General features: G+C 42.6%; 6 protein-coding genes across 11 annotated transcripts in view; 4 read left to right on the forward strand and 2 right to left on the reverse strand.

Moving 5' to 3' along the window:
- Window positions 1-13,565: 13,565 nt before the first annotated feature.
- Window positions 13,566-50,313, forward strand: LOC104479752 (store-operated calcium entry regulator STIMATE). Its single transcript, XM_010120485.2, has 8 exons — window positions 13,566-13,736; window positions 28,128-28,176; window positions 29,297-29,392; window positions 31,037-31,158; window positions 40,498-40,610; window positions 41,697-41,780; window positions 42,776-42,892; window positions 49,663-50,313. Exons 1-8 carry the CDS (start codon window positions 13,628-13,630, stop codon window positions 49,774-49,776), a joined length of 804 nt encoding a protein of 267 aa, XP_010118787.2. The 5' UTR covers window positions 13,566-13,627; the 3' UTR covers window positions 49,777-50,313.
- A 2,258-nt stretch (window positions 50,314-52,571) lies between these two features.
- On the reverse strand, window positions 52,572-102,183 carry ITIH5 (inter-alpha-trypsin inhibitor heavy chain 5). The gene is made up of 14 exons (XM_086744801.1): window positions 101,992-102,183; window positions 98,453-98,497; window positions 93,154-93,317; window positions 92,090-92,197; window positions 90,440-90,690; window positions 81,875-82,044; window positions 81,184-81,300; window positions 67,287-67,458; window positions 64,323-64,632; window positions 61,065-61,618; window positions 60,635-60,685; window positions 59,432-59,548; window positions 56,605-56,982; window positions 52,572-55,264 (listed from the first exon to the last, which is right to left on the reverse strand). Exons 1-14 carry the CDS (start codon window positions 102,109-102,111, stop codon window positions 54,966-54,968), a joined length of 2,856 nt encoding a protein of 951 aa, XP_086600927.1. The 5' UTR covers window positions 102,112-102,183; the 3' UTR covers window positions 52,572-54,965.
- An 8,125-nt stretch (window positions 102,184-110,308) lies between these two features.
- ITIH2 (inter-alpha-trypsin inhibitor heavy chain 2) lies at window positions 110,309-137,306 on the forward strand. The gene is made up of 21 exons (XM_010129328.2): window positions 110,309-110,455; window positions 112,053-112,127; window positions 116,181-116,216; window positions 116,942-117,114; window positions 117,833-117,937; window positions 118,271-118,433; window positions 119,717-119,824; window positions 121,571-121,699; window positions 122,327-122,443; window positions 123,496-123,664; window positions 125,389-125,514; window positions 126,364-126,545; window positions 127,684-127,869; window positions 128,871-129,010; window positions 129,558-129,730; window positions 131,798-131,932; window positions 133,971-134,084; window positions 134,672-134,870; window positions 135,446-135,618; window positions 136,307-136,418; window positions 136,876-137,306. The coding sequence occupies exons 1-21, from the start codon at window positions 110,372-110,374 to the stop codon at window positions 137,021-137,023; spliced, it is 2,847 nt and encodes a 948-aa protein (XP_010127630.1). The 5' UTR covers window positions 110,309-110,371; the 3' UTR covers window positions 137,024-137,306.
- Window positions 137,307-140,238: 2,932 nt separating this feature from the next.
- Window positions 140,239-156,501, reverse strand: KIN (Kin17 DNA and RNA binding protein). 3 transcript variants are annotated; one of them, XM_086744707.1, is made up of 13 exons: window positions 156,374-156,501; window positions 153,901-153,995; window positions 152,983-153,026; window positions 152,727-152,849; window positions 151,608-151,789; window positions 150,127-150,175; window positions 149,752-149,809; window positions 146,243-146,363; window positions 145,704-145,754; window positions 144,942-145,010; window positions 143,772-143,871; window positions 142,663-142,763; window positions 140,239-141,169 (listed from the first exon to the last, which is right to left on the reverse strand). In XM_086744707.1, the coding sequence occupies exons 1-13, from the start codon at window positions 156,485-156,487 to the stop codon at window positions 141,107-141,109; spliced, it is 1,170 nt and encodes a 389-aa protein (XP_086600833.1). In that variant the 5' UTR covers window positions 156,488-156,501; the 3' UTR covers window positions 140,239-141,106. The 3 variants fall into 3 exon arrangements, with proteins under 3 accessions (XP_086600833.1, XP_010116219.1, XP_086600841.1); XM_010117917.2 differs by having other exon boundaries at window positions 146,243-146,366; XM_086744715.1 differs by lacking the exon at window positions 153,901-153,995 and having other exon boundaries at window positions 146,243-146,366.
- A 76-nt stretch (window positions 156,502-156,577) lies between these two features.
- ATP5F1C (ATP synthase F1 subunit gamma) lies at window positions 156,578-164,124 on the forward strand. 3 transcript variants are annotated; one of them, XM_086744727.1, is made up of 10 exons: window positions 156,578-156,687; window positions 157,489-157,523; window positions 158,497-158,628; window positions 159,255-159,459; window positions 159,907-160,050; window positions 160,429-160,493; window positions 161,090-161,245; window positions 162,483-162,579; window positions 163,412-163,449; window positions 163,987-164,124. In XM_086744727.1, the coding sequence occupies exons 1-9, from the start codon at window positions 156,644-156,646 to the stop codon at window positions 163,416-163,418; spliced, it is 885 nt and encodes a 294-aa protein (XP_086600853.1). In that variant the 5' UTR covers window positions 156,578-156,643; the 3' UTR covers window positions 163,419-163,449; window positions 163,987-164,124. The 3 variants fall into 3 exon arrangements, with proteins under 3 accessions (XP_086600853.1, XP_086600863.1, XP_086600870.1); XM_086744737.1 differs by lacking the exon at window positions 163,412-163,449; XM_086744744.1 differs by lacking the exons at window positions 163,412-163,449; window positions 163,987-164,124 and having other exon boundaries at window positions 162,483-162,583.
- Window positions 164,125-168,644: 4,520 nt separating this feature from the next.
- The window catches only part of TAF3 (TATA-box binding protein associated factor 3), a 118,606-nt gene continuing 186 nt past the window's right edge, over window positions 168,645-287,064 (forward strand). Inside the window, exons 1-7 of one of the 2 annotated variants that reach the window (XM_086744758.1) lie at window positions 168,645-168,922; window positions 179,960-180,202; window positions 257,543-259,359; window positions 264,255-264,337; window positions 279,882-280,137; window positions 284,255-284,361; window positions 285,121-287,064. The exon at window positions 285,121-287,064 is cut by the window's right edge and continues 186 nt beyond it. In XM_086744758.1, coding sequence (XP_086600884.1) covers window positions 168,757-168,922; window positions 179,960-180,202; window positions 257,543-259,359; window positions 264,255-264,337; window positions 279,882-280,137; window positions 284,255-284,361; window positions 285,121-285,235 — 2,787 coding nt within the window. In that variant the 5' untranslated portion in view covers window positions 168,645-168,756 and the 3' untranslated portion in view covers window positions 285,236-287,064. Of the gene's footprint in view, window positions 168,923-179,959; window positions 180,203-242,056; window positions 242,177-257,542; window positions 259,360-264,254; window positions 264,338-279,881; window positions 280,138-284,254; window positions 284,362-285,120 lie in introns of those variants that run through there. The other variant, XM_086744768.1, reaches the window with a different exon arrangement.

Here is a 287,064-nt window from a genome sequence, read left to right on the forward strand (position 1 = left end):
CTTTCCGTGGCTGTGCATGTGCGTGCTCACCTCATTATGTTCCTGAATGAACCGCTCTGGCAATAAACCCTGATTTACCTACAGACACTTTTCAGCTTCCAAGAGCCATATGTCAAATCAGCCCCTAAATAGAACAATCTTTGCTCAGCATCCCCAGGGAGCAAACACTGGATCAGAAAATCAATGTCTATTTGTCACCAGCTGGCAGAGCCCAGGTTTGCTGGGGAGCTGTGAGTGTGGGTACAGAACCGCTTACCTATTGCATGGTTGTCTTCAAGGAAAGGTCTCTGGTGGCTTAAATAGGACATTAAGAAGACAATACTATATCTTCTTTGTCCAAATAGCAAGCAAATAAATAAATTAAATAAATTCCCATTAGAAACACCTTGTCATACTGTAAAATATGCACATCAGCTCCATTAGAGGGAAGGTTGATTTTGTCCTTCTCTCACAATGAAGGGAAAGACACCCGCTCCCTCAGGACAATTCAGCTATTCCTGGAAGCTCTGTACAGCTCCAGGTACTGTATGACCAAGGCTTCCTCCGAAGCGTAGAGGAGGTCACCACCCTTACTCTGAAAGCATTGCCATTTCCCACACTGTGAGAGACTGTGGCCATCTAACATCAGACACTTCGTTGTAGCAGAGAATGAAAAGCTACTGGAGGAAGAGGAAGCAGATGAGATGCACAGATATATCGGCTGGAGCAACAATACAAGCTGAAGTTGCCATGTGGCTTAAATCCTGTTTTTCAGAGAGTCAAACCTGGCAAAATACATCGAGGGGGGTCTGCAATGCAACCAGATAGCTGCTGGAAGGGGACAGATTGGGATTTCTAGCCAGAGACAAAGCAGGGCAAAGGCTGTGGTTTTCTCAACAAACTGTACCTGTTGAGGAGTAAGATGTCTAGATCCAGCAGACAGAGATCACTCCGAGAGCAATTTGTCTCACTATTTCAGACAGCAGTATTAAGAGGAGATTAATTTTCTTTAGCAAACTTTTTTTTTGCCTCCGCGGGCTCTGGAGGGAGCTCAGACAGCTAGCTTAGACTAACAGTCTAACTTTGGACACCTAAAATTGACTGAGACAAATCCCATCCCACTGATACCGAAGTCTGGCTGAGAAAAGAGTACTTAATGGTCTTGGACATCAAAAAAAAACCCAGACTGAAGGTGCTGCAGCCTCCTTAGGGGCAACAAGTGAATGTGCTGAGCTCAGAACTATCACCCTTTCTTAACTGCCACCACCTTAGCTTTCTCTTTTCTTAACTGCATTTTTTCAGTTTTGCTTTGTCATCAATTTTTTTCAGCAGAATCAACAATTTTTTATCATGATATGTCCTTGGTGATAACACTCTTCACAGGGAAATTGGTCTGTCTTTAGCTATCTCTACAGTTGAGCTTAACTTTCTTTGTGTAGATGTTATCTACATCCCTCTAGGAATGTCCTTATGTTGTTTCAACGCCCTCAATGAGAATTAGGGTAGGATTCAAACAATCAAATGCAGCTACCCAAGGATTATGTCTCTAATTTAAGTCTGGTGTCCAGGCTCCCTCAGTAGTCAGCAGAGAGAGACAGACACTTACAGAGGGCAGTTCAGATCACGTCTTCCCTGGGACAGGTGAACTGCATGGTGACAGTGCTTCTTTCTCCCCTTGCAAGTCTAAACTGGTTGTCCACAGGTGAGGTTAGGTGAGATGGATCCTACCTCTAATATTCATGCATTGTTAATCCAAATATAGGTATCCTATTACCTGCAGGACTTCCACTTCCCATGCTTCCTCATCTCCTCAGCGGTGTTAGTTTTTGGTCTTAAGCTACTCTCATGTTGTTTTCCATCCAAAACTCATGGTCTGCTCTCACTATGTTTTGCAGCCTAGCAAATTCCAATCACTTTTTCTATGTTTAAATCAAGGTACTTTCATATGCTCCTTCCAAGAGCGCCTGTTTCTTTTGAAAAGCCTATTCTCCCTCACGGCTAGTCTCAAGTGAGGAATTCCACAAGTTCTCTGAAACTGCACCTTTAACTTGGAAAACACAGTTTCCTCACACATTTCTCAAATCTTCTCCCTGGTTCAGTGTTCACTGATGCATGTGACATCTTTCCAAAACTTCACTCCTTGTAGAAGTGCCAAACCCTGCAGCACAGTTTGAAATTCAGCCCCAGCACCTGAAAGAGAGACTTCCATTTAAAATCTTGAGCAGCAACACCAAATGCAAAAGGCTGGTGTGAACATTATAATGCCTGTAACAGAGCTGCAGATCTGGAGTAAGTACTGCACTCATGAGGAACCATCCTGAAAAACATTCAGGGAAACACAAGAGTTTGGAGTTTGTATAGCTCCATCACAAAGATGCTTTCCCCGAGGTAAAGAACAGTCTTTGGTTTTATTTCTGCTCTTCACATTGTGTTTTTTTCACCATGATCTCAATCCAAGTCCCAGTGTCTAAGCCATTCACCCAAGCTCTCCCTAAGGTCAGGAGAGTGATTAATTGCTGCCCAAAGGGGCGTCTCATTGACTGGAGGAAGCCCAAGTGAGTAGCTCAGATTAGACAAGGATTAGTTGGGATTAGATTCAACTTTTAGACGACCAAAGATAGGTCACTACGAGTGTCTTGCCCACTGCTGTGGGGCAGTGCTCAGAAGTAAACTCAGCCCTAGCTTTCATCAAAGACATTGGAGTTATTTCCCACTTACGCAGCTCAAATCATTGACTAAGGTTCAAGGTAGTCACAGATGTACCTTCTGCCCTTGCCTTGCCAATGAGGGAACAAGCTTGGCCCTGTTTGTTCTGGGAAACCTTTGCAGGAAAGTTCCTCACAGACACTGCTAAAAAAATGATCATGCATAATATAAGAAATCAAAGTCTTAAAAGATAATGAAATCTGCAACAAACTCTGGAAAGTATTTCAGGCAGTTACGGAAAGCAGGAGCAGGGCTGTAAACTGGGATGGATTTGTATGATCATCTGTAGGAGCCTCTGTCCTGCTCCTTCAAACATTATTCTCCTCTCCTGCTAAAGACAGAAATGCAGTAAAGAACCCTGACTCCCCTGGGATACAGCTTCTCTGGACAGCTGCCAGGTATCTCAGATAGCTTTGCATCCACACACTGCAGAGCTCAGGAATCAGAGAAAGAATCACAGCCTGGCCTGCAAGCCGTGCTGAGACGTCTGAGCACTGGGGCTGCCCCATAAACAGCTTCCAGGATCCTTTCGCCCGCTCCAGATGCTGAATTCAGACGAGGGGACAAGAAGACACAATTTGAGAAAGCCTAGAAAGCCAGCTTTGACTGCATGTCTACATGTCAAAGACCCTAAGCTGTTAAAAAGCAACATACCCAATGTCCGGTAGTCACAACCTCCCCTCCAGAACCGATGGAGACGGTGAGCTCAGCACCCGTACGTATTTATGCCATAATATTTCTGCACTAAGAGCAGTTGTATGTTGGCTATTTGTGGCATGGGTCCAGTGTTTGGGAACTAAAATGTGTAAACACATCTGCAGTAAACGGAGCCATTCAACTGAGATTGTTTTGTAACAGATTTCAGCTAAGGGTGTGATTTACAGATCTGATCTAACACCAGCTGGAGCCAGGAAAAAGATTCCCCTTGAATTCAGAAAATACAGGACTAACCTAAGTAACCTCATCACTGTGTTCGTTGCTTTGGAAAACCACTGGATATCATAATTAATGAAAAAAATAATAACAGTGAAGTTTTTATTTTAAATAAAATGCATATTTTAGAGCAACTTGTTTCACTAACCACCAACAGATTTCAAGTTACCTGCCACAGAAAAAATGAGTGATTCCCGCATTGGTATTTTCTTTGTGACTTTTGTTTCTTGCTTAAACAAAGGAAGTCACTAAGCAGGTGTTGAACCCAAAATCAAGATCCCAGGACTTCTCTCCAGGAAGAACTGTCTTGGGCTAATCAGTTCTTCTGCCTTTTGCAACATTTGCCTTCTACAGCACAAATCAAAATTTTACATGTTGGATGATATACTGGGCTGGGCTCACACTGTCTGGTTTCCTGGGTAAGATCCTAAGGATCCTAAGAAAAGTAACACAAGTCTCATTGCTTTTATTCCTCCCGCACGTTTAATTTCCCGTATGATCGTTATGGCCTCTTTCGTGCTTCTCACAGGGCTACCAAGAACTTGGCACTCTCCGCATTTGACTTTTATCCTGAAGAAAGGGTGTGTGTGTTTCTCATCAGAGACCTGCTAGGAGAACAACAAACAACAGTTTTGAGACAGTTGATGTTTTTTAGCAATGCCTGGGAAGAAACACTGTAATAATTGTTGCATCATTTCTAATCCCAACACCATGAACATCCCTTTTCCTGCACGTCCAGGTATTTTTCTGGAAGGACATACCCCTGCTAATCCAAGGAGTGAAACTTAGCCAGAGGGTCAAGTCCTCTTCTGAAAGCTTTTTTTGTAAGGTTACATCATGCTCCTAACCTGTAGTTCTGCAGCCAAGATTGCACCATAAATGCAAAACGGAGTCCTTGATCAGGTTATTAGCTTAAAGTTAGGTACCATTCACTGGTTCGGAAATATCCCAGGAGAGGTAACTGAGATCTCTTTCAGGATGACTGTCTGCAGCCTGAATCAAAATAGTATCTCTACTGTAGCTGTAAAAAATGCATTAAAGGAGGTAGAAATGATGTCTGAGCTATAACATTTATAAAACATCAAGGATGGCTTGTAAAGGAACCTGTAGTTTTCAAGTGCTAATGGAAGAAAGGCTTAGGAGTGGTGAATATTCACCAGGTCTCAGCAAATTAACTTTTTATTTCAAGACTCTCAATGAGTGATAGAACTCAGGGGAGAATAATCAAGGTCCTCTTTGGTTCATGCTACATGAATTTTGTGAATATTTATCATTTTGCCTGTTGGGTAGGTCTCCATTTCCTCACTGATCTTTTTTGCACAAATAGTTATCCAGGCCACAATGACCATAAATTCAAATATTTTCTCAAGCTTGAAGGCACTCATATTCGGCCATCCCATTGTTACAAAAGAAGGTCCCCAGCCACAAATCTGAGAGTAGTGTGCCCCCAAAATTCAGTGCCATGCCAGGAGGTACGGAGCAAGCTGAAACTGTACTGTAAGCTTTCTTATTTTATTTGAGAATAAAGTTTCGTTTTCAAGAAATAAATTGATCTAAAAAGCAAATTTTGAGCCTCTCAAGCAGTTGTATTTTATCCAAATAGTCACAAGCTTAGGGATCATCTTACCACCACAAACATCATATTTCAGGTCTAAGGAACCTGAAGGTGCACAAGTCCATGGGACCTGATGAGATGCATCCGTGGGCCCCAAGGGACTTTTTACAATGGCTTGTAGTGATAGACAAGGGGTAATGGCTTTAAACTGGAAGAGGGTAGATTTAGATCAGACATAAAGAAGAAATTCTTTACTGTGAGGGTGGTGAGGCACTGGCATAGGTTGCCCAGAGAAGTTGTGGATGTCCCATCCCTGGAAGTGTTCAAGGCCAGATTGGATGGGGCTTTGAGCAACATGGTCTAGTGGAAGGTATCCCTGCCCATGGCAGAGGGGTTGAAACTAGATTGTCTTTAAGGTCCCTTCCAACCCAAACTATTCTATGATTCTACAAAATTCTGGTGTGATGACTGTCCTGCGTGCACTTGCACAGTACCTACAAGGGAGCTTAGATCTCAGGTGGGGTTTCTGGTACCACAGTGTTACAGATAATAGTTAAATGTCTTACCAAATTGAACCCAGTCAGGAAATCTAGAGCTGCCTCTGAGTATGCTTAGGTGGGTGCTTGTACTCCAGTTAGACACCCCTTGCTTGACTTTCTCCTGCCATCTGTTAGGACACAGGTGTATCATTCCATTTCAGTGGCAAAGCTGACTTAATAAATTCTGCTTCTTGCCCCAGCTCTGCAGTTCACCACCCTCATCAGTTGTGCCAGGTTAAACTTTTTAGGAGTTTCCCTATGCACAAGATCTGCAAAGTGATCTGAGTTAAAGGTGCATCAAACCATGTTGGTAATTACTTGCAGGGCTGCTGTCCCTTCTGGGCTACCTCCAAGGATTACAGAATAAAACAAGGCCATGCAAACCACATGTTCTGGTGGTTCAAATAAACTCATCTCACTCGCTACTGTAATAGTGATTGTGATCCATGGGCTACAAGGTGTCCTCAAAATGTGAAGAATGAAAAGAATTGCAATTGTCCTCCAGTTTACTCAGAGAAAGAGGAAAATGCAGAATGATTTATTGACTGGTTCATGATAAAGTACAGATACCGTAGCAAAGGCAGACACAGAAACTGGAGTTTCAGTCCATTTTCTTACTCATTAAGTCATCCTTCCATTAAGACGGAGTCCTACCAATGGTACACAAACTCGTTGGTCTAAGATGGGCTCTGCGCTCCAGGGGACCAGCAAAGCAGAAAGCTGATTTCTCAGCTGTCATGAGCTCTGTGCAGGGCTGAGGAGTGTGCTCCGGCCTCCAACTCCTAGCACCCATAAAGATGAGCTCACTTGCTATCAATGAAGTCTATAGCTACTGAGATGGTGTAGGAACATCATTTCTGTAGGGATGTAGAGTGATAACATGACCCTAAAAGGGTCAACTCTGATGCAGGACTATCATCCCCGTAGGGCTAGTGGGGCCCATAGGATGTTGCTTTTGCCTCCTACCCTAGAGATAACCACTCAGGGCAAATGGGATGGGCTCAAAGGGCTGATTTACACAACTGAGGTGTTCTGAATGAAGGAAGGGGAAAAGGGAGGCTGAGATCTGCCTCTTTCTGCACATCAACCAAGCTTAGCACAGACCTGAAAGCCACGGTCACCTGCCCCTCTGGCTTACATGGCCAGGGGTGAGAGGGGCAAATGATGCTCGAGAGCCTCATCTCTGAGCCAAACACAGCATGCCAACAATGCCACAGGCCTTGTAAGGTGTGAAATTGTTCCCATTCATTCAGAGGAAGACATTGAACATCTCATAATAACACAGCAAAAGCACTTACTGAAAATACAAAAGAATTATCTCGACAATTTCTCCTTGGAGTATCCTGCAATACAAAGTCTTGGCTGATATAAAAATTGGTATTGGCCTCTTGCTTATGAATATAACCTGGAACTGATTGTTAAATGTGCCAAGCCTTGTAAAAATGGGTAATTCAGCAAGAATAAGGTCTATCTACTCTTTAATCAGCAGGGTTCATTGCTGCTGGCAGCATGAATAAAGTCTGTTCCAAGTATCACTTAAAGGAAGTTTTCTCAAGAGGCTTTGTTTTCAAAAGCAATTTCTCCAACAGATGAGAAATAAAATCAGATGAATAATTTACATGAGTGTCATCCTGGAAAAGGCAGTCTCCTGTGCCCACCTCCAACTCACCACAAGGTCTGTAGACCTGCCACTGTCCCCTCTTCATCCCTACCATCGCATTGGGGACCTTAGGGGTAGAAAACACTTGAGTGCTTATGGGGCAAGTGAGTTGAAGAAAACAATGTTGTGTTGCTGTAAAAAAATGAACAATTGTGGTTTTGTGACTCTTTTCCGACACGGGGCACCGTCGCTGTACTGCAGATGGAGAAGCCTTACTTCATCTGAGAGCTGACCAGAGTGGGTCAGAGGGAGATGTCCCTCAAGAGGCCATTTCTCTCCACTGGCTATGAAAGGAACCAAGAGATATCTCAAGAGGGGACACCTAAAGCCAAGTGAGATGGATCTCACCAAAGAATAGCTTGTACAGAGTAAGGACTGGCTTTTTCATCCTTGATTTTACCAGGACTGCAATAAGGGCATTCCAGGCCATAGCAATTACAAAAAAAAAAAAAGTAATAGACCTTAAAAAAAAAAAACTACAGTGAGGCTTTGGGTGTGGAGGGGAATGGCATCTCCTGCATTCTTATTTCATTCTCAGCTCCATGCAACGAGCAGGAAACGCAAACAAACTGAGCCCCTGGCGCGGTGCCGAGTATCCCGCCTGATCCCGAGCCAGCAGCTTTTCACAACTAAGTGCCCTTGAAGTGAGGAAGCCTTGAAAAACGTGTCCTCCCCCCAGGTCTGTTTTGAAATTGGAATCCAGTCACACCGAGGGTTCCGCGTACCTGCATTTCGTGTCAGAGATCCCAGCCGGCTGCGCCTGGTATGCAGATAGTTGTCATTAGCCCTTGCAATGGGCTGGACAATTCCCAGTGCTCCAAGACATCCTTTTTTGTACCACACACACACACACACACACAAATCATTTGCCTTTTTAAACAACAGCAAGGAAAAAAGCATATCACCCTCAAGGAATACGGGCAGCCCTTTGCAATGGAAGATAAGTACTGAAGGTCAGGCAGAAAATGTACGGGATCTGAACACCCATGGGATAAAACAAAGCAGGATTACTAGAAAAAAAAACGCACTCTAATCTAGCTCAGCACTATGCACTTATTTTACATGTTTTCTAGCAGCCACCACGGCCAATTTCTCTAATCAGATCTGTCCAGCCCAAAATGCCTGGACTGCTCTGTGCTGCTAAGTGCTACTCTTACTGCTGCTGCTCTTCCCTGATGTGCTGAGCCCACGTGCCACGCTCATACTACATGGGAATGGCACAGAAGATGCTCCAGTACCCCAGTTGCGATATCCTCAGTCAAGGTTCTGTTTTAATGGGTAACGAGATGTCCTTTCCTGCCCTGACCCCAGTGGTGATGGGCTCCACCGCTGCTACAACACAAGTGAAGTGTGATTTTTGAGCCCAAAATGAACATCTGATTTTCTCAGTCACTGTCTTCTCAGACAGAAAAAAAAAATATAAATGGCTCTTAACAGTGCTGTCCTTCTGAGAAACCAACAGGTAGCTGTGAAGAACAACTTTTTCTAATGGCTTTCTCTGTATTGGAACAGTTTTGCCACAAACCCTGCTCCTCCAATGACACCTATGATTCCTGAAGGTTTTTCCAGGGAAATAAAACAATCCTGTTTCCTTTCTAATTCTTCTTCTCTCAAATGTTTGTCATTCTTCTTGCCTTTCTCCAGACTCTGGTACGTACGCACCCTCCTGCGATAGCAAAACTGGGATGAACCCAGGCACTGAAAGCAATGTAGCAACTACCCCAAGTTTTCTGTTAAAAATGCACAATAACCTCCCAGAACAGGATGTGCTTTCCTTGCAACACCTTTCTCCTTATCAACTCGCATTTTTTCTGCAGGCCATTTACATCTCCCAATCCCCTTTCCAGCCAGGTATGCTACTCCATGTCCCCTTCCCTCTCTGTCACTCATTGCATTTCACTCTGTTGACCTCGGGCCATCCCTCCAGTTTAATGAAATCATTTCTAATTCTCACCCTAAGCTCACAAATCTTTGCAGACTCTTCCAGCTTGATATCCTTAATCATTGCCTAAGGGTGGGATTTACCTTGCCTAACTTTAGGTGCCTACCTCGGAGCCACCACATCTCTTCTGATGCAGCAGCAAACGGCTTTTTGAGCAGTTGGTGGGGGCTTGTCGGGAGGTGGTGGGGGTTTGTTGGGAGGTGGTGCTTCCGTAGAGCTCACCAGATCCATATATTCCCCTCTTATTTACAAGATAGCAATTAAAGTGGCAAGAAAAACCTTCTCCAAGCCAGGATACAGCCAGTCATCTTCTCAGAGAAGAAAATTAAACTGGTTTGACACGATTTATTCTTGTCAAATCCACGTCAGCTGGTTTTTATTACCTTGTTATCCTCTGGGTGCTTATAAGTTGATTGTTTGATAATTTTTTGTAGTATCTTCCTGGCTTCTGGAACAAAGCTGGCCAGCCTCTGATAGCCCAGACTCTAATTCCCCAGACTCTAATTCTCCTCTTTCTCACAGACATGCAGAGTGTTTGCCCTTCTCCAGTCCTTCAAAACCTCCTTGCCAAGTCCCCTGTGATAACCCCCAGAGCCAGACTTTACTCTGCCCACTTCACAACTACCCTTGCATTGGCTTCTTCAGGCCCTTGAATACATCAGACTTGCCTCCCCTCATCTTTTAACCTGTTCTCACCTTGTTCCATCTCTGCTCCTGTCATTTTAAATTAATTTTACTTGCTACCTGGGCATGGCTAATCTTTTTTGAAGGGTGGAAAAAAAAAAAGGAGGTATTTTCTGTGCTTTCCATTATTTGGTTTTCCACTCTCTGAGAACTCAGTGATTTACTCCATCCTTCATTTTCCTCTTGTTTTCATTCACGTACAGAATTGCCTGGATTGGTTTTTGCATCCCTTATTACTTGAAACCGCTTTGGTGTCTTGGCTTCTCTGATTTTATGCTTACGCACATGGCCTAATATTTAAATTCTGTATTCTTGGATTTTTTTTTTAATGACACTTTAAAAATTTCTCGTTCTTTGGAAATTTCTTGTGTAGCTGCTAACTTGGTTTGCTTTTTCTTACTTTGTTGTTTCGTCAAATGGCATCACAATATTTCCCACAGATATAGCTGTAAGCTCATGAAAACCAATGGATAGAGTGAAGTAAATCAGCACAAACTGACCAACACGCTGTGAGCCTCTCCAGACATTTATCCAGCCAAGGTTAAGGGAGAAGAGAAGGATTGTGGCACCTCTCTTTTCTGTCATTATGCCACTCTTGCTGCTGAGATTTCTGGAAAGTCCTGCCATCGCACAGCTTGTGGGGGCTTTGCCCTGAAAGAATACAGGAGCACGTTCACTCTCTGAACTTTCCTGCTTGGAAAACGGCTTTGCATCAACACAGGATAAAATCCACAGCCTCAAAGGAAAATATCCTTAAGGAAAATGGTCAAGCTGTGGCATGTGAGGGCACTGGCTCATGATTTGGGTTTAGCTGCCCGATGGTTGCAGCTCCCACCGTTCACAACGAGCCAGGCACATACTTTAGGAACGATGCCGGCTATAAAAGGGATCCGGTGTCTCCCTGTGTATTTGCAGAGAAATGGAAAACTGGGGAAAAAAAAAAAAAAAAGCAGGGAAACAGCTGTAGGGCATCCTAGTTGCCAAAATAATATAGCAGAATTTAGTAGTCAGAGCTCTCAGGTTCCACCTCGGATACAGCTGAGCCTTAAGGGCTTTTTGTATGGGTTCAGAAAATCCAAACATTTTGAAGTGCAAATCATGCTTTTGATAAAGCAAAGCTGTGGTTTCGTGGTGGAGTGCCGAGCAGCAATAGCTGCTAAATGATGCCTGCCTCCTCCTGCAACCAGGGGTGAAATCAAGGGGTTTTTCTGTTTATTGCCCTCTTATAGCCTGAGTGTTTTCACGCGTATGAGGTGCTGGGCTCCCTTGTAAATGTACCAGCGCTTGAAAATAAGGCCTCAGACAACTTCCCACTGCAGAAGGCAGCAGCAGGGAGAAATCACCATGAATTGGGCTAGCAGGAGAAGGCATCACTGGTTTGGAGAAAGCCAAAGAAGAAAACTTTCCTCTTGTGCATATGCATGCAATCCACCAAGCCATCTCTTACAGATAATTTGCAGGTTATTCATAGAAAATGAAATTTTGTTTAAGAAATACCAATCTAGTTTAAATGTCTTTTTTCTTCTGTGTTCTCCAATTGCCATGGTGTACCTGGGCAAATACAGACCAAGGCAATTCCCAGGTGAAAAATTATCATCCAGCAACCAGTTCTTGAAAATGGTTCTTTAGCAGCAGCCTAGGAAATTTGAGAAAATGCAAAATATTAGAGCCTGAGTAAATCCTTGTTAAGATATGTATTTGCTTAATAGATGCTTCCACATATCGTCTGTTGAACCGGCTTATATAAGAGTATCAGCTTTAATATTTGATGTAGACTTTAATGTAAAGGCAATTGATTGCAAAACACAAACAGATTTAACAGCCTAGGGGAATGAACCTTTTTATGAAACCAACAATTACACATATAAAATCAACCAAAAATGAGTCAGCAAGACCAAACTTCCAGCTTGCTGACTGAACTCATGATTAAACCATGACTAAAGTCGATGAGCTAAATGAACACCTATCAACCCAAGATTCAATTCCCCTTTGGAAAAAGGAGGGGCTATTTCTGATCGGGGTTATTTCAGCGGCGTGGAGACAGAGCATTGGTACAGGGGGATGTGTTGGCTCGGCTGAGGAGCTGGGGAAATCCAGCGCGGGCAGCTGGGGGTGGCACAAGCCCCCAGTCAGGCTGTCTGGCCAGAGTTAACCGCTGCCCAAACTGCTTGGCACCAATGATCTCCCCAGGACAGGGGATTCCCAAGCCTATGATAACACAATTCCTTCCTGCACTATAAACGGGACCCACCTGGGAAGCGCGCCAGCTCCCACGATTTTCTTAAGCATCTCATTAACGTTTACAGCTATTTTTGAGGCCATGGCTTGGAGTTATATGATATAATGAGATTTGCAGCCTGTATAGCTTTGTAATTACATGCAAGCTCCTACTTCTCACAGTCAGGGAGGAAAACTCAGGCACGGGACCTCAGTGCTCCCCAAAGACAGCCTCAACTACACTGAAAAGAGAGAGAAAATGAAACCTCCCTCCTCTGGGGAGGAGGCTGTAAAGGGGGAGGGACCAGTATTATACAGAGTAGCAAAAAAAAACTAGCCTCCGTTTGAGATCCTGGCCCCATCAGCAGACCCTGCAATGTCTCACATCATCTTGCCACAGACCACTGGAATAGGAGCATAGGGTAATTCAGGTTGGAAAGGACCTGGGGAAGTGTCTGGTCCAACATTCTGCTTAAAGCAAGGCCAGCTCTGAGATCAGACAAGGATGCTCAAGGTTTCACCTGGTCTTGAAAACCAGGACAGGCTGAGAGAGTTGGGGCTGTTCAGACTGGAGAAGAGAAGGCTCCAGGGAGACCTTCCAGTATTTAAAGAAAACTGGAGAGGGATTTTTGACAAGGACATGTAGTAATAGGACACGGGGTAAAGGCTTTAAATGAAAAAGAGTAGATTTAGATTAGATATAAGGAAGAAATTCTTTACTGTGAGGGTGGTGAGGCACTGGAGCAGGTTACCCAGAGAAGTCATGGATGCCCCATCCCTGGAAGTGTTCAAGGCCAGGTTGGACGGGTCTTTGTGCAACCTGGTCCAGTGGAAGATCTCCCTGCTCCTTGTAGGTGGGTTGGAACATGTAAGGTCCCTTCCAACCCAAACAATTCTATGATTCTATGACTTCCTCAACCAGGCACCCCACTGGAGTCCCCACTGGGACTCCCCATCTTCATCTCCATCCCTGTCTCCAATTCCATCCCCATCCCCATCCCTGTCTCCATGTCCCTTCCCACCTCCATTCCCATCCCCATCCTCATCTCCATCCCCATATCCATCTCCATCCCTGTCCCCACTCCCATCTCCATCCTCATTCGCATCTTCATCCCCATCCCTGTCTCCATCTCCATCCCCGCCTCCATCCTTATCTCCATCTCCATCCCCATCTCTGCACCATGCCCATCCCTGTCCTCATCCTGGTCTCCACCCGTGTTCCAATCTCTACCTGCATCCCCATCCCCATCCCCATCTCCAACCCAACCCGTCCCACCCCCGCCCCGCCCCCGGGTGTGGTCGCCGCCGGGCGGGGGCCGGGCTGGGGGCGGGGGCGCTTCGGGAGCCGCCTTTGTGCGCGGCGGGACCGCACCGCTCCGCTTCGCTCCGCACCCCTCCGCCCCCGCTCCGCTATGGCCGCCCCCCGCCCGGCACACGGCTGCGGTAGCGGCGCGTTACTGGGCCGCTTCGGCGTTTTGCTGCAGGGGCTGCTGGCCCTCTGTGCCTTCAGCACCCTGATGCGTGAGTACCGGGGATGCTCGGGGGGGATGTGGGGTGGCTGGTGACCCCCGGACCAGGGGGGACCCGAGGGGACCGGCTTTCCCTTCCCCGAGCTCCAGACAGCGCTGCTCCTTTATTTTCTACCGGGCACCCGGTTTTGCGTGATCTACCTGGGGGTAGGGAGGTTGCTGTGGTTTGCGGCCAAAACTGTGCTGAGCTGGCAGTTAGGGTGGCAGATGCCCGTCCCCAAAACTCTTGTTTCAAGCCTTCATGAAGCGTGGTGAACTTGCAGCTGTAATCTGCAAAGATTGGCTCCGCTCCTCTGAGCGATTGCTCAGTCACTTAGAAAATTTTAATGAAGAGGGGAAAAACTGATGGTGTAACCTGGTGGTTTAACGAAGAAGAAGCACCTAACAAAAATGGGGTGGGTGTCGGATACAGTGCTACTCAATCAGAGTAGTAACCCCCCTAATTGCATTGTAACCTTGTTTTGTTTAACTTTGCTTAAACTGAAGTTTTAGGGCTGGAGAGGGAGGTTACGGAGAGAACGTGTTGCGCCGATTGCTGTGAAGGGGTGGTAGTGAGGGAGAGCAGCTGAGCAGGGAGAGAAGGTGGGGAACGCTCATAGTGAAAGACCCGAGAAAATTTACTGTTGCTTTGTGCTGCAGCTGCATTTTACTCAGAGCGACGTGCGCGTCGCTCCTCTCCTGGGTTAAGTGGTTTAACACAAGTGGAATAACGTGCCAGAACTCAATCGGTTTTCCTTCTTTAAAAGCCTGCGGTGACGGTGAACGAAAACTTCAAGTTTTCTGGCTAAGTAGCTGCAGATTTTTGAGGCTCGCCTGCTCCTCTCTGCCTTCTGGAAACCACATTCAAAGGCTCTCATTGCTGTGGTTAATGCCAAGCTGCCAGGAAATACAGCAACAAGTTCTTCCTGCGATAACTGAGAGCTTTTTCCAGCTGGAGTAGCCCAGTTGCAACACTTCACTGCTTGTGTTTCACCAAATATTGACAGTTAGAATAGATTAATTTGGTGTTGCTGTTCCCTTTAGTGATGTGTGCGTACGGGTTAATTGGCCCGTAAACTCTATGAGGTGTCCCGTAAAATCAAGGACATCAGTTAATCATACCAAACTCTTCCTGTGGGTGAAGGCTTCATAACCCCTGCTAGCAAATCATCAGCCCTGGGCTAACTGTTGTCCTCCTGGTGCGAGGAATAATATTTTTTTGAACATTAACAACCTCTTGGTTAATGAAGAGAACCCAAAAGCTGACCCTGTGCGGTTTCGTTGTGAATCGGCTTGTGAGTAAAGCTGCAGAGGAAATTCCTGGCTGGGACCCCAAAAGCTGATGTGTTTACAGCCCTGGGATCTCAACCGCAGCACCTTCTCTGCCTGCAGCTGGGCTGGTGGTCCCTAATTCACCCCAGCTGTTTATCTGTGCCCCATTCACACACTCCCAGCTGGAGGCTCTCTCAGATCTGCTGTTGGGGCTGTTTGTGTGCAGACTCTGAACCCACTGAGGTGGTGGTGGACTTACCAACAATTTTACATTAGGCAACAGCTTGCTTTGAAGCAGCTTTTTGGGCTATTCATGGCAGCCTCCTAGAGGGGAGAAGGTTCCAGTAGCTGGGAGGTATGGGAGCTTCCTGAGCTGGTGGTGGTGCGTGTCCAGAGATAAAAAGGTTCCTGAGAACCTTGATGGCATGCATCTTCATTCCATCCAGCCCAGCATCAAGTTGGGCAGTGCCAGCTGGATGACTGCCTTGTCTAGATCTTGAGACACTGCTGTCCCTGGAGTCAACACTTCTCTGATAAGCCCTTCTCTGATACTTCTTCCTTCAGTCCCGTGACATCCCTGGGTGTGTATTTCTGTTGTTTGTATGTCTGTGATTTCTGCTTTAATGGGATGTTGCAGGACAGCTTGCTCGGTCTTACAGGTTGGTGAGTGAAAATTCAGTTCCTATCTGAACCCAACCCAATGCTTTTTGCATTCCTTCTGCTTCATACTATAAAGTTCTGCTTTGCTGTAGGAGCACCTGAGTTTGAATAGGTAAGGTTTCCAAATTGTGCCTATATTGTTCAGAGCCCTTGGAAACATCTAGAGGAACTCGGACTAACGGTAGTGTAGTATTCTGGAAAGTTTTGCAGGTGTGCGTGCATGGGATGTGCTCGCAGAGTGTACACCCAGAATGTGGGTCCCAAGTATGGCCGGTTGAGGGAAGGATAATTTTATACTTTGTTACCAAGTTTATTGTGTTTATACATTGCATCCTTGAATTTCTGTTTCCTGGGGCTATGGAGAGATTGTCTCCTGCCAACCTGGTAGAGGAACCCAACCCCTGGTAGAGGACGGGGAAGTCAGTCTTGCGTGATTGTCTGAATTGATGCTCTGTGTCCAGTGTGCATCTGGGTTGTAGGGAGCACAGCTCGTATGCAATCCTGGAAGAGAATATAGTGGCAAAAATGGAGCTGTCACCTATGGTTTCAAGTTTTTTATTGCAACAACCCACAAGGTTTCTTGAGGCCAATTTAACCTATTGCAATGGCTACCAAAAAAAAAAAAAAGGTCAATTTAGAGCAAAAGTTCTTGGGCAGAAGAAGGAATATTTGTTTCCCTGTGATGGGATGAATGGGATGGTTGCTCCTCATTGCTGTGGGGTATATGAAATGGATCCTTCATGTGGTGAAAAGAAGACCCAGAAGTAAATGATACGCTGCCTTGGGAGGGAATCAGGAAAGCTGGTTGGTGAGGTTGTGTTAACCTGGCCAACTACCATGAGCAATAGTGATGATGGAGTTCATCTGAGCCTACAAATACTCTCTTGCTTTTCCAGTGAGAAGGTCTTTAAGGTTGTAGTCAAGCCTAATTCCAGTGTGGTCCAGGGTTTGCTCTGGGTGCAACTCTACCTCATTTGGTAATCAAATGAAAATGGTTTGTTATCCTTCCCACCTGCCTGCGGTGGCTTTGGTGGTGCTTTGGCTGTAAGGACACTTGCTACAGGAACCATGATATGTTTGGAAGAAGAGGCAGTAAAGCCTAGCAGCTCTCTGTGTGTGGCAATCCAGTTTCCTGTGCAAGGGCTTGCCCTTAGGAAGGTCACAGCATGGAGGAGTGTGCAATCTGAAGTAGTTTTTAATGCTTTGCCTTGATCATCACTCTGCTGAGTGGAGAAAGCATGCTGCAGTTATCTCAGCTGCAGATGATGGGTGATTATTTGGGGGTTAAGTCCCTGCAGTTGCTACTATTTAAGTTTGAAACTTTGTTTTTTTGAGGAAGAGGTGGTAGACTACCAAAACTTGTCAAGATTTGCAAGTTGGACAACAAAATCCTTTGAAATAGGGGGAGATGTTGTGTAGAAATTCTAGCCATAGCCGCCTTTGTGGACTAACTTCAGTGCAAGAGAAACAGATTTTGGGAGATAAAGGATCTCTTTCTCCATTGTGAATGGAAGAAACTTTCCTTGGAGCCGGTATACTTGTTTTCTACCCCACCACAAACAGCATGGAGGATGTCTAAGAACACTTATCTCTCTTCCAGCTTCCTCTTTTCCTGAAGCTGTCTCAGCACCCTTCTGAACTCCTGAATGAGGTTTAGTAGCACCTGTGCTGCAGGTATCAAAGTAGACTCAGCTCTTGGAGAGAGTTCATTCTGCCAGGCATGGAGAGCTGTACTGGGCGGAGCTCTGTAGACCTCTTCAAGCAGCTGAAACCTGGTTTTCAGCTTGACTTCTGTAAATGTCTTGATCCTGCCTAATGCGACAGCAGTGTCCCTTTATCTCCTCTTGCACATCGCTACTGGATGCATTCTTCCAGTGTGTCGTGCCTTGGGCTTAGCATGGGAAGGCAGAGCTGTTTGTGGCAGGGACCCAAGTGCTGACCCTCCAGGCATGGCTTGGTGATGGAGGTGTGCTGTTGGCGAGCAGTGCGATGTTTTATACTCTGGTCCATGTAGCTTGTCCTTAGGCAGGGATGCAGAACAGGAGTTTGCTGGACTGACTGTAAAAGAAGCAGTGGCTCTTGACTGTGGTGGAAAATCTCTGGTAAAGAATAGCAGCATCACCCCATTGCTGGTGTCTTCCTGGTCTCCATGGACTTCTGACTTTCCAGTGCATTTTTCTCCAAGATGGTGAGCAATTGGTTAGTGAAAATGGGAAACAGCATCCTAGTGTATGGAAGCGACTGAACTTTGAGAGGAATTGGTGGAACCTGTAGTACTGATGTCCATCAGATAAATTTAACTTAAGCAAACTTTTTGTGACTTTTTGATAGAGCTTGTAGCGATAAGACAAGGGTAATGGTTTTCAACTAAAGAAGGGTAGATTGAGACTGGATATAAGGATGAAATGTTTTACAGTGAGGGTGCTGGAACAGGTTGCTCAGAGAGGTGTGGCTGCTCCATCCCTGGAAACATTCAAAACCAGGTTGGACTAGATGACTTTTAAAGGTCCCTGCCCAACCTGTGATCCTACCCAAGTGCTAAATTCAGGCTTTTTGCTGTGCATAGTTTGAATTGCTGCACTGTTTCTGTGCTTCAGCATTATCCTGAGTGCCTTCTGTGTCGTATTTTGACTTTTACACTGAAAATTTCTCCTAAGGATGGGTTGAAGTGTGAGTCCATGTCAGGAAAGAGAAGAAATAAAATGATAGAGCACTTGATCTGCCCAGACTTCCATTCTTCTTTGAAATAAATTTGCCCCACACTCAAGAGCACTACAAGTTTACCGTGCCCAAGACAGGCTATGCTGACTTTGCTTTTTTTAACACAAATGCATATAATTATGCTTGATTTCTGTTATTCACACACGGGAACTTCACCACTGCTTTTCCCTCTAGGGGAGAACAAAACCTCAAAGGTCAACTGTGTCTCCGGGGGCGTGAAGCACAGGGCTCTGCAGGCGGCAGTAGCAATTTACATGTAGGTTTGTGGGTTAAACAAAAAGCTGCATATGGCAGGACTCTCAAGAAGTTTTTCTTCTGCTCCAGTACATCTGAAAACTGGCTGAGCTTGAAAACGCAGGTGTCGCTTTGTAAGCTGGAAGGTCTGTGCAGCGCTTGATGTGCTTCATTAAGCTGAACGGCAGCTTTCTACAAAGCCTTTGAATTTCAGCTGTTGATTACGTTGACCTCTTCTTGGAAGTCACCTTTTGAACAGAGAAACCGAGCGGTGAAAGCTGCCGAGTGAAGATTGTGAGGTTCCTGTTCCTGGTTTCTGAAGGGACAGATGGGTTGGGTGAGCAGAGAAATGAGCTGGCAAACTAAAACTGTGTGAAAAGTTATGTGAAACCACCCAAGGGCTGTGAAGCACCTTGCTGGATTGGTTCTGCAACAGGTGGGGAACAATTGATATTATGGGTGACTTTTAACTCTCTACAAGAAACTTACAGGGAAACTAGGCTTCTAGTAATTAAGGGCTGGAGCAAGTGAAGTTGTTTTGAGTTTAAGTTCCAGCTGTCTTTTTTTTTTTTTTTTTTTAACAGCATTTGTGAGAAAGCTGTATGGCAGACAGTCTTGAATGATAACTACCAGCCTAGTTGCATCTCCTCATTCTTAAGCGTTGTTCTCCTAATGATATCAAATCTTACAGTCTTAAAATACAGCATTCCTTGTTTAAAACCCATTTTTCAAGGGACTGACCTTAAATGTGGTAATGCTTTATGTGGAAAGAGTCCCACTGCCTCGCCCAGGACAGAGTTAAATAAAATACTCGGTGTTCGAGGCAGAGCCCAGCCCCAGTTGAGGTCTCCTGTAAGATCATAGAATCATAGAATGGTTAGGGTTGGAAGGGACGTTTAAAGGCCATCCAGTCCAACCCCCCTGCAAGGAGCAGGGGCATCTCCAACCAGATCAGGTTGCTCAGAGGCCCGTCCAACCTGGCCTGGAATGTTTCCAGGGATGGGGCATCCGCCACCTCTCTGAGCAACCTGTGCCAGTGTTCCACCACCCTCACTGTAAAAATGTCTTCCTTATATCCAGTCTGAATCTACTCTCCTTTAGTTTAAAATCATTACCCCTTGTCCCATCACAACAGGCTCTGCTAAAAGTTTCTCCCCATCTTTCCTGTAGCCCCCTTTAGGCACTGGAAGGCCACTCTAAGGTCTCCCCAGAGCCTTCTCTTCTCCAGGCTGAACAGTCCCAACTCTCTCAGCCTGTCCTCATAGGAGAGGTGCTCCAGCCCTTTTATCATCTTTGTGGCGTCCTCTGGACTCGCTCCAGCTGGTCCATGTTCTTCTTATGTTGGGGGCTCCAGAGCTGGATGCAGTACTGCAGGTGGAGTCTCATGAGAGCAGAGTAGAGGGGCAGAATCACCTCTCTTGACCTGCTGGCCACGCTTCTTCTGATCTACTGTGTCAACAAATAATTTGCCTTCCTGTCTGTGAAATGTGACTAATGCTTGTTATCTCCACGCTATGGTTTATGACCACCTAGCATTTGGCTATAATGAAAGCTGTTAAAATCCACGTAAAAATAAGACACACAGGGTAAAGCTTAAAACAGAGAACCATAGCAAAGTACTGTGTGGCCTTCATTTGGGCAGCTAGGGTCCCCAAAGACATTAATACTCCAGCTCAGGGTCTTGATATGTGTCTGCAGGGTAGATGATAGGGAAGTAGTGCTGCTCTCTGGGTTCCAGAGCTGTCCTTACACTGGATCTGCAGATGACTCTGGATCTGTAGGAATAGATGGGCTAAACAACGTCAGGAACTACACAAGAGAAGACGAGCAGCTGTTAGGTGAGATCTCATGTAGGAAAGATGTCCAGGTTTTTTTTAAAGTGGGGGGGGAAGGTTGTGGGATTTTAGGGTGGTTTGTGTTTGTTTTTTGGTGGTTTTTGGTTTTTTTTTTTTGTTAGGAAAAAAGCGGGACTGTTTATATTTCTTGTGGTCCACTTGCATCAGCCCAGGAGCTCCAGTGTGGAGCACCGCGCAGGACTTTGCATAGGGCCATTGCTCCAGCGGCGCCTTCCCGAGTGCCTGCTGCCCATGCATGCTCCTCTTGCAAGTCAGAGCGCTCTAACCCAGAATAAACTCTTCCTATCTGAAAGATGCTGTAGGGTAGGCCAGCAATAGTTGGATATCTCCAGTAGGAGCTAGTTCAATCTGTATACTTCCCTGCTGCCTCATGTCTTGCAGACCCAAAGATAACATAGAATACATCTTCCATTCCTCTTCCTTCCTTAAAATGCCCTCTCTGCCAGTTTTGCTGGAGATGCTTATGTTCTTGAACCATTGGTACAAGGGAATTTGGGAGGGAATGACCAAATACATCCAGTGCAGACTAGAGATTGTAAGTCAGTAGCAATTTGTCTCCTTAAACCACTTATAGGACTTCTGCTGCTCCCTGAGCTTGGACGTGCACGTTGGCTGCTCTCCGCAAACAGTGGCTGCGGCTTCCTCCCATTGTGTCTCGGGTCGAGCTGTCTGAGTAGCTGCAAGCTCAGGCTAAGAATAGTGCAGGCCCCACAGTTTTGGCCGCTGTATCCTGCATCTTGGCTTCTTTCCTGCCTGGGGCTTGGAAAAAGCCTGGGAAAGGGTGTGTCCTTCAAAATAGGTTGAAATGTGTTATTGGAGACTGTAGTGCGTATAAATAACACAGGGGCTGGGCAGGGGAAGAGCTTCTGTTTCCTCCCTGGTACAGCAGCTGTGAGTTCCCTTCTGTAAAGGCCAGAAGTAAAGTCCTGACCCTCTTCTTGCTAGTGTGATGTTGCCCCAGGTATGACTTTTACGGTAGGCAACTTAGCAAGCCCCACTCTTAAAAGCAGGTGACAATGTGACCAGTTCTGGGCACTGCAGCCTTTCTTTTTAGTGGACCATTCACAGCTGAAGTGTATTAATTCTGCAGTGCTTTTTTTTTTTGGTGCGTCTAGCATCAGATTCATTTTCATTTTCATCCTCTGGGGCCTGTTACTGAGCTCAGTGGGGTCAGGCTTGTGTCTCCGGTAAATAAAGTCTGAAAAGCTTTGATTGTTGAGTTGACATCTCTCTTCCAAGCCTGAACTTTAGAATCCTTTGGTTGACTGCAGTAAGACTGATCAAGGAGATGGTCTGACTCTCCGCTCAGCGTACCTAAACTTCTCCTAGGGAAATAAGTTTCTGCCTTAAATTATAGAATCATGGAATAGTTAGGGTTGGCAGGGACCTTTAAAGGCCATCCAGTCCAACCCCCCTGCAAGGAGCAGGGACATCTCCAACCAGGTCAGGTTGCTCAGAGCCCCGTCCAACCTGGCCTTGAATGTTTCCAAGGATGGGGCATCCACCACCTCTCTGGGCAACCTGTTCCAGTGTTCCACCACCCTCCTTGTAAAAAATTTTTTTTCCTAATATCTAATCTGAATCTACTTTCCTCTATTTTAAAACTATACCCCTAATTTTATTACAACAAGCCTCACTGAAGAGTTTTTCCCCATCATTCATGTAGAAACTTGACTTAGTAGTCTGTTTTGCTAATCAGCAGCTAGTTGCTACTGCAGCTAATTCTGCCTAAATTAGGGTTTTTATTTCCAAGAGGGGTAAAAGGCATCTGTATGGATGCACATGCCTGCAGTGGAGATGTCTGAACGCAGTGTGGGGTCAGTGGGGGATATATGGGGTGAGGAACACCCCTTGGGGCTGGGGTGAGGGAATTGGGTGGTTGCTGCTGTCCTTGTCTTAATAGTTTCTTATAATCAGATAATTTGTTTAAAAACAAAAGTAGGCTGCAGACTCGGGTAACTTCAAGGAACTATGTGTCCAGGGCAGGCAAAGCGGCTCCTTTCTACTGCCTCGAGAAAACACCATAATAAATGTTTATATCTAATTACCCTGGGGGATAGCTGTTATTGGGCTTTTTTTCCTGACTATTTACAGATCTATAATGAAAGATCATCCTCCCAAACTTTTTTTACATTTCGCAGGTTCTTATTCAGATGCCCAACTTCCACCTAGCCTGGTGGTCCTGAGGGAATTTCAAGTATACATATCTTTATTGTTCCTGAAGAGGAAGGACCGTGGAAGTATTTTGTTTCCTGCCCTTCCCTTTCTCAGCCGTGGGCAGGGAACATCTCTCTAATTGTCACTCATCTTCCTTCCCCTTTGTTTAACTTCATGGCTGCAGTAACTGGAGCTGAGTGGGGGCAGAGTGGTAACTTATGAGGACAGCAGCTCAAGAAGGTGGGCTGTCATCTCAGTGATGCTTTACACCTGATTAATGGGATGAACCTGGGTCCCCTTCTCCTGACTCTTCTAGGAGCATCTGCCCAGCCTCTTCATGAGATGTGTTGGACCATGTGGCGAGTCTACATGGTCACACAGCACTTCACCTCCATGCCACAGCATGGCTGTGCGTCTTGGAGCAGCCTGTATGCTTCAGGTTGGGACTTCGTAAGGCCTCCTTTAGTTGTTCTTGAGGACTGTCTTTGAAGCCTTTCTGAAGGAAATGCATTTCAACAGTGTGAACTATTTTACTGTTGACATCCACCCACTTTAAAGTTAACCGAAGTTTAAATGGAATAATTCGGGATCAGACCGAAATAGGTTCGGTGACAGACTGGGTCCTGCAGGAGGAACCTGGACAAGCAGTGTCCATCTTCCTCCGTTTAGCAGCTTGTTTTTTCATGGTGTTTGCTGTAACATCCTGCTCTGTTACGAGGACCCTCAGCCACAAACGTGGGGTGTTCAGCTGTAGTTCACCCAAGCATCTCTTATCAACCTGTGGTGTCTCTGGGTGGTTTTGTGCTGTTGAAATGAGATCAGGAGTCCTTACTGTGTGTGTATAGGGTGCTTGCGAAGACTTGAAAAGCAGTGACGAGGATGTGGGTCTGTGAGGAGCAAATGCATTCCAGAAAGTTGGGGGACCTGTGCTTTCCTGGCCTGTGGTGTGGTCCACACCCCTGCCCTAACCGGGCTTGCAGGTATCTGGCAGTTTGGGAGGATCCCTTAGCTATAGAGACATTGTGCGGTAACGTTGCTTCCTTGCAGAAGCCAGCTTGTTCTACAAATGGACAAAGCTGAGAAGGGAAGCAGAGTGGCTGGTAGCACTGTTGGGAAGACAAATTCATGTTATCTTCTAGTCTGGACCCAGTACATACTAGTCTTATCTAGCTGGATGGAGGTTCTCTCCCATCTTGTGTAGCTCTGTGTGCAATAAATTCAGTTTTTAATTGGTTGTAAGTGCTAGAACTTAAATATCACATATTTCTTGTTTGCTTGATGCATTCATAGGCATGCACAACTCTTCCTAAAATAAACTTAAGGCTGGACTGATCTGTCTGAGTCATAGTAGCAAACCCATGCCTACATCTGGTGGAAAACGGAGGTGACTTCAGTGAGTGGAAACACCTTTTGAGACGAGCAAAGGAGACTCCATCCATTCTCCGCTCTCAGCCAGCTGAGCCTGTTGCTGTGCACGCTGTGGCTTGGCTCTCTGCAGGGCTTGGAAGAGGAGAGGGACGCTTTGCAGTTGCTGCTCAGCCTGTTGCTCCAGAGCGCTACCATGCTTCCAAAGCACAAAAGAGGGCTTCATCAGCTCCTTGAGTTTTCAAAGACCTGGTGCTACTTTTACATGGATTTGACATCACCCCTAACCTCTGGGTCACAGCCACCAAACAAATCTTCTGCGTGTTTAAGCTCTGGTAATCTTGGCTGGATTTCTGGTTTAATTTGGAGACAGCCTGTTGCAGCTCTGCACAGTAAATGCCCTATTAAGCAGTTAATTATTTCTCTATAACACTAGCTTTTATCTTTAATACAACAGTTTTACTGTCTCTGATAATTACACAGCCTCGGATAACTCTCTTAAATCTAATGAGGCATGACAAGCTGTGTTCAACAAGGCACCACACCATTAACTTCTTACCTCTTACTTGTCATCTTATCGCACTGAATTACTGTATTTCTAGCCTGAGTGGCTGTGAATACATAACATGTCACTTCTCATTAAGGAAATAATGAAAATTGTCCCTGGTGCTCTCATGGTTGGGTTAGTGGTCAGCTGGCTGGCTTGGTGGCCTGCAGACTCCTTCAGCAGCTTCTCTGCTGCATCATGTTCTTTGCTCGTGAGCGGAGCAAGCTTGTTAGGCTCAGTTTAAATACTTCTGACCCATGGATTAGACCATGGGTCTCTTGCTTGAGGGTGGGTGAAATGCAAGTGGCCCTTTGAAGGGCATCAGTGATGGTAGAACTTGTTTGTGCTGATGAAAGTCATGCTGCAGGGATATCTCATGGTGGGATTCAGCTAGACGAGGGAAACCAGGTGTTTTATTTCTGGACAGGGATGGGCCACAAACTGCTGTGGAAACGCTTGGTATAGCCTGACCTGACTTCTGCTTTCTTACCCATTAATGGCAGTAGGGGATCGGGTCATTGGAGTGCTGGTTTTATGTGGATTTGAGTGACATCACAGCCCTGCATGTGTCTGACCAAAGTCCTGGAGTTGGGAGGATCGTCATTTCATATATAGAATCATAGAATGGTTAGGGTTGGAAGGGACCTTCAAAGGTCATCTAGTCCAACCCCCTGCAAGGAGCAGGGACATCCCCAACTAGATATCACAGTCCTTACCTTGCCAGTAAGACAAGTACAAAGCTGTACTTCTGAAATGTTGAGGCTCCTGGCAGGGAAGTTCTCGTGCTTTTCCAGGCTGGTCCAGGAGGGCGTTTCCCAGGGGAATGAGCCCAGGCAGATGGTAGGGCTCAAGCTGGCCCAATGTTTTGGGTTTTCATCCCAGCCTTTACAGAGCCTGCTGCTGACTCTGCTTTTGGAGGTGGGTTTGCCTTCTGGTACGTGGAGCTTGTATGAGTTGTGCTGTCAAAGCTGTGTTATTACCACCCAGGGCAAGGGAGGAAAACTCCTTGTTCCAGGTTATAACCTGAATCATTCAGATTCCCTGTGGATGTTTTATGGGATGCCCATGGGACTGGATACTGTGGTGTGCCTGGCTCTAAAAGGGCCATTTTCACTTGGGCAGAAGCTGTTAGCTTCTCTGTGTTTTCATTAACTGAAAGACTAACCAGTGGGTGGAATGTAAATCTGGAAAGAGAGCTAAATACCAAGTTCTATTTAGAATCGTGCTGGCCTTATCAGCAGTGTAGTAGTCTGAAATAGACCAGAGATGTTGCTTGTGCCCTGTTCCTCCCACAGGCAGTAAGGAAATTCCTGTCTATAAAACTGCATCTCCTTACCCCTCTGGAGAGCAGGCAGAAGCATGTGGCTCTGATGCCCCTGATTTCATCTGTGGCACTCAGGTCCCTGACTTTCTATCCCCAAGTTGCCCTGGGAAGCATCGTTATGTGCCAAGAGCTGTCAGCAGTGAGAGAAGTCCTTTGGTTTGTGAATCTGAAGGCAGTGGGTGATTACATGTAGCTTGGGGGATAAAGAAAGAATAGCTGTGACTGGTGGGATGTGGCGCATGTCTGTTCTGGCATTTGGTTGCTTTTTAAAGAAGCAGAGTAGGCTACGGGGCTCCCAAGGGTGAAGACTTAGTGATGATAAAATAAATTAAGTGATGGTGTGGGCTTCTGCAGTTGGTGTACTATTCAGTACTCATTGCAGTGATCTGCGCGGTGTCGGACACAGCTGGGATGTGTAGAAGGATTGGGTGATTAATGCTTACAACGTGTACTCCTGGGGTAATTTCTCTAACAGGGCTGTACATTGCACATTGATTCATACTCATGTGTCCTGCTGCTTTCAGGCTTCTGGTTTTGCTAGATGGCACAAGTGAGCAGCTGCTCTACTCTCATCCTCAGCCTGATTGTCAGGAGTTAGAGAGAATGTGCTGTGTATATATATATATATATTTTTTTTTTTTTTTTCCATTTCCCTACAAAAAAAAAAGTCGCAGCTCATTATTTTTAACTCTGAATCCCGTTGAAGCTGGCAGTGTGTTTGGGAACTGATTGTGTCAGATTTAACTTGCTGTCCCTCTTGAGTTCATTAGCACTGATGAGGAGGAGAATGGTTCCAGCAGCCAACGCGAGGTCAAGGACCTGCACCCTCTGTGTCTCCCTGAGGTTTGGAGGCAGTATGCTTGGGACAGCAGCTGTAATGATGACGCCTCTAGCTCTAGATGTAGCTGTCAGCAACCTTACCACAAAGCGAGGCAATGCCACTGAATGTCTCTTGCTTTTTTTTTTTTTTTCTTTCTAATTAATAAATCTAATGTAGTGGAAAAGCCTCTTCCAGGTCTGTTTGTTCCAGAGTATTGGTACGTGTGGGCTTAAAGGGCGAAAGTTGACCTGGTAGCTGGTAATTTCTAAACTGGGATCCCAGCAGGAGTGACAGCAAAACAGTCAAAAATTACTTTTGCGTGGGATGTGATGCTTGGTACTTTTCCATTAGCAGCTCCTATTTGCATACGTAAAAGCTAGTTGAAGCAGAACAGCAGCAGATGTCTGCGACAAACTAACTCAGACCCTTTGAGATGCTTCTGCAATGCTCAGGCCCCACTCTGAGCAAAACCGGTTAAAAATCTGACTTGCTGTTATCTCCAGGTAGTAATAGGAGGAAGCTCAGAGCAGCAACTGCAAGAGACATCACCAGAGGGCCCCTCAGAGGAGAACAGACCTGAAAGGGCTGCAAGGAAAAAACTCATCTATGGCCAGAGGGACTTCATTTAAAGAATCATAGAATGGTTTGGGTTGCAAGGGACCTTTAAAGATCATCTAGTCCAACCCTCCTGCAAGGAGCAGGGACATCTCCAACCAGATCAGGTTGCTAAGAGCCCCGTCCAACCTAACCTTGAATGTTTTCCAGGAAGGAAGAGTTGCTTCAAATACCTTTTACAGGGCATTTGGTTGGTGGTGCTGAAGCCATGTTTCTCAGACTACTGCTCCACAGTGGTAGCCAGTGGGCATGCAAAATGTTGTGTAATGAAATAATGTTTTAATATTAGTTAGTACAAGCTTGGAGCCATGCCAGCTTGCTGGGTTTTGGGGCTTGACACTGGTACCTTTATGCTGGAGATCTGTGCAAGCTCTTGGCTCCTCTAAGGTCCTCTGGTCCTTTTAGCTGTAAGGAGGAGATGGCTTCATTGTGCTGCTGTGACTCAAAAGCTTGGTGGACTTTTGGGCCATAACCATAATTTCAATTTGCCTGGAAGAATTATTAGGGCTGGTAGGTAGTGATGAACCCTCGCTAGCTTCTCTTGGGTTGCTTCCCGTGGCAGCTGCTGCTGATGGATGCCAGAATCACACACCTGCCTCTCAAACTTCTCTGCTGTTTACCCTTCTGATGTGTGGGTGCATGCATTGTCTCTAGTCATTTTGGAGCCAGGTCTTTTGGATTTGCTCAGCTTTAGACTAGCAAATGCTGAGAGTCCTCCAGATATTTTTTTTTTTTTTCCCCTACTGCTTTTTTTTATTGAAGACTGGCGCAGAGTGCTCATGTGAATTGGTTCAGCTCTGCTGGTTAATGTAACTCTCTAATTTTCTTTGCAGTAAAAAGATTTAAGGAACCTAAGGAAGAGAGACGTCCCTGGAGGATATGGTGAGATTCTTAATTTGGAGCTTGAAAAGACCACGTATATGTAATATTATTTTCTAAAACCTTCTAGGCCCTCTGAATATCCTGCATGGTATTTAGTTGTTAAGTTAAATGCTCTGTTGCCACTTCCCAAGGAAACCTCCATAAAGTAGCTGATGCCCCTAGAAGTAAAATTCCCTGCCTAGCTCCTCCAGGGAAGCTTGTTTTTACCGCAGGTGACTGAACCAAGAGGTTACAGCCCTCTGATCTGCTGGCATACCTGCACATGGGTTCTCTCCCAGACAGGGTTAAGTTTTAATCTTAGATTTGATGAATCACTTTGTCCCCAGACTCAGCTCAGGCATAGACCAGATAATATATTTGGCTGTGTGTTCATAGAATCATAGAATGGTTAGGGTTGGAAGGGACCTTCAAAGGTCATCTAGTCCAACCCCCCTGCAAGGAGCAGGGACATCTCCAACCAGATCAGGTTGCTCAGAGCCCCGTCCAACCTGGCCTTGAATTTTTCCAGGGATGGGGCATCAACTGTTGATGTAAGGTAGGTGGATATTGGTGTCATCTTTGGACAGTTCTACAAAGCATCCCTGTATTGAAGTATTTATGGGCTTCCGAGAGGTGGGCGTATGGTTGGGATGAGCTACCAGCTGGTCAGAGCTACCAGCCAAAGTCAGTGATGAAAAGCCTGTCAGTCTCCTCAGTTTGGTTCTTCCCCTGAAATAATTTGGATATTCCATCCAATTCCCTGTGTGGGTGGGTGCAGAAATTGTAAGTGGGTGACCACCTTCCCTGCACTTACTGCTGGTTGGAGACACTGAGACTGGGCTGGGCACTGGAGGGTGAACTGCCCTTCGCTGCGGGCTGAAACTCAGCAGCAGATCTGCGAGACTGAGCTGCTATGTGCTGAAGTGGGTTTTTGGGTTTTTGTGTGGTTGGGTTTTTTTTCCTCCCCTCCTAAGTACTTGGATTCAGCCAAACTGCCCTTTTCACCATGTACAACTTCTTGAGCATCATGAATACCTGGATACCTCTTGGAGGAAGGCAAATGCATGAAGGGCTTTCACTTGTGTGACTGCTGGGCTGCTGGTGCTCCAGGGCACAGATCTCTTTGCCTTTTTTCCCCTAGGTTTTATGATACCTCCAAGCAAGCAATAGGTGCCCTCTTCATCCACTTTGCCAATGTTTTTCTGTCAGACCTCACTGAAGAGGACCCTTGCTCTCTGTAAGTACCCAAGATGCTTGCATTCATGTCTTACATCTGTGAAAGGAGGAAGCAAGCCTGTTGGGAAATGTCATACATGGTGGAAATGGATCCATTTGAAGTACTACATGGGGATAAACTCTACTGAGCTTACATTTGGGATCTGGGATGTCTTCTGCTCTTTGCAGTCTGCTGGTTTGATGGAGATGGAGTAGCGCAACCGTGCTTTTCTGATGATTAAAAGCATCTTGAAATGCACCGGCAAAAAGCTGCCGTAAATAATGCAGCGGTGTCCCATGCAATTGTGGCTGTTAAATGTGCCACTTGTTTGCACACCAGACTTGAGAATTTACAAATTACAGTTTGACTAAGGCAAAATATGACCTCTAAAATGAGGTATAGTTGTCCTTTAAAATAAACCCTTTCGTGCTTATGCTGCGCCCTTCAGTTTTAGTTTTTTCCCCTTAATGTATGTTTTATGTTTCCCTGTGCTGCCTGACTTATCATCCTGAACTAGGCAGCTTAAAGCTTTACAGCCCTGTCCCTGGGCTTTGAGATTCATATGCTACGTGTCCTGCTCCAGTATCAGAGTGCTCTGACTTCACCAGCTGGAAAATCTAGTAAGCTGCTTTGAGCCTTTGGATGTCGAAAAACTTCATGTTGTATTTTCAAAACGGATATCAGAAGCAGATTGTTATTTTCAGTGTCTTTATTCAGAGGCAGTGTCAGGTTCTGGAAAAGGAAATGTTCATTCCTGTAGCCCTGTGCTTGGTGTTTTCTTTACACTGTAGAAATCTGGCCCAATTCAGCAGAAAATATTGCAATAATGGAAAACGGGCCAGAAAACACTATTCTGTGAGACTTCTTTCCTTCCCCGCCCCCCCCCCCCCCCCCCCCCCTCCTCTGGACTTCATTAAAATACGAGGTGCTGGATTAGAGCTTGGACCCTGCAATCCCCAGAAAGTCCCTGCAGGTCTCCTGCCTCTGGCACTCTATCCAGTAAGGCTTAAATATACAAAGCTGCAGAGCAAACCCATCACCCAGGGGTAAAATGGACTTTTTTTGCCTCTTTGGCTGGGCAGATTGCAAAGCAGCTATGGTGTCCAAGAAGTTTCCATTTTCCTGTATGAAATTCCAAAAATCATAGAATCATAGAATGGTTAGGGTTGGAAGGGACCTTCAAAGGTCATCAAGTCCAACCCCCCTGCAAGGAGCAGGGACATCTCCAACCAGATGAGGTTGCTCAGAGCTTCATCCAACCTGGCCTTGAATGTTTCCAGGGATGGGGCATGTTTGGTTCTGTTTCCCTGAAACTTGGGATTTCATCCTAATAAAAAGATGCTGCAAATGGAAAGCTTCCTTTTAGTGGGTAACTCTTCCTGGGCTTGCCTTGCTTATGTTTTTAATGCTGTACGAATAAATGAGCAATGCCAGAGAGTTGGTGGAGCCAGCTCCCTTCTCTGCTATCCAGGCTTTTAAACTAAGAAATTGCTGGTAAGGCTATAGGAAAATTCAATAAAAGAGAAAGGAAGTGAGCTTGGAGTATGAAGTGGGGATTTTTGAAATCTTGAGGGTTTTTTTATGGATTCCAATATTGAAATAAAAGGTTTTGGATAAAGTTTAAGAACACAACTGAAATCTGAATTTTCCTCTGCTCTTATTAAGCTACCTTATTAATTTCATCCTTGATGCCACACTGGGAATGCTGCTGATCTGGCTTGGCGTGAAGGTTGTCTCCTGGATCGTGCAGCACAAGAAGTACACGTACCTGGTCTTCGGAGAATATGGTAGGTGACAACCGTTGGGCACTAAGGTGGCTTGTTTGCTCCCAGCTATGAATAATAAGAAGAAAATGGCAGAAACTGCAGCTTGGGGAGAAAATATGTGAGCAGCCAGCTTCTGTTACCTTTTCTTCAAGGAGCTCACAGCGTGGTAGTGATCATTGTGTTAAATGTTCGGACATCACGTGCTGCCTTGCTAAGGCTACTTGGGCATAGCAGGTTGGTGATGAAAGGTTGAACACTTCCTTGGGTGCATAATAGGACACGTGTATGATGAATTAAGGTGTTCGGGTGCAATGGCATTGATTTTTGTGGGGTTGAGTTTTATTTCTTAGCCTCTCAGTTCAGAACGTGGAGTTGTTCTTGCATTTGCTTTGAGTTGTAGTAGGCATCAGCAGGACACAGCCTGGCCCCAACACTCAGTTCTCAAATGACTTGTGGAGTCCAGGAAAAAAAAAAAAAAAAGTATGCCCGAGGAGTCTGGACTTTCTCTGCTTTGATTCTTGAGATGGAAAAAAAAGTTTCAGAAAAGCTTTTCTCACCTGGCCCCACTAGAGGGTAGCACTTCTCTTCTGAAAGAGCAGAGCCAGCTTCCAGGAGAGCAATGCTTCTCTGGCTGCAGGAAAGGGAAATATTAACTCTTTGCCTATTCTATGTTGTATCTAATACAAAGACAAATTCAATCTTATTTTAGAAAATGTATCCTATTCATACCAATCACATTTAAGACCTTAATGATTAAATCTTTTCTGAAGGTAGTCTCATTGCTTTGTAGCTGATGTCATAACTGAGCTGGTGAAACTTGTCCCAAACTGGGATTAGTGTGGAGACCCCACTCACTTGTGAGCTCGTACTCAGGGTCGTGTTCAGCATGTGTAAATGGGTCGTGGCACAGGACAAAGGGGATGGTTGGGTTTGTGAGACAGCAGGAGCAGCTGCAGTTTGGGAATGAGAAACGGTGTTCTCCAGAGCAGGTTCAGCATCCTGACAGCATGTATTTGGTGGGGACTAGCCCTTTTTTCCCCTAATGGCTCTTTCTTGAAGAGCTGAGGAGCCAAGCACAGAGCGCTGAAGTCATTCAGATGAGACAGCAGAGGAATCCAGGTATTCTTGGTTCAGGGACTGTTACTTTTCTCCTTCTGAGCAGCAAGGACTCAAAGCCCGCAGCCATCTCGGGCTACAGCTTCAGGTTTGCGTGCCACGTCTGCAGTTGAGCAGAAGCATGGAAATGTTGAAGTGTATTGACAGCTTGCTTTAACCTTGCCGAGCAGTAATGAACTTCTGTCGAGCTGTAGCTGGCCCCTCACGAAGGCTGGCTTAGACTACAGAAACAGCTCACTCCTCTGAGAAAATCTTGTTTTCATTAGCAAAAATGTTTCTGCTGTTGCTTGAATTTAGCTCTTGAATTGAGGATTAAATATCTGACCCACCAAACAGTGCTCTTGGTGCAGATCTCTAGCCAAAGTGGCCACAACGGAAAAGTTAGGTAGGAGCCAAGTGTCATGTCCAATGCAGAGCTAGGGAAGCAAAACGCTGCTATCCTCCTCTCGGGTGTTAAGTAACTTCCAAAACAGTTTGGAAGATGCTAGTAAACTTTGTACAGTTTGATACAGGCTCCAGAAATATGATTCATTTTCTAGTCTAATTGCTATACCAGACTTTACATTGATTTCCTCAATTCTCCTGAGGAGCACAAGCATCTCTTGCAGTCCTGCAGAGGAAGAAGGGCAGAATACCAGGGAAGCACCAATCCATGCTGCAGACTCTAGTGAGTGCCATTGCTCCAGCACTGAGGAAGGGACAGTTGTGTCTTTGTCCAGTACAGCTGGTACCAATCTACCTGCATGGTCTTCAAGCAAAAGTCTGTTGCAACTGTGTCCTTCTTGACCCTCGAACTTCTGGATGCATCCCTGCGACTGATGCAAACCGCTGTGGTTATCCTCTGTTTTGGGCCCCAGGAGTCCTTTCTGCTTTGCTGTTGGGATGTTTGTCTCCGTGGCCCCGTGTGGTTTTCCATGTGTGACTGCAATAGCTGTGTCAATGGAGAAGCAAAGAAAAGGGAAGGGAAAGCACCGAAATCTACGCTGCTATTTTAAGCATCCAGCTGTCCAGAACTGTTTAGAAAAATCTATTACTTTAGTATTTAAAAAAAAAAAAAAAAACCAACAAACAAACCAGGAGACACCCATTCTGAGATCAGCCTCTCTTGTGTCTGAGCTGTTAGCCAAAGACTGCTGCAGCCAGGAACGACCTGCTTTTTAGCTAGTGGAGAGCCAAAGGCTCCTATATGCTTATGTTCCTCCATCTTTACCCAGCAGTTCTTGATTACTCTTTGGACTGCTGTCTCTTCTGAATATGCTTGGCTCCTAAGATCAAAGATTGGAGACGTTTATTCTTCATCTTTATTCAAGTAAGCTTTGGAGAGTGGTGGTTGCCTTACACATACTCAAAGCTAACAAACTCTACAAACACTCTGTGAACCGTTGCTTGAGCAGGGGGCCATCTCTATAGGTGCTCTCCCTGGAGGGGACTTATGTAGGGAGGAGATCAAAGCAGAGCTTAAGCTGCAAAGGACTTGGCAGGGGGATGCCCAAAGTCTTGGAGGTGCTGCTGGGTCTGTACAGACTGACCAGGGGAGATGCTGACTGGAGTCGGATGAAGCCTGGTCTGGCTTATGCCCCACCTCCAAAGTGCTCAGCTCTCTTCTCCCTCTCCCATTCCAATGGCAATAAGCAGCTCCCTACCATCAAGTCTCCTGATGGCTGCAGTGTCTTGGCATCCTGGTTGTGTCTAATAACTCTAAAGCAGTGCTTTAGAAATACTGGAGTATTTCTTTTAAGTAAACAAACGCTATGGATTTGCTTCAAGAGATGGTTTCTAGAATATGCAAATAAAATGTTGAAGAGGAGCATTAAGAAATGATGGGGGGGGCAGGGAAGAGAGTGTTCTTGCTTGAAGATGCCTCTCTGGATGCCCATCTGGATATTGACTTGTGTGTGGCTGTGGTTGCAGTCACTGACTAGTCAAAGCTTGATGCTTTGTGCTCATTCACTGTCTGGAAATGGAAAGGCATGTTGCTTGGAGGCCGTGGACGGCTGTTTAGTGGCCTGTTGAACTCTGCTCGTCAAATTTAGTTATAGCAGAATATGCTCTGTGCCAGCTGCTGAGTTTAACTGAGGACCTGTGTAGGCTGCTTTTGGCCCCGTTGTGATGTACAAAATTTCCATAACAAATATTCCCACGTCCTGGAGCAGCCAAGGGAGCTGGCTGCGAATGCCTGAGGAAATACTGCTGAAAACAGCTCTAACCTGGGGGGGCTGCACTGTCCTTAGCCTGCTTGGCCTTTCCACCCGTAGGACCAGGGGGGGAAAGTAAGGAGAGGACTGAGAATCATCCTCATGAGGTCAGATCCCTTTCTCTGAGCAGGGGTGCAAACCTTTGAATGTCCTGGATCTGTGTGGTAGGAGCAGTGTTTACCCCGCTGCAACACCAGTATCTCCAGGGACCGAAGACTCGGAGTAGTGGTGCGACACTGCACACTGGGAACTGACTCCAGCTGTACACTGACTTTTAGTTCAGATGCAGAAAATGCTAGAGAGGGCCTGGGATGTCCAGGTGTCCTAAACTCTGAAAACCTGTTCTTGCCCTTAAAGTGAGTGCTTCTGTGCCATTCAGATGCGTTGCTGCTATTTCTTACCCTCCTCTCTACTTGGCACTGATAATTAGATCCCTTGGATTTGGAAGTACCCTTTGAGTATGTCTTAAGAGGTTTTTATTGACTTTTTCTATCCTCACCATGTCACCCAGTACAGCTTTCAGTGCTTTCAGATATTTGCTTTTCCTCAAGTCCACTGAACCCTCCGCTTTGGCTGTGGTTAAGCTTTTTTCCTACCTGCTCAGTGCGCACACAATCCCCCCCAAAAAAACATAAATAAAGCTGTCTGGCAGTACCATGTGGGCTGTGCTGACAGCTTGGTACATTAGACAGCCTGGATTAAAACTAATCCTGTTGTGTGGTAACAACTCAAATACCTCCAGCAGTGCTGCTTTTGCTCTGCGAGCAGTTGGGCTCCTACGCACGAGTGGAATATGTGAGACGTGTTTCTGTGAGGTTGCTGCAGGCACTGGTGGTCCTGGGTCTGCACCAAGGAGATATTGCTGGTGGGGAGCAGCAGCAGTGCCACTGGAGGAGAATGGTCTATATGCAGTGCGTGCATCCTTTGGGGTGAAGGAGGTTATCTATATCTATCAGGGTGGGAGATGGCTGTGAGGTGGTTTGAGCAAAGGGTGTTCATTAAGTGAAAAGGAAATGTTGATGGCAGAGTCGATGCCTGGAGCTGAGATGCTCTGTGTTACCTTCCCACTAGTACTGAGAACAAGAAACTGGAAGTGTTCAAAGGGAGTGTGATACATGTCATCATCTAACAGATGTTATTTCCCCTCTTTTACAAGGAAAGGGAAACTTTGGACACAGAAAAGAGGAGGGCATCTATTTGGCTTTACCCTCCAGGGAGTAGATTGCTTTTTGCTGGCTGGCAATCTTGTGTGGCAGAAACAGTCTTGTTGGCACTCACCTGGATTTATGTAATGGAAACACTTGATGTAAGAAGGCTTCTCTACCATGGAGCCAGGCACCTCTGGACAGCAGTTGGTCCATTAAAAATATTAAGTTGCATCTGAGGATACCTCTGACCATCTTGCTGTAGGAAGCCAGCGCCTAAAAGAGGTGTGTGGTTAGCTGGGATCGGCTGAAGTTTTCCAGCCTTGCTTCCTAACTGTGGAAGGTGGACATATGGCCAGTCTGTCTTACGGGCTTGTCTAGGGACCACACCAAAGGCTCCCTCTTCCATGATGAGATGCCAGTAGATGGTGACTTGTTTGTTACTGGGATTAGTCAGTTAGATGCATTAGTGGCAAGTTGGATGTGGATGATGGCCACTCTGAGGTGGATCGATGGTCCTTGGGTAACTTCAAACCTGATCAGATAAGGAGCAGCCAGCTGACCTCCTTGGTGAAGAGGAAATGGGCCACTATCTGTTTGTAGCTGAAGTCATCCTTGCAGCCCCATGGACCATGCTGTTGTTTCATTTCCATCTTTGTCCAGAGTTACTTTGGTACTGAGCAGCCTCCTGTCCTTGGGAGACCAAGATGCAGTAAAAAATAGCTGTGGAGACGCCCTCTGTTCTTCCTGCTAGGGGTGGAAATGAAGTCCTGTTTTGTACTCCAGGATGGATTCCTGGACAGAAACATCTCATCTGAAAACAAAGCTTAGAATGGAAAAGGAGGAGGAAGAGGTTGCAAAACAGTAGCAATTTTGAGCTGCTTAAGGTGATAGAGCAATGGCCAAATCTGGCCTCTGCCTGGGTCTGTGGGTCTCTTTCTGTATCCTTCCACTGTCTACCCTGGACATGTAAGAAGTGGTGATGTCGTTCTGACTGTGGAGAAGATTCACAGCATCTTCTGTAGGTGATGCAGAGAAGACCAGAGTGAGAAATATGAATGACTGAAGCTCTATGCTGGGATGGAGGTACCTTTGACAAGGTGGGATGTGGTGGGTGTTAAGGATGCAGGTCTGTCCTGCTTGCTGTACCACTTGCACGTGCCCTGTACACTTAGCCAGTGAAGCTGACCTAACTGGGGCAGAGCTCTGGTCTTGGAGGACTGGGGTTCCCTAGGTGAGACCTTGCAATTGCACAGTAAAAACTGTTCTCTGGCAAAATGAGAAAAGGTTTTCTTTTTCCAAAGGTTGTCAAACCTCAAGAAAACTCAAGAGCAGGTTGATAGCTTTCTTGTGAACTGAAAGTGAAGGGAAATTTTTTGAGTGAGGGGCTGTTGACCTTGGAGACATGGGCAAGTTCATGCCTAGGGTGGGTTAAGAAGCAGGTTGTCTTTTCTAGAGCCTGGTTAGCCGAAACCTGACTAGGGCTGTCTAGTGCACAGTATGCAAAACAAAGAACAATCGCCCGCTGTTTGTGACAATGAACGGTAGTGACCTTCTATCCCCAAAAGGATGTGAGGGGGCAGGTATGTGGGAGAGATCTCAAACTTGCAGGGTTTGGGGCAAGCTGAGATGACAGAGGGAAGTGTTCCTTAAGAGCCATCGCGGCTGCAGTGCAGAAGAGCCGACTTGCAAAGGGTGCTGTGGCTGTTAGTCCTGCCTCCCCACGGGGGATGGGGCACAGCTGACAACACAAAGCAAAAGGGAAAGAGTTCAAACATGGATATGTTTGTTTTCCTGTGTTGTTTGTACTCAGAGTTCTGATGGGTGATGGTAATCTGAGGGTTTGTAGGAGAATTGATCAGTCTTGGGGTATGGGACAAAAAGCCCCCCTATACCTACCCTGTGCCAAAGACAGCTAGGCACCCAAGTCTGTCAGGAGAGGCTGTCCATGCTTCAGGAGGATGAAAGCCTCTCTGACACCAGCCTCTAACTGCCAGCTGCCTATAACGCAGCTCCGGTCCCCTCCGCAGACCACCCATTAAGCCGTTGCCTGCCAGGGAGCGGAGACGCGTGCTTTCTGAAATCCTCTGCGGGCTCTGCTGGTTGCGCTTGCACGTAACCTTCCTGGCTCCCTCTTCCTTCCCTGTCTCTGTACGGCTGCCTGCTGGTCTGGCACTCTCTGCTTGCTGTCCTCCCAGCTCAGCAGCCTCTCTGCATCCCTGGTCTCGCAGTCCTTCACCTTCCCCTCCTTTGCTTCCGTCTTGATCGTGGCTTGAGCAACTAAAAAGCTGGGGTGCAAGGTGATCACTCTGAGGTATCTGGCATGGCAATGCTAACTGGATGCCTCTACTTCTTAGCTTTAGCTTAACAATGAGGCAGATGTTTTGGTACGTTGCTGACAAATGACAGAATAAGGACAAATACACACACAAACCTGTTTTGCCCTTAATGGGAAGCAGAACCCCCCTAGAGCTGGGCTTAGTTGGATACCAGCTCTTACTAAATCCCGGTCTCCTGGTCTCTGTGGCTGGAGGTTTGGATAAATGTGCTTTTGCAAACTACTGGTGTTTTCTTCCCCTGCCCCATGTCTCAACTGTGTTGTGCTGGGAAAAGTGGGGCAGAGCTCCCAGCCTGCTGCCATCCGACAGCACACCGACCATCGGCATCTCGCGGTGGTTTGGGTTCTCTTGCACGGATGCAGTTCCAAATTCCGGCCTGATTATGCTGGAAACAAGTGTTGCCAGGGGTTATCTTATACTCAAGTGGTAAGAGGAAATGCTGCAGCTTTCCTACGCCAGATACTGTAGCTCAGTTTTGCAGACCTGAGATATTCTGAGGAGCCTGGGAAGATGATAACCAGCTGGCACGGTGCTTATGGAGGGCTGAAGCAAGCACATGTAATAGATATGGTACCATTATCGTTGTTAACAATACAAATATACTTATTACTTGATGAGTACCCCTATTTGAAACATTCATATTTAATTAGCATTGATTCTTTTTGAGTGAATTGCTCTAAAACCTGGGGCAATGGAGCCCCTGTCTCTTGTTCAGACAGCAAGTATCGCGTAACCAGCCGTTCACTTCATCAGCAAAAAAAAAAATTAATTCTGTTTTAGACTGAAAATTTATGCTTCTTGTATTGAAAATAGTGACCAGAAATCTTCAGACTATTGCTGGTATCTGGATAGGTAAGGCTTCGCAGGGAGCAAATTGCAAGTGATGTCTTTTAATGACTGATTTTATTTTATTTTTTTTATAGAGGAGTGTGCAGGATACTGACTGGTCCCTGTGTACAGGAGCATCAGTCCAGCAGTATCTTGTCTTGGGGATTGCTGTTGGGATTAGCTTTGCTTCAGGAGGGATTATCAGTCTGCCATTCTGGTTAAAATGCTCCAGAAGTTTGTGAGCTGCTCCTGTGAGGCTCCTGTCCGCTGGAAGGGTGGGGAGAAAGTCAGGGGGACCTGTCTGTGAGGACTTTTCTAGGTTTGCTGAGGTGAAGAGAAATGAAATCTCTGGTACCTTGACAAAAGGTGCTGAGATTTCTGAGCTTTCAAGCTTTCCCTCTATAAAGTATTTTAGTGGTCTGTGCTTTGAGGAGGTGGGATACTTGGCAGCTTGCACAAGCAGGGCTTCTTCCCCTCAAATCCCTGTATCTATCCAGCTCAAAGTAGCTCAGCACCGTAGGGAGGATACTGGCAATGCCCATCAGTGGCTGAAGGAGAGGGAAAACATCAATCTCCAAGGCTGTGTATCCTTTCCCCCAAGTGGAGGACAGCATATTTGTTATCCAAACCCAGATTTATACAACTTGATCCAATCTCCTTAGAATTACCAGGAATGGATTTTCCATTAAGCATTTGGGATATTACTGGGCTGTGGCCTTTGACAGCCCAGGAGTGTCTGCCAGTGCTGAGGTTCCTGGAGGAACATGAAAATTTCAGGTCTTTGGGCAGAGCCAGAGCTGCGTCTCTCCGTTTTAACAGAAGCTGGCTGCCTGCCTTGTAGGACACTTGTAGGACTCTTGCTTCAGCAAAGCCGTTGATCTAGGAAGGACAGGCAATGGAGGAGGAGATGCAAGGTAGGAAGAGTTTTGGTGGTGGTTTTCTCCTCTTGGCGCATTTCAGCAGCAGGTTGGTGGAATGGAGAGCAAGATAGGAGGCAGATAAATACAGATTGTGTTAGCATCTGCAGGGTAGGTAGGGCTTTTGAGTAGTGTCTGAAATTTGTTAATTGCTTGCCCTTCAAATTAACGAAGGGTCTGGTTAATTGCCATCTCCGTTTCAGAATCAGCCCTGAAAGGAGTAGAAAAAGAGAATCAGCTTCTAGAACAAAAGGCCAGTGGTGGTATGATGTATGTTTTGTCTCATCAGAATGAGCTCTCCTGCTTACAGCCAAGTTTAATTCAAAAGCACAACTGCGTTGTGAAAGACAAATAGCTGACTTCTGGTACAGGGAGTCTGCACAAATGGAAGTGGGATGTGTTTTTGCCTTTCTGCACTTATCTCTCTACATTAGTTTTCAAAAGCGCAAAATGATCTGCAACTAGTAAAGGATACAAGTCTGCTAAATTTTCTTTAATAGAAGTCAGATTGACTTTTTTTTTTTTTTAACCAGAAAGATTTGAGCTTAGATCTTGGTATGTTTTGATCTTCAATGGAGTAATGACTTGTAGACCCTGGAGGCACACCAAACCTTTCTACTCCAGGCGTGTTCTCCTGGAACTGTAGATAGAAAAATCTCTCTAGTAATTTTAAGTTTTGTATTGAGTATTTGTCTCACTGCAAAACTTGCAATATGGAAACGCTTCCCTGTCCCTCTAATCAGCTCAGGTATCAAGCATGAGGCAACTTTTCTTCAATGCTGTCTTCATCTGTCTCAGATTTAATATGCTGTTTTCCCAGGGGACCCTCCACAAGCTGCTGCATGGATTGGCCAGTGTATCCTCTACTTGCTAATCATGGTTTTTGAGAAGACTGTGATTAGCCTTGTCCTGCTTATCCCTGGTTGGACAAAGGTAAGTTCTGGAGCTGCATTTTTCTAGCCGCAGCTGTTGTGGGTTGCTTCTTGTCAGCTCTGTCTTATTAGTGGTTCCCATCATCATAGGTCGCTAATCCTTATGACTTGTTGACATTGCTCTGTAATCATTAGCTGTTACTTAAGTTTGGGGAAACATGAGTTTTTCATAACCGTTTGGCTTTTGGTACATTCTCTTGCTAGTCAAAAGCTAGTGGAATAAGATGCTGCTTTAATTTTCTTTTCCATCCTTGGAAGGATAAAATGGGCTGGGCTGGCAGCTGAGCTACTTCAGTTCTGCCAGAGGATGTCTACATTATCTCATCAAGTCAGCTCATGTTGGTGTTTTGTGATCTCATGCCTAAACTAGGGGGACTCTTAGAGATTAATTTGGAAACAAATATCCAAGTATTATGTCCTTTGTACCCCAGCTACTTCTGTAGGGTCGTTCATGAAATGGTAATCGTGTTCATCACGAGTTTCTCTTTTAGAAAAATAATAACCTGTGGTGCTTGTAGCCACATACCTGGTGGCAGGTAGGTGTGATGGGTATAAAAAACAATTCTGAGGGTCAGTAGGTAACTCCAGTTTTGGGTGCATTTATATGTAGTGCCTAGTATCTCACAGGCTGGTGTGGTTTGACTGAGGAGTTATTTACAGCAATCTGGGAGCGTTTATCTGTTCCTGTTCAGGAACAGTTCCTGTATCTGTTCCTGTTCAAACCCAGTAGCCTACAGTGCTCAGACTTGGACGTGAATATGTTGTTCAGCAGCACGCACTGCTAGATCCAGCGATGCTGCTGGGTTCCTCTCCATGCTCATCACACATGGCTGTTGTCCTTATTTTGCAGCTATGCTCCAAGGAGCCAAGGAAAGTCCCGCCAGTTGTTGTCATGGGTCGTTACACTGAAAAACTAGCAGTACTTTATTTCTTGCTCTGTATAAAATCATGTGTTTGGCAGCTGGGCTAAAGCAAAGGCTGCACCCCTAGCTAGGAGACTGCTGGTGTAAGAAAGCAAGCAGTCTGCAGCAAAGATCTCACAACAGAGCTTTTGAAATAATGCTTCTAAATGCTTTCTCCTCTGCAGCTTCAGCAGATCCTCCTGGGTTACATCCCAAACCCCCAGCTGGAGCTCATCCTGGTCATGCTGGTTGTGCCTTTTATAGTCAATGTAAGTGATGTCTCTGCAAGCACTGGGTAGGGTGGTTTGAAAATCTTGGTCCACCCCCATGGGGAGCATGTACAGGAACTGGCTTGGGGAAGACTTGAGTAATTGAAGGGGCTGTGACAGGGTGGAGGGGAGTGGAAACAAGTATTTTTTGTCAGGAATACACAAATCTGTTATTACAACCCTGCATGGCCTCTCTTCCTAATTTCTACTCCCTTCTCCAAGCTGCTGGGTGGCTGTCTCTTTACCACTTTGAAGAAAGCTGGGGCTCGTCAGTCTGGAGGCTGCATCTCAGTAGCAGGCTACAGGCATGAGGATGCCCCAAAACCCTTTAAGTTCCTATAGGATGGTGACCTTCGGCAAGCTGCCAATCTAGCTGTTTGGCTAGACTTCAAACTGCATTGCAGCAAGGCAAGGTGTTCAGGTTACCCAGAACTATTGATCTTTTCAAAACTAGTTTGGCAGAACCTCTTGAAAGCTCGGCATTTTCCTGGTTCCCTTGATTCTGGGTAATCCTTGACCTGCTGCTCAGTTCCTGCTAAGATGGAAAATGAGAGCAAGGTGTTAATATTCAGATCCCCCTTGACGAGGAGCGAGTTGAACTCTTCAGCTTATACTAGAACTGAGCAGTGACTGGTGCAGACAGAGCAGGTGAACCTGGGATGGAGCTTGATTCAATGGTTATTTCCTGGTGGACACTTGGCCTATTGTAGCTTTTGTGTTTGTGTTGATTTGTTATTGGTTTTTTTTTTTTTTTTTTTTTTCCACTGGGTCTTCAACAACTATGGAGTCAGTAAGATTTATCTGAGAAGGGACCTCAATAATTTGACTCATCCAGCCCCAGTGGACACACTTTTGATGCAGAATTACTTTAGATATTAAATTAGATTGATTAAGGCTGGACATTGGAGAAACCAAGAGGAGAAGAAATAGCTCGAATTGAATGACTTTATATTTTGGTCTCTGTAATCTATCCGTGTAACTCCTTTCTCCCCAAGGCCATTATGTTCTGGGTTGTGGACAGCTTGATCATGAGAAAATATAAGCAGAAGGACACCCTGGTCATCAATGCATCTATAGAAACCCCTCGGGCTAGGAGGACTGAGGAATCTCAGGTAAGACCAAAAATGTTCTATGTTGGAGACCAGACTGCAAGCTTGTGGTGTGTTCTGTGTGCTTCATCACAACCATGCAACATACCATCATATTGCCTAGACCTAGGGTGATGCTTCGTGAATGGAGATGATGACTCTTCTAAACCAAACTAACTCTTCATGCAGCTGAGGTCAACAAAGGGATGTTTCCTATCAGGATCTTGCCCTGTCTAACAATGAGGAACAACATCGCAGCCTACAAAGTGCTGCTGAAATATTTTCCTAAATGATGACAGTATCTTGTAGGGCATGAGCTAGCTCTTGCAGTAACTTGTGTGGGCTTGTTGGAGTGGCAGGCTGAAGGTGGTGGGTACCTCTGCAGCATGTCTATCAACTTCCCTATTTTTAATTGTAATTAATCTTGGCTTAGAAAAGCTTACTTTCCTCGCTGTAATTGGTAGCATCCTTTTTGGAGGACAAGGCCTAGCTAGGAATCCTATTTTTGTCAATGTTTAGGTTTTGGTTTTTTTTTTTTTCAGCCAGATGATGGTCCCTTAGCTGTAGGAAGCTGTATTTTGTGTAGTGTGAGCCTGACACTTAAAAGTTATGGGAGGGGAGGAAATGCTTCAGTCCCAGCAGACTTTGTTCTTGTTAATGACGTGTAGTTTGCTGGGCAAGTGGTGTCTGTGCTTCTCATCGGCTTTTTGGCGTAGCCCACGACCTGAGTTGCTGGGTTGAATTCCCTTCCTTCCCCTGGCACCCAGACCTGGATTCAAAGTGTGCTGTTGATATTCTGCAGTTCACTGGCGAGGCTCGTTGTGATAAGATAGTTTCTGGCAGTTGCAGGCTGGCTCCTGGAGTAGCTTCTGCTGGGGCGTTTAGGATGAGCAGAAATAGCTGTTGCTTTCTGAGAGCTCTTTTATAAAAAGTAACTTGGCTCTTGTGCTGCTGGGTGAGATGACCAATTACTGGTGACATTGCAACGCACATGGAGGTAATAGTGTTTAATGATGTGCTTGGCAGTCTGCACAACAGCGATGGCTTCCACAGCTCAAGGGTGCAGTGGGAAAGTGTCTGCTGCTTCTGGGGGTGCAGTGTCGGAGGAATCTTCCCTCTGGCAGGAAGGGCAGGCAGATGTGAGCAGCTGTTGAGACAAGTGAGTCACTCCTGGCCCAATATCCAGATAAACAGTTGTAGCTTGGCAAGGTAAGAATTTATGTTTGCATGTTTTTTTGCTAGAAATGTGCAAACAGTGTGCCCCAGGGAGTTTCCTGTGTGGTGGGGGCATCCTCAAGAAATCTTTATTGTTTTGGAGAGAAGAGTGAAGAGAGGCCTGAGCAGGGCAGTACCACTATGTTTTGATGGTTATTGATTGAAGCGAAGAACTCACACCTAGAATCATAGAGTCATAGAATGGTTAGGGTTGGAAGGGACCTTCAAAGGCCATCTAGTCCAACCCCCCTGCAAGAAGCAGGGACATCTCCAACCAGATCAGGTTGCTCAGAGCCCCATCCAACCTGGCCTTGAATGTTTCCAGGGATGGGGCATCCACCACCTCTCTGGGCAACCTATGCCAGTGTTCCATCACTCTCATTGTAAACATTTTTTTTTTTTTTTAATATCTAATCTAAATCTACCTCTCTCTATTTTAAATGAATGTGAAGAATTGCGGGTTTGTGAAGAATTGTGGGTTTTTAGAATGTGAAGGTGGATTAACTCTGGGCATGAGCTTGTCCCTGGTTATGGTGCAGTCCTGGTTTCTTGGTGATGATTAATGTTCAAGACTACTATTTCCTTGGAAAGAGCTAGGCTGGAGGTCTGCTCCAAATATAAAAGTGGTGGTGAAGATCTGCTTTACTGGCTGGATATGCTGGTGTGTTCCTGAAGGTTTAAGGAATTAAAATTAGTTTTGAAAAACAGTTAAAATTACAACAGCTCAGAAACAAGGGTAAAGAGGTAGCAGCTCTATTTGAGATGTCAACCTCCTTTCCAGCCTTTCAAACCTAAACTTGGAGTGTCTAGTCTTATAGATAGCTTGCTGCTGTGGCTACACAGATGGTGTCACAGTTAATGGTTTTCCATGGAAATGGAGCTGGTCCTCTGCCTTGCTCCACTGAAGGCAGGGCAAGAATTTTCTGGCCTCTAGCTCAGTTTTGGATAATGTGAAGGGAAGATATCTGTGAATCTCCGGAAGTTAGGGAAGGTTCTTCTGATAGCTCAATTAGGTTTTTTCAAATGGTGGAAACTGGACTCCCACAGTTGACTCTTGTTGTCAAAGGCTTCTTCCATCTTCCAGGTACTTGACTCTCTTTCTCAGACAGGCTCTTGCTGAGACCTTCAATGTGCATCTGTCTTGAAACCCTCATCACAGCAGTGAAACTACCAAAGGGACCAGCTTCTACCTGGAGCAGTCTACAGGGACTGTTTCCTTTATGCTCAGACATGTTCCTGTGCCCCTGGCCCAACCAATAGTTTTGGCAGAGAAGGAAGCAATGAAGAAGTACAGAAGTAAAGCAACCTGCTTTTCAGACTCTACTTCTTGGCACTGGGTCTCAAGGAATAGCTGTAGGCTCCTGCTTCACATGTCAACTTTTTAGGCTATAAATTAAAGATTATATTGGCTGGCTGGGCTCTACAGCTGGACTGGCTGGAATTTGGGCTCAAAAACAGAAAATGAAGATTTGCTGGGCTCGTTGCTACTAATAAACTGTTCAAATGGGGGAAATTTTTTTTCTACTCCCTACTGCCCAGTGGAAGGGGAGGAAGTGGGGCTGAGAAGCATCTCTGTACAGGGTAGAGCTGGCTGAAGCTAATGTGTCCCACAGTTTATCAGGGTTCATCAGGGCTGTCTAGCAGCAGGCGCCAACAGCTCCCCATCATGCTGCCTTCTTGAATTTCAACCCTCTGCCTATCTCGCCAATAGACAGTGTCATTATTTTCACTTGAACTAGCAGTTTGTGTTTGGAAAAGGAGGGGGAGAGAGGAAGGAGAACGGAAAGAGAGGGCTGACGTTAACCTGTTAAAAACCCACACTCAGTATTTTTTTATAGGGATAGCAGGAAAACTCAGCTTTGTCCTTGGCTTGGTAAGCCAGCTGGGTAGCAAGAAGAAACTCGGCAAACAGCAATCCTGCCACTGATGTCACTTGCTGACTCCGTGGCTGCAATGTAGACCAAAGAACTGTGGGCTTTAAGGCTCTTCTTGAAGTCTCTTTTTTTTTTTTTTTTTTTTTTTTTGCCCTCTCTCTTGTGGGATGGAAAGACATCTCTGAAGTCTGAATCTAGTGGCTGTTCAGGCTGCAGAAATGCATTAATCTGCATGGTCCTTACTTCTGCTTTGCCTGTGTCCTGCCCTTGACCTGGGTCTCTTTTCCCTTGCCTTTGCGAGTGACAGTAAACTTTAGATCTTATCAGTTCTTTCTTTGTTTCTTCCACTCGGGAAAACAAGTCAGTTTTAATGTCTTATTTGATTTTTTTTAACTTGTTTTTATTTTTTTTTCCTTCCCAAGGGAGGTGAGTGAGTTACTGCTCCTTTTCTGAAGGCTTACATTTTCAGAAATGAGCCTCAAAGCAAAATTCAGTCAAATACCAGTGGTACTTGTGAGAACGATTAGGGTGAAACTAGAGGCCAGTTTGAGGCTGGGAGGAAAGCTATCATACTACATGAGGACCTGCCTTTGGTCAGCATGGAGTTCAGCAGCTATCCCAATTCCCTTCATAGGAGCTGTGACTTCTGGCAAATCCCTAGGCTGATGAATGCCCATGCCTGTGCTACTTCTTTTAAGTATTGAAGAATACTCCAAGAGCGAGTCTGATTTGCTGGTTGCCTTAACTAAGCTGATTTTTAAATGGCTCAAGGTGAACTAAGGTGCTTGATCCTTATGGGGAAGCTAAATGAAGGTGGGCATAGAGGTGCCTCTGGAAGGAGACTTTCCCACCTGTCAGCCCTATGGACTCTTAGGAACTCATCTAAGCTCAGGTGCAGGAGGACGGTGGGATGGTTCCTATTTCTGTACCAAACTGGTGAAGCTTTTAGGCAAACAGATTTCCATGGCTAGCAGGGAAGTATCCCCAGAGCTTCTTTGGTTTACAACCTGTGTTTACAGTTCTTATCTGTCTGTGCAATGTCTTTCTCTGCCACTGAGATGGCTTGGTTATCTGAAGGGTCTGCTTGGATGGAGCACCAAACCAGTAGGCTTCCTCTTCTCCCAGAGAGAATTTGTTGGCAGAGTGCAAGGACAGCCTTGTTTTGGTAGCGTGACCCACGTTGTTTTGCAAGCTGCTGGCCTCCTGGTGTGAGGAGGAATGCATGAAGTATTTGAGGACTGCCAAGAGAGACAGTAGCACATTGTCCTGGGACTGGGAAACTGTGATTTGTTCCCAGCTGTGCCACTGACCTGCTGTGATCCTGACCTGGACACATCTGCAGGGGAAGCGCCTTGTCCAGGTTGTGCTGAAAACTCCCAAACTGAAGTTTAGCTTGAAAAACATATTTGAGGGTATGTTCCATGACTGTTATAGCAATGACATACCATCTCATGATGAAGCTCCCTGAGGAAATGTGGAAAGGTTACTGGGGGACTGCTGGCTCGAGCAGCTTTGTACAAGTTGTATGGGATCCGGACCCATTCAGTTGTATCTGAATGAGTCTGGATGCATGATGCTTAGTGCCTGCTCAGTCAGCCACGCTTGGCTGCAACAGGACTTGAGTTTCCAGCTGAAACCCACTGAAATGACAAGTTCATTGGGCCCCAAAACTAGCCTGTTGCAACCTGTCGGAGTTCAGTGAGTTTATAATGCTGCGAGTGACTAATTATATGCCTATTTTTTCAGGTTCAACAGTATCACAATAATTAATAAGATAAACAGAGGAAATCCTCACTTGGAAAGAGATGAAAACTTTCCAATGCGTGTCTTGAACAAAAAAAAAAAAAATTCCTTGAGACCAATGGTTGGGGGGGGACACAAGAGCTTAATCTGATCTACTGTTACCCGTTGAGCATCTGACGTGCTGCTGTGAAGATGATAACATCAGATGGAGGGGCTGGAGTGTGTATGAGGGTGGGGAGGAAATCTTCCCCTGAGGCTCTTCTGCTCCTTTGAAGTCATTGACTCATTGGAGTTTGTTTTTCCTGTTTAGTCCTTTTGTTGCTGTGGTGACTGGCCTCATGGCGCTGTCTAAATGCTAGCAAGCAGAGGGCATGTTAATTTGCAACTGTGCCTGAAGATAGCCACAGATAAGACTAATTCTCCCATACTTCTGGTTTTCTCCAAGCACCAGGACAGGCCAAGCTGTTGGGGACATTTTGCAGGTGAACATGCTTGGCTGAAAGCCCACACGCCATCCCTTGACTTGTGCCTTTGAACTGGGAGGCTGCTATGGGTCAGACACAAGGGAGGCTTCATAGTGCATGGGTTCAGTCTTTGGAGCAAAGTGGGGTCAGGTGGGGCTGAGGCTTGGGTGGGAGGTCTACACTGCCTTGCTGGAGGAAGCTATGTTTGTGGGGCTGGTTCTGGTACCTGCCCATTGTCCCTGTGTCAGCCATGAACTAATGATGCTATTCGGGTTCTGTGATGGGCAAATGGAGGAGGGAGAAAGTGCTGCTGGCATTGGTCATCTACAGAAATGAAACTGGAGCCCCTTGACTGTGCTGTTAAGCTTGTGTCCCTCTATAGAGTTGGGGGCTGAGGTGCCAAGGACCTGGACAGGCTTCTGATGTGGATGATTAGCATTTACCAGAAACCTCATGATTCAGTTGAGCTCCTGAGTACTGCAGGGCATGACACAAGCTGTAGGACAAGAGTTGATCACACTTCAGCTGTGCTTAGAGGTAGCTACTGTCAGAGGTAATGATAGTAGAGCTTCCTTGCCCAAAACTGGGGTTTTGAGGTAAGGAGAGGAGTAGGTTGGGGTTTAGCAAACAATCTGTCAAGCCGTGAACACTACCCATGGCTCATCCATCCAGCCATTGGGTTTCAGCTTTTCTGTAGCCAGTGCAGCCATAGCCCGAGTAAAATCCGGCCTTTTTCCTCTTCCAGATGATGTGGCTGGAGGATATCCCACCTGTGGCTCTGTCTGCATCATGTAAACGCTCCAGGCCGGTAACAGCTGTTTAGCTCAAAACAGCCTGTTGAAGTTGCTACTGAGAGCGTAGGTGTTCCTGGAGGCAATGGGCAGCCTTTTGATCGTACAGCAAAGCTGTGGGCTTTCTTACCTGGAGAGGTACCGGTGAGAGGTGTCAGTGCTCTGTTTTGGCCTCCACAATTCAGACTGAGCGAGGAGCTGCTGTGCCAGGTAGAAATAAGATGCTACCAGGCTAGGACACCACTCCTGAGCTTGCTAGCCATGGCAGAGCTGTAGCTCTGCTTGCTCTTCTGCTGAGCTCTGGAGACTGCAAGTAGCTGGAGGCCTGGGAAAAGGTCTACATTGGGTACAGATGTTTGCAAAATACATGGCCTAGGTTTTGTACATCTCCATTGAGGCTGCAGCCTGGCCTGAACACGTGTATGTATGTGTGAGTCCTGTCCCACGGTGAACAGAGCTTTTAGCTGCCTGCTCTGCTCTTGGGGAGGGGCAGGTTGGGACACCAGATCATCATGTATCTGCACCCAAATCTGTCTGGCCATTGTTGGAGAGATGAAGGTGATTTTGAGACCTTTCCCATCTGCCAGAGAGGATTAGATCTTGCAGCAGACCCCTCTAGGGGTGCTTGACCCCTTCAGCAAGCAGTATCAAGAACAGCTGAGAACTTTCACTCCATCAGCATCTCCTCTCTCTGTTCTCCTTTCTAGGTGTTACTCTCTCCAGACTTGGATTTTGATCAGTCTGAAAGCGACCAGGATATTTCAGGACTCCAGGGAACAAACCAGAAGGTGAAGCAGCCCAGCTATCAAGTGGTCATCTGACAACACTGAGACGAGGGAGGTGAAGGAAGGGAAGCAGCACTGTGGTCCTTGAGCTGGCCGAGGAAGGACAGGGTCGGGCATGCCAGTCCCTGTGGATCTGCAGAGATCCTTTTTGCCTGCCTCATCTAGACCTGTCCTTCTGCAACTGTCTCTTGGGGATGGTGTCTGTGTAGCCTGTACAGGCTTGAGCAGTATCTGCTTTACCTGTCCGACCCTAACCTGTACACATGCGGGCACGTTGAGGTTAGGGGTATGGGTCTGTACTTCCCCTGGCTGACCAGCTGGGTGTAACTTTTTGTCAGGGCTACAGGCTGAAATCAAAAGATTGTCTGTTTTTGGTTTTTTTTAATAGAAAAGAAAAAAAAAAACTATCCTGTACTACCTGAAATGTGATACTTTTATATTCACACTACTCAAAAGAATTGGTTTGCAATATGTATTTAAATGTCTTGAATTGGGAAGATTGTCTCTGGATCTGACACTTTTTACTGTTTTATAAGGAATGCAATAAATATTTGGCCTAAAACTGCTTCACAATTGAAATGTCTTCATGTGCTTAATGTTTTGCAAGACTGAAATGCTGTGAAGGGGAGGAAGGGGATCTGTTGAAATTTTTCATGACCAGTTTTTCACAGGACAGGTTGTCTTTCTGTAGCAGGGCTATCCTAGTAAACCTACAGAAGAAGAGCTGAGCCACGAGCTCAGTGTCTGTAGGTTGGCTGTATGAGCAACTTCAGTCCAAAAAATGCTGCAGCATCACCCTGTGCTGACTCCAGACCAGACCAGGCTTGGAGATCGATCCCAGTTGCCACCTTACAAGTGAGTGTTTACCGGGAGCTAGAAGTTGTCTACTTTCCTTTTACCTAATTTAAAATAAACATATAACATCTCTGCAGGACCAAATTCAAAAATTGGGTCTGAAGAGTCAACTAAAACACCCAGAACATCAGGGCTGGTTAATGGGGCAAGGGAACGGCCTCAGGCAGGACTGCTGCAGGAGAGGAGCTGTGGGTTATCCCAGTTCCTGCCTCCAAATGTGAGGTGCAGGGCTTTCGCCTTGCTCTCTTGTTGACATGCTGTTCATCTACAAACACACAAAAATGCAAAACACTTGGCAGCTCTCCTGGGGACAGAAAGAGAGCGTAGAGCAGCTGCATAATGCACTCCCAGGCTGGGTGCAGATATACAGCTGTGATGAGACCCATACAGAGTCCAAAGGCTTGGATAGTCCTCAGAGCAGGGCCTGATCCAGGATCCACTGAACTCAACCAACAGACCCAGCTGAGCCAGAGACAGGCTTTGCTTATTGCAAGACAGTCCTCAGAAGCGTTGGGCAGGAATTTTCTTTTACTTTCTCTCCCTCCGTTGTATTTTCCCAAGAAAACACTCCTTATTAAGGAGCAGAAAATAAAGGATTTGGATTTTGTAACTTGATCAGCTTTAGACTTTTAAAAGCTAAGCTGAGAGCATGTGAAGTTTTTTGGTTTTGCAGAGTTTTTTAAGGTTTTGTGACTTTTTGTTCCGAACTTCAAAGGCGTTCAGAAGCATTAGATGCAAATCAAAGACTGGCATGCCCCTTAGTCAACTAGATGTGCTTAGCTGCACAGCCTTATACTGTATTTCTGGAAATTAAGACCCTTTTTGTTTCTTCCTTACTTTATGAGGGGTAAAAATCCTACTTGTGCTGGCACCATCAAATGGCTTTTCAACCACATGGCACACAGCTCTCTGAATAGATCATTTATATTGCTTAGTGAAATAAATTTCACAATACAACTTTTACTTGTCTGGTGGAGTTCTGTGCTGGTAAGGACTGGAATAACTCCTGTGTTATTTAAGGTCTTGACTGAAAATAGATTAAAATAGCTGCCATGTTAGAAACTTGTACCCTATTTTGAGGTATTTTGGGGTTTGTTCTTGCTATAGGGCTGCACAGTGCAATGCAAGAGTGCAAATTCCACCACAGCAAAGTCCTTGTCCTAACATGGAAATTGTGTGATGTGATCTTCATCATAGCCCTTAGTTGAGGCTGGCTGAGAAGGTTCACAGTAGGCAATAGCAAAGCAAGTATGATGTGGGGAAAGGTTTTCCCTCTCGAGCGTTGGATACCCAGTGCTGTCTCAGCAACCTGAGTTCAGGAGTCCTGTTTCCTTGTTTGCAATGATGGTGTGCAATTGTTTCCATTGTGCTCAGCTCTCATTCCTGAGCTATCTGAGCAGCTTGCAATCTTTAACCATATCACTGCAGAACATCTGTGACACTCTTGGAGAATCAGAACAAACGTGCCTGTGTGTGCAGTTGTTGCAGCGCACCTCCTGGGAGTCATTTGCACTGCGACAAAGGACTGTGAGGACCAAGCCTGGCCACATTCCCCTTCTGAGACAGGGAAGTGTTGTGATGCTCCCTTTATAGATGGAGAAAGCTGCAGTTTATGGGCTGTGATCTGCCTTTGCTCTTACTGCTCTTGGAGCAGCAGGAGCACAAACTCTGGTTTCCCGTATCTTATGCTACTGTATTTAAAGGCTGGATCAGTCTTGTCTATATGGTTAATTCTTAGATTATAGTGGGAGTAGACCCCTTAGGGTCTTCTTGCTTCCTACAAGTGTATAGAGGTTGAGGAACATCACTGACCTTTAATTTTCCACTGAAATTACTTTGGTTTCCAGCCTATTGTTATCTTGTGAGTGGTTCTTTCAGCCATCTGGTAATATGAGCTTGTCCAGCAGCATAAAACGTACATAACCTTAGCTTCAAAGCTCATTTTATCTTCGCCAAATGAAAGCTTCACTGCAGCGTTCACTGTAAAATATTTATTGTGAAATGGATAACTGGCGCCTTAACGAGAACTTGAGTATATTGCTCCAGGTGCTTCACATGTCTGGGAAGTTGGATTTGATCATTGTTTTTTTCAGGCCCTGAAAGAAATATGTTTCTTTGGCTGGAGGAGGAGGAGGAGGAAGAGGAGTAATAATGCACCTGAAGCATTAGCAATATGTGTGTGTGTGTATATATACATATCTATATACAGGAGAGAGGAAAGGAGAGTCTAAGCCAATCGCTCCCCTTTGCAATACACTTTAACAGCAAAATGTAGGAGGAGAGTGAAGATTTCAAAGAACTCTCTTTTCAGTAAAGACTGTATGAAGATGATACCTGCCAAACCCTGAACTGTCTAGAAGTTCACTGCCACTATCCTGTTCACCCTGTGCTAGTGAAATGGGAGGTTATTTGGGAATGGGCTGGAAGATCCTCCTGCCATCTGCTTGAGTGGAGAAGTCAACTTCACAGATGCTCTTTCCCATCTTATTCCTGGCCCATAAGCATTAGCATCTTTGGTTATTGCATACTCAGGACTGTGGTGAAGGTCTTACTTCAGTCCTCCCTTGCAGGACAGCAATTTCTCAAGATAGCTGGGCCCAAAGCAGTAGTTTTGTCTTTGTGTTTCATTCCAAAGCATGAGCCTTGCCATGAGTTTTGCACTAACTGAGCTTTCTGTAAGAGTCTTTCAGAGTGAAACTAAATCTATCTGGTTGCTTTCAGCTGTTTCCCTCTTCCCCACAACACATGGTGTGACTAAGCAACCATGCTCACTGCCTGCTCTGCTGCCACAGTACTAACTAGATGATCAAGCAACTGGAAATCCACCACCCCACCCCCAGGAGCTGGAGCTCCTACAGCAACAGTACAATTTAATTTTTAAATAGGAAAAAAAAAATCAGTCAAGTATTTCTGTACATCTCTGGCAACTCCTTTTTCTCCTAACACATGGATATCATTTAGCTCCTGGAGATGTTTGCACATCCACCCTCCTTCCTTTCAGTTCTGGATAGGCAGCGTATACATGAGCTCAATTTGGCCTTGTCATCTAATGTCTTTGTGGTTGTCTAAGTCCTCTTTGGCCGAGTTCTCTACTAAGCAAACTCCCCTGTGGCAGATCTATAGCATTATTCAGTGATGCCTCACTTTAAAATAGACCACAGCCTTGCAGTTTGGGTTTGGAAATGTCTTTGCAGAGCAGCACCACCTGCAGTGGGGGTGGCTGGCAGCCCCTTCTGTAACCTCCCGCTGCCAAATTCCTGCTGCATACAAATTCTTACAGTGTGAGGAAGGAGAAGGAGCCAGGGAAATTGGGATGAAAATTTTTTGACAATTTGGAGTAAATAAAGACTTCCTCCCTGATTAGAAAAGCAGCTAGAAATGTCTGGTCTAAATTCAAGATGCTGCTTTATAAAGTCATAAGCTATTGCTGGTTCATCATCCTTTAGAGAATTTAAATCTCTTCTAAGCAGAAGTGATGCTCTGCTCAAGGACGTGGCAGGTCTGTTGGAAGCTCAAGGTAGAACTTTGTTTCTGTCTGAGGGACTCAAGATTCAAGAAATCACTAAACCTATAATGTTATTTAAATGAGATGCTTCGAGGAATGGGAGTCTGCACCACTCCTGTTGCCACTGAAGACCAGAGGTGCTTTTTAAGCATGGAGCCTGTGCACTGAGACAGCAATAAACCACATGAAAGTTTTCATCACTGTTTTAACAGGCCGCAGTGGTTCAAGGAACATCATGCTTACTGGCAAATCCAGACTTCATGCCAATAACCAAGAAAGCAATACCCTTTTGTGGCCTGTTGATTTAAGGTTTTGATTTCTTTCTTAGCCCTTTGTTGCTAACGGGTCACTGCAGATTAATATCCATCCACCTTTCCTCTCTCTCTTCTTTCCCCAGGGACCATGGTTGGAGCAGGTGCTCCAACTCACTTCTTTGTAAGGCATCTTACCCAAGGTTGCCTCTCTAGATAGGCATTGTGCTGTAAGATCTGTGCCTTTCACTGAGCGACTCATCAGCCCCTGGGGGTATTGCACAGATCCCTGCATGGTTTTATTTTAAGGCCAGCAGCTCTCTGCACTGTTCCATATGAGTGCTGGCTCATTTCTCCCTCCCTTTCCACAGGGAGACCATTGATCACACCTTTAACTATCTCCTCAACGCTTCCCCCCAAACCTCCTTATCTTCAGGAATTTCATGAACAATGTTCATCTAGCATGAAAGAGAGACAGCTGATTTCCAAGAGCAAAAAGCCTTGGTTTCTTTGGCACCAAAACTAAAGAATTATTCATAAGTTGCCTAGCTCTAGAGGCTTCAGAAGGGAACCGCTGTCACACATACTGCTGTAAGGCACTGCTACGATCCGTCTTAAAGGCTGTTAATCATCCCAAAGCCAGTCCCTGTGTCGAAAGGATGAGAAGCCAAATAGTCTTTATAGCTCCCATCGATCAGTTTGTCCGCATTGTTTTTGGCAAACCAGCAGTCAACTTCCTGCTGGCCATTGTAGATCCTCCTCTGCTTCCACACAACAGGAACAAGCCGTCCTTTCACTTTCAGGGTATTTGTAGGGTTTGGCTTTAATGCTTCAGTTTGGTTCTGACCAACCTGCTGACGACTTGTGTTTAGAGATTGCTGAAGAAGTTTAACTTCATGGTTCAAGAACTGACCTGCAAGGCAAGATAAAATAGAGTCCATTAGTGGCTGTTTTGTGCCTGTTTATATGTTTGTTCTTTTGTTGTTTGTTTTTCTTTTAAATAGTCCCTGTTTCAAGGATTCTTAGCACATGAGGTTGTAAAGGGCTTCTCTGCAATAGCAGGATGGATCTAGGTCCTGTGATTCTTTTCTAAATCTCACAAACTAGAAATAGAGATTAGAATAAAACCTTATTTCTTTTTTTTAACTCATCAAGACACATTGGCTGAGCTACAGAGCTTTTTGAGATGCTAGTAGGAAGTTCTCTTACGTGGGCCACAGTTACTAGAGGATAATAACCCATACTATGTCCAAAAACAAGCAGAAAGAAGATCTAGGTCTGAAGCTCCAAGTTCTTTCCCTGCCTTCTTGGGAGCAAGCTTTTTAAAGCCAAACCTAAGTGTGAATTTCGAGGTTTGTGCATGTGAGTGGCCTGAATCCAAAATTCCACTCCTGAGGGATCATCACCTGCGTAACCTGGAGGTACCCAAATGTCACAGAAGCTATGGCTTCAGTCTTACAGTTCTGCACCTGTGCACAGCCATAAAGATCACTACTTCTCATTGGCTGAAAGAACCCAACCATCTAGACATTCTCTGAGCCTACCTAAAGCCTAGTTGCTCTCAAAATGAGGGAATGGCTCTTCTTTCACTTCATGTTTGAAAGAAAGGGGCCACAAAAAGTACCAAAGTTTCTTGATCACAATCAGGCTCAGAAGTAAACAGCTCAGTCCTGCAAAAACAGACCCTTTGGAGATGTGCAGACCCTCTGAAGGCTAAGCCAATGACCTCTGGCAATGTGCTAGCTCTGCGAGTAGAGCTCTCTTTCAGAGCCTGCAAGACCTCAGTTGACTGTTGTCTCTGCCTAGAGAGATTCAGAACCTACTTTGTTATGTCCGTGAGAGCACATTAGCAGCTAGGCTATGCTGAATTAGGACTACTGTTAGAGAATCTCTTACTGGTGCCTTTTCAGGGTTCTTGTGCAATACTTGGTTTCTGTCTCTGTATGAGGAGCATTCAAGCATGTGTATTCTAATGACAACTATATTCAACAATCATAAAAAGAGTGGAAAGGTGAAAACCAGGCACAGCTGTATAACTAGGATAGTGGGAGATAGCTCATACAGAAAAAGATGGAAGAGGAGTTTGGGACACTAGCGATAGAGAAGTTGTTTGAGTATGGATGTAAAAGTCTCATCTGGGAACTTAATCCCCACCTGCCTTGTTCATTACCTCCTGTCTCTGTCCTTTAAAGATGTTTGAAAGGATCGTTTTTGTCAGGTTTACAGCTCTGAACCTGAGAACCTGTTACCTACCCAGTAGCCCATGGGAGTCAGAAGAGAGGCCTTCACTGTTGGAGATGTAGAACCCCAGGTGATTCCTCTGATATGGGGCTGGTTTCTTGTAATGGTGGATGAGGATGACAAAGCTGATTGTGTCTCGTATCGTCACAGTGATGTTAGAATTGGCAGAGATGGACACCTCGAGGCTGCTGCTTCGCACAACAGCACTCCGATCACAGGACAAAAGAAGTCTTTCCCCATCATCCAGGATGATTCGTTTGGGTGTGATCTCTAGGTAAGATCTCTCTGGCTTATTGCTGAGGATAGTGATGGTGCTGAAGTAAGTCCGATGCTTCTTGTGGCCATTGGGTGGTGCAGGAGCTCCAATTAATTGCCCATTCACAGTTACACCTTGTAGGAAAAAAAAAAAATCAATAAATGAAAGCTGAAACCAGAAGAGGTCTATTGGCTGAAAGATACAAGCCTTGCAACTGAGGACATGCAGATTCACCACCCTGCTCAATTATTTCACCTACCAGTCTTCAAAAAGGTATAACAAGACTGTTATAAAATTATTACCTTATACAAAGCACCTAAATTTACCCAAGCTCAGAAATACTGGCCTTCCCTGGAGACAGGTGCCCCCAGCCCCATTAGTCCTAGCATTGTGTACACAATGCTACAGGATAGAATCAGCTGCTCCTCAGCACAGCCACTTTCCAAGACAACGATGTGCCGGGATTTTGAGACACATAAGACAAATATTTGTCTTCCTGATTGCTATAGCCTGACCAACCATGGTATGGTTTACCTAGACCACCTATTTGTTGATGTGTGACTCAAACCTGGACAAACATACCAGATCTTGGAGGACTAAGAAAAGCTTCTAGCAGGCCTGGTTTTCCTCATATCACTGACTGGCATATTGACTGAACTTCTAGGAAGATGACTTGAGTGTATCTGAATGCTGCTATTTCAGGGTAGTAGACAGTTGAGGTTCCATGTCCTTCTCTACCTGACTCCTAAGAATAAAATTAGCCTGGGAAGCCACAAAGTAAGGGTTACTACCTTGGCCAACACACTAAAGACTGAGCAGGACCTGTAGAGGGAATAGCCTAACATATAACAGTCTGAGGTGAGGCGCTGAACCTCCTCAGATGGCAGTGTAAGAAATTCAAGTTCTCTTTGTGTCGCTGCAGAAGAGGACCCTGAACCCTGCACTCCCATTGGGTTAATTCCAGCTTCCCCAATGCTGCTTTTCTGACTTCCCTCAGTTTTGCCCCAGAAGAACCACTTTCAGTAGCATAAGGTGCAGATCCCATTGAATCAAATAAAGTCTAGATGCACACAGTAAGATTCCCAATCATTTTAATGATTTTTTTTGTGATTTGGTGTCCGCAAGACAGTGTCTCACTTCCCACAGGCCTCTGAAAAGCTACTAAATAGTAACAATAAAGGAGAAAGCTTGTTTGTAAGCCAAGCTAGACCCAAGCCATCAGCACTGAGATGAAATACCTCTATATCCTATCATTCCCAGGGGGTTCTTTCATTTCTGTCTTCATAGACTCAACTTGCTAGCGCTACAGAGTCTGTTTTCCTCAAGCTCATTCTGCCTTCGGGCCACAGAATCATTGAAGCCGTAGCACAAACATAGTCTGTGAAAGAAGTTGATGGGAAACATTGCAAGGAGCTGGATCTTATTCACTAAGGCAGGGATGAACATAGAAATACGGAGGCTAGACCACTGCCACACAGAAAAGAATTCTTATAACTTTATTGTAGGGTTGTTTATCTTCTTTGTAAAACAAGTCTGTGCATTGTCTCTGTTTTGACACCCCTTCCTCCCACTGTTTCCCATAATCTGCTTATTAGCTGCCCTGCTTAGAATTCCAGATCAGATCAGACCACAGTTTGGGCCTCTGAGGATCAGACTGGCTTGGGCAGAGCAGATCCCGAATTGTGTGGGTTTTTGCAAGGTTGTCATGACTCCATAACCATTTTGGTGGGCCCTTTACTGAAACAGCCTCAGTGCTTTGTTACCCTGATTGGGTAGTTGGCTCTGTCCTGAAGTGAACAGCACTGTAAGTAAAAAGTGAAACGCCAATAACAGAACAATTTTGATGAGTGCAAATCTTTTACTTGTGTGTTGTGCCTTTGTAACTAGAAGGCTGATGAGGTTGCGCAATCAAAGAAATGCACTTTCTCTGCACCAGAAAGCTGAATCCCCTGTGTAAACTCTTGTCATGGAGATGGCTGCATGGCTTATGGAAACCACTACATGCAGTATGCAAAATGCCTGCAGCTGTTCGTTCAGCTGTGGCTGTTGTAGCACTGGTCCAGTGCAAACCCCAGGCCATATTGGGTCTAATGGTCAGGAACTGAGTTCTCCAGTCTAGCTGGACTGACAGGATGTAATGTGGTCCTCATGCACTCCTTGCTGTTCGCATCTAATTGCTCTAACCTTGATTCCAGTCAGTGAAGACCTGAACTAGAAAAAAATTTGGATACACATAAAGGCCAGTCGTCTCTACGGTTAGGTCTATTCTGTTGACAAACACTTCTGTAGATTAATTGTGAGTGTAATAGTGGCCAGGCCTCCTCCTTGCTTAGGATTGCTGTGAATTTACCCATAAGCTATGCTAGTGCAAGTGAATAGTTTGCCTCTCCTTCTAATACAGGTGATTAGAGCCAGAAAACTAGTGTGCATCAATTTTCCATTGCCTGGCCAGAAAAGCAACTTTTTACAATTTCCTGCTGCTTTCTTGCCTATGAAGTGCCTTGCTGCTTAGTCTAATTGCTAGAGAGCTGGCCTTACACGTCAGTCTTCCACCACAAGTAACTGCTTTGCTTGGCTGCTCACCGGATTCCTTATGGTCAGAGACCAGTCGGAGAATGTCCCCTGGTTCTCCGTCAATATTGAAGCAGACAGACAACTTGCTGGAGGGAAAATCAATGACAAAGTGAGGGTCTCCGTCCGCTGAGAAGACATGGAAAAAGAGACAAATGTGAGACTTACTTACACAAAACTGCAGTGTCCAAGAATGTAACAAAATTGCTTTTCGAAGTGTGTTGGTCCCTGTTTTTTTCTAAGATGTCCTGGTTTGTTGTTTTTAGAGGGTCAGACGGAGTTTGCCAGGAAATGCCAAGTTTTGCTTTGTTGTTCACAAAGATTATTTTATTTTGTTAGGTTTTTTTCTCACAGAAGAGGTTGGGTTTGCAATGAAAACTCAAAACCCAAAGCAGTCCAGGTGAAAATCAGGATATTTTCTTCCTGGAATATCATTTCATTACGTGAACTGTGATGCGGATATTTTATAATTCTCTTCTCCATATTCTGTTGGGAGGCTGCATTCCCCACAACAGACAAAAATGTACCCTCTAACCAAGGACTGCTGCGTGGGCACACCTCACACTGAACCTTCCTGGTCCTCAGTATCAGATTGGAGCAGTCAACAGCAAATTTTAAACAATCCCATGACCTTAATTTTTCAACAATCCTTGACCTTTCATCAACTACCACATAGTTCTTATTAATAATAAGACAAGCTAAAACCCTAGTTGTTAAGATAAATTTGACCTTATCCAGTGAAGTTCAAGTCTAAATTCTTGATCTGGGTTACTCTTCAGTGTTTAATGTATGAAAAGGATGTTAAGTAGAGGTAAAGAACCAACAGGAAAATGGTAAACCACTATAGAATTTTCTTTTTTTTCTTCAGCAATATTTTTCATGTTTCAGCAACATTACTTCATAAAATGTTTTCTGACTAGTTCTAGTACAAAGAAAATATGCTTCCTGTTCTCCCCTAGTCTACAGAAGTCTCAACAATGAGAATCAAGTGCTGTAGTTCATCTGCCTTGCTTTGTTTCCTCACACTTCTTCTCATTACTAATCCTCTCCCGTATTTTGTTTTTGTTTTCATCTTCCTCCCTACTCTGCAGGTTTAGTACATAGGATTTTTGCTGATCAGTCAGGATGATTATACCATAGTGGCATGCAACTGAGGTTTCCATAAATCAATCTCTATTATTTTGGATTACTAAAGGCATGAAAACAGGGACTGACCTGAAGTTTTGGAGATTTTAATTCTTTGTTTATCTTGTTGTCTGCGTATACCTAGAAGTGGGGAAGGAAGGCTGTTACAATTACTTATCGAGCAGCGGAAAGAGCCGTGGTACAATAATGTTCCCAAAATATTACTCAGTGAGACTAAGGGACATATTCCCGCAGCTACTTTATGCTTCATTTAGAATATCAGTTTTTCTTCAATAGTTTCTACAGAGTAGTAAGTGCTTCCAGGGGATGAGTCGGGTGCCTGACAGGTTTGCTCAAGGTCACCCAGCCCACAATCAGAAAAAACAATATGAAAATCTCAGCTTTCTGTTTACTACCCCTTGACTCATTGGCTAGATCATCCCTGTTGCCAAAGACAGCCATGAGACATTGCCCATGCAAAAAGATTTCTTACCAGCACGTGGTTATTTTTCCCTCATACCTGGTGGTGCCTTGTGTCCCTGCATGCTCTGCAACTTTTCACCAATGCCATCAGTAGAAGGACTGATAAACTCCTCGTGAGGTGGCTCCGAATGGAGCCCAGCCTCTCTCATCTTCAGAACGGTGAAGGGAGTAACAAAATTATAAGTCAGGGCCATTGACTTGGCTTTCTCCATCAAATAGTCTTTTTCCTGATTGTCATCAGTCTTCAACCGGGAGTTAAGCAATTCCTTGATGGTGAGGTAACTCCATGCCCTTTCAATGTAATTTTTATCACCTTTGCCATCTTCCAGGCCAGGGACTCCTCTGATGTCATTCCTGCTTGGAAGGTCAATAGCCACATCTGTTTTGAGGAGGATATACTTCTTAGAGTTGCTAGCAGTCACCTCCACATGAAGGCTATCTGAGCTGCGATTGATGAGTTTGCCAGCTATTATAATCTCAGAGCCATTGAAGTAGTTAGGGAAGAAGTTCTGGGTGACTTGTTCCACATTGTCTTCAGGGTAATCAACACGGATGTCAGAGAGAAGGGGTGTTCCTATTTCATCATAGAACCTTAAACAAAGACACACTTCTCACTGTTAGTACTGTTCACCCAAGTGTGTGCACACACTTATACATGGCCAAGGATACAGCCAGACTATCTAATATGGTTCTTAAGACATTCAGGAGCAGTTAGAGCTACCAGGTCCCAAATTTCACTACTGCATCCACTGTAGCTGGGCCCAGAGAGATGGAGGAGTCTCTCTCCTTAGAAATTTTCAAAATTTGAGTGGACAAGGTCCTGAGAAACCTCACCTAAATTTGAAGTTAGCTCTTCTCTGAGTAGAAGGCTGGATTACATGACCTTCAGAAGTCCATTTCAAACAAAATTATTCTCTGCTTCATTTTAGTTTTCAGCATTTCTTAGGCATCTAAACAGAGTTTCTTAAGTAGGTTCAGAAGCATCCCAGCATGCTCTGGCAGTCACCTTCCTTTCCTATGATTCAAGAGCTCTGCAAGGAGATACTTGTGACCACTTAAGTTTGCCTAAGAGGACCTGTCCATCAAAAGAAAATTCTTGGCTTCTTAGGTTCACAGAAAGCATCCTAGTTATTTCAAAATGTACTTTGAAGAGATGCTGTTACAGTTTTCTAGTGGCGTTATGCATGGTATTCCAGAGCCAGAAACTGTAAGACCAAGATGCTAGGTCCCCCCAAGCTGGAGAGTATTTGAACCAAACCTTCTGTACCACTGGAAGAGTCCTAGATAACACAGTTTGGAATGGCAGGTGTGGGACAGGCAGGAACATGGTTTTCTGAGAGTCAGAGGCGAAAGAAAATAAAGAAGGAATCTCACTATGTCCCCGTAAATTAGGAGATTTTCAAGGAATGGAGGAATCCTAACTACTAAATACAGGAGGACTGGCAGAAAAGAACTCACACTGCCTTACTGCTGACTTTCTGTTGGAGCAAGCAATTACTTCCATGGAAGCAGAGAGTTTAACCCTATAATGCTTCATTAACATAGCCCACCATACTTCTGAGAATATTTTGCACTAGACAGGCCAGAAATCCTTCACAAGGGGTCACAGCCTAAGTTTACAGTACTGTGTTTTCCCTACGGCGATGTGTTTTTGATGGATCTTCCCAAGCTGCTCCAAGAGTGCCATTATTTCCCATTTAAATGCCAGACTTCTCATCTCTTGGCAAGTCATTTGAGTCTAATTTGGTAAATATACAAAGAATTGGCCTCAGCTCTTCTTTAGTTTAAGTTTCATTTATTTTTCACATTTGCTTAAACATATTGTCTGGAAGCTAGAGTCACACTTTCTGCTTTATTCTCTCTCCAAGGAAACCCAAAGCTTGAATTGGTTGACTTACTTTTAAAATCTCTCTGAGCGCTCAGCGTCTTTGATGCAGAGACCTCATCACATTTTAAAACATGAGTGAATGAAACCTGAGAACTTTCTGTGAAGTAATTCCTGGGTTGTAACAAATAGTGGAGCAAGAGATGCAACCTGTCTTACAGTACAAAGCAAGGAAGTATCTGTATAAATATACAACCGCTAACCACAAAAATCACAAATGACACTGGCACCCATGTAGATTTTCCACTCAACAGTGATTTGAATTGGCCTCCAGCAAGTGATGGTGCTTTTCTGTATAAATTTGGCAGCAGATGCCAAACAAGTTTGCCATCGCTGAGCTTGATAAACAGTGAGCTGTTTATCAGATAGAAGCGTTTGAACAAGTACTTGCAGTGCTGAGTTCCTGCAGCCCAATCAATCAGCACATCCTTCATTTGCCAGGGAATGCCACTTGCTATCCAAAATACGTGTTCTGAGAAGCAAACGACATGGGCAGAGCAGCAGATGGATCTACAAAATCCCATTTAAGAGGAAGACACTCTTCTCCATGCATAACCACCAAGCAAGCTCTAGTGGAAGGTGCATGGTCTCATTGCTCCAGATGAATTAAACATTAGCTGGGTGAGAGGTCTCTGCTCAATAACTGTCTCTTTTTGGTTTCTGACATTCAAAACATTAACATTTTGGGAGTGAAAATCAAACCTTTTTGCCTGGAAATACTAACACATTGCCTGACATTTTAGATAGAGCTGTGGTTCAGATATCTTTTTGCTGTTCCTCACTAGAGTCTCCCCTCTGACTACAGCTCCTTAATCACAGAAGAGAATAATCTCTGGTCCTACTGAATCTTGAGGTTTACAGGAAACTTGTTAGGAGTTTGGGTCACAAAGAATGAGGGAATGAAGCAAACATATGATCATCTCAGGCACGACCCTTGTGTATTTTTAAAAGTTGAATATTTTGGAGTTCGGGCAAAAGGTTATCATTTTCAAAAAATAAAGAAATAATTTTCTGCCCCAAATCAGGATTTCCATTCCTGTGTCCCTCCATGCTGTTTATATTGTCAATTTGAAGTGAGCAACGCATCCTTTCCTCCCTCGGTCCACCTGTGGAGAGGTGGCACTCATGCCTCCCAACTCTCCAGATTTACATGCCCAAAATGACAATCTAAATTAGGGAAACAAATACCTTGTTCAGTGGGAAGCTCCAGTACAGGGGTCTGCTAGGAAGGAGACAATTTCTGTGTAGGCAACCTCCATATCTGAGCATACTCTGCCTCTCTTAACCAGAGTTGAGCCTCAGAGAAACTCCCATCTCTTGCAATGTCTCCTTAGAGGATTTTCCTTCCCAAAACCCTTGCCCAGAGGACCCAATACAGATATGAGGCAAAAAAAAAAAAGCAGAACAAACCCTTTCAGGTGGCTAGCTGCATCCTCATCCTCCTGGAAATGCCTTGTCATGCCGCAGTTCTCCAGTGCCATCCTCTCCAGCAGCTTGTGGTCCACATCATTGCCAATGCCAATGGTGAAGAGGCAGAATTTATCACGAATGGCATCCTTGGTGTTGCTGAGGATTCTGGACGACTGTGTTTCCCCAACAGTGGGCCTCCCATCCGTGAGGAAGATGATCAGAGAGACGCTCCTGGCATCAATGTCGTTCTGAGCAATGTAATCATTTAGCAGCTTTGCACCGGTCTGGAGAGCACCGTTAATATTAGTCCCTGTGAAGGTACCATGATGATTAGCTCATTTCAGCTTCTAAAAGTGGTACAAATAATTTCCCTAAGCTCCATTTAGCATGATGAGAGCATCTCCATTCATCAGGATGTTCCTTTTCTCTACATGAGGTTGCACTAGCCCTTTAATTCAGCTCAATTGTGATACTCAGCACCAGTTTGGGATAGCTGTTTATAGACTTATGAATTGCAGTTTATTGCATGAAATTGCTGTATCCTTGAATGTCTCAATGTACAACAATCTGCTGCGGTAAGCAGATTCACAGTACATACCATGTCCTGCTGGTACATACAAAAACAGTTACATTTAATTACAGGACCCTCCCAGATGATATCTGAACTAGGAAAACAAGTTCTGCTCACTTTGTCTGAAGGGCATAGGATTTGGAGAAAGGGAAGAAGCCTTCAAATGGGAAAACAAGCCGTTGGTTTTGTTCTTCAAACCCCAGGGGCTAACAAAGTTTAAAGAGAAGAGAAGTGGCTTTGTTACTGAAGGAGTATGTTTTCACAAAAAAAACTGGCTAGTGGAGAATGAACGGAACTGCCTGAAGCAGGGAGAGAGGGAGAAAATGGAAAGTAAATGAGGGAACAGATGTATGTTAGAAGAATAGCCATGAAAAAGATCCACACCTACAGTGTGTTCAGGAAAAAAGAAAGCAGGAAAATGAGCACAGGTATCTCCTTGCTCAATATATCTCTTGTGCTAGTCAAAGCCAAGAGGGATTGGTTGTAGAACCTTTGCAGGATCGTTACATCTGGGTTAAAAACAGCTCTCAGAAAAAAAAAAGCAGGTGAAATGGGTTAAGAGCCATACACAGCAGGATCCTGGGAGTCCAGAAGAGGAGATGTAGGGAGGTTATCAGGAAGGATGTGCTAGCAGGTCTGACCATGCATCATGTACCTAGAAACTCAGCTCCAGTGACTGCAATAAGACAAGGAATAGGAAGTGGGCTAAGACTTCTCAAAAGCCTTTAAAATCTAGACTCTGCTTTTTGCAAAGTGGTTTTTAACCAAAACCCTGCACCTAAATACCCTAATACTCTGTCTCCATCCACATCCAAAATTTCAGAAAGATTTTTTTTCCCCAGAAACAAAAGAAACCCATCCCATGCGGCAGACTGTGCCGTTTCAAACCTAGCTGCATCACAAAGCTACCAAGCACCGAAAACTGCCTTTTGCCACATGCACAAATATTCAGCAGCAATATTTTGTTCCCATTTCTTTGATGTGTGAGTATGACACAGCAGTCTAAGCACAACACAGTCTGTGTGTGTGATCTGGGAGCCTGAGTGCATTCATGTTTACTGGAAGATGCTCAAGCAACAGCACCTTTATCGGGAAACTGTAGAGTTAGCCAAGACTAAAGTACCGCTGGCCTGGGTTGGAGAATCACTGCACCTTCCTGTTGAACCTGAGTTAATAATTTCCTTTTACTTTTGTTCTCTGGTGGGTTCATGGGCAAACTCAGCTGGTTCCTGCACAGCTCTTTTGCCCTTCAGGAGTAAAAAGCTTTGTACTTTGAATTTAGTCCCACTATTGGTAATTGTTTAACTGGGCAAGTCCCTTGACCACTTCCTAAAGTCTTCCTCTCACAATATAAACAGCACAGCAAACCATCCTGTTTGATGTGTTTTTCCAGTAGAGAGTTTCCTTTGCTAGGAGTGGTCACTGCTCAGGGGCAGCCATGGGAAGGCCCTGTCTGACCTTCAACCAGCTGTGACTGCTTGCATGGGCAGTGCTCAGCAAGGATGGGTACAGCTGCCAAAGTATGTTTGATTACAAACCTCACTATGATTTTTTTTTTAATACTAGTGTCCATAGCCTCATAGGATACCACTGAATCAAACTCAAAATCATGCCTGCACTCTGCCACTCTTCTGGGGTTTCCTCCTCTCCCCTCTTCACTTTTGGCAACAAGGCACAAGCAACAGGGGACAAGAAATTCTTAAATGTCATTCTGGCTGCTTCTTGGTAGAGACAAGAAAACAGTACTTGGTGAGAAAAGAGGTCTTGCAGAAGGGAATTCCACAGCCCACACTGGGTAGTCCAGCCCTGGAGTTTCCAGCCCAGACAACAATCACATGCCAGCTTTTACACAGGCTTTCAGAAACTGTGTAAGTACTGGCCCTGTGTGTTCCTCACCAGGATATGGTGTTTTTTTCCTGTGTCCTCATGAAATAACCCTGGGAACTTTAATAAGCACTTTAATAAGTACAGCAGGTCATACTGGTTTCAAAACAGAGGGAGATTATAGATTTAGATTAGATATTAGAAAAATTAGAAATGTTCAAGGCCAGGAAGGATGAGGCTCTGAACAACCTGATCTGGTTGGAGATGTCCCTGCTCCTTGCAGGGGGGTTGGATTAGATGACTTTGGAAGGTCCCTTCCAACCCTAACCATTCTATGATTCTATATGACTGGATCTGGGGACACCTTCCCAGCATGTACGCTGATAAAGGGCACATATCATTTTGTCACATAACCCTGGGTGGAGATAGGGAAGGGGTCCCCTTGTTCTATGACCTAAGTTACAATATCTTCTTACTGCTACATGCTACAGGACCACATTTACCACTCTCCATTCTGGTGTAGTTAATTGGATAGCAAAATTAATCCCATTCATATCTCTGGATCATACCTCCAGTAGGTGACATGTTATGAATGTATTTTTTGGCGTCTCTTATATTATTTGGAGTAACTGGCACCAGCTGGTCCTGCTGCCAGACTTTTATTCGGTTGGAAAAGCCAATGATATTGAAGTGGTCTTCAGGCCTTAGGTCCTGGAGAATTGTGAAGAGAGCTTCTTTGGTCTAGGAAGAGAAGAGAAAAGAGATGAGTAGGCACAATGTCACTGCTTTAGTGATGTCCTTCCCTGTCTAAAGGCCTAATCTCTATGGTGCCAGGTATAAATATAAGATGAAAGAACAACTCTTGCCCAAAAGATCTTGCAAAGATGTGAGACATGCCTGGATCTAACTAAGCTTAAAAATCATGCGTAACAACTAGGATAAAAGTTCACAGTGACTAGGAGAACCATGCCCTGAACTAAGAGTTACTGAATAATATTGACCAATACCAAAAGCCTCTTGGAGTTCTTCTAAAGCCCTCTACACTTGCAGTAAGCTGTAAGTGGCACATGGTTAAAAAGGTTACTTAGAAGGTGAAATGCCTCTAAATATGTCAAGGATGCACATGCTCTGTTCACAATTATGATACCAATTGATATATACATACCCCAATAAATAGTTCCAGCAACTGGCAAATGTTTAAGCTAATATGTTCAAATGAATAAGAGATAAAAAGAAGCCCTGACCAGTCATTGCAGATTCTACCTGCTAGTCAGTTTTGTCCCATTGTCACTTTATATTGCTGTTTGTCATCATCGTAAGTATAGGCAACCAAAGAGAGGAAAGCTGGTATCAAGACCATATCATAGCAAGACAGAGTAAGGTTCATGGATGATGGGAAAGACAGACCACTAAGGCTAAGTCAACAGGAAGAGTGCAGATCTGTCCAGGACTCCCCAGTGTGACCAACTTTGATTTAGCAGCCATGCAGCTGTGTTCATATGGAGACAAACTTCAGCTTAGTAAGACCAGCTGAGATAAGATGCCCAGAAGTAGTCTCTGTCCATGCAAACGTACTCTATATTGGGATGCAAAATACATGGGAGGAATACGAGGCAATATCTGTAAGCAGACGGGTCAGTAGCTTCTCAGCTCTGCGCCTTCTTGGCCACCATTAAGCCTTTCAAATTCCAAAGAAAGCTGTGAAGGAAATAATATAGTGGACTCATCAGCATTTAAAGGTTTCTCTCATGCGTATGAGGGAAATATGTGACGGGCTTGTCCAGAAAAAAATACAGAAAGTAATCAACAGTGCTGGAAACCACATGTTTCTAGGCCTGATGTTGCGATGCAAAGACAGTTTGGGAAGGAACTCAAAGGATGGATCAAGCTGTCTCATCAGTATCCCTCTGGATTCCTCATTGAAGCTGATGATGCAATGATGCAACTGCAAACAAATTACCAACCGCAGTGGAATCTCTAATCCTCCCAGCTGGTGACTTGGCTTCCAGTTCAATCTGAAGTTAAGGGGAATATTTCCCATAGCTCCAAACATTTTGGAACAAGGTCTGGAATCCCTCCCTGACTGTTTCTGTCCTCTGTATAAACCATTTTCTTGTGTAGGGATCACAAGATTCATCGTTCCATTTGCATAGCTGGAACATTGCTCCACGTCTCACCACCACGCATTTTATGAATGTTTCAAAGAATACTAAGCCAAATGCTAGTGGAAGAAGCTCTTTCAAAGAGAAGGGTTCACATCCCTAGGTTGATGTGCACCAGTAGGTTCACATCATGATGTGCATCAAATAAACCTTAAACAAGAGGAATGCCTGCTCCAAACATGAGGGCTGTGTCCCCAGTCTAACAGACCATAGAGAACTTCCTAAGATTAACTGAATAGTCATTATTTGAGAAATAGCCATTATTTGAGAAGGTTTTACACTCTCTCATCTCCTTTTTTACCATAGCCTTTGTACTGTAAATATGCATTAGATAATACATGACATCACCCTTCAGAGGGACACTCAAACATTCACAGTCCCATTTTACAGAAGTGAAAACCAAGGTACAGACTACTTTAGTAATGATGTCAAGGCAACAAATGGAGAGTTTTCCAAAACTTGGAGTTTCCAGCTTTGTATCTAGTAGGCTAAAGTATCTCATGCATGCATAGAAGGGCAAAGCAACAATCACACAGTGTAAAGGTCTCTTGGATTTATTTCATGATAACAAGAGTGGCCCATGCATTTGTCCTTCAAAGAATGGGATCAAATTAAGCAGAAAGTGAAAATGGAGAAGCTTCTGTCCTGAAAGAGTGTGATCATGCCAATCTCTGCTGAAGAAAATTTTGGGCAGAATGCTAAAGCAAGAAACAATGAGACCAAACAGCTTCCCATATGCAATATCCCTCCTCCATTCCCCCCTAGGGTAGGCAAGGGGTAGAAACAGAAGTGCCTAGAAGCAATGATTTGGAGGGAAACTCCCTGAGCTTCATTACCCATATTATAGCTCTGATTATAATTAACATTACTTGACCTTTCCCATTGCAAAACCCCTCTTTTCATTTTTTTTTTTTTCGCAATTCTGTCAAACTGCACTTTTCTCAGAGGGATTCATTGGACCCAAACAGCTGTGTTGTTTCTAAGAACAAGGCAAGATAAAAAGTAGTCTTGCTTTGGCCTTCTTGCAGAGAGAACGCATCTCACCTCCAGTGGGCTCAGAAATTCCTTTCGACACTCTTGCCTGTGTTCAGCCAAAACACAAAGAAAATAAAATGAAAAGGAGAAACAATACAGAGCAGCAGTGCAGTTTGTATGTACGCAGCATCGAAGCTGAATTGCAGCAGGGTTGGGAGGGAACTGAAGCAGAGTTTCCTAGAAAACACAGCACTTCCCCACACCCTCATACAGGGGCCAAATGTGGGATTGGAACCATCTCTCTCTCCCCTTCTTTCATTCTCTCTTCCCTTTCTGTCTCTTATTTTTGTCACAGTTAAGTCATTTCCATAGAGTTTGAGTCAGTCTTTCCCAGGAAAAATTTCTGTCATATTTTAATGGCACAGCCAGCCTGGGTTCTGACACCTCTGTCATGTGCTTGTCTCTGCAATTAAAAAAAAAAAAAAAAAAGAACCAACAAAACCACCTTTGAATTCGTGTAATATATACATACAAACATATGTTCAAGTGTGTGTATGTGCACCTGGTTTTGCTCCAAAGCAAACAGAGTTAGGGAGGCCATATGGTTCATTCTCCTGTAGCTTTTACCTCATCCCCAGTAAAATTCAAGGGTGGGATTCAGCTTTCCCAACTCAGTCATCAGAAAGCTGGACATTGCATCTAATCCCATCTCTAGGCAGGGAAAGACACCTCCAGAGAGTAATCCATCCCATCTGTTTTGGATAGGGTTTAGGATGGGCTGAGTCATTGTCTGGAAGTGCCTGTCTCCCAGCATTGCCTCCAAGAGGCTGAGTAGCTCAACTGTAGAGAAGGTGAGAGTCACCTCAAGACCAAATCCTGCCCAGTCCTGAGCACTATAGTGCTTACTGGTACCAAAAGGAGCTGAAGTGGCTCTCCACTTCTCCCTGAGTGCTCTGAATTGGCTGGCTGACCCTGTGTATTTTCATCTCTCTTCCCAGTTCCTAAGGACCTCCAGGTTTAGACTGAAGACCGCAGTCCTCACTGAGTGGCAGCACGCACTTTGCTACCAATATCCTTCACCCATAAATGGGCTGCAAGAGAGACGTGACTTCCCTCCAGAGGGCTGGATATGATTCAGGAGCTGGCAGGCAACAGCAGCTTTAAATATGGAGAACATCCTTGTAAAAGCACGCTACTTGAAATCCTCAAGTACACAGCGATGACTGAGCACTCTTGGTGCCCAGCCCTCGCCTCCAGTCCCCAGGCAACGATTTGCAAAGCTCTTCGCGCAGAGAGAGGCCTGGCAGCAGCTTCAGTCAGGACACAGCAGCAGGTTTCTCCTTCTGGCCTTGTAAGGTCACAGCTGGAAGTTCTCCTGGCTCTGAGAAGCCAAGGGCTGAGGCTGCCGTGGGATTCCCAAGCCGCTCCACTGCTGATGGGTTCTTTGCACTTCCACTTCTGCCTGGCCCCAGTGAGTCATAGCACTGAAACTTGTGCCAAAGGCGCTCTCCTTCAAGGCAGAAAATTAACCATTTCTTCCCTGCTGAGGGCCAGATCGTTCCTCCACGGCTGTACAAGACGTCATTGCTTCATTTTGGGGATAAGCTGGGCACAGATCTAACCCACTCACACTGAGAAAAACAGTTTAAAGGTCCAGCACCCTTGTGCCAGGTGCTGTAAGGTGAAACACTTCTGCAAACGTGTTTGCCTGGGGAGATGCATTTTTGTGCAGAGGGTGGAGCAAGGATTAAAGGAGAGGGTGGCAGGAAGGAATAATACAGAATAGTTTAAAAAAAAATCAATTTTTACCAGTTTTGAATGTTTTGTAGCTATCAGAGACAAGTTTTAAATCAGGATTTAAAAGAGGATGACTCAGTGGAGGAAGATTCCTCCATTTCCCCCAGATTAGCACAGATGAAATTGAGCTGAAATGTGAATTGCCTGAATTGCCACTCCAGTGCATTTGAGTCAGGAAGCTGTAGTGGTGAATAAGTTGTCAGCGCAGCTGGAACCTAGGACTTGAAAAAGTTGCCTCCAGGGCTACAAAATATCACTCACAAAATCCAGAGCAGAAGAGTCATGATCTACAACTAAGGACAGGTGGGATGACCATGTCTGCCAGGGAGTGATCACAACTTTTTTTCTATGCTCCAGAAAAAATGAGAAGCTGAAGATGAGCTTGCATTGTCTAAATGACCGATCTGGAGACAGTGTCTTCATAAGTCTACAAGGTCAGAGACAAGCCAGCTCCCAGTCACCACTCTGGTCTTTGTTGTCACCTCCACACCGATATCTGAACATGTAACACAACTGCTGCTCTTCTGGTTCTGGCTTGCTAAGGGCTCTGCATCATGGCCAAGGTGATTCAGGGCTGTATGACCCCAGCAACAGCAGGAGATTACTCCCTCGGCTACACTCCAGTTTGGCTATGAACTGTCACCTTCGTACCTGACCCTTGGGGCTGGCTCTGACAGACCTCACTTAGCTAACAGCAGCGGAGCAAAGCATGGGAAAGACACACTCCAGTGGGACAGCTGAGAGCCTTTAGCCCTTTCCTGGGTCAAAGAGCTGCCTCAGGGACATCTGGGATGATGTCAGACCATCTGGGCACCTTTTAAGAGGAATCTAAGTACCCGTGACATTTCTCTCACAGTCTCTTGTTTGTTTGAGGAGCAGGGTGAGGGCAAAGGCTGGCTACTCTGAAAGCTGTGCAGTTCAAAGGGAGACAATGTGTGGTTGTTAGATGCCATGGCATTGCCAGACATCACCCCTGCTATGAAGCAAGCTGGGAATTCAAGCACCTCATTATAATGCATGTCCCAAGCCCACGTATTCACACTTTCCATTGCCTAGGAGCACTTGTAAGTGTGCCATCCTAGGCCCACATCCTCTGTGCCAGTTTCATACCAGTCCATTAAAAAAAAAAATAATAATAATAATCAAAAGACTTTCAGTTCATGCTGAGTCCAATTCTGTATGGTAGTGAATCTCTGCAGCACTACAGAGTAACTCAGCCTCTCTTGGAAAGAGCTTCCAGATGCAGAGGGAGCTCTCCCAGCACCCACCCCACCAGTGCCTCTGAGATCACCCTGGCTGCACCCTGCACGCCCAAACACAGCTGGCATCTGCCCTCGCAACGGCTGGGCAGCGAGACGTCGACACCCGTGACACAGCCCCTTTCCAGCTTCAGCCAGCACAGGGAACCGCGTGGGCTCGAGATCAGTCAGTCTAAAGAGCACAGCTAGCAGAGGGGAAAGCATTCACCACCAAAGCCTTTGGAAAGCAGCACCCACGAGCTGAAAGTGCTGCATGAGGACAGTCTGTAGATAACAGACATGGGACCATCTGCAACCATACACTGAAGGATGTCACAGCTAGAAGACAAAATTTCAGTAGGCTTTACTTTGTCCTTCCAGATTCTCTGTGGGAAACGATATTTTACAATAAACGAGCTAAAGCACTAGATGTAAGCTCAAAGGGAATTAGGAACCCACAGCTCTGTCGAAAAGCTCAGAAATCAAATCTCCTGCGGCAAGAAGGAGAAAAATACAAGTAAACATGCTGTTTGGCAGCACACTGCAAGGAAGTACAGGGAGAAAAAACAGAAGAGCTCCCCTCTCTCCTTCATGCCCAATGAAGGCATGAACCTTCATTGCTTTGGTTCATGCCTTTCCCTTTCCAAACATGCACAGGCAGCTGATAAAAAGGTCCAGAGCTGGCTTTTCCAAGCTACAACAGCAATATCTGGTCAAATCTGCCCATAGTCTGTGAGAAGGATTAATACTGTGACTTAAGGGAAGGCTGGCATAAAGTCCAACCTGAATTGGTGCTATCAAGGTCAGACAAGGTACTGCCATAGACTTGGTTTTGGATCCAGTAGCCAAGGGAAAGGTGGTGTGAACTCCACTGATATTTTTACAGGGAGGAGCTGAGGTACAGAAGGCATAAAGGTTTGGGCAGTGTCGTTCCTGCTGAGATCTGAAGCCGCATCTTATGAGTTTTGCTGTCCTCTATGTCCCAGTTTCCTTTCTGCCCACATATTGCAGATCACGTGCCAGTTGCCAGCAACTTCTGTACCAAAAATGTGTTTTAACCCATAAGTGTATCCTTGAATGTCTTTACCTTCCTCCATACCCCTCTTGGGGAGGACAATTTGCCCTTTCTTCCTCTGCAGGGAGTGCCATGCAGTTCAGGGACTGCAACTAACCCCCTCCATGTCAATGTATCTTTGTGCTTTCTTCCTGGCAGGCATTGATGACGTAACCAAGGAAAACTCCTTTGGACAACAAGCATTTTGTTTTACACTCACACTGGCCTGTGAAGGGAGGGAGCTTTGTTGGAGAGCTCTGGACAATAAAGGCCTGTCTCCAGTCCATGGTCCAGTCTCTCTCCCTTGAGCATCATGGATCCCCTGCTAATACCTTAAACATTGCTGACTCCCTGTATGGCCTTAGGAAAAGTTGCTTTGTAGTTTCCCTGTCTGCAAAAGAAAATCTCCAGCATTTAGAGCAACCGCTTCTATTGCCTTTTCTGAAAAAGATTTTCTGCTTAACATTGAGTGAATCACTCAGCTCCACATTCATCCAGGGCATTTAAGCACTGGAATTCTGCTCAGTGGAAGATAAAACTGTCTGTGAGGATGTGGACAAGCTTAGCTATCAGTTCGGGTAGCTGACTTCTCTAGCACTTAACAGCATGGTGAGGATAAATACATGAAAAACTGCAAGATGATCTGATTTCTCAGGAACTTGGGTTTCATGTGCCCAGAGGGCAGAGTAGACACTCAGTCTTTGCAATCTCACTGTGGTGTCAAGGATATAAAGAAATGCTTGTACGAAATTTTAAGGAGGAAAGCTTTTATCAGCACAAAGCATCGTTGCTTCAAGTCCTTATCAACAGTGAGGTGTGGATAAGATTTGGAGTGGTAAACTTTTCTGTAAAATAAGCCAAAGGAAAAAGTTTAAAGGCTGCCCCACAGTGTCATACTGAAATAACCCCACTGGAAACAACAGGGCTACCCGGGCAGACAGCCAGACTGACACAGCAGTGTATGAAAGCCACATTCTTGTCTTGTGCTTAGCTCATTTTAGGTGGGATCGCATCCCATAACATGCCAGTTGGACACTCAAACCCCCATCCTGCCAGCATGACAAACAATTTCCATGGAAATAGCAGCAAAAAGGTCAACACCAAGGGAAAAGTGCTCCATGCTGTCAATGTAGAGCTTGACAGCTCTCCCTCTGCCCATCCTCAGAAGATGAGGGTTAGCCCCAGAGTAAAAAAACTGTTCCAACAACTCAGGACTTTCATTCTCTATCACACAGATCAGCTGCCGACACAGTGCTGGGAAGAGCTGACATGCCCAAGAGGCTGTCCACAGCACATCCCCTCGATTTCAGCAACCATTAGCTGCTACGTTATGCAGCAGGAGCTGGGCTGAGACACAGGTTGCTGTGCTTTTCACGTTGATTAGCCTCCATTCTTCATTGTGCAGCCACTCTCTCACAGTGGGTGGCTCAGCAATCTGCCGCCTACCAGGTTGGCAGCTTTCTAGCCCCTTCTTAGAGCATCCTACTTGTGTGCCTAACCTGCTAGGAGAGATGCATTGCTCCTTCATGGAGACATGTTTCCTCTCCATAGAGGAAAGATCCATGCTGTTTCACCAAGGAGAGATTGTGCCATTCCTACTCAGGGAGAAAGTGTTATTTCTCCATTAAAAGAAGTGCTGTACTTCCACAGAGATGAAATATCTGTTATCCCTCTGCAGAGGCTGTGGCTCTGTAGCTACCTCCTCTCATAGCCTTGGCCCTTTTTCCTTGGACTGTGATACCTCTTATTTTTAAATGCGACTTTGCCATTTTCATCTCGAGTAAGTGAGGGATGGTGATGATGGTTGGCGGGCTGGAGCAAAATCTCGGCACTTTTGCTCAGGGTTAGCATTAAGCAATACAAGAGCACTAAGCTTTCTTTTAAAAAAGCAAACTCACCTGTTTTCCCACCTGATAGTCTGCCACAGGGCCTTCACAGTCCTCCAATACCTACTTCCCTTCCCACTTTCCCTATTTCCAAATCCTCTCAGCAACTCCAGCTCCAGGATCCCCACTCCCTCCTGCACATCTCCACCCCGCAAGCCTTCCCCTGCCCATTTCTATCCCAAGCCACTGCCTCAGACATGAGCACAGGACAAGTCTTTGCCCAAAAGTCTGCAGAGAAGAGAGCAGATGTTTTGAAGAAGATGAAGTCACTACATCAGGGGTAACTATCCAAACAAAGGCTCACTCCTCATGACACGCATAGCATCATATCCCTCATTCCGGAGGGACCTCAAATTATATCATGTAGACCTCAGAGACAGAACTGCCTGTGAACGCTGTTTGATGACTTCATACAGGAATACAAGGAAGACCTCACTCCAGCAGGCTTCCACAAGAGGTCCCACAAGCACTTCTGAGCTCCAGCTGCTCTTCACAGTTAGAAACTGACTGCCCTAGTTGAGCAATGGTGATAAATATTAGGGTGAAGGGGTATTTACTTGGAAATAGAAATGCTGTTGCAAGCAGTGTTAGACTAATAATTTAAGTCTTGGCAAAGACCAAGACTCGGGGGATCATGTACAGCTCTAAGTCCAGCCATGATTTTGCCAACTGAACAGACAAGACTCTGCAAAGGGACAAGCACAGACAAAGAAAACAACCTACCTAAGCTCATATAACAGACTCGCGATCAAAACATGAATAGAAGCCAGGTCTGCCTTCCAGGTATTGCTCCAGCAACTGGAAAAACACAATTCCATCTTGGAAAGGACTATTAAAGAAACTCAGATCTACAGCTTCACAGACTTGCATGTGTATGCCAGGGCCTTGAGCATACTGACAGGCTTTAATGTCTCTGATCAGCCTCACGTGGGGCTTCCACCCGCACCTCTGCCCATTAAAGCTCCAGCCTGGACCCTCAATCCCAATCGAAGTCTTGGGTCAAGACCTCTATGACCCTGATCCATGGGCTGATTTCCCTTTTAACCCTTCTTTTTCACTATGGTCTTGTCTGGTGACCACTGGGCTGTGTCAGTCACTTCAGTAGAACCTATTTCAGTTCACCCTTTGATAAATTCAGCGAAGGCCCCACTGAAAGCCTTAGGAAAACTCTCAGTGCCTTCATGGGGTTTCAGTTCAAGCTTCAGCAGTATTTCCACACCAAACTCCACACTTGTCTTTGATTCCCATTTACTCTGGACTCAATTAAGTCAGTTGCCATTTATAGATGGGCTGGGGTTTTCCTGGGAAATTCTGTCTCTCCTACTGCCTCAGTATGGACCAAATCAGCTGAGGCCATGTTGGCTGTCAGTCCTAAGACCAGAAGCAGACGGTCCCTGTCCTGACCATCTGAGGGTATCTTGCTCTGAGGGTTACTTGTTTCTCTGTACGACCCTGTTATCATTTATAAATTTTAGGGTTTGGGGAAGGCAGATTTTTTTTGCTGTGTGACAGGTACTTGCACCTTTCTTGGAAGCTGGGCAATGAAGGTCTATATGCATCTGGTGTCTTATTTAATGTAGTGGTTCCTGTATTCCATACCGACATTTACAGAGAGGACTGAGATGACACAGCTGTTGTGTATTGCCAAATAGGAGGCAGCTGCATGAAGTTGTTGGTGCTGAAGACACTGCAGGAAGCTCTTGGCTCACTCAGGCTGTTGTTTTCCGGTAGAAATGGAAAAGCTGACAAATCTTTCCTCTTCACAGTAACTTTGAACTCACTACAGGCTGTAATTAGAATTAGCATTTTTTTTCCAAAGTCCTCTGGTGATTTAAGGTGGTTCTCCTTGGCAGCAGCCATTATTTGGACTAATAGTCAACAGCTCTGCAGCAACCAGCAGAAGTCAGTGGAGTTTGGAGAACATCGAGTGTTCAGGTGCTTGTCTGCTCTCTCACCACCCTGAAACTACTCAAAGGGAGTCGGTGTGCTGAGGCACAGAGGTTTAGGGATATGTGTATATAAGGCGCTCAGGCCCTCAGAAGGGCTCAGACAGTGTGGGTCATGAATCATGGGTACCAACAGTGTCCCTTGGATGGATGCAGGCAAATAAACCAAAGCATTTACAAACACACAGCAGGTCCCAGCTTCAGTTGAGCTCCTCCTAGCGCAATTAACCTCAAAGAAAATTACAGTTTGGCACACTACCATTGACAAGTTGCCAGGCTTGCGGTGTAGCCAACTGTTTAACTGAGTGTGTGGGCATTTATTGCTTGTGGGAAAGGTAAGGTGAAATGAATCTATGGTGGAAACAACTACATTTTATTTTACTGCCTGTCTGCAAAACATCTGCAAATCCGTCCTCTTGTGGACACATTCCTAGCTTGGGACATGCTTGGTCTGTAACACTGAATTGCAGGTGATAAAGGTCCTTTTTTACCATGTTTAGTGAAGCTGAGGATAATCATGATAATCATAAGGTGGTGAACCTATAACTGGCCCCTCTTTCTCCTAGTTATAGCAAGGTAAAACTATGTCCCTCTTCACCTCTAAAGCCAAAGGTACCATGAAAATCAGACTGCTCAAATGGCAAATAATTTCACTTCCCAGTAAACCTTGCAGATATAACCCGTTCCCCAGGCTCTTCTGGCTCCTGTTAAAAGTAACTATTCCACACAGAGCTTACTGTCTCTTCACAAACGAAGGAACACAGCTTGTGAGGACAAAACCAGTACTTTCCTTGCCAGTGAGACAGCAGTAATTACGTGCAAAGTCTTGAACACATGAAAAATTTTTTATCATGGTGCTCAAGATCTCCCTGCCAGTGCACGAAGGTGAATGTCACAAAGGCCCAGATCCTCGGTGGAGGTGGACTGCTACAACACAGTTGAGTTTACTAGACAGTACCAGAGTTCAGAGGCTGTGAAAACTGCAGGAGGAATACGCACATTAGCTGGTCTTCCCCACAAAGCTAACATATATCTAAGTGATGTGAGGGGAATGTCTCTAGGGTCTTAATGATTTGATTTAAGCTGATCATCTAGTCTCACTACATGTGTTTGCTACTGGGTCTGGACATCTTGTTGCTTCAATGACTGAGATATCTTAGGAAGAAAGAATGGCACAAAAACATAAAAATTCATATAGGAAAAGGAAAACCTTGGGAGAGGAAAAGAAGACATGACTCACAATTAGACTGTGGGAACTGCAGGATGCATGAAATCCTGACCCGATTTGAGTTACTTTCCATTAACTTCACGAAAGCAGATGAGGGAAGAGCACAACATCTCCTCAAGTTACTATAGAAAAGGGTGCGCAGCTGACGTCTCTCATCCTTGCTTATAAAACCCTAAAATCTGTCCTTTGTCGTAGTTACCGCAGCTGACCCGCACGAGCAGTCTTTACAAGTGCTGACTGTATTTTCAGATGGTCTTGCACGTGACTCAGTAGGGAGCAATGAGGAAAGACAGTCCCATGGGAATTCCCAGCTCTCTGCACACCACCATAGATCACCACAGCTGCAAGAGTCTGAGAGAAAAGAAGAAAAGGAGACATGTCCTCTGCTCGGATGTATCCTGCCTCGGATGTATCCTGCTCGGATGTATCCTGCCTCCTCCTGTATTACGGCCATTAAGATGTCTGTAATTTAACATACATCTTAATAACAACAGCAATTGAGTAAAAAGGCCACTGAGCAGACATGGGTCAAGGCTGTAGCTGATCACACTTTCTTAGTGTACTAAAAGAGGCATATTATTCAGCCAGTCCTAGATTTTGGTCTTTTCTTGACTAATCTGTGTGGGTTTTTTATGATTTAGGTCATATATCCACGAAATTCTATTTTCTGGAGCAGTTGAAGTCTGAGGAAGATAAATGCTTCCTGCATATAGCATTCCTCCATAACATACCAGTGGTTCTCCATAAAAAGCATATGTCTGAGATAACAGGGCAAAAAATTGGGTACATCCTCGACAAAGGTTCTGGCTAGACACTTCTCTCACTTCAGGCTCAAGAGGCACCTATTTGTAGCTAATTAGCCTGACATTCAAGTGTGTTTAGCAGTAGGAGCTGGCTAGGCTATGAAGTAGACCTTCAAGGGTTAATCCCTGGCCGTGTTGTTTCTAGTAAGTATATGAAAAAGAAACACTAATACGCTCAGGAGGAGAATAAAAGCTTTCACAGTACAAGGTTAATCTTGCTGACCCAAGGCATTATTTGCACAGCTCGCAGTAGCACCAAAGCCCTTCAGAGTCTTAATCTCCCTGGTTCAGTGCTGTATCGCCGACCGTCTGCTTTCAGCATGCAGGACTGGGTGCATTTGGGCAGTATCTGTTTATTCTGTGAGGCAAGGCAGGCATTTGCCAGAAGAAGGATAACAGAAAGCGAAGAGCCAGGCTCTGTCCACAGGAATTTGTAAAGATTTAAAGGCATCTTCATTCAAGACCTCATTCAGCATAGTACTCAGTATGTTTGTTAACAACTCTCTGCTACTCTAGTCACTGGGGAAGATAATTAAGAGCCATAGAAGTCATGCTGCATTTTAGCTCACAGTGGAGATAATTTGATTTCATATGGGACATAGCTTCTAAATTAAGATTTATGACCACTTTTGAAACCCAGCAGTAAAGGTTTTAGCAGAGACAGAAAGGTATATATACTCGCAATGTCCTTGTTCAAAGACAAAGACAGAATGATCACGGTCTGTGTTTTCAAGGACATTTGGTTTACTGTTGGTGGCTAAGGAAGAAAAATAAAGGCTCTCAAACAACCACATTTTCCAGTAACATCAGCAAGTTCCAGGCAGGCAACCAAGGAGCCTGAATGGACTAATTAATGCCCCTTAACTGGCCAACATACAAGTCCAAGCCTTCAGTCATTCTAGTAGAGTTACCACATCACACCATCCATACAAACTGAAACTGAACCTACATGGAAAGTGTCACTTTCCACTGTCATTAGCTCAGCCACAGTAAGAAAGTAGAAGGTAAAGATGTGGCCATTCAACAGAGAGAAGCCAACCAACTACTCCGTATCTCATGCCTGTGGGGCAAGCCTTCAAATGGAAGGAAACAATACTAACCCTACCAGGACTTTTCTCCTTTTCTGCGTGGATATTATGGTTTTGCCAAGGTAATTTAAAGACAGTAGTATCTTTTCTCTGTTCTCATCCCATCCCCACTAACATGATAATTTCTCATTGCAGGTAAATCATCTCGCCTTAAGGTTTCTTCAAAGCCTCCTCTCACCTCAGACATAGCAAACATTTTGCAGAAGAACCCATTTGGTGAGAAAAAGTCTGAACCAAGCTCTCTGCAACCTTACAGCCAACCAATCTATAATAAATGCAAGGACCTCACCTGTTTCAGTTTCGTTCCCACCATGGAAGCACTGCTGTCAAGCACAAATACAACATTCTTTGGCAGTGGAGGAAGATCTGTGGGCGCGAAGTAGTGCACAAAATACCCATTCAGAATCTGTGGAAGAGCAAGGAAGTCAGGAATTGAAGGTAGGTCACGATGCAATGTTCCACACACATCATTATGGGATATTTGGTTGGGCACATCTGATCCTGTTTTCAATGTCTGTCTACATTGGAGGATATGAGTTAGTATCCCTGGTCCCCTGTTTATCGAGACTGGGGGAGCTTTCTAGAGCTCTCCATATCTCCTTCCATAGTGGACATGAACATTGGGATTTCCTTCTAAAGGCAGTAAGAATACTTCCAAATTCAGTAAGGGTAAGTATGTACCCAGGGATCAGAACTGCAACATGTGTTTGGGGAACTGGCCTTGTATCCAGATATATACAGCCAATATATTGAGAAACTGAAAAGCAGATACAAAAAAATAAACTCAATGAAGTAGTGACCTGTGTTTTTTAACTACATCTTGTGTCTGCCAACTGACTGGTTTTATTTTGTATAGTTCTTACGAGAGAGAGAAGTAGCCTTCACTTGGAAAACATTTTCTAGGACATTTGGAGCATGCAAGACAATTGAACCATCTCAGATATAGTTAATAAAGAAAAGATGAGTCACATGTACAGTACCTGAACATCCCCAATACTCAGCTCCCTGTTGACATCATATCTAATGATGAAGTCTCCCAAAATGCCATTTCGGGCAATCCTAGATTGCTCGACAACAGTGGGATTGAATGTAACTTTAGCTAAGGTTTTGGTATGTCCAACTACAGTAGAAGGAGGAGGAGAAACATCACCTGTTGAAATAAAACCACAGTATTGTAAGTTTTTCCCATTGTCTTACAGATGTCTAAGTACAGCACACACAATGTCACCATGGAGTCAGGTCAACTAGCACAGTTACATACTGAGATTAAAGATTTGGCTCACCAGTGATAAAATAAGAATTTAACAACCCCTCCCCTCTAATTCTGAACTGAAACCAACATTGCAATGCTATCAGGGATATAAATGTTTAGGCAAAATTCCAATGCTCACGTCTATTTGGAGGTCACTGAACTCAAAGGCCAGATATTCTCGGTATGACTGTTAATTGCTTTCTTTAAATTATCAACTTCAAACATATATGTGGTACTCATTCCAGCCAATTCTAGACATCTAGAATGCAGATCCTGTACCTGAGATCCTGCCAGTCAATGCAAGTATGATTCATTTGAACTGTTTAAACAGTTCCTCCAGGATTAGATGAATCATACTGCAGATTTCTCCCTATTGATTATAAAGAGTTCTTGAGGTGACTTGTTCAGATGTAAGGTAGGCATGTGAGGTGGGACTGATCTCACCAATTGATTGCTTGATCCGACAAGCATCTTATGTGTAATGTCTACATCTGAGGAAGTCATCTCAGCTGCCTTTATGTTCTGCAAAGTGTCATCAGTATAGTTGCTGCAATTTCAGTCTGACTGATTGAGACAAAATCCAACACTTGCTAGTGCGGTCATGCAAACTGCATCCCTGAGACATAATTCACCCTAATCTCCAAGAGCCCTTCCTAAGTCAGTGAAGAGAGATGTGCCTTTCAGAGGGCATCTCAGAGAAAGACAATAATTTAGCTCTGAGTCACCCTAAAGGAACATCTTGTTGTCTTGTTAGCTACATTCATTTTCTAAAGTTGAGGGATATAGTGATTCCTTGTCGTCTTTCTGTGTGGCCAAAATCCCACCTTACTCTCTTCTAGTGTGCCAACTGGTCATTCCCTCTGAACTTTGTAAGGACCTTTACATGAGACTAACCAAAGGTCAGATTTGGCCTTGAACTTCCTCAGATTTCCAGGGCTTTCCCCCTTATTGCAACAAGCTATTGAGAACACCAAAACAGATTCTCAACTGATGTTCTTCTTGGGTGCTTCGCCTCTCACAGTGATTATTCCAACACTCCTCTGAGGCACAGAACTTCTATTATATCTGCTCTTGTGCTGATTAAAATTGGTGAGAATGAGCTTCTTAATTATACTCTGGGGGGGGGTCTCAAATTTTTGCCAAAGATGGCCCAAGAGGTCTGTGGCATGGCAGGGAAAAGAAAAAAATGGATAAGGTCCAGCTTAGGTGTTCACAATACAAATACCTACATCTGAGCTTATTTTCTAGGCTCCTGTTACGCTCAGTGGAGATTAAGTCAAGAGTGTCAGGGGAGATTAGGATATGATACATCTGTCCAGACATAGACAGGGTTCCTATAACACTGGGAACCTCTCCAGGCTTCCTATAACACTGTCTATGTAACAAGGAGTGGCACTTCTCCACCTTTGTAAGTGCCTTGAGCAGAATTAGAGGAATGCAACGTGACATCTATATGCAACATTGAACACAATCCACCTCACATTCAGATCCCACAGTGATTTACAAAATCAGATACATATGATTATGTCAATTTAACAAGTGGGAAAATGGAGGCATGGAGTGGTTACCTATACCACCTGATTTCCCACAGGTCAAAGTCCACAGAAATGCATGGGACTAGGGTTCTTGTGGGTTTATGAAATGGTTAGCCAAAGCTGTGACATTTACTCTAAAGTGCTGTGTATAGTCTAGGCTCCTCTAAGCAAAGGACTGAAAATAAGAGTCTTAAATCAACAGCACTCTAGAATGTTACTTCTATGTCGATTTGGCTTTACTTCTACAGCTGTCCTGTGAGTGCATTTGAATAGACAAGGCACAAGACCGTACTGTTGTGGCAGGGAAGGGTTTTCTCATTGGCCCAGCTTCTACACACATAAATTATTGTTGGAGGACCTGGAATGTGAAGCAAGCTCATCAGCAAGAGTCTTGACCAAGGAGGTTGAATGATAGCTATTACTCAATGTCAGTAAAGTTAAGAATTGACTCTGCATCATGGCTTGTCTCACTCTGCCAATTCCAATCCATTAATCCTGACAGAAACAGAGAGAGAGGTCCCAGCAAGTACATTGAAATCGCTTAAGGACACTAGTGTTGAATCTCAAAGGGGGCTTATAAAATGATGACTCAGAGCTTTGATATTTTTTCTAAAATCTGTGTACAGTTCAGATTTCTCCTGGCAAAGAAAAGTAATAAATCAGTATCTCTATAAGATTTTGCCTCTATCTTGATTTGGTTTTACTTTTATAGCTGCTTTTTGACCTGATGAATCAACAGATGTAATATGTTTTTAATACGCAATGCATCAGATTTGCTTGTACTGGTCTTCATGGATTTTCCATCTGTCTTCTATCACTTCCAAAATCCCATTTAACTGCCAATGTGTGGGAAATGTTCAGAATTCATAGAAATGGCTTAACAGTTCATTTATATTTTCTGATCTGTTTGAGGGTTTCACATTACTTCTCCTCAACTGCTGAAAAGCAAACATTGCCGCTGGTTAGGCTGCCTGGCCATAGCACATCAGGGTTAGCAAAAGTCATTCTCACACTGGAAACAGAAGCTCTCTCCTTATACCTACTGCACATATACTTCTGCACATTGATGGGTAAGCACAATACGCTGTGCAGAACAGCAGGAATTCCAGTCATAGCATTTCTATGGACTCTGACCATCTGAAATTAGCTGAGTTAGGTAGCCACTCCATGCCTCAGTTTCCTCACCGGGGCAATAATCACACGTATCCAGTTTTGTAAAGCACTGTGGAATCTAGATGGAATCATGTGGGTCACATTGCACTCCTCTGTTACTCCTCAAAACACTCTTTGGAGGTGAGAAATGTCATCCCCTGTAACACAGACGCTTTAGGAACCCCTGGAGAGGAGGTTTCCAAAGGTGCCTCACATAGCCATTGTCAGTGACAAGAATATCTGGGGAAGCTCTCTCATGTTCTTCATAGCCACTGATCTCCCATCTACAGGATGGAGATTAAAAACAAAAAAAATTATCTGATAGAAAAGGTCCAAAATAACTTTTTTTTTCCCTTGAAATAATAGAAATCTGGTCTGGAAGGCAGGTTATCTAATTCATTCCATGTTCCCAGACCAAATCCCTTCCTACTTGGTTTTATAACATGGTCCGGAAACACCCCAGACTTCCAGTAATGGAAACTCGGTACCTGCCCTTGCCAGTCCTTTCCAGAGCTTCACTTTTTCACTGTTAGAAATTTTCAGTGTCTAATTTACATTTTTCTTTCTGGATTATAAACCCATGATTTCGTGTTCTTTCTGTTATTGACATAGAAAGCACAGTATACTTTTCCTCCTTGCAGCAGCCTTTTTTAATATTTTAATACAGTAACTATTATTTCTTTTTTATGTAGCACTTGATATCTGGATCACAATTTCTCTCCTCTGTTTAGTGGCCCAGTTCTTTTCAAGCAAGTGACTGAGAGAGGAAAATCCATGAGAAATTGCACAGTACTGAGCATGGATGAACTCCAAAGACTTGAGAAGGTCTGTGCTCACAAGGAGGAAGTTAACAGGGCCTTTAGAGAATCTTTCCACCAAATTCAGCTAAAGAAGTAAACAGAGCAGGAAAAAGCATTTTTCATACAAAACTGTAGTCCTCACGTGACGAACAGTTAAACGTAAATAATTTTGGAGACTAGCAGATTAGAGGATTAGCACTCAAATGCAAAGTTCATCCTCCACTAACGTGTAGAAACTTCTAGACAACTGTGATAAGAAATAAAAATCTTTCTGAGACTTATGACTTTGAAGAGAAATAGTCATTCTCAAGCAGCCTAGTGTCTCCCTACCCAAGTTCATGACTAGTTCTCACACCACTGCGCTGGAGGAACAGGATGAGGACAGTCTTCACTAAGGATACTGGACAGGACATCATTCAGAAAATGGCTCCATTCTGAGGTCACCAGAGAAGGCCAGGATCATTGGCCTCAATGTCTCCTGTTCTGATGTTTGTATGTGACAGAAGAGAACACCTGCACGTGCCAAAATATCACTTTCCAAAACTCACATGCCGAATATCTTCCTTTGGGAAAAACACAACTCCCAGATGGAGCTGTGTACCCAGGAGTCACTGTCAAAGGAAATACCCTGGAAAGACCTGTCATCACATTGCCTCTCCTCCATATTCAGAGAGGATGTAAGCGGGACCTTCCAAGAGCCTCTATCTATAGCAAAGCACAGCTTGACTTTGCATAAATCACTGGAAATTTGTGGAACCAACACCAATCTTTGTATCTTGGGCCCTTACACTCAAAACCAGGCAGATTTTGTCTCTTAACTGCTTCTGCTCCTACTGCTGTTATTTCTGTGCTGTTTTATAAATAGGAGGAAAAAAAAAGTGTTCTTCACTCTTTCTCATCACGCGACATCTTCTTTCTACAGGTCTTTAAGTTTTGTCTCTTTTGTTTGTCACAGATTGTATGGGTACAAGCAGTTTGGCTACGGCCAAAAGTGCAAATCTTGAGTGACCATTAAACAGATAAATTGTTTTTTCCACTATGCTTCCTGCATGGCACATTGGCTCTATGGATAGCATGTAGAAAGCACCATAAATGTAAGAGGATTGATCCATGAAATAAAGGCAGATCAGTCATTCCTCCACTTTTGGCCATCTAAACTGTTGTGTTGGGTTTTTTTATCATTAGTTTTGGTAACAGAGTTTGTTACCACAACAGGTTGGCATTTCAGTTGTGAACATCAGTCAGTGCTGGTGCTCATCATCTGGAGCTGTCGATGACTCCAAAGCCAAACGTATTTGATTTTCAACTTAATTTTCCTATCCTACACTGGATCTTCAGTACTGGTACTCATAAAAATAATGCAGTTTCTTATCCAGGTCAGTCAGAGTCAAAAGTATCTAAATTACTTGTGAAGCTACATCCTATCCTCAACAATGGTTTCAGGTTGGTGGAGCTTTGGACATATTACTCAGAATGCCATTTAACTGATGACTTGATGTCACAATACATTTTTCACTCAGTACTCTCAAGGTAATTTATTAACACTTATCAAAATATGAAGATGATCAGAGGGCTGGAGCACCTCTCCTGTGAGGACAAGCTGAGAGAGTTGGGGCTGTTCAGCCTGAAGACAAGAAGGCTCTGGGGAGACCTTACAGCAGCCTTTCAGTACCTAAAGGAGGCTGACAAGAGAGCTGGAGAGGGATTTTTGACAAGGGCATGTAGTGACAGGACAAGGGGTAATGGCTTTAAACTGGAAGAGGGTAGGTTTAGATTAGACATATGGAAGAAATTCTTTACTGTGGGAGTGGTGAGGCACTGGTACAGGTTGCCCAGAGAAGTTGTGGATGCCCCATCCCTGGAAGTGTTCAAGGCCAGGCTGGACAGGGCTTTAAGCAACCTGGTCTAGTGCAAGGTGTCCCTGATCATGGCAGAGGGGTTGGAACTGGGTGATCTTTAAGGCCCCCAACCCAAACCATTCTGTGATTCCATGAAAATCTCACATTTTATCATTAACCATGAGATACTATTGACATATTTGTAGGTATAGAAAATTGAGGAAGAGAGTTTTCATGACATATTCAAACTCAAACCAGTTAGGCAGTACCATTTTCCAATATGCAAGCCTCTGTTCCTTATTAGATCCTTTTTAAAGTCATGACCTCCCATTTGGGGCACCACAGGCAACACAGTATGGCAGCATCTGACATACTTAGGGGCCACTTATTTACCAGATTGCTACCATGCTCTCCAGTTAAGTAATACTGAAGAGTTTTAAGCCACAGGAGTCGAAGAAGAGACCAGACACTGTCCTTTTTTTTGTTTGCTCCCAGTTTGCAGACTGTCTGCCAAGCAGCCTGTCTGGCCTGGCACACAATTTACCCATCTTCACTGAAAAACCCATAGCCTTCCCTGGAGGTCTCACTGCATGCACAGATCTCTTTAGTCTTTGGGCGTCATAGGCTTTGGAGGGAGGATCTAACAACTCAGATGTTTTGCTTTCTGGATAAAACTTGAGAGATGTCAGCGGACTGGAATACAGTGGATTTCCAAGTGAAATGCTCCTTGCCTTAGCCTTGTCCTCCCTAGGAATATTCTTATGGTTTCCATTTGTGTCCAGGAAGGCAGGAAATTCCTGTTGTCTGCTCCAGCTGTGATTGATCTTGTTGGTCAGAAGAGGTCACAAGGAATAGATCCCTCCTATCCAAAACAAGCTGTCCTTCTCTGCGACCTGTATTAGACCCTTCTGAGACCTTCTTTAATATGTTCTCTTTTTTCACTTTTTTTTTTTTCATCTGGCTACTGGTAATGTCCTAATTTACTCCTCTTGCTTTATATCAGAAAGAAGCTCAGTAAACCTACTAAATTCATTAACCCTATACACTCATTTGAGTGGCACACACCTGAGTACAAATGAAGACTTGATCTGACAGAGCCACAATCCACTCCACAACCCACACCCATGATGGACCCCAAAAGTGTGTTTGGCATTTCGGAGACCTCCATTGCAGTGATTTCATCACAGCAAACAGTTTTCACCAACTGTATAGGGCGATTCCAGATAGAAAGGGTCTGTAATTGAATTCTGAGCAAGGATAGGGCACAGGGAATCTGAGTTTCAGTTGCTTTACCCACCCTGAAATGGGACACATGTTACTGGCTAGGGAGATTATGGAATCTTAGAGCTTGGGCCTATTTTTGTATGAACTGTTTTAAATCTGAAGCACAGTGCCAAGAATGATCAGTGCTCACAGATTGCCGTTTGGATAGCAAGTTACGAGAGTTTTCCCCGTATGTCATTTATATATATAGGAATTTCCATACTGTACTAGACCAACAGTGTGTCTGCTCTGCTTAGTCTGTCTCTAACCTTGATCAATGCCAGATGTTTTGCAGGAAACCATATACCACAATGTACTACGATACTCCCTGATAGCTGAAAAAGGTTTCCTGTCCCTCCTGATCAGGGACATGTTTATCACACAGTGAGTGCATGGATGTACGGCAGGGAGACTAATCAGATGTATAAGGCTTGAACCGAAGCCAGTCCCAAGTCACTGAGAGCCTTGATTTCACTGTGATTTGGATGAAATCAGTAGGATCACACTAAGCAATCAGTTTAACTCAAGTTCACGTACTTTAGAACAGCTCCACTGATTTTGCTAGCATTATGTCACTTAGAGTAACTAAGGATCGAGTCCCACAAGACTGCACATCCTGCTTCCAGGTCAGACTCACCCTCTTTTTTCAGTGAGGGTTTTTTGTCAAAATGTTAACACGTAGCAATCGCAGTATCCTGTACTCCTCACTGTTAGTTTACACTAGAAAGATTACCTTTACACAGTCTGAACAGTGAGGGAGGACTGTTGGGGGTAAGAGTAGATACTTGGACCATTCTTAAAGCTTTGGCAAAACATGGATTTTCATCTTGGAATTTCCCATGTTCTAAAATGCAGGATTTCCTATCTACTTTGGCATGGATGGATGGAAAAAACAATTCACTTAAAATAAACAGTTCCCAGAAGATGTGGAGCCAGGGAAGAGCCTGCTGAAATGCGGAGCACAAGGCCTGAAGGCCCAGTTCAAAGCTTGTGAAGACAATAGAAAAAAAAAATCCTACTGATTTGAATGGGATCAGCGCTATATTCATTAAGCTCCAAGGTTCTCACATGCTTATGCACAGATACCACGTAGACACAGTCATCCACAGAAAATAGAACAAAAGCCATCAGCCTTTATAATAAGACTGAATTCTCACCACTGAACTGCACAGAGTTCGTAATCCTGAAATCCCTTTCACATTGTAGCCATTATAGCAACTTTCATGAACCTGGGGATTGCCCTGCCAGTGAATGAGAGGTCTCTAAATAGGAATTGCTGGTGGCCTGTGATGCTTGGAGACATGCTTGTCACTCAAAAGGAGTCACCTTTGGGACGGAATGTACCTGTCATACAGTGAGTGCAGCAAGAGTTAAGAAGGCTAAGTAAAAAATGTATCTTTCTAAATAAAGTAATAGTTGGAATTTGCCAGAATAATTTATGCCTGATGAGCCGCTAGCATTCTTTTTTCTTGTTGTCTTCATGAGATGTGTCCTCTAGTTTCTACTACAGGCTTGATCCTAGACAACGCTGCTTTAATACAATGTTGGGGTTTTGTTTGATCCCTCATTTGGAGCAGAGGGAAAGTGAATGAAACACCAGTCTACACAATTATCCAAGACTGCCTTGGAGAACTCCCAGCACTACCAGTCCAGCTCTTGAGAAGTGATGGATCATAAAACCACGGGTCACAAAATCTCGCCTTACCTTCAACTTTCCCATTGCCTTTATGCTTGCTGTTTCGAAGGGGAGGCACTTCCAGTGAAACTATGCCTGAGTTCTCCAGGATGTTCACCTCCACTCGTAACCTCCCCACCAGCTGCTGAGGCCGGATGCTGACTGTATACTCATATTTTCCCAGTCGCCTTTGCAAAAGCTCTTCATAATGCAGTAGGAACTTGGCCTGCATCTTGCGAGGAATGAAGACAGAAGCTTTGAATGTCTCATAGCCATTCTCCCTGGAAGGAAAATCCAAAGACACTTTCACATCCCATACACATCACACACCACCTCCTCCAATGAACGATGCATCTGGATTTTGTAGGTCAAATAAAAGTATTTCCTATCATTGTGTGACAGTGTGCTCCCCCCGACCACTTTTCCCGTAACCCTGCTGAAGTGATAACTATCAGTGATAGATGTGTCTGGTCCTGATGGTGATGGCGGCATCTGGCTTAAAGTGAAACTTTGATTTCTCTAACACATATAAAAAGATTTTTTTTTTTTTAATGTTAGTCTTTAGGGCAGCTGGAATGACATCTCTGAGTCATACCAGTGGTCTAACAATGACAGGTAGTAATCATCTACAGCAGAGGATGCAACAGGGCAGGACAAGAGAAATGCAGTGCTTCAAGAAAAATACAGAACTCTTTCAGGTTCTGCCTGTCTTTGTCTAGATTCTGAGACAGCAACCTTTGCCAAAGCTTCCTGATGGATTTTCCTACCAAAAAAAAAAAATTGTCTAGTCACTATTTGAACCCACATTAAGCTTAACATCCAAAATTTCTAGTGGTAAGAAAGACAATTTATGTGAAGAATACCTTATTTTGGCCACTTTGAACCTGAAATCTGATAATTTCATTCAATTTTCCCTAGTTTTTCTATGGGAGACAAAAAATAAATTTCCTTATTCTCCTTCCATGTACCCCTCATGAGTTCAGATCTCTGTCAGACCCCACAGTTCATCTTTTCTCTGGTCTGAAAATCACAGTCTATTTAGCAGTTCTTAATCATGTGTTTATGCTGAAATACTGCTGCTCTCCTAGGTAACTGGGAATAGTGCAAGATTTTCCAGAGCAGCAAAATCCATCCAACAGTGCAAATATTTGAGAGCTATTTGGATGAAAATAGAAGGGGGAAAATACCCCATAGTGCTGCTGAAGAAGTGCATTCAGATTAATATACAGGTTTTAAGATTATTAAAGGGATGACACTTTTAGACAGTGCTTGGCCAAGAGGACTAAACACAGCCAAGTGCCAAGAATAGGGCAAGTAAGCATGATTACAAAAGGCTACCTGTGGTTCTACCACTAACTTCGTAGTCTTGAAGTTGTAACTCATGGAATTTCTACATGCCTAATTTTCCTGCCTGTTATTCAGGAAGTAACAAGACTTCTTTCCTGCTCAAGTACATCTTGGAGCATCTTGGAAGTGAAAATGTTGTGTTAACAGGGCTAGAAAAGACCACATGCAATTTTACATTACTTGAAACATGGTAATGACACCAGGCAATGTGAATAACGTTCTAAGCAGTTCTTTCTTCCTGTAAATCTACAGATGGGTATGCCAAAGCAGCCGAAATAAAGATGGGGGAGACTATTTCACTTCTCAGAACACAGACAAATGCATGACACTTACCTTGCATCCGTAGGGCTCGGAGGTTTCTTGGGCCTTGCTTTGTCATCACTGCTATGTTTCTTTTCTTTCCCTGTGACCTCCCCGTAATAAGTCTTGTTGCCGATGCTCCTGGAGAGACCAGAGATGCCAGCATGACCACTCTGCATGCATAGACACTGACAGCTGTACAGCTTGCTGTAGAAGGGTTCACAGCCTGTGCACATGTGAATAGGCTAAGTGTACTGCTGGTGTAACTCTCCTTGAGTCACTGAGACAGAAGCCAGCTTAGAAGTTCCCTGGCTCATTATACTAGCAGAGTATATTTTAGTCCAGGAGTTTACCTCTCTAAAACACCAGTTCAGTAGGTAATCTCCAAAGCATAAGGATGCAAATCAGAAAGCAAAGCAATTGCCAAGAATCCCAACAAGCACTTTTTTTTGTCTAATCTCAGATCCACCATCTGTGTCAATACACATGGCAATATTCAGGATGACTGCTATCGATTAGCTGCCTCCCTAAATAAATGCTTCTCCCTGGGAATGAGTCATAGGGCCATGGATTCCACAAGGAAACAGCCCTTAACATGTGTTTTTGCTGGCCAATGGCAAAAGACTGTTTTTCCTCCTATTCAGTCCAAACTGAAGTTGTCCTAGAAGAGCAGCTCCACTATCTGCTGTGGCCAGGTCCAAAGTTGTGGCCTCAATAACTACCACATGCTGGTGTTGCTGAAACTCTAATTGGAAAGGTTTCTGAGGGCTAGGAGAGAATTTTTTTTGTCCAAATCAAAGAGAGAGGAGGAGAAGGAAGTTGTTAAAAGACACTCAGATAGGAAACAGAATAATTTTCTTCCCCATGTACATTGAGGACTTAAATGTTAGCATCCTGTTATCCAAGGACTTGGTCTGTGCTTTGGGGCCATGACCAGTCTCGGATGGCGTATGTCATGTGTGTGGTTTTATTTTTCCCAAAGAAATGCAAAAAGGCCTTGACACAGTCCTGCTGCAGATTATCCAGTTTTTGAAATCTCAGAGAGCTATATGTCGGATGGCAGAACCACTGACCAGCTGTCAACATTACTTACTTACATGGTAAAGTTGGAGATGAAGGCTGCCGCTGGGATTTGCATCTCAAACACACCTTCCCGAGCCTCAGATCCACTGTTCACCATTGTGCACGACACCGTGGTGAAAGCATACCGAGAAATGATTGTGGATTTCACAGTGAATTCGGACATCCGAGGCCTGGTTTCCTGTAGGTATCAAAAGATTATCTATTAACACTGACAGCTAGATAACTCATCCCTTCAGTATTTCACTGGGTTTAATACTTAATATGCTCAAGCAAATAACCACCCTATGAGCATTAAACTCCCTATCAATAATCAATAGCAGGCAAGGTAGGGCTCAATTTCAGGTGAGCTGCAAAAGGTAAACCTGAGATATCTCACTGCTTTTGTTCATGCTCAAATGCAAAGGTCACAGTCATTCCCCAGTGCCTGGGAAGGCTCCAGGCACGATGAGAGCTCTGATTATGCCAGCCTTTATGTTGTGAAACACACTAATAGAATCCATTTGTATCCTAAATTGCACCTTTCAGCTCTGACTGTGTGAGAGGATCAGGATTAGTCCCTTATGGCTTGGGAACAGAAGCCAAAAATATATTTTCCCACAGGGTCTAGAACTGATGTCAGAGAAACTACCTCGTGGACTGTGCACAAGAGTAGATGTAAGATCTCTTGAAAGACTGAAATCACTGTGTATGAAGCAGCATCTTCAAATTAATACAATCACATCCATAAGTTAGCTGTCAATGGAGTCAACTGAGACCTCCTCTGCTGAGAATCCGTCCTGGAGGTCTCAGCCAATGAATTGAAGAGGTTTAATAAGAAACATTGACACTATGACATCTCAAGCAAAATATTTTAAGACTTTCAGCCCACACTGGATTCTTTCCAGCAGAGAAGAAGCACAGAATGCAATGAATGACACATGATGTAGCAATGGAAGCTGAAAGCCAATTTCTGCTTCTTGGGAATGTGTTTTTGTGCACAAGTCCCGGGTCGGAGCATTTCTCCAGTCTAATGTGATTTTTGACAGCAAGATCTCCATGGAGCTCAACTTTCTTCCTGGAAGACTTCAGTGTATTTAATTATAAGCAGCCCATGTAAAAAAAAAAAAAATTCTGTATGTTGCCTTAAACAGTTAAAGGCCAAACCCTCAAAAGCAGAAGGAAGATACAGAGTAAAATACATTGCAAATACAGAGCAACTTCACTAAACCAAAAACACCGAGACTCTTACTATTGATAAAAAAATCACAGTCATATAAGATTTGTGAAGACAAGAACATGCTCTTCAGCTGCACTTCCCAGCTGTTTTTCCAAACAAAAATAATTTTGACAAATGTCTTAACAATGGGAGCAAGTATGAAACAAGAACATTTCTGTAGTAGCTGAGAGCATCAGAAGCAGAATTAGTGCTGAGCATCCAACTAACCAAGCTGCTGGGCTGGTGAATTCCAGGCAAATGCAAGAATGAGGATTCACTGGAAACAAATGCAGAACTGTCAATGGACTTGGAATAAATCCACACCTGCCTACACTTTCAAGGCTTAGAAAGACTCTGATAAACGTGTCTCTGATAAGCTTAATTGTAATAGATATCTTCAACAGCTGGAGAATGTGTAATGTGCTCTGTGTCCATGACCATCCTACTTAGCACAGGCTCAGCTCCCACGGAGCATAATGGTAAGAAATTAGCACTTTTAGGGTGTGATTCGTCTCACTGATTTCAGACAGTGAGACGGATCTAGACTAGAATGCATCTGCTCAGAGCTAATATCCCCTCTTTAGGCCACTAGTGGATTTTACTCAATCACTGTTCATTAGACCTAGACCTTGCTCTTCTTAGGACCTTCCCTGATACATAGGCATGACTTTCCAGTCTCATTATCCTGAAGACGGAGAGGATGGAGAGTTTTGATCGGAAGTAGTGTTGTAGGAACATTTCCAGATATAATGAGCTGACATTTCTGTCATCCATACCACTAATTGCCTGTGGCATAGCAACAGATATAGAGGATTTAATAATAGAAGTAAAAGAAAGAATCTGAAATTACAGCGAATTCTTTGGTTCCAGATCTTCTGCATCCACTCCCATGTTCTGCATTTCATCATAAGCTGTGAGTTCAAACACAGTCAACAGCTCAACAGCAAAAGAGGATCAAGCCCTTTCCTTTTACTTGTGTTCTGGTTTTGTTGGGTGAGGGGGGGCCTAAGGTGGCAGCTTCTGTAGGAAACTGCTAGAAGTTTCCCCTTTGTTCAGTGGACTCGGCTGGGCCTAGGGCGGACCCGCTGCTGGCCAAGGCCGAGCCAATTGGTAGCAGAACCGTCCCATGATAACGCCTCTGCTATAACATATTTAAGAAGGGGAAAACAGAAAAAAAAAAGTAAGAGAAGATGTGAAGCAGCTGAGCACGGGCAGAGAGGGGGAGGCGTGAGCCTTGTGGGCCTTGCAGGCCTCACCCTCTGGCCTCCCGCCGGGCAGCCGACTGGGCCCGACTCAGCCTGGCCCGGCTGCAAGAAGTGGAGAGGAGATGAGAAGTGAATAAGATGTAAAAAGGATCCTGAGAGGTGTCTGCCAGCCTGTTGTGAGGAACAGCTGCAGACGCCAAGGTCAGTGAAGAAGGAGGGGGAGGAGTAATGCGGCTCCTGGCCAAGATTCCTGTGCAGCCCGTGGTAATGACCATGGTGGAGCAGGTTGTCCCCCTGCAGCCCATGGAGGTCCACGGAGGGGCAGAGATCCCCCTGCAGCCCGTGGAGGACCCCACGCTGGAGCAGGTGGAGGCCTGAAGGAGGCTGTGGCACATGGAGGGCCCGCTGGGACAGCCGTTCTGGAGGGACTGCACCCCGTGGAAGAGATGACCCATGCCAGACCAGTTTCACGAAGGACTGTGGCCCGTGGGAGGGACCCCACGCAGGAGCAGAGGAGGAATGTGAGGAGTTCTTCCCCCGACGATGAAGCAGCGGCATGAAAAAACACATGATGAACTGACCGCGACCCCCATTCCCTTTTCCCTCCTGTGCTGCTTGGGGGTGGAAGGTAGTAGAGATAATGTTAAGCCCGGGAAGAGGGAGGGGTGGGAGGAGGTTATCTTGTTCCCTGTCTCATTCTCCTGCTAGTTTTAGAAATAAATGAACAGTTTTCCCCAAGTCGAGTCTGTTTTGTCCGTGACGGTAACTTCAAGGATTTCTCCCCATCCTTATCTCAAACCTCGAGTCGTTTTTCCTTATATCTCCTCCTATTCTCTCGGAGGGTGGGGGGAGCGAGAGAGAGACTGCATAGTCTGGTCCCGATTGGAGCTGAACTATGACAACTTGAGACAGGAGTGGTTCTGCAGTGACAGATTTGACACTGATTCTAACAATGTGAATGCAATGATGGATTCAACTGAAGTCATAATGTCCTTACAATATGACAGAGGGCTTGCTCTTGTTATTACAAGAACATAAGAATGGTTATATTAGGTGAGAATAAAAGCAATTCTGATCCTATAGCCTCTCAGTCAGAGATCAATAGTACATGATTAGAGAAGAGTGTAAAATCAGTCCAACTTGTGCTGATACTATCCAGAAATATTCTCTCAGTTTTCAGTAATTTATGGCTGAAGGAAGTCCTGAACCATGGGTGGTATTTTTGTGCTTAGTAAACCTCTGCATATTTTTCATCTATGACTTTACACAGCTGCTTTTTGCATCCATGTAAACTTTTAGCTTCTGGAAGATCTTGCAGCATGCCATTTCACAGCTTAATGATATTTTATATGAACAACCACATCACTTAGAGTTGTGGTTGTTTTTTTTTCTGAATCTAGTATTTGCTGGCTTCAGCTGATCTCTGTAATATCTCTCTATCCCATTGAAGGAGCTCCAGCTCTGATATCCTCACAAACTGAGGAATGGCAAAATCAGACAAAAAAAAAAAAGACATTCAGCATGTCTTCCTCTTCCTGGTGGATAGGAGTTGCTGTTGGAGAAAGCAAACACTGCACAAGGGCATCACATACAACTGAGGATCAAAGAACTGATTCATCTTCCCGTCCCTGGAAGGGATCTGCCATTCCTTGTATATAGAAAATACAAATGGTGGGGGCAGAGGCAGCTTCCAACCAGGTTGCTAGGTCGGGCTTGGCGGGCAGCCCAAGTTCCAGTCTGCGATTCTTGTGCGTTCCCCGGAGCTCTTGCACAATCCATCAGTGCGTGATGCTCTGACTTACAGCTGCGCAAATGCGTGTTTGTTTTCTCCACTTTTTATTAAGGCCTCCAGAAGATGAGAGGCAGCACAAAGGGGAAAAAAAAAACAAAACAAAACAAACCATTTGTTTAATATTATTATTACTGTGATTTATTATCCCCATTAAAAATAAAGCTCGGGCACGCCAAGGTGGCAGATCAGCACGCTGCTATGAGGCAGGTTGGCTGGATGCTTTATGAAGGTGTCCTGGTGATTATGATGAACTGGGAGATGAAATTTTCTTGCCAAACAGATGATTTTATGCTTGTTTACATCAAATGTTTGGAAAGACAGAAGAGAGCTGAAGATCAATGAAATACACTCCATGTTTTCACCTTTATCAGTTGCTTTCACCAAAACAAATTGACCGTATCTCAGATTAGAAGTAATAAACTGGTAATAAGACTGAGAGTTGCTCTCCTGTAGGCTGCTGATTCAAATCTGTCAAAGATCAAAGCGACCAGAAGCTATTAACATGTGACGGCTGCTCAGTGTGTGTGAAATGAGTTCCTCTGGTTCTCACATGGGAAGACCCCACACCTCAGAAAAGGCAGAAAAATAACTGGCCTTGAGCAGTAATTTCACTGGCTGCCTCTTTAGCCAAAGTTTTGAACTAAGCTGTGCAGTGCAGTGATATAGCCAGATCCCACAGATGCTGTACATCTCACTATTGCAGGTTTACATCACAAACCTTAAGTTCCCATGCCAAAAGAAGGATATTGGCTTCCTTGTTTTCTTCCTTTCTTCAGCAAATTTTGGACAGAGAACAACAGAGATCTTCAAAGTTGAAAGCAAATTCTCCCTTTCTCTTCAAATTCAATGAGATTTCATCAGGCTTATGTTCATTGCATAATTAAGGTTTGTAATATTGGACGCTCTCTCTCCAAATCTGGGATTTAGACGATGGATTGGGAAATATTAAAAGAACCTATACCTGTTGCATCAATCAAAAAGAAGAATTTTTACCTAGAATTTCACTCTACCATCACCCACTGACATAGTTCATTCCTGGGCGCAGGGATGCACACAAACATATATACACAGAGCAAATGTAATTCCCATGAGGTAAAACAAAGACACAGTGCGATACGTACCAGCCTCTGCAAAAATCTGGCCTGCCTTGGAACACGGCGTGCAACCTGCAAAGAATTAAGGGAGTTAGTGGAACCTAGTAAACTTACAGAAGACGTCACTTGTTTAAATCCAGACATAGGTTTGTATGACTGATCACTCTTGGCCAGGTTCAAATGTTCCTCTGGTTAAAATTAAAACCTAAATCTCTTCTACATTAACAGACCCTCTGATCAAAGCTCAGCAGTGGAATGCAGCTCCCACAGGCAAGACGGTACTGTGTGTTTTGCACATGCTACTTGTCAAGAAACCCTCTATATGAAGACAGGAACCTCAGCCTTTAGCCCTCGCCCTGGACAATATGTCTTGGCCCTGGAAATGTGTTCCCTTATAGCATCCTATGGAGTGACATAAAGGCTCTGTGTCACTGGTTTTGCCCTGTTGCATGGTGTACGGCACGTGATGAGAAATGCTGCTAGATGGTCCAAAATGCTGGTCAAATGCCATGCGGGACCCATCTACATCCTCAGCAAAAGCCCATTCCCCAGTCCAGACGTGGTCTTCATCCATGCAAGAGTGCTCCATGCAAGTCTGAGCAGTGACCAGGTTAACACCTAGCACTCACGTGATGGGGCAAGCATAACTCCATTCTGCTGCATGTGTGAACCTCCTCCAAGGGAGGACTTGTGTAGAGTAATATTACAGCATCAGCTTCAGCTATCAGCCTCAACAGCAGGTCTGTTGCCTAAAAACTCTCCACAAGTACTGAGTATTTATTGTGCAGTGACAGAAAAGCACTAGTTAGGTGCAAAAAGGGAATAAAGATATTTAAATTCAGCCACAGATTTTATTATGAAATGAAGTGCTTCACCTATGACAAGGCAATCGTACTCATCGTATCGCCCTTCACAAAAACAACTCCTCTGACTTCTTCCCTGCACACGGTGTAAGTCTCAGCTTAGCAACATCTCCAAATTAAATCCCTCCCCAAAACAGAGAGTGCAAGACTCTTGTCAATGAGGGAAGCCAAGCGACTTCTTAAAATGTCGGTAAAACTCTGGAGAGCAGAGGAATGCAATGATATTTTTTTACCTGATTTGCCCTTTCTGTTGATTTACGCTGAAATAACAGCACTCCTTGCCAATGAGATGATTTCATGTCTGTTTATACCTTGCATTGCAGAGCTCGGGAAAGCCCAATGGAAAAATTAAACAGTCTTCTCTGCTAGAGTCCTTATTATTTCCTTCTTCATTATTTTAGCCAACGTCTTGTAAAGTAGAACCACAGAAAAACAGCTCCCTTGGGAAATTCTCAATGGAGAAGAGAGGGAGCGGGAGCGGGAGCGGGAGCGGTAGCGGGAGAGGGAAAGGGAAAGGGAGAGGGAGAGGGAGAGGGAGAGGGAGAGGGAGAGGGAGAGGGAGAGGGAGAGGGAGAGGGAGAGGGAGAGGGAGGGAGATGAGGAGAATCCTCTGCAGTTTAAATTTTGGAATAAACTTTCTGAGTGAGTCTATTATCTCAGACAAGTAAAGCACCTCAGGAGGCTGCTGTGAGAGGCTGCAGAGCCTCCATCACTGTAGGTGCTTCAAAACAAGCCTGACAAATATCTGTGAAGTTGGTCCTGCTTGGAGCAGTGGAAGGGATGAGAGATCAGTGCTTCTCAGTACTTTTTTACTAAAGGATTACCTTTTGGAACGAATCCACCTGTCATCCTATACAGAACGGTCACAATGGTTTTTACTGACTAATTAGTGGAATTGGAAATTTGGTTACTGGTTTTATCTTTCCTCATCACACACTCATTTTGTTTGCTTCCTTACTTGCATAAGACAGCTTTGTATGACTTGGCTTCTTCAAAAGCTACCTTCTATTGTCTTGAGGATAACCAGTGGACATTGGTGAGTAGATAAGGATCACCAGATAAGAGTATTCTGTTTGCTAGAGCTTCATGACTACTGCCAAAGCACTGCTGCAGGGTACGCTGATACAGAAGAACTACCTCTACTGCAATGGTAATAACTAGCAACCTTGTCAACTACCTCAGCAGAGCGGTCAATCATCGGATGAGCCAAAAAGTAATCCACACTCATTGCAAACACCACAATCCTGCAAAGACCTGTGTCTGTACTTGCCTTTGTGTAGGAAGATCCTCCCAGGATGATACAGTTAAACACGGCCCTACACGCTTTCCAGAAGCTCTCGAAGATTTGTTTATAGTGTAGCATGTTGATTTAGGGAAGCATCTGCCTGTTCTTAACCTGGCTTATGTATTCAGTGAGGACACACAGATGTCCTCTTCCAGACCTGGCTGTCCCAGGGGGCTAGGTCAACATCTCTATTTATACATCACTGCTTTTCTGTTGGAAGTTACTGCGGCCACTGATCTGCCAGCAACACAGCTCTTGTGAAAACACTCTCATTTGACCCAAGCAAGATCAGCCACGTCATTTCAAGACAGGTGGGTCTGCAAGACAATATTGGTTTGTGTCTGAATTCCCCAACAAGGAATATGTGTTCACAGTAATCAGGATTAACAAAAAGGTTGCTGAGGTCTTCATAGCGGAAAGACATGAGCACTTCTGGAGAGAGATTCTTCCCATTCTGGGTGGGATAAGCAACTGAATGACCAACTCTGAGATGTGTACAAATACATATGAAGAGTGTTACTACTTACTAGATGGTAGAAGATGCCAAATAGAGGCATTCACTGACATTTTAGACATGCTAGGGTATCTCACCTGGCCTCTAGCAAGGCACAGGTCTTCCATAGGTCCTGCTTTATATCTGCCAGTCCCACATGAGTGCCTCAGATGCTACAGAGCCTCTCAGATCTGATCAGATGTAGATAACTGATTGATGCCCTGAGTGACCCAGTCACACATGATAGCTTGTACGGACCTGAAGGATGTGAGCACAGATCTGAAGCTCAGCCTTTTAAATCACAGCCTCCCAAACCACTATCTAAACTCTCTTGCTAACTTGCAAAAAGTTTGTTGCTTTTTCAGCCCCATTTCCCCAGAAAATCTAAGCCACATAGCAAAACAACATAAGAGCCCACACTTGCAGAATATTTTTTTTCATCTCCTGGTCAAGAAGCATTTTGCAAGCTGAAATTTATGTGGTTTGTTTTATCCAGCATGAGTTAAAAATCAAGCACAGTAAGACTGAGACGATATGCAGAAGAACTTTCCTCCGAGCCCGAAATATTCTGAATTACTCAGACTGGCCCACGGCCAGGACACTGTGTTAACTCCCTTGTCCCTGTGAAATGTCTTGTTAGCACAGCTATGGGGATGTCATCTTTGAACCCATCCCCTGGCAGTAGCACCTATCACGGGAGGGTGCCGGTGCTTTCCCGGCTTAGCACCTCCAACAACTGCCTTGTTCGTTAGAAGCAGCCTCCCACGGAGCTGAGCTGCCGCCACAGCCATGGGCATGCTGCAGGAACGGGTGCAATAAATGCAGTTTTAGCAGACTGCCCTGCATGGCAGTACTGATAGTGAAGAGGGGACAACCCAGCCCCGGCCACCACATGCTCCCAAATGACGACCGCCTGCAAACCTACTTGCTCCATGATGCTGTAGTCTGCCATCAGCTTCTCTTCCAGGTACCTCGCCATCAGCTCTGAGTCGGGCTGTCCTGCTGAGGTGGAAAAACTCCAGCAGAGCCACAGCCAAAGGATCATGGTGGAGGGGGAATGCTGGCCGGGGGCTCCCTGCCCCAAAGGTGAGAGGAAAGTCCAGCTGCCTGCAGCTGCTGCCTGCGCTGCCCGATCAGCTGCGAGGAGGCTGACAGCAGACGAAAGGACCCACCCTCTTCTCCTCCTTCCCAGATCGGGACCGGCCCCTTTTCCACTCAGGGCACCTTCCCACGCTGCCCAGGGGATCCTTGCAGGGTTTCCATCCTACAGCTGCTCCCATCAGCCGAGCCTCCCGTGGACCACCGGGCATGAGCCACCGCCATGCCCCTCTCGACGCTGCCCTCAGCCTCAGCCCCATCTCGCCTCGTGCAGTGGAAAGGGGTGGCTCTGGGGGTCCCTGAGTTGCTGCTGCTTGTCTGTTTGGCACCAGCAGCACCCCAGCCCCAGGGTGGCCCTTGTCAGGGGGGAAGGCTGAGGGGACGTTTCCTCCACCTGGCTGGGTGCTGAGGCAGGGCCCAAGATGGCTGCTGCCACATGGCATCTGCCTGAGGGGCTGGTGCGCAGCACCGGTGGGAGCTGGATGGACACACTGGGCTGCTGAGGTGTCTCCTGATGGGATCAGCCATTGTGTTGGGCAGGCTTGAACAGCGTATGTCACAGTCTGCATGAAAATCCACCCTCCTACTCACTCCCTTGGGGAGCACAATCCAAGGACACACTTCGAGGTTACCCAGGAGGGGTAAAACCTTCTCGTTTCACCCTCCCTGAAGGGACAGCTTCTCCTGCTCCCCAGTCCAGAGAGCCCTGGTTTGTTTGTGAAAGTTGCCCCGGGGCCCACCTTCCCTGAACAGGGCAGGGCTCCCTCTACACCTTCTCCTTGGCACCCCGCCGGGCAGCCAGGCACCTCCTCACTGGCAAATCTGACTGAGATCCATACTTTCACTGCTCTCTCTTGTTATCTGGACTCCATTTCTCAGCTGAGGAAAGCTCGAGTGAGCCTCCTGCTCTCTCCTCCAGTTCCTGGAGGCAGAGCCTTCTTCTCCCCAACCCCAAGGTGAAGGTGGCTGTGGCTGGCCAGGCTGCATGCCCACCACTTGGCTACCAGGGACATTCCTCAGGCACGGCTGTGCCAGCTGGCACGGACCAGGCACAGCTCATCTCCAGGCGTTCGGGAACTTGCATCTGCAACGTTCACCTAACCCCAACTCAGACACATTTACTACTTCATTTTTCTATGCCAATAGTAACTTCTTAAATCCAGCAAACACAAATTTCCTCTTTTTTTGTTTTTGTGGCTTTGTTTTTTGGTTGGTTTTTTTTTTGTTTTGTTTTGGTTTTGTTTTTTTTTTTTGCAGGTGTTAGGTGCTGCATGCACAAACCTGACAGGTTTCAAACCACTGTATTTTCTTTTTCCTTTCCAGCTCTGGGTCATCAGGGACAGAAGTTGTTTTATTTCAGCTCCAGTCCGTGGCAGTGACAGTCCAGTGAGTGGCTCAATGTCTCTCCATCCTTGCTGGGTCCTGAGAGCATTGTGTCCTCCAAATCTAACATGTGTAATGGAGGAGCAAGAAGGTGCTTTCTTCCCCTTTAGAAGAGATGAGAGGAACAGGAGATGGTGTAAAGGGAAGGGACAGCAAGGTCAATGCCTTTGGAACTCCCCTTTAGCAAATTGGTGGCCCAGGCTTAGGTTGAGGCCACACCACATTCACAGACACATGTGTGGCATTGCAAGCAGGAGGGAAGGAATCAAAAGCCTGGCCACTGCCTTTCCCACAGGGACCAGTCCACCACTGGCTGGTACAAAGGCCTCTGGAGTGGCCACATCCCCGATGGGAGCTGCAGAGCTGGGCAGCACTGCAGGGCTTATATGGCTGAAGAGGAGAAGATGGTGACAGAAAGCTGAAGGGAGGGAGACTGGGGCAAGATGCTTCAGAACCCCAAATAGTTGCTGTGCTGATCTTGTCCCTGCCAGAAGATGGTCAAGGCATTACCCTCAGTTCCTCACCATTTCAAAGAGAAATGGAAGAGGGCTCAATCCAGTTGTGAATCAAGAAAGAGTTCAAAGAAATGGTTCAGGCTGAGACTTGGTTTAAGAACACACAAAAAAATAATTTGAAGTATTTTTCATCTGGGTCCAGTTTGTTTTTACTTCTGTGTGTCTTATCCAGCCCAGACATGAAAGAATGAGCACATTCCTGATCTCCAGATGAGCACAGGAGTGGGGTGAGAAGTGGGGCTGCAGCCTCCTGTGCCCTCACTACTGACATTAGAGTGGGCTGCTCCTCAACCTACTCTGTCCATGTTTCACTAATTAGGGGCCACAGCTGAATAAAAGTCTTACATGTCTCCAGCATATGCTTAAAAATGCTGGAAACTGGCATTTCAAACAATACATATGGGATTATTTTCCTATTTTGGAAAACCTAGAGGAAACCAAGGTACCTCTGTAAAAGCAAGTTAAAACTACCCTGCTAACCCTACAGGTACCAGTATTGCCTAGGCAGGATAGGGAAAGGTTTGCCAGTTTGAAATAATCATTAGGCAGTCAGGAGGCATTTGAAGAAACATCCAAATCTCACCAGCTATCACTCTTTGCCTCTGATCAGTATTCAGCTTCTTTCTACAGCCACTCAGCTTCTCCTATTGCACAGGCAAGGAGCCAAGGGCCAGAGTAAATCAAAACAGGGGGACAGTGCGAAGATATTGCAATAAAGCTGATCTTAAGCACATCTGCTGAAAGGAGGAGATTCAGACCAAAACAGGACCCTAGAGCAGGTACAGGATAACCAAAGGGCGTGAGAATGAGCTGGGAAAAGCACCATCCTTTGCAAAGTGATTAGAGGCAGCCAATTCTACTTATCCTCTCCTCAGCAAGGGCACATAAGGACACAGCACATAGCTAAATAAGACTAAGGTGTGTTTTAACGTGGTTCAGATGTGGTTAAGTTTGGTGAGTGAACATTAAGCCTGAGGTCTTGATTGTTCACATTATCCCCCTCCTTGGAACAAGGTCTCCTGATGTGGGGGGTGAACGTGGCAGGCACTGTTCTGGGGATGCCGTTGGAGATCAAGATAAGCAATTACTCAGGTGTGTTCACATTAGACATGTTTGATGCTGACTTTTGCCGACTTAGCAGGATAAGCAGCTGTTCTTTGGGTGGGAACTCAGCAAATTAAATTGCCTGGCACACCTGCAGCCAGCGTGAACAGAGACATTGAAGAGAGGCGTGATCTAACAGCTGAGCTTCCACACACATTTCACCTGGAATGGACCTTGTTATGTCAAAGAATCTCTTGTGTTAACATACAAACACATGAACCTTGGTGATGCTTTGCCTTCACACATTGCATCCCCCTGTTTTTCCATAGGAGGCTCATGGGTGGGACTAATCTTCCTCATTTTCACTGTAGCAGTCAAATAAACCCTGTAGGGAATGTTTAAGCTAAAGAAAATGTTGGCACCTTCTAGCTTAAGAGCAGGAGTTTTTTTGAGGGAACAAGATCAGAGCTGCATTTGGTCATAGCGTCGGTGCCATGGCTGCATGGATTCATAAATTAAAGTTTTCCAGTTCTCTGTTCTTCTAGGTAGAAAAATGGGACACCAGACACCCACTTCACACAGAGGCACCTCCATTAAATGCCCTACTAAAAGTGTCTGAACCAGGAACTAAATCTACCCAGAGCACTAACAAACTGTAGAATTTAGTGACATTGAGAGTCAGCAATTTGATCAAGAAATTGGTAGGAGTCCCAAAGGGTTGCACAGGCATAGGCACAGATAAATGTCCAGAGGTAAAATTAATTATGGTGTAAGATTAGGGAATTACATTAAATATTTTCTTTCAGGTCTTAATCAAATCAATCTCCTCTGAAACATCTGGCTAGGATCTGATGGTCCCCAGTTCTGACACTATTTCATCCCTGAAAAGTCTTTTCTGGGGTCCCAGTGGCTGCTGATCTCCCTGTTGCCATTAGCTGTGTGCACCATGGCCCAGTGGAGCATTTCAGAACTTCAAAATCTGGTATTGTTCTGTGGAAATATGCCCAAAGTCTCTGCCAAAGGACCTCGGTGATGGGGATGTCTGACTCCGTCTGGAGGGCTGCTGTGAAATCCGCTTTGAAGAGGTCACCTGGGCAGACAGGCAGGTTGCTGAGTCCTGGTAACTGTTATGTCTCTGAAAGAAAAGAAAAGAAAGCCTTTTCTGTCAGTCTATATATAATTTCCCAGAATAGCTGGTGTGTAATGGGATGGATGTGAGGGCAGTAGGCACCCTGGTTAAGTGTGTTGCCTTGCAGGTGCCCCCTGTTCCTACCTGGATCACTGGAAATTTTCAGATCAGAAATTCAATATGGGAAGGGGGAACTGGCTATCTCACGAGACACAGAAATTGTGAACATTTCTCCCCAGCTGCAAGCCAAGTTACAACAATTCAATCATTCTGAGGGACAGACTCTACCCAGCAGTAACTCCAAGTGCTTCGGGGAGGAGAGTGCATGAAAACTTTCTTTCAGAGGAACCAGCCGTGAGAGAGCAACCCATGAAACAGCCCAACAGACACAGACCACAAAACATCTTACCGAGATCTTGTCCTCCTCGTGAAATTCTGGGGAAGTTCACCTAACCTGATAGCAAATGGTAGGGCTCTGACCATCCTCAGCACTTGTTTCTCACGTATATTTTCCCTGCCTTATCTCTGAAAAATTTCAGCTTTTTGGACTCTTTTGGAGAGTGTATTTGAGCAGTTCGTGCCATCTAGTGGTCACACTGATTTCCCAATCTTGTTATTTTTACCGGGGGGAAAAAAAAAAAAAAAAAAAAAAAAAAAAGTAGCCACATTTGGTGGTTAGGAGAGGACTGAAATAAGAGATTACAAAACTAATGTTTAAATTAAATCATATTCTAAAGGGACATTTTCTTCTCTTCAGAGCAGCAGTGGTTAGCTTCCCAGTCCAGGGTCCCAGATACCCCCAGAACAGCTATCTTAAGCTTTACGTTTCTGATGAGAAAGGACAGGTCACTCTGAGCTAGGGGCACCTGCATGAACAGAACTCAGCTTAGACGCAAACTTCAAGCTATAGTAGATACCATTAGCACAGCAAAGACTGGGTGCCCCACGCCTGCTGCTCTTGCAGTCCTGGATGAACCTTGTCATAGCCATAGCTCCAACCACACTCGCAGAGGTGTTCCTAAGCCAACTTTAAGGTAGCTAACTTAAATACTCCTAGGACTACAGGCACATAGCACTGAGCAAAATCCACCTAAGAGGCTGAGTAAACACCGAGTCCAAGGTGTGTGGTTAGATTGTCAGTCCCTTGGCTCATGATTTAAAACCAACCTGGATGTTTTATGTACCACAAAGCTACAAGCCAACCTCCTGTTTGAAGCAGCATGTCTGGGATCTGCCTGGTGATATTGCCCTCTGCTGAGAAAGCCTACAATGGTGATAGATGCAGAGCAGCTCACTCCAGGAGGTAGGAGTCATCTGATGAAGCATAGATGTCCCCAGAGCTGGTGTCCTCCTCTGATCTGTCTGACTGGACTCCCTATATTGTACATGGCACGAATTAGACCCAGCAAGGGTAGGATTCATCTCATTCTACTGTGTGGCAAGTAACTAGAGTCAGGGTCAGAAAAAAAAAATCTATTTATTTCCATGAACTAAAAAGGGAGACAAAGATGTACAGTAGAGTAATCCCATCCCTCATTATACTACTTTGATTGACAGCCGGCTGAATATGAGCCAGCAGTGTGCCCAGCTGAATATGAGCGTGACAATGTGCACAGCATTCTGGCTTGTATCAGGAAAAGTGTGGCCAGCAGAACCAGGGCAGCAATCATCCCCCTGTACTCAGCACTGGTGAGGCCGTATCTCGAATCCTATGTTCAGTTTTGGGCCCCTCACTACAAGAAAGACATTGAGGTGCTGGAGCATGTCCAAGGGAAAGCAAGAAAGCTGGTGAAGGGTCTAAAGAAAAAAGTCCTATGAGGAGAGACTGAGGCAACTGTGATTGTTTAGCCTGGAGAAAAGGAGGCTGAGGGGAGAACTTATCGCTCTATACAACTACCTGAAAGGAGGTTGTGGTGAGGTGGATGTTGGTCTCTTCTCCCAGGTAGCAAGTGATGGGTCAAGAGGAAATGGCCTCAAGTTGTGCCAGGGGAGGTTTAGATGGGATATTAGGAAAAATTTCTTCACCAAAAGGATTGTCAAGCATTGGAACAGGCTGCCCAGGGAGGTGGTGGAGTCATCATCCCTGGAGATACTTAAAAGACTTGTTGATGTGGTGCTTAGGAACATGTTTCAGTGGTGGACTTGGCAGTGTTGAGTTTACAGTTGGATTCAATGATCTTAAGGGACTTTTCCAACCTAAATGATTCTATGATTATTTAAAAACCCTACTCCCCTCCTCCCCCTTCTCCTCATGTACACTCCCTTCCTCCATGCACATCACTTACCCTCACCTCCATGGGTGATGGGTGATCTGGAGATGATCTGGAGTAACACAGGGGAGGGGAAGACTGACCAGGTCATGCTGTTTGGGTCCAAGGGGTGCAGAACTGCTTATCAAGTGACCTCTGCATTCAGAAACTGTCTCTTCAGGAAAAGCAATGTTGCAAGCTCTGCACGTGCACCATCTGCAAGACGAACCAGAGCTTAGGGAGAGAGTAACAAACAGGTGATGTGGGGATCCACTGTGTGGATGGGTCAATCGAAAAGCAAGATGCACGTGCTGTGAAGGCTGTGTACAATCAACAGGCTCCTAAGCTTTCTAGCAAATTTGGAGCTGTGTTATCTCAAAGTTCAAGATCCAGGATTGCCCAAAAAATTGTGGGAGGGCAAATCAAGACTAATTATTCAATGCTTCTTCCAGCATAACCTCTGTGAAACAGTATAGGGAGCCATCATGCAACAGGTTCAGAGCAAACAAAAGGCCGTGGTTTGTTCTGTGTATAGTTAAAGTGTGGAACTTCTTCTCACAAGATGCTATGAATCCTAGTTTTTTATCCAGTCTCTTAAAAGCAGGTGATAGATTTTTAGAAAATAAACTAACTGAGGACTGCTAAATAAATGGAAAGCATCTCCTGGTCAGGATGTACCCTAGCTACAAGTAGCTCGAGAGTAGGAGGATCTTTGGAAAATACCTTACACACTTGCTCCAGTTCTTATGTTCTCTCGTAAGCACCTTTGGCTGCTCTTTCATGGCAGTGAGCTGAAAGGTCACTATTCTGCTTGAGTTTCTTGTGAACCTCTGAATGCAGTTTCAGGTCTCAGTTTGAGAAAAAAATTATTAAAAGATGTGTAACAGCAGACTATTGCTACGGAAATCTTTTACTGAAACATTGAAATGTAACATAATGTAGGGTAAGATAACAGAACATACTTAATATAATATAATTAATAAAATATAATTAATATGCTATACTATACTATATATAATCTTCTCTGCTGTTTTGTTCCTGGGTTCACATAGTAACTCAGTCTTTTCCATTTAAGTTGCTCAGATGTCTGCAAATTTCCTTTCTTTCTGGAAGAGTGGGAGGCGTACCCCAGCTCCTTTTGCCAGAAATGTGCTTCCTTCCTTCTTTCCTCCTTTTGCCTTGCTGGCTTACTTTACCCTGTCTCTTGAAGTACCCAGAGAGGCAGGGAAGCCAAAACAGTTTCAAAAGCACTCAGGAGCCATACAACATGCATCTGAAAATATCATCAGATGTTTTCACATGACTAACTTTGAAAAACTAGAACTATCCCACCAGCAGCTAGGATCCTTTCCCAGTTAGAGTGGAAAAAGGGTACTTGTGTGGGTCAGGATCCAGCCCAAAGGTCTCTGCCAATCCCTGTGAGATGGCTGGGTGGTGGGTGGGAGGGCCCTTGGAGAAGCACAATGTTGTTGCCTCTATCACTGTGAGAACCAGTCTTCACCTCATTTACTATAAACAAACTAGCTAGAAGAGAGTTCTTGCTTTGATCTTTTGGAGTTTTGGATACTCTAAGGTCTGCACCTAGCAGGAAATTAGTCAAACATCATGGGAAGCTGCAAAAGCAAGAAGTGAGCCTATCCAAACCTGAGCTGTTATCAAGGGCAGAGGCGAATGAAGACACTATTTGGATAACCCTTGCTCAGGCACCACAGCTCGGACTTGCGTTGCAAGGCAAATATTTACCTACGGCCTAAACAAAGTCAGCGTTTCAAAACTTTGTTCAAAAAACTGCATAACTGAGCTGTTTCCTTGAACTTGTCTCAGAGAAGGAAAGATCTTGTGCCTAGTACCTATGTGGACTGTTCTCAGGAGACAAGCAGGAAGAAAATGAAGCATCTGCCTTGCTTCCTGGTTTTGTTCCTCATTTCTGGAGTAGGAAGCTTTGATCTTGTTATCGACGAAATCCCAGATGTGAGTATTTCAAGGCAAGGCCTAGGTCTCCTTTGCTTTCTGAAGTCATTATTGAATCCACAGCTGGCTTCGGTGGCAGCAAAATTGGGTTATTGCTTCATTCTGCTTGTATCTCGTTATTGTATCTCATTAATTCTCTTCTACTTTTAGTTGTAAATGGGATTGTTCTGATAATTGATTTTCATCTGTAATTCATAGTGTTACTTTTAAAATATTATTAAATTTGGGATAGTATGAGCATAACCCCAAGTTTCTTTTCAAGCAGGATTCATATTTTTACCTCAACTTTGCCTTTTCTGATGGTTTTAGCCTTTAAACATTCAAGTGGGCTTCTATGCTCAGACGTTCAGCATATTTTATATCCTGTTTCCCTGGAACAAGCAGAAACAGAGGACCTAGATATCTTTGTGGATGGGGTCTCCTGTGTGAGCCATTATGAACTTCAGCAAAGCTTCACATGAACTCAGATTTTTCTTAACAGGAATTCAAACATGGAGTTAAGATCCTATTGACTGTACATTCCTCAGCAGAGGGATGAGATAATTTATAGAAGAGCTTGTAATTGCTTAGGATAATACAATGATGAAAAGAAGTATAGTTACAGTTTTGACTCTGAAGCTGAATCCAAATTTAAATGCCTAGATTCCGATGAACTAAGATTTGGGTGTCTACATCCATTTCCACATTGCACTGTGTGTTGCAATATTTCTGTAAAGTCAACAGGGATGGTGTGAAGCTTTCTTTTCCTTTGCAAGATTCTCAAAAGGAATTAGTGAGCAAGGATATCCTCTCTTTTTTTTTTTTCTACTTACAGTGCTTTTCATGACATAGTGAGATTTTTATCCTGAGTTTGCAATTCCCAGGAAAAATACTCCGGACCTGAGGTCCTTTCTAGCCATAGATGCTGTATCAGTTTAACATCAATGTGCTTAAACAATTTAAGTTATTTTCTGTAAATCTTTGTGTGTATGCTATCATGTAATTGCAGACCAGCTGATGGGCTTAAACTTCCTTATTGCCATAAATTACGCTTCTAAGAAACTTCAATAAGAGTATTGCTGTGGTGTAAAAAACATGCTTCTAAATGAATCAGTGCTTGTACCTGGAAAAGACTTGATATTCCTTTGCTGTCAGTGGGAAAAAAAAAATTCATTCTCAGGTATATTAGTATAAAACCAGAGTTGGTTTCTACTGGTTTGAGCAGAAATTCTCTAGACTTGCTTGTTAAGTGAATCAGTAGCTGAAATGTCATAGTTAACATGGCTGGACCCATCCTGATTATAATCTGCCTCTTGCTCTTTATGGTCATTTCAGTATGTTAAATATTACTCCTTGCTTCAGAAGGTTGTAAAATGATAGTAAAGGTCATGATCTTAGAAGAGTGTATAGAGCTAGTTGGCCACAGTGGGAAGACTGAATGTGTGAAGATGCAGCATTTTGGTCTGAGATGGTTTGTGCTTCTGCTCCCCATTTGCACCAAGGGGATGTAAATTCCCTTTGGAACTCTGTCAGAATGCTAATCAATAATAAATCAAGTGATAAATCAAAGAGCAAGGCAGCAGCAACACCTCTTTCTTTCTTCCTCTTTCTCCTCTAGGAAGTGGAAAACCTGATTGACCTAGAAATTGACGGATTTCCTTCAAGATCCAAGACAAGAAATGGCAGGTACCAGGTACAGTACCCTGAAATGCTTCAAAAAAAAAAAAGGGAAGCAAGAATATCTGGGAACTCCCTGCAGGTGGCTTGTTCCACGTCAATGTTGTCAGTGTGCAATCAGGTGGGACCAGCAGGTCCTTATATGCATTTAGACTTCCATATCTCTTGTTGGCATAAGAATTTCTACTATCCTTTATGTAGTACCTAGCACAACAAGGCTTTATTTCATGTCTGAGCTCATAAGAACCATAATGCAGATGCTAAACAATGGAGATACTTGTCTGACTGGCTTTATGTGTAGGAATAATCCCATTGATACTGGTGAGGCTTTTCCATGGGAAAAGAGAAACGGACTTCAAACACTGACAACGTAGGCTGAAACCTTTCAGACCTACAGGTGGTCCCTTCGTTCATGTTTAACTCAATTCAAAGGAGTGCAGCACAGTGTTGCGTGGGTAATGAGCTGGTGAGTCTGAGACAAGGGAAGAAAATTTGTTTCCAGCAGGTTGATGGATTGCAGATTATTGAATTCTGTCAGCTTCTGAAACAGAAGCATTTAAAAGAGCAGTGCAGGAATGTTCTTCTGTTTGACATAGTAGTAATAAACAATAATAATAATTAAATAATTTGTTTGGAAGTATTAACTTTTATTACACTGAATGAAATAAATTATTATCAGAGTGGACCTCATCCTCCACCAAAGTTCTGGTGCTGTCTTTCCTGAGCTTGTTCAGTATAGGAAAACCAAAAGAACCTCTTGAGTAAAGTTGGATTTCCCAGCATCTTTGAAGTTAAGCATAGGCAAACATAATTCTTCTTTATCCTAAGGCTTTTAGAAAGAGGCTTCACACAGAGTTTAAATGTATCTTACTGACACCTAAAGCCCCCATTACACTGCCATAAAAATGGAAGATTTTAGCACAAATATGAATCAAGTCATTTGACATGGCTTGAAGGCAAACTCTGCCTAGCCTTAAGTTTGAAATTGTTCTTGCATCTCACAGTAAGAGTCATGATCCCCAAAAGGAGTCTGAAGAGGCTGTAATGAAATTGCAGTATGTTAAAAACTGCTTAGGAAACTATTCACATGAAAACAAGTGAATCTGTGAGGAGACAGCACCACAAAGAATTGGGAGGACATGCCAGGTAGATGTCATCTTCTTTCTAGTTTTTCATGCTGAGCATCAGACTTTCGACCTTTTTCATGCCTCTCTAGAAAAGTAATTTCCTTCGAATGCAGGATAACGTTTCTGAATCTGCTTTCTTTGTTTTACTAAGTCATACCTCAGAGGTAGCCTGTGGACTGCAACTTGAAAGCAATGGTAAACTAGGCTTTCCATAGACGATATAAAAACCGCGATCTCTTGTAATGCATTACCTCTTGTAATGCCTTCCTCCCTAGGACACCATGGCCTCTTCCTCCACAGACAGGATAGGAGGAGTTAGGGCCAGAAGCCCTGGATAATAATGAGGTACTCAATATTTTCTTGATGGTAAACTGCACAGTAATTTCAACATTCATGCACAGTCATCTGAACAAAGATCATTATGGACGGCTGAATATCCATAGCCTGCACAGATGTCAGGAGAAGATGGGTCTCAGTACCTGAAGATAGGGCCCAGCATCTGTCAAGACTAGATCCTTAAAACAGTTCCAGAGGTACTTATTGTCTCCACACTGATTCACAATTTGCCACGTGCTAGATACTGCACAAGATACTGTTTCTACGCAGCGCAGTTGTCAGCAGATCTGGATGTGCTTTAATGGCAAAGATCAGCCGTGAATCCTCATGCTAGAAATGGCACAAATCTTACGTGTCGCAGAAGTCCCTACAAAGCCCTTGTACTCAGTAACCACACCAATGCTCAGACCTGAAGTATCTACAGCTCTGTCCTCCTGAGCTGTTGGAGTTGGTGCCCTCTTCAACCTTTGAGATCCCAGGGGAATGGTTGGCCCATCCCATGTCTGATCTCTGATATCTAACAGCAGCAGTGGGAGTCATTACATATGCAAGTGATCAGCTCACATCTCCATCAGTGCCTCTCCTTTCTCACCACCCTCACAAAAACAAATGAGAAGTAAACCTGGGCATCTTGAAAGCTTTAAGCACCATTATAAAGGCAAGTCAAGAACCCTGAGCTCTCCTGAGAACCAGAACCACAATAAAACAAATCCCTTCTGTGCTAAGGTCTTGGTCTTCATCTTTTCAAAATTAAATTTGTTTCAGTTAAGGTTGGTTTAGTTATAATTTACATTCATGCTAGCGATGTTTCCTAAGCCAAGAGTACGTGTGGGAACAGCAGTCATTCTTCACGATCTGGGTCTTTGTCAGATGTGACGGGTCCAGTTCACTGTACAGAGATGTTTGTGGGGTATCAGGATGAACTGAGCAAGGGTCAGTCCATCTGACTTTGCAGAAGGTCTACAGAGAGCCATAAACTTCCAGATTCTGAAATCCCAGTCTGAAAGTTTCAGATTGAGTTTGTATAACTAGGAAATTAAAACTGCATTTTTTTTCTCAGGCAGGCAGAAATCCAGCAGTCCCTCTATCTGTCTTTAAAGGATCCTTAAAATCACCTCATTAAAATGATCTTTCTATGAGATGTATCATCTCTTATGCAGCCCAAGATTTGCATAATAACAATATGTTAATTAGCTTCAAATTAACTTGGTAACTGTATAGCAAGCCTTATGTGTACTGTGTGACTAAAGCAGTTATTGTAAGCATCTGTGATTCTGGGTCCTCTTGGATTCAAGTGCTACTGAAACCTGAGATGAGATTGATATGTTTTGGTTCATTTGCATAATTTAGTTGTCAGTATTTGAACTAGTTTCCCTAAGTTCTTGATTATCATCAATGGCGTTGAGGGCTCAGTTCAGTTGCCTGCATGTATGGATCTAGCAGTGTCCAAGACATCTTACTGGCTCTCAGATATCATGCAAGACCTACAGGAGCCTTGTGATCCCCTGGAGCCCCAGTTGAAGGCCAGGGTGGTACCCTTGGGCACCACTAGCAGCACTTGACACCCAGTCCTCTAATCAGTACATTCAGCATGGTTTAGGGCAAAACTCATTCAACCAAAGGGGAGTCTCTATTTTTAGATGAAAGAGATCATTCCATTGACTGTAGAAGAGCCAAGTTTGCCAAGCTGTGATGATAACACCAAAGCAGATAGCTGCATTAATTCAGGACATGGTTTAGTAGGCATGGTGGTGTTAGGTTGACGATTGGACTTGATGATCTTGGAGATCTTTTCCAACCTTAAGATTCTATGAGTCTGTGATTCTATGATTAAACAATTTCATCTCCATGAACTACGACACCATAGAACTATGTGAGCCAAATTCCATCACAGGACTACTTTTGCAAGTTTTAGGGAATTAAATAGAATGATTCAAATGGCCACAAGATGTCACCACCTCGTCATTGAAAATTCCAAATGGAAATATTCATACAGCAGGGGAAAAAACCAACCATTACTAAGTAGTTTCAGCTCTCCTAAGCAGCATGTACATAACTAACTTTACCTATATATAAGTATATAAGTGTAATGTCGATTACACAATAGGTTTTTGTATACATACATGTCACATATAATACAATAATACGAAGATATCTTCCATAATGTAAATGAAAACAAAATGAGCTTAAAAGTCTAGTTTTGAGGTTTTTCCACTTTTCCTAAAAAGGTAATTTTTTTTTTTTGTTAAATCTAGGGTTTCTGAGTATGGCTTTTTGCCAGCATGTTTTGCTTTCAAGAAGAACATTTTTGTTCTAGAAGTGAATGTTTTCTATAAAAAAATGAAAGACAGAGGAAAAGAGCTGTCCTTCTGGTTCTGATAGTCTCTAAGTCACAGCTGGGAGATCACATGCTCCAACATCCCACGTATAAATACACAAAATAAGACAAAAGTAATATAGACACTAAGTCTGAGATCTCAAACCTATTCTGATAATCTTGGAAAGCAGCTTTTAGATGTTACCACTGTCTGATCCCTGTCTTGAAACAGCCACAATGTATGTTCTTAGCTCTGCTGAAATACATTCTCCATATTTTTATTTTGCAGAGAAGCACGTCCGACTGGGGGTATGTTGGAGATCTGGTGAGTTTTTTTTCTACCCCTGTGGAAAATAATACTGAACAAAGCAATTTTCTAGTTAACCATTTTTGGAAATCAATCGTTTTGTTTGCTCAGTTCCTTGTTTTTACTGCTGGTTGGGTATTAACCTATTTTTTTTCAAACAAAGTACTGTTTGCACAATACTGTTTATACAACTGTTCTCAGAGGGAGAAGGGTATGGCAAATATGAAGAAATAAGCATCAAAAGTGATTAGACAAAGGCAATATCTTAATATATCTTAATACTGTTTTCCCGCTGCCATGATTTAACATTTTACAAGACTACGTCAGTAACCAATGCTTCAGGTCTCCTTTCTTTAGGACCTTTATTAAAAATGTAAGCTCTCTCTTCCTCAATATATGATTTTGAGGATTACTGTGTACCCTTCTATGCTGGATTACACAGAGTCACTCCAAGGACTGGTTATATGGTCAAAAGCAAGCAAAAAAAATTCCAACTTAATAAAATCTCCATTTCAACTGAAATGTTATAATGAACTATTTACACATGAGCATCCTGACACAAGAGCCAGGTAAAATATGGAGGTGTCTTGAATTTGAGTTCATGTCCCATCTGGTTGACATATTGTAATGAATAGCAGTAGAAAAAAAAAAAGCACTGAGACTGTAAAAGAGGTTGATATTGCACTGTAGGGCACATTTCCTAGTTGTATCCCAAATTTATAGAGTATTTTTGTCAATTACAGGTGGAGGACGATGACAAGATAGGTCTTTACAGCTACAAAGTTCAATCCACTATAACATCAAGGTTGGCCAACACAATGATCCAAGCGAAAATGGTGAATAATGCAAAACGGTCACAGCACATAGTTTTTGATGTACAAGTCCCCAAAGGAGCTTTTATTGACAACTTTACTATGTAAGTAGTGGGCAGGTATCAGCCTTGTGCTCTGACAGGTTCAATGTGGTATTCGTAAAAGTATACGAATACGAAGTATTCGTAAAAGCGAAACACCTCTTGTTTTCCAGCTTCAGTGTAATTTTAGCAGGCTTTCTCAAAGGAAAAAGGCTTATGTCATCATACTGTCTCTCTGTCCATCTCTTCCTCTCCAGTAATTATTGTGCCATTGGCCAACATCAACAAAACCTGACAAAAGGACGGAAGTCTCAAATAGACTAAGCTCCTACCTGTCCTGTGCAAGTTGGCACCAGGGCAAAGGAGGGAGAGAGACCCAAATTAGAGCAGAAAGAACAGAACAGAAAGAAACTAGCCTGGTTCAATATTCATTCACAGAGGCAGCAGCCAGCTTGCTGGTCAGGAGACATGTCCTGATCCGTGTTCCAAAACAGCCATGACATGAATAACTGCCCAAAGGATGGGGCAAGTGTGAAGAAGGTGGAGGAGAGCAGGTCCTCCTCAGCATACAAGAGAGTTGGCTACTTGAAATGAAAGAGTAGGTAGGGAAAAAGATACAGATCTAGTGGAAACCAGACTTCATTTTGTCAGGGTTAAACAAGAGCCTTATTATTTCATTTACCACCAGACTAGATTTCATTGCTGTTTTTCTAAAGTGAAGAAACAGTCGTCGATTGTCAAGTTGTTTCTTTTGCAAGCTGACTGTGCTTCTCTCTCCTAGGGATGTCAATGGTATAACATTTACCAGCAAAATACGGGAAAAATCTGAAGCCAGAAAAATGTACTCTCAAGCAAAAGCCAAAGGCAAAGCTGCTGGAATAGTAAGGTATAAAGGCTCTGGGATATGGATATTGTACTGAACTTCTTCATAGGAAAACTGAGGTGACCCACCTCAGGAGGAGAAAGATGAGAGGGGGAACCCTGGGAAGGAAAGCGTGTTGTGTACTTACAGCAGCTCTGATATTTAATTGTCAAGGACATAACTTGTATTTCTGTTTTCAGTTCGATAAAACATATTGTGCTAACAGACAACTGCAGTTGCCTGGTATAAGCCATGGTTAGAATCAGACCCAGCAAATGCATAACGCTAAACCAAAATGCAAAGAAGCTCTCTTTCTGCTTGTACGTTCTAAAAATAACTCCACAGCTGACTTTTCAGGAGCAATACCTTGGATATGGAAAACTTCAAAACTGAAGTGAATGTGCCCCCGGGGATGAGGATCCAATTTGAACTTCACTACCACGAAATGATTCGAAGGAAACTGAGCTCCTATGAGCACCTCATCTCTGTGAAGCCAGGACGCTTGGCAAAGCACATGGAGGTAAAGTAGAGCTGGCGTGTGTAGGCAGAACCCGACAGGTGAATCCTCATTGAGAAAGCAGCCAAGGTTTCTGTGAGCCCCACAGCAGGACACTTCATCTACCGCTCCTTCCTTTTATAAAGGAAGGCTCAATAAATATAGCCTCAAGGTCAATGTGCAGACCAGTATGAGCCACTTAAAACCAGGAGCTATGTAGCTACATGAGTGAGGAGCAAGTGTGTCCTGCCTCCTCTCATACTAGCACAGCTGGGCATCTCCTGAACCATGATCGACTCACGTCAGAACCACTTGGGCAAACAAGCTTTGGCCTATATATATACCCTTGTGTAAACTTGCCTTGACTGAAGGAAAGAAAGACAATATTTACTATTTATTTGGACAGTGCTTTTCACAATAATCCTAACTTCATGAGGTAGTGTCCTATGAGAGCAGATGTTCTCTGAATGACAGTCCATCTGCAACTGGCTGCGGGAAGTGATTTGTCTTATTCTTACCTTCTTTCTTTTACGCATTCAAGTCCTCTGTCATCCATCAACAAACATAGGATACAGGGTTAGCTGGACATTTCCATCTGGCCATTCTCATATTTCTGTATAGCAAAAGTCTTCTTCAGCTTTCCATGGCTTCAGCACAAGATTTGTATGAAAGTTTGTTCCTCTCATTTCCTTGGTGCAGGCTGTGACCTGCTTTAAGCTGTCCAAAAGGCCTGAGTTAATCTTTCTGAAAATGACACCATGTCCTGTCTCCTAGAAGGCTTACTAACTCTTCAGAAACATAATCAGAAAAATCCCTTATTTCAGGCTTTTATTTTCCAAATGTACTTGCCCATCCAACCAAAAGGGCAAATAATCTCTGTCCTGTCAATAGCATGGGTAGAGAGGAAGAGGACTCATTATCAAGTGTGAGAACTCATCATCCTCCTGGCCTCCTAACCCAAAGCAACACTTAGGCAGAATCACTTCATGCTTCTTTTGTGATTTCAGCATAAACAACAGCGTCGTCCTTGACTTCTATCCCACCACTGCTTCAGGGTGTGAGAGAGACCGGAAGAATGAGCATTTCCACCAAATTCTTCCTATTCTTTGGATGCTTTTTTTGTGTGTGTTTCATTGTGGCCTATTTTCAGCATTGCATGGATCCCCACCACAAATTAGACTAGCCCTACTGGAGCATTCTCAAGGGCAATTGACTCCTCAGCTGGAGTTTGCCTGTGGAGGGTTCATGAGGTCCTGGTACAACACTGGCACTGCTCCATACTAAATGTCCTCTCTTCCTGCCTTTAGGTGGATGTCCGCATTGTTGAGCCGCAGGGACTTCGCTATGTGCATGTTCCTAATTCACTCGGAGATCAGTTTGATGGAATCACCACCATCTCCAAGGGAGAGAAAAAGGTAACAGTCACAGACTGGAAATAACACAAAAACTTCCATTTTCCTGCTCGTTCCTTACACAGTCATGAAATTTATTCATACCTTCTGGAAGCATGCAAAAATATGGCCAAAAAAAAAATAGTGTCTTCATTATTGATACCTAAATGTAGGTACAACATGCTCAAATACTACAGTGGCAGCAGGAGAGAAACAGTGTTTATTCCATCCATCCTTGCGCAAAGCTTTTAATTTCTAATTCTGAAAGAGCAATGCACTGAGATTGCTGGATGTGAAAAATGTAGGTGAGTCGTATTAAGTGGAATAAACATTCTGGAATAACTCCACAATCTCATTTTCCACTGAGAACGTCTGCACAGGGACTTATTTTAGGAGTGCTCTTTTCCTTAACATTCTTATCCCAGCTTTCTCCAGCATAGCTCTTGTGTATAAGTAAATTTTCCAACAGTAAAGAAGTTTTCCTGAAGAAACTTCAAGCAGTGACCCTGGGAAGGTACAATCTTCTTGTTCTTACACAGACATCTGACACAGAGTATGTGAATCAGGCCTCAAAAGTCTGTCTGTACTACTATAATAATGTACCAGGCAGTGTTGTTTCTCAATATCCAGGCTGTTTTATGTCTCATTCACCCACGCTCCTAGTTTAGCAAATTATTTCAGAGGTAATGTAAATAGATAACCTCTGACCAAGTTTAATTATGAACTTGAAGGCAAATAAGTGACCATTAATTCAGAGTCCCGTTCAGCTGTTATTATTCTGCTCATGTCAATTATTTGGAGGTGTTTTTTGTTGTTATTAAACTTCACTATCACAACAGTATTCTTAATAACATACATAACTAGGATATAGCAAATATTGTCAATATTAAGATAGTCTCAAGTAGTCTTGTTCATAACATGAACGCAGAGAAAATGTTCACATGTTCCAAAGACCTTACATTATAAGGAAGGTCCTGTGCAAGCACTAGACTGTGCGAGTGTATGGGAAAGCTTGTTGCTGGCTATATATATTATGTCTTCTCTTTTCAGGAAATTTCAAGTTATCCAGTCAAAGCAAAGAAATAATACCATAAATCCTGCATAACAATGGTTCTAAAATAGAGGGAGGTAGATTTAGATTGGATATTAGGAAAAAAAATTTTTACAATGAGGGTTGTAGAGCACTGCAACAGGTTGCCCAGACAGGTGGTGGATGCCCCATCCCTGGAAACATTCCAGGCCAGGTTGGATGAGGGTCTGAGCAACCTGATCTGGTTGGAGATGTCCCTGCTCCTTGCAGGGATGGATGGCCTTTAAAGGTGCCTTCCAACCCTAACCATTCTAAGATTCTATGATAATTTACAGAAAAATTACAAGCTCTTGTTTGTTCAGGAAAAAAATCAATTTAACAACTAATTTTAAAAGTTGATACAATTATGGATAGTTTCAACTAGGAAAATGTTAAATGAGCCAACATATTAGTTACTAGAAATGGTTTGCACAGTTCCAGTTGAAATATTTGATGTTGTAGATACAGGTCACCATGTTTGTGTTGCAGTTGCTACTACTGAACCAACATATCCAGGCAAACCTTATTTCTGTTTTTCTTTTGAAGTGACAAAGTCCCTCTTCTGCTTAAACTAAGTGTACATATAAAGTAAGAAGAAAAGCATTCAGTGAAATAACATATTTAATAAATAGTTGAACTCTTTGTATCGATCCACCTTTCACACAACATCTGATTGACTGATGATCACTTCTCCTTTCAAGGCTCATATTTCTTTCAAGCCAACGATGGCTCAGCAACGAAAATGCCCCAAGTGCTCAACCACAGCAGTAGATGGAAATTTTGTGGTGCAATACGATGTGAACAGAGAAAGCATGGGTGGAGAATTGGAAGTAAGTGTTGCTGTTTAACCAGGATGGGAAATCTGTGAATATAGGAATTGCTATCATTAAGGAAACTGTGCTAAACTTTATCACACAGGAGAAAAAGCATGAGAAACAGCTCTGTATCCAATTGAAAGAACAGAGAAGTTTTAAGTGGGCAGACTTAAAGACTAAGACGTTGTCCTACATATAGTCAGGAGCAGATTCCTGTCTTGTCCAAAAAGCCAATGTCTTTTATATCTAGCAGCACTCTGGTGATTTAATGCTGAATCAGAGGACAGAGTCATTGGAAGTTGTACCAATATATCACAAGGAGACAACCAGACAAACTATTTTTATGTTAACATGAATCAGAGTTATGGGGTTGAATTATTACAGACAGAACAGTCTGTTTTAAAATGTATTTCATTCCTCCTTATGCTAGTGCATGGCAGTTGTCTGAGAACTAGGCTCTGCTTTATTTGATAAAAGACTATGGAGTATAAATGTGTAAGGCTGCAAGGACAGAGATGTGCAGAGCTGAAAGTTAGACTTGGCCCATAAAGAAGAATAACATTTTCTGCTCTATTATTGACTTAAGTTTTCTGACACCTTTACTATAGCTTACTTCACTGTGATTTTTTTTTTATTTTGTAGATTTTTAATGGATATTTTATTCACTTCTTTGCTCCGGAAAATCTTGATCCTCTGCCCAAAAACATTTTATTTGTTATAGACGTCAGTGGCTCGATGTGGGGACTGAAAATGAAACAAGTAAGTGTTTGACCTCTATTGCAAAATGAACCTCCTGCCAACTTTTCCTGTGTGCCTTACCTTACAACTCTGTAGCAGACTGGCACTCAAAATTACCAGCTAAATTGTTTACACTTTATTCCATCCAAAGTCTTACTAAATTTGGAGGTTATTTGGTGAATCAACAACTTTATGATTTTACTCTTTATTTGTAATGCTCCTTCCATGCTGTAAGGAAGAGGTGGTGCCATCAGAATACGGATTTTAGCTGTACGTTAAAATGTGAATTTACAGATCACAAAATATTTTGCAAAGATTCTAATCCCCTTTTTCTCTAATCTCCTCTACCAAATCCTGGGAAGGTCTCAATGGGAATACTATGCCCCTGCTCTCACAAAGTTGTGGACAAATTGTTGACAGCCCACTGAAGAGCAGTAAGAATCGTTTAGAAAACATAACCCAAGGAGGGGAGGAAATTGCAAAAATAGGGTGTTTTAGTGGGCAAAATAAAAGACTTGGGGAGACATAATCAGCCTCCGAATATGCAAACAGTTCTTCTAAAAGAGAAACTGATCAACTGACATTCATGCCCACTCAGGGTAAAATCAGATTGAATCAGATGGATTTATAGCAAGAGAGATTTATATTAGACATCAGGCAAAACTTCGTAGTGCTGAGAGGGGAGTTCAGGAGATTGTATATCACATGTCATTGAAGGATTTTAAGAACTGGCTAGACAAACATTACTCAGAGATGATCTAGGTATAATTGAATTTGCTTCCAAGTACAATACTGAGGCTTGGTAGATTGCTTCCTTGGGGAAACCAATGCTGCAAAACTGGAGTGTAGGCTAATTGTCACTTGTTTAAATCACACATCTTCAAACAGATGTTACCTGGCCTGAAACAGCAGCATTGCAGACAGAGCTATTTGAATAGCAGATGCTATTTCAGATTCCAGTGCTCGTGTTCTTATTCATCAGAGGCATTTGCTTGCTTGCAGTCACAAGTTAAGAAGATGCTTTCACCAACAGGAAGCATAAACTCATCTTCTCTTAAATTTCTTCTTCTCAGACCATCGAGGCCATGAAGGCAATACTGAGTGAGCTCCGTGCTGCTGATCAGTTCTCCCTTATCGACTTCAACCATAATGTCCGATGCTGGAGAGACAATCTAGTCTCAGCCACGCCAGCACAGGTTGAAGATGCTAAGAAGTACATCCAGACAATCCATCCCAACGGGGGTATGAGGTTTTGATTGCAAGGTGCTCATGGAAGTTAGATCTCACAGGAACGACTACCTCAGACAACCTTCAGATTGGTGGAGCAGTCCTAACAAAAAGTCTTATTCCCAAAATGGGAGAAGCATGCGCTGGAGCTAAAGGAGAGCAAGGATTCCATTTTATTGTGTTAGGGGGTGGGATGGCATTTCTTTCTAGTGAACAAGCTACAACAGGTAGAACATAGACTAACAGGTAGAACACAGACCATAGAACAGCTGCTTTTAATCTATGGATCCTACCTCCAGCCTCACAGATCCCAAATATGCTTTAAAGACCAAGATCATCTCATGTGTTTGTGAAATAGATCATAAGCAGGCCAACTCCAGGGTCTCCATTGGCTGTAAATTGTTGACTACACTATGGCCTACTAAATGCCACCCTGGGCAAACTGTTCATTCTTTTTGCACCTTCATTCCCTGTCTGATAAACAAGGACAGTTGCCTTTTTCAGCCTTCCAGCACTTTGGATGCCTCATTTATTAGTGCTCGAGCTATGTGTACAGAAGGGGCTCGCAATCATTTTAACCAGTGGCTCTCTGAAGTGCCACTCTGGTTTAGTAGTTCAGTTATTTGTATGTCAATCGTATGTAGAGGCTCTGGCCAACATCAGAACCTTCTGGTGCTGTAGTACCTTGATTCCTAGAAACTTTCATTGGCTGTTAACATGTAAAGTAGGATCAACATGAAGTTGTAGACTTGTCCAAGATCATCAGTGCACTGGGAATAGGAATTTGTGTTGGGTGTATGAGTGCCTCATAAGCCTGGCTTTGTTACCCAAAATGAACTGACAGACAAGTTGAGAGACCTGCTCCCATCTCCGGCAAAGCCAATTTGCAATGCAGCTTTTTATTACCCTGTCTCTGAAGTCACTCGTGTTTTTCTTTCTTGACAAAGAAAATAGATATTTTCTAACTGCTCAGCATTCCTGCTCCTGTTCCTCTCATACTAATTTCTTACTTAGTCCCTTCAGTGCCACAGGCCAAATCTTTAGATAGGTTGATATACAGAAACCTTTTCTATCCCAACCAAGGTGTCCAAGGAATAGGCTGATGGAGAAAAAAAAAAAAAAAAAGACATTTTCTTCTTCCCTCATTCAGTCATCTACCTGCAAACCCACTACTTCTCCCTGCAGCAAATAATTCCCAACTCCACAAATGGTCCCACTGGAATTAGCAGAGGAGCAGAGAGCAGGTGGAGGGACAGCCTGGGATGCAAAAGTGTATCAACATCTGGTGTCTTAATAGAATTTAGTGCAAAATGCTTACGTATATGTCTATACAGACGTGTATAAATTTATATAAATATGTATCCATGTATTTCAGCTTCATGGTAAGAAATAAGTAACGTGCTGATGAACAAATTCAGATGGATTGCAGACTATTTCCACTTTCAGACATGTACATCCTGATTAATTCTGTTGATTTCAGTAAATAGTATAACTACAGGTAAGGAAAATAGAGGTCTGTTTAGTACAATGACCCACATGCAACACCTTTCAGCTTCTATTTCTTTAGGGAACCAGAGTTCTAGCAGATGTACAATAAGCACCACAGAGGAGGGGTTTTGCTGCCTTGATCCTTGGTCTTGTCCATGCTGACTAATTCCAGTAAAATCTCAGAACTGATCTGGATTCGACAGGAGACTCAACAAAAATCAAACTTATTTTCTTCATTGTGTCTTTGACAGGCACAAATATAAATGAAGCTCTCCTCCGAGCCACATTCATCCTGAATGAAGCCCAAAACTTGGGCATGTTGGACCCTAACTCAGTCTCCATGATCGTGTTGGTGTCTGACGGAGACCCAACAGTAGGTAAGGACCCTGCTTTAGGTGAGTGGAATTAGACTGGGAAAATCATGCAACACGTAGACACTTTGACAGTAAGTTAAAGAAATTCTGTTCCCCTCTCCTCCAATGCTCATGCTGCTCTTTTGCGAAGTGCTATAGGTGCCATGGGGCTTTGGACAGGAGCTTTCAGAAGATGAGCAGATTATGTTATGCAAGTTATGTACTTCTTGCAATTACAGAGATGCACAAATCCTGTAGAAGAGGTAGTGAAAACAATCTTAGAAAAAAATTCCTCACAGATCTATGCAGTCCCAAGTGTAACATCAAAATCAGGAAAATAAAGCAGAAAACAAATTAATTTGGGTTGGATTTGGTATAGGTCGAAAGTAATCACTTACTGCAAGATGCTAGTCCAGAAGTGGCTGCCATTAAAAATAAGTTGGAAAAAAAAGTCAGTCCCAATGATGGCAGAGAACATCTTAAGTACAAGAAAAAAAGTAAAACCTTTATGGAGATGTCTCAGTCTGCAGAGAGCTCGAAGCAGTAATTCTGGGAGAAGTCTAGATGTGTTACAATTACAAACTCGCCAGGAAGTTAATAAGAGCCCTGGATGTAGAAAGAATATGCATCAGATATGAAATAAAAAAGTTCAAAGGAATAGTCTTCAGTGGAAATAACTTGTTAATCTTCATCCAGGAGAAGCTCAAATGTCACTGTAGGCACTGCAAAATGGAGACTGGGCACCTGAGCTAGTTGTCTGGACTCCCCTTATGTTAAGAGAGAACCAGAGACACTGGAAGAGTATGAATGTGCTTACCTTGATGGAGACTTCTGCATTGCTTAGATGGATGTCACCCTTTGTGTGTCTCAAAGGTGAGCTAAAGCTGACGACGATCCAGAAGAATGTGAAGCAGAGCATAAAGGATGATTTCTCTCTCTTTTGCCTCGGGATCGGGTTTGACGTAGATTACGATTTCCTGCAGAGAATCGCAACTGACAACCGTGGCATGGCCCAGAGGATTTTTGGAAATCAGGAGACTTCTGCCCAAATGAAGGTGCGTTTCTGGCCCACTGCCTCTGGAAGTGAGGGTCCAGGTCTGTTCACAGCTGTGGAGCTGGGTAACTCCACTAACAAGAGTAGAGTTACTGTAGGTTCACAGGGGGAGTCACAAAAATCATCGTTTCTTCTGGAGAGTCCTGCCAGATAGCAATCATGCATTAGCTTAAGTGCTCCTAGTTACAATTTTTTGTAGTCTCCATACTACATACTTTACTGCTCTGTGTAGGATTTATATTCTTTAAAACAGTTCTAGGCATAAAAAATATTTTCTGAATTAAAATTAAGGCCTGGATTTTACCTCAGACCAGTTCAGCACTAACAAAAGGCCTAGATACAAATGCTAAACACTAATCCAAAGTTTGTCAGTGTAAGAGAAAGTTCAGTTCTAGGAAGCTGTGGCTCCAAATCCGTGAGAAGCAATTGCCGATGAGAGAAATCTTACATCCTTATTCTGTTTCTATTCACTGGTTTCATCACCTGTGCAGGCTTCTCATACCTCTTCTTTCCCAACACAGGTGTGATAGGACACACACAGGTGTGCCAGGACACCCTACATGGTGTTCTGCCAAAACAGAGCAGCTCTATGAGTGCAGCCCCTCGGTGTGAGACAGCCTCCATCCGTAGCACTGTATGGGTACCTGTTTTCCCTCTCTGGTCCCATATGCTAAACCCGGCTGTGCACACATCCCAGTTCACATGAGCCAGGTACAACTGGGTCAAGAAAGGGCAGACAGTCTACAGCACAGAAGCGAATACAAGTGAGATAGAGGTCTAGCTTTTGGCAAGAATTAGGTGGCAAGCAGCTGTGTGTCTTACACAGTAGCCAAGAGCTGACCAACCTGATAGTAGATTCAGGCCCATATCCACCTGTGTTCAAGCCTTTTAGGTCTGGAAAGAACACAGTCCATGGGCTTCTGACTGAGCTTTGAGTTCCACAAGCTTTGGGGCTGTACCCTCTCTAAGTGTACTGAGGTCAAGTATAAAGACATCTGCATTCTCTGGGACAAGGGAAGTCCCACGTGCCCATTAGGGCTCCAAATTTTGCCACCTGCTGTCCTTCCAGTAAGAATCTTGCATGTGGGAGGGTTGCTTCAGATACAACAGACTCACTTCTCTGTCTCCTTCCACCTCAGAATTTCTACAACCAGGTCTCCACCCCGCTCTTGAAGAAGATTCAGTTCAACTACCCTCAGGAGTCAGTGTCAGACGTCACCCAAAGCAGTTTCCACAACTATTTTGGTGGCTCGGAGATAGTAGTGGCTGGGAAAGTTGACAAGGACAACCTGCAGCACTTGGAAAGCATCGTCACAGCGACAGCAGTGAGTGAAGGTTACCTGCCCCTGGGGTTTGGGCTGGTTCATTCACTTGTGTGCACAATCTCCTTGCTGGAGGTTATTGCTCGCAGAGTGTTTTGTTCACTGAGTAGGACCGTGGGGAAACTCATGGAGGGTTTGTCCAATAATGTTTCACGACAACTTCAAGTACAGCCACTAACAGTCACTACCTGCAGCCTTCCAGAGGAACTTCCTTCTAATAAATGTCCCATACAAAATTCAATTACAAACCAGACTAAGACTATGAAGTCCTCCTTTGTGCTTTGTGAAGGCGCAGTGGAGTTCCCCTACAGCAGCTCCTTTCATGGCTGAACTTCCCACTGTGGGAGAGTTCAAGCTGGTGGGTCTACAGTGTGTCAAGTCCTAGCACTGCCCTTTTAGGCTCTGCCTTGTGGCATGTGTGATGAGTCTTTTCCCTGTGTTTCAGGGCTCCTCTTCCAGGTGGAGTGGGATGGGGTGGGAATACTATATCCAGATCCTTCTTTCTGAGGAGGAACTGAAGTATCTGCACTCTTTCAAGGCTTAGGAGTTGCCATTTGTTATTTTCTGGAAAAAAAAAACAAACACGTTCAACAGTCTTTCCTGACAAAACATAGTGCAGTCCAAAGGTCTGTGGGAGAAAGTAGAATTTCATTCTTGTTCCTAAGTATGAATTGTCTGTGAAAAAACCTGAGGGGAGGATAGCAGAGCTCTGTTAAAAGCCTCTTCTTTTGTCATGCGGTAGCACCATCTTTGGCTGCTGCTGACAGCTCCTTTACCTATTTTAATCCACTGTTGCTAAAAATGTCTTTAACAGAAGACTCTCTTGCTACAGCTTCCCTCCCCATGGCAGTCAGGCCAATGGTGCTGGGACTTTCTGATCTAGAAATGACCATGTGCAGAGCCAGAGTGGGTCCTTAATGCCAGCCATGCCAAGAGGGGAACTCAAAGCCACCGCATTCTCCTGGCTTACCCTCCATTATCTTTCTCCCTCATTGATCGCATAGGCAAATGCAGAGCTCGTCATGGAAACCCTGCGAGACGTTGAAGAACTGGATGGCTTCATGAGGAAAGACAAATACGCAGACCCTGATTTCACTAGGAAGCTGTGGGCCTACCTGACTGTCAACCAGATGCTGGCAGAAAGGTGAGGAGAAACGTGGACTGTGATGGGAGGGAAGTGAAGACTGAGGGCAACCTGGTCCTCTCTGATGCAACAGCCATGAGGCTGCTCACAAGGTTTTAAATGGGTAAAGTAAACAAATAAAAATAAAGATAGGTTATATCTCCAGCCATATTCCTCTTATTTTTAGCACTCACAGATACGAGTGAATAGAGTTTTTGAGGAGTTAATTAGAAGAATAAGGGTCAAGCAGACCTGACTGTGGGCCTGAGTGAATGAAATGAATGGGACATTTGCCTTACACAGCTATGGAGTGTTTCAGAATGAATCCCCACTGAAGCAGACAGAGGCCTCCTGCTGAGACCAGGAGAGGGACTGGGCTTGTTTGAGTCCAAGCCAAAGCCCAGAGAAGCCAAGAATAGTCTTACAGACAATGCGTTCATGCAGGCCCTCAGCCTTTCCTTCTTGCAACACCTACCAGTTTGTCTCTATGACTGCTCTGTGGAGGCATTGTCACGGCATCTTCCCTGTAGAGCTGCTAACTATGCTTTTGTTTTGTTTTTCCACTCAGAAACACAGCCCCCACTGCAGCTTTGAAGAGGAACATCACCAAATCCATCCTACAGATGTCTCTTGACCATCATATTGTTACTCCCTTCACAGCCATGCTGATAGAGAACGCCGAAAAGGATGAGATAATGCTGGCAGACCAGCCCAAAGACCCCAGAAGGGGCTGCTGCCCAGGTCAGTGTCTCAGTCTGTCTTACTCTACCTCTCATTTTGGCTTTGTTCTTCTCATGTTGGAAGAACAACTGTGAACTGTGTTCATTGTTCATTCTGGGTGTTTGTGCTTGTAGGATAGCCTGTATTTTCAGTGAAAGCTGACCAAATCTTCAGCTAGTTTGAGAGGACCCTGTTACACAAGTGCTTTTTGGAGCCATTGGCTTCAGTGAGGCTGAATGTGCCAACATCACAGTGATGAGGTTTCCAATGTCAAAGATTGCACGTCTTCTTACTGGGACAGATGTGCCTAGTTCCCTGCACTGAAGCTGTAGAATTGACTAAACCGTATTTTATCACCACTTTAAGCCTTGGAAGATTCCTAAGATTGTTATATATCAGTCACATGCATGGAATCTGAGTTGTTGTAACAAAAAGAGACACTCATTAATTAAAATTCTGGATTTAAATCCACTGCTTCAATATGTGTTCCAAGGCCCTTGTTACATCCACCTTCTATCCAGCCAAATGAGGTGGAGTTGGCTTGTTCTGGCACAGTCAGTCTCAAAGCTATAGGTGTTGACATCCGTGGGTATCTAGCAGATCCAAAGTCATCCCTGCACAGCCATGTGCTTCCAATGACACTTAACAGCGGCTATTTTGCGCCCTCATCAGTCAGAGATTTGAAAAAGCTCAGCTGTTGCTGTCAGGAAAACACTGCCAGGGACAACCCGTGGAAGCATTGGAAGTAAAAGATCCAACTCCTTAAACAACTGAGTCTGGTGATTTAAAGCCTATTAATAAATGGGAGAGTTTACAATTGGTTGTGAAGGAAAGAAGCAACCTACGTTACACCAACAGACAACATCATCCATCTGGCATTTCACGCTGGAAGTGGTTGTGACGCTGTTGATACTCCAAGCACGTGTCCTGCATGATCAGTTCTCACGCTCCCGGAAAACTATAAAAAAAGTCCTGATGCTGGCTCAATGAAATGGAGTTCTCATGTCTGCGAATTGTTATTTTAGGTCCATTTCTTCTTCTTTTCAATCTTAAAGTCTGCTGCTGAGAGCCAAAAATAAATTAGTGGATGTATTGCATTCATGTGTAATGAAACAATTATACACAGCACCAGCTGACTAATTCAGACCATAATTATCCTGATTTAGATGATGCAGAGGGTTTAAGTGATATTAATATAGATTCTTGTGTTTTTGTGTTTGATAGAACAGTCAAAACTTAACAGCACTGAAATCAGGGTCAAGGAATCATTGATTTTGAGGGACAGTGAGACATGACTCTTGAACTTTTGTGAAGGATAGAGCTTGTAAAATAATAGCAAAGTGCAAAGGCCAAGTGCAAGGTCCTACACGTGGGTTGGGGCAATCCCAGGCACAAATACAGGCTGGGCAGAAAATGGATTGAGAGCAGCCCTGAGGAGAAGGACTTGGGGGTACTGATGTATGAGAAGCTCAACACGAGCCGACAATGCACGCTTGCAGCCCAGAAGGCCAACCGCATCCTGGGCTGCATCAAGAGAAGTGTGGCCAGCAGGTCGAGGGAGGTGATTCTCCCCCTCTACTCTGCCCTGGTGAGACCCCACCTGGAGTACTGCGTTCAGCTCTGGAGCCCCCAACATAAGAAGAACATGGACCAGTTGCAGTGAGTCCGGAGGAGGACCATGAAGATGATCAGAGGGCTGGAGCACCTCTCCTATGAGGACAGGCTGAGAGACGTGGGGCAGTTCAGTCTGGAGAAGAGAAGGCTCCGGGGAGACCTTATTGCAGCATTCCAGTACCCAAAGGGGGCTTAAAAGAAAGACAGGGAGAAACTTTTTAGCAGGGCCTGTTGTGATAGGACAAGGGGTAATGGTTTTAAAATAGAAGGAGGTAGATTAGGACTAGATATAAGGAAACAATTTTTTATGATGAGGGTGGTGGGAACACTGGAACAGGTTGCCCAGAGAGGTGGTGGGTGCCCCATCCCTGGAAGCATTCAAGGCCAGGCTCTGATCTATGGCATTACATTTAAAATTACACTATTAAATATGTCAGCACTAACAAAAACCTAATTATGACTTTCATTTAACAGGTACCCTAGGATTAACTCCAAATGCACCTAACAACAACAAAGGTATCCCACCTTGGGCCAATGTCACAGCGGTACCAGTGAGCTTCACACCTGAGCAAAGGAGTCCTCCTGTGTCTTCTCTGAGCATAAACAGAGGTAAAAGCGACAGTATTTCTCTGCAGAGAAACACCAGACAGCAGCACTCTTCACCCAATAAACAAACAAAGGTGATATAAGCAAAGTTATTGGGCACGTCAGGAATTTTGGCTGCTGTGACAAGATGCTAAGCTCTCTGATGACAGAGGAGTCTCCCGGTTGTCAAAATTTTTCTTGTCGAGTTTTTTGAATTGTTGTAAAAGCTGTATCTTCATTTATGGGTTAGTCCACACGAGAACAAACGAACTGCTGTGAGTAGCTGACAAAGCTATTCTGCTGCTGCTGCGGAGGACCCCCGTGTGAAAGGTCCTCCACGCAACCCCTGCTGAAGGTCTGAGCAGGGTACAACCATATCCATCCCAAATCACAGCCACCTCAGTCAAATTTTTGCAAATGCATCTAGCACCCAAGGATTAAGCTTTTCTTTATAAAATACTGAGCCATTTTGGCTTTGAACAGATGAATCTGTAAAAATATGCTCTAAATTACAAGCATGAGACCAGTTTAGATCCCAGTAGGATCCCAACGACCCCATCTGCTGCTGCTTGCTTCCTGAGGCTGAAGCTGCTCACTGAGCTGATGTTCAGCTTCCCTGCAGTAGCAAAGCTGATGGAAAGCTTCTGCCATTGTCAATGACAGATGAACACTGTGGTAGATAAAAATCTCTGAATGAGCTGACGACTGATGGATCCTGTCAGTGCTTGGGCCTTTGCCACAGTTTACTGCCTGTTTAAACAAACCAGCTGTGAGAACCATTGCCTGTAAAAGCGCTCCAGGAGTGTGCAGATAGATGTGTGTACTTACAGAGCTATCAAACAAAGAGCTATCAAACTTCTCTGCATAGCTCAAGGGTGAATCTAAGGCTTTGGATAGTCAAGAAACTGCTTGGGGAAGAAGGTGAGCAAGGCAAAGTTACGTGTCCATCTTATATGTGTATTTTGCACTGGAAATTCTTTTTGTTCCTGGAAATGTTGATCAGAACAGGCCTTGGCATCAAGTAGAGGAAGATCAAGCAGTTGGTGAGAATAAGGAAAAATGATCCAAGAGATTCAGCATATTTTTAAAATTCTAGTAATGCAAAAGCTCCTTCACCCCTTGGAAGGTACCTACCCCATCGTTTCCTGTGAAGACATTCCTGGTCAAGGGTCAAGGATTTGTGTAGTGCACAGGAAGAGTTAAATACTTCCAAAAGATGAGTGACACCAGTGAACGAAGGGAAGCTGGCCTGGCTGTCCCCATAGGCAACACTGAGCACAGGGATGTCTGAATGTTGACAGGGAGATGCCAACCACCACCAAACCAGCAAGAGCTGGGCAGTGCTTTGCACTTCAAGATGAGACTGGAGGCAGCTGCTTTCAGTGACAGGTGCAGGTGTTTGTCTCATCTGAGGCAACTTCTAAAGAACATATGACTTTCAGTGGGGCCTGGTCGCACCAGGGTGTTAAACATACTGTGAGAACAAGTCCTGCATTCTTCCTCATGGGAGCTGGTAGGCAGGATGTATCTTTACCCAACATCAGCATGATGGTATGGACTTGTAACGTGTCTGAGAGCTTCTTAGTTTGAGATAGTAAAGTCTTGGGAGTGTCTTCTAGAAATAGGCAACAGCTGGCTATGGAAAGGGTTGGATATTAGTTTTGAACAGAGGTGTCAACCAAGTTCTGTTTTCTGTGCCTCAGGCCCATTCCTGGATCTAGGCTTAGAAACATGTCCTTGTCTGTCTGATGTTCAGATGGGTTCTTGGCCTCACCTGGAGGCTGGTTTTCATAATGAAAAAAATAAATCTCAGCGTCTAGGATTCCAGGTTGAGCCTATGGCACCCTAGTGTGCAGCTAGGTATATGAGGAGAAAGTGTCTGAGGGGCTTTTGCGAGGAGCACCTAAGAACTTCCTTAGCTACTGCAGGGGTGGAAAGGGCTCTGAGGAGCCCTCAGAAGTGCTTCAAAATCCTCTGAGGAAAATGCTTATGTCTTTGTGTCCTTTATCTTTAGGGCAGGTACTGGCCTGCTGATCACGCTTGTTTCTTTTCTGTATTTCAGTTGACAATGACCCGCATTTCATCATACATCTGCCCAAGAGCCAAAGGAACATCTGCTTCAATATCAACTCAGAGCCTGGAAAGATCCTAAACTTGGTTTCTGATCCTGGTACTGGTAAGGGAATAAACCACAGGTTTACTTTATAGCACACTTTTCTTCTTTCCAGTGTGAAAGGTGTTCAGAGGGAGCAGGGGAAATGCCTACAGGGAGGACTGTGTGCTAGCAGGAGTGTGACCAGCGGGTTGAGGGAAGTGCTTATTTCCCTCCACATCTGGAGTACTGTGCCAAGTTTGAGGTTTGCCACAAGAAACATTGTGACAAACTGGATAAAATTCAATGGCAGCCACCAAGATGATTATGGGGCTGGAGCACAAGACGTACAGGGAGAGGGTGAGACAGCTGGGTTTGGTCAATCTTAAGAAGAGAAGACCCACAGTGAATCTTCTTGTTGTCTACAACAGCCTAATCAGAAGGTAAAGATGGAGCCTGACACATTCCAAGAGGCATAGCTAAATGACAAGAGGCAACAGAAACAAGTTACAACAGGTGAAATTTACAGAGGAGTGAGCTATCAGGAAAAACTTATTTGCTGTGAGGATGGCCACATGTTTCTCCTTGATACTCCATCCTCGGATCAGAACTCCGAGTCTCCAGGTGGTGCTCCAAGGTTTAAGCAACATCTGCTTCTCTGCTCTTCACAGGAGTTGTGGTCAATGGGCAGCTCGTTGGGGCCAAGAAAATAGAGAATAAGAAACTCAACACATACTTTGGCAAAATTGGTTTTTATTTTAAAACCAAAGGCGTGAAAGTGGAGATCACCACAGAAACGATAACGCTGAAAGATGGATCTTACGGCATCACACTGACCTGGTCTGACACGGGGCACATCATTCGGAAACAGTAAGTTGCTGAGCATTTCTTATCTGCCCTATGGAAACCATTTGCAACACAGTATTGGACTGACCCATCTACAGGTGAGATCCAGGTCACAGGGTGCCCACATGCGGGCACATGAATCTCAGCTAGATGTCTGAGCTCTCGTCACAGTGAATGAAACTAGGCAGTAGAGCCAAGAGAGCGATTCAGTTCACCACAGACAAGTAGGAAAAGCTGAATTCCTCTCTCTACTGCTGACTGCATTAGCTAAGACCAGTATTCAGCTGACTGAACACAAGCCCCTAATGTTATCTGAGATACCTTCAGGGTTCCTGACATCTCCATTCATTGTAGCAAGAGCTTACATTTGTAGGGCAAGATTTGGTTGCCTGAACATGGGCATGAAGTGTATGTCCTGGTAGGCACTGTCCTGACAGACCTCTGAGTACCACTCCCAAGGCTGTGGCTTTCTGATGGATCCTCTGTCTTATCTGGCAGCCCTGTGCAGATGTTCTGGATGCCCAAGAGCATCTCAAGGGGCCCGAGAGCTTATGTCGGGAGAGTGGAACTGAGGTCTTCCTTTGGCTCATCTCTGCTAGGCTTCTCATCTCTGTGAAGAAAGAGAGCAACGTTACTATCACTGTGGGTGAGGAGATGTCCTTCATGGTTTTGCTGCACCGTGTGTGGAAGAACCACCCAGTTAATGTTGACTTCCTGGGAATCTACATTCCCCCTGAAAACCAGTTCTCTCCTGCAGCCCATGGGCTGATAGGTAAGGGCTGCGAGTCGGGCAGTGGGAATGGTGGGGCTCTAGGAAGACGTTTTGGTGGATCTGTGAGTGAATTAGTTGGTGTCTGTGTCCTGACCAGGAAGGCATGAAAAGCATTTGAACAGGAAATGGGGGAGATTCCCATAATGTCCTGGAAGCCCCAAGGACATTGTAGAAGATCAAGGACCAGGAGATTATTCCTCATCCCAGCTAGGGAGAGTGTTTTCAAAACAGGCCTGACTAGACTTAGTGACAGTGACCGGGCTTTCCCAGCCTGGCTAATCTGAAGCAGGTCGAAAATAAAAGGCTGAAACAAACTCTTCCAACCTTCTTTCTGAGAAGATTTCTGTATAAAACAAAAGCAAGCACTCAGTTTATAGGGAAAATAAGTCCTCCAAGCCCTGGACCCACCCAAGGCCCCTTTTAAGATGTGAGAATCCTGAGCAGCAGAGGTTGTTTTCTCAAATACTCTTTGCAGCTCCATTCTGCTTACTTAGAAGAAGTTTGCTGGCTCAAAAGCAGAGCTTTCTACTCTCCCAGTGTCGGTGATCCGATAGCGCTGGAGTGATCCATGCAGGAGTGGTTTGCCCGCTGCAGCTAGTTTGATTTTTCCAAAAGTGCCCGGCAGCAACTTACGTGAGAGCTTCAAAGGTTAGGACACGCAAAGAACTTTAAACCTCTCTTTGATCAGGTCAGTTTACGTCTGAACCAGAAGTGTATATCCACCACCAAAGACCTGGGCAAGCGCCAGAGAAACCACAAGCCACCATGGAAGTCAAAGGCAACAAGCTCACTGTTACCAGGTAAGAATAACATGCTTTAGCGCTTTCTTTCTACATCTGATTTCTTTTTCTTTTTAATTATGTCAATGCCTGTAAGCTTATTAACTCTCAGGTATCTCAGGGAGGGAAAAAAACTGCTCTGTTTGCCCTCTGCTAATAAACTGGGTTTAGATCTTGGCAAGAACATGGGACAAGTTGAGTTCTTTCATATTTTTGTGTGAACAGTTCTGACTCTACAGCTGCTCAGCATCTGACCTTGGACAGGCCGTGTAAAATTGCCTGGGACCCCCACAAAAGGGCCCACAAGGTCATAGAAATGTAAAATTCATTGCATTTTGTGGGTGTTTCCACTCCCCGCTGGTGGAAGACACATCTCACCACCTTGGCAGAGCAGTGCCATGAATGAGCAGGAATATTGACGTCTTCTTTTCTACTTGTCATACCGTGACCTTCATTTTGGGTGGCCTCTTCCTCACAGGGGAGTGCAGAAGGACTACAGGACGGACCGCGTGCTTGGGACTGATGTGGAGTGCTGGTTTGTGCACAACAGCGGGAAAGGTTTCATAGACGGCCACTACAAAGATTACCTCGTTCCCCACCTGTACAGCTTCCTGAAGAAACCCTGAATCCTCCAACACGAAACCGGTTTATTACAAAAAATTCTTATCTGCCCCTTCGTGCCCAAACAACTCTTCTGAACAGCAGCTGTCAGCCTATCAAGCCAGATTGACCAAAGGTGACTTCACCACCATTTGCTTTATAATGATCAGTGTTTCAAAGCAATGTAACTCCCTTTTCTGTTAAAAAAAAAAATGAAATCTGTAATAAAATGACACGCTGGGTTGTAGTAGGTATCTCGCACTTCCTGTGTCTGATTTAGTGGATATTAAACCTCATTAAAAATTTCAATTTTTTCGTAATATAAATTTCATAGTAGACTTGTGACAGCATTGTGGCTCTTCCAGTGCGGGTAACACACATGACAAGATTTAATACGTAGTTTTTCAGAGTGCTGGTAAAATGTAAGCTCATGCACTGCTGGACTGGGCAAAAAGCAATGGGTGTTTTAAGCCTAGCCAGGGGGATGTGCATTTGGTGCAAGGAAAATCTCACAGAAAAGGAACATGATCTCTGGAATGGGTATCATGAGGAGTCTCCAGACATTAAGGATGGGTTAACCAGTGGTGAGGCATGTCCTTGAAATAGCTGATGCATATTGCAAGAAAATTAATTAGATGAGCCTGAGATATCCTCCAGCCTATTTTTTTTTGAAAATTGCGAGATCACTGTGGAGTTCGCACCTGGATATAAATCTAGGACAGCAGGAAAAATTCAGATCATATAGAAATCACCATTCATACTAAAAACTTCCCATCCAAGGAGATTAGCTCCCAAAATAAGTTTTACACTTCAAGAGTATTCAACAATGAACGAGATCAGTAGTGAAACAAATATACATATGTACCTAGAGTCACAGTTACAACTCTGCTTTCTGGCCACCTGTCGTGGTTTTGTTTAGTAAGGGGGGGCCTAAGGTGGTAGCTTCTGTAGGAAACTGCTAGAAGTTTCCCCTTTGTTCAGGGGACTTGGCCAGGCCTAGGGCGGACCCACTGCTGGCCAAGGCCGAGCCGATTGGTAGCAGAATATCTCGTGATAACGCCTCTGCGATAACGTATTTAAGAATGGGAAAACAGAAAAAAAAAAAAGAGAGAAGAGAAGATGTGAAGAAGCTGAGCGGGGGCAGAGGCGCAGAGGGGGAGGCGCAGGCCTCATGGGCCTTGCAGGCCTCACCCTCTGGCCTCTTGCCAGGTGGCCGACTGGGCCCGACTCGGTCCAGCCCGGCTGCAAGAAGTGGAGAGGAGATGAGAAGTGAATAAGATGTAAAAAAAGATCCTGAGAGACATCTACCAGCCTGTTGTGAGGAACGGCTGCAGACGCCAAGGTCAGTGAAGAAGGAGGGGGAGGAGTAATGCGGCTCCTGGCCAAGATTCCCCTGCAGCCTGTGGTGACGACCATGGTGGAGCAGGTTGTCCCCCTGCAGCCCATGGAGGTCCACGGAGGAGCAGAGATCCACTTGGAGCCCGTGAAGGACCCCATACCGGGGGAGGTGGATGCCTGAAGGCAGCTGTGGCCCGTGGAGGGCCCGCTGGGACAGCTGTTCTAGAGGGACTGCACCCGTGGAAGAGATGACCCACGCCGGAGCAGTTCCACAAAGGACTGTGGCCCGTGGGAGGGACCCCACAATGGAGCAGGGGAGGAATGTGAGGAGTTCTTCCCCCAACCATGAAGCAGCGGTGTGAAACAACGTATGATGAACTGACTGCAACCCCCATTCCCTCTTCCCCCCCCTGTGCCACTCGGGAGGGGAAGTTGGTAGAGATAATGTTAAGCTTGGGAAGAGGGAGGGGTGGGGGGAGGTTATCTTGTTCTCTGTCTCATTATCCTGCTGTTTGTAGTAATAAATGAATAGTTTTCCCCAAGTTGAGTCTGTTTTGCCCGTGACGGTAACTTTAAGGATTTCTCCCTGTCCTTATCTCAAACCTTGAGCCGTTTTTCCTTATATTTTCTCTCCCTATTCTCTCAGAGTGTGGGGGGAGTGAGAGAGAGACTGCGTAGTCTGGTCCGATCGAGGCTGAACTACGACACCACCTTAGAAAAAAACGTTGGCCAGACTCTCCTCAGCTGATCTAGGAAGAGGACTCGAGTGATCTACTTGCCCTTCTGAACTTCAGTTTCCTTCACCTATAACTAAAGGTTGGTACATGATCTTTCTTGCAGCCATGGTGTCAGGAGCGAGAGGACCAAGGAGTTTTATGCATCTCTTCAAAGTAACTCCTGGAAGCAAAAGCAACTTCCCTCCAAACCATTCATTGTTTCTTTGAATTCATTTATCAGCGTTGGCCTGCACAACATCCTGCAACAACTCCCCAGTTTAACCAGGCCCTACGGGGGGAGGGAAAAACCTGTCAAGTTGTTTTTAAACCCCTGGATCCACTCCCTCTTTCCTAGCTTGTATGTGAAAACAAGCAGCAAATAATCATTCTCTGTTAATCTCCACAGAACTCATAACTTGTCTATTATATTAACTCTAAGTTTTCAGGCTCCAGACTTTTACATGCAACTATTTTCTGTGGCACAGAAGCTATTATTTCACTTGTCCTCATCACTCTCCTACAAACCTCTTCTCCATACCCGTTCTTTGAGAAAAGGCAGAGCTGTTTATGCAACCCAGGCTGCACAAAGAGCTGGAATTTACAAACTAGCCCAGCTTCTGTCTCCAGTTCCCTTCCTCATAATTCTCCACTCTTTAGATACTGCATTACTGCTTGACTCTGCCTTGCATTTACGGCCGGGATCCCTGGAAAGCCATTGGATGTTCTCTCCGAGGTTATTTCTGGCTACTCCAGACAGGAGCTTTTTCTCCAAACCTCTGCAGTCTTTCAGTTTTCCTGCAGGGGTCCCCTGGAAACCACAAACCAACAAGAGAGTGAACCTCTGAAAAAAGGAGAGGGACAAGGAACAGTAACTTTTGCTTCTAGTGACTTTGAACTTTTAAACTGCAACATAACCAATGTGTACATCACAACAGCATCCTGCTCCCTTCAATCCTCAGCTGAGATTTCGCCTGAAGGATACGAGGGGGTATCCATTTTCTTCCACAGCCTACCGAGGGGCAGACTGGGCCATCAGGTGATGGTTTGTATCTTGCCTGGGACACCTGGCATCTTTCTTTCACACCAATAAGGCAGTGCGCTCACTGGGCGCTTTACTGTGCTCTTCGGTGGATATAAACCCACAGACACCTCACGTGTTTAAAAGGCTGGCAAGAAATACACTGACCTAAGAAAGGTTTATGTTTATTCCTGAACAGCCTTAGAAATTAAATATTGTACAAAATGTGATATTTTTTAAAAAAATAAGAAGTAACGTTACATCACTTAGCATGGAGTAATGTTATTCATGTAGCAGAGCAGAGAAACAATGGAAGCACAAACGAAAAAAGGCTCTGTAAAACCAAACAATTCTTATCTGCACACACTTTGGCTGGCATCCTAGAAACCCCATAGGTAACATCCATCTTGGAGTCCATATGAAGATAAATTGCGTATTAGTATTATTAGGAACCCTGACCACAAGGTGATGGAGGAGTGATGGCTTGGATTCTACTATCACTGACGTGCTAACCAAAAATAAGTTGGTGATAGCACTTAATAAACCAGACCATTTTTACAAAATCCAGGAAAATAATCCCTTGCAGCACTGTTACCTTCCTGCTACTCTCCTAATCCCTTCCCTTGTTCCTGCGGCCAGAACTCAATTTTGGCTGCAGACTGGGAAGTGTGGTGCTTAAACTCCACTGCCTGTGACACACCGCCCGCCTCAAGCGGATATTTGTAAGTAATTCTCTCTCTGACAGAACTGCTAACGTACTTCAGTAAATAAAATACTCCAGCTTGCAGCTATTTTACAAAAATAAATTGAACCAAATAGTATAACATAACTTTGATACAGAACCAGATGAAATATTTCCACTGGTAAGATTTCAACATTTTATGTAACAAATTCATAGTGGTGGATTTCTATATACATTATAAATACATATACACGCACAATTAAAACCCTGACATAGTAGAGTCTTGTGTCTGCCTGCAAGACGCCAGAAAGATGTTTTTGGGAACCAAAATCTTCTCTGATCCATGATTAGCGACTCAGGCAAGTTTGGAAATGTCTTCATACTGGATATCTTCAACTCGGCGTCCTTTTAAAGGTCCCTGGAGAATAACATAGTGGAAGAAATAAGATCAAAATACAAACTTGTTTGTTTGTTGAATTCCCAAGAGGGAGCTTAAAGTAAGATAGCTAAAGAGGCTGTACGAAATCTCACCACAGTCAGACATTTTTCAAGAAGCACAACCAAAGTGAATAGCACTGGAAATCACAGGTGTTAGCATCTTTTCTCAGTGCTGCACACAGTAAAAGCACAACAACTATTTTCTGTTTAAGCGCCCTGTCCAAAAGCCACATATAACTGCATGCTGGGCGCTGTACAGGGGATGCATAGCAGAACACATCCAAAAAACTGGAGGTTTGGGATTTCCTCACGACACAGTGTTTTCTGCTTCATTATTTTCAACTCAACCAGAGAACGTGATAGGCCCTCAACGCTGTCCCAGAAATCTTTTTACTTTTCACAAATACTAACACTTTTTGTATTAGTGAAAGTCCTTGCAATTTTGGGGGAAACATAAGCAGTTGTTTTGAATTAATTCACTGTGAACTTGTAAGTATTAAAAGATTTAACTTTGAATACAAACTTACTATATATAAAAATCCCGGTCACCCTACAATCAGTGAGAAAATTCTCACAGAGTTCACTGGTTTCCAGGAATAGTTTCACTCATTTTTTATTCATAGACTCAGAGCTCATGTAGGAGAGGGAAATCTTAACATCCAAAAGTATCAGAACTAGAGAAAAACTACCCTTGCTTTCCAAGACCGTTATCACAATCCTTAGCTCCAACCAAAGCTCCTTCTGTGGTTGAGACATCTGCATAGTGTCTTCCCAAGTAAATTCTCCAGAATCCAATACGGGCTGAGTTTCAGCAGCCCTTGAAAGGAATCCTGGCAGGGTCTCTCTTCTGCAAGCTGTGTTTAAGAAATCTGTCTTTGAGCCAATAGCCTCTCTGCTGTATCAATTAGTTTAAAGACTGTTTCTTCAGAGGAGAACAAAGAAGTAGCCACACACAGACATGATGACACGGCCTAATTTTAGCCCAGAGAAAGGTGATATGTAAAAAAAAAAATCCCCACAAAACCACAAACTCAAAACCAAAAAAACAACCATAATTAATCATAAAAAAAGACAATAAATAAGCACATAAAGCCCCACATTCAGTTAGAAAAAGGCAGGAGAAAATTCACCTCCCTGCATACTTCACATTTTTTTACCTTCCCACAAAACAGTACGACAGTAGCCATGTTCAAAATAAACATACAAAATACTTTGCAAGTCTCAAGTTCAAAACTTGCCAGATTCAGCATCCTAGCACCTCTTTAAAGGCAAACAGCAGAGCATTAGTCTGCAATGGAGAACACGTGGCTGTTTTCCTACTGGTTGGGAATAGGTGGTGAGAGACCATTTTGCAGGCCATAAATCCCACCTGTAAGTCAGGAGTAATAACACCGTCTTTCTTTGTGAAAGCTCTTCGATGTACAGATGCAAAACACTCCACGCAAACTACGTCTTGCAGTGTTTGATACTTACAGAGTCAATGATTATTGTCGCTGAAAACCTCTTTTCGTTGATAGATTCCAAGATGCCTTCATTTCCCCTGTAACCACCATTTAATACCATCACTTTCTTGCCTGAAATGAGAAATAAGGAAACAGTTAAAACAGGGCTCCCAGCTTCTTTTGACAAGTTGCGTTCAACTCCACCGGCAGCAGAAGGAGAGAAGGTTTCTCCCAGCAGCTCCAGCAAGCAGCATCCAGCTTTCCCTTACAGCCTGCTCATTTCCAAAGTGTATTGCTCGTGGCTACACCGATATGCAGGCAGAAACCATTGAAACCACATTCATGGAAAGAAACCAAAGCCACTTCTCCCACAGCCCATTCCCTGCGCTCATGGCTCAGTGCACCTCTTTTTTGCCTTCTGTCTCACACAGGCAGCGCTACAAGGAATCAATCCCAGAGCAAGGGTACGCAGAGCTCACCTACAAGTACCATTACGCTAACGAGCACTCACAGACACCATCAACCAGCTCTTCACCAGCTGCAGAAACGCAGAATGTGGCAGGTCTGCTAAAGAATCTGCGAATCTCAAAATCCTATATCCTGTTTCCTCCTATGCTGGCAGCGTTCTGCTTACTGCTACCCTGACTGTTCCCTGAAATACTGGTCAGATGCTATACACAAACAACAGGGTGCACCAGCCAAAGAAACGTCAGCAAACCGAAACAAGAGATGAGGTAAGCTTTGCCAAGTGCCCACAGCTATTTGAGGCCTGACTTTGGAGGGAAGATACAGGATAAATATGTCCAAGGGCTCTGTAGGGCTCCCAGAGATGCATTCTGGCAGCTGAAGAGAGACGCTTTCATGTCATCAAATGAACAGATTCCGAAAGCACTTCTGTCTTCTCAGAAACAAATCTAATTCTTATGAGAAGGGATTGTGAAGACTCAAAGCAAATGTAATAATTCTCTAGAAAGTAATGAGAGGATATTTGGTAAATGATCAGAGTAGCTTATGAAATGCTGTCCAAGAGCAAGATGGCTCTTCTTATAGTACTTTCAAGTGGATGAATTATAGTTTAAAAGAACCGAAATTTAAGTTTTGAAGTGACAGCTAAGCCAAAAACGAACAAAACAGCTATACCTGGTGCAGGTATTACAGTCTCCAGATGCGTCTGATCAAGCTTCAGCTTGTCTCCAGAATCAATCATCTTCACAACTGCTGTATATTTGTCAATCACTTCCTGTTGTGAAAGGCAGAAGCCAATCAGAAAAAAAAATATTAAAAAAAAATTTTAAATTTACACTTCAAAATTAACAAACTCAGGACCATGAGTCTGCACTTCTACATTTTCCAAAGCAGCAAGGACCTCTGGGCTCTTCTAAAGGTATCCAGCTTTCAGAAACCACTGACCATCCTACTCTGAAGTTCAGGCTACATTAAAAGAGCTCCTCTTGAACATCAATGACTGGTCTAGTTGACCACTAATTTTGCTGGCCTTATCTGAAGGTTTTGTCAACCTTCAGGTCAGCTATCTTAGCTATTCTCTCAAAGACGGAGAGTAAATTAGAGGCATCTTTCCCCCATGGGAGGCTAAGCTGGCTGGAAGCCACACAATGACAACTGGGATACTACATCTCAATGAGGCAAAATGTCACCGACCATCTTTGCACCTAGCATAAACCATCTTCCACTTCTCATACTCATCAAGCTCAACAGAAGACAGATGCTAGGACTTATAAACCCTCCCAGATGCCAACCAAAACCAGCTGTGATTCTGAGTTCTATACACTCTTCTCGAACATTCAAAACACACCTGGGTGTCGTCTTTGGCAGTCTTGAAGGAGACTGTTGAGCTTCAGAATACCTACTACAACATTATTTCACTGGCAGTGAAACAGAAAAAGGCTTACAGCTTGAAGATTTGGTACACAAATGGGATCTTGTTCAAAGGCAGCCTGCAGCTTAAGTATCTGCGCAAAACTTACTAGTCTGAGATTAAAATGCAATTGCGCTGCTCTTGGTCATATCACATCAACAAAGTGGCTATTCTCCAAGATGGATGAGTTAATAGAGACAAACGATGCAAGATAAAACAGTGCTTAAGAAAGAATCACTCAGTAAATGCCATTAAACCAATTCACAGATTCACTCCCTGCCCAGAATAAGTCCCAGTAAAGTTAAGGTGACATTTTCACCCCTGTCAGTGTTGACTTAAGGCTGAAGAACTTGCACAAGGAAACAAAATCTCAGAAGTCATCTGACACCAGAAGAGCCTACCCAATGGCACATGCTTCCATTTGCACACTTTACCTTAACAACTGCCTTCTTCTTGTGATACTTCTCTCCAAGCTTCTTTGTTACAATTTTTACAATGATTTCCTGGAAAATTTAAAAGGAGAAAAAAAAATAAAATGCCAAAATATACAAAGACCTGCACAATCTAAATTAATTGCACGTTCAGGTCACTCTGACCCCAACTACAGACTGTACGGCACAGCACAGGAAGCAACGACAGTAAAGACTTGGCATTCAGGAACTTGTCTTTACCGTCGGATTAGGGCCTCAAAGTAGCATCTCTCCAGACTTGTTTTTGTTTTACAAATACAGTTACACTTGAATTCAGGATATAATGGGACAACCCACAACGGGTCAAAGGCAGAACTTTCTGATCTAGAAGTCCAGTCAAAAAGTAGAAGCTGAGATGAGGTCTCTCAGCTCAAAAGCTGATATTGATGTCTACATCTCTGCGCGAGTCAACTATTAGTCCAGAAAGAAGAGGGCTGTAAGCAATATCGCAATTTAAACATGATCTGTACAGACACACAGTACCAACTCTTTGATTACAGAATTCCACTCCATCTGAGATCAGGCACACGATGCGTCAGACTGCAGATCATGCTCAACCAGAGCAGTAATTCCTTCCAGATACTACAAATTTCACATTTGGCAGCTTGGAAAATAAGAGTTATTTTAGTTTGGAATCTGCTTTTGAATCTCTACATAAATCAATAGCGGCTTTAGAGATGCAGAATTGGTTTTATTTAGTATAATAACAATTTTTAAGACACTTACAGGCTGCAACCAGTAGTCTCTTCGAGATGTTCTTTTCTTCTCCTCTTCAAGCTACAGAACAACAACAAATAATCACCATTTACTTCCTCCTTTCACTGCAGCTTTCCCACGCCTTTGAAAAGCTGAACCAATTCTCCAGGCCCACATTAAGCCAGGAACAAAAAAAAAAAAAAAAACACCAAAACCAAACTAAATAAGGGTAAGTCAGTGTGTGCTTGCTGCTTAAAAATCAATCTGATGAGATCCAAGAATCCATGATAAAATGATGGAGATGTATATTTGGTTTTGTCAAGTGTTTCTACTTATTGTCTTCTCCTGGAAAATCTGTATTCCTTTACTTCAAACATCTCAGTCATCTGGGGAATATGCACAGATGAGCAGCAGAAACCAGTTTTAATGGGGAAGTGAAATAATTTTGCCTGGTAAGATATAAAAGTCTGAATTCCACATGAACTGAAGGTCTGAGGTCACTTCAAAGGGACCCCCTGGTAAAGTGCATACAGCCATGGAGTTATAAAGACACAGATCCTGCATATTACCTCCATAATCTCATCCAGTGCAGATTTCTTCTTTTTCTCTTTGGACTGACCAGAGCTATGAGCTGATTCTTTTCTTTTAACTGTCCCTTCCACCATCTTCAGTGCATTCGGTCCAAGGACACTGCTGGAAGAGTAAGATGGTGTTTTCACAGCAGACCTTACATTGTCTCCTCTACCAAGATGTATTTGAAGAGCTGGTTGTGCAAAAAAAAGTCTGCTGATCTGTTTAATTTGAGTTGTGCAAGTCACCTTCCAGACCCTGCATGCCTCCTTCTCTAGAACTGCACTTGGCAGCTAGATCTGATCTCTTGAGGTGTAAGCTTCACGTTCACTGATGTTTGCTGCTAGCAGTTCAGCAGGATGAAAACAACCTAACGATCAGCTGACTAGTGTAAAAGAAAAGAGTCGATCGGGGATTTGAGTTCAACAGACAAAAGCAGGTCTACAAATAAGATTTTCAAATTTGAAAAGACACATTTGTGGCTTTAGCGAAGCCATCTGGACAGAGCAACTCTCAAAGATGGTAGAAGTCTGTAAGTCCTTCCAGAGAGAGATACTTAACCTATCTGGCAATGGGAGAAAACACATGGGAATCCGTAGAAAAGGGCTCCACACCCAGCAAATAAACACCATCTTCACAACATATTCAAAACAGGCAAGCAGCCTATGAGTTATGAAAGAAAAGAGCAATCAGCAGAAAAAGTTACATCTCAGGGATCAGGGAACACCTAGGTAAAGCGAGAACTGCCTAAAGGCAGCTTGAGTTAAGCCATTTTTATAAAAGACATTTGAATGCCGTGAAAAATTCAGGTGTTCTTTCATCTGGAAAGATGAAAGTGGCTGCTATCAGGTGGACAGTAAGGGAATATCAACATGGCCTTACAACAAACCACATGTTCTGCCTGTGGTGAGGATGTTGGATGTACTAGTAAAGGGAAGATACGGAATGGGAATGAAGACACAGAAATGGCAGTAGAAGCAAAATTGACTGAAAAAAAAAATTGTATTTCTGAGGAAGTTTTATAATCTCCATAGCAGAGTTCTAGAAGAAATAGCACATTAAATCACAAATCAAATAGCAAGTACTTAAAATAACATCTCATAAAAGGTAACATACAATTAAAACATAACAACTGCAGTGCCTACATTTAAGAAGGAAAACACACCTATCTGCAAGGCTACTAAGGGAGTCCTGGGTGTCAATACTAAGCCAAATCTTATTTAATGTATTCATTAAGAACCCTAGGACAAAGAGTGAGAGACCACCAACACTGTTCAGATGTATCATCAATATGAACGACATAAAATAGAATTGGCCATCAGAAGGGAATGGTTTACCTTGAAAACCACGCTTTTTTTAAAAAAAAAAAAGACTAAATTTAACATCACGTTATGCAAGCTCACATACTTTGGAAAAGTTGACTCTGATTACCTTCTATCTACTGGGAGCTGTTAAAGAACAACAAAAACAGAAAGGGGTCTGGCTATAATCACAGGTGACAGCTACCAGTGAGGATCAGTCACGAAAGAGTCAAATGCAATCCTAGGAAGCATCAAGACAGACAAGCACTAGTGCCTTGTATAAGCCAGGGTGATGTTTCATTTGCAGCATGCACAAACTCTGTAAGCTCCCCTATTCAAGATTAGCTGAAACTGGAACAAGGACAAGGACGGGATATTCAGCAGATCCCAGGAATGGGGAGATGAGGCCAGCATCACACAAGCTAAAATTGTTCTCTACAAATACATTTTCTGAGAAGGCAAACACCAGGGAGAAAAATAACTATTTATGTTAAATGTCCATACCAACATGACAGCAACTGGCAGAATAAACAGGTTTTGAAGGAACTTCCCTTGGGACTACAGTGCCGTGTGCGAAGGAGGCTGATCAGTGTGCAGACAGGACTGTACACTTGCACTACTGCAGACAGGAGTCAGCGACCTTGGCAACAGCTTCTGCTCATTCCTTAATTAGAGGTAATTCTAATCTTACTTGTCCACTGAGTGAGCTAAGCAGGGATTTGAGGATCTAAGTTACTGAGGGAAAAAAGTAAGCCCAGGGCTCTCAGTTTTCTCAAGAGCAGCCAGCATCAGAAGCTGTACCTGCAGCAGCAGTGGTGATTCTCAGTTTCACATTAGCCACACGGACGTTCAAGGGAAGGCACACCTCCCCTCTTACTCTCCTTCTCAGCAAGGCTCCAGCTCCATCTCTGTACCCAACTACCAGTATCCCCACGTGCCCAAACCTCCACCACCTTCAACCTACAAACTCCTGGTCTTCTGCACCTTGCTCAGGAAATACAAGTGCCAGGTTTCTGTGGTTTTTGCTGTGGGAAGCCAGGAAGTCCTACTGCACGCTGCACTATGGCACTGGACATCAGGTTGAACTCAACTGATCCTCAGTAACAGTCAACAGCTGCAGAACACACCTTCACACCAACACAGGGAAGCGGTTTCCATATGCGACTCTGAAGTGATTCCTGTGTCATCAGTGATACAGCCTGGTCACTTTACCACAAAGTGGGTATCCTAATTTTGCTTCTACACTACCATTACAAAGCTTACAGACAAGTATCTCACATATGCTATGAAAAAACTAGACTACATTAAGTTAAATTTTAGCACGCACTTTAAGTGTTTCTCACTGAAACTATTCAGGTGAGTATCTGAATTAAGTTTCAGACTCATCTTAAGCACAACTCAATGCTTAGGGATAACTTACAAGTTTTCCTCAAAGCCTGAAATCTGTATCTATTATTGCAAAGAACTACTTTATTGTCTCATTTTCTGCCTGGCATATATCCCATCAGATACCTTATCTAAGAGCTGAGCTTGTGATGAGAGGAAAGCTTTCGTTTTATCTGCAATACATTTAATTACAATATTGCCTCACATGAAAAGGTGTACTGCTCATCAAGCAGTTTCACAGACTGCTGTAAGTCAGTATTGTCTGCATCATTGATCCCTTTGTCCTGCGTTGCTCGTGGTTATATGATGAGAACTAAATGCAAGAGCCTTAGAAACATTTATATCAGGTAGATTCAGCTTCTTAAATGATGAACAGAGAAAGTATTACCTCCAATTAGACAAGGGAATCAAATCTGTTCTGAACCAAAATTAACAAGTTATGAATACCCATTCATAGAAGGCAGCTAGGACTAGATGGCATTCACTTCAAATGCTTTGACTGGATCCCTCATCCACCTTTTCACATAACAGTATCTTCTCAGAGGAACCTATAAAGGCTTATTACTTTACAGGCACCTGCCATGAACCACACTGAATTCAAGAAGACTCCCAACAGCACACATTTAAGATACACCCATTCATCCATTGCAAATACAAAAGGAACCATGAAGTCACCTAGTATCCCCTCCTGAATAACATGACAGGGTGAGATACTAGACTCCAAATATTTTAGGACAAGATACATCATCTTGCCCATACAAATAACATTGTCATTTAAGTGCTTTGCAATAGTAACGGTTGCCCTTAAATTCTTTTCTCACCTTGTTTTAGAAGATGCTGCTATTGAAGTACTTGCTCCTTTGTTTAAATTAAATGTAACTAAAAAATAAAAAGACATTACTCTATTTCTATCTTTAAATGTAACTGCATTGAAGGATGTCACAATTTTTAAGATCTGCAAATGGAAAAGATCACAAATTTGAAAATATTTATTAATCTATATTTTGGTTCAGCTTTTAAAATAAATGACTTTAAACATTATAACAAAGAATATATTTTCCATGTTCCCATGCCCTTTATAATTGATCTCAAAGCACTTCATGGAGCACCGAGCAGGTCTCAGCACTGATCTCGTTTCAATCACAAAATCAGCTTCAGTAGGTTCTAGCAAATTACATGTATCAAAATCTGGTTACCTTTTTCTTCTTCATTTTCTCTGTTCAGTTCAGTATAGACTGGCTTCTCCTGCCAAAGAAACACAAAATACATTTCAAGAGTCAAACAGTAAAATGAGCCAAGATATCTTTTTTTTTTTAGTGATCATCGATTAGCTCAGTTTTACAGACTACTGCAAGATTATTACAAGTAACTGTAATATTCAACCTGGCTTGATTCATAAGAAGATTATAAACTGAAAACATCTCATTACAGGCTCCTGTGCAAAATCCTCTAATTAACACTCTCGACAGAGATGCTGCCTAAACTTGCTTGATTCCAGCACGAAAGGGAAGTGTCCTTACTGTAGCAGTTTTCTCTATTTGAACCAGCATGATTAGACTGGTTTCTGGACAGACTGATAACTTAAAGGAAATTCTGGAGTCTTTCCAAATTTTTAGCACCGAAGGCTCACACCATTTAAATTTCAATTAGTTTTAAATTAAGGGAAAGATAATTATTTACGATAGCATTTAACTGTACCTATCAATAGCCAGAATCAAATGGGAGGTTCCAGTCCCAGGCAACAACGTGTATGGAAGTAATGGAATGATGCCCATAAACAGATTCCAAATACCACACTAGCAGTATCAAAACAAAACAAAAAAAAAAAACTTTCCACTATGAAGATTTGATTATGCCAGCCCTTCCTGGCTATTTATCTCAGCCTCCCCACCATACAAGGTACTGGTTATTTGCAGCCCTAGAAATTGTGAAATTCCATAAATGAAGACATGTCATGCTGGTTACTGTATTGTTTATGCTCTTCTCCTGAATTCAAGAGTGATTTTTCAGTCACTAACCACTTGAAGAGCAGTAATTATTACTCCTCTAGTACTAAAGTAAGCCAGGTACAAATTAACTCCAAGTTTCCCTCCAGAGCAGGTTATAATCCAAGATAACTGTATAGCAGAAAAATCAGAGCATAAGCAAACTGATGTAGTGATTCAAGTACGGAAGAAGACAGTCCAAACCACTGTCTGAAATGGCCAAGATCAGACACTGAGGCCACAGCATACAACTCCAGTAGATTTAATGTGATTTTGAAATCTACAAGGAACTGAAACGTCTGTTTTATATTTATTTATTTTTCAAAACTGTGATTCCATAGAGAACGTTGATGTTCAGCAGCTGTAAAAACCACCAGCAAGTTGGTCAGTCAAGGAAGTGTAACAAGTTGCAATTTCAACAGAAACCAGTAAGTCAAGGCTACTATCAGAAGTATCTGGGAGAAGACTACTCCTTGTGGCTTAGAAAAGAACAGCAATACAGCCAAATATGCCCACTGTTTCACAGTTTAAACTGGGATGAGCTTGTAATCTGAAGCATGAAGTTTACTCATCATCTTCTAACTGACTGCAAAGGGAATACCAGCAAAGATCCCAGCAGGGTCAAATTCACCATAAACTTAACCAAGAGGAGTTCTGAGCTGAAGGTTGACATGCAGTGCAATTTTCCTCACCAGTTCTTTCCCCTCCAATCCTCTTCTGACTTGTTGCTCAATGAATTTAGCAGTTTTTTCTTCATCATCAAGGTCCTGTTTCTTCTTCCTCTCTTGTTCTTGTTGCCTGCGAATAGTCTCTGGGTCCCTATCGATATATTGAATATACCAGCCTTTTGGAGTCTCATCAACCTTGCAAAGACCTAAAAAGTCAATGCAAGATAAAGATTAATACTCACAAAAGCAAGCAAGGGACAAAGGAAATATCAAGATCATTTTCACAGTCCATGTTCACTATAACAATGCAGATATTTTACCAGAGACAATGTACCTCTTAGTGGCCTGGTAAAATTGACTTTGAATGATCTTTAGTGCCTCTTTCTGCCCTTCAGCTAGCTGGTTCTATTTGGAAATAGGTCAGAGTACATAATAAAATGTAGTGTTTTACAACACTTTCCTTATTGAAGAAAATATTTCCTTCCTACTGTTTTAACAAGGAGGAAAACAGAAATCTAACATATATAAACAATACACACTAATAACATCATATTAAAGGAAACTTTACTATGCTACACTATTGTTACGAACTCTCGGTAGAGTGACTTTTCAAACACTCTATGACTCATGAACGTATCCTGTAGGACCCAGGCAATCAGAGCCAAAGTAAACTTTCTGTCATACCACAGTGCAATTTAATCTCTCTTCCTCCCACCGAGCACAAAACTGCAGATCTCAAGCTTTAACCCTTTCACTAGGCCAGGAATGAAAAACGACGGCTCACTTCTTGTCACCTTAAATACGGAAAGATTCTGCGGTCATAAGAAATGTTCTATCACAGTTTTTAATTTTCAAATGGCAACTGTTGGAAGTTGATTTAGAATTTAGCAGTACCCCCAGTAAATACAGACCAACAGATGAAATAAGGAAAGGTTCATGATTTATGCATTTATCCCAGACTTCTGACACTTTTCATAAGCAAATTCCTAACAGGTAGCACAGAAATATGTTTGGACATCTCTTTATATACAGGAAAGGAGGGGAAAAAAGAAAAAGGAACTAACATAAATGTTTACTGATCACTTATCAGACACAATTACCCAATAATTGTAAAGCTTCCCAACCCTGGGCAACTACATTTACCTTCTCTCCCCAGCCATTTAGTAAAATCAGTCAGCGTCTCCCACTGCGTGGCATTCATGTGGATGTGTTCTCGATGACTGATGTATTCATTGTAGACAATATTATTGTGGACTCTCTTTGTTCCTGAAATACAGAATTATTATTATTATTAAATATCTGTGACCTAGGAGAAAGCAATCAAAGCTTCTTGCACTGAACTACTAAAAGACCTTAAAAACAAACAAGCAAGCAAACAAACAAACACTAAAATATTTACCAAATCGCCTCCTGAGTAGTTCTAGGAAATCATTTCGGAATTCCCTTAGGGGATAAAAAGAAAGTGTTTTAGTAAAACTTCAGTGATTACAAAGCAATTTTCTATTGTCATTAATAATTAAATACCTGCAGTATAAACACAAGCCTTCTTTTGAATCAAGCACGACGAAATTCAGACACTCATTTCCCTTTTTCAGTAAAGTAGCATTAAATGCAGTACGCACGCAGAAAGAAACACAATATGGTACATGCAGACACAAGTCAAATCTTCAAAAGGATAATACCCTTTCAAAGGGATAAAATGGAAAGAATGAAATCTAAACACTTCCCACTAATTGCTGGTGTTTCATTACCAGGTATCTTCCCAGGGTGACTGACACAGAACACAGGGCAGGACAAAGGGCAGCAGTGGTAGATTTGATCACTCATCTCACTGCTAATTCAGCGGCTTCAGGATAAAGCCTGCCTTCAGACTCGTGCTGAAGAGAGCTCCAGTCAACCCAGCTGCCAGGTAGGTCAGCTAGACAAAGGACTGGAGGAAACTGTGGGACACTAGTCACACCCCTGACTTGTTATCTTGCTGTAATGGTTCTTTTAGCTCTTTGTAATTCTGCGTGTGTGGCAGTCACTCAGCTGGGGAAGAACGGTGACGTACTTTGCAACACAGAGCAACTTAAAATAGGACTCAGACATGGGATAAACCTGTCAAATTTGATTAAATATCATGGCTCCCTGAAATATCTTACATATGTTCAAAACTGGCATCACCTGAATTTTCAAACTGCCATTAGAAAAGAGCTGACACTAAAATGTATCAGAATAAAGTGTCTCCAATGGGACGTGACTGGGCCTCAGAGGCACAGCTGTGCAGAGGTCTTACAGGAACAAAGATCAAGGTAAGAACACGTAGCAAACTCACTCAGAAAAGTAATCCATGAATTGCTGAGGATTTTCTGAAGCCAGCAGCAATTGCCTCTGGTGGGACTCGGACATGCAATGACACTTGAAGCCATTCTATAAAATATAATTAAATACTTTATCTGTCTTTGTCTCCATTTGCCACACTCACACTGCTGAAGAGTATCAAAAATAATGTTTTGTAAGTCAAATCTCTTGGAGGCTCCACAGAAAAATACCTTCACTCAGCCATAGCCTACACAAGGTGGTTGCTCCTCTTGATCGGACAAGCCAGAAACAAAACTCTTTCTGAGACCAAGAGCCTTCAGACAAACTGCGAAAGGGGCGACAGGACAGGACACTGCAGCAGTCCTCTTCGTCCTTTGTGGAACAGGAGAGCCACGGCACCACCCAGGACCCACTCAGGTGCTTGTGCAAGAGCACTGGAAATGTTTACCAGCTCCCTACCTCCCCAACACTGACACCAAACGTGTGCGAGGAGGGGATGGTGTCCTGGGAGCGCTCAAGCTGTGGACCGTGATAATTTGGCCACCTCTGGCACAGAGCTGAAGTCATCAGAGCTCCCCAAAAAAGTACCCAAACATAGAACATTTTACTGCATCCTTTTTTGTCTAATATAACGTTCTTTCATCACCATATGATTAAATCTACAGCAAATTTCATTCCACGGGAACCCTGCCCCCCATCTACACAAAGATCTGGTTGTAACGCAGTGAAGCTTTTTCGCTTGTAGTCACTGGGAAGAGAATGGGGTTTGAGTTTCTTGGGTGAAAGGGACAGGGGGACAGGAACTGCTGAAGAACAAAACAATTAAACATCCACAGGATGCTTTACTTCTCTAAGGTACATTAAAGAGGCTACTCATGGAGAATGGAAAACTAAAAACACAGCTAGTCCGAGTGGAGGTACTTTTGGAGCACAAGTCTGGTGAAAATTGGGAAGAGGAGGACGCTCACATCCCACAGGCATCTGGGTCCAAGGGAATAGACAAGAGAAAAGAAGAGGGAGAGGCTTCGGAGAAAAAGCAGCTCTTCAAAACAGGAGAATAAGGGAAGAAACTGAGCCAGAATCAGAAGGAAGGAGTCCTCAGCACAGGAAAGACGCGGGCTTGTTGGAGTGGGTCCAGAGGAGGAGCACAAAAATGATCAGAGGGATAGAACACCCCTCCTATGAAGAAAGGGTGAGAGAGTTGGGGTTGTTCAGCCTGGAGAAGAGGAGGCTCCGGGGAGACCTTATTAGAAAGACGAGGAGAAACTTTTTAGCAGGGCCTGTTGTGATAGGACAAGGGGTAACGGTTTTAAACTAAAAGATGGTAGATTGGGAGCCTGGAACAGGTTGCCCAGAGAGATGGTGGATGCCCCATCCCTGGAAACGTTCAAGGCCAGGTTGGACGGGGCTCTGAGCAACCGGATCTGGTTGGAGATGTCCCTGCTCCTTGCAGGGGGGTTGGACTGGATGGGCTTCAAAGGCCCCTTCCAACCCAAACCATTCTACGATTCTATTACAAGAGACCTCACAGCGCTCCAGACATGCATCCTCTTGGGTGTGTTGCCGCACCCACCCTGTACCCAAAGGAAATCACGGCTACCCTCAGCTCTTCTCTAAGGCGGATGGGAGCCGCCTAAATCTCAATCTCATCGACCTTTCAAGGTGCGTATGAGGGAATCTCCCCTCCAGGGGGTTGGGGGTCACCCTGTGCTCCCTCTCACCCTAAGCTGACCAGTGACTCTCCAGAGGATTGAACCTCCCCAAAATGCCCCCTCTTCAAAGTGGGTGAGGACCTTTTCCATGGGGGATCCCAAAGGGATCACCCCCACCTCAGCAACTGGGAACTCTCCAGTTCCCCACCAATCTGCCCCCAAGGACATCATGGTCCATACAAGAGCAACTGGGGGCCCCCAAAGGAGAATAAGGGCCCTCTCCAATGCTGCCCTACAGAGAGTAGGGGCTCCTCATGCTCCCAGCAAGTGAGGCCAGTATGCTCCCTAGAACAATCGCATCCCACAGATGGGATCAGAGACCCCACAAGGAAACTCAGGACACTTATACGGGGAATCAGGGCCAGCCCTGGACCACTCCTCCAAGGGAGCTGAGGAACCCTACAAGGTCATAAGGCCACATGCCCCCCTGAGGCAATCGCAGCCCCACCAGAACAGGACTGGGAACTGCAACACAGGCAATTCGTATCAGAGGAGTAAAGGAGCCCCTCCATACCCCCCTCAGTGGCACTGGGGACGCTGACAAGGGGGATCACAGCCCCCACAGGGGGAATGGGGACCCCAGCCGCGAGGACCTGAGGCCTCTATGTATCCCCAAGAGAACTCTCCCCTTCAAGGGGACTGGGGTTCCCTAAAGGGGACTGGGGCTCCCTACAAGGGGCTCAGAGCCCCCCGTGACCCCTAACGGAGGATCGCCCCCCCTCCCTGAGGGATCGGGGCCGGCGGTAGGCCAGGCCACAGCCGGGGCGGGCTTACCTCATCGCGACACTGCTTCTGGCACATCTGGCAGTACCAGCGCAGCTTCTGCAGCCCCTTGGACTTGATGCGGTTGGCGATAGCCTTGGGACTGAGAAAATCCGACTTCCCCATGGCGACAACACCCACCACACTCCCCGTCCCTGTCCCCCGCCGGAAGTGGCTGCCAACGACCCGGAAGTACTACCTGCCCCTCCCGCCGGAGTGGGCTGCGCGCATGCGCGGTGCGGGCGCGCTGACCTTCAGCGGGGCTGCGGTAGAGGCGCCGCCATGTTCGCCCGGGGAGCCGCCGTCGCGCTTTACCAGCCGCAATGGTAACGGGCGGGGGTCGCGGGACGGCAGGGGTCCTGTGGGGATGAAGGGGGATGTGTCCCGGTGGGGGGGGGTGCGGCAAGCGGCGGGGCGGCCCCGCGGGGCACCCGGGTGGCTGGGGCCGGCCCCGGGGGTCTCTGTGGGGGCGACGCCTCCCTCAGCCCTGCAGCGCCCGGAGGTGGCGGGGCCGCCGCCCGAGTCCATCCCCTGAGGTGCTGCGGGCCCCGATGTGGCTGGAGAAGCCGTGACTGCGAGGCCGAGGGCAAGCGGCCTCTCCGGGCTACGGCGGTGACCCGCCGGGGACGGAGGCTCCGTCCTCTCCGCTCGGTGGGTGAGGGGCGAGGAGGAGACGGGGCCTCGTAGGGAAAAGGCACTCAGTTGTTGGGGGGGGGGGGGGTGAATGGAGGCGAGAGGAGTCACCTTCGTAGGTGTCAGGCGGTGCAAGGAGATTCTGCTCTTCTCAGGAAATGGTGTGGCCTCCTCTGCTGCGTTTTAATCGTTTTTGAAAAACAGTTAGGTTTTCTGAAAGTTGTACCCTTCTGATGCCGTGCTGTCTGGCCTTCGTTCACGTTGTGCCGTTATCTAAGGCAGTGGGTAATGTATTAAATTATGTATGGTGCCACAGGACATAAGGAGAAGCAAGGAAGGTCTGGATACAAGGCACGGTTTAGAGTGGCTTGCCCCTACTACAGATGTTTTTTAAGAACAGCAATTCTTAAATTTTCATCCCTCTGAAACTCAACAGGTGTTGGTTTGCTGGAGAACTAGTGAACTACCCTAATTTCTCCTGCATTCATTTTCAGGGGCCAAGTCAGGAATATGGCAACTTTAAAAGACAGTAAGTACAGCTTCCATTTGCTTTGGATAGAGGGAAAGAGCTGCAGGAAAACCATGTGTTAAAATGTAAATTTGGTCAGCCTCTGTTGGATGAACCAGTTGTGATACACCATAACGCTGCCATATGAGCCTCTAGCACTTCTTGTATTAAACAAGCGTCCTTCAGAAAAAGCATGGATTGAAATGGTTTTAGCACTAATTTAGATGTCATTTCAGCAAGCCAATGTAGTTTTACTCAAACGTAGTTTGTTTTAAACTTTGTCAGAGGTGCTAAACCAGATTGTTTGCTCAACTTTAAGAATTAATTTATTTTTTATTATGTTTATTTCCCTATGTGATTATCCTGTAGCGGGGGTGGGGGGGGAAGGTTGAGTGAATGGTTCCACGTTGACAGTGCTTCTTAACGCTGTTCCTCAGAGGTTCTTATATAGGGATATTGTCTTGGAATTGTGCGTGTCTTTAGGGCACCTGTTTTGTTTTCTTTTTACACCGGTAGTTTTATGAATCTCATTTTGCTGCAATCTAAACAGAGGCAGAAGTTTATTTATCTCATTATAGTATTGGGTCTTGTTTTTTTTTTTTTTTTTTCTCTTCTGTCTTTGTTGTCTGGGAAAATATGACAATACAGGTCAAATGATATATTTGTGAAACAGGTAGAAGCAGAAGGAAAGCAAAGAGTAAATAGATCTTATGTCGGGCTAAATATTAAATAAATGTTTTGTCTGGGGGAAAAAATACCTACTGTAAAGATAAATTTGGGTTCGCCGGATTACTACTCTTACTGCTTTCTTACTGTAAATAGTAAGGGCATGTATTTTGTGAGGTTTTAGTTGTACATTGTTTGTTTGTTTATTTTTTCTTCTTTGAGGAACCTGGCAGGATATTTTTGGATGGCTATGGCTAGCATTTTATTGCTTGTTTTTGATGTCATTATGCTCAGTACAGCTTATGACCTTCAACTGTTAACCTTGTAGTTACCAGGCGCTTGAAGTCCATCAAGAACATTCAGAAAATTACAAAGTCCATGAAAATGGTTTCTGCAGCAAAATACGCAAGAGCTGAGAGGGAGCTGAAGCCTGCTAGAGTCTATGGAACAGGAGCTCTGGGTGAGAGAAGACTCTTGCACTGTGTGAGGTGGGAGCAGAAAAGGAAGGCTTTCATGGTGGTGATAAAATGCCTAGTCTCTTTTAACCTTTTGGTAGATTTTTTCCCAAAAAAATCTCTATCTCTAGGCCAATGTCACCTTGAGTATTCTAAGTAATTTATAGACAGTGATTTTTAAGAGTTCTAATGTGGAATTCATTATGATTTCTGATAACTTTTTAAACATTGTGTGGTGGTTTTTATTAGTCATAAAAGCACCACAGCTCAGAATTTCTGGCTTGCTTCTGCCTGTTAATGGAGTTGTGTCCTGTCTGTAGTGTCTACAGCTACTGGCAAACCTCCTTGCGAACTCTTGGGCTGCCCATGCTCATGAGGCAGTGAACTTAACAAAGTAATGACACTGGTTGTGTAATATCCGATGCAGAGATGTGGCTGGTTTTAAACTGTTTCTTCGTTACCTCTGGTCACATCATGTGCAAGCTTGAATGGTTGTGAGGGAGAGAAAATTCATCTGGCTGTGATTTGGAACCCTTTTAGGAATTATTTTCGAGTAAGTCAAAGGTATTTTGATACAACCTGTTTGCTTCCTGGCACCCTTGAATAACTCATCTGTCTTTTTTTTTTTTAGCTCTTTATGAGAAAGCAGAAATAAAGGCACCTGAGGACAAGAAGAAGCACCTCCTTATTGGTGTGTCCTCTGACCGAGGTCTGTGTGGTGCTATCCATACATCTATTGCTAAAACCTTGAAGAGTGAGATTACCAACCTCTCAAATGCAGGGAAAGAAGTTATGGTGGTTGGAGTAGGTGATAAGATCAGAGGCCTGCTTCAAAGGTAAAAAGGAGAAGTGTTTGGTGGTTTTGATTGTTTTCTGTGGCAGAAATTTCAAGACTGCTTGGAAAGCTGCATGGCATTCACAGGCAATTGCATTTAATGAAACTGCTAAATTCAAGTTATTTAAAAAAAAAAAAGTCCAAAACCTGCAAATATGCTAAGGTGGCTTTTAATCATCTGGACACTTGTGAAACTGCTGCACAAGATTATTATGGTTTTGGAATAAAAGTTAGGAAGCTAGCAACACTAGCACTGCTACAAGTGGGTGTTTGTCATGAAGCTATCATAATAATTTAAGTGAAAAAAAAGCAAAATTTATCTCAGACTAATTCAATAAAATGATTAGTTCTGAATACTGCTAAGTTACAGGATTCATTGACTGTTGGTGCCACGTAGCTGTACATTAGAGCATCCACTTGTTCTAACACAGATTTGATGTTGCTGCAGGACACATGGCAATTACCTCCTGCTGACATTCAAAGAAGTGGGACGGAAGCCTCCGAGCTTTGGAGATGCTTCAGTCATTGCCTCAGAGTTGTTAAACTGTGGGTATGAATTTGATGAAGGCTCTGTCATCTACAATCGCTTCAGGTAAGATTAAACTGAAGCTGCACTGGAAAAATACTGAGTAGAAGCCTTCAAACAGCACATCAGCCTGATGAAGCAGTATCAAAATTAACTGTGACTTGTCATGTTTACTTTATTTCTTGAGGAGGGAGTGCATTTTGTTGTGCGTGAAGAGTCATTGTTTGGGGATTTTTTTTTTTAATAGCTATGATTGGACTGATCTTTTTACTTGTACAGTGAGTGCTGTTATATTTACAGTCAGCACATCACTGTATCCATGTGGTATGAGATCTTTTTGTCAGGATTATTGCAGAACTTTCTGGAATTGAAAGGCCAGAAGTTTTCTAATTTGATTTTAAGGGTCAGTTGAACTGAAGAGCCTATTACACTATTTTTATACAGGTCTGTTATCTCCTACAAGACCGACGAGAAACCAATCTTCTCCCTTGAAACAGTTGCTGGTTCTGGTAAGTAGTGAACTACGAACCACCAGTTACGTGAAGTGATAAATCACAGGAAAAGTACCGTGAACGTGGTATTAAAACATCTTACTGTGGTGCATGTATCATAAGTTTAACAGATTGTTTTATCTTGGCAGTTCACGGCTGACCTATCAAGGTGCTGTGGGGCAAAGAGGTTAAAAAAAACGGTTGTACTAATTTTGATTTGAGATTCCCTCTCAAGCAAGAACTAAGCATATACAAAACTCTGTCAGTTCCAGTGTTTTCAGCACTGAACAGCCTGGGTATTGAGTGAATTTACACTACTCAGTAAAAATACCCCAGAATGTTTCTGCAGCATTGTATGGGAAGATTAAGCATAATACACTAATAATGTGTTAAATAGAATGACAAGTTAGTGTTAAATTGAATGAGAAGACGTAAAATACTTCATCTCTCTGCCACTTAAAATTTTTTGAAGAAGGTACACATAGTTTGTAGAGAAAATCTCTCCGTGCTGCCCCAAGTAGAGAAAGAGGCTAGTCTAGTTCACATGGCATTATGTTGTTTTGCTAGAAGTAGTATATCTTGGATTTCTAAGTCTGCTCTTTCATGTTTTACAGAAAGCCTAAGTATCTATGATGATATTGATGCTGATGTGCTGAGAAACTACCAGGAATTTACACTAGCAAATATTCTGTACTACTCCCTGAAGGAATCCACCACCAGTGAGCAGAGTGCTAGGATGACTGCTATGGACAACGCTAGCAAAAATGCTTGTAAGTCTACTCCGTGGCCTTCCCAGGACTTCAATAGTTCAGCGTGAGAGTACTGACATCCCTTTGTGTAGTTCCTTGCTTCCAGAATTAGAAGGAATGAGCTGGTTTCTCTCTTAATTCCAATTTCAGTCTTGTTTTTTGAGTCAGTTCAACCGGGATTCTTTTTCTGAACATGTGAGCCTGATTGAGTCCCTGGAAAGAGGGATTGCTGTCGAGTATATGAGAAACAAGACTTCATAGCTGGAAGTGAAATAACAGATTCTTTAATAAGAATGTGAAATACTAAACTAATCTTATAATGGTCAAATATTCTTTACGCTTTTCTCACGTGGCTGGTCTGAGGATTTACAAAATTTTTATACACCTGTACCTACTTGGGAGCCCAGCGTAATTAGTACTGCACCAATATAAAAGTGGGGACACTGAAACAATGGTTAAAGACTTTACCACCTGCCATGCAGTAAGCTCAGAAAATACAAGTACCCACTGGGAGGTGTCCAAACTGAGCGCAGTGCAGAGAGCATGTGGTTGGTGTTAATGGGAGACAGCTAATAGCTGTCGGTGCGGCATGGTGATAAGACTTCAGTCTAAGAAGGTAGTGTGCATGAGGGATACTGGTTACTGAGTGAAGCTGATGGGATATGGAAGCCAGGTTGGATGAGGCTCTGAGCAACCTGATCTAGTCAGGCATATCCCTGCTCCTTGCAGGGGGGTTGGACTAGGTGACCTTTGAAGGTCCCTTCCAACCCAAACCATTCTATGATTCTGTGATATGCAGTTGGGCTACCTGGAACTGTGGGTGTGATTCTCTGCTGACTGCCTTATCTTGAGAGAAGGAGGTGATACCTTCTGCATTAAAAAAAAAAAAAGTCTCTCTTTGTCAGAACAGCAGTAACTCGAAGGAAATACCAACATAGTTAATTGACAGTGAAATCTAAGTTAAAAGCAAATAACGCATGCTCGTGTTACATTAAAATAAGCTATGTCATACTATGGTATTTACTAGCCTGTCAGCTGTTCTTCAAATGTTTAATTCTGATGCCTCAAGCCAAATTATCAAGTTTGTAGATTGTCTACTAGTAGTGTTATGTGCAGGGGAAAAAACAAAAAAGTGCAGTAAGCCTCAATTGTTTGCATGGATTTGCAAGATTATTTGGTATTCTGTTCATACAGTTTCTCTTTATCTGTATTTGAATAATTATTATGTGTTTAAATTCCAATCTTAATTTTTTTCTAGCTGAGATGATTGACAAATTGACCTTGACGTTCAACCGTACCCGTCAAGCCGTCATTACCAAGGAGCTTATTGAGATCATCTCTGGTGCTGCCGCTCTGTGAGTACCTGTACAAATGTGAAATAGGAGTTGCTGCAAAGTCGTGTGATGCCTGTATGTCCTGCTTCAGGCAGATTAACGGGGAAGGTTACAGCATGTAGGTCCTAAAACTGAAAGGAAGACAGTCCATGGCATGACTCCCAAGGTTTTCAGCTTGCGCAGTTCTACTAACAGGTGTGAAGTTTGGCAGTCTCTTTTTGCCAGGTAAAGTTGAAAAGCTGGTAAAATAGATCTTTAGCTTCAACACACATCCTTGCCCGAACAGGCAGTGTTTTTCCTCCTTTTTGGCTTTGACTGGATTTCCTCCCTTCTACCTGGTCTTCTACTCTGCTCCAGCAGCCCAGTAGTGTTGAGGGGGGGTAGCAACTCGGGTAGTTGAAATGCTTTTGGATAAATCAGCCTGTGGTGGTGTTCAGGAGCTGAGAGTTTGGGGGTGGGGTTGGAAGAAGGAGGGAATTTCCAGTGTCTGTTGCTACTGAATGTGTATTTTATTTTAAGTTCAGTATTTTGCTTATTTCCCTGAGAAGTTTTGTGAAGGTGTGTACTGCAGGTTACAAATGTGTGGGCTTAGACCACAATTTGTAACTGCGTGTAGCTGATGTGTATTATACCTAACAGCTAAAAATTTGTGCTATACTCAGATGCAAATACGTGTGTTACTATCCTATGTGTACGCGAAATGCGTGGAATACATACCATATAGCAGTTACGTGCTGTATTGTGCTCCTCACAATACATTTGCGGTCATGAATACCTGCATAGCTTTGCCTGAATTTGCATGAGTTGCTTCCTAACCTGCTTGTTCTGTTTTTTCTCACAATACCATAACCAGGAATTAATCGGAAAAAGCGGTTCAGCCAAATCCAAGAGGTAAAGTTATGAAATAGAAACAAGATTGTGTTTTGAAATAGATTAACACAGAAAATCCTGAAGTCAAGTGAGAAAGCCAAAATGCGGTGTTGTTGGTCAGACAGACTTCTCTTCCAAAGAGCTGGGAAACTGCCCATTCTAGTTTGAATCTGTCTGAACAAAAAGTTCTTAAGTGTCAAGAATTTGAAGCAAAATACATCCACGATAGCTTACATCCACATCTGACATAATTTTCGGTGGGTTTTTTTCTGGGTTATTTGATTCTTTTGCAATTACTGTTTTAATTTTTCCATAGTGCCCTGACCTTATGCAATGACTTTATATGTCTGTATACAAGACATTGCACCTAAAGAGGTTTCTGTAACAAAACAAGCATATTTGAGATTTAAAACTTCAAGGAAAAACAGGCTTCATAAAGAGGTTGGGGGCGGGGGTTGTAAGGCATATTAGTGAGTTGAAGTCTTCAAATTGGAGGAGACAAAAGTTTTAAATAATAAATGATTAAAGGAGGTTTGATTGCTTCAATTTTCCTTACAGGTGAAGAAGAGCTCTTCTGAGCACGTGGTTTAACCTGCCTGTGTCTGTGTTAACAAGATTGCTCTGTTATTTTGTGAAGAACTGGTAAAGCCTCAGAAATCTGTAAATTCTTACAATAAACCACCTACATGAAACAAATGCTCTTGGTTGTCCATGGAGAAAATGCTCTTGGTGTCTAAATATCTGGGTTTAACTTGGGTATGCCTTGAAACATTTTATTTAAAAGCTCTGCTCTGCATTTTGTAATGTGTCTGGCATGCAAAACATGTTTACATTACGGTCAGTGTGTGCATATATATATATATTTGCATGCTGTGAAATACAGTAACACTGCAGTTGTGAGCCCTCGCTGGGCATGAGAAATGTGAGAAAGGAAAAATGTAAAAAGTAAGGTATAGGAGAAGTGTAAGAAAGAAATAGTGGTACAGTATAACAGCGGAAGTGGAAAGCTGCCACTCTCAGTCTGGTAGACAGAAGAGCCTTGAGGGGCTCAGTAATGTACGTGATGGAAACGGGAAGAGGGTTTGCAGAGTGGAAATGGCCTTGAGCTTGAAAGCAATCTGTGAGCGTGACACAGGGAGCAGCAGACATCAGCAGCCACCTGCTTGCTCAGGCTGCTTTCGGGTCAAGTTGGACCTCGGTCAGCTGGCCTGGAAACCGTACAACCAAGTGCTGAGCTTGAGCTAATACGTTTCCTTCGAGGCAACTTGGCCCAAGGAACTGATGTGTTGCTGCTACCCGGTAGCTCCGTCTGCTGCCTTTGTGCGTACACTGAGGTGTACGCAAGGGTAAGGGAAGCAGTGTCACCACCTGAGGTGGGATTCAGGGAAATAAGAGAACCTGTCTTGGAGCAGGTTTGTTACGTATTTAGAAAACACTTCTAATGACTTATTTTAAGGAACTACACTTCTAGTGCGGCTGTTGTTCACACAGCGGCACACTCGTTTGAATGGGTGAATGCAAGGGGTACTAAAATGTGGAAAGACAAAGGAGCCACTGGATGTTGCAGTACTGTAGAAGTCTCTGATCTATGCAATTCCCAGTTCTCATCATCTGGAGCCTGTAGTTCTTTAAGCATAATTTTATTTTTATTTAGAACCCCTTTTAAATCACTTTTTGTCTTGCTTCCTTTTCTACCTAAGTGTGGGAAACGCCGCTTGGAAAGTGCCAGCCTAGAAAGGCAGTAGAGTGTAATTCACTCGGTTAAAGTTGAGAGCTATCCCCATTGTTTAAACAGCTTCCATTTTTTTGAGGTAATCCTGATGATTTTTGTTGCCCTTTTCCTCTGTTAATTTATCCACTCTCTCTGTTCTCTTTCATGTGAAATTACATCCCTGTTAAGGAATAATTTAGGCTACTCCAGGCTTTCTAATGCAGTTCTGTTGTGGTTTAGCCCTAGTCAACAGTTTCTCGCTCACCCTCCCCATCCCTAGCAGGATTGAGGAGAGAATGGGGAAGAAAGAAAAACTCATGAGATGAAGACAGTTTACTAAAATAGCAAAGGAAAACTACAATAATAACAGGATATAAGGATATTAAAATATACAAAATGAACAATGTATGTTTTCTCACCATTCCATGTCCCAGTGACCAATACAGCCCGTCCTGAGCAGCGATCACAGAAACAAAACGGAGCAGCAAGCAAAGGAGTGAAAGGGAGCCAGCAAGGCAGAGGGAATGATGCCTTTGAGTGAGAGGGAGGGAAGGTAGATACCCACCCTGGCCAACCCCCACTTACATACTGAGCATGATGTTTATGGCGTGGAATCCTCTCTTTGGCCAGTTTGGCTCAATTATTTTGTCTCGTCTTCTTCCTGCACCTGCGTGAGACTTGGAAACCGGGACAGTGTCCTTGTTCTCAGCAACAACTGGTATCATCGGCACGTTTATCAACATTCTTCTTCGCATACAAAGTCCAAAACACAGTGGCTACTGAGAGGAGAATTAACTCCATCCCTGCTGAAACCAGGACAAGCTCCTAACACGTTCGTGACCTGATGGCACGTGAATCAAGGCCCATACCCCAAGCTTTCCCACCCAGTTTTTGTGAGGCCTGCCTGGCCTGCTGCCACCACGTTGCAAAGCAGGGCGTGCTCAGCTGGACAGGCAGCCACCGTCATCCCAGGTGAGAGGGATGACGCACGTGTAACGCCGAGCACAGAAACGCTGCTCTGCTTGAAATGCTTGGCAAAGCAGAAGCTGCTCCATTGCACAGGACCTGCCTGGTTCGGCCGCAGTACATCCAGCCCACCGACCTGAAGAAGGAAAACATCCCTTCTGACTGTTCCCTTCCTCCTCCACACATCATGTCTTTGAATTCCTCTCAGGCAGGGAAATCCTTTGTACCCCCTGACCTTCCCTTCTTCCCCATTTTGGGACACAAAGGAGCATCTTGCACGTAGCCAGGGTCAAGTCGATGCACCTAAGCAGTAGCACGTCCACAGAGAAAAGTTCTTTCCGCATCCTTAAATCCCATGTTAATTCCCTGAAGAATACCTGTGAGGTTTCAAAAAGGGCAACCTGTGCATTTGCAGCTTTCCAGAGCACTCAGAAAAATAAGTTTCTAAGATGGGAAATGTGATGCCAGTTCAAAACCGCCCAAAGCTTTTTGAGGGACTGAAGGGAGCGAGCAAAGAGCCGCGAGCCCTGACAAAGGATGAGCTGCAGGGCTTGGTCGTGGGTCCAGCTCCCCTCTCCTCAGGCTGCAGACTTGAGATGTGACTGGTACGAGAGACCTGGCTGTTTATTGACTGATCAACACACTACTAATCAGCTAATAAATCAACAAGCTAATTCATGAACTAATTAACTTCCAATAAAAGACCGCTATTATTTACAATTCTGTCCTTCACGGTCCGATTAGTTACACACAATTAACGAGTTCCAGTTTATCACGCTGTTATTTGTGTACACACAGACACCACTGAATAACAGCTCTGTTGCTCCTCAATCAACCTCCCACACCACTCAGTAACTGTTATTTTTGTTTCTGGATGCTCCTTTTTGCCATCATAGTTTCATCCTTTCCCTGCTCAGTTTTTTTTCCCAAATAAACAACTCGTCCATAAACACTTTTTCCTCATTGTTCCCGATTTTTCTACATCTGTTCCCAAAGTTAGTGTTTCTCCTACCTAGGCAATCCTGGCTTTATATGCAATTATTTATACACCTGCTTACATATAGGTGACCTTGCAAGGTTCTGCTTCCCCAAAAGATCCCCCAAACTTCCTTTAAATTTGGCTCACACTAGCTTTTAAAAATGTTTTGGTTTTTTTTTTTTCTGTAGTTCCAACATATGCATAAAATACAAAATCGCAGCTCCAGAAAAGATTCACAAAAGTATTTTTCTCTTTCTTAGCTCTGATGCTGGAGGAATTACTGAAATTAGAAAGGGAAGAAGTGTAACAAATCAGCTCTTTTTTTTTTTATTCTGCAAAGGAGAAATACCCCCTACAACACTCCTGGCACTAGCGTCTTAAATCAGGCTCCTTCCTCTGTCCTAAGTCTCTTCGCTGTCAAAGGATTTTCTCTGTTACACTAAAATTTCCTCTCCCATTTCTCAGATTCCCATTCCTCACAGCACAGCCCTAATCCTGCAATTTCCACATGAGCGCAGGAGGTTGCCGGTGCAGGGCTGGCGACACGTGTGACGCACACGGCAACACGCGTGGCCAGGCCGTGCGGCTGTGGAGCAAAGCGGTGGGAAAGATGGGGAGAGACTGTTCAGCAGGGCCTGTTGTGACAGGACGAGGGGTCATGGTTTTAAAATAGAGGGGCGTAGATTTAGATTGGATATTAGGAAAAAATTTTTACACTGAGGGTGGTAGAACACAGGCCCAGATTGCCCAGAGAGGTGGTTGACGCCTCGTCCCTGGAAACGTTCAAGGCCAGGCTGGATGAGGCTCTGAGCAACCTGATCTGGTTGGAGATGTCCCTGCTCCTTGCAGGGGGGTTGGACTGGATGGGCTTTGAAGGTCCCTTCCAACCCAAACCATTCTGTGATTCTGTGATTCTGTGACCCGACAGCCCGAAACTGCAATCTCCAAACCAAAAAGAGACCAATGGATAGGATTAGCGTGAAAAGTAATTAAAGGGCTTTACCCAAAAGGAAAGAGTTAACGGCAAGGTCTTGACAGCACACATTTGATGTCTGTATGAGATCTCCTGCAGCAGAGGGGAAACCCGGCAGCGGAGGGCCGACATCTGCCTCCTCCACCCAGCTGGAAAGAATAAAAAGAGAAAAATAATCAAAGAGGACTTCGGATACGCTGTTTTGACCAAGAATTTGCAGCTTTTTGATAATAGGTGGCATTGCGCTTGTTTAAACGATGCCCTTGGGTTCTGCTCCAACGCCTCACGGGTATGGCCCCTGCCCCAGCGCTTTGGGCCTGCGGAGGAGAGCAAGCGGCAGCCCTTCGTCCAGGGGAAGCCCACCAGAGCTCCGAAAGGCCGCCCGAGACTAACTTTTTTTCATCTCACTGTAAGAAACCCCCATTTCGGGTTTTCTTGAGGAGGATCGAGCCCCTCCGCGCCCTGTCCCAGCTTCCCGCCCGCCCCGCCGCCCTGCCGACGGCCGAGCGCTCGATGCGACGCGTTCCGCTCGATGCGCTCGGCACTGGAGCGGCGCTGCCTGGCGCGGGCGGCGGGGAGGCGCGGCGCCAAGATGGCGGCGGCGGCGGGCTGTGCGTGAGCGTCCCTCGGCCCTCCCGGCCCAGGGTCGGGCGGCGGGACCGGGCGGCACCGCGCCGAGCCGAGCCGAGCCGAGCCGGCATGTGCGAGACCTACTCGCGGTGGCTGCTGCGGGTGTCCGTGGCGCAGATTTGCCAGGCGCTGGGTTGGGATTCGGTACAGGTTTCGGCCTGCGACCTCCTCACCGACGTGCTGCAGCGGTACCTGCAGGGGCTGGGCCGGGGCTGCCACCGCTACTGCGAGCTCTGTGAGTGCGGGGCTGGGGGTCAGTGCTGTGGGGAGAGGGGCTGTGGGGAGGGACGTAGTCGTTGCCGTCTGGACACGGTCCTGGGCAGCCGGCTGTGGGTGGCCGTGCTCGAGCAGGGGTCTGGGCCAAGTGACCTCCATAAGTCCCTGCCAGTTCTGTGAAGGGAGGCCGCGGAGTCGGTGCTGTGGGCCGTGGGGAGGGAGACTGCGAGGTAGCACTGTGGGGGCGTGGGGAGGGCAGCTCTGGGGTGGGAGGCTGTAGGGCAGTGTTAGGGGCTGAGGGGTGCTTTGCAGGGGGAGAGAGATGGAGATACGGGCTGTGGGGTAATGGGGAAGGGGGCGTTGGGCAGCAGTGGGGTCTGTGGGGCAGCAGATGTGAGGTGCGTACATGAGAGAGACCAGGCTGTGGGGCAGTGTTGTGGTGGCGCGGGGAGGTGACCTGTGGGGCCGTTCTGTAGGGAGAGAGCATGGGGAAGTGGTCTGGGGCAGGGACTTGAGGCCACGGGGGAGATCAGGGTGTGGGGCATCACAGGGAGTGTGAGGGAAGCCAGCCTGTGGGGTAGTGGTGTGTGGAAGCCAGACTGTGGGGAGGTGGGGTAGTGGCAGGGACTGTGGGGAGGTACACTGTGGTGTGACAATGGAGAGGTGGGCTGTGGGGCAGCGGTGGGGAGGTGGGTTGTGGGATAGTCCAACTGGAGGAAGATCAAGGGGAACGGGGGTGGCGAGCAGTGCAAGGGGCTGAGAAGATGAGAAGGGAAGTAATTTATGGGGCAGTGCTGGTGTACAGGGGCCCTAGTGCAAAGGAGGGTTGGGCTGTGGGTCTGGGGTGTGGGCAAGGATGAGGAGTTGGGACTGGGGCTGTGGGCTTGGTGGAAACAGAGCTCTGAGGTTTGGGGAGATGGGTCATAGAATCTTTAAGGTTGGAAAAAACCTCTGAAATCATCAAGTCCAACCATCAACCCAAAATTATGAAGCTGCTGACCCACTTCATCTGACTACAGTGTAGCAGGGTGTGTGTGTGTACACAGAGGGGGGAGGTGGGACTGTTGGCCCTGCTGGGTGGAGCTGTACTGAATTTGGGAGGGGGTTGCACTGGGAAGGGAGAAGGGGCAGCCAGAACCTCTTGCTGCGTAGGATGTGCGCGTGAGAGGACGCGATGTTGCTGCTGTGTTATCCTGACTCATCTCTGGGTCAGGGTCTGTGCTGTGGGGGCTCACTGCAGGTGGGGATATGTGTGTAAGGTCCAGAATTTGGGTATAAGGGGAAGCGCTGAAGCTGTAGGGCACAAGATTTGGGCTGGGTGTAGGCAGTGTTAGCCCCACAGCTGAGCCTGTGGTATGTGCGTCTGGGGTGTATGTAAGGAGTAAAGCGATGGAGCTGCAGTGCGTGGGGTCTGAGAGGAGTGCAGTTACCTGCATGAGGGGAGAGAGATGTAGCTGGAAACGCTGATGCTGGGGTTGGAGTGCTCTGGGTTTGGTATATTTGTGTAAGGGGGCAGTGGTTTGTGGGGCTGGAGGTGCAAACGTGCAAGGGGAGGTGTGGGGCATATGCTGGGGTGATGTGGGGCTGCGGTGCCTGGTGTCGGTGATGCACATGTTTAGGGGTGGGCAGGGGGCTGTGGTCAGGGTGACATGTACCAGGGCAGCGTGGGGCCACGTACGTGAGGCTGGAGATGCGTGCGTACAGGGGGAAGTGATGGTACATGGGGCTGGGAGCGTGTGTTGGGGATGTGGGGCTCCAGTGTGTGAAGGCAGGGGTGTACTAGAGTGTTTTTTGCGGGGGAGGTGGAGCTGTAGCGCACAGGATGTGGGAGGGTGATGGGGCTGCATGTGGGAGGTGTGGAGTGTGTGCATGGAGAACGGATGGGATGGGGCTGAGGATAATTTTAGTGCCTGTAGGGTGAGGTGTGAGTGTCCTCATGTGGATGCAGTGGGAGAGGTTTGGTTGGATATCATGGGGGTTGGAGTCAGCCAACGTTGCCATTGAGGCCTGTGCAGAAGGAGCTAGGGGTGATGGTGGTGGGCAGGATGCCTAGGGTCTCGCTGGATTTGGGGTGAGGCTGTGCTGGAGTGGGAGCGTGGAAGGGGTGATTTTACACCAAGTGGGAGAAGAGGAAGAAGAGAGGTCTGAGAGTCGGTGTGAGGACTTCTGGCTGGGTCACATAGGAGTATGGAGCATGTGTGTGTGGACAGGATGGGGAAGGGGCAGCAAGTATCACTGCTGGGTCTGGGAGTGCAACAGAGGATGGAGTTCTGTGTCCCTTGGGACTGTCTGCATCCCTGCGGAGCCTGCAGTGGGGGTACTGAGGGAGGCAGACAGCCTGCTGGTACCAGCAGAATATGGGGTGTAGGAGAACGGAATGTCCGGTTGCTTGCTGGGTCAGTAGTGCTGACTTGGGGATGAGAGGGTGGTAGGGGACTGCTGGGTGTGGGAATGTCAAAAAGGGGGTGCCAGTGTCCTGTTGGGTCCAGGAGAGTGTGTGGATGTGGTGGTATGTGGGGAGAGGGAAGCTGTCAGGGTCGCTGTGGGATCTGAACACAGGGAGCGATGCAGAGGATGGGGAGCAAGGCTCAGGCTGTCAGCGTGGTTGGAGGGTTGTGAGTCTGTGCGGAGACCTTTGCTGCCCTACGTGTGGGGCAGGGAGCGTGTAACGTGGTGAGGAGGACAGCAGCGATGTGTGTGTGGAGATGGGACTGCCAGTGCTGCTGCTGGATCTGTAAGTATTTGGGGGATGAGATGAAGCAGGAATGCCCAGAGCGGAGAGGCTGTGGGGAGCGAGGGTGCCTGGAGGGGTGGCTACAGGCTGTGTGCACATGGAGAAGCAGGGCTGCTTGTGCCTCCCGTGCCGAGAGGGACTTGTTCCCTATTGCTCCTTCCTGTGGTGTGCTGGGGAGCTGTGCCGTTACGTGCTGCTGCTGCTGCTCTGCGTGTCCATGTGCGTGTGGAGCGGGGAGTCCTGGAGAGCCCCTGGGACAGAGGTCAGAGCTCCTGCGGTTGGGTCTGGCAGCGGGGAAGGCGGGTGGCACTGGCATGGATGATGTGATTGCTCGCCTGAACTGCTGAGTGAGGAGAAGATGACTCACTGGTGGTGGATTTGGGGCTACTGTAGCCACCACCAGTTCAAAGAATGTACTGGGGGCTGCGGGAGGTTATGGGAGAGGTAACAGGGATGGCAGCCCTGAACTGCGTAAGTGGAGAAGTTTGCCAGCACTTCCGTCCGAGTTGTGGGAGCTGTGCTAACGAGGGTCACAGCCACAGATGAGAGGAGTATCTGAAGGATATGACTGTCACCTGGTGGTGGATGCAGCCTCAGGATCAGAGGAACTGTGAAGGCTGGAGATGGTGTCATCTTCTGCTAGAGGGAATTTGGAGAGTGCGGAACAAAGACCAGTGGCTCAGTAGGCACAGCGTAGTTGTCTTGGTCGGGAGAGGAGCAGCTGTGGTCTGAAGGCGCTGCTGCTTGTGCTTGTCCTTCTTTGCTAAAGCAGAAGTTCTTGCTGCTGCAGTGAGGATCCGAATGCACCTGGTCCTGCCTCTGCTTCATGTTTTGAGGAGTAATTGAGATACACTGGCAGCACCAGACTAACCAAGCTTAGGAGGAACTTAGTGGTACTGCTACAAACTCTTTGAGTTCTAGGTTGAATAGGTTTCCTTGTACAAGCTTTCCACAAATTTGGGAGCTAGTCGGATGTGAAGCTGTGTATGGGTAGCCTGGAAATGGGACTGAGCAACTTAAACCACCCGCGTCAGTGCAGCTGCTGTGCCTGTGAAGAGATTGAAGGAAACAACTTAGGGAGTTTGGGAGAGCTGGGTTATGGGGTGAAAAAGGAGCTGACATAGACTGGGTCAGAGCTGTCCTTCAGTATGGTTTCACATTTTAGGGAGATGCTTTTGTTACTGTTTGTGCAAGAGATGAGTTGTTGAGCAGCATTGCCCCCTGAGCTCAGCTGCCTCTGCCACAGGTACTGCGGTGTTTGTTACACTGGGAGGAAAAGATGCAGAGAAGGTGAAAATACAGCTTTTTCCTTTCAGTGCTTGAGGAATTGGAAGTATGCAGAAATAAGGTATCCCTCTCTTGCTTTGGGTGTGCATACTGAAAGTGAGGGAAGGAATTTATTTTCTTCCCCTCTATGAATGGAGAAGGACACATCAGGTTTTTTTGTTGTTGGTTTTTTTTTCCCCCTTTTTTTTTGTGGAGAAGGGGAATATGCTGTGTTCATGTCATGATACCGTATTTCTCGTATTACCTCTCTTAAAATGAGTCCTGTATTTATTTCTTTAAAAGGTTTGTAAAAACATATCTTAATGCTTAGCTGGTGTCTCCCTGCTTTTTCAGAATTGTTTCCTTTTGCTCCTAAAATAAGTTACTGTACAGACCCAGCTCTCGATGAATGAGTTGAATTTTGCCATGGTTTTGCATAAGAAGAATTAATTAAATTCCAATTGTAGCATCTTTATTGTCAGTGTGTTATCTCGGAGTCAAACCAGTGGGGTTTGAGTTAGCAGGGTTGTCAGCTGGAGGGACATAATCTTTGTATTCGAAACTGAATGGATTTACTCTGACGTAATTGAGACAGTGTGGTATTGCTCTGAGAAGCGTGTCGTTGTCTTTCACATATTTTCTCAGTTGCAAAAGAAAATTATAGCTTTCCCAGCTGTGTTAGATCTTTGTTCCAGCTGCTACATCCCGTTAGGAGAGCTACATTCAAGATTTTCATTACTTTTCTGCTCTTGTTTCTTTGCATTTGCAGTAGCTGTAGTTGATGGGAGCTTCTGTGCCTGCAAAGAGAAGGCAAAAGGATTAGCAAAGCGGGCTTGAGATGTGTTTGATGCCATGAAATGCTTCTGAATATTGTGTTGGGAGTGGAGGAGAGAGGGAACTTACAGGGGAGAAAATAAGGGTACATCACATTATGCTGTTCAAATTTGTGGAAAGCTTGTAAGAGGAAGCCTATTCAATATGCTGTACACTTCACACATGTTGTTATCCTAAAATTTAAATAAAATATTTGAAAAATAGAGTTGGAGTATGTAATTAAGGTATTGAACTACAAAAACTGACATGCTGTGGTTTCTGAGAGCTGTTCTACATTTTTTTGTTGTTGTTGTTTGTTTTAAGCAGAGGTCAAAAGGGAAAAGTTCTCTGTTATGTGCTGCTTTGTTTTGCACTCGCATTTCACGTGGTTTGATAGAGGCGGCAGCGCAGCTGGTGCTTTGGGTTAACTACTGTGGATTTTCTAGTGTTTGTTGGGGTTTTTATACTGGGGAGCTGTCCAGTGAACACAGAGGTATCCGCTTCATTTGCTATGAATTTAGCTAATGCAGCTTGGCAGTGGGGTGGTTGGTTACAGACATGCAGAATATGTCTTGTTCTACCTCTTCACTTAGGACATCCAGTACAAGAATTCAGTTTCCAGTGTATTTATGGGAGTGGTGCAATTCATGGGGGGGATAAGGCAGGAAGTCATGGTTTATGCCCCCAAAAGCCTGGTTTTCCTATTACATTACTTTAAAAAAACAACCAGGTAGAAGCTACTTAACTTTCATCACTGAGGGCACCTGGACATAGTTCAGCAGAACTAATTTAGATCATCTGGTCCTTAAATTAGAAGCATAATGAACTAGATAATTAACTTTGAGGTGTGTTGGATCTAGAAGTGGGGTTTTGAGTACTCTTTCCTTGAATTTTCAATGTTGAACATATGCTTGGACATGCTGTGATTTTTTTTTTTTGTTTGGTTTTTTTTCTGCTGAAATTTGCTTACAGTCAGGAAATAAAGTTTAAAAGTTGCTCATGTTGTGTGAGTACTTTTTTGAAGCTTATTTTTATGTAAAAATAGAATCATAGAATATTTCAAGTTGGAAGGGGCCCATAAGGATCGCCGAGTCCAACTCCTTGCTCCTCACAGGACTACCTAAAACTAATTTTATTATATATATAAAACAATATTTAATGGAAATATTACTAAATACTATATTAAATTTATATTAGTAGTGCAACTGCATTTATATTTAAAAGGCAAGTTCTGATCTGGTCACTGCTCAGTCTTCTGTAAAGGAAAACTTAACGTCATTGTACCAAATCTCTGCTTTGGAGAATGCAAACAGCAGACCGATATTTTAATTGGGAGTTACCACAGTGGAGAGAATTGACCTGGCATCAACCAAACTTTTATTTCTTTATAACTAAATGTAAAATGTACCTTGTATATTTTTTCTTTTTTGTTTGGTGGTTTGGTTTTTTTTTTAGTTACTTCACTCTTAGTAGAATATGATAACCTCTATCAAAGTGTTAGATTTTCATGATCAGGTTAATGAGCTGATTCCCTGTACTGATGTTGAGTGATTGTTGTAACAGTTATCTATCCAGGGCCCATAACATTTGTTATAAGAGTACCTCTTTATGTCTTGATAACCTTAAATGTAGGGGTTTTTTTAAGCTAATTAACTTCTTGCTGGCTACCAGTGAAGAAGCTCAACTTGGTTTTTTTCCTTGACATATATGAGGTTACTGGGAAAAGGAGCAGACTCTGAGCAGCATTAGCAAGAAGATGCTTTTGTCTACCTGTTAATGACAGTAATAGGACACTTTTGCCCCACTTAGGTGCAGTCAAGTGAGGCATATATACTTATTAAATAATCTACTGTGTATGCTTCTGACTGTTCTTGTGGATGCTGGAAGGAAGTGATATGTTGTCTCCTTGACAAAGTTCTGTGATGTGCTGGAGCCCAAGGAATCTGTGATAGAGCCTGCAATGAAATTACTGAGGAGCTATACCTAGTAATTGGCTGGTTAAAATAAGAGGTTTTTTTAAAAAAATAATTATATCAAACATGAGGGTGAATGCTGAGCTATTTATAATAGGCTGTACGTGTTGTATGGATAATGACTCATTACTTTTTCTCAGTGTATTTATTACGGAGCTGTATTTGCTCCATTTAAAAAAGAAAACCAGCATGAAACTCAAAGCTCTTCTGTTCTGTGCTTACTTGCTTCTTAAGTTTTCACTGATTCATACAGACTTTGGGCCAGGAAGGAGGAAGCGATGGGGGTGAGTTTGACAAAAGTAAATCAGCTACTCCTGAGACTGAATTTAAGGAAACTAAGATACTTTTTCCCTAACCCCCTACCCACTCCCTCCCAGTTTCTTTGGTCGACGTGAGCGTTGGTCAGCTTGGCTGAGGAATTCTTGTAACTTTTGCAAAAAAAATAACTAGGCTTTAGTAGCTTCTAAAAATTCCTTTTCCCCACAAACCGAAAATGAGCTTTTATTGCTTACAGGGGAGTTAGTGCATCGCCCTCATTCTGTTTGATTTGTTTTCCCTTGTGGGGAAAACAGCTAGGTTTATCTGCAGGTGATGCTGAGCAGCAGGGTGGAGGGCTGGATAGCTTTCCACCCAAAAACTTGGCTCTGTGTGGGTTCTGTTCCCCCATAATTTCAGTGCTGGACGTTTTTTTCAGGATCCATTTCTGTGCAGATTCCTCCTCACCCGGTGTTCATTCTCATGCATAGGGAAGCTGAGAGTAATGTGATTGCCTGGCAATTCCCACAGGTTTCTGAGGAGCTGTTTTGAGACTCAGTGGTCTTAATTTACTTCTGCTGTTTGCCACAGCTGTATCAGTTTCAGAGCACAGTTCCCATTGAGGGAGATAGTACATCTTAAAAGCTTTTGAGAAAGATATTTCCTTAGTTCACCGTTTGGGGGGTAAGGAGGAGAGTTGTAACTTGCTGGATGAACTTTTCCCATCTCCTTCCATCTCTTTCCGATCCTGGACAACTGATAATATTTGAAGTGTCGTGGTACAGGAAAGAGCAAGAGGCTGGAAACCAAAAGCTCTAAAGCTTTTTTTGTGATCTGCTACTGACTTGCTGTGTGACGTTGGATTAGTTGTTGCACTGGGAGGCTTCAGCATCTGAATTTTTAAACTGAGGATGGTACAAATATCTGAAGAATGTTGAGACAAGTTCAGGATGCACAAAGTAAACTTTTTTTCTTTTTTGGCATCATTTACTTAGAGAAAAAAGCCTAAGACTAAGTGAAAGACCAGGAGAGAGCATGTTACGTGTTTGTCAGCATTTTCTTTCCTGTGTCTGGCTTCTGCTATTTTAGTGAATTTTTATTGAACCAGAGAGAGAAGAGGAGTGCTAAACTGTTCAAATATAAGTAAAAAGGCTCAAGCCTTTGTTTGATGAATCACCTGAAATTAATTTTAATGCATTTTTTCTCTGTATATTTCTAATTGATAAGTGTTTTGATTTAAATACAGACCTGACACTTTTTTATACACTTTCACCACTGAGGACACTCCTTCTTGAAAAGAGGAGGTTACCTGATCAGTCCTTTCATCCCTGTGACCATTGCAGGTTTAAAGATTTTTTTTAGCTTTTAATTAGCCTAATGTCTTGGCATTGTCTCTTTGGAGGCAAATGTCAAAGATATGGGAAAATTGAATCTTCTTCAGGTTTTTTTGGTCTCCCCTTGAACCTGCTTTCTAACACCCATAATTGTTTTTTGATATGGTTACTTGAATATTTCCATGGTTCAGTTACAGTAGTAGTAGTAGTTGCTTTTCTGCCACAGGTTCTTAGTAAGCACTTGGAGGAAGAAGTCCTTTTTAACATTTGTCATTTGCCAGTCACGTTGCTACAGTTTTTTTGGAGGTTAAAAAGGTCGTGTGCAGATCTAGGAAAAGACTTTTACCCATCACAGTGATAAACTGGACTAAACTTTCACCCTGGGTCCCTGATGGTGCAGGCGTCAAGAGCTGCACGCTGAACAAGGTACTCGAAACACCTTCACAGAGCCGCAGTAATGGGGTAAATGTTGTGGTGCATCTTGCAGCCCTGTGCCCCAGGTTGTCCAGCTGGAGAACCTGTTGCAGCATTTTCCTGCCTGTGCACTTGTTTTTTCTTCAAAGGGAAACCGGACACAAACGTGGTGTGTGTCCGTGCCTGTCGGTGCACTTTCCAGGTCTAGGCAGTGCCTGCCTGGGAATGAGTGCTGTGAGGCTCACTATCGATCTCTTCGTCCTGCAAACAGCACAGCCAGTGATTTCAGGAGCATCCAGGGTGTAAATATGCTCTACTTCTGAGCTTGTTGAAAAGTTTTCCCCAAGTTTCTCTTTTTAACTGACTGCCCAGCTTGTACCTGTTAAGTCTTGGCACCTTAGAAAATGGTTCATTAAGTTCAAAGGTATCTTTGTAGTCTGAAGAGCAACTAAAAGTGACAACATAAAAGTTCTTGACTGTGTCAGTTATCTAAATTTAATTTTTTAAGGATGAAGCACTCTTCCATCTGCCTAATAACTATAGGAATCTCGTAACTACACCAGAGTGGTGATATCCTCCTTTAATTATGTTTATGTAAGTCTCCACATTTCTCAGTCCATACAATCTGCAGGGGCAACTGGTATTGCAATTGTACTAGATATTATACAAACACAAAATCCGAGATGGTTCTTGTCATACGGAGTTCACGTTCTAAATACAGACGGACAAAAGAGGTGACAACTTGGTCTGATCTCCCTTTAGCTGTGAAGAGAATTAAAACACAAGCAACTTGCCCAGAGTCACACAAGAGGCCAGTGTTACAGAGCTGAGAATCAAAATCATAATCTGAGTATTACCCTTATCTTCACTGCAAGACTAAGAAGAGAAATTCTAGAACAAAATTATTATTTTCTAAATGTACCTGCAGGCATAAGTTAGCTGGGGTTTGAATTCATCCAGTGATGTGAGAACCAGCCTGCTCAACTGCTTCGGATTCAAGATAAACCAAGAAGAGATTAGGTTAAAGGACAAATAAAAGAGCATCCCTGCCGTGCTCCGAAGCTGGGGCTTCACAATAGCGATTGTGTTCCTTCCATAAGCATGGACTGGTTTTCCATAATTACTTTTTAAAGTAAATCACAGCTTATCATTATGTAGGGATGTAATATCTTCATAAGCCAACTATACAGAATTTTAATAATTAAAAAACCCATATTTGGAGTTTAAGGCATCTTTTTTGTGTTATTGTTATTATGAAAATTTAGGATGAGACTCCAAACTGGTGCCTTGGCTACCAGGTGCCCAGTTTTCTCTCCAGAGGCTTGCAGAGAGATTTCTTTCTGTCAGGTCAGGGAAACTGAGGCACTTGGAGGACTTCTGTGCTGTGTAGTTTAAATCTTTGAGCCAAACATCCTTTCTTGAATTGTTTTCTTGGAGGTCGTATTAAATAAAGATCCCGACTGCTTGGCCGGTAAGGTTTCACTATCTTTTTTGTAAAGAAAAGAAGATTTTTTCTGTGAAGTCAAACTTAAATTGCACCCCAGGAAATCAGCACCTGAAAATTAGTATAAAATATTCCCTCCTCATCAGCCCACTACTTAATATTTCTGTGTTTCATCCGGGAGGTATATCTAACCGGTAGGTAAAGTGACTCATAGTTTATGAAGCCTGTAGATTTCATCTGGTGGAAAAATACTACATGAAATATTTTAGTTATCAAGAGACACACGAGATACCTTCTTTTTTTTTTTTTTTTTTTTTCCACCCGTAAACTACAGTGTGTTCAACAAAATGAAATTGTTCCTTTTCTAGGTTGAAAAATAATGTTTGGTCTGATACGTACTGGCAAAGAGGCACTTTCAGCATATTAAGGATTTGTTTTGTTCATTTGAGTCTACATTATGAAATTGAAAACTATTTTACGTGGTGTTGCACAGTGTTAATTGACTGTTGCCAGGTAAAGCTACCTGTTGCTGCTCGCTCTGTTGTTCTTGATTTGCTTCTTGAGGTGCAGTTCTTTAATGGTATGAATTGAAACACAGTGATAGGGGTCGAAACAAAACACTTTTAAATGAGAGTGTGTTGTTAGCCTGACACGTTGTATACCCTGATGAACGGTAAACCTGGCAGAACTGTGGGACAGTAATCTCTGTTACTGGTAGTGAGCTGTGATGCGCTGTAATCTCTAAACATAGATTTGCAGGTCAATTTTTTTTAAACCGGATTTTTTCAAAAATGTTGTTCTATTCTTGTTTTTTTTGTTACAGATGGCCGGACAGATCCAATATTGGATGATGTAGGTGATGCCTTCAAGCTTATGGGGGTTAACCTGCACGAGCTAGAAGATTATATACACAATATTGAACCTGTCACTTTCGCACATCAAATCCCTTCGTTTCCCGTCAGCAAGAACAATGTCCTGCAGTTTCCCCAGCCAGGAAGTAAAGATGCGGAAGAAAGGAAGGAGTACATCCCTGATTACATGCCACCTATTGTCTCCTCTCAAGAAGGTGCGAAATTAATCCTTTGCTTTAAGTTTTGCTCCCTGTCTGTTTGCATACTTGTTTGCACCCTTGAGCAGTTCGAGTTGTGCTGCCCCACAGCAGTCGCTCGAAAGGACCCAGTGGGTGTTACACAAGCATGGTTTCAAAACAGGTAGCAGTGCTGCAGCAAGTTTATTTTCCACTCTTCTACTTTCCTGTGAGATTAACCGGTATCGAAGTACACTGTGTTAATACACGTTTCTATAATGCATTTAAATTTTAAGTTTTCAGATGACAATAGAAGTGAATGCTTTATGTTACCTTTTTTTTTTTGTGTTAGCCTCCCTCTTACATATACTGCAAGAGCTTACATAATTTGGCAAAGGTAGAAGAAGGAAGGCTGGCAAGACTGACACAGCATTCCCAGCTCCTGACAGCTGTTTTTTCTTCCTTTGAGCAAATTTAACAAAAAAAACAAACCTAAACCCCCATTTCTTCCAATTAAAATGAAGTCAGATTTAAAATAAAGAATTAAGAGTCATTAAGAGTCACAGTGCTTGTTTTTAGTTCTTTTTGCTACTGTTGATTAGGGTTTCATCATCACTGTTCCAACTGTTCTTCCTTTTCTTGTTTTCTTGTATAAAAGTCCCACAGAGGCAGGGCTTGACGATCGCTGTGACAGTGAAAGCAACTGTACAAATGCTACCAACTGCAGTTAGTCTGAGAATTTTAACAGAGGCAGTAGAAAAAGCAAAATTGTTTTTTCTGTTTTTCAGCTACATGAGACCTGATTACTAGTAAGATAAACCTTTAAGAAATGCGACCTAGTCTAATTTTCCCTTTGCATAGTGAACACCACACAACTATACTTTGTGGGGAAATAAATGTGTGTAAGTCTGTGGACTGGGTACAAAAATCCTGGACAGAAGAACTTTATTTGCCAGCAGTGTAACGAACAGGTGCAGTCCTCACAAGATACTAATTTAATTTATAATTTCTGTGGGGACAGAATGGATATCATGCTCTGTTATGCATAGTGTTCTTTTTTTAAGAACTAAGATCTTACAGTCTGAACAATGAAATATGTGTAAAAATTCTGCCTGGGGTGAAGATGAACATAAATGACATCACCTTATTGGGTGAACAAAAATCCATTGTTGTGCTGGTACAAATGTCGCATGTGGCACTTTTTCAATGATTTAGTAAGCTATAGTAAGTGTAGGTTCAATCTTTCATACATCAGCTGGGTAGATGTAGTTACTACGTGCTGCAGTTAGACTGAGGGAAATTATAGTCAGGAACAGGTATGTGAAGTGTAAAGAACTATCAGGTACAATGGTTTTAGTGTGTTCAGAACAAATATGCTATTTTCAGTAACAGTATTTTACTCATCTTACTCATGCTGATGAATATTTCTGAAGCTCTGTAGACCTGACTTTTCTGTTTTCTTTAATTGCATAGAATTCATAGTTATTTTATAGATCAACAGCATTTTAATCTCTCTTGCCTTACTATGACCCAGGAAGTCACACTGCAGAAATATTTTATTGGATTGATAAGAAGGTACCAGAATCTCCCTCCTGTGAGGTTTGTTAAAAGGGTTGTTTTTAAAATCTAACCATCAACTCTCTTAAACCAGGAAGAGACAAGCAGAATGTAAATATCATGTATAGACAAGATTAAAAAGAGAAAATTATAGAAGACGCCGTTGCGAAGTTGAATGGGGATTTTAGCTACCCTGTTCTGGCTACTTTCTTGAAACACTTTAGCCTAATTTTTCAGGAGGTAAACAAACACCATTCTGTCAGAGAAATACGGCTTCTTTGAAGTGTAACAAGTTACCTGGCAGTTTTGCATTTGGTTTGTTGGTTGTTTTTTTTTTTTTTTTTTTTAGTCCTTGGAAAATCATACTGTAATAATATGCACGAAAGATCAACAAGGCTCAAAGCAGCTGTAGATTAATGTCTGAACATGGGAAGTGAGAGATGAGAGTGTTACAGACTCAGTCTGGCGATACGTGACATAGAAAGAGAGGCTAAAAATTGAAATGGGGACGGTTGTGTGCTTTTTTTATGTGTGTAACTTTTAATACTCTTTCTCTTGCAAGTTAGATCCAGGAGTTAGATTTTAGCAGTCCTTATAAATAATGTATGAATCCTTTTAACACCTGAAGCAAGAAGATATTATTTCCAAAGCTGGATGAGAACCAGGAAAACTTCTAATGCCTAAGGCTGCTGTAGCAGTGGACCTATAGACACAACTTCAAAAAATAAAACCAATATTATTTTAAATGGGAATTTAAAGCCAGCATTAAATATAACTGCTGAATGCAGATCTGTTATAGTTGATCTAAAATACCTCTAGTTGAGGACATTTTAATTTTGAATTAAGTATTTTCTGAAAATGCTGTTTGTAATTTTGTGCCTTATCTTTTTTTTTTTTTTTTTTTTGAACGAGTGAGGTAGATGAAGAAACTCTGTTGTATATTTTGTGTGGTATTTTACTCCAAGTAAAATTTGGAGGAAAAACTTCTACTTCTGCAGATTAAAGGAATGCATCGTAAACAGGCCGAAGAATTGCAGAAGCTGTTTGAATAGTTTGCAGATCTTTGTACAGTAGGAAAAAAAAAAATCGTGCTGCTGCTAAGATTGTGCGGTTCATAACATTTGAGTTGCTTTGAGTAGACAATAAAGATAATTAGTAATAAAGGAAGGCTTCATGCACATTATGATGTATAATGTAAATCTTTCACTCACTCTAAGGAACTGTCTGGAAGACTCGTTATGTCCCATTTTATATCAAAACCTAGAGCTCAGCTCCTGTTATGAATATTTATTTACTGATATTGTTCAGAAATGACTAGTACTGATACATTTTTATGACTAATGTAGCCCTGACGTTCTAAGAATATGAGCAGACCAAGTTTTATTGGGAGAGGTAATACCTTTTAATTTTATCAGTTGATCTAATTAAAAGTATTATCTCTGGTGACAAACAGACTTCACAGGTAATCTTAGCTAGATGCTTTAGTAAAAAAAAAAGCTTTTTTTAATTGTTAATTTAAAGAAAAACATAAGTGTTCAGTATGCACCATGACCAGTAGGTGTTGCTAACCTCCTTCTAAAACGACCTCTAGTTCTATGTGTGTAATTCACTTCTTTCCACTTACTCTGGAGCTGGTGGTGTTGTGTTCCCAGTATACAATCCACCCAGCAGCTTGTGCGGTGTCATAGTTATCGTTACCAAAGACTCACTAAGCGCAAAAAGTCCTGTCCAGCCTGAGAGGAGCAGTTTCCTTCACGTGTACTGAATAGTAAGAAATGCTGAAACAGTTCTCTGAATGATTTCTGAAGTTGTGGGGGAAAGGAGGAAGGCAAATAGGTTTTCAAGATCTGTAATTTGTGTCAGTTGGAAGTTCGGTTCAGTGGTACAAGTTTTATTCCAAGAAAACAGAAAATGTTTTCCTGCCTTAAATGTGCTGTGCCTCATTTCAGTAACGTACACTAACTACATGATCTGGTGCAGATTCCAAATGCTTGCACTGTGAGGATCTGCATATAAAATTGTATATTTTATAAAACAATCTGACTCAGTATTGCCATGGCAAATGTTGGGTTTTCAGCAGTATTTTTACAAAGGGCACTGAAGGGATAATTTTATGCCAATATATCATGATGTTTGCTGTCTGACTATTTTTAATTAGGCTCCTTTTTGTTTTTTGAGTTATTTCAGCGCTGTTGTCACTAAAATGTCATGGTAAACTTGTAAGACAGATTAAAAAAGGAGAAAAAAATAAATTAGTTGCAAAACATGATGGTCATGCTTTATTTCTTGTGCTTTAATGCAAAAGAACATACATTTTGCAATAATACATCAACTTCATAGAATTTGTTGATTGCATTTGAAGCAAAACAGTACAGTGCTGAAACTAGGCCAGCTGAGAAAGCCCAGATACTTTTTTTGCAGCTAATAATAATCACTGTTATATTTCGTGATAATGTTGAGAGGCCTAGGTCCTGATACTTTAAGAACATGTATCATTTCTCCATAACTAAAACAAAAGAAGAGTGAAGTATGAATCCAACATGTGCCGTGCTAACCTTATTTTTAAGCTTCCTGGAATGAATTTCTACCTGTGCTTGCTGCTTCTTGTTATTACTTCATTTTTAATAATAATAATGATTTTTTTTTTTTAAATAAACACTTTATGTCAACTGCTTTCTTTTTCCAACTTTTTGAAGTCACAGGTAGTCCATCACCGTTTCTCTGACTGAAGGACTGAAGAAAACATGTTGCTTTTGTGCATGCATTACTGTTCATAGTCTGTTATATTTGCATTAGACCTTCATTCCTCTCTTACACTGTAATTGTGCTGGGATATGTCAGAAGGATTTGAGGGAGAAGACATGAGAGTCTCTTCCCAGTACTTGAGATTTTTTTTTTTGTGGAGAGAAGGGAAGCTTTTAGGGAGTCAAACTTCCTTCTCAATTCTTGCTTCTTTTTTTTTTTTTTTCTTTTTTTCAGTCTTCTGCTTCATACCACTTCAGTCCCACTTCACAGAAGTTCATCACCTTTCCCTTAAAGATGATCTGGAGCATTACTGAGCATTAAATTTTGTGGTCTTTCATTCCTGATAATGTGAGTTCAAGCACTGGCATTACATTTCTGGTCATTGAGTCAGGACCAGTTCTTGGCATGGTGTACAAATTTGGATTTATTTGTAGCTTTTTCTGTCAGAGCATTTTATTTCCCTGGCAGATCAAAGCATAAAATTGTTGATCTTCTTACAGTCCTGCCTTTTCCCCTCTTTGCTGTTGATGTGATGTTAGGGCTTGTTACCCACCAAAACCTGATGCTTGCAGCCACCTGGAAGTGTGGAAACCCAGCTGTCAAATTATACATCATCTCAGAACATCTTTAGTTTTTTCATGCAATGTTAGTTGCTAAAAATCACATTTGAATTTATGAGAATGGGACAGGGGGATGGAGCAAGGTGCTAATACGTGATTCTTGTATCTGATACCTAGGGCCTACCAGTGCTAGAACTGTAATTGTATAAAGCATTAAGCATCGTGGTGGTATAAAGCATTAGTGTCTAGCACTAGTGGCGCTAGATATATCAAATTTTAAAATTGTCACTGGCTCCTCAGTCTAGCAGTGTTTTCTTTGGCCGTGCTCCAGAACTGAATGCAGCAAGTCTTGGATCTCAGACCAGCATCATTTTAATCTCTGGTTTCCTCAAGGGTTAAACAAAGCCAATACCTCTTTCTAAATTAGCACATGATGTGATTTAAAAAGGATACTGGGATATCGACTTTGCCGTTTTGATAACACAAGTCTCGCTGTTGTCGGTTTTAAGCCTCCCTTTCCCCAGATCTAGTTTAACTCCACAGACTCTTCTTCATTCTAACAGCTGCACTGATGATTTAAAAGCAGCAATAATCTTTTTGACAGAGCTTTTCCAGTATACTTGGTTAGGAAACCACCACCCATCAACAAACAGATACTGTGTAGTCAACCAGTTTGAAGAGTTAAACCCCTGCCAGACTGAATGCTTTGCTCCTGGCTGCTAACCGTGCCTGGTTGCTGAGTATTTGCAAGCATCCTTTAGCCGTCCATGCACTGTGCTGAGTGTTAGACGCTGATTGCTTTTGTGCGAATGAGTCTTCACATATGCATCAGCCTAGCAAGGAAGAAGCAACAGGAGAAACAGACAAAATGAGAAAGGCAGCCAAGCTTGAGATGCAGACAGAAAAAAGGCATTGGGAAAGAGCCAATAGGAGAGGCAGGTTTCAAAGAAAAAAAAAAAGAAAATATGAGACAGGAACAAAAAAGTGTACAAAAAAATATGCCTGGTTTAAATCTTGCCATTAGACAGAAAAATAAGTCTTTTATAGAAGGTGTGCTGATAAAGCTGTAATTGGGAAGACAACTGTATCTTTACCTTTTCTTAAGAAGTTGTATCATAATCGAAAGCATAATTTCCAGTGAAATACTGCAAGAAAGGATTTAATGAGGAAGATTTTTTATAAAAAGCTTAAAATGTGAAGCTAAATAGACTTTCACCGAAGAGCTTCATTTAATTTGCAGCACTTGGATGGAAAAAAAAAAATCAATGTAATAAGCGCCATAGTAAAACTTTATCCGTGGCAGAAACCAAATCACAGAGCTGGGCTCCATAGACTGTGGAGACGGAGGCGTACACTATTTTATATTCTGTAGGAGACTAGTACCTGACGTTTCCTAATCATTTGTGTCTTTGGAAAAAAAAAAAAAGCCCTCTTGGTATTTTTGTAAGAAGCATAGTGGCAGCTGGAAGGGAGGAATGGAGGAAATAGTTTCCAAGTGTTTGCATTGGTTTTGGGAGAGGGCTTGTGATGGATTTTCATGTTTTTGTCTGGGGGGATTTTTTAAGCGTTGTCTCCTTCAGAACAAGTAAAGCAGCTGGAACCTGGCTATACCTGAATAAGCAAATCAGGCAATACATTTTATAAAGATACTGACTCTAGGTTTTTTTAAAAGCATTAAAGAGGACTTAGTAATACTAACTATAAAAATCCAGCATTGAGAAAATGTATTTTTTTAGCTGCTTTAGCTATCTAGTTTTATTCACTGCATATAGCACATGAAATGAAGTTAACGGGACTTTTCTTCAAGGGGATATCACCCTTTTAAAACCTTCCCACAAAGATTTTTCTGTTTTTCAGACCTGTTTAGATAGCTTACAAGTTGTTAGTGATTCTTAAGGATTCAAAATAAAAACTGCACAATGCAGAAGTTGACTCATAAAAGCCAGCCTTTTGCAGTAAATTATTTACATTGAATTGGAATGAAAGTCATGGATTCTTTCACTGCATTGTGATGTGCAAATTGCAATTTTGGCTATCATAAAACTGGAGGAGAAAATGGGACTTTATGATAAAAGGATTCTATTGTCTTGTGTATTTTAAACAGAAATGCTGTCATGATTTTAATTTCCTACTGATCTTTTTTTCAGCAAAACTTTGTCACTTGTCTTGACTCGTCATGTCAGATCAGTTTTTCCCTTTTCTGACAATGTATGACTTTGTTTAGCGCCTGCGTTGCTTCCTGCACTGTCTACTGCTACTATACTTGAGGATTTTATTTCATCTGGATCGTCAGACACCTTTGTGCCTTTGAAAGCATAAGTTTCAAATTAGGTTATCGTCCGATAGCTGTGTGTTACTGTTCTCAAGCTTTTCAGACTTTCCCGTACGGCACTGAGTATTTTTGGTGACTCTGAGGGAGGGGGTGGGAAACGGAAAGTCTAGCCACCGCTTAAAGCAGGATAGAAGAGAAGCACAACTGGCCTCTTTTAAGGACTGACTTTGTAACTTTATTGTTTTTCAGTGCTTTCGCTTCATGCGGGAGCCTTACCTACTTTTCTTCTCATTGAATGCTTTTAGTTTTTTCTCTTTGACTTTTGCCAGCAAGAACGCTTTAACTTAATGAAAAGGTTAGTGATTACTGATAATTCCTGGCTTTTAAAAAGCAAATAAAAAATATTTTAGCTACTGGGAACAAAACAACAAATTTGATTGTTACCTTCCTGCACAGGAATTTGTGACAAACTTTGAGAAATGGCTCATAACCCAAGCAAGCCTTAATTTTGTACTATATTTGAGAGAATTGATAGGGAAGGACATAGAAGCGGAACATGTTAGTTGAGACCTCATATGGGTATCTGATTTTGAAACATGTGGCCTTCAGTTTCTCGAGCAATGCCAGCATCCTCCTGCTGCTGATTAACAGCTACGGTATTTACATGGATACGGGGAAGAGTCCGGGCCTGGAGTCCAGGAGTTGGCAGTCCAGGTAGCTGTTCGGAGTAACGCTATTGTCCGAAGAAGAGTTACTTGCAGAGTAACTTTTTTTTTTTTCAGTTAAACAATTTTTGAAGTGTCTGAAGCATTTCTTTCCTTCTGTGGAAAATATCCATGCTTGGAGCTATTCAGGAATAGACATTGCAGGGTGTTTACACACACGTTTTCAAGTGTAGCTGAGCCTAAGTTTGATCTTAGCATCAGAACAAGCCGTTATCTAGACAAAGACTAGCAGATTACAGGACCTGTATCTCTCTTGCATTAATCAGGTGAATGACTCATTATGAGCTTCTGCAGACAAATATGTGGTAGAGTCCAGGTTAAGACCAAAGAACTCTGCCTTCTAATTTTTTAAAATTATGACTAAGAAAGCTCATTTGAATTATTTGTCTTTTGCCACACACAGATAAGCACTATAGCTTTTCCATACAGCTCTTAACTTCAGTGCCTTCTTCCAGTCTTCACCTTTGAGTACATGTTCCTGTTTTCTCCAGCTTTCAGCTAAAAGGAATATTAGTGCGTGGGTAAGTCATGAGGAAGGGATAACTCATTTTCGTGTGTAGGCAGTTCTAGTTCATTCTGCTGGAGCCTGAGAAATGTAAAGTTGGATGGATAACAGGGAGAGTTCAAATTAGAAGGCATTTGGAGACGTGACCCTGGTTCATGTAGTAAAACACTTGGATAATTAACGTTCATCTGTAACTGAATGGTTTTTTAGAATCTTTCATTTTTGTAATTGCACTCATTAGAAACATTAATGGCTTTGTGATGACTTGGCAAGATGGTATTTTTATGTATTTCTTTAGTTTGGATTTTGTTTCTTTGAACAGCTGTGTATTGTGTGACTAGGTAAAATGTGATTTTATTTGCCTGTTGTGTAGAAATGTATCTTGTTTAGATTGGTTAAGCAAAAGCTACCGTAGCATACCTGTGTTTATGAGAAGCAATGTCAAACTTGAGCAGGGCTGGATCTGGCTTGTATTTAGCCCAAGGCTGGAAAACATAGGGTCTTCAGGTGGTAACACAGTAAGTCACAAATTTCTCTGACTTGGTTTGAGATTAATGTTTCAATCATGGTTGCAAGTGATGACGCCACAGTGCCAGAGGTGGTATTTTATATGGAGAGATAAATTGAAGTTCAACCCTGCATGTGTGTGTTTAAAACAATTTAAATGGCCTTTCTTCTGGCCACTTTACAATCTGCAGCATTCTGCTTAATTTATTTTCTTTGGTGAACTTGTTTGCCCTCTGTGTTCGCACTGTTGATGTCTGCTGTTTTCCCATTCCAAAGAGTTGTGTTAAAGGAAGACTCTGTGTTTCATGTGTATTCTTACGGTTGGGATGAAGCATACTTTTCTTCAAACGTTATGAGCTCTTTTCCCTGAGGGGAGGAGGATGGTTCTGATTCTGTGCATCTGAGAGGTACAGCTTAACAGATTGGCCAAATAATCCATCCTGAATTGGAGAGTGAATAATTTTAATACCCCTTATCTTGCATAGATTTTTGTGGATATTCATCTCAGCAAATGAACTTTGCATTTCTAAATGTTTAAAGCAGCATGTTCGTTCAGGTACAGCATACTTGAATCGTAACATTCTCCAAGTTTCTCCACGTTTCTCCAGGTTTCTGTGCATGTGGGATTTTTGTTCCAGGCGTATTTAACCAAATGTTTTGCGCTCGTGTGCGGACAACGCTAATTACGTCTGACAGTCACAACTGGGAATAGCATGGAGGAAATAATAGTTCTTGACCAATCGCTAAAACACAGGAAGTCCTGGTGCCATAGGAAGAGAGAGAAACTCACTTTTCATTTCCTTTCAAGTCCGGTGTGTTCAGATTAACTTTAAAAGGAGCTGAGATCCAGCTCTCAGGATTTGGTCTTCAATCGCGTGCTACCTACGCGTGGAGCCCGTCTCAGCAGGCAGTTAGTCCCCAGCCAGAAAAGCTCTTATAGCTCAGCTGCTGGGTATCCTATTGCAAATTAAATATGAAACAAGGATGCGTTTGGTTTTGCATGAGAAACTTTTAACACATTCATTAAAGAGGCTTTCTTTCTCTTCTGAATATTTTAAATCACAATATTGCTGAAGGTGATAGCTCATCTGTAATCTCTTGGAGATAACTAGTTGCTTTGCCATTTTAAAGAGAATTTATGGATTTTTGCCACTCTTATGTGCAGCAGTTTTAATTTTCTGTAAGGCAGGCTTTACATGCTCAGATTAGCTGGGTTTGCTGGAATTCAATTACCTTTTTTTGGGGGGAGGATGTGTGTATAAAATATTCTACAAGCAAATATTTACAATGTGGTCAAAACTGCTCTGCTATGTGTTTAAGGTAAGAGTTACAGTTAAAATCACCTCTCCTCGTCCGAGGATTGGGATTTATTGGGGTTTATTTTTTTTTTAAGAAGCTTTAAAATTACAAGTGAAAATCTACTTAGATTTTGGTGAGATGTAGCCATCTGTTTATCCTCCTTTAACATCATATCTTAACTTTTTTCAGAGTCCTTTAAAAATATGATATAATATCACATTGGTTGTGATGAGCTGAAAAATCAAGGTGGAATTTTATTGTTATGGTGTGACTACATAGTTCAGTTACACTTACAAACTGCAGAATATGAAGGGTTTGTCACAATATTGCATATATTGAAACAATTCAGTATTTTTGTAGGACTCTTGGGGAGTGTAAACTTTATGTGAATTAAAAGTGATAAGTATCTTAATGCTTACATTGCAGGTAACAACATTCTCCTAGATGAGCTGATTTTCACAGCGTACAGCTTATGCATAGTATTTGTTTAAAACTTAACATGATTCAGGCTGAAACACTGAATTTCTTCAGAACCTCAGTGTAAACCTCCTTTTTCTAAATGGCCCATCTATTTAAGGAGTTTTGTCTTCGCACAGACATTCCTTCTCATGTGAGCTTGTTAATCTGAGCTCCTTGCATGTATTTTTGATCCGTCTCTGCTGTGCAGAGGCAGAGAGCTGGGTGAGACGATCTCCCAACACATTTTCTAGACCACCCAGTGTAATTTCATGCAGATGGGATGCCAGTGTAAAGCTATGATCTTAAAAACAAGCCCTGCTACCTGGTCAAAGACGAAATGCTTCCAATGGTATGGGAAGTGAAGAAAGTTAGAAAAAAATTGAGCTTGGATTTTGCTGTATCGGTGGTCCATATGTCCTGTGTGCGGGACATCTGTCCTGTGCCCTGCCGTAGCGGGCTATGATTTTCCTGGGTCACAGGCTAAGTAAGCCAAGCGAGGTTGCTGCAGCACTGGTAACAGGAGATCCAAGGCAATCCAGGGAAGCAGGAAATAGTGTTGATTAGGAGATGGCATTTTATAAGAAGCTTGGTCTGCTGTTGAGACTGGCATATTTCAAATGAGATGAAAAATTAAGTCCTTGCCACTTGTGGTGATTAAAGCCTCAGTGGCTCACTTTTCAAGAGCAGCATGTTAACCCTGCTGGCGCAGTTCCAGTTGGGTGATAGAGTTCTGCCAACCTAAATGCCCTGAGCAGTTTCAAATTCATGGAGGAGAAACCGCTCGGCGCTGTTGTGTGTCGCTGAATAGCCGCTGCATCCTCCTGCCAAGATGACGGCGTTTCAGCAGTAACTGAAGTGATGCTGAGTTGGGGCCACGTCCTATCGACTGAATGCATGCAGCAAGAATATTTTTTTATTTTTAAGGGTAAATCCAACGGTGTGTTTTCTAGGTTAGCGTTAGACCTGTATGTAGGAAGGATGATAAATAAATGCAAAGTTATTACACTCTTTCAGGACAGGGAGTAGAGCCCGTCCTGATATCAAATCCCTGTTTGCAGAGGAGAGAACCGTATGTGATCTGCAGGTGCTGTAAGCGTGCTGAAGGAACTGAGACAAATAAACAGAAATGTTGATTCCTTTTATCTAAATAGTTTTCTTCCTTTCACATGAGTTATGAGGGCTGCTTTTGTGCATAATACAGATAATAATTTCCATGGGGTATTTTTAGCAGTCAGTGTACAGAAGAGGTGTGTGGACTGTTAGAGCAATTAGATGCAAAGAGCCAAGTAGAGGGACAACTGGTTGTAATCTGCTGTGAAAGGCAGGCATGTGTCGTGGGAAGGTGGTGCTGCTGGTGGTGTGTATGCCACCAGAAGAATGCACGTTGGAGTTAAATAACTTAGAGTAGGATTTTTGTAAAATGGAATCATTCTTATCAGCCCCTGGTAAAATGGCTAACGTTTCTGCTGCTTTCAGACTCCGCTGTTACACATGTGCTTATTCTGTGCGGTAGCTATTGGCCTTATCTAAATGGAAAACCCTTTCCAGCTTGAGAACAACTTAGCAACTTTTTAATATCAAAAAGAGCACATTATACACAACACATGTACCAGACTCAAAGGAACATGTATGCTGCCTAAAGTTTTTGGAGCTACTGTGTGTGTACGCTAATCTCCTGAGAGTTCATTGCTCCAAGCTTTTATCGAGAGCAAAGGGAGTCAGAGACGAAGACTTCTGTGCACTGCCACTCCATCTGAAAGAACCAGCTTCTTTTTCCTTAGTTCAAGGCAATACGCCCAGAAGTATGTGTACATCGTTCCTATCAATGCAGTCACAGGACTCTGACTTTCTTTTTAAGTGAAAATAAATGAAAATGTTTTCATTCCGTACTGTTAAACAGCAGAGGAGGTTTCTGTTACAGCCTAATTGTCTTAGATCTGTTTCTCAGTGCAGCGCATCTTTGTATTAAGCTGTTACTACCTTTTAATGTTGTTTAGAAGAAATGAAATATACTGGTAGTATCTCAAGTGAAAGACTCTAGATGCTGGTTTTATGAGGAAAAGCTTAGATGTGGTTTAAAAACCTGCTTTCTTCTGGTTGTCAGGAGTTGACTGCAGTTCAAACTACTCAGAGTTACTGCGGCGTCTAAATGTCCAGTTTTGCAGTTTTTTTGCTTTAACTGGTGTAAGTTTTGCTTTCCCAGATAATCTTTTACGAAAGGGCAGTGAGATGAGGGAACAAGCGAGCTTCAGAGTGAGAGATCCCGTCAAGAAGTCATGTCCACTTAGTATCGCATTAACAGGGAGAGAACACGCGTGCTATCAGATAACGCGCTAAACACCATTCTCCAGAATTAAGGGACTTTGTCTCCTTTTCTGCATTTAGCGTCCCAGCATCCCACAAAGGTTGGGGTTACTTTTTGAACAGCAAAAGCTGCATTAGTGCCATTCTTTCTCTGAACTGTAGTTCATTTCTTTCTCTAGTATTAAGACAGCAGCTGTAACCTTTTCTTTTTAATGAGCCAAGCAAGGCTCTGTTAAACCAGGAACCTCTCCTGGTCATAGGTGGCATGGTACATGAACATATTTAAGGCAATTCAATTTCTGTAAGAAATGCTATGCAAAGAAAAGTCTTGCTTCCTCATGCAAAGAGCCAGGTTCCTAATTACAACAGAGCTGATGAAGAATGACATTTGGCAAAAATCCAGAGCAATACTTAGCCTCGTTGCCTCTTGTTGCAGAGTGAGGCACCTTAACTGTTCTGTCATCACACCTTCTGATTTAATGTAAGGAAAGTTAGAAATGCAAGTGGATATTTTCAAGATTTTTTTTTTTCCCTCTACTTCTATTTGAGAGAATATTAACATGGTAGTCACCACGGATTTAAATATCTTTAATGTTAGCTATCTATATTGAGTTATATCACATCTACCTCCACTCTGCTGATGCAGTATCAAGGCTGAAACTTTTATTCTGCAAACCCCAAGTAATTTCTCTCAAGCTTTTATTTTGCCTTTTATGCGCGTGTCTCATTTACAGCATTCATAGCAAAATATGTGTTTTTAAAATAACAGCATAATCTGGTTACATATGGCAAAGGAAATAATATGAAATATGTAGGCTTTCTCTAATCCAAGTCCATATAGCATCTTATATTGCTATGTATTATGTGATTATTAAGTGCATTGCACAAGTGGAATATTTTAAGCATTGTGTAGAAATTTTCAATTTTAAAAAAAAATTAGCGTCACTAAAAGACAAGTATTAATGTTTACTGCATTTTAATTAAAATTAATTAAATGTGTTTATTTCTAAGTTCACTTGAAATTGCTTACTAGCTCTTTCTACCACTGCCTCTTTTCTTGATTGCTTGTACACCACACGCTGGCTTTCAGAATGGAAACTTCAGGAGGGAAGCCGAGAGGAGCCAGACGAGCACATGCAAAGAAAATTAAATATTTCAGGCCGATCTGATCAGTGGAGATCAGATAACTACAGTCGTGGTGTATCTTCTTGGAGGTTGTATTAGTAGTTACTATGCAGTAATCTGTACTAAAGAACGAGAGCTTAGTGTGTGATACACCTGGCACAATTTGGAGCATGAGGTCCAGCAGTTTGCTCCTAGCAATCCCTGTCCTTGGGAGACCAAAAAAAAAAAAAAAAAAAGATACACCAAAGCAGTCTTGCTCTAACAGTTGCTAGAGTCTAGGGGAAAGGGAAAGCAACTAAATCACCATTCATACTAGTGAAGAACACGTTCTGCCGTTGAACCAGAGCCATCAGGGTACACCAAGCTGTGAGGAGCATCGTCGTGGTTCCTGTTGCAGCTCTGGGAAAAGCACAGGACCACAGCCTGTCTCCAGCTGCATCCTCATCAATTTGAGGTGCTGAGGACATGGTGATACTGGGGGAAGGGAGATGATGACTTGGAGGGAGCCAAACCTTCCCCACAAACTTGTGTGGTACTGTAGTTCTGGTGTATAGCTCAGTACGGGGAGGTTTTGGTGTGTGACATAAAAGAGATGTAAGCCAAGGCTTGAAGTGTGTGCCTTCGGTCTGCTGCAGTGACAGGCAATGCTAAACAAATTAACTTGGGTTTTAGAAACAGCAGAGCCATGTTAACAGGACACTTTTGTCTGGTCAGTTTATACTGTTGAGAAGAACGTAAGCCTGGCTATGATTGGCAAGCTGAACCTGTGTCTAGGTGGGTACCTTGTGATGGGAGCACTTGGTGGAGAATCCTTTGGATTAGAGCTTGCACAGTGCCCTTCTACTCATGTAGCAATATCTGCTTAGAGGACTTCTTTATTCAGACACTACATCCACATCTTTCTGTTTGATATTCCTTCATGGATCCATGTAAGGAAGAGCAGGAATCCCTGCTGATAAGCAGAATACATCAGTCCAGGTGGAGTGCCACGTCGAGGGATTACACTTGCTTTGCTAGCTGAATAAGGTTCTGGGATACAGGTACACCACTCGCAAGTGTAGGCTGGTTCTGAGATGTCCATTCTCCCTGCAAAAAAAAAAATGGGCCACATGTCTGCAGGCTGTCAATCAGTGTTTGGAGGCTGTTAATGAGACAATTGTACAGAAAATGCAGGTTCCACTATTTTTTCCTCTTAATTGGTCTTCTAGATATCCTGGAAAATAAGATATTTCCTTTTCCTTCTTAAAACTTGATCAGATGAGGTCAGATGTTTTCAAATAACACAGCCGTGGTTTTTCACCATACTCATTGTATGTCATTTGCTGCTTAATGCAAATTTGGTAGTCATACTTGTTCAGACTTCTACACTGAACTGCATTAGTATGTTTTTAACAGTAGTATTTTACAAATCACTGCAGAAATGCACGCTATTTTCAGAGGAATTTGCAACTTGAAAGTGCGGTTTGTATTAGCTAGAAAATCTTGAGGTGTAAAAGCCCAAAAGGTCGTCTTCCTTCAGATGCCACACGTGCAAAAATTTTATAGCATCGTTCCAAGCCTCAGGTTGAGAGAAGTTATGACTTAAGGCTATTGAACATGTAGTTTTTCAGACAGCTGCACATTCTGCTGTTTTTAAACACTTCTTCACGTGCAACAAAAGCTCTAGTTATTCTCTGCAATAATGTATTAAATAAACTTTGATTTAAAACATTTTTTATATTTTAGCTGCATTTTGCTAATAAAAAAGGAATGTGGAAGGAAATATTTTGTGAACTCAAATAGCTAAAGTCTTACAGCAACTTTCTCACAGAAATTCAGCTCCTAAGTGGAATCCGTGCATAAGATGTTGTATTTCTAATAGAAACAGTTGGGGTTGTTTTTTTTTCCCTCTGGGAATTATAAATGTCTGAGGCATGATTTAAAATGGAAATAGCATCGTAGCGTTCACCGTCCTGTCGCTATCAATTTTCTATAGTTAAACCATTCAGGGAGATAAAATAGATTCAATAGAGCTATCAGATAGTATCTCGCAGTCTTTTTATTTAAATGTGCTTCACTCTTAATGCAAAAGAGACCATGTGTGTGCGCCTATGTACCTTACCGAAAGGGACTGAAGAGCCTGAGTGCTGCTGGTGCTCAGTGAGTTTTGGTTTTCTCTCTTGGCGAGTGTTTTTGCAAACCTCCTGTACCCTTTTCCCCCATCTTAACTTCTACATATGCATTACTTTGCTAAACCAGCAAACTCAGTCTTTCCAGCATTCTGGAATATTCAGTTTTCCTAAGCCACTTGTAAGTTGTGAGCCGTGTCCCCAGCTGGAATCTGGACCTGGTTTTGACGTACAGCTCTGTACTGTTTCCATGTAGCGTTGTGGGTCTTCTAATACTAAGACTGATGTAAATGCTATGGTCAAATTTGCTGTGCCTTGTCTCTCTGCCAGTACATCCCTCTTACTTAGGAGTGGTGACTACTGTTATTCCATGTGTCTCTTTCTAATTAACAGGTTTCTCAAAACACATTACATTTTTTTTCTGCGTGCCGAGATCAGCTTACATTGTTCTGAGCATAATAGTTTATTTATGCTTATATTTCTCATAGCTGTCGTTTTCCACGACCATTTGTGCCACACTTTCAATGTTACACTTTCTGACAAGTTTCATTAATGGGATCATCCTTGTTTTCAGAGTACGCCACAATAAGAGCATGCCTAAATAATATTCTTTTGGTTCCTTACTAGATAGCTCTCTCTGCTTGTTCATTACCACCACTCGTCTGCATTCTTTCAGCATGTTTAATTTTTTTGTCCAAGACTTTTCAAGTAAGATTTTATGATGCTGTCAGATACCAAACTTTAAAGCTTCTATTATAGTTTCCAGTTATCTATTATTTTTGTAGTTCTTTCAGAAGAATCTGAAAATTGATCAAGTTATCTTTTTTTCCTTTTTTTTTTTTTTCTGTCTAATCTTGTAGTGGATTTTTTTCTGCATACGTACTAATTCTGTTGTGGGTTGAAGTGGTAGTTGTTAGGGTCATTCTTTCTGAAGTGTGTGTATATTCTGGACTTACTGATAATATTAATTAGATACATGTAATAACAAGAAGCTTTAGTAATTAGTGAGCTCCTGATAGAGACAGCACAATAGTTAGAGACATGAATTTTCTCAAGCAGCAAGACAAAATGATCCAGATGCTCTTCATTTCAGTATCAAAGCAATGTTGCCTGCTATGTACACGTTTCTTGGGTTCGGGACACACACCATTTGGTACTGACTGGCTGTTTATGATTCTGGAATTTGGTAGTGATGGTTACAGGCTGAGACTACTCAGAATGAAAAAAGCAAAACAAAAATAAAATATGTGGATTCTACATCACTGAAGAAGCTTTTCTTCTATGCAAGTTTTATTATAGAAATGTGAAGCTATTATTAAGTGAGTAGAAGCAGCCGAAAAAGGAAACTGCCCAAGAAGTTCAAATAAGTCAGCAAAAAGTGCTGAGAGAGAGACAGGCTTAAAGTGTTGCAGTTTGTATTTCCATCCCTGTTCGCCTTCCTGGAAATTTGCCCTGGGTTTGTACTCGGGACCAGCTACGTGCAGTAGCTGATACAGAGATGTGGCTGTAACCCATTGGTTCCCCTTACAAGCAAATGTCTTTCTCTGGAGTTTGTGCTAAAGGACAACTATAAAATAATCTTCAGTCTTTTTTGCTAGAGTTTCCTTTTAGTTCCCTAGTTTGTGTTCATCTGAAAAGGCAAAAGGGTTTTCTTTGTGTACCTGGACAGTCTTTGTTGATTTGTCTGGCTGGTGTTATATCCAAACTGGATGGCTGCTCTGGTCCAGATTTAGCATGTCTTAGAGGTTTAAATGTTCGTGTCTCCTTAACATGAAACAAGTTTTGATATGTAGCTTGACACTGTTGCATCAGTGCTAACTGCTATTTTAATCAAATAGAAGATTTACTATTATATCCAATTATTTTTCCCTGTTAGATGTGCTTATCTTGGCTTACATACCTCTTATCCTAATTTTCAGTACGACTCTCATCCATTTCCATATAGGTTTCTAAAGAAACAAATATAATAATAATATTAAGGTACCAAAAAGGTAAGATGTTCCCTGTAGGTGTCTCTCAGCAAAGTTCTCACAGTCACGTTTAGTTTCTCCTCTTCAAATTCTTTGTTTGTCATGATTCTTCTCTGTTTTCTTAACTTTCAGAATTTTTTCAGAATATTTTAGGAATTTTTCAGAGGAGATTGATGCAATTTTAATTTGTTTGAGAGCCATCACTGTTTGGCAAGAGTCTTCTACCTATATATGCAAATTATTTTTACTCTGAAATGAGAATTTTGGGAGTTATATTGTTTCCTGAATTTGGCTAACAATGTAACTTGAAAATAATGTGCTGCTCATGTTCTTTTTCATTAGATGTCATGTTCTGGGTTAGCTTTTTTTGAAGGGAGAAGAGATGAAAATTTTAGTGCAATTTGATAATTTTTAGATCACCCAACTTAAAGCATCTCTCTGGGCTAATATATGCACACAAAAAGCTTTGTTTGCCTTACTGACCAAATTTTAAATGTAATAACTCCCTTAAGTTTTACAGGAGCAACCCATGGGTAAAAAGTTCTTCATTTAGTGCTTTGTTAGTGATATACTCTTTTGGAAGTTGTTTCCTGTATTTGTTGTTTACTGATTGTAAAAAAAAGTGTGCCTGTAAGATCAGATCTAATACACCATCACTGATTATCACGTTGTGGAAAATGCAACTGTAAAAAATTAGTTTGAGGCAATGCATGAATCTCTGGTAAAACCGTAAGTTTACTCTTAGAAAAAAAAAAAAATCTGCTTTGCATATTTTAGCCTGAATTCACCATCGTAATAAATAGTAACCACAAAAGCTGCGACATACATCCCAGCTGTTGGCAACTGGCTGTGTATTGTGATAGCTTAGCACACAGAAATGGAGACATTCTTTCTCACTTTAATTCAGCAGAGAACTAAACTTATCCTGACCAAGTGCTAAAGAAATGCTTTCAGGGCAGAAGCCAAGATCCTGGTGGTTTGGGGAAGGCTACTTTGTAAAGTTACTGTTGTGTGCTGTGAAATCTGTGCTGTAGGTGTAACAAAGTGTGCTGGGCGTGCAGAGGAGGGTGGGTTTATACTCTTTGTTTTTACCTTGCTTTGACATCTGCCTATCCACTCTGTCTTTCCATGTGAATCTGTGGACAGATTGCTTGCGAGTAAAATATGGTTTCAGGTTTTTTCTCTTGGTTTAGGCAGGGGAAAAAAAAGTTTTATTTGTTGGGAGGGAAACAAAAATATTTGCCCCTGAAATGAGCTCTGTTATTCTGTGAAGAACTTGAATTTGCACAGATGGCTTTCCAGTTTGTACAGGCAGCACTGAAGGGCTGGGGGGTGGCAGGCTCTCCTGCCTTACGCGGCTTTGCCTTTCCTCCCCTCTGCCAGCGGCAGCCTTCGTTCGGTCCTCAGTGTAGTGACTGGTAGCAGATGCTGGAGGAGGGAGAGGGGGAAACTCTAGAAAGCTATCAGTGCTTAAACCCCAGGTGGCAAATTAATTTGGGTGGCTGATGCGTCCTTCCATGGCACTCAAACAGAGAATTCCTGAAAATCTAGATTTTTCAGATGAGTGAAGAAATAGGTCTGTAGCAAATGAGAGATATACATTCTCTTTGGTTACGTGTTCGTTATTTTGATTACACTAACCTGCTTAAACTTTGTAGGAAAACAGGGTGGCCTGATATCCCATTCTTAGCTTCCATGTCTCTTTAAAAAGCCTCAATTTAACACTTAGAGGAAGGAAATGCTGTTTGCCTTTATTGCTTGCTGGACCTCTGTAGCAGTTTGCACACTGAATTGTCAAACCTCTCATGATCCTTCATTATTGTGATTATTCAGAAGACTATGCAATCATCTTTTAAGTTTTGTTGACAAGGAGATTAGTTTATGGCAGAGAACTTCAGTGAATCACAGTCTGTTAGATTTTCTTAGAAATACCCACAGAATTTAAATGTCTCCCTTTGGGGAAAGAAAAGAAAGAACTTAATACAGTTAATCGCTCCTGGCACTACCTGTCGAAAACAAGTGGAAGACAATGGATTGAGATTTCAGATTGTACAACTGTCCTGCAAAATTAACACTCCTTTCAGAAAGGTAAAAAGCAAGCCAGCTACAAGCAGATGAATACCGCGTTAAGGCTACGGATTTAAACAGGCAGCACACGGACCTTTAGGATCCAACAGCAGCAGTAAATCTTCCAGCATCTGCATAGCATTTTGAGTAAACAAGTTGTTAAATGCTTTTTTCTAGCTTGAACTTACGGTAATATTACACATCTTTGATATTTGCCTTATTCATATGCATTTTTTTTGTTGTTGCACTGATGTGGCTTAAAGTAATTTTAACATCTCCACTTTTAACCTTTGGTGTGCCTGAGTTTAAGTATATGTCCAGTGGAGAGTCACCTGCTGCGATCTGTGCAGTGGTCTCTTGTGGGGGGAAAATTGGGCTCAAAACACAGATTTAAAATTTAAATAAGTGGTATATGAGGATGGGTGCCTGACACCTCAAAAAGACACAGTTTTAATTTCAACCTTTTCTGTGCTACTGTGTTTAAGCAATTAATTTTTCAGGACACAGTTAACCAAAAGTATCCCAGCTTTGCTGGTACAGGACAGGCAAAAAAAAAAAGAGGTAGATCTGGATGGAGAAAGCTCAGGGCTGGTAATGGTATGTAGTAAATAAAAATCCAGGTTGCTGAAGAACTCATGCCTGCCTTTGAAATTAGCAGCACCTGTAATACTCCCAACCCTGAAGGTTTATTCCTAGTTTTAGCATCCTAATTTCAAACGATCGTGCTCGATAAAGATCGTGGAAGATGGTGTCCATATCAAAGCCTGAGTGAGTATCCCGCTCTCATTCTCCAGCATCTCCATCTAAATGAGCATCTGGTAGATTGCCACCTCTCAGGAGGCTTGCAAGGTGCTGGAAAAGTTACTGTCATCTACAGTACGTGCAAAAAACTCGCTTCAGGACTGCCAGTCTGCGTTTGTGTTTTACACTGGATGCTCTCTGTCATGTAAAACCACCTAAATTTAGTATTTCTCAAGAGCAGGATGGGGAGTTTTTTAGTACTGCTGTTAAAATGAAAGCAGGCAGATCACCGTTTACCCCCAGTTTTAAAAAAGGTGTCACTGAGGTGGAAAGACAGGAGTTTTAACTTAGTCTGTGTTTGCCCATTTCATGCTGTTCACCTTACTCCTCTGCATACCTGGAGAGCGCAGTGTCTGCTCTTACCTAAATTTTATAGCTACAATCTAATGTAAAATATCTGTGTGCTTGTGACTGTAGTTTTTTACAGGTGACAAAATTATTTGTGAGTTAATAGTTAGAGAGCTGTTGAGTAACTTGTGAATATGGGGAAAAGGCAATGCTCAGACTTTCAAAACTGTGGTTTATTTGTGTTAGCTGAAAATCTTAGAACTTTGGTCGAAGAAACAAACATTAAAGTGGAATCTCCTTTTATTCTTCCTTCACTCCTTTTATTCTCCCAGATTAAGGTAGGAATGCCAAGGGATGTAAGAGAGGGTCTGCCTACCTTATGTCTGCAAGAGGTCAGTCCTGAGAGTGTTCAGTTTTATAGCTATAAAATCGTGCTGCTGAAATAGTTCCCCCAAAGACATAAAGTTCGAATGATTGCACTGAAACTAGATTGTGAAAATCCACTCTCTCAGGCAGAGTTTACCTTTAATTGGTCTTTTTAAAATCCCAGTTCGAATGGGGATTTTTAATTGGGGGGAAGTGTCGGTTGGTGGAGATTTTTTTTTATTTTTTTTATTTTTTTTTTCTCCCCTTGAGGGAAAAGGAAGGATGAGGCAGCTGTCAGAAATTTCTATGCTACACTTTTCGGACGTGTTAAGATCCTTTGCCTCCTGTTTCTGTTTCCCCTTTCCCTTTTCCACTCGGCTGTCTGAAACTGGAATTTTTAAAAACATTGTCCAGCCTCTGCTTGGTGCTTGGGATGGTTTTTAGGTTGCTGATTTATTGTTAGAAGCCAGCCAGCAGTATTTCGGGGGTAGTTACCATCCAGAAAAAAAAAAAAAAATCAAAAAACAGTTTTCTTATTAAAATGTGTTGAGTAATGAATTGAATTTTTAAATTTGGTTTTGATCATTTCATAGTCTGTTTGCTTTCAAAGGTGTTTCTGGTATCATCTAGTTGAATCCGTCGTTAACGCATAAGCAAACTAATTCAGATCTTAAGAGAGGCAGTTCTTTAGTATGGGATCCTGAACAGATTAGTCCTTGGGAATATCCTTGCTAAATGGATCCTGTGAGTGCGAATGAAACAATCAGACCTCAGATATCGCTTTTTAAATTTCTTTGTACTACGACAGTCTTTTGACAAGATTAGTTGCAATCTCACTGAAAAATGCCCACCTACCCCAGTGCCACTCTGGCCTGTCCATCCTGCGGAAAGCTGGCTTAGTTCACTTTTGTGAGGGTGCCTAATTTTAAGCAGAAACCATCTCAAAATACTGATGCCTGGTTTTGTGTCCTGTTTGGTGGTCGTGCCGTAATTCAGCATTATTGTGATGCCTCAGCAGAGGGCACTGTTGTAGCATTAAAGGCACTTGGAAGGCTCATCTCCAGCTTTTCTTGATTTTTTTTTTCTTTTTTTTTTTTTTTTTTTATTTTGGAAAGTGTTTAATGTTCTCCATGTAATTAAATTCAGTTCCCTGTATAATTAGCAATGGAGCCTTATTCTTTGTGCCACTGCTGTGGATAGTATTATTTTTGTCTCTATTTGCCTTCAATCAATGCAAAATACTGTTGCCTATCAAAACGCAGAAAGTTTTATTACTATCTCTCAAAGCTAAGCAATATTTAAAGGTGGAAATATAAAAGTGTGTAGTTAGTTTCTTTTAGTTGCTCAGAGTAAATAGGAAACCTTTAAAATTTCTGCTCGTGGCTCGGCAAATAACAGAATTAATGTGCCATAATAATTTTACCTTTGTATCCCAATGTGTGTTATAACATTGTTGGATTGTCAGTATTTGCAGATTGTTAAAAATATATACGTAAACACATAGTATTTAATTATGTGGGAAACCTATTGATTTGATATGGCAGATTTTTTTTCTCTCTTTCATTTGTTGTCCTCTGGATCTTTGCAAGAAGTTGTCTTGTATTGGTGCTGTTTAGCATATTGAAATATTGATTACAGAGTGATCAGGCAGAGTTATTTTCATTAATTGCAAATGCAAAGTAATTACTGTGACCTAGAAATAGTTTGGTTGTCCAAATACCTGTAAACATCCTATTTTTTTTCTGATTTACAAAGACCAGCTACAAAGTATTGTGTCAGGAAGAAATAATTTTCGGAGGTACTAGAGATTTTAAATCTTAATGCTTACATCACCTTAGAACACCAGTACTGCTTGTAAAGAGAAGATATTCGGAAGGTGGGAGTCTATTAATATTCTGATGTGTTTGGCTCTTAAATTGGCAAATACGTACACAATTAATTACAAAAAACATGTTCTAGTTTTCTTTCAGAACGTGACTCTTTGTCCGTAACTGGTTGAGTTATGTGAGCAATCTGGAGAGGTTTGCATTAAAGATCGAGGGATACGCTGCTGCTGACTGGCGGGATACTCTTACATTCATTTAAAAATCAACCACAAAAGACATCATCTCCAAAAAATCTCTGTTGCCTTAGAAGTAGCAGGGAATCTTTATCTTTTTTTTTTGGTAGTTGAAAATGTTAATTAAGTTATTAGCAGCTAAACGCAGTCGGGAGGGTTGCGGGGAAAGGAGCACCCAAGAGTTTGAAGCGAAAGCGTATGGTGTGGATCGGTACAGCTCTTTGCTTCTAGGGCTTCCATGGGAAATCTTGGGGTCAGGACCTGGTGTCTCTGTGGTCTGGTAGGGTCTGTAGGAACCGAGGGCCCCGGGCTCTGCGGGCTCTGTCCACAGGCTGCCTGGCTGCCTGCAGCAGGATTTGTGTCTCAAGGCCAACGCCGCTGTCTAAAGTCGACGCTAGGATCGCAGCCGGAAGCAGCGACTTGAAATAACAAAGGCAAAAGTTGGTTGCGTTGCTTTTTGTCAGCACGATGCAATGCAACTGGCTTTTACTTTCACAAAGAGAGGCGATTGCCTCCAAAAAAAAAAAAGCATACTCAGTAATATTGCTGTGCAGCGGGTTGTAACGATCTGGCGTTACGTATTTTCTAAGGGGACTAATATTGTGCCCAAGAAGACTCTAATTAAATGTACAGCTTTGTTCTTTAAAGCTCTCTCTCATATCGTTTCCTATTTATTAGTGTCTCCTTACATCTGCTTGGTAGGCTAATATTCAAGCAAATTCTTGTTTCGTCTGAAACGTTAATACTGATGTACTGCTCCTGTATCATCTCTGTAGCTGTTATCTGTTGGATGTTTTCCCCATGAGAGGCTATCGCAGGTTTTTAGTCCAGACTGTTTGTATTCGACAAGGTCAAGATAAGTTTTATCGCTATAGATAAGTCAAGTGCATGAGGATCAATACAGTTACAGTAAAATACATTGGCAATATTTATTGCCAAGATCCTAATGAATTTTTAAAGCTTGTAAGACTCTGTCAGTGTCGTGTGGATGCCCTAAATGGTTGCTTATAACGGGGCCTAGGGAATTAGAGAGTTAGGTGCTTTTCAAATATAAAAAACATACAACTTCATGTTTTTGAATGGGGATGGAGCTTTGTGCTCCGCATCCACCAAATCCTAACAGATTCTTAGGACACAATCAAAATAAGCATTTACTTTCCATTCACTTGGGTGTCTATATGGGGATTTATGAGGCTTATTCCCAAGTTACCTGTTATAATCACAAAATTGCTCTATTTTTGGCACTCTAATAGTTTTTTTGAATTTTACCTTCCATTTTTTATTGACAAGATAATTGTCTTTGTTTTGGCTTTGACAGAGTGGCTTAGGCCAGTTTCATTTGGGATATAAATTTCCCTAGGTACATATTTATGCAATTAAATCAATAAGTATTTCATAATCTCTCTAAATACTTATGTAACTTAATAATTCCATCCATTATGATGCATCTACTTAAATATGTATTTTTTGTAGGGGCATTTAAAAATGCAAATTATAGGGATTATTTTCCTTCAGGCTTTGTATTTTTCTGTTGCATCAGATAGAGAGTAAGAAAATTAACCCACAAAAAATCCTACTAAAGTAATACCGAAGATCTGACTTATATCCGGTAAAGATAATTTGTTGATAAGACTGCATGGCTCCCTCAAACTCATTTTGCTTTCTCTGTTTTCTGTAGTTGATCTCTTAAACCACGCAAGGTGGCCATGGTAGCGTAAGGACTGAGTTAAGGAGAAAGTTTCCACCTTTGCCACAGTCACCTCCTTTTGGGTCTTTTAGTAATATCCCGTTGTTGTCTTTTGTAGGTATGTTTTCTACCCCTCCTGGCTCCAGAGGACCCAAAGATTGCTTCTTTGTATTTTTAATGCTTTGAAATTCAAAATTGGGACTGACGGTACCGTGTTCGGAAGCCGCTGTGTAGCTTCTCTTCGTCTTTACCGCGGAGGTTTGATACCTGACACTTTTAATTTAATTTAATTAGGGAGGCAGAACCCCATCTTGGTGTTCATTAAGGGGATTATTCATCAAAGTTATTGCCTCCTTGATGAAGAATAACAATATCACTCGCAATGGCTGATGTTGCTCTCATAATTATATTACTTTCTACTATTTTTCTCTCCAGGGCTTTGTACTTAGTCTCTTTATTTGAAAATTTTAAATTGAGGGAAGTGTAAACTTCTGGTATAGCAAATTCACAAGGGCCACATTTATTTTAGTCTAGTAGCTTTATGTCCTGTAAATGCTTCATTCAATTTTTTTTTTCCTGCTTTTTATTGGTTCTCTGCGCCGTCTTTAAATATTTGTATTTCTTGCGAGCTTAGCTGCGCTTCGGCTCGGGGCCTGAGGTTTCTGGCTGCCTCTTTGCTGATGTAGCTGAACTCTGCCGAGCTGAAATCCTGCGGAGATCGCTGCAGTAAGGAAACCTCTCTGGAGCGGGAGTCACCGCGGGGTTTGCTGGAACAGAGTCGAAATCGAATGTGAAATTAATAAGGGGGGGGGGGGAGCAGACTGTTTGCAAAGAGTTATCTTTTGTAACGCAGCCCTCATAAAATATTCAGAAAGTGACAGCTTTAAAAATAGAACAATTGTCCTTTTAAAACATGACTAGTTTGGTTAATTTACCCCCAAGTATCCGGTATCTGTGACTCAGAAAAACCCTTATCTACCAAAGGGGGGAAAAAAGAGCATTGCAGAAAAGGTGACAAGTTTTCACCTCTTGCCTCAGAGAACATTTTAATTCCACTTTAATCAGCCTGCCAATGAAAGAGTACTTGGCTTTCAAGGGGAAACAAATCAAAATATGCATTTATCAGACACGAAGCAGAATTCAATCGCTCACAACTGATGAACTCCAAAAGAAATGAAACTAGTACTGTCACGCAGCCTTGGTGGGTCGCTTTGTACCATCAAAGAACTGGTACTATCTTTTTCTGCCACACCCACCGTTTGTCTGTCATCCCTAATTATGGCCTTTCAAAAGAAACGCTTCATAATTGCTGTTAATGGTTAAAATAAAAAAAAAATTCACATCTAGATAACTAAACTAGTGTTCTGCTGTGTGCAGATTTGTATGCTCTGCAGCTGCCAAAGTAACTGAAAAAAAAAAAAAAATTAGCCAGAGATCAGGCAGAGGAAAGAGAAAGAGGTTGCATAGTGGAACTGTCCGTGTTATCGTACAGGGCTCCTACAAGGGCATGTCATGGGCCTGTCTTATTAAAATAAAACTTTATTTTCCGCTAGCAGAGGAGACTCCAGGTTCACGTTGCGCTGCACAGGTGGGCTCTCATTTCAGGCTCCTCTCTGCCGCTCCAGTTAAGAAAGAAGAGCCTGAAGTGGAAAGAAGGAGTTTTTTTGTTTCGAAGCAAAGTTGGATGCTGTTTCACGTAGGGGCGTTTCTAGGTTGTGGGAATTGGTTGCTCTGGGTTTTCTGCTTGTTTAGCATGAGGTGAACACATTGCTCACTTTATTGATATTAAACAGAGTCGTCCTGATGGTTACAGTAGTTAGACTACAGCATGATACACAAAGCTGAATCTTTCTGGTGAGAGAAACTGCATTCTTTGGGCTTATCTTGCTCCCTGCGCTGGAATTTACATGCGTAACTACCAGTGCATCAAGATGAGTTTTTCGCCTTTGTGTGGTTTGCATCTCAATGAGGGTGGAGAGGTGCAGTCTGTTTAGCTTTCCTTCTCCCTGCCCTGAAAAATGGTTAAAACTCACCTCATACTTTATTTATGCTTTGTTCCATCCGACTTCTCTTCTGCTAGGAAGGATTTATGAGGCCGGAACGCAAGAACCAAACTGCTCTTCTGTTTCATTTTCTCCATTTCTCGTCCTTGTTTGCTTTCTTCTCGATTTTTTTTTTCTTTTTTTTTCCTCCTTGTGCAGAATGCCTGACTGCGTTACCCCTTTGGGGTGAGATGCTGGGCTCCCCTAACACAGCACCATGCCTTGTTAAAATCCATACATCCTCAACTCTGGTGTCCTGGGATTGCAGCCTGAAACTGGTTGTGCAAAATACCAGCCTTGGCGCAAGTTTGATGTGCAAAAACACCAGGATCTGACCTCTAGTCTCTCCTTTTCCCCTTCCTGTGGTTCCACAGTATCTCACTTGTGTTGCCCCGGTCTGGGGAGCTTTCTGCTCTCCTGCATCCCACTGAGCTCCATCCTCTCTTCAGATCTCACCTCCTGACCTCCTTTTTTTTATTTTTTTTTTTTTTCCCCAGGAGTCGATGAGACAAAGGAGGTACGTTGTCATGTGGATGGTATATACAAATAAATTGCATTGTATTTTTTCTCTTGTACGGTTGATTTTAATCTCATGCTTCAAAAGCTTGCTAGTAGCGGTTGCAGGTAAATGAAATATAAAGTAAGGTTGTTAAAGTGCCCGTTTGGGTCACACATTTGTGAAAATGAATGTGTTGATATTGCTTGAATAGCTAGGACAACTTGTGATACTCTAAAATTAAAAAGCAGGGAGAAACAAGGTAGAAATGTGATGGTGAGGGAGAAACTTTTATCTTTTCTTCTGTTTGAGGGTGGGTACGTCACTCGTGGGGCAGTCGGAGTAAAGGGGTTTGTGCTCTCAGCTATTAATTTCAGGACTGCTTATATTTAATGACATTTAATTGACGTGAAACTAACTGTGCTTGATTTAAAAGGTATGTTACACAGCTTCAAAAATGAAGTTTAGGGAAACCAAGCAGAACTGTAAATAATAATAAGTTTATAGAAATACTCTTAGGGCTGCAGAGAAATGATTTAGGATTATAGCTTGCTGTTGCTTAAATAAACAATTGACTTTATAAACAGCAGATAGTACAGAAACCAAAAGTTTTCAAAACAACCTTTATTTTTAAAGAAGAGCTGAAGGAGGATTGTAAAGCTTTGCATGGAGCTTCTTACATTTCACATTCATGCATTTACATTCATGCTTTTGTCAGACCTTCACAGGCTTCATGTCCTCATACATGTTGCTTGAATTCTTGCCCCTGTTGCCTAATTTTCTGGTAATTTACTGCCCTCAGGAAATATTTATATATTCACTCTGGGAAAACATGGAAACATTACTTCTCTGTTAGGTAATTTTGCTCAAGAAGTAATTTACTGAAGGTGGTAGTGTATGATGTATCTGAACCTCTCGAATGTTGTATATACAGGCTACTAAAGTCTGAAATTAAAATGTTGGTACTGTGATGTGTGAATATAGATAGTTCTGCGTTTTCCAGAGAACTGATGATTAGAGAAATGATAAATCATTGGACAGCACTAAGGAAGATATGTCACATGAAGCTTGGAGGAGGAGGACTACTAGGTAAAGGATGAGTCAGAAGGTGACAAGGTTCTTCAGAATTTGGTAATTAACAGAAGTTAAAATAGGAGTCAGCAGGAGCTGGAGTGACAAAGATCTCTCAACTTCTTTTAAGAATGCAGAAATCCAGGTGCTGTAATGTTGGGTCTGTATCCTGATAGAAGACTTGGTTTATTATCCTGTGTGGGATAAGTGAATTCCAAGTGTATCATGGAAAAGTATGAAGTGTCCTTCAGAGGACAACTGTAGAACATCCTACCCCAAAGAAAAGAAAATGCTTTCCCTTAACTTTTTCCCTGCAAATCTTGTGAGCTGAATCATGAGGGCTTAGAATAGACTTTAATAGAGTTGTGGCTAGTCTTATTGTATTAAATTATTTCCAGGTTTTTCACAAACTTTTGGAGTTTTTTAGCAATACATTTCCTGCATTTGGTGGTATGCTTTTGAGGTAGGGGTAAAAAAGATGTGTTTCATATTATTGTCTTTGGGAATTAAATGCCTATTTTATCTTTACATCCTCTCTACCTATACTGATTTTTTTTAATCCTCTTTATTTTCTTTTTTTTTTTTTCTTTTAAGTAAGCATGTAAGATGACTAGATGCTTGTGTCACAACTTTGGACAGTGAGTTCTGCCCTTGAGAATCTAATTAGCTGTCCTGCTATGTTGCCGTATTATGTTGTTTGGCATGTAACAGCTACCTGTTATTCTTATTTCCCGACCTTCCTATAAAGGGAAACCACAAGAATTGAAGGGGCCTCTGATTTTGTAGCCCTTTCACTGGATGTTTTTGTATATGTTGTTTCAGTATTTTCAAGCAATTTTTATTACCTTTCTCATAGCCAAATCTTGTTCTCGATAAGATTAGTGCCCCTTACTTCTGTGGGGGCAGATTTTGCTACTGTGTGTTTGTGACTTCAAAGACAGCAATAAATAGCTGGTGCCCATCACTGGAACTAAAACACACTTGAGTGAAAGGTCAGAGAGAGGTAGCAATGCTAAGAAATGTCTCTGAACGTCAGATTCAATTAAAATATTACTTTATTTAAATTACTGATTTCATAGTGTTATTCTAATTCATGGAGCCTTTGAAAGCCACAAGTTCCAAACACTAAAAACCGTTGGTGGCCTGAAAACTGTGGGTTTGGGGTTGTTTCGGTTTTTTATTAATTATTATTTTAGGAGTTGAGAAACTTGGAGTTCGTCTAGTTTATGAAAGCGTAGACAGAAGATGTAAGACACAGGAATATGAAGGAGAGATTGACTGAAGACCCTTTCCTTGCTGCTTTTTAATTTGCTGCAATTACTGTATATTCTTAACCCTGTAAGTAGATGAAGTTGGAAACACAGCTATCCCTTAAAAAAAAAAAAGAAAAAAAGAAAAAAAAGTCCCAAACAACTTAGATGCGTTGTGTTTCAGAGAAAGTCGCCACCGCCCTGGCCTGCAGTGTGGTGGTGACCTAAGGGTCAGGCGAACTTGAACTGCAGCGCTGGGTCTCTCCGTACGTCTCTCAAGCTTTTCCTGTGAACCAGCACTCCCTGCGCTGCCGTCTCGGGCTCGCACGCCGCTGCTGCCGCGGAGTTTTCAAAGCGGCTCCTTCCTGGTGCATTTGGCACAAGAGAGAAGAGAAATACATATCATCCGCTGGGTTCACTTCCTCCGGTCGGAAGGAGCTTTTTACCTTCCCATTTCACTCGCTGCTGAGAATTTCGCCTGAGCTATTGTAGTGGGAAGTAATGCAATTTAAAGAGAAATATGTTTTGGCGTGCCGTGTTTATCTTACACTATGACTTTTTAAGTGTCTAATGTGTAGTTTGTTTTTACCGTGGACATGCTAAAGTTGACTAAAAAACTCAAGGCAACATTTTGCGTTCTACTTGATCCAGTGCACACGTTTTTGATACTCACTTAATGCTCTTAGCCTGCTTTAAAATGTGATCTGATCTTTGTAGGAATGGCTCTAAAAGTTCATATACTAAACAGATGCTTGGTTCAAAAGCTGTTTTTAAAATGTAGGTGGTAGTTCTCCTGGAGGACAGACAAATTGCCTTTTAAGAATCTCCCTCAGTATTGCTATTTGGGTTTGCTTAAAACTTTGTACTTTCCAAATGAGACAAGATGACCAATGAAAAATAAAAGTTTTGTGAATTAGTAGTTTCTAGTTTTGAGTATTACAAACCCAAGGAGCTGTTTACACTTTGGATTTTACAGTTGTGATGATGCACAAAATGATTCAACCAGACTGAGCCTCCAATCCGTTTAATGTGTTCAGAGATTTCTTTTTTTTTAAGCCAGAGGAATCATTATAACATTTACTTCAACCTTCAGTATAAAAGCCAGTTAATTTCTAATTGTCTTGCTTTGTATGGAGTCCAGGATGTTTGGAATTGTAAATCTTATTTTCCCCTCTAACACTGCCTGTGTGCACCTCTTGCAGCAGGCAAATACTTTCACTGGCAGGGCAGGCTAAAGAGCACTTACTGATAAGGAAAAGTGACAATGAACTTCAAAAGAAACAAAACAAAAAAAAAACCCTAAAACACACAGTGTTTGAAAGCCTGACCTCTGCTCACTTGACCCTCTGTTCCAGGGCATTTTGTTTGTATTGGATGCGAAGGGGTGGCTGCGGGTCTGCAGCGACACAGCAAGTAAGCACCAAACCCCGTAACTGAAAACTCCTCAGTGACTAGGTCTTGATTATTGGAATATCTTGATTATAGTCTTGATTATTTTGTTCCTCCTGATTTTTGAACCTTCTGGATATGCTTAAAGCAAGTGAGAACTGGAAAGTGTTTGCTGTGTCACTCATGCAGTCTCATGGACCTGCATATAAAGTCCAGACTTCTCTTTGGGGAGAAAAAAAAAAGTAGTAAAATTTAGAAAACTAATAATATGCTTTTTTCCCCCTCTGTTACTTCCCTTACCTTCTTGGATTAGGAAGTTTAGTTGGGAGAACTGTGTGCGGTTTGTATTTTTAATATTCTCCTGGACCATTCATGCCCTTCCAAGGATTTCTCAGGAGTAACAAGGGGAACCTCCCACGTGGACGAAGCATTTAGTTATTTTTGGAGAAGTTTCTCATTCCTGACAGTTGGAGCAGGAGCAAGGCATGAGCTTTCTTGCTCATGCTGCCTTTCTCTTGGCAGGGGGATGGGGAAGGACCAAGAACGAGGGGGAGAGGGAGTACCTGATGTTTGGGGTGATGGAAGCAGGAGATGGAGATGCACGATATCATTAGGGCCTTAGGGAGGTGTCTGGATCTGAGCAGTGGATGCTGAAAGAAAATGCCAGTCCAGTTACTTCTTCTACCTCCATTTGTGTACTTATGCAACAGTTTGTTTAAACAAAAAGAGGAGAAACATTTCTGTAAAATCGCAGAAGAGGTAGCATGGTATAGCAGGACATTTTAACAGAAGTTGTCTTTTAAGTGTAGTAGGCGAAGGAAGTGCTGGGGGTGCAGGTAGCCTAATCTGCTAGAGATCTCGGTGAAATGCCAGTTGTGTTTGGTTTTCTGTTTGTGTATATACTCCCTGCATTGTTAGATGCTTCTGTGTCTTGAAGGAGTGCTAACTGCTGCAGGAACTTTAGAGAGGTATGAAAAACATTCCTTCTAAAAATACTGGGGAGCTCCCTCCACCCCCATTGTTTATTGGAAACTTCCCCCCCCCCCCTTAAGATATTTGATTATGGTGTAATGCAGCTAATTTAAGCATCTGTTTATCACTGCCTGGCTAGACTGAATGTGAAATTTCAATTGAATTACCTCCCAAGAGAGCTTTGAGCTCTGAGGGTAAAACAAATCATTTTCTCTCCATTCCCCTGGGATTGTCAATAAAAAGAATTCATCTAAATAGTTTACATGCGTTTTGAAATGTTGCATCTACTAGACTTGGTTTTGTTGTTAGTGGAAAATTGCCAGCGTGAGTGGAATATTGGCTTTAACTCGACTATGGCAGTGTTCTAGCATGGTAGTCCAGTGTCTGGAAAAGCTACAGCTGTGAAAGCATTTGCATTTAAGTAATTCACGTTTGATCAATAAATGTGCATGCTTTATTTTAGAACAGAAGATAGCGTATAAACCTGAGCTTACTACAACCTCAGACGTAAGCTGCCACCAGCCCAGTAGATTCCCCAGCTCTTCCAGTTGACGTGTTACAATAAAGTGAATTATTGCTGTGGGCTGCTGGTGGGACACCATGAGCCCGTCATGAACACCACAGCTTTGTCTGCTCCTAAATATTTGCGTGCGCGCATGTTGTTAAAAATATTTCCACTTCCACAAGAAACAGTGGATTTTCTCTTTTATTTGTCATCATGTCAACAAAGATCTGGGAGAGAGCAGACTACAGGTTTTTCTTGCTTTGCAGAAGAACTAGTTACCAGGTTTACATCTTCTCTTTCATTTTGGTAGTGTGAAGAGAGGAGATTTTTCCTTCTAGTTTGCCTTACTTAGATTTGAAGTGAAATCTGCTGACATCCACATGCAGAAGACCAGCAGGTCTGATTTGTAGGTGCTTTTACCCTGGACTGGGGTGCTCTGCTGGGGAATAGGTGCTGGGACCTGTGGACGTGAGCCGCAAGCAGCAACCCATGTGCTGGTGATGCCCCAGTGTCGCCCTGCTGCTCTCCCTAGAGGACAGGCAAGTTCTCCTCCAGTTGACTTCACTGACTGGGCAAGAGCCCTAGGCTGTCTCAACATAAATAAATCTGGGCTTTATTTCTAAATGCAAGCAAGGACTAAAAGACCATGCTTCCTTATGAGAATATCCAGTCTAACCTTTCTGCCCATCATGAAAGTCTCACCAGTGGAGACACCACTATTGTAGCTAAACCAGCATGCAGGTAACCTAGACAATGAGCAGACCAGAGGTGGACAGCAGAAATTTGTTTTGCTGAGAACTCTCCTCTTGCCAGCAACGATTCCAGCTAAAACCACAACAGTTAGATGAAGCTAAGGGTAGCGAGATGCCTCATTGCTGAACACCTTTACACCGGTTTGCCTTTTATGATGCAGATAGTTAAAATTTGCTCTTGCACAGGTATTCAGACAGTGAATAAAACTTTCTTTAAAGGTCTTATATAATGACAGCAGTAAGAAGATTGAAGCTACCCATGCAGAGTGAATGCCTGTTGATTATTTTGGAGTGGAGATGTGTTCAGACCTGCAGGAGCTAGCCCAGGTTAGCTGCTAGGATCGTCTCATCACGCTGTTACTCATTCAGTCTCCTGTCCTGATTCTGTCTTTATTGATTATTAAAAGAATCTCATTATGTTAATGGAGATAATTTTAGATGACATAGCAGTTGGGTTGACAGTCAAAAATTGGAGTCCAAATACTGTCCAAACTTTAAAATAAAACAGATGAAAGCTTAAAGAAACTTTAGAGTTTGCTTGTTCAAGAGTTTGGTGTTTCGGTGGTTGTTCAGATAGCTGGTCATGTTTAATGGCAAAGCCTAAAGAAGTTAAATGTCACGTGCATAGCCAGTGTATTTTTATGGCAGCTATAATCTGCAGTAGTCCCTACAACCATCACAAGGAGGATGTGAAGAAAGGGGCATGATATTGCTTGTTTACTTCTCAATATTTCCTTTAATAGAGTGGATTGACTTTTTAAAGTACGTGTTTGCAGAAGCAATAAAAGTTATTCACAGATTGCAATTGTCTAGGAACGGTTAAGGTTTTAAATTATATCAGCATTCATTGTAAGCAGCAAAGGCATAATCATGGTAAAGATCATTCTGGATTTTTGTTCCAAAACAGTAGTAAACCAGAAGTCTGCGGCTACGCTGGAGCTTTGGCACATGTTGTGAGATGCTAATAGTCCGTATTTCCCTTCTGGCTCTAAATATGGAACTGTTTTGACAGGTTAAGTATACTTTAAAACTGTTAATCCTGACAGGGTTGATAGTAACCGAAGAAAAAAATTTTTAAACCCCAAATCTGCAGTTTATCTTAATGAATAAATAGCTCACACTGTCAACAGCAAAGCCCTGTTACTCTGTGTAATAGGGTTTAAAGACTACCACGATGAGAAAAGACAGGTCTTGTTTAAAGTACAAGACTAGAAGTAGAGATACCCCTTCTCTGCAGCCATCCATGGTCTTCCAGTGTCTCCCTGGCCCAAGGTGCTTCACCTGTGCATCTCACCATGCTTGTAAAACAATGTTAAGAACAAATTTATTTTTGAGTTCCTTAAACTGAAATAGTTGTCTTTTAGGAGAGGTGTGCGAAGATACCAGCTGCTTGAGGTAAAATAGATACAAGAGTTTGTGTAATTTTAAAAGCGAGCACCTACGTGAGAATAATCTTGGACTGTTTCCAAATACAAATAAGTCCCATGTCACAAAAAGTCAGAAGTCTCCCTTGAATGAAGATCATTACCCTCAGGGTGCGTGTTGGTCACTCTTTAAAATTCTTATAAAAACAAAGAAATTAATTACCCAGTATAAAAATGGGGCATTCGTCTCCTGGCAAACATTCAATTAACTTTTTAGTGCTTGCTACTTAATGTTGTGTTTGACCAGTCGAGCATTGAGAACGACTTTCCTTTGAAAGGGAGCTGGGGTGGAACGTGGCATTGCGCTGGAGCTTTGCTCCGGCGGCCAGTTGCGGCTGGTCATCAACATTTTTCCCATGATCATTGACTGTGGAGCTAGTTATATTTTACTTATGCCTGTGAGATGTAGTTTGCTTTGGGACACGTCTTTTGTAGGCTGGATGATGTTTTATAGAGAATATAATTTAGCTAGTTTTGCAATCATAGACTGGATTGCAGTGGTTGAGCATGAACTACCAATTAAGAGCAACTGTATAATACTTCTAATTCCCATGACTAATGGGCTGAAAATACGGAGCTCTTTGACCTGGATCCAATCCAAGCTAAAGATGAATTATGCCACATAGATGACATTTTCTACTGTTAAAATGGCAAATGGTGCAAGTGTAAACCCCCAAATTTAAGAAATACTGACTTCCAAGGGAAGAGCTGACATGATGAGAGAGATATGTTGAGTGTAATGCATGAGCAGTACTTAAATAACTTTTTTTTTTTAGAACATTTACCTTTTTCTATACAGATCGATATAATTTATAATCTCCTTTCACCATTGATCTCCTTCTACTTTGCTAACAAGTAATTGGGTACTGAAACAACTGGAAGGGGAAGATTCTCTGGGTTTTGGTTTTTTTTTTTTTGAGTGCCTCGTGTCCTTTAGATAAGCAGGATAAAATTCATTGTTAAAAGATGCATCTTTTTTTTTTAAGTGTATCCTGTATGTAGAGATTCTCAAATTCATCTTTGATTGTTGTATATTATTTTTTTTTCTTAAAGAATTGCTGAAATTGTTCAATTTGGTGTTAAATCCAGTAGTCTAAGTAGCCGCGTTTTGTTGTTCTTGTAGCAGAACGAAATTAAATATCTGTGGGTTAAAGTTAAGGCAGGTTGGACTGCTGAAAGCTATATAAATATGCAAGACGCCGGAGCTTATGTGAAGGAAAGTGCTCTGCTCGTCAAACGAGGGAGTGATTACGTGGCAGGGCAGTAGGAGTTCTCCTGGAAACAGGGGAAATTATCAGCGTACCAGGACAGAATGCAAAGGTCGATCTGCTGAATACAAATAAAGTATTGAGCACCGGGTTCTGCCTCATGGAGCTGGCGCTTTTGGAACCGCTGTGATAAATGTGCTGATAAATTCGAGGGAATGAGTGCTATTGCAAAAGCCTGATGAAGGCTAGAAAGTGTCCAGCTAGTAGGAATTGCATTGCCTGGTCAGGCACAATGAAATTAAATAGAATTTGCTTTAGTGAAATTGCATCAAGGATGATTAGAGGTGCTGCTGGGAGAAGGTGGTGATCACCTTTCACTGAAGCCACTTCAGTGACTCCGTCGCTTACTTCTTATGTCTGTTTTGTTTTTTCTCCTTTGCTCATTTCCTCTGACTTCAAGGCTTCTCTCCCTCTCCTGTTCCCTTCCACCATTGCATTGTGCTTCTGCTCCAAGCCTGGAGGTAACACCAGGGCTGTTTCAAAGAACATGGAGCCCATGAGAAGTCGCTTGTCAGCACCATTCCTCAGGGAGAGCATGAGGGTTTGCCCAAATACACCAGGTCCTGTGTTTCCCCCTTACCAATACACCGTGTTCGGCATTCCTCCGTTCTTTGATAACTGTGTTTTGGGTCAAGGGCTGGCCTTCCAGCTTTACTGTCAACAACTCCAAAAAGCTGATCTATGTAATGCAGCATCATGTTTCCGTCTTACGTAGGTGAGACCAAGGTGTGCGGGTCGGAGCTGCTCTCTGCTCCATCCGTGGCTCCGCTGGTCAGATCTGCGGTCAGGATTTGAGTCTGTGTCTCCTCTTCAACTAAGACCAAGCAGACTCTGATAACCTAGCTGCTAAAACCACCTCTGGTGAGGCTTCTCACCTCTGTGGCTGAACTGCTCTTTGGGTGTTTTCTTGACGCAGAAGTCTGCAAAAGAGTCCGACTCAAACCCCTGATGGCTTTGCTTTAATATTTTTGCATTTTACACTACTTTTTAGGGGCCTTTGGCCTCACGGGCACCGAGCAATGAATTGTAAGATCATTCACATCTTTCCAGTTGTTTTGCTTTCCTAAAATACGATGGCAAAGCAACGCCTGGCAGCTGCAGGCAGGATTGAGGCCTCACTGTTGCTTGCCGGTGAGCTGTGGAGCTTGAGTGACTTGAACTGGATTTTGCCCCAGATGAGCTGATAGCATAACCAGTCTTTTAAGGTAAAACAAAACACATAGGCACAGAGAAATACAAACACTTATATAACCACGTGTAACATCCATATGTTACCAAAATGAGGTGATGTCTCGTGACTTTTTTGTTTCCATTTGATATTTAAATGATGCTCTGGCAATGGCACCAGAGAGACTCTGAATAGAGAGACACCTTCAAATTCATTTCAGAACACCTTGAAGTGGAGCCTGTTTCCTCACACGTTTGGATTTTCTTGAGCAATTTGACATCATACCTCTTTTGCTGCTGGTTAATATTAGACTGAGAAGTGTAAGAAATATTTTGCATTATTACAGTTGTTAGAGCAGTGCACGTGCGAAGCTACATTCGGTCATTTATTCTCTCTTCATCTTTGCAACAATTGTAGCATGAACTAATTATTTTCTCAGCTTGAGATGTATTGGAGTTGTGTTTGATAACTGTTTATTTTATAGATGCTTCTTTGAAACGGCGACCTAAGCTTGGACTGTGGGATCCTCTGCTTCCTTCAAAGGCGCAGGGAAAATCAGGGACTTTGCTGGGGGAGAAAAGGTTGGGTAGTAGGGAAGCAGAGATGTTTCAGCAAAGAAATTGACACACCGTTGAGTTTAAACCCTTTTTCTTAGCTTATCCTGGGAATTGGAGCCGCTGAAATGTGATCTTCTCTATGCCATTGACTCCCTTCCAAATTATTTGCTGTTGGCCAGTAGGAAGGAACCTCAAATACACCACGGAGCTGGAAACTTGCACCAAAATGAAGCCGTATTAATAATAATAATAATAGGAGTTCCCAGTTTCCTGCAGATTTAAATTGACTCAGTAAATTTGACACCACATTTAGCTTCTGAGGTGATAATGCATCAGATTACACTGTGTGGTTATTTTTCGTGGCATGTCAGTAAAATAGAAATTAATATTCTATGTTGACATTTCAGAAGATGTTTCTGCAGAGGGTTAAGTTTTCAGTGAGGATTTAAAGGCTGTTAGTGTAAATGTGACCGTTCTGTGTATTATTCAGTTCAGGCAGACTGTTTCTGTTCTAGAGAAAACGTTAACAAGTTAGTATTTTGGTTTAGAGTTATAGAGTTTTAGAACATAAATAGATGTTCTATATGGCAAAAAAAAATTGAAATAGCACTTGAAAGAGTTCATTATCTTCGTATTTCCATAACTTCATTAGTTCCCTAACTTACTTAGCACTCAAGCAGCGTTTGCTGGGCGCTTTGTATACACACAAAGGGACAGGTTTTGCCCTGAAAAGCTCGGTCTCGAGGCATCAGATGTGGGATTTGATAATGCAGGAAGCAGTAAACGATGACCAATTCTGTACAGTTTTAACTGTAACAACTGGTTTAAAAAAAAAAAATTGCAGGCTATTCTTTAACAGAAAATGAGGTTCCCAATTGCACTAATAGTTTTCTTGAAAGGAGCTTTGCTTTCTGTAGAAAACTACGTTTTTGTGGTAAACCAGAAAACTTTTTTTTTTCCTTGTAGGGAAGAGTTCTTCACAGAAAACCATTTTCTGACCAGCTTTAAAATACAGAGATAGCAAAGACCACTTACAGTTTTTTCTCCTCACTCCTAAGGAAAATAAATGCTAAACTGTCGACATTATGTGAGGTTTACTGAAAGCAGGGAAGGTCCTTGCTTTTTTATCCTTCGCCTGTACCTCAGAAGAGGAAGAAAATAAAATATAAATATTAGGATGTCTTTGCCCCCGGAGCTGTTATTGAGAGCTTTAGCTGCTCCAGTGCTTTCTTGTCTTCTTTCCTTTGAAATTGGGCTTATTGGTCCCACTTGCAGCAGCTGACATGGAGCTGGCAACAGCCCGCAATGTTTAAAAATGTGTGGGACAAGAGAAGGGGAAACAGGAGGAGGTGACATTGGCTTTTCCTGGAAAATGTGACATTTTTGCCAAAAGTTGATACAGCAAAATCTTTTCACGGGAAAAACCACAGTTTCCATGTGGAAATGCTACTGTAAGGCTGCATGCAAGTCATTGTTGGGTTGACTTGTATACTTTCTCCTTGTGGCCTGGACTGGGTGGACTTTGGTTTCTTCATCTGAATGACTGTGCTTTTCCATTAAGCTGTGCTGGCAAACCAGAGCAAACAGTCTGGCTGGAAAGCTGCAGGTGCAGAGGGCAGCAAGGAGAGGAAAAAGAGGCACTGAACTGCAGTGCCCCTGAGATACAGTGGTGCTGGCTCAAGGAGGCTACACTGGGTTCTCATCTTTTAGACACATCCAACCTCCTGGTCCCAGTAATACTTTCCAGTAGCACTTAGCGTTTGCTAAATTGTGTGCTTGCCCATTAAGCTCCCTTTATTTACCGTATGTGCAACATCAGCATTTATTTATGTTAAAGCAAAACAGTGTCACAAAGTACTTCATTAATATTATGATGGGTCTCTTCGGATACCCTATAAATAGTTGTCGCTGCAACACCAGGTATCATTCCCAGACTCTGCTGGAGCAGCTCAGGTCAATTTGTGTAGCAAATAGATGGCCAGACTAGTATTAGCACTTAAGATTTCATGATTCCCAGGCTCTTATCTGACTTTTAAGAGCATTATAATTTTGAAATAATTGATGTTTTGTTAGGGTTTTTAATGAGAAAAATAATATTTGCATATTTTTCATTTTGGTGGTTATCTGTTCAGAGGTCTCAACCCAAACAATCAAAATCGGCGTTATAATAGATGAATAAATGATTTTGTTGATGTTCTTCGTTATTGGCAGTTGCTATAGCAATCGGCTGCCACAGATTCCTGTGTGATGGTTCTGGTAGATGACTGCTCACCACATCAGTCAGATTGGAGGTGCATCCTCCCTGGTAATGGAGATGACAAAAATATCTTAGCTACACACACCGTGAAACTGGGTTTTCATGGTACTTGGAATTGTAACAGTTACATGTCTGTGTGTTGTTTGTTTTTTTCTATAGCAGTACAAATTGTAAATAAATTCCCAGAAGTTTGTCCAGTAGGATAACTCCAAGTGAAGAATGTTTTGTTACGGCATCCCTGTGCTTCGTCTGGCTAGTGCCAAAGCAATGAGCTGTGTAACTGTGGTGGATTAATCCTGTTTTGCAATGTATTTTAAAGACCATAGAACTTTATTTGAAGGGCAGAAGCAGATCACTTGGAATGCACTTCTTTATTCTTAACCCCAAAGTCTCAACTCCGTGATGGCATGGGATAGTTTCTTCTTTCTGGCTCTAAGCAGTGGCTTTTCACAGATTTTTCACTAATTAATTTGTGTTTCCAGGCTCCTCGTGGTGCATATTTCCCTCCTCACCAAACAACAGCTTTTCACGTAGCAGAGTGTAGCCCTCCAGATCTTCACCTCCAGCGTAATGGGAGCGTGTTTTTTGGAGGGCTCAATGCATCAAAATTCCTCCCAGCTGTGTTATTGCAACACGTGATCTTGCACATGCGTGAGGAGACTCAGACGTAGGCAGTGCCTTCATTCAAATCTCACATTGCTCGTTCAAATAAACTGTGCTGTGTCTGAACCACTGATGAATAGCAGGTCGGTCCCTTCCTTAGACAGGAGGAAATACAATAGAAAAATAGATTATTGATACGATGCAGTAGAAATACAAGGACAGAAAAGGGAGGAAATCAGGCTTGGGTTCTTGGTAGCTGTTTTAATTTGGCTACATAGTTCATAAAATATCCACAAATTGAATTATCTGCTTTGGTTGTAACATGAATTTGGATTTTGGTATACCCAACTCTGCATGCATGGGAAGTCTCGTTTTGGCTGTGGAGGAGCTGTGCGTAGGGATTTTGGGATGGATAAACAAGGATGTGCTGCCTATACTGAAGAGTTTATGTTGAAATACAGACTCGAAAGTAAACCCAGAACAAAGTCATTTCAGTTACAGAGTGTATTTTCAACCTTTGTATGGTTACTTGACTGTAATCTCGTTAACTTTTAATTGAATTTTAGGTCTAAATGTTAAAAAAAAAAATTGCTCTGTTGAGGGATTTGGTTCAGGATCCTCTTCAGGCATGTATGGGAATAGTCACACTAATACAGGCTAACACCAATATCCAAATTGTTTGACACGTGATTACAAATGGGAATCAAAGCTCCCTATAAAGTCATTGAACCGACAGACAGACACCTCCAGGAAGATGGTTCAAAATACTGGATATCTAAACTGGATGTCTAAAGAAAATTGTGTAAATACCTCAGGTTTTCCCTATCTTCCTCCCACCCTGTTCTTCCAACAAAGATTTATATTCACCCATTAGCAAAAAAAAAAAAAAGGCAGTTTCCATCTTCGTTTCACAGATTGTTTTGACCTTAAACACAACACAGTGTACAAAAAAGCAATTATTTAAGTTTTCATTTTTAGCGTAGTTCGTCATTGCTAAATTGAAGAACCCGGGATTAAAAAAAGCACGTAATGTGAATTAAATGCTGCGGTGGACAGTGAGTGTTTGTGTTACAGCAACAGTATCACAGGTTCATTTCCTTTGTATATCTTACTTCAGTTTTGCAAACTAGGATGGGGTTTTTCCAGCTTTTTCTGTATACTTTTCCAGGGACTTTTGTTTCCAAAGATGTAAATTGAAAGGGATGACATTTCCACGCAAAGAGAAGAAATGTTTATTTAAAGAACACACAAGTACCCAGCTACAGTAGAACTTGTTGAATCCTCGATGCCAGACTGGCTTTGCTTGGAAGATGAATGTGGATTTGAAAAAGACCCTGTCAAAGTAATTGCGCATTACAGCTTATTCCTATTCACCAAATCTTTGCTTCATGCTCCTCTGTTTTGCCTTTTAAGCATGCAGTAGCAACGTTTAAGACAAGAAAAAATTTTGCAGCCTTGGTGCATGTGGTGAGATACTTTCATGGTCTATGTACCGTTTCTAAACATGGGCCAAGCATTCCCCTCTGTCCCCTTCCCAAAACCAAGAAAAAACGGAAACAAGCGCTCAAAAACCTCAATACAAGCAGAGAGAAGCGAAACCTCAGGCGAGTTTTGGTTAAGGTTTTATTTTTCTCCCCTATGCCGACGCTGTTGCTAATTTGTAGACGGAGCAGCCCGCGGCTGCGGGGAGATGTGCCGAGCTCCCAGGCGGGTTCGCTGAGCGGGATGGGGATGCTGTGGGTCACCGTCGCAACTCTCCAGGTCCCTGGCTGTGCTTTCAGTCCCTGGGGGCAGCAGAGATCGGTGCTAACTCGATCACGCTTTCAGCTGGCGTGGAAGAGGAAACTGGTAGTTTAAAACGGGCTACCACGTTTTCATCACGCCTTCTTTCTCTGCCAAATGTGGAGAGTGAGAATATCCTCCTGCCACCTTTCCAGGGGCATTTTTGTACCTGCACTTCACTGTGAATTGGAAAAGCAATAAAACAAGGGAAAGGGACAGTGCAAGGATCAGCTGAGCTGTAACAGTTCCTGATGGTGCTTAACCTTGCATATTTTATTTTCTTTTTGTCTAACTGTTGTGTATGTATCTGCCGACAGTGAGCTCTTAGGAAAACTAGAAGTGGGAATTAAATATCGTGCTACAGAGTGATATGGCAAAGCTGGGGGTTTCTCATGTAACTTTGCAGAAACCTCCTCCTTTCCACTGACCTCAGCATTTAGCGATGTAAGATTTGCAGTCCTTTTTCCGGTGTATTTTTTAATATTGGTATGTTTCTTGCACTCTACTTTCCCGTTCAGATTTCTATATTTCTAAATGTTATATGTATGGACAAGGGTTCATAAATATCTATGTTCCTTGATGGTTTCAGTTCATGCATGCGTATATGAATATATATCCCTCGATGGAGTTTCAGTTCTGCTGCAGACGCGATGGATTTCTCCCTCTTTATCAGTGGCACCATTAGCAGAGATAGAAATGGAAACTTTTTCAACTAAAACCAGCTGGGATATCATTGATCAAGATACAGTCTAACCCAGGAAAATGGGGTGTAAGTAGTAATTGGAGCTGTGATACAGCTGAAGTGATGTTTTTCTTGCTGTTTGTTTTTAGGATATTTCATGACCTATTCATACATACTCTCTGTCTTAAAAACATAAATTTCTCAAAGCTAAAGATAAAGAGGGTTTTAGGGCTGCTGAAACAACAAATAGAAAGGTTATAATTTTGTTCTTTCTGAAAATATTTAATAACAGAAGTTTGTAGAAGGGGAAATATGACTCTCTAAGGAATTTTCAAATCAGTGACATCTTTTTCCTTTAATGTGCTGTACTTAACATTGCTGTTTAAAAGCACAGAATGAAACTTCATAGGTTTGTGGGTTTCTTTTTTTTTAAAAAAAAAAAAAAAACAACCTTCCCAAGACACTGGATTTACATTTTAAAAAGAAAACACATTACAGAGACCCTGCCGTTAACTGTACAGAAATGAGCATTTGATGATGAGTTTCAAAGGAAACAGATTAAGTGGTTAGCAAGTCCTGTGGCATTTGGCACGTGTGCAGATTCAAGCAGTAAGTCAAAAAGACACAGATAAAATATTGTCAGGGAACTGGCTTTGTTGCATCTGTTTTGATGACAAAGATCTAATTTTGAATCATTTTGACAAATTAGAAATGCATTTTGTACCAGCAAGTATTTTTCCCTTAAATTTAGAGTGCCAGGCAGAGAAAACATCTTGCCTCAACTATCTTCTTTTCAGTACTTATCTCCCATAACTAAGTTCCGGAGTCAGCTCCAGAAATTAATTTACTTTCCTTTCTAAAATGCATTTTAAAGACAAAAACCTAAACTGTATTAAATATTTACATGTCATCAGTCACCATAATTACCATAATGTTTATATTCTGCTTGCAGAGAGCGAGGGGAGATGGTCATGCAACATCGAGAGGCAGTTGATAGTTAGGAGGCAACTTCTATCGTAGTGCGATCACTGTGAGAACACTTTGAGGCAAGGAAATACTTTTTCCAATCAAATGCATTTCATTAGAAGATTCAATCATCGATCCTGCCTTGCAGTCCTCCTTTCTCAGTTGGCTGCCTGGACATTATTAATTTTCAGTACAAGTTAGTACAGATATGGCTCAGATTTTCCAAGTTTCTTCCCTTTAATTCTTTTCATTCTCTCCCTCATCCCAAGTACTTCTTCCCAGCATATACCAATCATTTTTATAGTCTTCTTTGTAGGAAGGTGATATTAAAACAGAATTATAGCAGCCTTTAGTAAAGGTGGAGTCTGTGTGTATTGATTAGGCAGGATTAGTGATTGTAGAAAGGTATACACAAAAATAGTTGATTGACATCTTTGGCCGGTTGACCTTGCTGCTGATCAGTCTCCCATTGGATTTCTAGTATTAACAGCTCCGTAACAAATTCATAAAATTGCTTTTTTATTAATCAGTATTTCAGAAACAGAGGAAAAGTTCTCACCTTTCTTACTCAATTTTTGAAAGATCCTCTGCAGTTCCTCCTGTGTAAGACACCAAAGCCACATCTGTTCCTAGAGCAGTGTTTGTTCTGTGTATCGTGACAGTACCTTACCCCAGCCATTTGGAAGTGGTACAGAGCACCAAATTTCAGCTTGTGTCGTTTGTAATATATCAGACTTCATATTGATGTACAAAAAGCTGTTTTCTTCTAATTGAAAAAAAAAATAGTAGCAATCCAAAAAGTGTTTCTTCCCTGTAGAAGTTTGACAGTAACACCTTGGCTGTGAACAGCTAGAAGAAGTTTTAAAAGCTCTGAGTTGCTATTTGTTAAAGCTGAACTACAGTCTTTATTTTTAAATACATACACACACATATGCATCACAGTTGTGCTTCAGCTTTTAGCTTCACCCCCCAAAAAATGCAGTCATCTCACATTCAGGCCAGGAAAACTGTTATCTGGGTATTTAGTATGTGCTCTTTTTCAGACATAAATCACGCACACAGTGTTTTGGTTTTATGCTGAGGGAATCCCAGAACATCTGGAAAGTCACACCTGCATAAGGCTTCATGAAGGTACAGTAGAGCCATCTCTTGTGGACGGTAACAGGTAGATGATTCACTTCCCTTTGTCTAAATTTTGTGCTCCTGCACGATGGCACAAAGGACTTTGTCTTACACGCCGTAGTGTTGTGAAAATTGCAATAACAAATTAAATATCTGAGCAGAGTAAGAAAGCTTGTTTATTTTTGCCTTATTTGCAGTCCCTTCACTCCCACATAGATGCATCAAGCTCCACGGCAGTTATCTTAAAAGGATGAAAAGCAGGTTGGAAATCCCATTAGGATTCCACCCAAGGATTTCTGAGCACTGCACATCTGCAAAAAAAATTGAACGTTTCAGCCCATCCCTTAAGACTGCAGAGGAGGCACCGCTCCTTGCCGTACAGAGATGCTTGTACTGTGAGCTGCTGTTTCTTCCACCTACCCTGGCTGCGAAGTAGTGAGAGGTTTTGGCCACAGGACACTCAGATGAGACCAGATAGTAGACATTTAAAAGTATTGCCAGGATCATGTAAAATTGTGGTTTATTTTCTCCTCATTCAGGAGAGTTTTTATTCCTTTTTTTTTTTTTTTTAACAGTGGCAGTTACAATAAATGTGCTAGTGTTTCAAAAAGCTTAATAATTTATTGTTTTTATGGGGAAACAGAGCTCCAGAGGAAATGATGGCTTGATTTTGTGCATATTTTCTACAGTAAACATTTTTGGCATTCCTCTTTTTTTTTTTTTTTTTTTTTTTTTTTTCTTTTTTTTGGTTGAATACTTTATTTTTCCTGCTTGGTTTAATGCAGCATAACCTCCTCTAAATTTAGTGGGAAGTGTAAACGTATGTAATGCCTTTTCTGTGGTTAGAAAATACATGTAGCATTAAGTTATTAAAGCTTGACTTTAAACTATGTCTTGGGCTAATGATTTTACAGTATAATTGCTTTAGTTAATTTGAAGGCAGGTATACATACAGCTTGTTCCATTTTGGCACTATAAAGTTTGCCATTGGTATTATACCTCATTTTTTATATGATTTACATAATTTGTGAAACAGATTTAATATTTTGTGTGAGAGCTAATTAGTTTCTGGTTTAGAGCCTTCATTGTCTGTTCGTTGGGTTCTGAACACCTTTTACAGTAACACACAAGGTCATTGTTGGATCTAAATTCTTTGTAGAGCAATCAATCCCATTTTAATAAAATAAGTTGCATAATTTTTAATGTAATTAAATCGGGTTACACGGAATTGTTTTCAGCTGTAAATTTGCTGAATTGGAGGAATTATGGTAGTGATGTGTTAATTACTGCACTGTGCTCTTGTTGTGTAGTTACAGATTACTGGACTTCAGATGAGCGCAATTTTATGTGCACCTCTAAGGAGCATCCAACTTTTCCTGGTAGAGTGGGGAAACAGAAAAGGAACATTTCTAGTAGAATTTTTAAAATCTTTCTGCATAACTTTCAGAAGATTCAATGTTAATATGTCCCTAACGTTTATCAGTAAATTGCCGGCTGACAGCAGTACCAGTAGCTCTTCGGCAGGTGATGGCCGGGTTGGGTGGCTGGAATAAATGCCCCTTTTCCAGCTCCAGGGCCACGCCAGGGAAACGGAGCCCCTCCGTGCACAGTAAGCATCTCACAGTCGTGTCACACGCCAGCCCCAAAAAAGTTCTTTTCCTCTGGTATGTGATTCCTACACGAGTGCACATGCTGGCTGTTTTCCTCTCCAAGGAATTGTTTTCTTGGCTGCCGCCATCCCGTGTTGAACAGTACTGTGCAGCTTTTACAGCTCCTGGCTTATTAGGAGTCTAAACAGTCTCCTGCATCCTTTGTGTCAAAGTGAGTGAAAGCTTTGGAAATCATTTTGGGATTCATTGAGCAGGAAAAGGAGTTGCTCAAAAGAGTCAGACCCTGCAGAAAGGTGAACTTTGCAAGTTCAAAATGGACAGTAACAGTTCCTTTCTGAAAGTTTTTACATCTATTCCTTGTGCTAACTCGGTCTCTTAACTGACTCATATTATTTTGGTACACAAATTATTTTTAATTTCGATTTAACTTGTCTGTTTCTACCTCTCTTTTTACCTGTGTAGCTCACACATGCGTGCTCGTGTTTTTTTCCTTGGTAAAATAGTTGCACTTAGTACAGAGATAATTTGAAGTTAATGAGACAGAACCAGGACACAGTGCAGGTATTTCCCTCCCCCCTGTTTATGTGCTGTTAGAAACTGCTTCTGGGATTAAAAAAAATAATAATAATAAAAATTCAATCAGCCACAATGCAAGTCCATATCTCATGGGACAGTGGCTGTAAGTTGTACCCTGGTTATAACTCTGGATCTGCCAAACACATTTTGTGGTAGGAGCAAATATTACCAGTTGCCTTTGTGCTCTTTGCTAACGTGCGTCTGATTCCGTTTAGGAGCGCACATGAGCAATCTCTTACGCAGGCACTGCCATAGATGTTTTGCCATAGATGTGTTTTGATCATTTCTAAGAACCTTGAGTGAAGGCTGTATTTTTCTGACACGTTTACATGTATACATAGCTATAGAAAATAAAGGAAAAAAAAAAAAGCTGACTTCTTATTGTTGTATTTGCAGCTGTTCTTGCTCAGCATAGAGTTGTTAGACCTTTGCAATACAATTATACCAGTAGAAGCCTTTAAGGCATTTATTTCCAAGTGGGAATACTGTTTCTCCTACTTTAAACAATTAGATGAAGTGTAATCTCACTTTCTTCCTGTGGAATGCCACGCTTTTATTGCTATCATTTATCAGTTGTGAGATGTAAATAAGACGTAAGCTTAGGAGCCTGGCTCAAATAAAACCAGATTGTATTGATTCCTGTGTGGTACAGAATGCAACAGAAAATCATCTGACATCCACTCGGTGTTCATCGAAGCAATTTTTAAAGAATAAAGGCTGAATACTTACAATATAAATTCCTTATCTTGTTTACTTGATATACACATGCAGTTTGAAAGTCAGGGACCTGATAAAAATCCCAGCTAATTGTGTGAGATAGCGGCTGTTATTTTCATTATAGGTTTAAAGCATGAGATGTCGTGGCTGAGTCTAAAAGCAGCTTCAAAGTATGCAGAAACTTTGGAGATGTGCTGACAAGTTACTGATGGACTCCAAAAGACAGAGACGGGAAAAAAAACCAACAAAAAAAAACCCTTCCACATCACTGACAGCAAATGAAACAGTGAAAAACTGAGGTTTTGTCCATGCAGTGAGTTAATGATTTTTTTTTTTTTTTTTAAAAAAAACTTTCCCCATCCCCCTGCACTGCTAGGGAGACAAGACGGCTGCTGATTTCTTAAAGCCTTAAAGTTAGCTGACCTCCTAGCTGAACCCGACTTTAATGTAAACATTTTCTTGAGATGGTTCGTAGCAGGGCCAGCAAATCTGGAGAATATTAGTGGCGCTGTGTTTGCGGGAAGCAGGAATCCCCTGGTAATTCTCGGGAGCTCTTTTCCAGGCCAAGGCAGCCTGAGACGTGGTTGTGTTTTCAGTTTTGCAGGGTTCGTTGGTAATGCCCTGTGTATCTTTTTAAAATGTGATTAGTAAAACACATAATTAGTTTTTGCTTTGAAGTTGAGTTTTTCTTAGTTGCTGTCGCTCTGTTAAAACTCTTTATCTTCCCTCCACTGTAGGTAAATAATATGATAAAAAAATATTCATGTTGCTTTCGTCGTCGACGTTTTGGCGTTGGTATACAAATCTAAACAAAAGAGAGAAATCAGAGCAGGGCTTCCTCCAGATCACCTCTCTTTGCAAGAATATTAAGTTCCTTTAATGCTCCATGCTTAAGTGAAATGCATGGCTGCTGACTCGATCTCTATATTTCAAATAAAAGTTTTATGCTTGTTTGGGTGTTCGTTGGCACTTTCAGGATCTTCTTGTGTGTGCCCGTTCTGTACAGCGTGAATTACAACGGCTGCGCAGTGCCTGGTCACAGCAAGTATTTTGCAGGTAGAAACTTGGGGCTGAATTTCTAGATTTTCTTTACCTGCAAGCCCTTTTTTCAAGGTATTTTGTGTTTATCCGAAGCTTGAGCAGCTGTTGAGATGACATGCTGAAATGGGATATGATACTTAGCACTTACTTCTTGTTTTTCGGCTTCGAAACACTTTTCACACATTAATGAGCTCCCCAACCTCCCAGTCTGCCCAGTACTTGCTGCAGTACAGCAGCATGCCTGGAGTGGGTGCACTGGTGGACAGACATCAGTCGCTTGGGCTGACTACACCCTAGCAGATGCTCTGTGTTGTATTACACTGGCTATAAAAATCTTCATTTTACTTGCACAAAAAAAAAATCGTATTTACCCATAGGAAATCTGTGCCTGTTACGGGCAGTTGATTGCTGTCACTGCATGTTGCATGTTGATCTGTACTCCAAAAATTGGGCTCAATTTGTTTATTCTATCAAGTTTTTTTACCTAGTGGATAGACAGATTGATGGAAAAAAAAAAATGTTTGTAGTTTATTTTTTTTTTCTGTGGAAAAAAAAATACAGCAAAATTGCTTTTTCAATTCAGAATGAAACCTTACAATTCTTTTATTAAAGAATGTCTGAAATCGAGTTTTCATCTTCAACACAGGGCTGCAGAGATGGAAAACTCCATTTAGATCTTTCATTTAAATTATTGAGCGAATTTGCAGAAAGGAGGAAAAAAAAATTTAAAAGGTGAAGACGGATGTTTTCTGCTTATATTTTTTTTTATTTCAGCAGTATGTATCATTGCCATTCTGAACAAAACTCCCGTGAACAGCACAAAACCAGTGCTTTTGCATAGTTAGAGCAGAACCCAGACAGGACGTTACCAACGCTTGCTGGTTTTCCTTGATGAGTTGCATCAATTAATTATAGAATCATAGTATCACAGAATGGTTCGGGTTGGAAGGGACCTTCAAAGCCCACCCAGTCCAACCCCCCTGCAAGAAGCAGGGACATCTCCAACCAGATCAGGTTGCTCAGACCCTCATCCAACCTGGCCTGGAATGTTTCCAGGGATGGGGCATCAACCACCTCTCTGGGCAACCTGTTCCAGTGCTCTACAACCCTCATCGTAAAAAATTTCTTCCTAATATCTAATTATTCTCCTCTCGCCCTTCTTCCCCAGCCCTCTTTAGTCATCAGCTCTGTCATGCTTTTTCTGGGGCAAGGATTCTCTTCATTTGTCCTTTTTGTAAGTTGTAGGGTGCTTTGAGAACACTGGACACTAGTTGGAGCATGTGCAGCTTCCTGAAATAGAAATAATAATGTAAAGGATTTATGTTATTGCATAATAATGTGATTGACCTTTCTCACAGTGGTTTTTTTCAGGTTTTGATCACAGATATGTTTAATCAGTGTTAAAATTGGCTGTTGTCTATGTTCGTTGTCACGGCTTGTTTAATACCTTGTGTTTGCAGTTGTCCTAGTTTTACCATCTTGAAAGATGGTTTCTATTTAGTTCCCTTAATGTTTTCCACAGTTTGTTTTAAAACCCACAAATTTAGCTGAAGTGTTTGGTTTTTTACTTAAGAATGTTAACTTTAGAAATAAAATATTTCCTGTTTATCAGCAAAAGTGTTTCTTCTCACTTGCTGGCATGATCTCAAAGATGGATTTTTTATTTCCTTCTCTTACGCCGCCTTTCTTTCTTGTGCTAAACATAATAAACCCTGAGCAATGATAAAGCTTATTTAACCCAAATATACCTGCCTCACCTCAAATAAATACAAAATAAATTGGGCCAAAGAAAGAGATAATATTTTTGAATCAGTACACAAACATTGCTCTCTGTTAGATATTCATTGTACTGCAATAAATGGGGAAAATATATTGAATTTATGCACACATGATTGACTTTTCATACAGTGAACCCAGGTTAAACATCTTGAATATGGAATATGAATAGAGCTAACATTTTCATATGAAGCAATAATGAAAATGAACAGAGCTCCATTTCGACTGATAGCAAAGAACATTTGATACTCCAAGGCATAAAATGTGTTTAGTACTTGGGTTTTGTTAAGCTTGACAGAAGCCAGGAAATGGGACGGTACAACTGCTGCATAAAGGCTTCTTCTATACGCGATGACAGGCTCGAGGATGTAACCGGGTAAAAACAATAACGCCACCCGACCGCTCTTCATTCCCTCCAGTAAGAGGAGAAGGTATTCATGGCTGCGTGTTGTCAATGGGTTCACCTCTGAAAATATCAGTCGTTAGGACGTGGGTTTTGTTCCCTGGGCCGAGCCTGGCGCCAGGCTGCAGGGAGAGGGGCGGGAGAGAAGGGAAGAGCAAAACTTCTTTTTGGGGGATTTTACGAGGTGGACAATGCGTGTGATTTTTATTTTTATTTTCCTTGGTTTGTTCTGTAATAGCCCTGAATCGAATGGGTTTTAGTCTGGGTAGTGGGAAGGATATCCCGGTGCTTTCCTGTTTTAGTGAGGTGTGTGGCTTGCAAACCAGCTGCAGTTTGAGTGCTGGCATTGCTTGCTCTGGGTCCCTAACCATGGTGGTCCTTTCTTCTCCCCCATGGCAGCATCTTCTAGTCAAGCCACTCTGACAGAGGATAACAAGCCTGTATTTTCAGGATGTTTTTTCCTGAGTGATTTCAATCCCTGATGAGCTTTACTTGTTGAGTCTGTGTGTGTTGCCACTGATAGGCAGAAAAATCAGAACTCAAAATATGCAGATAATGCAAAAACTGCCCGAAACTTTCTTTATATTCCCTTCCCTGCCTGCCCACCCCTTTCACTTCTAGCAGAAGCTCAAGTTGCTTTTCTCTTGCAGCCCTATAAATAAGCTTGTTTCCTTAGTTGTGACCCTATAAATGCTCTTGTTTAACATGGGCTGTGTTTGAAGAGTTGACCTCTTATTTGGTTTTAGTGTTTTAAATTAAAAGTTTAAAAGTACCTAAAAATCGACTTAAAGAAAAACTTGGCCCAGCAATTAATTTTTGACGTCTGAGTCTCTCCAGCTCTCATGTACACGTAAGGAAACTTTCCTGAAGAGTCACACAAGGGAGAAATTCGTCTGATCAGCAAATACACAGCCCGTATAGCTCTGAAGGAAAGCTTGGCTTCCACTCAATTAAAACAGGCTCTTAATTGATCTTGTGCTAACCCAGAATGGGAGCTTTTTGCTTTCTTTCAGGGAGATGGAGACAAAAATAAACTAGCAAGGACACCTGTCAGCTGCCAAGCTCCAGGTGTTTTCAGACTGGGTCTGCTGAAAGGGCATTGTGATGCTCATGGTTTCATCATCATCATCATGATTTACATTAACAACTGAAATATATAGAACTTCCCAGTGAAACCATAACTAAACCTGTACTTGAATTCCTTAAGACTGACTTAAAATACCTTGGTATTGTGTATTTTAAATACCAATGCCGTATCAGCATCCAGGAAAGTTAAAGAGCCACTGGAGGGGTGGCTGCTTCTGCACCAGCCTAAAGGTGACCCCTTCAACATCAGCTTCAGCCAGTGTAAGTTGAAGGTCTTTGCAATGACTATTTTCTGTATTGTGGGTCCTGTTAAATGCATTTTTAACAGGTTTCTCTTCACATCTCACAAATTTGTTATTGTGGATAAAGAGTTTTAATTCAAGAGCCTTTTGAATTTGGGTCGAACTTTCAGCTGATCCAGCCAGAAGTTGTCTTATCTCATTTCATCTCAGTTTTTTTCACCTGTGAAGTGGGTGTTTTAACAGCTTACTGTGATGTAATGCTTAAAAAATGCACTTAATACACCAGTACATTCTGCAAACAAATAGGATATTATGTATAGGGAACTTGCTGCTATGTGTAGGACAAAGATAGAGTAAATTCTCTGGACACGGAGGATGTAGAAGGGACAGTACAGTTATGGTTTTTGAGTATTGTGTGAGAATAAAACTTCTTACTCCACCGAGGAAAACACTGTACATCATTTAGAAAGTCCTTTGAAAGCCCACACAGACTGTTGGAGCTATATTTTCCAAACCAAAAAATTAAGACAAAATGGCAAAAGAAGGAGACAACTAAAGATTTTTGTCTTCCCATCTCTCAAATTATCATTGTTGTCTGCAACTGTAAACTGTTTTGTTGACTTGCCCAACTGGAGCCCTGAGCTCTCCTGGTGCAACATCAGCCTTGCTGTGCCAATTCTTCATCTCAGGAGGAAGATGAACAGTTTTGCAATTAATGCTGTGGACTGGGATTTGGAAGATTGGGGTCATACTTGCTTTGTGACCTTAGGTCACTTCCTCCATAAATCAGTATTATTACAGTAATATTTCCTGTCCTTCATCTTAGGTATGTCTTCCGTGTTTGATTTGTAAACTGTTCTGACTGAGGCCTTTGCAGGTTAAGTCTGGACAACATCTACCACAATGGAGTTCTGTTGTTGGCTGGGGTCTCCAAGATGCTTCTTTATTAAAAACAATCATAAATTCCAAGCTGCTCTTATGTTACATCATTCTTTGAAACGTCGAGATGTATGAGGTTATACTTGTTAGGCTCAAACCAGTCAGGAAATAGCAGTGGTGAGGTTGGACATAGAATCCTAACATGTCACTGCACAGTCACAACTTATTTCTCATAAGTGCACGATATCATTAATATTTGACTTATTAGAATTTGGTAAACAGGAAAGGATGCAGCATGGTGTTGTGCACTCCGAGCAGTAATTTGCTGGAGCTTAATTTGACAAATCTGGATCTACAGAAGTACAATATAGTAGTTTTCCTTGATATTTATATCTTGGCACCTACTGTCTAATTTAGTCACTGTAGTCATTAGTGTATGGTTTTGTAGGTACTCATCTGTGTATGTGTGAGATTCTTTTCTGCTTTAATTTTATTCACTTGTAATATTATACTTTACATTGAATATTTCAGAATCTAGAGGAGCACTTTAGAACAACAACAAAATTTTAATCAGTATGCATCATGTGACTGAACCTACTACTGGAGCCAGTACAAGCGATGTGTGTACGTCCGGTCTGCCCAGTGTTTCCCAGTTTAAAGCTGACGGTGCCTTTGCAGCCCAGCCTGTGTGCGCAGGAAATCCCCACTCATTTCTGAGCGGACCTAGGAAAAGAAAACAACGGGAGTGAGATGCCTTTGCCAGGGCAAGTCATTCAGCCTGCTGTGATTTTCCAAGTATTCCCCAGACGTGTTGCTGTTGAAGAGTGGGCAGCAGATGGGTTTTTCTGTTCTGGCAGGACGAAGACAGCCAGCACGTCATCAGTTGGGCCCATCTGCATGGCCAAAGAGATATAAGTTGACTCAAAGTGCTTCCAGGCTTTCAAAAGTTAGCAGGCATCCCTGTCACTATCTCAGGATGGTTTTAGGAGAAATTTGTTGGATATTTAAAAGAAATATAGGGAGAGAGAGAGAGGGAGGATTAATTTGGGCTGCACACTAGCAGATTGGTCTGTTCTGTACATGACCAGGGTTGTGCCTTGCATCAAAGCTTGCATGGATGGGGAAGGAGGTTTACTGCTGTAGGAAAGTCCATGAGTAGAAAACTGAGGTCCAGGAGATGCTGTCCTGTATCATTTCTACAAAGTCCAGTTTTGTTCACTTTTTCTCAATAGGGAGTGAGGCTTAGATCTAAAAGCTCTGACTTGTTTAAGTAGGAAACTTCATTTGTACTTGTGGAAGTAAGGCAAATTCATTCACATATATGCCTGGTACAACACAGCTTTTTGGAGCATGGTGTCCCTCTGTTTCATGTGCTTTGACAGCCATGTAAATTCTTGCTTTCTTTATTGTATACTTTATAGAATTTACGTGCGTGATTTCAATGATACTGTACCTAGATTTCACAAAAAAAAAAAAACAAACCTCCAAAGCACCATTAAGAGAGGTTGCTCAAATGATTTCTACCTCTGCTCTGTCACCCGTGGGGCAGCAGAACTGCAGTTACTTTTGTTCTACTTTCCCATAATTTGAGCAGGAGTGAGCAATTTGTCCTAAACTTTTTTTTTTTTTAAAGGCTATGACAGGCCAGACCTGATAAATTTTAACATGATAGGGAAAGCCATAACCTGCTGAAAATGGGGGTTATAATTAAAATGTGTAGGCATCCTGAGTTATAGCTGTTGCGAGTGTTCCAGCTATAGTAATAATTGAAGACCTTTTAATAATTTTATATGTTCTTTTCTAGCTTGGCCTTGAGCTTAGGCAGGACTTCAGTTTCAAGATAATTTTCTTGTCCTCGAAAGTTAAATTGCTTTCTTTAATATAAAGCATACAATAAGGAGTGCAATTGAAAAGCTGCATGCCTACTGAACCTGCTCTTTCAGCATGAGCCTCCACTTGTTAGGAGCAGATCCAGAGGAACAAACACTCTTTTATTATTAGATGATAAATCCCTGATGCCGTATCACTGTTTTGGCTTTCAACCTCATTGAACTTTCAAGAGAAATGCCTCTGTTCATAACATGAACTACCCAGTAGCATCCAAATATCTGTCACTGTATTGTGGACTTGAATTTTTATTCGGTAAAGTGTACAGTGTGCTGTGTTGTTGATAGTGTGTCTGATGCCGTACGACTAGGATCTGGTCTATATCCTGATGAAAAGCTGTAGAATGAGATGTGGGGCTTCCAATTTTTATTACAGAATTTTGATTGCAAGTTAGAACTTCTAATAAGTTTTAATTGAAGGAGTTGTCAAATTAAGGAAGGTTTTCTGAGTGCCTAAGAAATATAAAATAGTATTTCTACTGAAGGTTATTGGGATTCTTATTCCTAGATTACTGAAGTGCTGTTGAGAATATAACCCTGAGTTTAAAAATATCATATGCTGAAGGAAGCAACCTAAAGAAATCAGTGCTTCTGAAAGTGTTATTTACTACTGTGTAGAAATATCTAAATAAATAGTAATGCCTCTGGCATCTGACTTTGTTAAATGCAAAAAGTCTGCTGGAATGGAAATGTAGTTTGCATTTCCGCATGCGTGCACATGTGGATGTTTGGTGAATTACCTTTCAACATTTGACTCTTAATTCACCGTTCTCACATCGATTCTGCAGGCTCTAAGACTGGGAAAACTGAGGCAAGACTCGGAATTAATTTTGCAGGCAACTTTAGCTTAGAGGCGTCTGTGGCAAAGCAAAGGTAAAAGTTGAAATTCGCTGGCTGCCAGATTGGTGTCTTAGGTGCAGGGCTGCCTGTGAAATTTGCTTCCAAATAATTTCCTTTGAGATACCCATGTTGCTTCAGTAGGAATCTTTGCTTTTGACACAACATTGGGATATTATGCCGAGAAACATTTTAATAATATTGATACCTTAGCCCGCAGTATAATATTTGTTTAATATTTGGTAAGGTCTCAGCTGCAACAGCCAACTAGCAAAAATTTTCTTCTCATGGGAGCTTCCTACTGAGTTCTAGCACGTAGTCAAGATCTGGTGTTTTATAATGCCAAGAAATGTCATTAAAAGGCTTTATAAGCCATCAGGCTTTAAGTGGTGTTTTCTGCTGCAGAGTATCAAATTGATCGTCAACCATAATTTGGTTTTTAAGTTTGTCTGTTGAATGAGTACCAATTTGTATAGATAATATATTGTGTGTTAAAGTGAGTGCTCCGCTTTTGTACGTTCCCTTCCATTAAGAAGATGAGACCTCGGATAACTAGGAGTTTCAGATAATGTGGAATCAAATACGTTAGCAAGTCGTACTGTAACAAATCAGCACAATGACTATTTTATGTTGGAAGTGGAGATCGTGTTTGGAGTGCCTGTAAATGCCTTGTTGGAAAAATCAATTCTGAGCATCCCCTTTCTCCATGTTTTGATTCATTTTACCTCAAATGTATTTTGACACTGAAAGTTTCAGTCTGCTCACATGCAGGGTTTAACTCTCTTGGCTTTTTTTAAGCTTAGTCTAGATTTACACCGAGGTAGCTGGAAACAGTGTGTGCTTTTGAACGGCACACTAACTAGTGCTTAATTACTGATTTGACTGGTAAAACAGTGTAAGAGAAGCATGTACAGAAGTCATCTGAAGAAGAAATCATACTTAAACAACATATCACACTTTTTGTTTCCTCAGGACATCTCACTAGACCTCAAACTCCTAATATTTTTGGAAGGCTCCAATTTTTGGGCAGACTTTCATCACATAGAACAGTAACGCTATAGCATCCTGCCCAGTAGGATTGACAGAGCTTGTTTCATTTGGGGCAGGCAAATAAATAAATAAGGCTTCCTGATACACTCCAAGAGCTCAAAGCACTTAGGGAAAAGTATCAATAATCCCCGTTTGATAGAGGGTGGGAGTAAGGCGCAGAACTGTGTCTTGTCAAGCGCTGCCGAGCTGGTCGCTGGCAGAGTGGGGCCTTAAATCTGCTTGAAATAGGAAAGTCGATGAGAGAAAGAGATTCAGGAGGGCTAGACCAACCCGCCAAATCAGAGGAAGAGGTTTTATACAGAGATGTAACGTGTTCCTTAGTTAAATTTATTAATTTTTCCTTGCTAAGGAGAGTCTGCTGTATCCTACGTGCAATAAGCTTTTGCATTTTCTGAAAGGTTATATTGGTGGTATTGTGAAAATGTGCCTGTGACCTATTTAGACGGGTTAGAGTGGGGTACAAATCTCTGCACTAGGAAGAAGTATCATTTTCCAGCTGGGCAGAAAATCGCATTTCTTCTGTAACAGAACACAAGAGCTCATTGAACACCGGAGTGGAAGGGGCTGAGCCGTCGGCGCTCTGCCGGGGGAATGAAGTCTCCGCTTAAATATTCCATCAGATAGCAGAAATCCTGGGAGTCCGAAGAACAGAATTACTGGCTTCGGCAGATGACCAAAAAGTTCTTCTTTTTCTTGGGAGAGACTGCTCGGCTGCAGCAGAGGATTGCTTTTAGAGGAGCTGCAAGATGCTTTCTGTGTGTATTCTCCTTGCTAGTTGTCAAGGGCTGAAAATAAAGAGGAAAGTATTACACATAAGCGTAACCCTGGGCTGCCAAGAAGATGGCGTTCAGAGATTCATGCACATTTAAATGAGCCTATCTTAGAAACAGGAACTTTTGAATCAAAGGCTTCTGTTTCTCAGAAAATCGACCGTTTGACCTAAATTCTCTGAAGTTGGGTGGGGGGACTAAGCTAAATTATTAGGAGTGGGACATTCCAATATTTGTGTTGATAATGTTGCAGCTAGGATCAGACAGTTTGTAGGAGGACGTAGTAGCTCCTCTTAGACCTCTTGTTGAGGTCAGGAAAAAAGTAACACAAAAAAAACCTTTCAAGCACACAAGGTCCTGGCAAATAGCTTGTGCATTCAAAACTACATCTGTTTTTCCCATCTGTTCTTACTAGTCTAATAGGAGATTGCTTCCCCTTATAAACCTAGACTTTTCTGCCTTTCTGCAATCAATACTTAAAGATGATGGAATTTTTTAAATGTATTTTAAGATTCAAGGAAGCTTCACAAATTCACATTGTAATAAAAATAATAACGTGCAAGACTGTGAATTTGGGCGATGTCGCATCGTTAGGTTCGTGCAGGTGCTCCGAAGTGAATCCCAGTTATTAAATTTCATTATGTGAGATGGGCAAATCTTATCTTGGCCTCATGCTAGCGTCACAGCAGCAAACTTGTTGAATTCCCCTAAGTTATGGAAATATCTAGTGTAGAACCTAAACTCTGTAATACAAGTTTCGACACAACTCCGTTTCAGCCAATGGGGAACATATATTATTTTCTATCCTTCAAAGCTGCTTTTCTGTAGAGATAACATTGGCAAGGATAGCTTCGAAGATAGGCGCTCACTCAGCGGAGGAACATTTTGGTATTACTCACAAAGATAAGGCAGTATTAAGAACTTCCTTGGAGTTCTTACCAAAAATCAATTCTATCTTTTATAGTTCTCCAGAGATAATTCATCCCTCTCCCCATCCTAATCCGCGCTGTGGGGGGCTGAGGGTGGCGGAGGCAGGGAGAAGGATGTGGTACGAAAAGTGGATGTTACAATCTCGCAGTCCTTTTGTGATTTATTTTAAAATCAAAAAATATAGCTTTTTGGAATGGGACGTCAGCCACAAAGTGATGGTCATTCCCAAATCGGTCATAGCCCAGTGACCAAAGTCGCTAATGTATTGCAGGGAGTTAAAGTGTTCTCTCCGCCAGAAGAAACTGCTTATGGGTTCTTTCAGTGGCAGGAGGAGCTTGCCTCTCCTAAGGAGAGATGCAGGATCATACTGCAGGTGAACAAACACCAACATTTCCCTTTTTTTAAGACATTACCCCTAATCCAAGGAGTGAGAGATGAACTCTTTCTCCTTCTGACTACATAAAATATATCTGATTAGCCAGATTACACTTTCTCTTAAGTGCAAGATGAAATGCTGTGTTCAGTGTTAGATTTCCAAATTCATCCTATGCTTTCATTTTTCACCTCTGCCACCAGTGTTTTGTGTGACAGTGACCATAGATGAATGTTTTGTCCTTTCTGAGCCCTGTTTGGTTTTTCCTCTGTGAGATGAGGCCACTGTTTTTTTTGTCTCTGCAAATCCTTTGCCATTTGTGGATGAAGAGCCTGTAAAAATATGTGGCTGTAGCATGATCAGGTTGTCCTGAAATATCTGATCTTGGTCATATAAAATTCCCAAAACAGTGGCTTGGCAAAAATATTATTCCTAAGCAAGAATGAATTTAGACTTTTATTCTGAATCAGGTATCTTGTGTCTCTAAATACCTGCTATTCTTGAGCAGTCATAGAGCTTATTAATCACACTGCTTATGATAAATGATATTTTTTGCCACCCTGTCATTCAGCACAGCTGGTGTATGTCAAGGGTAATATTCACTCACAATGCTGTAGTGTATTGAAAATGGAAATAATGTGTTTACAGTTTCTCAGGTGTCCTGACTAAAACTGTTACCTGTCTTTTCTCCTCCCAGTTCCTTATATTTTTGACCATAACTGGGTTTTTTTTTCTCCTCTAATTTGCAGAAGGCATAGATGCAGGTCCTGACAACACCTTTCTCACTTAGAGGATTAAGAAAGTGTTCTTGTTCTTGCTCACAAATTTTATGGCTAGATTTCTTTCTCCCTGTAAGGCACCTAGGCTTTTTAAACAACTTTCTGTGCAGATAGGTGAGTAAATTTTAGATTTTTTCCAGGAAACCTTTAATAGCCAGAGCACAAGATAGCAGGTAGCAGATGTATCTTAGAGACCCATGAAGAATTTATGGCAAAAGGAAGCAAGTAGTTATTGTATTAAAATTCCTAATGCTTTGTTTTTCTTGTTACTTCATCCCACAGTTCTGGAGCTCATTTTGATTGAACTTAATGAGTTCCTGGGTGTACAGAGTACACCAGCATTTTGTGTTTGTTGCTGTAGCCCAGAAACGGTGGAGGAGGGGGCAGAAGCTCAAAAATTTTGAATTTTGTGTCTGCTAGGGTCTTATCAAGCACTTGAAACAAACTCAGATGTCTGTGGACCTGAAATTCTTTGTTAAAGGCTCTTCAGCTCCCTGCAAAAGAAGTGGTGGCAGGTCCTTTTTGTACGATTCAGTGATATTTCCTCTTTGAGAAAGATTTCTAAGCATTATCTGAAGTTGTCCTGTCAGCTGGGAGCAGTGGCAGTTCTTGGTGGGAGGGAGAAAGGAAAGGATTTTCCTTCTCCCACTTCATTAGGGGGATGGAAATATGATGGAAAGAGAGGAAAACAAAACAAAATTTAGAAGGTAAATTGAAGAGTGATCTCTACAGAGTCAAAGATGCCATTCAGGAAAAATAAATAAATAGCCTGCCTCAACTGGAAAAAGAATCCTCTGTCCTACTGCAAAGTAAGAGATCTGAGTAAGTCTTCTTCTGACTTTTTCTTCATCTGCAGCAAGAGGCTGAATTTGTACACAAGCGCCCGTGTCAACCCTTAAGATGAAGAAAGTCCCATCTCACCTGAAAGGGCTTGTAGGTCTATTAAAATACAAAAAGCAAAGTTAACAACAGAAATTGTGTATGTATACTGTGATATACTGACCTTGAACATTGTGCTTCCATCATGTGCCATTGTTTTAAGTCAGAGGACTGATACCCCCATGTCTGACGTAGGATGTTACGTGCTGGGTGGAAGGTTTATCTGCTCTACCTGCGGGATACTGCCAAGAGGAGCGGCCATGCTCTCACTGCTGGCTAATTGTTTCTCCCCCTTTCCTTTGAGTTGGTTAAACAAGCTGATTAGGCTAAAAGTTGGGGTTTTTTTCAGGGAGGAGGGAGAGGAGAATTTGACTTTGCCTTCAGCTCGCTGAACTGATCTGCTCTGTGGCTGCACAGCCGCTGGGTGCCCTGGGACAAATGTCAGAGCATGGCTGTGCTTGGAGCAAGGGTAAGGTGCAACCACAGTCTAATGCAGTCTACGTTAGACGGTGTCGGCACCCCGTGTCCCAAGCTGCTGATCATTGCAAACAACTTCATCCTCTTGAGTATTGTATTAGAAACCAGAAAAACCCAAGAGATTGTAAGCTAATTCATCTTGGCCGTAATGTGCTAGACAGATACATTCTCATAGTTTGGCAGGGTGACACTGAATTCACCATTTTAACCAAGACAGTCTATATCGTAGTGACCGAACTGGGATTTTTCAGGTATTCCTGGTTTCTGCTATAACATATGAATAATAAAGCAGGATCTGCAAAAGTTATGTATCTAAAAGATATCTGAATCCCTTCTGAAAGTAATGAATGCTTCATGAGGATATGAGGTGTAATTACTTTTTAATAACTGCCGAGATACGTCACATCTGAACAGCTTCTTATCTAAGAGTATCCTCAGGCATTTTTTATTTTTTCTGGATGTGCCTAAGAAATGAAGCTACAGTATCTGCAGTGACAGGTGTGAGATGGAAGAACTCAGGAGTGAAGAGATTCTCCTTAAATGAGTGTTCGAAGATGCAAACCTGCAGGATTTAGCATCATATGATAGAGAAACCAAACTAGCAAGCAGTTGCTCCCCATGTCTTGTTCCACAGTCACTTTGACCATGTGTCCACATTCTTATTTGTCCCATCTTCTTCGTTTTACCCCTGAAATACTTATTTAGTGTAACTCCTCTTTATCTCCTCTCCCTCCTCTGGGTTTTGGAAGGGACAGTCAATGAAGACCAAAGAAAAGGAGGAAGATACAAGGATGAGAGAAAACAGAGAATCAGAACAAAAAGAAGAAACAAAGAAATGGGAAAGAAAATCTTCAGTTTTGTTTTTATTCATAATTTATTCATGCAACAGTGTGGGTGAAGGTTGTGCTTTACAAACATAATTCAGGTCCCTGCCCCGTGAATTTACAATCTGAATGGGGAGGTGGGAGAAATTAATGCAGAAAACCTCCCGCATTTCAATTTATTTCTCTGTAACGCATCCCAGAGCATATTGCATTTTGGGGAGAGGAGGTAACGACAGATTGTTGTTGTTAATAGGATTTGGGTCAAACTGCTGCTTACTATTTGGCATGTAACTAGATTAATGGAGGGGTGTTCTTAAAAATTACATGCCCGGGCAGGAAGATAATCCCCTCCCCACCAAATTTCAAGTCCCCTTCATCAGCAAAGGTGTTTGGCTGAGCATACTCTGCAACAATTTATCCATTAAAACCCAAGCTTCCCTACCACTGGCTTTAATCCTAGCTTGGAAGGAGCTTCCTCGCCACGGCTGAGCGTGCTTCATTCTGCCTGAATCCGGAGAACACCGACACTTTGTGCTCACTCCTGTAGATTAATCTCCCCTCCACCCCTAAAAACTCATGAAGACAGAGGTGGTAAAGTTTAAGTTTGTGGAAGCCATGTGGAAGCTTTATCTGCGTTAGTCAAGAGCTGGAAGACAGTCAAGCAACCTAGGTTAAAAATTGCCAAACTACCCCTCCGGATGCTGGCAAGGGCTGGTTACATCCATCTACCAGAATGGCGCTTATAATTGGGAGGAAACTGAGTCTAGAAAATAGCTTCTGTGGAGTATTACGTGAGATCTGCTGGAGCTGGGAGGCTGATGGGCTTTTAAAAATAAAGCCTGTAGATTCTGTTTGGCAGTGGAGGTTTTAAGAACATGAGTTTAGCAAGTGTGGCAAGAAGAAGATGATGATCAAATAAATAGTTACAGATTAATTTTCCATTGGGTGTAAATGCTTTTGCTGCATTTGGTAGCTAAGGGAAGTTTTGTATCTCAAGATGAAAAAGTTGTCTTTAGTTTATGGCTTCTCTGGGGGTCTTTGTAGAGCATCGGTTGGTGCCTCTGGGAATTTCAATTCCCTCTCAGCAGGGAGTCACCTGGTAGTGTACCAGTCTCACGTCCTTGAAACAGGAAGATTACATGGGAATCTGACAACTCTAAAATGAATTTTTATTTTTTTTTAATGTCTGAGTGGAAAGTTAATGTTACGTAAAACTGCCTACTGAAGCCAATTCCTTTGCTAAATTTGTTTTCATAGGGTTTTTTTCATTTCTCCCGCGTGTCCAAGAAAAATATTACTTAGCTAAAAGACATTAATTCAGTTTAAATCGGGGTATCAAGTCCTCTGAGTCTGGTGCTGATGTGTGTGCACAAGTTTCGTGTTTAAATTAAGCCTGCTGGTTACTGGCTCTTTGTTTGTTTCTCCACTATCCCTGCTTTCCCTGTATTCTGGATGCTTATCTCATAAACTGCTAGAAAACTAATGGCCAAGTACCATTTTTTTAAATAATTCAGATGGAAAAGCAATATCCTGCAAAATTTCTGTAATCACGTATGTATACAATCCAGCTTGTGCGGAAGCTTGATCAAAATAGATCCTTAACTTCCAGTTGAGCCTAATTAGTTTTTTTTTTTTTTAAGCAGCGTTCGATATAAAGCCGCTTCTCATTTCCCTTTGCAATCGGCACATCATTTCTGTTTTGTTAAAGGACACAAGTTCCATCCCTCAGATACACGGCTCGGGCAGACTTTGCAAAACAATTAGTGCATCTTTCACATGATCTCAACTTGATTGAATAATTACTCAAATAATGGTCAGTAATGGAATACATAGAGTTATCTCCTGGCTAATCCTCAGGTAATGGAGTTGGTGTATCTCTGATTTTTCTCTTAGCAGTTCCCAGTGAACAGGAGACTGAGACAAAAGTGATTATAGGAAGTGGAGGGAGTCACTGGAGGCCAGCAAGGAAAAGGAGGCCTTATCTTAAGCAATTAATCAAGAAAACTCCTATTGTGGGACAATTATTCAAAGCTAATTCTAAAACAGCTTTAGAGCCTGAGGTCCTGGAGGTTTTTGTGTGTGTTTTTTGTTTTGTTTTTGTTTTGTTTTAAGAATTTCTCGCCAAGGTCATTGGGAGCACTGGGGCAGACCTTGCATCAAAATGAAGGCTGCTGCCTGCTGAAGAGTGAGTTGAGTCTGAAGTGCAGCATCATGCAACGTTGGTTTTGAGGTGTAAAAAAATGGGTTGGAGTGTTTCTAAACAGAGACAATATTTGGAAAATTGCCTAATATTTCCACAAAAATGTCCTCGGTTGTTTTGCAACCATTGCAAGCGATACCAAGAGGAGTGTATCACAAATCATTTTACCTTCATGCCCTGCTCTCCTAGTGTACGTGCAGGACTGATATCTCTGAATCTTTCTTCTGTTCTTTTTCTCTGTTTTTTTTTTTTTACACTGCTTTTTACTTAGCTTAATTATACTACAGAGGCTTACAGCAACTGCAGAAACGTAGGATTGTTTCGTAGCTGTGGCTTTGCAAAAAAAAACCCATGAGATCTTTCCAGTTGTCCCCCAAAAAGCTCTTGTGCGATGAGAGCATCTAACAGCCTCCTTTGCTCTGTTTTGAGACTCTGAGCTCCCTCAGAAGTGAGATTTATTTGAAGATGTTGCTGTGATCCATGAGGTCCTATGGAAAGAAGCAATAGATTATAGCAGCTGTCCCTGAAAAATTATAAGGTCGCTGGAAAAAAAAAAAAAAAGCAGAGGTTTTAAATTGGATGTGGTTTAAATTTTCCGACGGCCTCCTGTATTGGGCTCCTTGCTGGAGTGGGAAGCTGCCTGCAGAATTATTACTCAGCACAGTCACCCTATGCTCTCGTAGCACTTTTTTTCCAGCAGTGCTGACAGCAGCATTTTGAACCCACTGTAGCGTGGGGCTGTCCGATCCGGTTTCAAATGGCTGTTGAGTGCCGCCTGCGAAGTGCTGCTGTCTGGATGTATAGGTGATCGCGCTGCCTTGATTAGTTTTCTCTCTGCCTATGGGCACCTTTTGCAGGGCAGGGTTACAGACAGAGCCAGGGACACACATGTGCTCCCTTACAGAATAAAGCAGAGAGGCTGAAAGACAAAGAGAGTCGCTAATTGGATTTGTAGCTGTAAGAAAAAAAACTCTTAAAGTAAACATTTTCCTCTCTTTAAGTCTTTCCTTGGCTTCTTTCGTGTAGACTGCTTGAACGTATCTGTTTCGGGGGTGAACCCTTCCCAGCAAATTTAATTTTGAGGCTTGTCAAGCTTTATTAAAACCTTATCATCAGTGATTTCCTTCTCTGCTAGATCAAGAAGATTATATTTATTATGGGTTTTGTATTGTATCTCAGAATTCTACCCGTCAAATGTGGGGTTTCATGTATGTACCGAGACACACCACTACCAGTTGGGAGCACTGGAGTCCCGGGGCATGCGTTGTCAGCACATATTGGTGAAGACTTTGGATGCTGTTCAAAAAAAGTCAGAAGTTGAAACTGCATTTGTATTTCTGAGTTAGCAACTGTTTGAGTAAACGCATTGCTCTGGACGGCAAAAACATTCCTAATTGCTGAAGAAATGAGGTGATATACCCATTCCCTACAGCTGGAATATTTGGTAAACACTTCTGAGTATGATATGCATGCATGTATTTATAGAGAGGGTGAACACATGCCTTTTTTTACTTTTAAGATATAGTGACTCTGTTTGCATTAGGGGGGAGTTTCCAGTCAATGGCAGGGCATTTTAAATTTTTTTTAAATTAAATTTTAGTGACTTGTGTTCATTTGTGCCTCTATGGATAGATACCACAGATCAGGGGTTTGCCTAACAGCGTAGACAGACTTTTTCTAGAGCACAGGATCTGGTTGACATTTTTATATATCTCAATTCATATATTGAAAATAAACTTCATCCCTAGTCTTTCTCATTTTTATAAAATATTTTTTGTTGCTGAGAATACTTAATTTCCCTTTCTTATCCAATGATGACAATCAAATGAATAAAGAGTCTCTAAATACATGCTCTGCTGGGTTTTTTTTGTCTGGTGCCCAGAAGTAACCAAAACACTTTGAAAAATACTGATCCAGTTCTTGCCCTGAGCAGCTTATCATTTAGTTTTGAACGTGCCCTTGCAATCGCAAGTAATGCACAATAGGAAGAGGAGAGGAAAGGCGATTAATGGCCAAATGAATTGTTGAACTAAGAAGTTATTTGAAGGTGATAGAAGCACTCACAGCCTTTTTACGATGGCAAAGTTGCATCTTCCTCCTGCATAGCAAGAGTGATGATGGTCTTTAAGTTGCGTTGAGCCAAAGCTTCCTTCTGGTAATGTCTTGTTGCAGAAGCTCCATCATGTGAGCAAGTGTCTAACAGATGAGTACTCAAAATAGCCTGGGTTTGCTTTTGAGGGAGTGAAGCAAGTCACAGGCAGACACAGGTAATTGTAGCTGATTGCAGACCTCATCTGGCGGAGGTGTTCTCTCTCTTCATGTGGGTTTTGTGCCACGCCCAGCACCGCGATGTCCGTGTTTATCCTCTGAACTTTGAGTTGAGCTAATCGTCTGATAGGAGACCACTGTCTTCGTCTTCCCATTTCTTCCATGCTACCACTTAGACGTCAGGCATCTTCCCCGTGCTGATCGGTATTGCCACTGCTTCCCCTCCCATCTCTTCTGTGGTTGCCGCAAAACCAATAACGAGTCAGGTCACTAATGATCACTGGGCTGAAGGGTATCTTAGCTATTTATAGCAGCAATATAAATAGATATATGCTTATTAATACAATCTAAAATAGCCCGTCGTGCCATCATGTCTGTCTCTTACTTGCTGTCTCTGAGACTCCTGATGACGGGAAATGTAGCTCTTAAATTCTAGCATCTGTGCCCCAAACCACAGTTCTGCTCTCATGGGTGCCTTACACAGAGAACAAAGCTTTTGGGGGTTTATATTTTGAACTTTTGGGAAGAAAGACTGAGATCTGAAGTAATGCAGTAAAAGAAATATGTGATGTCTATGGGACAATTCTGCCTTACCATTTCTGGGGTCCTTTAGCTCAGTTGCAAAATAAGATATTAAATAATCACTGTATTTTCCCCCTTCCGAATCCAAGTACCTGAATGCTTATGTAGGTTGCAAATCTGTGAAGGACTCAAATTCTGCAATGCCAGGTAAAAATTATTAGTATGGCAGAAGTACAGGTACCCCAATGTAATAAATACCTAGTTTGTTCCTCTGCTAGCAGGTATAAATAGTTGCTTCCTAAAGTATTTGAGAAAGTCTGGGATTTTATTGAAGGTAGAACAGTATATTTTCTTATACAAGACCATAATATATAAAAGAAAAGGCACTGTAAAATCCTTCCAAATGTTTATATAGGTTCAGTGCTTTTGTTTTTAGCAAGATCTGTGATACTTGAAAAGCTGGTTTGGAAAGCTCGGCCAGGAAGATTAGATAGGGAGGTGCAAAGTGAAAAGACTGACTGTCTGCTTTCCTCTGGTCAAGAAAAATACATATAAACCCCTCGTATTACATTTGAGAATTGTTAGATACAGATAATACGATGTGGATTTTGAGTCTTTAGATCGTAAGTTCGATCTTTGCAAGAGGAGCGGTGCCGAATCTTAGTTGTAACAAGAAATTCTCATCCAGAAATACTCCCAGGAAGATTATTAAAATACTACAGGTACTGACATCGGCTACAAAGATCTACTTGTGCGTATTTCTTTAAAGGGGGGGAAAAAACACCTTAATACACAGTATTACCATAGCCAGGCCCTATTATACTATTGTAATCATAGCTGAAGCAAGAACGGTGATTAACGATGGCAATTTATTGTATCTGACGAGGGGAGAAAATAGGAGATGTTGTCGTTATCATAAATCATATCATAAATAACCAAAGAGAAGCACTCAGAAAGCTTGTGTGGTGTCAGCAGCAAGCCCTTTCAGGAATGTTAGCCCAGGATGTAGCCATAGAAACCCCAAAGTCATATTGTTATCTTAGTCTTGCTGCAGTTATGTGATACAACAGTATTAACATATAGATTAGGCCATTTATAATACTAGGTGTCATTTCAGGTTGGCTTGCTTATATAGCATTTTAGTTTTTTATTGTACCGAATGTTAGGGAAACGCTGCATTTTTACAGGTCAGTATAGAGCCATTTATAACGGATCGGCTTCACACCTCTGTCAGTCTTGCTAATGTACTCCGTTATTGATTGGTTGTACTCTATGAATTGTCATTGCCTAATTACCTTGTCTTTGCTAGTATTTTCATTTTTTTTAGAAGTCAAAATGTTCCTTTAAGGAGAAGACCTCTACGCCTGCATGTGTACTTTGGGGACAAGTTCCTGAATCTGTAAGGTTCATACACCCCAGAGGGAGTAAAAAGTATGATAAAAAGCATGCAGGTTTGTCCAAATTCTGTTATGGAGGTTTTCTGTCCCCAACTGTATGTTTTGATCAAACGGCGGTGGTTTTTGCCTCATGCTGTGTTCTGCGGATTTCAGGGGTGAGACTCAATCACAGGTAATTCAAAGCAACACCAAAGTGACTGAACCAAGGCTGTCCTGCTGATAGGGAGCTGGCGGGTTCTCACACATCTTCTCAGTAGATCACTTCCTAAAGATGCTTCTGTGGTTGTTTTTACTCTCCAGCCAAAGTCTGCATAACAACTCCAGACACATCAGCATCACATTGCCATGCACGTGCACTTATTTGTGTGTGTATGGGTGATCTACAAAAACTGTTGAGCCGCTATTAAAAAAAATCAAAGCAAAAGTAAAGCCTCCCTCTTTATATTTAGACAGAAACACGTTTTTGCCTGCTATATGCAGCGCAAATGCAGGACTGATAATTTGTCAGGTCAGAGAGAGATTGTGAGTGTGGCTGATAACAATCTGCCAACACTGTTTTTCTGTCTTCAGCAGGAAGCTGGGTGTGTCATTTTAAGAATCCCGGGTAGTTTGACTTCATAAACATTGCATATTCTAAAAAGTATTATAATGAGGACCACCAGTAGTAAGTATTTAAAAGGGTTCTTCTCATTGCATCCAGTGTCCTAAAGCAGCACTGGGAGCCAAAGTTGCACCTTGCACCCTAAGCCAAGCTCTGATGCCCGAAGAGTGATGCTCTGCACCTCTCTGCTCTTCCTTCTCGCATCCTTAGGCTTGCATGATCCTGAGGTGGGCTTTTTACTTTGCCAGCTGGACAGAAAAATATTTTCTTTTATTTCTTTTTAATTCCACCTCCAGTTATATTTCCATCTGAGTTAGCCCCTTAAGTCACTTCGCTGTGGAGAAGGGGCAAGATGATGATATGAGAAAGAAGGTGCGGGACTTTCCTCTGCCTTCTCCTAGCCCGAAAGTTTGAGTAGTATCATGACAGTCCGAATTGGTGATTTGAGCTCAAACTTACGGGACTCACAGTCAATAAGCTCAAATTTAGAATAAGCTCAAACTTACATTGTTTCTTATTTTAGCCTGAATTAGTTCCCTATTCGCCTGCACAAAAGCTCGAACCAGGACAAAACAAAGGATGGGACTGTTTCTTTTTAAAGCAACTCTGTGATGCAGAACTACAACTTTCATAGTTGTGGTTTGTTTCTGACAAACTATTGATATCTTACTCTCATGCTAGTTTTCTAAAGTTTATCTCCATTGATTTCATACAAGAAATGCTTAATCAAGAGTGTGAAGTAGTTGTTCAGTAGGGTGCAGAGGTCACTGAATTGGTCTGGAAATTTGTGAGTCCTGAACCAGATTATTGCTATCATCCATATTTCAAGGTGGATGGATGTATTTCATGATTAGGGTTAGAGGCGGGGGTTGTCAACCACTTGTAGCTGTTAAAAACTACTTTTGGAGTGATTGATTAATGTATACACCAAGTCTCCCACTCCTGTTGAACACCTCCAAGTTCAGTCTTGGCTAATATTGATTGTTGAAGGCACCACTCAGCCATTTAGGCCAAAATTTTCCAATGTGACTAATAAGTCTGGATTCTTAACTTCAGGCATCTTTAACATCCTCTTCAGTGTTTCAGTTATGTATTCAAAATCACTAGCCATGCCTGAAAGCTCTTTTTTTTTTCCCTTTTACTTTTGGTTTCTGCTTTTTAGAACATACCAAGAAGGCACTGGAATGAACTCGCTGGCAATGTCAGTGGAAAAATTTGAGACACGTGGAATATGAGCTCCTTGATGGTGCTCCCTTACCAGCCCTCTTCCTATAGAAAGTGTCAGTTGGAAAATGTCAGGGTTTGGTGAAAGACTGGTTGATCTCCTTTATACAGTAAAAGAGAAATCTGTCGGTGTATCGCCTGTTTGGTGGACAAGTCACATCAGTCATCAGTTGTGTTCACACAGCAGAGAAATTATATATATATAATAGTATATGTAACATATATATGCACACGTGTATCTGTAAAAAATCTGGCATTTTACATTCAAAATGTATTGCAGGTATCTCAGTGTTCCTTTTGCATTAGAGTGTCAGGATATTGGCCTGTAGGATATCAGGATTGAATTTTGTCACTCTTCCATTAATTTCCTTTATGGACTACAAGCACACTTTCTGTTTGTTTTGGGAAAAGGCCGTTGTTATTACAAGTTACAGAGATAAAACCTGTCATGGCATAAGAAAAAATCTTCCCACTTTTAGCAGAAGTCAAAAGCCCCCACTGATTAGGATATTTTAGGGATCTTAAGCTCTTGACTTAGTGACTTAATATTTCCCAAAAGATATCTTTGGCTTAATCTCATGCTTTATCTAGCCAATAGGAAAATTATTCTGGCAGTCTGCAGGAAGTTTTTTTGTATTTTTTTTTTTCACTAAAAAGTTTTGTATGTTGGGTAGGAATGATCACTTCCTTCCTTGCATTTGAGAGGTTGAGCTGGCTTGTGTAGGAAACCTTCAGCGGTCCTAAGGAGCGCATACTTGGAAAGAAAAGTGGATTGAAGATTTCAGTGCAGGCACTGCCACATTATTTCCTTTCATGATTCCTAATTTTTCTTAAAAACCCTGACACTTTCAACTTCCATACTTAGGTACCGTGCGGTGCAAAGGAGCACAGAGACCTGATATGAGCAGAACTGTGCATGAAAAAAATGCATGGTCTACTGATAGAACTTTTTTTTGGCCTTTTTACATTCTGTTAAAAAAGAAAACGTTCAATTTCTGCTTAAAAAGAAAATAATTATGGAATAAATTTAGTTGTTGAAAATAAGCATGTATGAGTTGCATGGGAACATCTGCTCATTCAGAATTGTATCCTTACTGGGTTTGCTCTGATAGCTGATGCTGCTTATCTGACATACTGAAGTTAATGTCAAATACCAAATGCCAAAACCTTCCATTATTGTAGTGACAAGAGCTGGCTTCCACAGGAACTGTTACCTGCCAGAGTTTTGTGCCATTAATATGTTAGCCATTGCACTGGAGGTGAGAGGCTGCTGTCACTAACATCATGTTACACCTTCTTCAGCAAGTGGTGTCCATCTTCAGGCCAGTGTCTCTGACTCTGCTTCATCTTGTACGTAGGAGGTACTGGTTTATTCTTAGATCTCCAGGTCTTAGCTAGATGGTTTTATCCTATCACCACCCTGTGACATAGTGAAATATTAATCCAGTTTCCAGAAAAGAGACTGGAACTTTTTAAAAATTAAATACCAGCCATCAGACCGGGTAAGTTTTTGGCAGGGCCAGGAGCTGAGCAGAGATCTTGTCTGTCCCAGTCTGTGCCATGTTCTCTAGGATGTCATCGAGATGTAAGTGCTTATGCTGCTATCTCTGAAGCTACCAAGTAAGAAGTCTAGTAATGACCAAGATGATGGCAATTTTAATTTTATGTATATATTTATATAGATAGATATATTTTTTTTTTAAATATATTTTCTTGCTTGAAGAATGCCTGTACATAGGTGCCTTTCTCTTCAATCAGAACAGTTTTGCATCTATTTTTTCCTGCCTTCACTTTCATCTGACCTGTTGTTGAAAGAGCAAACGTAGGCAGCCAGGAGAGCGCGATAGCATAGTACGGGTGATTGCACTTCTTTTTCTGCCATAAAGACAAAATTTCTGTTCCTCTGTTCCCCTGTGTCTGTTTTAGGGACAAATAGTCCCTCGATCATAATGAACTTCGAAGTTCATTACTGAAGTGTTGAGTATTGCTGTCCTGAAACCAAGACATAGCCAAATTAAGAAGGTATATATTCAATAAGCCTTTGGGTTTGCAGTCCCTGCTGTGCTCAGCAACATGATGTACAAATAAATAAATTTATGTTTCTGTAGTGGTTTTTTGTTCAAAAGTTGCAGGAGTTTCAGTTTCTTGCCTGAACTTTTCAGGTTAAGAAACTTTACAGCATTTGAAGTGGTGACAGATCCCCACGGCTTGCACTTGGGAATCTAATGCTTTGTGTCCAGAAATCCCGAGCAGCTGTGTATTTATCAAGTTCAACTTTTACAGCACCTCTGTGAGATGAAATTATCATTCCTTGTCAGATGGGAAGACAGCAGTATGAGGGTGACCTGCCCGAGATCGTGCTGTAGACCCGTGTCAAGCGAGGAATGGATTCCTTCCTCCCTTAACTTCAAAATCATCCTTTCATGGGATGTGCAGTGAAGCACTTGCCTCGTTACATGTAGTCCGGTAGGAAATGCTGTCTTAACAAACATGTTTCTCAGAAGCAGCGTGCTAACAGCTGTCAGCTTGTTTTATTTCAGCCTCGGACAAGTTCACCTTCGGGGCTGCGCTGCGGCGGTAGAACCCATCCCTCCTGTAACCTGGGCGTCATCTGAAGCTGCTCTCTGTACACGGGCCTGGCTGACATAATAAACAATTGCTCTGTATAGCTTTAGTAATGTGAGCATTAATATTGATCCAGCACTGACTTCTCTAACGACAACAACAACAACAAAAAAAATGTATCTGTTATCTTGAGAAACCTCCCAAACAGCTCCAGTCTCCTTTCATTACGGGCAAGAGTTATTAGGGCAGATGGCCGAGGTGATATCCATTTGACCTGCAGATGCTAACTCAAGAGTCAGATCATTAATGAGGTGGCCGGAGATAGAGAGAGATGGCAGTAAAGAGAGTTAAACTGCAACCCTGTGCACAAAGGATTGCGCGTCAAGAAGTGCAGGGTAGAGAATGAGATGAGCAAAGGTGAAAAAGCGGCTGTGTGCTTTTAAATGCTCATCGCCAAGTCAAGCAGATTATGCTGAGAAGCTGATGGTTTCCCATATTTGGTTCCTGCTCCAGTGTGAATCCTTCTGGAGAAAAAAAGAGCTTGTAGCTCTTGAACATAAGACAGAGATTTCACTTTCTTTAATTAACCCGCCTCCAAAAAAAGTGCTTTATTGTTTTCTGCCACGGCCACAGCTGTGATGGCTCAGGTTTGAAAGACGCTGCCTGGCAGAAAACCAGTCCTCGCTGAGGATCAGACCGTGGCCTCGTTCCAAGAGAAATTTGGGTTTCATTTGCCCACGATAGGATTCCAGATTGTCATCTGAGCATGTCTGAAAAGTAGTGAATGTGTGTCAGTAGTTAAGTGCTCATGAACTTCCTTAGTCCCTGGATTGTTCAGGACTGACCCAGGCAATTTTTTCCAGATGTTTTGGGGAATCCAAGTCCATATAAAAGGGATGGTAATGCTTCTGCTTCCTTACTAAGTTGTCTTTGTGGCTTGTAGGAATGTGCATGAAAGCTGGAGCCAAGACACCCCAATTTCTAGTCTCACCTCTACAAACTGCACTTTAACCTTTTCTGCCCTTCCCTGGTATCTCCACACAAGATCACAGAAACTTCGTGGGCCCGGTGCAAACTTTACTTGGCCTTATTAAAAAAAAAATAAGCATTGCTCTTTTTTTTATTGTATAAAACTCTGGTCCCTGTTCTCCAAACCTCCTCTGAAATTGTTTTTTAGTCTTTGATCCACCAGCTGCTGGTTTTCTGCAATCCTGAGTAGGTAAAACATGAGAAGTACCTTGGGATGAGAAGGAGTTACAAAAATATGAAATATTGCAGTGCACTTCTGTGAGACACGGTATAACAGAGTGGCTATTTAAGTGGACACCGGGCAGAAATCTTTAGCAAATAAATGTTCTAATTTTTCTAGTAAATGTAATTTTTTTACTTTTCATTGCTGTAGTCTCTCTTCCACTTTATTAACTCTTTTTATCCCCATGCTTTTTATATTAAAATGGTTTATGTTGCTATCTCTAAAGTCTGCATGATCAAATCCTGTCTTTCCTAATGTTTGAATTTGGCTAGACTTGTCATCTTGTAGCCGAGATAGAAGACTTCTCTAAATCCTGATTTTAAAACATGGTATTTGTTTTAAGTTTTATCGCTCTTTAAAATTTGAAATGAAAACAAACTCTCAGTGGCGAACGAGGTTGAATGGGGTTGGGAGGGAATTGTTCGGTAGCAGCCAGTGCTGCGTGACATCTGACAAATGCTAATTCTACATCCCCAAAACAGTTTTGAGCAGATGAAGGCAGCTGATTTCTGCAACAGCTTAAACAGAGATTGAAATGACTTCCATGATCTGGAAGCAGATTTTTTTTCCCCCATAGCAGGTGCAGGCTCGGTCCACAGCGATTTCTCAGTTATACTCCAACTTTGCAGTTTAAAAAATTTAATGTCAGTGCCCAGCCAGGCAAAACCTAACTCCCTAACATTTCTGTTTTTCACGGAAGGCTAAGACTTTATCCTCAGGCAAAGTCTCCTCTCTGGGCTGGCTGCTGTAAATCCTCTGGGCCCTGGCAAAAGCCAGAGTTGCTAGCTCATTTTACTTAATTTGTGATGCTGGCAAGATTTGTGCTGCAGCCCAGGGCTCTTGACTCAACTCTCCTAAATCAGAGCATTGACACATTACAGTAGAGAAACACCAGCACAGAAAACCTGAAAATAAATGCCTCGAAAAGAGATATTTCGGAAAGATGCCGTCTTACAAAGCTTTAAATGATGTTAGTGTAACATTATAAGTTTCTCCGTGTTTGCTTGTTTAAAACCACCTGCTCATTAAGAAGTTGAGTTTTAGCCGCTGTCATAATAAATGGTTTTTACTCCGTATTTCATGTGAGAATCTTAGGGCACTTGATATCTTTCCGTAGAAACCCTCCTAGACAAAATGTCATGCGTTTTTACAGGTGGGTAAACAGAGACACGGGGTAAAGTGAAGTGAGGTTGTCTACGCAGGAATATTAACTGGCATAGGTGTAATGACATAATTACAGCAAATATAAATGTGTCAGGTTAACGCCGATGTGGACGTTCTGATTCCAGACTAAAAATCCCTTTTCCTGCTTAGATAATTCCATTTGGAAAGTGAGGAAGTGTATCCAAGTGGATAAAGTGCTTGGCTGTGGTTGGGGAGATCAGAGGTTCTCTTCTTCTCAAACCTGCCATGGATTTGCTGGGAGATCTCAAGTGAATTTTCTCCTTTCTTTGCACCATCATGTCGCACGTGTAGGACCGAAGATGGTCATATATGTGAGGAAAAAAAGTAATTGCTATTAAAGAAAAAAAGCAGCAATCACAGAGTTGATATCCACACTGGCTTGAAATGGTGCCTGATGTGTGGTGCCACACTGTGCGTGTTTCAGGCTTTATTTTATTTTCAAAAGCTGTTGTTTTGGTCTCAAAGCCCAAATGCCCGGTTGCAACTGGAGCGCGGTAGGTATATTCCTCTAGCAACACATCTTTCATTTTGGTTTCACTGTAGCAGGAAGCCAGCATATGCACTCCAGGATTACTCCATGATGCAAACAAAACAACAATAAGCGGGGATGATGGGGAGATGCATTTCAAAGGCGTCCTTCTGATCCCAACCAACACACACAGGCAATGCTGGGGTGTTCCCATATAATCATAACAGATAACATCCATGTGCAGCAAGCTCTTAAGATGGTATCAGAGACAGAACCTCGCAGGTTGAATGGGGCTTAGTCCTCTGCTTTAACCTTCAGACTGTGCTGCTTCAGGAAAAACAAACCACGCTTAGAAGGCATTTTTCTAGCAGTAAATCTGCAGTCAAAATTCTGTGATATATAAACAAGACATATAATTCCAGTGAATTTTACTTTGGTCTATGCTTTGCACTCCACTTTGTTACAGACAAAAATGCTTCAACCTCTCTCCCTTTGTTTAAAATGAACAAAACAGGCTCATGTTATTGTAATCCTAACATTTTTTCAGGTAGAACTGACACTTTGAACCTGCTCCACAAGGTCTGCCGTCATTGGTGAGCTCTGCTCTCATATCCTTAGCCTGTAGGTTTAATGTTCCACTCTGATGAAGGCATCTGCCAGTTGTGATGGTGGCTGATGCGAGAGAGGAGGTGCCACACCTTCCTTCCCCGTAGACCAGTAGGAAGCTGTTAGGTGGCCAGTTATCTCTTATGGGTTGAGATGCATGTGTACATTTGCTCTGATGCTTGTTTTTTTCCATAAAACACATTTTTAATTAACCTAATGCTTTTTTAAAATGTTCTTTGTTACAGAAGAGGAAGAGGAACAGGTGCCTACCGATGGAGGTACATCTGCAGAGGCCATGCAGGTGCCGCTGGAAGAAGAGGGAGATATGGAAGAGGATGAGACAATTAATGATGAGAACTACTTGAGCAAGAGACCATTAGAAAGTCCTGACGCTGAGGAATTTCCACCTGTGAAACGGCCAAAACTATCCGTTTCCAAAGGGGACTCCTTGGACGGAGCTTTGGAACCACGTGAGCCTCTTAGCTCAATAAATACTCAAAAAGTACCACCAATGCTTTCTCCAGTTCATGTTCAGGACAATACAGACTTAGCCCCTCCTTCACCGGAACCACCAATGTTGGCTCCCATTGCAAAATCGCAAGTGCCAGCCCCCAAAACTTTAGAGGCAAAGCCGTTTGTACCCAAAACCAAGTCCAAAACAAGTTCACCAGGACAGAAGACAAAATCACCTAAAACTACGCCCTCACCAGTGGTATCTGGAAGTCCCATACGTTCACCAAAAACTGGATCCAAAGAAAAAAAGTCACCAGGTCGCGCCAAGAGCCCAAAAAGTCCTAAAAGTCCAAAGGTTCCTGCTCATGTTCCCCAACCGCCTGTCAAGCCTGAAACACCAAGTAGAACCCCTCTGGCTGCATTAAGTGACAAGATAGGAAAGGAAAACATTCAAGTGAAACAAGTACAGACACCACCTGAGCCTGCCCCCAAGCCAAATATTGAAAACCAGCCTAAAAAAGCACCAGTAATGGACAAGACCATTGATGATTCAATCGATGCTGTGATTGCTCGTGCCTGTGCAGAACGAGAACCGGATCCCTTTGAGTTTTCCTCCGGTTCTGAATCGGAAGGGGAAGTTTTTACCAGTCCTAAAAGACTTTCTATTTCAGAGACTACAACTCCCAAACCTTCCATTTCTACCAATAATGCAAATAAGGCAGGAACAACTCCAATACCCGCTTCAGGTGGGACTTCAAGTTCGGACATTTCATGGACAATGGATGACTCAATTGATGAGGTCATTCGAAAGGCAAATATGGGGACACCTTCTAATCCACCTACCAGCTTCACTTACTTTTCCTCTCCTTCTGCTTCACCGCCAACTCCTGAACCTCTTCTCAAAGTCTACGAGGAGAAAACCAAGTTGGCTTCATCAGTAGAAGTGAAAAAGAAATTGAAAAAGGAGCTGAAGACAAAAATGAAGAAGAAAGAAAAACAAAAGGAAAAAGATAAAGAGAAAAACAAGGAGAAAAACAAGGAGAAGGAAAAGAACAAGGAGAAGGATAAAGACAAGGAAGGAAACAAGGAAGCAAAATTTCAGTGGAAGGAACTACTCAAAGATGATGATCTTGATCCCTATAAATTCAAACTAAAAGACTTTGAGGATGCTGACACAAAAGTAAAGTTGAAAGATGGCAATACCAAAAAAGAGAGAGAAAAACATAAAGATAAAAAGAAAGAGAAAGAGAAAGGCAAAAAAGACAAGGATAAGAAAGACAAAGAGAAACTTAAAGATAAGGGTAAGGAAGATAAGATAAAGCCTCCATCAGCACCTCTTGTGTTACCTCCCAAAGAAATGTCTTTGCCCTTGTTCAGCACGCCAACTGCCATGAGGCTTCCCAGCATGTTACCCTCCTTGTCCCCAATGCTTCCTGAAAAACTGTTTGAGGACAAAGAGAAACCAAAAGAGAAGAAGAAAGACAAAAAAGAGAAGAAGAAGAAGAAAGAAAGGGAGAAGGACAAAGAAAAGGAAAAGAAAGAAAAGGAAAAGGAGAGGAAAGAAAGAGAAAAGAAAGAGAAAGAAAAAGAGAAACACAAACATGAAAAGGTAAGCTGTTTACATGAGTTGAGATGGCATACTTGCTTGAAAAATGCACATGGATTCCTAAATTTACTGCGAAGCATTGTTTAAGAGCTTTGAGGAGATGTGTGGTTACAGATTTAGTATTTTTTTTAAATAACAGCTGTAAGGAAGATGTCCTCTAAGAGCTTCAGGCATTGTCCCACCTGTTTGGAAAACAAAACAATGGAAGTTCAGTTCGGTGAATTGGAAATGTGAGGTTGTCCTTCTGGTTTTCCTCAACTCACTTTTCACTTTGAAAAGCTGAGAGTCAGACTCAACAGCAGCACGCACACAACAAATGTCTGTACTGTTGCAATACACAAGTTTTATTCTGTAGATTTCCACTAGTAGGGCCAGCAACCATATACCTTTCATATAAACATTAAATTTCATGTCTAAAAGTCTACTATTTCAAGGCTTATAGACTTTACATTACCAGGTGGACAGAAATGAGGAGCAAACTGCCTTCAAATAAATAAGTTCACCAGTTATCTCATATTCAGAATTGCTGCTGAATCCTCTCTTAGCAAGACCACCCCCTTGTTGCTCCACTTTGTTTGAAGTAAGAAAGTTGTTTTCAAATTATGGTCTAAATCTTCAAATGTCACCTTTCGTTTTGAGTCTTATACTTGAGAGAGAGAAGGGGAGAGCTAGTTTTCGAGTAGGTTGAGCTCCTTCCACTCCTGCAACTCTCACTGATGTACATCAGCCAAAGATAATTTCTTCTTTCCAGTATCACCTGATCTTGAGAATATATTTAATATTTAAGAAATGAAACCAGCATATTTGCATGTTATCAGATTGGAAATCCCATTAGAAATGGCTCCCCTAACTCAAGGTTTGCTCTCATTTTTTGTCACTTCACCTTACAATATGCATTAAATTGTTAATATTAAAGAAAAAAAAAAGAAAAAAGAATAAAAGAAAGAGATTCTCTTCATATGTGATAACCTTGGATACAAGATTTCCTAAATCTCTACCCTTAGCATTAGGAAGCAGCACTATGTAAGTGCTGGTTTTACCAAGATGCTCTTTACATCCGGCTTTGAGTGTTGTACTTAGTTCATACAAGCTCGGATTTGGGACAGTCCTCGCTTTCTTTTTTGCCCCTGTGCTACCAGCTGGACTTGAAACAAACTGCTGATTTCCAAACTTGACATATTTTTTAAGTTGACACATTGTTTTTCAGTGCAGAACCCGGATGATCATCTGGAGAACTAACATTTGTGTGCTGTGGATGAGTCCGTGATCGACAGGGTTGTGGTCTGGTTGTCTGTGTTAATTTAATGTCTGGTTTTAGACCGCAGCAACACTTTCACAAATTCCCCATTTTGTCTGTCTGCCCCTCATGCCTGAGATGTTTAATCAGTATTTCATTGAGAATTTAAGCAGAGATTTCTATTTAAGCCAAACATATATGTATATAAAATAGAGACAATGAGTTGCTTGTTCTTCATACATTCGATTTTGCATTTCTTCTGCAAATCTCTATACCCGGTTTGCTTTAGAGCAATATAAGAGATACACAAACAAATACAAACTGGTACACCTTCAGTATAGACTGAACATATATATATTAGGAAAAGGAGTTCAACAGTAATAAAAACTTGGACAAATTAAATTGACAAAGCTGCCCATTACCTTGGCAAAAAGTCCCTGTCAAAAGATAAACTTTAAAGCTAGAATGCATGAAAGAGTCCCCAGATAGAATTAAAATTTAAACTGATTCTTGATAGATAAGCTTTTTTTAAATCCACCTCTTTGCTGCAAGTCAGGATTTTAAAAATAAATTTCCCCTTTAAATCTCTTGAGCGATTTTCATTTTTTGCAAGGCCGCACTGCTGGTGTCCTGGAAAAATGGAGAGTTAGAGCTTTATCAGTTGGTGCCCTGAGGTATGTGGCAAAGAAGCTAAATCCTTGAAGATTAGCAAAAAAAATGCAGCACATGGCAATAAGGGGCTTATATGACTACTAGTATTAGTTCAGGTGAAAGAAGTATTGCTTATACATAAAACTGGACAAATCCACTGACAATGTATTTTTAGTTAGCTACAAAGGAGTCTTATATTGCTGGACTTTACCTCTTTGGTGATGTGGGAAGCTTAGTAATCCACTGTAAATGCTCTTCTGCTGGCCCCAATTCCCAGTATTACTCCAGAATGCTGCTCTTTCGTTTTAACCCCTAAAAGTACATGTTTCCTTAATTTAGCTTTTCGATCACACAATGACTTATTTAGCCAGCAGTCGTGCTCTAAGAGCAAATGATCGAGTTACTGCTCAGACGCTTAACCTTCCACGGCGTGTCCACTTCAGAGGCGTAAGCGCAACCAGAAGGATGAGTTAGTGGGCTAGCTGCAGCTTCAGCTCGTGATGGCCAATAGAAAATACCAGATTTCTATTTCTAATATTGCTATACTTAAGCAAAAGAGCAACTTAATGACAATATTACCGTTTTTTAGTATTGTTATAGTTATTACCTAAGTGTGCATCCCATCCTGTTGGGGAATTGAAGCTTTTTATCAAGTTTTTACTGTAATTTTGCCCCAAGCTGCTGAAAGACGCAGAACAGCAACCAGTGCTCTGCCTGAATGGCAGAAAGCAGACCCTGAAGGCTGCATGCCAGAAATTTTCGGTGGTGGGACCGAGGAAGAGGAGCTTTTACGTAGGGCTTGCCCGCAGCTCTGAGCTCCGCAGTAAGTGTTGGGGTGCTACCCTTGCAGCCAGAAAAGGACACAGTGAGCTGAGGTGCTGCCTTGCATGCGGTACCAAATTAAAAGCAGGCAGTTGAAAACAGTTACACCCCATTTGTATGATGGAGATTACTGGGTGTGGTGGAGGAGTGACTGAGCAGCTCGCAAGGCGGCTGCTGACCCAGTTTCAGCTAACCTTAATACGCTGAGCTGTAAACTAAAGTAATTGAGGAACTGCTTCGTGAGAAATAGAGCCATCTTTGCGTCGGGGCAGGGCTTGTCAGAGCTGCCCCAAAGTAAACTGCCCTTACTTGTCAATCAAAATCCTATCACCGATGTGGAGGAAAACCAGAATATCCAGGATATAACTCCTTAATTCTCCCTCTGCTCCAGTCACACAAACCGTACACACAAACCCATCTTGTAGAAAGATGCTTCCTCTCCTCTTGTATCAAAGGATAGGATTCGGGGTTGTCATGGAGCCCGGTTTTCCCCTCACAGCAGACTGCAGTGTTGATATCTGAGCATAAAGAAGTGTTTTATGTGCTTTTCTTCTGCCACGTGAGTCCACACCACCATTGCTTAGAACATCTTGGTGATATGCAAATAATAATACGGAGGATGGATGACATGAGTAGGATGACAGTGTGCTGGAAGCTAAGTAGCAATGCTTGTCCTAGGAAGTTTTGTATTTGAAACAGGAGCTACAGAGGAAGGAAAAACCTGCAGGAAAAGAGGTAAGAAAATCTAAGGCATGTGCCTGAGCCTCCTGCACACAGGGTTCCATTCCGTGTTTCTATCCCGTGGACAATGCTGCAGGTTAAGGCGCCAGGAAAGCAGTTAAGAGACTTACCTATGGAAAGTGGGAGTGAAATCGTTTCAGGCATTAGGAGCTCCAGAGGAATAAACCTCTTGCAACACTCCAGGGGAATGACATAACAAAAAAAAATCATGCTATATAAACAAAAGACTAGAGAGAGACCTGTGAAGTAGCTAATACATATCCGTGGAGAGCTTTATTGAAAAGCATGGTTAACTGTGTCAGAACAAAAATACTACTCGGGCTGCAGCCCTTCTCTCTCTGGAGTAGACATCTCCTAATGAGCAGCTCCGATTCTTTGGGCAAGGTGCGTGGCACGGGACTTTGTCATTACCATTCCTCAATGTAAGTCCTAATTGAGTCCTCCCACTCTGGCCTGCTGTCTCCTGCGCCGCTTTCTGTGGTTTGAATTGATTGTTTGCCCTCCCTTTCTTTATGAAAGCTTTTTAAAACAGGTTTCTCCCACTGAGAGTTGCTCAGGTTTCCATTTAGTGTGTGCGTCCTATTTTTGTCTCTTTAAGTGCCTGGAACAGATTCAGCTAAGTGGTTATTTTATTAAATACAATGATTAGTCTCCTTTTCTTACATATATATATAAATAAATATATATGAAAATTGTATATACATTTTTCATATATGTGGATATAATTTGAGCAACTTATGCCCGGGAATCATTACAGTGTCAGCTGTAAAATCTGGAATTATTCTGTACAGATTTTGCAAAGCAGTAGCTCAGTGGGAGTTGGTAATTTTGGCCGATACTGGTTCAAAGAGTTTTAAGGACATATTCAGGTGGCCTAAACTCTACCAGATACCAAGGTAGGAAATCAGACCATTTGAAAAATAGCCATTAGAAACCTCCGCCTAATTGCATTAAAAAGCAGTAGTTCTGTTACATGGATAAGCACTCAGTGTTGATGCTTGGGGTTTATTTGCTTCCTCTGCATCTAATTTGGATTCAGGAGGGTCACAGTAAATTTATGTGATGAACCTGGGAAGTAATTTAATTTAAATCTCAGAAAAAAAAGTGCGAACACCGGTGGGCACCTATCAAGTTTGAGTACTAAGGTCAAAGCATTTCATGTCATTGTTTAGAAACATGCTGGGGCTTTTTCTGTCTTTAGAAAAACACTAAATCAGGAAGACTTGTTAACAAAGCATATGAGGAGGTACTAATTCAATAAAATTTAAGTTGATTTTTTAGTCTAGGTTTCATATTTCTGATGTGCTATGACTCCCAGCAAACTCTGACCATCCATGCCACAGCACTAAGCGTGAGAGAGCGGTGACCAGTCTGTTATAGGTCTGTCTCACTAAACTGATATACTCTGGTTGCAGTCTTTGATTGATGATTGTGTTCCTTTGTACAGATAAAGGTGGAACCAGTTGTTCCAGCTCCATCACCGGTTATTCCTCGGTTGACATTAAGAGTGGGTGCAGGCCAAGACAAGATGTAAGTACAAAAAAATTCATGTGCAAGGTATATGTTTACCTCCATTCCTCCTCTGTCACTTGTGGTGGCTCTTATTTTTAGTGTGAAATGCTTAAAAATTAGGGGCAAATGACATTCATCAGCTATGACATCTTTTGAACGTTCTAATGAAACATCAAGCGGAACACTTACCAATAAAAACTCTTTGGATGTTTTGCCCTTTTTCTTCTACTCCCCAAGTGGGACCATCATCTTCCATCCATCCTACAATGTTTCCCGGTCCATGCCTTTCCAGGGCATGGATTCCAAGACTCCATCTAGACTCGTGTGCTGCCTCCGGTGGCATTTAGTGAGGCTTCCATAATGGATGGTTATCCCTAGTGTAACCTACAGCTAAGTTTCATAACGCTTTTCACCTAACAGTTGGTTTATGCTTTAAAACATAACAGCTGAAATTCCTTTATACGTGTCTGTTTTATTATAACTGTTGATGATTATTCATGAGTGTACCTAGCGCATTTCAAATGTTGGTTCATTAGCTCCCTAATTATTGGGTGCTGTTGTATAAATAATAGTTACTTTGTACCGTATGAGCATAAATAGGATGATCCCTGTCCTGAAATCGTACGGCATAAACAGGTGGCTGGAGAGGATGGGGAAACTGTGCGTTACTGGGCTTTTCAGACTGGCCCTGTGTATGTATGTAAAGGTTTTCTTTTAATCAGGTTTTTCATATTGTTTTTAACAGTGCAGAGCACACTTTCATGTCTGATGGTAGACCTGAGCACCAAACAGAGTTTTCCTTCCCATTCATCACATTAAATATCACTAATGTAGTTGTTTCTCTTTGTAGCCTTTCTGAACTAAATCTCCTAATCGATAATTTTTCTGCTTTGTAAGTTAAGTGGCATTTTTGATTATTATTCTCCTTTTCTGTGCTGTCTTACTCCTCCCTGGTGCGTAACTGTGACTTTTACTTGTTTGAAGTTGCTATGGGACTTCAGTCATTTCTTGGTTTCTATGGGATACCCCCACCCCAAATATCAGGGCTTTTTCCTGCTCTTCAACCGTTTCTACTCTCTTCCTTTCGCAGTACTTGAGCGAGATCTAAAATTTCTGTGCCTCCTCTTTTTCAAGGACTGTACAAGTGTTTATGGGAAAAATTAAGTCATAAATTTATGTTCTGAAGCCATATTTCAGCACCAAAGAGTTGACTTTGCTTCTCATCTTATCTCACCCCGATCTTTCTCATACCCATGCATATTTTGAGAAGGGACTTCAGACTCCATGTGCTTGCTGCAAATCGTATGGGTACATCATCATCAGCCCTGCCAGCCTGTAGGTGTCAGAGATACTGACATCTTGTTTTATGGCCTTTTGGGAAACTCACTTCTATCCCAGTTCCCTTTGTGCATCTTTAGTGGCACCTTGACCACCATCTGAGGACCCCAGATGTTGTGACCCTTAGCATGGCAGAGCCTAGAGTTTAAGCCCTGATTCCAGGATGGGAGATTCACAAAGCTTACTGAGCACAAAGTTTCTAGACAAAATAGAGGAGAATTAAACACCAAGGCCAAGATGTTCAGGGTCAGGGGAGTGCTGGAGGCAGCTGGTAGGAAATGCTAAAATGTGGTTGTGCTCCAGCTCTCTGCAGCATCTGTACTGGGCCTACGAGGGGAATTTCATCTTCTCCACATGAGTTGTCCTTGAGATTGGTTTAGGCTGCATAACCAAACAAAGTTTAAGTCTTTAGTATTCAGTCTCTAGTTGCTTACTGGTTTCCCTTTTCTGCCTTAAATATTTCCCCTCACTGCCCCCCATACTGGCACCCTAAAGTTGTCCCAGTGTAATGGCTGTATGACCCAGTGGCACCTTCTAGGCAAACAAGAACTTGTGGAGCTTTGTAATAGCTTTTAGGATTTGTCGTAGTTTTTCCAAGGCAAAATCCAGGAAGAAATTTGCCATTACACAACTAAATACAGTTTGTGGCACTGGGTGCTGTTTTCTGTTTCATGTTGATCTGGTGTCTAATGTGACAAGGCTCACAGTAGAGCTCTAGCTCTCCTGCTCTAAATAATACTTTCACTTTTGTCCTAAACAATTAATATTCAGCCAGAACTCAGAGCATATTTTAATTGTCATGTGTTGTGATCATTATGAAAAGGACTGGTGTGGCTCTGAGGCAAAGCATTACGTAGCTGTGTAAGGCTTGGACCTCTGAAGTAATACCAGGAGTCTCTGCGACCTTTGTTTGAAGTTATTAGTTGAAAAGACCATAGTAGGATCATCAGCCTTTTGAGTAGCTCATAGCAGGCAGAAAAAAAAAAAAGCTATGCTTTTGTGCTGTGTTATGTTAAGGGATAGTTAAACTTTTGTTTCATCTGTGTTGATAATGAAGTTCTGAATATCTGGTAATTATAATATAGAAATATTGTGTTTCAATTAGCTTATCTCTGGAGTTCATTAGCATGGGATTGTTTGAAAATACTATGAGTGGCCATGGAAAGGTATGAGAAAAGTTTCTGGAGATTCATAGAATTTGATAAGTAAAAACTGGATGGAATAATGAGTTATTTCAATTTCCTCTGTTAAAGAGAAGAGCTGCTTGGAGGCTTTTGGAAGTCCTTCAGTACCTGTTCAACAGAAGGTTGGTTTGTTTGAGGGAACTTCGTCCAGAACATTGTCTTTAATGGAAGTACTCAGAGATCTTGGTGAGGCCACAGTGTCTTTCAGGTGTCTGAAGAAAAAGTGTCAAATTGATGGTGATTGAAATGGAGATTTGCATCACACCATAAACACAACACAAGGACAGCAGCACAGGTTTACTCAAATAATGCAGCAGTGGTGAGGAGAATATCTTTCCAGTGTTTATTCTCTATCATTTTGCTTCTTGGTTCCTCTGCTTGGGCCAACGTACAAAGCGGTGATGGTAGTGGCAGACAAGTCTCCTTCTTTCTTGTTCCTGTGAATATGAGAGTGTATTGCTCCTAGATTGAAAGTGATCTCTGTGTTCGAGCTTGTCTGGTGTGCAAATATTCTTAAAACACACATCAGTTCAAAAGAGACAGCTCTTAATAACATTAGGTTAATAGACATGAAAATGTACCGTTGCTGAAGGATGGAGAAACCAATATTGGAAAAACTGTTCTGCTTTAGTTTTTTTTTTTTGCAAGTGTTTTAACTGCACAGTAAAACAAGAAGAAAGTAGATTATAATCAAAGCATTTCCATCTTAGTTGTAAACAATTACAGCAATACTTGCATGGATGCCACATTAGAAGAAATTTACTGGATTCCATTCTAATGCAATTAGAGCTAATTTTGTTCTTTAAATGAATAAAAGGTCAGCTAGTAAATCTAGTTTATCTCAAGTCCAGGCTTCAATAAATTGTTTTATTTAATTTGTTGTAAAAGATCTTATCCTTAATGGGCCTAGCTCTTATTAGTTTGCTTGGGTTCTAAAATATTTATGACCACCTTTTTAGATATGATTTGAATGATATGTTGGAAGGGTTTTTCACTGCTTTTTTTTTCCACTCCAGTGTTATCAAGGTAGATTGGTAACTGAGTTAGTATAGGAAGGAACTAGAGATGTTATCTTTTTGAAACAAAACAAAACGAAAAACCACAGCTAGTATAGACTTTAAAGTTTTGTATCAACTGCAAATGATGAGCAGAATTTAACTTTTATTCAATTGCATCATCGTTTCTTTTTGTCTAGTTATTTTTAATACACATAAGTTTTTTAAAAGCATATCTGTTGATGAGGTGTTGACATTCCAGCTGCTACCACAATTGACAAAAACTTCAGCAGAAGTATGTGCTGTAATTTTTGATACTTCAGATAAATTTATTCTACATTTAAATACAGGTTTTTTAAGAAAAAACACATGGCTTGTAACACTAATGCCAGACCACAAAGCAGATACCACTGACTGGTTGCTGTTTCAGTACTCCTGTGACTTAGAAGCAGGATATACATTTTTAGTGAAATCAGGTCTCCAAATTTACCCTAAAATGTTGAGGTTTTGCTCCAGACTCGTACTGCGTTGTATCATAGCTCTGCCATTGCAGAGAACCTGAAAACCAGACATGAGAAGGGGAAAGACGGGCATTTTAACAGTGTTTAACCTGTAAACATGACCTGTCACTCTAATGAAGTTGCCCTTTGCCTTACATATTTTTAAAATGACTTTCTTCCCCCAAAATCACACATATGCTCAGATATGTCAGCATATGTGTCTATAAAAAAATGTATATTAAATAACCTGTGGATTGTAAAATAAAATCCTAAAAGGATTAAGGGATAGAAAAACTTTTGTTATCCAGATATTTAATTGACTCCACTAAAGCTTTTTATCACTTGGTAGGATATTATCAGTCCAAAGCCTGACTTAGGTTCGTCTGGAGGCTCACTCGACTGCGTGATATCCCCATGACAAAAGCCACCAGCATAGCTAGCTGATATCCTTCGTAGGAAATCTCAAAGCCAAGTAGCAATATAGACCAAATTATTTTGTTACGAGTAGATGTGACCTCTTTGTGTAATATTGGTGACATAGAAGCATGCTTCTAGGGCTGAGACAACAGGGGAACCTGTCCTATTGCTTTCTGTTTATTGCACAGAGTTTCTGTGATCATCCATCTAAGAACGTCTACCACAGTAAGGTGCTCATAGCACCTATTTTTGTAAATTAGCAAAATAGCGTGTGTGAAAAAACTGAAGCCTGAAAGGAAAAGCAGCTTGAGAAAATTTCTCATTGAAGTTATAACCCTGCCTGAAACACAGCTGGACTGTTGGAGGAGTTTATTTTTCATAAATTTAGGTGGTTTGAGTCATCACTGCTTCTTCCTCAAGAATTCGTTATTTTAAGTGGAACCACAGTTGGACAACAGAATTGCAGTAAAATAGTTCTTTATTCATTTAAAATTCTGTAAAACTATTATCTAACCTGTGGCACGCAGAGAGTACCACCAAGCTTATTGTAGGGTAATGTTTTCCAAAAAAAGATGCCTAAATTATGGATTTTCTGTCTGCAACAAGCTTAATTTACGTTGGAGTTGAGCTGCAAACTCCCCAGAGATTTAATTTTCTTGAGAAAACTACACACACACATACACAATCAGACTTTAAAAGGGTAATGGCGCCAAGGGAAGAGAGGAAGAAGGTATTAGCAAATCCATCAATACGCTTTTTATTGACCTGGTTGAAGACAATAAATTAGGCAAGGACTGTGTTGGTGTTCCCCTTAGCTCATTGGGGATCTGTAGCTGCTACTGTAACATGATTATGTATTTTTGGAAAACTGCTCAAACTCCCTGAGAGTTGTGGAAAAAAAAGCTGGCTGTCTAAGACAGGACTTTGCTATTAGCTTCAATTAAACTAGAATTCTGCCCTGTGTAGTTTCCAAGAATGTATCTTATTTTTACAATGTCATCTTTGGTTGATATTCAAGGAGCTTTAATTTCTAATAGAATTATTCTTGTAGGGGTAAATCAGACCATGTGAAGAAACTTTTGAACTTTGGGTGCTATTAAGTGGAGAGCTACTCAGACTTTGATAATTTAGATTACTGTCTTCATAGTGTTTGCCCACAATAGCTGAATAATGGGGTTCATTAACCTCCTTGTGTAGGCCTATCCAAATTGTTTGCCTCCAGCCTTGGCTCCCTACGTGTGGCTGGGGAGGAAAGGACTGGCTTTTTATTGACTTGTCAAGCCCTAGGTTTGCGTTACTGGCCAAGTAGCTCATGACCCATTCCATTTATTTCACTGGTTTGTGGTGGGGAAACAGGTAAAGGAATCCTACTGGAAGCCCCTCCTTCCGCACGTTTTTATGAATAAGAGCAGTGTTTGGAGCAGTTAAGGCACCGTGACCAAATCCTCGGAAAGACGTAATGCAAGCAGCATGGGGCTATTGTGGGACACAGCTGTGGGCGGTGTTGGTTACCGTGCAAGACATTGCTTATTCAACAGAAAGCTCTGGAGGAGACCTTATTGTGGAATTAAATAGGAGGGAAAAAGTGATACTTCAGGGAGAAAAATGTAGAAGGGTAAACCGCTGTTTGGGAAAATTAAACAATAGAGTTCAGGCAGTGAAAGTTTGTATTTATTGCAGGACTAATGGGTATCCCAGTTATTTCACAGTGTAGCACTTAGCAGCAAAAGACCACGTTAACCATCCGTTAACAGAATTAACTCCCTGGGTGTTGATCCAGCTTTTGCTGTAAGACGGAACAAAGCGTGTAATGGTGAAATCATTTTTGATATGATCAATAGACCACCTAAGTGAGGAGGCAGAGGAATGAAAAATGATCTTGCTCCTCTCCGAGGCTGCAGAGGTGTGCTTTAGGAATTCCAGTGATCTTTACGGCGTTCATAAATCTTTGTGCGTGTGTGTCTGTGTGTGTATATACATACCCGCATTTTTCTGTTCTGTAGTCTTTTAAATCATAAGAGCTGGAGGACTGATTTTCAATGCCTTTTTAAATGCTGAATGTATTTTAATGAAGATACTGTCTTGGGTATGATTCATATCCCTTTCCCAATTGTTCTTTTTGAGCGTAACATGTTGGCCCCAGTCCTGCAGTTAAATCCCTATGTGTGGTCTTATATCCATCCAAAAGTCTTGTTCACTTCAGTGGAGGGTCCTCAGCCTCTCCCTTGCTGCAGGATTGCAGCTTTCACATGAAAAAAAAAGTGAATACCATATCCCTTTTACTAAAACAAGTACATGATCATTTTTGTTTATATTTCTAGATGATTTAGAAGAGTTTTTTCTTCCTTGAGTATGAGTTATTTCCAACTTCAGATGTAGTCCTTAGCTTTTTTCTTCTTCTTTTTTTTTAATTACTGAAGCCACCCCAACTAATTATTCATCCTGTTTATGGTAGGCTGTGGCAAATTATTTTCATTTTGCTGCTGGCCACATTGGGTGATGACTGCAAAAGTGAATCCATAAAAAGGCTTGAGTCATTAGAAAACAAAACAACTTACTGTGAGATTCTTTGATTTTGTTGCTTATTACTCAAGAGTAAAAAAAAATGTATACTGTATACCACAATTAAAAAAAAAAAAAAGGAAAATACTTCAGGCAGGTTTAGACACATAAGCGAATTGCTTGTGTAAATGAGCATGAGCAGCTGCTCTTATAAAGCACAACAGAAACCAATCAAATATGTGTGAAAGATTAGGAAGGCAGATGGGTATTTGTTTAAAAAATAGACTGTGCCTCCACGGAAGATGACTGCAAGAGAAAGGTATGGATTTGTTCCTGTATTTGACAGAGGTGCTTCTTTTGATTCACTCTTTTGTTGACATTTTTAAACAAAAGTGAGACAACTATAAAGACCGAAGGATTTATGGTGTAGTTCCTGGGAGCTGGAAGTGGACAAGAGGGCTGAGGAGAAGTAGCCATCCATAGACACAAGGAGAAAAGATGGTCCTACCTGAATTTAGTGAAGTTGTCCTGTGAGCAATTGATCTGTAGCTGTACAGAGCCTCCAAGATCAGGACCAGCCGGTCTGCTTGATTCTTGCAAAAACATGTCTCACTAACAAGCTGGAAGTTTTCTAAACCCATACTGGCATAATTTTCCGATTCTGATTTACTTTAGGTAATAAAATTCATCTTCTACACTAGTTGTTATTAAAGAGGGTGGGTGTAGAGCTGGTATATGGGCAACCTTCTAGATCATGCATTCCATTACATTTCCGAAAAGAAATTACAATAAAGGGCAGTTTGCAAGGAACACGTAAGAGAAAGTTTGCAAAGAGCTCATTGGCATAAACGTATTTTACCAGCTTCTGGTTTTGCTGTTGAGAGCTCAGCAGAAGGGGATAGTGCCAGGTGGTTTTCACACCGAAGCTCTGAGCAGCTTGTTATTGATGATAAGAGAGAAAAGAAGATGAAAGATACTCAGGCGCCACGCTACCAGCTCAGTTTTGTTTTGTCAGACTGGTGATGAACCATCCGGAGATGTAAGTCAGAACGGTGAGAAAGAATGGGAGGGAGATTTAGGAGTCATCGACAGAAAGGTGTTTGTGGTTGTTGGGAGAAATACTCTGGTGTAACAGATACGGAGGGCGGAGGCCTGGGGCAGAACTCTGTTTCACTTAAAGTACTGGAAAAATAAACAGTAGAAAGCCTGTAATTCAATTTCAAGAGTGCAAATGTCCATAAACCAAAGGAGTTGGCTAGAAATGTCAGCTGGACTGAAGACCTAATGGATTAAAAAGTGGTGTTTTCTGTCTGTGGGAGGGGGGCAGTTCTAGCAGAATGGCTGCAGAATTAATTGTGTGAATAACTCCTTCCAAAGGGATGTTGGGAATAAGCATCTTACCTCTAGGAGAAGAGAACTGTTAGCAAAGAAGTTAAATCTTCAAGGCAAAAGACTGTGGAGGTGAAGTCAGGCTCAGCAGAAGTCAAACTGAATTAGATGTTATGAAGGATATTAAGCAAATAGGAAAAGAGGAGAAGAAGGAAGACCACGGAAGTGAAGACAGAGAGAAGATGAAGGATAATATAGGTATGAGCCAAGAACAGAAGGAATGCTTTCCTTGTGATCCTATGTTCATTCTCTCCTTTACTGAGGACTAGGACAGGGTGGTTGATGGTGATGAAAATTACCGTAGTGAATTGGGAAGCAAAATATTCTTAACTGTGTTTTTTATAAATAATAGGAAAAACAGAAGTGCTGAAGCAGGGAAAAAAAAGGGAAAGTCATCTAGACACCTGATGACAGCGGTGCATATAATTATAAACCACATTTTAGAGGAAGGGCTGCTCAAAGGCTTGGAAATAAATGGAATAAAACACAAAATGGAAGTAAGCCATACCGATAGATTTGATATCAACCTTTGATAAAGCAGCTGATTTTCTAGATTAGCATAGTGCAGTTGGCCGTCCCTGCGAGGGATGTGGCTGGCAACGGCTGATTTTTTGCCGTGCATCTCAGGTATCAGTTTCCACCACCAATGCAGTGAGCAGCTGCCTTCACCATCCCCTGCAGAGTGATTTCTTCTGAACTGAGGAAACAGTCGCTGTGTGCAGGATCAAATCACTTCCCCTCCAAGGGAAAGTCTCAGCTGTGATGGAGAAGAGGTGGGAGACTCGCATGTGTGTAGCTGGAGTAAAGTTGACATCTGTCCTACCACCGGAGAAGGGATGCTCTCTTCTGGATGAATAAAAGATGGCAAATCCAAGCTGGATTTCAGGAAAACATCTAATACTATCACACAGGACATTCATAGTGATGCCAGTAAAGACGGGATTAGCTGAGGAACTACTCACTACTAAGGAGCTAGCTCAAAGGAAGATAGCAACTGAGAGTTTTAAGAGAGCTTACCTAACCAGAGAGGAGGTTACTAGTGAACATACTCAAGGATGTAATTCAGGACTGGTTTGATTTAATAATTTCATTTAAAATTTTGTCACAGAAGGAGGTAGAACACTGATGCCTTTTGTGGGCGGGAAGGTTGCAGGACCGTGTCAGTACAGATGAAGATCTCATTATTGTCTGGAAAGAACTGCATTTCCTTGAATAGAAGGGAAAAAAAATTGTATTTAATTCAGTAAATGAAAAATTGCAGGTAAGGCTTTGCGTTTGAAGTTTACCAATAGAAACTTCAGCCAGATGAAAAGAGCTGATCATCAGTAGGTGTATCGCTACGGTGGGTGCATTAAGTGGGTGAGGGATCATTGTTGATCTCTGAAGGACAGAGTTGCCAACATGGTACAAGTGTGACCGCAGGATGAATTGCAAGAGAGAATTTTAGCAGATAGTGGAAGTGTCCGGGCCATCATATGAGAACCTGTTGATATTTCATCTGAAATATTATATTCACTTTTTGAAGGCAGCTTGTATTTGGGAAGGATGAATTGGGAAGAGCAGGTGCAGAGGAGGGCTTGGAGCACTGTTAGGAGGAGCATAGGGAAGTCTCTGTTATGATAGGAGAGGAGAGCAACTTTGTGTGTTTAGTCTAGCATGTGAAGAGGGGATATGATTGCTGGCTACAAATACATCAGGCAAGTAAACATTTTGGAGGGAGAAAGCTATTTAAGCTAAGGAACAATGTTGGCACAAAAACAAATGGGAATTAATTGGCTATGAATTAGAAGAGGCTGGAAATTAGAAGAGGTTGCTGTGCCACCAGAGCAGTGAGATCCTGGAGCAGGGTAATGGTGGGGACAAAAAGATTAACTGGTTTTAAGATGAAGCTCAATAAACTTGCGAATGGGATTAGGTGACACAATGCCTGCGAAACCACTAGACTCATTTGGCTGGGAAAGGGTGTTTGCTGGGTTTTGCTGTACTGATGAAATGGAGAACGGGCTGTAGGGCTCCATGTGCACCACTGAAGGTCAACACGCTCATGTGGAAGTTGTGCTGTTTCTGTGAGACCCAGCAGTGTCCACAGAAATGGATGATGTCTTGGAATAAGTGTTCAAAGTTCATTTTTACTGGTAGAGAAGAAATATCACATCAGAGACAATTTATCACATGAAAATATTTAGATTTTTTTTTTTTATTTCAAGTTGAAGAACTGAAGTCTTTTCACTTGCAGAATTGCTGGGGGCTCCACTGGAGGTCTGATACATTTTGGCACTCTGCACATGTTTGTCATGGCGTGTATTTATGGAGCGTGTATTCGCCCATATGACTTGTTTGCACAGAATAAAACATTCAGCAGGGCATAAGAGATAAAAACTAAATTTCCCTTTCTAAAAGTGATATGGGAATTAGCCTACATTACAGAACTTAAATTACATTGATTCTCCTCCAGGGCTGGAATAAAATTTTCAAAATCGCCTCTAATCTGTGAAGAATCTAAACTATATGGAATTCTTCCTAATTCCACTGCCTATTTTTGACACTCTTACCCGCAGGTGTTCGAGTATTTCATTTTTTTCTGGTGCAACGATCTCAGTTCCAGGTGTGAGATTTTTCGGTAATAAAATAGTTACAGCACTTGACTTTCTAGTGTTGAGGAACGTACATTGAATCATAGAACGGTTTGTGTTGGCAGGGACCTTTAAAGCCCATCCAGTCCAACCCCCCTGCAAGGAGCAGGGACATCTTCAACCAGATCAGGTTGCTCAGAGCCCCGTCCAACCTGGCTTTGAACGTTTCCAGGGATGGGGCTTCCTCCTCCTCTCTGGGCAACCTGTTCCAGTGCTCCACCACCCTCGTTGTAAAAAATATTTTCCTTATCTCCAGTCTGAATCTACCTCTCTCTGTTTTAAAACCATTACCTGTCCTGTCACAACAGGCCCTACTGAAGAGTTTTTCCCTGTCTTTCCTGTAGGCCCCCTTTAGGTACTGGAAGGGCGTCAATAAGGGAATATCAATACGAATAGATAATAATATCACTCGTAATAATCCAAGTGACTTGTGCTAGTTTTAATTGTGTCAATGCAGTTGATGATGTCATTTTACTACATACAAAGACCCCTTTAGCTCCTGCTCCGTGCTTAAAAATGGGTCATGGGTTCAGGAAAGAATTAGGACTTTTCAAATGTTGTTTTCCCTTTGGGCAGAGAAGACAGCTTCTTTGGAGCTCTGCCTCTGAAAAACAAAGATTGCTGTGATTTTTTACTAGACCTTTCGAAGTACTGATACAGTATTTTTTTGGAGCTCATCACCCGGAGCAATCATACAGCCCTGTGGCTCATATCCTATTTTTGAAAAGCCATTTCCTTTCAGTGCACATGTCTTTTCCCTATGTTTATATGAAGCAGTCAATGGGGCTTTCAGCCATAAGGATCAGAATGAAATCAAATAAATGACTTCCAAAGATAGGAAGCCATTTCACACCTTAGAGCCTCATTTTGCTCCTTATGTAGTGTTCTACAGCTCATGCCAGTTAGAGCCCATTATAAACCAACTGACCTGTCGCGACGCTTAAAATCCTGGTAGAATTTGCACTTTGCCTGCAAGCCAGCACTTTGTTTTCATCCTATTTGGGTTTGGATCTGTAGCTGTGAATGGGGTGATTGCCCCGGAGTAATGATGAAAATGAGTTTTCATTCACTGTACCATTATGAAGAGATGTATCGATACATGCGTTCAATTATAAATGCACCGAGGTTCTGTAAGAAATACAGTTCCTACGAGCATTTAAAAAGAAATCTGAAGTTAATTTTGGTTGGACACAACCAGATACACAATACTTACATTAATTCTGGGTTTTTTAAGGGAGTGGTAACCTTTAGTTATGATATATAGAGATTCTTATTACCACATCTCTTCCAAGGGTTTTCTCACACCCCTTCGTTCTGGAGGAACTATTTTGATTCAAAAACAACTTTAATTGACTTTTTATCTTCCAGTACAGAACATGTTTGTGATATATTGTCAGGCAAGCAGCCTGCAGAGAAACAGAATTCTTGTCTCGGGCCTCTGAGTGTGTTGATGGTGGTTGATGTTCATTTGTATTTGATTACCTCAAAAATTATTAATCCAGCCCCGGTCTTAGAGGTTTTGAATTGGGTTGGGGAAGGAAGTGAAATTTTTGTCTTATTTAGTGTCGTACTTGCAGACTTCTAGTATATAAGTGTTGATTTTGGAAGCGTATGAAAGAATGCATTTGGGAAAGAAGACAACGATATATGTCCAAATATAAAGTTTAAATCCTAGCGGAGACCGAGGTACCAGGAAGATCGAAGCTTTGCTGTAGTGGGTACTGCCTACTTGCAGTGTGCTCTGTGCCTCACTTTTCCTGTCTATAAACCAGAGCTTATAAATCTTGCCATCATTTACATAGTGTTTTGATATCGGGTTTCTATCCGAGTCTGAAGTAACGTTAATTATTAGTCATGGGACTGCTATTTCCCTTTGATTTCTCCCCACCTCCCTATTGCCATGGATGCAGCCCCTTCTTCAGGACGGAGGACAGGCTAAACCACCCTCGCTGAGATTACTCCATCACCTCTAATGGTGTAGCACAAAGCCCTTTATTTCTCCGCTCTGGAGTCTGAAGTCTCTGAACTTTATTAGCCCAAGGGAGTGGTAGGCCCAAGCGTGCTCCGAAATGCCGATCTCCTGTTTTGATAACTGAGCTCTAAAATCAAGATAAACAAGCTGCCCTATATACTGAACGTGTCCTAATTGCACACTTCAAGCAAACCAGCCAATCAATGAGTGTGTGTCGCCCACTAATGAATATTTGTAGTTTTGGAAGATTTCACGTGTGATGTTTGTTGTAGCTTCTGCAGTTATTAGCAAACTTGGCTTTGAAGACCCTGTTCAGGAGGAGAACCTGGCTTTATCTAGACCAAGAAACTATGTAATTTAATTTCATATGTTAGCTGGGCATGGTCACTCTTATTCAAATTATATTAGCTAATACTTCTTTAAAACTGTTTACATTGTGTGCAAAGTTGTGTTTAAAATCCTGTTGGCTGATACATTTCCTAGTCTGGACTCGTGGAGGGTTGACTCCCTGAAGAACTTATAGCAGGACTTTGTTTACTTGGAGGGGGTAGAAGAGGGAGACGGGGATTTTTCAATGATGTTTGAAAGCATCCAAATGACTTTTGCTGTGCCAAATTATTTTGCTGTCTGTCCCTCTCCTTGCTTTTATTATTGCTAAGATTTTTTTTATTGAGAGGTGGCTCTCAAGTCATGAGGGTAACTTTGGAAACCATGAGGGTTATTGCCACCAACCAAGGTCTTAAGTGTTCAGCATTGGGAACTAGGGCTCTCTGTGGGAGCAGTGGAAGGAGGAGGGCACAGAATAAGCATCTAAGTCGGAGTGGCCAGTCTGGCAGGAGCCCCAGGGAGCCACACGCTAAGACTTCCATTAAACCAGAAACACATCATGGACATTCAAGAGCCAAAGGGAAAACTTTCTTGGTGGGAGGTAACAGTGGCTGCTCAGATGTACCCCAGTAACAGGGGAAGGAGGCTGGATTTGATGCGTAGAATTCTCACCGGATGGCCTGGTAATAGGATTTCCTTCCTTCTGCAAGTCACAGACAATTTAAGTTATGAGTCCTGCACTTTGACTCACAGTGTAGCACCTTACTGACACATAGAAAGAACCTGAGCTCCCAGGTTAGGTACCTGAAGCAATCGCTAAGACACCAAGTGATGTGAATGCCTTCAGTGTTGCTCATGGAAAATCATCTAACACCTTTAGATTCTGCTGCACTGTAAGTTTCTAAACTTAGTTGGTTTTGGTTTTCTTCCTCTAGTCACTCATAGTAGGTCCCAGGAGGTAGGTGTGATGCTGCAGTTGGCCAGTTAGGCAGGAATACCGAACCCATTGCTCTGTTTTCTTTTACTAAGTCTGTTTTCACTACAACTTGCCGTAGTTCTGATTTAGTAGTGCAAGTGGCATATCTTGGGAGAAAAACACTGTTATCTCAGCCAAGCATTAAATTCTTTATAATTCCAAGCCTTTCTCTATTGATGGCTTGGATTATTGACTTGAAACGCAGATAATGTCTACGGTAGGAGTGATCCTGCCTTTTGAATATCGTAAGAGAGTTGCAGTAAACTCTAAAGTTGAATTTAAAATTCCCATTGGCAGTGGAGCTGGACTTTCTGGGTCGTCAGAAATTGTTGCAATTTGATTTTTGTCATGGTTTTCTTACTGATGTCTCAGTTTTTTTGCTTTCTTAAGATATGCTCATCTCTGGAATGTCTAACCTTTCTTTAAATTGTCTTCTTCCTACAGTCCCATCACAAATCAATTGCACTCCCACAGTTACCATTCAAATATAAATAAGTTAGTCAAATGATTTACCAAAATGTGGTAAAACAAATAGACCTATGCTGGGTTTTGTTTGAGGTTTGGTTTGGTTTGTTTTCTAAAACATCCTTTTCCTTCCCTTTATGTTTCTAATCTAGAGCCTTATAGTAAGGGATTTTTGTGTCTCGTTGGTTAAATTGCATGCACATCAATACCACTGTGTATCAACATTCATTAATAAACGTTGGGTCCTCTATGTATCCCCCTTCCTGGGCAAGATTATTCTATACTGTGTATTTACTAGAGCTACATCCTGTCTACTTCAGCTACTCGAGTAAGTAGCAATATTTTAACTGCTGAGTATATTGTGTGCGTCATTTATTTGTCCTGACTAGATCCACTGCTGATTCCATAAACATTTGGGGAAAGAAATACCAAACTAGCAAATATTTGGAGAACCCCCTAATGTAGGATCTTAAGAGGATGGTATCGTCTCTCAGCTTGAAGATTAAAATCAGTGCTGTTCACAGCTGATTAACTTTCCTTTCTAATATTTCCCACAAATCGAGCTAACGTAATAAAACTTAACGAAACAAGGTTTAGTAAAGCCACAGAGAATATTTATGTGGCAGTGAGCTATAGAGTGGTTCAGGCAGTCCTGGCATTCACTTTGTAATGGCTCTGGGCTTTATCCTGTCCGATGAAGGGGAGTAGCAACGACAACAGTCCCTGTGTTGAGTTGAAACAGGCTCTTTGATGCCTCAAAGGTGATGTGAATTAGCTGCCCTATATTTTCTTTATATCTAGTCAGTGATTGATCGTTGCTTTCTTTCCCGTCAACTCTAATGATTCTCATTTTTGGTCTTACAGAGTCATCAGCAAAGTGGTGCCAGCTCCAGAGGCCAAACCTTCTACTCCTGTTAGCCGTCCCAAAACACCTCCACCTGTGCCATCACCAGTACCAGCTCCCGTTCATGTCACCCCTCCTCCAGCTCCAGCTCCTCCTCCTCCACAGGCTACCGTCTCACCAGTCCTCATCCCACCGCCCTCTCCAGCCGTCTCAGCGGCAGGAGGCTCCAAAGCTCCGGTTAGGAGCGTTGTGACCGAGACCGTCAGTACTTACGTGGTAGGTAACGCATACTGCCGTGCTTTGTCTGTGACAGTGACATTCATCTCTTGAATTGTTGAGCTCCTGGGTGACTCATCATCTCAAACTGGTGGTACCTGGACTTACAATGTTGCTCTCTATTAAGCTACTCTTTATCTGATCATTGCTTCCATGCGTGTGTTTTAAGGACTTAATTAAAACACTGCTTCTTGGACTGAATTTTTTCCCAGTTCAATGTTTAAGTTTCTTCAAACAAGTCCAGTTATATCCCGCTGGGTATTTTCTGCTAACTGAGCTAGAGCATTTCTTCTTGGAGGTGGAGGTTTTTTACAGATGCTTTCATACATGCTGAATTGAAACCTCAAATGTCAAACTCGCCATAGATTTTGCTGTCAGTCAGGTAAAGTACAAAACCCTCATGCAACATCAAGAATTTGACTTAGCCCTCATTTGAAGTGTGGAGAGTCCACTAATCTCTTTTCTGGTTTCCTCAGCGTACAGAAATTGCAAATGTTTGTACATCTTCGAAAGTCTGCAGATAGTTCATTAGTCTACTGTTCGTTAGTCTGTTTGACACAGGCTCAGAGCTTGGCCTCTGTCTGATAGCGCTAAGACTTCTTCAGTCCCTTAGAAAAGCCTCCCATCCAACATAACGTAGGAACGTGGACATACCTCTGGCACAACTAGGATTGCTGTGCTACTGGAAATTTCTGCTTCAGATGCAATGTGAAATGGAAGTCGTGACCGTTTCTGGTCATTGAAGAGCAGCAGATACCATGAACAACAGTAGCAGTGTTGTTACCCTCCCTGTCCTGGCTGAGTTCCAGCTTGGTTGGTGACACCTTGCTTATCTGTAGTGGGTAGCAGTTTGAGAAACTTGCCATTTAAAACACCTAAAACTTGCTCTTATTACAGAGTTTCCTGTGCTTTGAGTGCAACATAACCATGATTTTTCTCTTTTTTTTTTTTAATTCCTGTTTTAATAATGATTCTTATTCTAAATCTACCCTGCCCTTTCTAATGGAAAAGCTGCTCTTCCCCGCTGGACTTAAACTGTTGTGTCATGTTACTGGTCTCTATTTAAACAGCTGCTACATTTCACTCCAGAGTTAGTTACAGCACTAGACGACCGCACACATGCTGTGCGTATCTTTAGGGTGCAGGATACACATCCTCACCTTCTGTGTCACAGGTTTAAATGCAGCGTCCCTCTTACGTATTACAGCAGTGCCCAGAACCCTGGAAATTCACTCTAAGAGAGAAACATTTCCAAAATACTATACTACTTCCCATTTTCTTCAGTAAGCATTAAAAGCAAATAATTAAGGACACAGAATTGTTGGAGCCAGTCCAGAGGAGGGCCACAAAGGTGATCGGAGGGGGTGGAGGACAGGCTGAGAGAGTTTGGGCTGTTCAGCCTGGAGAAGGCTCTGGCGAGACCTTATAGTGGCCTTCCAGTATCTAAAGGGGGCCTACAGGAAAGACAGGGAGAAATTCTTTAGCAGGGCCTGTTGTGATAGGACCAGGGGTAGTGGTTTTAAAATAGAAGGAGGTAGATTCAGACTTGATATAAGGAAGACATTTTTTTACAGTGAGGGTGGTGGAACACTGGCACAGGTTGCCCAGAGGTGGTGGATGCCCCATCCCTGGAAACATTCAAGGTCAAGTTGGATAGGGCTCTGAGCAACCTGATCTGGTTGGAGATGTCCCTGCTCCTTGCAGGGGGGTTGAACTAGATGACTTTTAAAGGTCCCTTCCATTTCATCATATGGTTCTATGATTCTGTGTTAGTTTAAAGAAGGAAAACCTAGAACTTTTCCTAGGTACTTCCAGTGGTAACACTCTTAGCACCGTATGGAGAATTCAGAGGACACATAAGGTCCAGGTTCTTTCTTTCTTTTACAACATTATAGTTCAAACCAGGCCTTTACTGCATTGGGATCCAACTGTGTGCACAGGCAGAGAGACTCCTGATCTGAGACATTTTTAAGTCAAAAACCTGAGGGATTGGAGAAGAAGAGAATAATGAATAACTATTAGCCCCTTGTACGAAGGGAATCCAGGACACAGAATGATGAAATGGCTTTCCCCAGGTCGCACAGGAAAGCTCTTCTAGAGATAAGATTGGAGCCAGTGTGACAGAGGTGCACAACTTCCCTCTGCAGGGGAGGACAGTTAAAAAAAAATACAACAATATGGGATCTCCCTGCAGGATAGCATCTCAGTGAGTGTGCTCTGATCATTAACTCTCGGTGGTTTGTACTAAAATAGCGTTCAGCAGTCATGTACTCTCCCTCCTTCCATGACCCTCGCTTCATTAAGGAAGGAGAAAGTAGGCAGTATTTCTAACATCCTCCTTCAGCAGCCCAAGTTCTTGTTTAACACCCGGGCAGAGGTTTCAATGACTGTAGACCACCCTGCTCATCTTCAGCCCCTGACAGCCTGAGGTAGGTGTTCTGCAGGTGAACACCCCTCCTGAAAAATTTAAGTTTGGGAAAGGTAGGCTGTCTGCCTTCTAATGGGGCAGCATCAGGCAGCGGTGCCTACGCCTGGCACCGCCAGTGCCTAAAACAGGCAGTGCCCTGATGGGGTGCCTGCCAGGTGCCGGTGCCCGTGCCGGAGGACGGTACGGGTGCAGCCAGATTGCTCAAGCAGGTTGTAAAGGGCTGTAGCCGTCAGCCGGACAGCCCACAGCATTGCTTCTCTGCAGCAGCGCGATGCAGCGTCTCCTCCTTCCCCGGCAGGATTTATCCCACAGAAATGACTACAGACCTCTTCACACCAGGCGCAGACAATTTACCTGCGGAGCAGACGCTGCTCTACCAACTTAAAATGACTTTGCAGATGTGAGATCAGATGCGTAGATAGGAATGATTATTGCAATCGGTCAGCTTTAAAATCGAGTTCATGTTATGACGTTACCTAGTCCATTTTGCTGTTGGGAAGAGGATTGTTCCCTGCTTAATATTCCTGGGCTTTGTATGTTCTAGTTTTAAATCACAAAAAAAATGCAGGGCTTTAAGAGGAGTCAGTCAAGAGTGATGTGCTGGTTGCAGCTCTGGTACATTCCTATTGATTTTTCGGGAAGTGGTGTAAGATGTACAGATGTACAGACCACCGTGTAGTAGCCTATTTTTTTTTTCCCCTAAAAGCATTTGGGGCTTTTCATCTACTGCTTTTTAATGTCATTTTTGTAAGCTGTACAGATAGCAAAAAAAGTTATTGCCTCGGATATATGTAAATGCACTGATACGCAAAAGCTGAGAATGGAACAGTTTATGGTTTTTAGATTTGGCGATAATGCGCAAATCTTCATGAAGGAATGATGAAAACAGGGTAATACCCCAGACATTTTGTATTTTGTATCCGCTTCTTTCTATGGATTTCATGACATTTTGCATGTGTGTTTTTACCAAAGAACTGTTAAAGAAACCACTTGAAATTTAAAAATACAAATAATGGGTCTAGCAGGATATAAACATTTTAAAAAATTCATAAAGCTCTGGATATGATAAATCCGGTGAGCAGCTGCCTAACACTGTAAATGATCTGCCTCTCTCGTTTCGTTTACCCTTTAGTAAATTGTACTGTGACATAAATGTCATAAGGGGAATGGAAAGTTACTCAGTAACAACTTTTTTTATACCCTGATCTTATCAGCTCGGTGAAGTTGAAGACTTTGGCTAATAAGTAATGCGGCGATACATACACACGGCCCTGGATATTTCACATGCATGTGAGGCTGTTATCTTACGCAGGAGGCTGCCGCCGTCCCTCGTTCTTGCCATTAACAGGGCAGAATTTAAAAAGCAGTGATAGTATAGACAGAGAAGGAATTGTGTCCTTAAGCCCTGGCTGCTATATGTGAATGCCTGTGCTTAGGTTGGGTGGTATAACTGGCTTTACTGGTTTACAGGACAATACAGAAAAATGCGTGGTTTTGTCGTCAGGTACAGTATAGGAAAATCAATTAAAACATAACGCCGAGCACTTATGATGAGAAAATTCATAAATAACAACAGTGACCGCTGAACAGCTTTGTCAAATAAGCAAGAAACTTATTTTTTAAAAAAATGTAAATTTTCCTGCCTGCTTAGCCCTGAACACCTGCTAACTTTCCTTTTCTTTGCACCAGATCCGGGATGAGTGGGGTAACCAGATCTGGATCTGTCCTGGCTGTAACAAGCCAGATGATGGCAGTCCAATGATAGGTTGTGATGACTGCGATGATTGGTATCACTGGTAAGTTGCTCTCATCCATCCTGTTCTGCTGTTCCCTGGCAGATTTGGGCTGTATTATTAAAACCTTGTTGTTTTTTTTTTTATGGTTCGTGACGCTGGGAATTTTTGAATGGCTTTGCTGTGTCCAATTTAATAATCTGGAAGATATTTTTATCTCTGTTTCTCTGGAATTTGAGAAAGCAGATTTTAAGCTGTGAAGAAGAGTTACTTTTTAATTAATGGGCACTGGTGATAACAGTTGTTTTTGAAACTGCTGGGAAATACTGCTGATTCCAGTAATTTTGTGAGAACTACAGGATTATGAGCACAGTGTATACAGACAGACATTTCAAATTATGAAGCATTGTATGAACAGTAATATAAATGTCAGCTCTTATAAAAGAGTTGCAGGGAATTAATCACTTTTTAGGCGTTTTTTTAAACAGCTACATAAAATCGCAAGGTTTTTTGCAGATATGTTGAAAAAGCATTTGGAATTATTTTAAATCTAACCCATTATAGCTGAAAGTGTGTTTGTAGTTTCTTTTAAAATAACATTTCTTATCTGAATGTCCTTTTAATACTTTTTTTTTTGTTTCAAAGCGAGGGGTTTTTTGTTTCTGTTCAGTCATTATATTCATTAAGATAATGATAATATAATTGCTGTGTTAATTTCAAGGCCAGATCCTGTCTCCCACTGAAAAGTTTCGTTTCGTAGGGTAAGAAACAAAAGTCACGTTACTCCAGTGAGGTGATACGCTATTTTCCTGTCGCTTACAGGCCTTGCGTTGGGCTTACGGCTGCACCCCCAGAAGAGATGCAATGGTTCTGCTCCAAGTGTGCCAACAAAAAGAAGGATAAAAAACACAAGAAGAGGAAGCACAGGGCACACTGAAGACTTTGCGGTGGACTGAAGCCGTGCGGTCGCCGCGGCACCTTCTGCCCCGATTCTGTTGCAGGGGGGACCCAGCCTTGCTCGTGTCTCACCGACCGTCACCGGTTGTGGCTCTGAAGTGAAGCGGGGGCGAGGAGATGCTCTCCAACAGGGGATGTTGCGTTTCGCAGACCGTCTGAGCCCAGGGGGTTGGATTTTGGTACATTCTAATGCTGTCTTTCGCCTACCGAGGGAAATTTGCACAGAGCGATAGGGAGACTTCGGTAGTTCATGGTACCGCTCCTGCTCCTGCGGCTCGGCAGCAACAAAGATGAATGTTGTAAATACAGATATCTGTCCTATTCTTTCTCAATTTGTTATTAATCTCTCTTGAACCTTTGCAGTAAGGTGCTGAGAGGAGGAGAAAATGTAAATTGCAGAAAGTTTCAAACTGAGGAGACCTTCTGGAATGATTTCTGTTGTCTGGATACAGTTCAGCCTCTATTCCTCCTGAGCCAGATAATCATAATGTGGAAATAAAAAGTGGCTGGTAAATATTTTTGTGATGAGAATATATGAAGCTTTTTTCCTTGATTTTTAGTACTAACATAAAATAAACATGTCCAAGCTTTTGTGATATATCTTCTATTTTTAAAAAAAAAAGTTTCTATTGTGTCGATTTTTTTCTTCCGTGTGAATTTATTTCGGTGGACCTGTAATATATTTTATACTTTGGTTTTTTTTGGTTTTTTTTAGTCTTTGTCAATGTACCTTTTCATTGCTTGTACATTTCATTGGTGTGTAAAAAAAACACTTCCCATTAAAAGATTTTCACTCATGTAAATACCTGATATTTATAAAGTACTTTTTTTTTTAATTATTTTTTAGGGCTTGATGATTTTTATTTTCGTTTGCCGGAGAATACAAACCTCGCAGCTATTAAAAGCCCGTGCGACGTACGCCTGTCCTTATGGCTTTAAGGGATTGGCGAGATCTGCCCCAGTGGTGCATGCACGAGGAGGCGGCCAGCGCCGTAATTAGGCCTTGATTCAGATACTTAAACATGTGGTAACTTCTTAAGAAGTGAGTAATCCTATTGCCTTCAAGGAGCCTGTTCCCACACTTGGTTATACATGTGCTTAAATGCCTCCTGAATTGAGAGCTTAGGCCAGGGGGCTCTGCACTTTTAATGGTAGCTACAGTGCATTAATCTGTAGCTGGAACTGAGCTTTTTTGCTTTCTTTTTTTTTTTTTTTTTTTAACAAGTGGTAGTAAGTTGGCCGAAACGATTGGGCTCGTGTTTAGATGGAGGAGATGCAGAATGGCATTGAGGCTGGAAGATGTGTTGCTCTGCTTTGCGCGTCCCCTTGGAAAGACCTGTAAAGCGAATAAGTTGTATTCCCCGCTGAAAATGAGGGCGGAAATTGCAGAGGAAAAATAAAAAAGTCAATATTAGATATTGTGGTGCAATCGATCTCAGAGCTAAATAAAATAGAGGAATAAATTGGAAAAAAAATATACCTCTTGTTTCCGAAACCATTTTAGACTTCATCAGTTAATTTGGGAGTGTTTCTACATTAAACTGTACAGTGAGAAGCATCTGATGTTTGAAAATATGGCCCTTTAACCTGTTGCAGAGATATTAAGAGTTATTTTTTAAATGCGTCCAAATTGGTATTAATGAGCATGAATTAGTCATGTTTTTAAAAGTACCAGTCCAGTTAGAGAAATGAGGCTTTGCTGATATAACTGTTAAATTGCAAATCAGTGAAGATACGGATGAAATTGCTTTATTAGAAGAGTACTGTTACCTTCTTTGTTCAATGCCACCTCATTTATTTTCTGTCCCT

The sequence above is a fragment of the Chlamydotis macqueenii genome, chromosome 1 (assembly GCF_036417535.1).
Source record: "Chlamydotis macqueenii isolate bChlMac1 chromosome 1, bChlMac1.mat, whole genome shotgun sequence".
Lineage (NCBI taxonomy): Eukaryota > Metazoa > Chordata > Aves > Otidiformes > Otididae > Chlamydotis > Chlamydotis macqueenii.

Excerpts from the sequence above, each read along its gene's own strand:
- LOC104479752 (XM_010120485.2), top strand. The coding sequence starts at position 13,628 with ATGGCCGCCCCCCGCCCGGCACACGGCTGCGGTAGCGGCGCGTTACTG. Across the intron at positions 41,781-42,775 it reads TTGTGCCTTTTATAGTCAAT|GCCATTATGTTCTGGGTTGT; the intron begins GTAAGTGATGTC and ends TTTCTCCCCAAG. Across the intron at positions 42,893-49,662 it reads GGAGGACTGAGGAATCTCAG|GTGTTACTCTCTCCAGACTT; the intron begins GTAAGACCAAAA and ends TCTCCTTTCTAG.
- ITIH5 (XM_086744801.1), bottom strand. The coding sequence starts at position 102,111 with ATGATCCTTTGGCTGTGGCTCTGCTGGAGTTTTTCCACCTCAGCAGGA. Across the intron at positions 98,498-101,991 it reads ACTACAGCATCATGGAGCAA|GTTGCACGCCGTGTTCCAAG; the intron begins GTAGGTTTGCAG and ends AATTCTTTGCAG. Across the intron at positions 60,686-61,064 it reads GGGACACAAGGCACCACCAG|GTATACGCAGACAACAAGAT; the intron begins GTATGAGGGAAA and ends CCCCACTTCTAG.
- ITIH2 (XM_010129328.2), top strand. The coding sequence starts at position 110,372 with ATGAAGCATCTGCCTTGCTTCCTGGTTTTGTTCCTCATTTCTGGAGTA. Across the intron at positions 118,434-119,716 it reads GCTTGGCAAAGCACATGGAG|GTGGATGTCCGCATTGTTGA; the intron begins GTAAAGTAGAGC and ends TCCTGCCTTTAG. Across the intron at positions 126,546-127,683 it reads AGACTTCTGCCCAAATGAAG|AATTTCTACAACCAGGTCTC; the intron begins GTGCGTTTCTGG and ends CTTCCACCTCAG.
- KIN (XM_010117917.2), bottom strand. The coding sequence starts at position 156,487 with ATGGGGAAGTCGGATTTTCTCAGTCCCAAGGCTATCGCCAACCGCATC. Across the intron at positions 143,872-144,941 it reads AGAAGAAGGCAGTTGTTAAG|GAAGTGATTGACAAATATAC; the intron begins GTAAAGTGTGCA and ends CTTTCACAACAG. Across the intron at positions 141,170-142,662 it reads CGACAATAATCATTGACTCT|GGACCTTTAAAAGGACGCCG; the intron begins GTAAGTATCAAA and ends GTTATTCTCCAG.
- ATP5F1C (XM_086744727.1), top strand. The coding sequence starts at position 156,644 with ATGTTCGCCCGGGGAGCCGCCGTCGCGCTTTACCAGCCGCAATG. Across the intron at positions 156,688-157,488 it reads GCGCTTTACCAGCCGCAATG|GGGCCAAGTCAGGAATATGG; the intron begins GTAACGGGCGGG and ends ATTCATTTTCAG. Across the intron at positions 161,246-162,482 it reads CAACGCTAGCAAAAATGCTT|CTGAGATGATTGACAAATTG; the intron begins GTAAGTCTACTC and ends ATTTTTTTCTAG.